The 231,532-nt window shown below is 37.3% G+C and overlaps 10 protein-coding genes and 1 pseudogene across 15 annotated transcripts; 6 read left to right on the forward strand and 5 right to left on the reverse strand.

Moving 5' to 3' along the window:
- Nucleotides 1-6,517: 6,517 nt before the first annotated feature.
- LOC120337415 (uncharacterized) lies at nt 6,518-7,849 on the reverse strand. Its single transcript, XM_039405180.2, has 4 exons — nt 7,258-7,849; nt 6,976-7,100; nt 6,712-6,834; nt 6,518-6,633 (listed from the first exon to the last, which is right to left on the reverse strand). Exons 1-4 carry the CDS (start codon nt 7,266-7,268, stop codon nt 6,560-6,562), a joined length of 333 nt encoding a protein of 110 aa, XP_039261114.2. The 5' UTR covers nt 7,269-7,849; the 3' UTR covers nt 6,518-6,559.
- A 5,602-nt stretch (nt 7,850-13,451) lies between these two features.
- LOC144428278 (uncharacterized) lies at nt 13,452-15,515 on the reverse strand. Of its 2 annotated transcripts, none has more exons than XM_078117280.1 (5): nt 15,247-15,515; nt 14,841-15,000; nt 14,248-14,321; nt 13,967-14,062; nt 13,452-13,504 (listed from the first exon to the last, which is right to left on the reverse strand). In XM_078117280.1, exons 1-5 carry the CDS (start codon nt 15,374-15,376, stop codon nt 13,467-13,469), a joined length of 498 nt encoding a protein of 165 aa, XP_077973406.1. In that variant the 5' UTR covers nt 15,377-15,515; the 3' UTR covers nt 13,452-13,466. The 2 variants fall into 2 exon arrangements, with proteins under 2 accessions (XP_077973406.1, XP_077973405.1); XM_078117279.1 differs by having other exon boundaries at nt 13,967-14,065.
- Nucleotides 15,516-31,467: 15,952 nt separating this feature from the next.
- On the forward strand, nt 31,468-36,037 carry LOC120345955 (uncharacterized). Its single transcript, XM_039415566.2, has 2 exons — nt 31,468-33,640; nt 33,831-36,037. Exons 1-2 carry the CDS (start codon nt 31,468-31,470, stop codon nt 36,002-36,004), a joined length of 4,347 nt encoding a protein of 1,448 aa, XP_039271500.2. The 3' UTR covers nt 36,005-36,037.
- A 34,556-nt stretch (nt 36,038-70,593) lies between these two features.
- On the forward strand, nt 70,594-74,204 carry LOC120328197 (fibrinogen silencer-binding protein-like). Of its 4 annotated transcripts, XM_039394626.2 has the most exons (6): nt 70,596-71,138; nt 71,324-71,407; nt 72,034-72,078; nt 72,401-72,436; nt 73,528-73,589; nt 73,797-74,204. In XM_039394626.2, the coding sequence occupies exons 1-6, from the start codon at nt 70,826-70,828 to the stop codon at nt 73,851-73,853; spliced, it is 597 nt and encodes a 198-aa protein (XP_039250560.1). In that variant the 5' UTR covers nt 70,596-70,825; the 3' UTR covers nt 73,854-74,204. The 4 variants fall into 4 exon arrangements, with proteins under 4 accessions (XP_039250558.2, XP_039250557.1, XP_077973180.1 ...); XM_039394624.2 differs by lacking the exons at nt 73,528-73,589; nt 73,797-74,204 and adding an exon at nt 72,797-72,981 and having other exon boundaries at nt 70,594-71,138; XM_039394623.2 differs by having other exon boundaries at nt 70,595-71,138; nt 73,528-74,204.
- A 23,249-nt stretch (nt 74,205-97,453) lies between these two features.
- On the forward strand, nt 97,454-134,416 carry LOC120337394 (uncharacterized). Its single transcript, XM_078116700.1, has 15 exons — nt 97,454-97,634; nt 116,230-116,354; nt 116,814-116,871; nt 117,448-117,599; nt 118,484-118,568; nt 119,579-119,679; nt 120,553-120,727; nt 122,362-122,638; nt 123,126-123,224; nt 124,191-124,331; nt 124,971-125,205; nt 131,302-131,633; nt 132,120-132,218; nt 133,156-133,296; nt 133,935-134,416. The coding sequence occupies exons 1-15, from the start codon at nt 97,598-97,600 to the stop codon at nt 134,170-134,172; spliced, it is 2,295 nt and encodes a 764-aa protein (XP_077972826.1). The 5' UTR covers nt 97,454-97,597; the 3' UTR covers nt 134,173-134,416.
- An 11,886-nt stretch (nt 134,417-146,302) lies between these two features.
- Nucleotides 146,303-164,941, forward strand: LOC144411738 (uncharacterized). The gene is made up of 17 exons (XM_078117114.1): nt 146,303-146,378; nt 146,703-146,786; nt 150,111-150,194; nt 151,994-152,104; nt 155,161-155,313; nt 156,102-156,212; nt 157,516-157,650; nt 158,133-158,330; nt 158,784-158,858; nt 160,718-160,906; nt 161,024-161,095; nt 161,304-161,432; nt 161,660-161,782; nt 162,310-162,375; nt 162,823-162,891; nt 163,536-163,637; nt 164,379-164,941. The coding sequence occupies exons 1-17, from the start codon at nt 146,375-146,377 to the stop codon at nt 164,807-164,809; spliced, it is 2,136 nt and encodes a 711-aa protein (XP_077973240.1). The 5' UTR covers nt 146,303-146,374; the 3' UTR covers nt 164,810-164,941.
- On the forward strand, nt 164,828-179,103 carry LOC120337203 (NLR family CARD domain-containing protein 3-like). The gene is made up of 4 exons (XM_078117115.1): nt 164,828-165,559; nt 165,816-165,999; nt 169,176-169,525; nt 178,115-179,103. Exons 1-4 carry the CDS (start codon nt 164,828-164,830, stop codon nt 178,193-178,195), a joined length of 1,347 nt encoding a protein of 448 aa, XP_077973241.1. The 3' UTR covers nt 178,196-179,103.
- Nucleotides 179,104-188,952: 9,849 nt separating this feature from the next.
- On the forward strand, nt 188,953-194,525 carry LOC120337402 (ELAV-like protein 1-B pseudogene; annotated as a pseudogene). Its single transcript, XR_013478119.1, has 2 exons — nt 188,953-189,061; nt 189,537-194,525. The product of XR_013478119.1 is annotated as an ELAV-like protein 1-B pseudogene (transcript).
- Nucleotides 194,526-196,687: 2,162 nt separating this feature from the next.
- Nucleotides 196,688-201,343, reverse strand: LOC120337409 (dehydrodolichyl diphosphate synthase complex subunit NUS1-like). Its single transcript, XM_039405173.2, has 5 exons — nt 200,980-201,343; nt 200,429-200,545; nt 199,614-199,766; nt 199,145-199,238; nt 196,688-198,504 (listed from the first exon to the last, which is right to left on the reverse strand). The coding sequence occupies exons 1-5, from the start codon at nt 201,293-201,295 to the stop codon at nt 198,414-198,416; spliced, it is 771 nt and encodes a 256-aa protein (XP_039261107.2). The 5' UTR covers nt 201,296-201,343; the 3' UTR covers nt 196,688-198,413.
- Nucleotides 201,344-206,174: 4,831 nt separating this feature from the next.
- On the reverse strand, nt 206,175-217,286 carry LOC120337382 (coiled-coil domain-containing protein 66-like). Its single transcript, XM_078117484.1, has 6 exons — nt 216,886-217,286; nt 215,658-216,677; nt 212,982-215,379; nt 211,934-212,067; nt 209,046-209,186; nt 206,175-208,386 (listed from the first exon to the last, which is right to left on the reverse strand). The coding sequence occupies exons 2-6, from the start codon at nt 215,911-215,913 to the stop codon at nt 208,244-208,246; spliced, it is 3,072 nt and encodes a 1,023-aa protein (XP_077973610.1). The 5' UTR covers nt 215,914-216,677; nt 216,886-217,286; the 3' UTR covers nt 206,175-208,243.
- Nucleotides 217,287-217,599: 313 nt separating this feature from the next.
- Nucleotides 217,600-223,870, reverse strand: LOC120337395 (ankyrin repeat and BTB/POZ domain-containing protein 1-like). Its single transcript, XM_039405157.2, has 2 exons — nt 222,469-223,870; nt 217,600-221,896 (listed from the first exon to the last, which is right to left on the reverse strand). The coding sequence occupies exons 1-2, from the start codon at nt 223,812-223,814 to the stop codon at nt 221,791-221,793; spliced, it is 1,452 nt and encodes a 483-aa protein (XP_039261091.2). The 5' UTR covers nt 223,815-223,870; the 3' UTR covers nt 217,600-221,790.
- Nucleotides 223,871-231,532: the final 7,662 nt, after the last annotated feature.

Consider the following 231,532-nt stretch of genomic DNA (forward strand, 5'->3'; position numbering starts at 1 on the left):
ATTTTCATCAGTACAATAAAAAAACACAATAAGCTCAGCAGTCAATATGACAATTTCGAAGACCAACTTCGAACAGAAAATTACCATGTGTTTGTATATTAATATAAATATACAACGAATTAGTTACTAAAAATTAATATCAATAATAATTCAAGCAATCCTATGCCATGCAATGTGGCGCGAAATGTCGTGTCGAAAATATCTGTCATTTGTTTTTTTACTGATCTATTCATGAAATGATAAAAGAAACTTTTTTGCATTACTGGAATTAATTAAACATTCGCAAAGATCCAGATTAACCCATGATCATGTGACCTCAAGTTAGAGTTGGTACTATGAAATCATTTCAGCCTTGCCTTAGTATGCTGGTGACACAAAAAAGATGCCAAACGTCAGGACAAATGTAATTAAAAAAACATTGAGTTTATACTGTAGTATTTTTGTTAATTTCAAGTCCATGTATTTAGATTAAGTCATTTTTAGTGTATGTATTATTCTTTCCTTATCCAAAGCTTATTCAAAAATGATTTTGATGGTTGTATAAAGAATTTTATGATTTTTTGTAATAAATACAGTAACTTGCAATAATAGTGGAATGCAAATATTAATATGTAATTGCATTTGAAATTAAAGAAAATAATAAAACTTAATCCAACTGTTTAGTTGCATCACAATATATGTCACAAACTAAAACTATCTGAAAAATATCTTTCAAGTATACATTATCAAAAAGTGTTTTTGGCCCTTTTTACAATTTCCAAAATGCAATGCGGCTCACAAAAACCCTTGAGTTTGACACCACTGATCTATTCTAGACGATTCAAGCATTGCTTTGGGAAATAATATCACTGCAATTAAATTGAAAAAATCTCGCTATATTGAATACAAAATCGTTGCTATCATAAAGGTAAACCAATGGAGGCAAAATTGAGAGTTCATGAGCTATGAACTTATGTTCTTTTCTTTGTCTTGAACTTTATATACTCCACAGCCCCTATTAATTTTTTTTAATTTTAATTACCATGTGATGGTCATACATATCTTTAACTTGTATTTTCTGTCATGATGTATTATCTCAATGTGTCAAACTTTTAATTAGTGTGCATATTTTGCTTCCAGATGACATAAATGTACAGTATTGTCTTGTTAATTACCTCAGCTTAGAGTATTGACAAGAAAAAGGTGCCCGTAAATTACGTAAAAAATTTTTTAACTCTTTGTTATAATCAGAATTCACAATTAATAGGAATCATAAACAGCCAACAATCAATGAGAATTATATGCCAAATCCCTCAGAATAAATTTGTCTTCTAAAATCGCAGGGAGGCAAAACATATAGGTAGTTTCCATTCATACAAGTCTTTCAAGAAGACTTGCTCGAGCCAAACTAAATGAGCATCGTCAGATGATCGGTAAGTCTGCAAGTTGAATCAGCCCTGCAACCTCCTACATAGAAGATAATATTAATTAGTGGGCTATGAACTAAATTCCTAAATTTAGACACAAACCTATCTACGAGGCATTATGTACCAGCAATGTTACCTACGGTTAACTAAATATGTAATATATATGTCTAATAAATTAACCTACTAAAGCATGTTCGATAGGTGCAAACTTTGTGTTATGGAATTGTATCACAGCACCGTTAAGAGAAGTAAAAACAGTTTTGCATGACACTCTCTTTAAATGAAATTTCAATGTTTTAAGCGCAAACATTAAAATTACTAACTTTGTCATTATCTGCAAAATGTTCCACACAAATCTTTACGCTATCGCGTTTGTAATCTTCTCTGATAAAAAAAAACGTCTATGATGTCCAGATTTACTCTTTACAGCTTGTCTGCCATTCCAGCTTCCCAAGTGAGCAAAACTTCTTAGATATAGAGATTATTTTCTTTCGTTACAGGCGCAAAAAGGCAGGCACTACACGTAAAGTAGACGCCGAGTAGCAAAAGCGAGCGGAAAACGGTCGCGAAAGGCGACGAGAAATATGTGCATTGGAGCGTATCATGAAATACAATCTTTCGCATGTAGTCTTATGGAGTGACGTCAGAGTTGCCTATCATGTTGTTTAATGTCATTGGTTCAACGATGTAACGTCATGGCGCGTCCTAGTACGTCCTACTTCTTCACCGGGTCTGAGTCCTATAATTCAAGGCGCTTATGCGTTATTTTCAGTTATAGCGACTTTCGATGTTTCTCGCAGATGACATTTTTGTGGCCTTTCTTCGTGGGGGATCCACCTGGGTTTAAATTTGTCACTTGTAAGTAATGGCATTGCAAGATGCGGTACCGTACCTCAACCTTCAAACTCACGATGGCAGATGAGGATTTAGTGTAAATAAACGGTACGGTAGCAGACTAAACATTCAACGATACCGGTACGGTACCGTATCTCTCAATAACTTTTTATGTAGATAGATAGATAGATAGTTTATTTCGAAAACTCCATAACAAACCTAAATTTAAAATGGAGAATTCTGGAGGGCAAGCAAAACCTGCAAAAAAGTTTAAAACATGAAGTATCTCATGTGCCTGCCCACCAGCACGCACACAAAAACACAAGCCCAATTAAATGAAGCTTGGGCCAAACTTAAAAAACAAAATACACGATAGTAATAAACTTTCGGGCTGTTGTACTCTCTTTCAACAATTACGTTGATAATGACCAATACCTACAACCTCATGCAAAGATAATGTGGGGAGTGGAATGTAATAAATTTGCGACGATAGTCATACTCATGAAGCCATGAAAGCTTTGGGAAAAACCAAGCCACGAAAAACTACACTGATTGCTAGATTGGGCATTGCGGAAAAGGTGATAAGTGGTTTCATATACAAACAAACGCAAAACCATGGCGGCAAATTCGGTGTGTGGACACTCATAAAAGCAATTATTAGGAAAAACACTAATCACACGTGAGCAGGTCTGTAGCCTAATTGATACATTGACGTGGCCAACATTGTTAAAACAGTACCGGTATACACACAGAGAGAACAAATCAAAAATATACCACTAAATGAATGTTTAAAAATGTTACACTGCAAACTATTTACACATATATAGTTGAATACTCAGTATTCAAGCGGAATTTCTAGAAATAGCAGTATATCATACTCTTTGTCACAAAATAAAATATCTGAATCAATCCCTGTTGTATTCATCTTTCGATTCTGTTATGATGTCCGTATGTTGTCTTTATGCTGCCATGTAATGCTTACTAATGCTTACTTCTCAAGCCCGTATTCTTTTTATTTTGTATCACATATGCTGTATGGACAACCTATTTGACCATTAACTTATTTAATTTTTGTGAATGCTGTGATTGCTTCAACAACTGTTGGGTTAGTAGTATATCTTGATATACGGACACCAACAGTATCTACCATTTTTCGTCCAAAACATTGGCAGCTTAAATACTAGACAAATACAAGTGAGTGAACAAAATTTATACATACTGACATAGCTTACTATAACCATTATTCATTTTTTTATTTGTTTGTATATTTTTCTTTTTACTGAGAACACGTACTACTCTTTTTTATCGATTCCTTTCCATCTTAAATTTGTACGCTCCAAAACTTACCTAGGTTTTATTTGCTCTCCCGATTCTATAGTCAATTGTTTTCTTTTTATCTATTATTTTATCGTCTACTGCTGATTTTGGAGTTGAAATAAAGTTATACTTATACCGTAGCTGTATAGCCTATCAAATGAAAATTTTTGCCACAGCTATCCTGTTTTGATTTGAGTTTTGCTTTCCGATTAGGTTTTGTTTTTATATTTGACTGTGCATAGTTTATATAGATTTTGTCTATTTTGTGTGTCTTTATTTGTAAAAAGTCACTGTTAATATGTTATTTTGCATATTTCTGTTTTATTGTCCTTCACGTCAAACTTGTAAATGTTTTTGTTAACTGACTGTTGTATGTGTTCAGTTTATCCCTACGTCAGTTTTGCTTTCTGATTGGATTTTGTTTTTATATTTGTCTGTGCATAGTTTATATAGATTTTGTGTGTCTTTGTAAAAAGCCACTGTTAATATGTTATTGTTTTGTTTTGCATATTTCTGTTTTATTGTCCTTCACGTCGAACTTGTAAATGTTTTTGTTAACTGACTGTATGTGTTCAGTTTATCCCTATGTCTGTCTAATTTATTTTTTTCATGTATATATGTATTTTGTTGTTGCGCATTCAATCATGTTATTGTGCTTCCTGTCTATCTCCATGTCTAGTTTATTTTTTCATGTTTTGTGTGTCGCAATAAGGAAAACTTGCTTCCTCAATAAACCAGTTGTGTACAGATTGGCAGGGCATAGTTAGATGGTATGATAGTTGTCATGTTGAGGAGTTGATTTCTATTGAAATTGATTTCTATTTAGAAATTGAATAGAAAATAGAAAATTCTATTTAGGAAATTGATTTCTATTTAGAATGTTCAATTGGTCACCAGAAGCGACATTCGACTTATCGATGCAGCTAAGCTGGTTGAGAAAAGCGACAGCACTGCGGTTAGAAATGTTGTTGTGATAAAGGAAGTGGCGAGAATGCTAGTGGAGAAGAGATATCGCGATATGGACGTGTAAGTTTTGCAACGAAATAGAAAAATGTTAGTCTGGTTTATAATGGGAGTAAATTTTCTACACTCGCTACAAAAATAAGTGAAGATTTTTTCATGTTGCTTGAATAGTGTTACTGTGAAGAACAAGTGGAAGCGGTTAAAGGCGAAATATAATCAAATTAAAACGAAAACATCACAATCTAGAAAAAGTTCCAGGTCTGCGTTGAATTGGCCATATTTTAGGGCCATGCATGAGCTTCTTGGCTCCAGACCAAGATTGCAGGTGGGTGTTTAAATATTTTTGAAGCTAGCAAGTTTTGTAGTTTTATGATTTTCATGTTTTACACTGTTTTATTATTTGCTTCTACTCAATTTTTTCTTATCGTCGTGATTGATATTTGAATAATCATTTATTTATATTTTCAGGCTTTGGCCTCCATGATTGGTGTTGATACCAGTGAGCCGTCAATCGCGCAAGGCCATAGTTTCGACGCAACCGTTACTCAGTTTGTGGCTGAAATAGAGGGTCAGTACAGGATATTATGCAATGAAATTGGTGGAAGGGTTGGTGAAATCATCAAACTCTTTTTTAACTTTAATACATTATTTTTAGTTGACAATCTAGATAGCAGTCGGAGGGTGAGTTGCAACAGGAACTGCCGCAGGGTTTGTCGAAGAGTCATTTTTAATTTTTTATGTTTATGATTAGCGTCTCCAACCCGAATTACGGTTTGAGGCAATGTATTTATAAATTATTGTAATATGCTTTATCTTCAGTTGATGAAAGTGTCAGCCATGCTCCACCAACTTCAAGCCAGCGAGGCAGGTGAAGACAGAGTAGCAGAGAAAATTATGGTTAGTGAAACCTAGATATATACCGTAAGAATTACTGGCTGATGGCGCATCATTGCTGTTACTGATGTTCTATTTTATAACTTTCAGATTCCAGGACTGAAGCTCTCTTGAGAGTATTTCGGGAAGAATGTGAAAAAGATATACTTGCATTTGCATCAGCTTTGGAGAATTTAACAAATAAAATATTAGAGAACTATTTATTCAACTATAACAAGGCAAAATTGAACAGAAATTGAAAAATAAGTAAAATAACAAATTAGTCACACACGTCTATACAGTTCAAAAAGGTAGTCCGCAATGACCCCCTGGCTGTTATTTTTAGCACCTTCATCTCGGATGCCAATAGTTGGAGGTTGTGGCGCTTCATTTAAGGGATTTCTTGCCTGGGCGTGAGAGAAGACCCAGTGTATGGGCGTAACAGCCATGGTAAAGAGGGGTACGCGCTATCACCAACGATGCATAAGGGCACTGGAGATTCATTAATGGTGATCTCACCCTGCGCCAGAATACAATATTTAGTAGGAATCAACATAATTTTAGAGTCTGGAAGGCTCAAGCTGTCCTACCGAAGGGAGCATTTCAGAGTTCCTGTATAGTCCAGAAGCTCTCAAGACTGTAACATCATGAACGCTGCCTGGCATCTTGATACTGATGTCTCTGAATCTGATATTTAACACTAACAAATAACACTACAGAATGATATCAAAATTCTAGCTTTTATTGCACAGACATGAACAAAAAACAGCACAACAAATATGACATTGATTGTACATACAACAGAAGACAGTAAATGGACAATGACATAAAACATGACAAGACATAAAATGTGATTGACTTGAACAAACAAAAGTCTTAGTGCTATCACAAAAACTGTAGTGTAGTCGCATTTTTATAATTTGCCCATATAACACATAACAGAAAAACCGAAATGTAATAAAATAAGTAAATTTTCAACTAGCAAAAACTTAAAAAATGTACTAACCTGTACTGATTGTCAGCTACAGCCTGTAGGACTATAGACGGGTACATTTTCCGATTCACATAATCTCTTCATCCAGATCTTGATGGTTTAATGTGAAAGTGGCTCCCATCTATAGCCCCGAAACATTGTGGAAACCCAGTTAGTTGCTGATTGGCTGCTGCTATGGTTTTTGCTTCAGCAGCGGTTGGTAGAAAAATGAATTGCTTTCGATGCTTGATGAGACATTCACAAAATCTACTCAGATATGGATAGATGAGAATACAAGCAATCATGAAAGTGAAACATGCTCAACTATTGGTGAAATATACATACCTGTGAACAGATGTTCGATGTACCCCAAACATGTTCCCTGTGGTCCTAAATTCAGCGGTTGATCCCAATTGGTATACTGCAATCGCAATTCGTTTATGTAGCGATAGTGGCGTACGAACACACCTTTCGTCGACATAAAAAGAATGCACAAATGAGTAAACATATTGAAGGAGCATTGAAACTTTATGCAACTGTAATTTATGTCTTCAATGTTAGGTAGTTCGCATTGCTACATAAGATAATATCATTAAATAAATCATTTACCCGGCTCTAACTCGCTACGTGATAATGTTGTTAACATAGAAAATGTTTCTTTTCGTGTTCTAAAATTCGATAACCATTGTTGTTCACTGTAATTTTTCATCGCATTCAGCCACCAATCATCTGGCCTGAAAAGCATATTGTCAAAATTTTAGCTCATATGGTACTGCTGTTACTGTACAAACACACTAAAGTTATGCTCGATATAGGCTAATATGTTACCAACGGTGCTATTATGATTTAATAGGTTACCGTAGTTTGGCATGTACAAAACAAAGGAATTACCGGTACTCCATCCATATTTTTCTTGTAATTCTTTCCGTTCCCCATTAAGTCAACGCCAGCAACGTCCTAATTATTCTTGTGTGTAACCATAAGACCAGCGCCTGTATCGCGAAAAAAAACGCTAATAAATTCTTCACTCTGTCCATATTCAAAATAATATCGAAGAGAGAAATCTAAAGACAAACACGAGTAACAGATTCATATGACTTTAAATTCTCGATTGAATGGAAACAGGTCGCGGTTTTGTGTCCTAGTCCGCCCTAGTACACGCGCCCGACTGCGCCCTAGTAATATTGCCCATGGAAACACGCTTAATTTCTAGTCTGCAAATCAGAAACGTCTGAACGTGCCACTCCCATCATGAACAATCAAACAGTGATGTCACAATGGGCACCTACATTTTCTATAGCATAAACATAGAGCGATGCCTATAGGCCTGTTTTACAGTAAGCCATGGTACAAACTGCTTAATTAAACATGGTTTATCAAATCTTAGATGTTTTGTACATCCATCTTTTACCAGCGACCCCACGGCCCGTTTGCGATCCCACCTATATATCACTTTGACCCAATTTGGGGTCGCGACTCCTGGTTTGGGAACCCCTGCTCTAAAGAGACGTCCAGTGCGTCTTGATTTATACTGCTTGGGAAAAAATAGCTCAACCCCTGTCCAAAACAATACGAATAATCGAAGCCATTTCTCGTGGCATCACTGAGCAGCATTTTCTCGCGATCATCTTCTCCCACTAATGGCCGACTGTATGCCTTTTCTTCCTAACCATCCAGGTATTTCAGAAACTCTTTCTTTCCCAAGCCATTCTTATATTTTATCGTGGGTGCTGTGAAACGGCTGGTGAGAGGTTTCAGCATTTTTATTCTGGAATCCTGAATTCATGCAGTCGAACCACTTGTCTGAATTAAAAATACCCTCAAAACCACGAACCATCTGAATCAAATTCATGCTGTTTCAACCTTACAGGAGTATATATCTTATCTACAGTATAAGACAAAGTTTGTGCTGCGATACGAACACTCATTTTATCCCACGGTATTGAATTAATATGTGATTCAGAGATTTTATAAAAGAGCCTCAACTCTCCCCGCTTTAAATCTTCCCAAAAAATAAGTTTTTGCATGATGAAAGTGTTAAGCAGAGGCTTTTACAACGACATAGATTCATACCCTTATCAGATGCATTACAGGATCCATATACATGTTTTCTCCGTTCCACATATTTTTTTCCTACTAAGCAAATTATTACGGCAGGTTCTCAAAAGGTGAGGTGGATCCGGCAGCATGTAGATGTACCTTTGAATTTCAAATTGTTGCATTACAACCATGCCTTTAAACATACGAGTGCCATCACATACAAATAAAAAGTATTGTATACCGAGTAACATCAGCTGGGTTTCTCATCCTGTAAGGAATCCTGTTCTCTTTGGCTGCCATGAATAGCTGACCTATTTGCTGCGAGACCATCAACTACAAAATGAAAACCAAAACTTTATAATTCTGATATATACTGATGCTGAACTAGGCCTAACTGCAATATAATATACAGGAATGCAATTAATTTTCTGTGTCTCCTTCACCGATACCTGTGAATGTTCATTGTTACAAATTTTTGTAAAGAGATAGTTCTACGCTCGACTACGTAATTTCCAATGGCTAAATGCACACAACGTATGTCTATGTCTGATCAAAATGATTCTGAAATGGGAGCATAAATACACCCGTTGCTTTAGTTTAAATGACTAAATTAAAATAGCAAAAGGAAAATTACCGGTAACGTTACCACACAAATTTGCCGGCTCTTTTAAAGGCATTCCAAATTTCTTTTTTTTTTACCATCCCTGACATAATATAAATGGTCACCAAAAGCAAAACCTCTCAGTGGCGGACAGAAACGCAAAAAAGGGCAGGAGGGGAAGCACGTATGGAAAAAAAATGAAAAACTGATCCAATGCGTATTCACACTTCTCACATTTAACAAGAAAAGGTAGGTAGTCTCGCGTAAACCAAACAAATAGACATCATAAGTGAGAGTCTTGATGCTAACCAACACAAACATATTTGTTTGACTCTCTATGCCAGTCGTGTGTAACATTTTTGTCGATGGGACAAATTTTCAACTTCCGGCATCTAGCCCTGTCACATGAACTATTTAATTTTTCTATGTTGGAAAGACAAGAGAATGTGGCTTAGCATTACCGTGATGAAGGCACCGGGCGAAAAAAAAAATCAACGCCTTTGCCTTTCCTGCATATTTTGTGTGGCTAGATTTCTGAAGTTTCAGTGACAAGAGCAAAAACATTATGTATGTATTTTTCAGCCACGTGATTGATTTTTTAACATAAACTGTCGGATTCGGATTTTATGCTTGGTAGAAAAAATCTGAGAGTTAACAAGGGCCACACTAAACGGTCTGATTGGTCGGCCTGCCCTGTGCTATTGTGCCGGTTGATCCGTAAGCATAACTACTGACAGAACTACAGCCATTGCACAGAACGACTCTTGAATCTCTTCTTTGTTTTTTATTTTGGCCTCGCTTAACCCAACTTTGAATACTTTTGTGTTAGTATTGCTCAAAAAATAAGTCATTATCGAGAGCACCATAGTTGCACAAAACCGAAGCATCCTGACTGGTTGTATTTCTCCCGAAACAGCCGTAAATGAAACACTAGCAGAACATAGATTTCTTGCGCATTTTGGAGATCAATGACTGACTGTACTTTATTCGCCCGGTCCAGGGAATGACATTCACTTTGAAGCAATTCCCCGTGTCCCTCGCAATTTTCCGTAGTTTCCGATTCTAAGTGAAAAATGCCGTTGTTCTCGCTTTTGAGTACAGAACGTTTTTGTCAATACCAATAATCATAGGAGTGGAATTTGGACGAACATGAATATGCACGCACATAGTTGAAGCAACTGATTTGCGTATGGGCCGACGTCGTCGAAAATATGGCACGACTCTGTATAATTTTAGTAAGGACGTGTCGATTGTTTATGATATTGTATATATTTTCGTTTACGTCTGAAATTATATAATAAAAGATTGTAAACGGCAAATTAGTGTCATTCTTGGGATGGTATCGAGGCACTGACGCGTGAATCCGGAGAGGTATACTGCGGTCGTTGGAATCCAGCATCAATAGGTCTGATTACATGTCCACCAAATGTGGTCTTGAGAACCGGTTCGAATCGGGGTGATCAACGTCGGTCTATCAGACCCCTTAGCGATGTCTATTACATGTCCAAATGCTAAGCGGGCTCGTTGCGGTCGAGCGAACCCAAGAAAACGTTCTTCGCTTCCCCGGCAAGTCTTGGCGCGAACAGTAATCACGTAATAGTACCGTACTGAAAAGAAGTCAAAGCAGATAATAAGTTGAAGAGGAGATAATAACTTGAATTAGATAGACAATATGGCAGCTGACTTACCTGTATCTCTTTTTATTATTTATTTGACTAATCTACTTGCAATATGTCAACGCTTCTTCCAACGGGAGCATCAACAAAGATGAACCGGAGGCGTCGACATATTGTTAATTTCTCCATGCTATTTAGACCAAAAAGAAGAAATAAAAAATACTGGATGCTAAAAAGGTAATATAAACTTGGCCTAGTACGGTACCCTACCACATCATGGCTCAATAATGGAAACAAATTGTGAGCGATGTTAACTTTATTTCGGTCAGCAAAAAATGTAGCTAGCATTCCATTATATATTGTTATACATTTCCAAAATAAATTTTCTGATTAACAGCTGTTGCTTTATCATGCAGGTGCCATTATATTTTTCGATATTTTCAGACCGGAAGACTGGTGGCTGATCATAGATCGCCACTATTCGGATGCACAGTGGCTAAAGCACTTTCGCATGAAACGATCGACCTTTCTAAAAATAGTGGAGATCGTAGAAGAAGACATGAAGCCAGGTGAGATGGAAACTTATTACTTTAAAAAATGGTTATATTTTCAGACTATTCAGTTATTCCTATTTTCAGATGAACACTGGGCTGTTCTTCGGTGTTTCTCAGCCATCGGTCACTGTGCATTTGAGAAAATAAGTGTATAAGACTTAAGGCCGGTATACACGGCAGTAGTATAACTCACCGCACAGCGACTCTCCGCACTGTGCAGTGTGCACGGAACCACAGTTCTGCGCAGTGTACTGTGACGTGAGGTCAGGCGGGAAACGGACTTGTCCTTCGTCTTTTGTATTATTTCTGTTTTGGATATTTTGGGGATCGTTGCAAGATTAATTTTATTAAAATGGGTATCGTATCGCGAAGAAGAATAAGTCGTTTTCGGTCACGGCGCTACAAGCAGTACTTGTACCGACATCAGCTGAAGTTATTGTTTGTGGTTCTCTGTATTAGATTAAAAGAGGATGAGCGCTGTGTCGGCAAGAGATTGTGGATGCACCCAATACTTTGCAGACGAAAGGAACATGGTAATTTTTTTTTACAATACACTAAATGCATACGTCTCAGTCTCACGAAGCCTATACTCACCTTCTTTGCCTCTAATTTCAGGAGAATACTACAGATTGGTTAGGGAGATGAGAATGGAAAGAGAAGCCTATTTTAAACAGTACTTCCACATGACACCATCTACATTTGACCGTCTTTTGAATATGATAGAGAGCAAGATTGTGAAACAAACTACAAATATGCGTGAACCAATTCCGCCTGAGGAACGACTTGCAGTCACTTTGAGGTATTTTGAAATAGGGTTTTAACCCACAGTATGAGTGAAATCGTGATTGATTGATTAAAATATAAATGAACAGTACCTAACGTTAGTCTACATATGGTAGTTTATCGCTAAATACAACATTATATATTTTTCAGATATTTAGTGACGGGGGATTCATATCAGACCATCGGGTTCTCTTACAGGATTCATAAAACCACCATATCGCGAATTATTCCAGAAACCTGCGCTGCAATATGGGATTCCCTGCAGCCTGTGTTCATGGCAGTCCCAAGTGAAAATCAGTGGAAGATTATTGCAAACGATTTTAAACAATTATGGCAATTTCCAAACTGTGTTGGAAGTATTGATGGGAAACATGTTGTCATACAAGCTCCTGCAAACAGTGGTTCATCATTTTTCAACTATAAAAAAACTTTCAGTCTGGTACTGCTTGCAGTTTCAGACGCAAAGTACAGATTTATTTACGTGGATGTTGGAGCGTATGGACGGCAGAGTGATGGGAATGTTTTTGCTTCATCATCTTTTGGAAAAAAACTCCTGGATGGTTCATTAGACCTGCCAAAAAGCACCATATTGGAAGGGATGATGGAGCCACTACCACACGTTTTTCTTGGTGATGAGGCTTTTCCCTTAAAAACCAATTTGATGCGTCCTTTTCCAGGTACCGGATTATCAAGAAGGTCCCGTATTTTCAACTATCGCCTCTCGAGAGCTCGCAGGGTTGTGGAGAATGCCTTTGGCATTATGGTATCTCGATTCAGAATTTTCCGCAGACCAATATGCGTATCACCAGCCAGAACAGACCATATCATTAAAGCATGCACAGTCCTTCACAACTTTCTTAGATATGATTCTAATTATTTTGAGGCGGATTTCGTAGATCACGAGGTCAGTGAAGGTGCAGTGCAGTGGAAGGCGGAAGAAAATTCAGCAATGTTAAATATCAGGAAGATTGGAAGGCCGAGTGCGAAGGAGGCAGTAAAAAATAGAGAACAATTCAGCGAATATTTTGTTAGTGAGAAAGGGGCACTGCCATGGCAGGATAAATATGTGTTCTCGAGTGGTCGAAATATGATCTAAATGCACTATCCCCCCTATCATTTTTTGGTTTTATTGCTTCGTTTCACCTTTTCTGAATAAAAAAAATTTTGCTTCCGACTTGGTTAGCGGAATCTTTCATCTTGTTTTTATATATGTTGCCGGAGATAATAGCAACTACGAGGGTAAATCACCAAATAGCAACTACGAGGGTAAATCACCAGACTGGTTGACATTTTAGGTACACTATTGGGTTAGCACTTACAGGGATGTACGAAAGCTACTGAGCAATGATATCTAGTTGGCAAGATTTAAAACAAAAAAAATATTCAGGAAAATTTATATTTAAGTAATATCAATAGAGTATTTAATTTCATTAATGAGATTCATGACTCCAACTTTGAACCTCCATCTTTTTTCCACACTCATCGTCTTAACCTCGTGAGCCATGCTCAACAAGAATCAGGATCAGGATCTTCCTGTATTTTCTCTAAAAACAAGAAACATTTATATATATATATAATTTTGGTTTGATACGTACCAGTAAGTAGATATTTTTTTGAGTGATCTGAAGCATAAATATTTCACCAAAAATTATTTACACAAATGAGAAAGTCAACAATTTAAACTAAAATAATGTAGGTGTCATGGTACTCGTGTAGTACGTGAATCAAGATGTCAGACATCGGAACATAGTATGTGTACCAGGTTAAGGTTCAACCCTAATTTCACTTGGCTAGAATTCAAATTCTTAACAGAACTAAAATAAGGGAAATTAGAATAAAATTATGTCCCAACCTGATACACACACTACGTTCAAAGCGTCCGCCATCTTGGTTAACATCGTACGGGAGCGCCAATTTTTTTGAAATAGCGACTCAAGATGGTTTCCAGGCATCCAAGTTATGAACCGCGATTCACTTTATAAGAATCACTGCTCGACTTGACTTACCTGATGACTGCTGCAATTTTTCTAACACAGCACTGAGGTCATACCGGCTGCTTTTACGCTTTTTTGCCACAGGTGGTTGAAATTGGTCTGTTTCATCTGCTAAAAAAAGAATGGCATATTCGATCATATAATAGTATAGAATTCAAAAGCATTTTTTCAGAAAAGCGAATACAACTTATTTGTTGCAACAGTGCATGATATTAGGGTATTTCATAATACAGCATTATACGTCTGACAATTAAAATTTATAAAATATTTTAAAATCATATTTTGGTGCTTACCTGATACCGCTTCCAATGTAACATCAACATCACTCGAAGATGGTGTATCCGGCATTGGCAGGTTTGATGTTGTACTGTAAATGTTTGTGCAGAAAGACGTTATCTTGTACTTACATTACAGTGCCTAATTTTGGTCACTTTATACAAAAGAATGTTCTGAGCTACCTAAGTACTGATGCCTAAATTACACAGACATACTGTATAATAAGTTTAGGATTCTGAACATAGCTATGAGAAAGAACACAGTTGTTAAATATGTATAAAATGTCCAAATCTATTCAACATCAATTTTGTTCGAAATATGTTCAACTATAATTTTTTACATTTCCTAATTCTTTGCCTCATATTTTTTAATATGAAATCTAATTTGGAAATTGATAAAGATACCATACTCAAAAATAAAATTTTTGTATAAACTTCGAATAGTACATTATTTAGTGTTGGTACCCTGAAAGTTACCTTTATGCATATCCTGGTCAACTACAAAACACGATTCTGGTCTAAACTAACAGCCTTTCTTTGGTAAAAGCTTTATTATCAAAAGATACACTGACAATATGTAGAAAATGCAGGCTCCTTGTTCAAACACCCACCTCCTCATGGCTGTAAACGGTTCAAGGAACTCTAGGGATCTCATAAGGCTCCACTCAACCCGATGACTTGCCGCCGCACCAGATTTCAATTCTGCCCTTTTCTTCTTTTCCCTCCTATATTTATCTCGAAGGTTTTTCCACTTATTCTCGCATTCTTGCCCTTTACAGAATATGAAGAGGAAACTAGTTCTTTGTAGCAAAACATAGCACTTTCTTTAAAGGCGATTCAACTAAATTAACCAATACCGATACCTCGTAATCTAGTCATCATTTAGCTTATTTACATCGATTAGGCTACTATCATTTTCAGCAGTATAAAACAATTCATTTGCTGCAAAATTGGACTAGTTCCTGACAAGCCATAGGCCAAGTCTAAAAAATTAACTACACTAATCAGACTACTTACATGGCATACCCATCTCTCGAGCTATCTCTGCCCAAGCATTGCCTTTGAAATCCTTTCGGCGGTACGAGTCCTGTGTGGTATTATACAGGCAAGGATATTCCTCAACTAGAGCAATGAGTTTTTCCTCCATATTACAGTATTGAATTAAAACTGACTACCGCACCTATTCAATTGCTGAAAAAAATCCAAATTGGTGAGAGCTCGATGATTTGAATACCGGTAGTCTAACGATATTGTCAGATTGTGGTAAACCAAAAGAACACACTACCCAGTACCCAGCACAAAATTAATTACCATGGGCGGATAGGTACCGGTACCATGTCCGAACCCGCAGGTACTACTACTATCTACAGATGATACAAATCGCTCTAGTAATTCTGAACTTCTACACTCTGAAGCCTATAGTTATAAAAGCCAACTCGAAAACCAGGAAAATAGTTCAAAACTTTCACTTATCACATGAAAAACAACCAGTTTCCCTTCGGAAACCACCAAGACGAGCGGAGCAAGACTGTCAGTACGGCGAACTGCGTTCAGAAAACGCTACTCGAGCGTTCGCCAACGTAGATAAACTCAGCGCAGACCACCGCAGACGAATAAAATAAAACAAACAAAGAAAATACGGTGCGGTGAGTTTGCACACTGTCGTGTATACCGGCCTTAAGAGAGTTTATATCAACAAAGAAAAATTATTTCACATAAAACAAGTCTTAGTAATTCTGAGTGAAATAGGCATACTAAGAGGAACAATATATATATTATATATAGACTAGACTTGCAGAGGTAAATTGAGAAGAAGCAGTTGGTATTGAAATATTTCTAAAATTGGCGAAAACCAAGCTTCTTATTTACTCTTATTTGCAGTTTTTGCCAAGCTCTAGTGAAGCATGTTAATGAATTCATAAAGATGCCAGGAGAGGCGGAAGCCAAAGAATTAGCTCGACATACCCAGTTTCCTCAAGCATATGCGGCCATCGATGGTACCCACATCCGCATTAATCCACCTAGGCATGGCCATTGGGATTTTATAAACAGGAAGGAAACTGCATCAATGGTGCTTCAGGCTGTTTCAGATTGCCTTTACAGGTTGGTGACTTGTTCAGGTCAATTCTTGTCAAACTATGCGAAGGAAAGGATACTATGAGATCTTTTAACTAATCAGGCACATTCAGTAATGTAGCACACAGTTTTTTCAGATTTCGAGATATCAATATTCGAATGCCTGGTTCATGCCACGATTCATTTGTACTGGAATATTCACACAATATACCAGTTTATCTCAGGTAGAAAAGAGACTTATTTAGGATAAGATTAACATATTTATCCTGAGGGAGAGAAAAGCCGATGAGACGACTTAACCATATGGCGAACCACGGCCTCTCGTCCGGTTACTATTCCGTGTCGGGTATGGGATTAGTTAGTTATTTGTTTTTGGAGGCATGGACTTGGTGGGGGAAGGCGTAACCGACCAGCGATTATGTGAACCAATCTATGGCGACGAGGAGTCCAGCAATCCTCTCGCACATGACTATCCCCGCATAGTAATCAGAGGTACGATGAGACGACTTAACCATATGGCGAACCACGGCCTCTCGTCCGGTTACTATTCCGTGTCGGGTATGGGATTAGTTAGTTATTTGTTTTTGGAGGCATGGACTTGGTGGGGGAAGGCGTAACCGACCAGCGATTATGTGAACCAATCTATGGCGACGAGGAGTCCAGCAATCCTCTCGCACATGACTATCCCCGCATAGTAATCAGAGGTGCGGTGGCAAGCGTATTTCTAACGCTTAGCACGATAATTCACACACCGCCGCTAACACTTAGTAAACTTGTTATTCTTACAGGCACCCATTGATATAAATGGCACATTACTCCCCCTAGTTATACTCGGGAATGCAGCGTATCCGAATCTGCAATGGTTGATGAAACCATACACAGGTGCACTGACTCCACAACAAACTTCGTTCAACAACTAACGTAGTCGAGTCATTATCGAAAATTCATTCGGAATATTGAAAGCACGTTGGCGCATTCTAAAAAATGCAGTCCCAGTCAGCCTGGAGTTTGTTCCCCATGTTGTAGCCACATGCTGCGTATTGCACAACATTTTGGAAAACGACCAGACACCCCTGGTAATTGATGATTGCGAATCAGCCATGCAGGAACCAAGTCAAAATGACAGGAGGGATGCCGATCAAACAAGGGGCATGGAACAAAGACAAAATGAAAGGAGGGTTGCCGCGGCTGATCAAATAAGGGATGCGCTATGTACCTACTTATGGGAGAATTTCCCACATCTACTACAGACTAGATTCTAATATTATCAAAGAAATGATATTTATTTCCAAAAGCATGGGACAGTAGAAATTATTAACAATGAAAATCTTAAGTTCTGACTGGACAAGTCTGAAAAGCTATGTCAACTGCAAGATTCCATAATGCTGTAAATCACTCGCAAGCCTTGCTGATCGCCTCTATAAATTTATCAGTGTTTTGATCAATGGCAGTTATCAGCGCTTCCAAATCTTCCTTGGCTGCAGCTCTGTCTTCCACTGCTTGTTTCTTATTGCTTTCCATCATCAGCTTCACTGCATTTTCTAGTTCCCCTGCACAAAATTAAACAAATTCCTGTTGGTCATTTATCTCTCATTCTGTTCATTTTTGCTGAACTGTATTTAAAGATTGTGAATTTCTGCACTCACCTACTACAATTTAACTAAAAATTCTGTGTTTTACAGCAACCATTTTACTAATAAACTTACATTTACTGATACTATTTTTCTTACTTGTTCCCTTGTCTGCAACTGCCCTTTTTCTCCTAAATGATCGTTGACTTGTTCCTGTTTGAGGAATGAAACAATCCATTCACAGTTACAGCTAATTTCACTTGTAAAATAAACAAAAAATTTAAAACGGTCTCGTCCGTATCAGTCAGTCATTTTGTTGGCCTAGAGTCTAGACAGTATTTATTTAAGTTGCTAACCTTGAAGTAGAACATTGGAAGACGATTCCCCCGAAGAATTGAAACCGCCATTTTCACCTGAAAACAGAGACATTAAACCCAGGGAAAGAAATACGGACAAAAGACTAATTTGCCAGTCCGAGTCGTGTCATTCAAGGTTTTAAGAATAAAATGTAGAATGGTTTCGTCCATATTAGGGCATGATTTTGCTGCCCTAGACAGTATTTATTTAAGTTGCTAAACTTGAAGTAGAACATTTGAAGACGATTTCCCCGAAGAATTGAAACCGCCATTTTCACCTGAAAACAGAGACATTAAACCCAGGGAAAGAAATACGGACAAAAGACTAATTTGCCAGTCCGAGTCGTGTCATTCAAGGTTTTAAAAATAAAATGTAAAATGGTTTCGTCCATATTAGTTCGTGATTTTGCTGCCCTAGACAGTATTTATTTAAGTTGCTAACCTTGAAGTAGAACATTTGAAGACGATTCCCCCGAAGAATTGAACCGCCATTTTCACCTGAAAACAGAGACATTAACCCTCCTAAAACGCTTAAAAACAGTGAAAAAACGCCAATAAAGACAGGGAAAGGTATGTGACCAAAGGACTAATAATTCGCCAGTCCAAGTCGTGTCATCAAAGGTTTTATGAATCTCTACTCTGGTGGTGGTTTACACTTTGTAACCTTACAAACAGGCACACTTGTTTTTGGCACACACCTTCCCAAAACAAATAATTTGCCTGAAAGAACAGCAGTCAAATAAATATGTATGGCAAGTGTGGTTGATAAGTTGGTGAGGAAATTTATCATATGTACCTTGTATCTGATTTTCTTCGACAGTTGAAGTTTCTGCTGTTTCTGAAAAATAGTTTTAAATCGGACGATAATGCTTTAGCATATGATCGAATTGAAACTAATGCTGACATAAAAAAAACGGTGCTCCCGAAGTATGTGCACCAAGATGGCGCACAACCTGAACCCTAACCTGGTACCGTACACATACTATTTTTAGGTTGTGCGCCATCTTGGTTCACATACTCCGGGAGCTCCAAAATAACTTTAACAAATTAATATGCTGCCAGATACATCTTTTAGAAATTATATGGAAAGTGATGATGCAAGAAGTAAAACAAATTGAAACTAATGCTGACATAAAAAAAACGGTGCTCCCGAAGTATGCGAACCAAGATGGCGGACATCGGAACGTAACATGGGTAACAGGTTAGGCGATAATTTTTTTCCAGTTTTCCTTATTTTAGTCCTATTATCAGTTCGAAGACTAGCCAAGAGCCTCCCGTAGTATTTATACCTAAAATTATGGCCTAACCCTAACCTAGTACACATATTACATTCCGATGTCCGCCATCTTGGTTCGCATACTTCGGGAGCCCCAAAAAAACTGTGCATGATAAAAATTAATCATCTGAATCTATCCCACTTTTTACTAAAATAAAGATTTTGCTATAGCCTATATGTATTAATATTAAATGTTAATGATTTAAAATTGACAAGTTCTGTGCTAAAATATTCCCAATTATTCCTTAAATGAAAACTTAACTATTCCTTAATCAACTTGTAATGAATGCAATCCCTACCTTCAACTTCTTGTGATTCAATCTCTGAAATATTCACATCCGCAGTCATTATTAGCCTACAAATACAATATTTTAATATGGAAGGGGTATTGCTAAAATGCATAGTGCAATTCAATAATTGATATGGTCAATTTAGCATTACTTTAAGAGAAAAAACCTTTATAAACAGCCAATTTTAAGTCTACAGAATGGGAAAATTTAAAGTGTGTCAGCAGTGGTGATTCACCACACTTTTGAATTATTTTAGTAAAACGTTCAACAACACGCAGTAAGAGTAACATCGGGCAAAATATGTCATAGCTGCAAATACCTGAAGAATCGATGCCACATGATGTACCAGGCTGCAGAACCTAAACAGCAAGAAAATTCATTCCACCAATATCTGTTATGAGCAGAAAATGAGACGCGCTGTTCTTACAATATTTCGTGGTCGATGTCCCAGTATTAAATTCATTTCGTCAAAGTATGGCCATGTAATTTCACCATATCCTGCTGCATCGGACTTATTTAAAGAAGCCAAAATCTTTTGATATTCCATTTTAAGTTTTTTCCACTTGCCGGCACATTGAGCACTGTAAACAGTTTTTGATTTATATTAGTAAAGTAACCGCGAAGATACTACTGAAATAAATAGTTTTAGTACTGGGATAGTCAAATTCACAAATGGATTTATCTGTGAAAATAGCATCAATTAGGTTCAGTGAATATATTGTTCATCTAAATACTTTACCACACGTGCACATTTGTATAGGACTCTTTCTTATATATTTGCTTAGTCTGACAATTGAGAGCTGTAACATTTTGTTAAAATGTTTAAAACTTCATTAATGTCATCTTTCAACCAACCAACCCACAATATTTGTTCCTCTTGAGATACGTATTCCAATTCCTGTCGCAAATGTGACATTCGTTATTGCCGTCCCAGTCAATCTTTTTTTTTTTTGGATAAGAAGAAGATGATGTGTGTGCATTTTCCGTAGCATTTTCCGGGGGTTTAATTGTGCGCTTTTTTTTCAAGTTTTTTTTTTCAATCATTTTTTGCTGGCACTCGAGATTTTCAGAAATTTGGTTAGCTGTCAGTACTTGCGCTTTTGTTTTTACGCGAAGGGGTCGTTTTCTGTTTTTTGGGATGAAATCCTTGGGTGGTGTGAAAACATCATTCAGCTCTGCTGGCACCAGACCAAGAGTGACGAATACGTGCTGTTGACAAGACGGCTCATTTTCTTCATCCAGCTGAGTTTGAGTAGCAATTTCGTTTCCTGTTATTTTTTGTGTAGATGAATTTGCAGATAAATCTACATCAAGATCAGCCCAAGGCGTTCCTTGGAATACTTTAGACTTGTTGATGGCATTAGGATTAAAAGGGAAAATGCCGCATGCTTCAAAACCCCTTACGATGTTGTGCATGGACATGCTCTTTTCAAAAGGAATTTTCAGAATTCTCGGCAGTTCCTTTTTTTGCTATCCACAGTGCACCACGAATGGCTTGTCCGGTATTTAGAAAAGTGGTTATATTAGATTTCAAACTTTTCTAAACGGCGACGTCCAAAGGTTGACACACATGCGTGGTATGAGGCACTAATGCCATTAAAATTACATTCTCCCTTTGAGCAGCCGCTATAAGTTCTTCCGAGTGATGGGACACATGACCATCTAATAAAAGTATAACTGGATTATCCGGGGTCCTATCTGATGGACTATTTTTAATAAATAATCGCTCAAACCATTTCAGCATCAAGAACCCGGAATCCGATTTTGCATATACAGCGCCACGAGGACCGTTTCTGGCGTAATTTCCTCCAGGAAAACTTTTTGAAAAAATACCAAAGGAGGGGAAGAGCATGTCCTGCGGCATTCACCGCACAATGTATCGTGACATGCTCGCGAGAAGCTGACTGGCGGTAATACGTGTGGCGAGAACGAGCAGGAACAATAAACTTTTTGAGCTTTTTTGTTAAGATCGAGCATAGATTCGTCGCAATTATAGATTCGAGAAGGTTTAGAGTGAAAATCAAATTTGTCCATGACCTCTTTCAGTTGTTTAAAATAATCCCGCAAGTCTTCTACTATTGTATCGCTCACTCTTGATCTATCGAGCATATCCGGTCGTCGAAGGCGGAAATCAAACCTTTTTTTTGCTCTACTTTTAAAGCCTTGCCACCACTTCCGATCGAGCATATCCGGTCGTCGAAGGCGGAAATCAAACCTTTTTTTTGCTCTACTTTTAAAGCCTTGCCACCACTTCCGACTGGGACCATTTTTGCCAAATAAATTTTTACCACTCTTTTTATCAACCGCCCAAGCATATTTTTTAATAATGTCTATAGTGTGTGGAAAGGCTCGCTTGGCCAGATATTCAATATACCACATTAGAGAGCCTTCGTATTTTTCACTAATTTTGGTCGGAGGCCCAACTCTGGCATTTAACTTTATCGTTCACCCGATCACTTAAAGTTTTTCTAGGCACTCCATATTTCTTTGCCGCACCTTTTATACTCATTTTGCTGACCTTCACCGCCTCAAATGCCTTCTTCGTTTCCTCGCTATCTTTCCAGTTGATTCTCTTCCCCGCGTATCTAGGGTTTCCCATCCTTCCAAGTTAATTTGGTTCAACACAATTTGACTTTCGGCCAACATTCAATTCCCTGAGCAACGTTCCTATTACCGCCACCCCCTTTATTTTTTAAAACAACACGATTTTCAGCTTATATTTTGGTTTAACGCAGTGGAAGCTCCTTCTTCAAGAACAACAACGAAAAACAAACGTCCCTGCCAGGCTCAAACCCTTTGGCAGACGACCGTTTCCCGCCAAACTTGGCCGAGCGTAAAAAGCACATCCCATTACCGCCCCAATTTTTGGGTCAGGGCCATTTCAATCTGGCAACGGCCTTCGGTGAGAAATAAAATTAAAAATAATCCACTAGATGTCACGAACATGCTTGTGTTGATTGAAACCGTGTGAGTCATCATGTTTTTCAGATACCGTGCGTTAAAAGTGGGCAGGCAGAGTTTGCGGGGGTGGCGGTAATAGGGTCACTGACGTTAGACTAGGAGAGGTTTAAATTGAACCTGACATTGTCTAGACAATTTTTTTATAATTCGAAAAGCAACTCACTTACCAGAAATGAAGGAAAACAACTTCCGTACCGGTACCGTACCTCTTCGATCAACGTGCGTAACGACGACTCTCGAGTAGCACGACGAAGCAACTGAGCAAGAGCGGTGCAGTCCACTTCCAGACCTTCTTAATAGGTGGTCTGGTGTTCTGGACCGATGGGATGGATTTGAATCGCGGCGAACCACTGAAGCGTGAAAAAAGTTGCCTTTTGTGGTCTGATAGACCGGTTCCAGCGGACATGTAATCAGGCCTAATGTATGTCGAACGAAGTGAACGGACCCCGGCCGTTGAAATGAGTTGATGCAATGGACTTACGGAAAGCAGTGAAAATTTGCCATTACGAGAAGATTAATATTTCTGAAAAATACGGAAGCATTACGTACGAGAGATTTGTATCATTGTATATCATATCGTTTGGATGGGTCATCGAAGGATATTTCTTCCACAAGAAAATGATAATTTTAGGAGTCGTCAAAGAGAAACATGTTAAGTACCGTTTTCATGTTTTTCCTCTTATTTTTTTTTAATTGAAATTTTTTACTTCGCTAATTCATCGTTCTGATACGCTCAGTACTTTGATGCCGCCTGCAAAATCACCCGCTGGCCCATCCTCTTCTTCAGGCAGTCTCTTCTGATGTGCGACAATCGACAGTTATTTTATTTAGCGTCGTGAAGAGAAATCAACGCCAATACAATATTCAAAATGCTGGAGAAATTGAGTTGAAACAGCAAAATTATAAAAAATTTGTGTGTCTGCCTTGTTAGTGCACATACTACGAGAGTGCCGTGGAATTGAATATAGAATTACCGTCTTAGGCGCAAGACGATTGAATATTTGCGAAATGTTTTTTCGTGACACAAAACATCAGTCAGCGATATGGTAATAAACGAGATATTATCATGTCCTGGAAACTACATTATTAAATATATATATAAAATTTCAGAGCCTGCAAGGATACACGCTTGTTTAGTTTATACGATTTATGCGCTGATGAAATTCGTCCGGGGCAAGTTGCGTGCGCTTATTTCTTTGTTATGCGTAAATTATTGGCAGAATCCTTAGATGCGTCGACAATTTTGATTCACTACTATTTATTACTCACCAAAACCAATGACTACATCTAATTAAATCTAAATATTCTTCCCCACATGTCAGTTTTGTATTTCAAGATTCAACATGACCTTTGGTTCTTGCGGATTGAGTAATATCGGACGAAATGAAGACTGCGCGTATGAAAAAGGCTGTCACTGACACGAAACGGGAGTATAAATGTCTAGGGCGAGATCAGGAAGACCAAACGAGTTTACCAGGCCCTAGTCGAATGAATACAACTCCACATTTCAATTCGTTCCATTTGCACGTGTTCTCTCGTTACGCTTGAGTGAGGCGCTGTGTCATTCCTTCAAAGCGATATTGTGGCGCGTGTGGTCTCAGCTATCTGGCTGTAGCCGATGCAGTTATATATTGTTTGGATGTCTTGTGCCTTTCACAGAAATCGATTGCTACCGTACTATTTATAAATAGAAATGCCTGCTACATATTGTTCTGTGCCTGGGTGCTGATGGAGTCGACAGAAAGCTGATAAAAGAATTTATTTTTGTGTGTCAAAAGGCCCGATTTGGCAAGGAATGGAGATGAAAAGGAGCATCGGAACATAAACTACATGCTTTCCATGCGAGATATAACACGAGACAAGATGGAAATGTTGCACAATGAAACATAAGGTATATATATTTACAGATTTATGTCAATCAATTTGGAAATGCATTGCGTCACGAATAAGTTTTGAAGCTTGAACAGCAGAGAGGCTAGTTTAGCCAGATTGCCTTTCTTTATGTGTGAGTCAGGCTAAAAAGTATTTAGATTTTTTTTTCTGATTCAGAAGTTTCTATTTCGCAGAGCCAAGGTTAATAGAATAGATATTTAGCATTGTAACTGAAATATCAATTAGAGAGAGGTACCGTTTTAGAAGGTTGACCTGCTAGAAAATTTTACATATTCTGATATTGGTATCATAATTATATTCAGAGCATCCATATGTGAAGCTCATTTCCATGAGGGAGACATAATAACAAAAAGCAAGACTGTAGTTGCCAAAGGCTGTCAAACAATATACCAGTAGAAAACCACTAACAGAGAAGGGTTATCATTGAGACAGTCATCACCGCAGCCTAGCAGATTTGAAAAAATCTGCTGATTAGCTTAGTCTGAGCATGGAAGGTGGGAATAATAAAGGTACTGAAAGATTTCTCTCTGGTAGACTAATCAGTTTTTGATTCTGGAGAGTTTTCACTTATAAAGACAATCTAATAAACTTTAAAAGCTAATGAAATTACATTATGTTTATATTACCAAGAGATGGAAAATACTTTCACAGCCAAGTTAAAGGAGGAAGGTTAATTGTTCCAAAATTAAGGTCTCATTCCTACCATATATTTCTCTACTCTTTTCATTGATGACTTGGTTTTGATTGATTTGTCGTATCGCAAAATTTAATTTTCTTTTCGCAATACTATTACAGTATAATGAATTTTTTAATATAAGCCAGTTTGACAAACGAGCTGAGTTGGTATGCCTTGCCGTATTTGATTGGCTAGTTCGCCTTGATGCACAAGGTGAAATGATTGGCGATCCTCTCCATTAAACGTTGCATGCCTGTTTAGTACGTTTCTGCATATATTAAATATATATAAGAAAACGGTTCACTTCCAAAATGAAATATATTTTCAGTTTATTTGGAAAGTATACAGATTTGCCCAGGTACGAGTAGAGTGATGTTAGGATTGAATGATCACCCAATTCTAAGATTGGATTGAGCGAATTGGTGGACAATAGTTTGCAATGACTACCTCACGATAAAAAAAAATCAAGAAAGAAAATTGAAGCGAGATTCTATCTATTCGTGCAAGGATAAATCCCGACACAAAGGTCGAAAGCTTGTCGTGGTGTGTGGGCTTGTTACCAACATTGACCGGCAGTTTAAATACAAACATGCTACCTCCATAACACCATCTAATCAATCTCTTATTAGGCATAACATAACTAACCCTTTTCGAAGGGCCAACATCTTATTTCGACCAGAGCATTATTTTATTAGCGAATTGAAAAAAAGCAAAACAGATCCCAGCAATAATAAAAAGCAAGCTACACAGGTTGTTTCTTGAGATCCCTACGCAACCCGGAATAAAATGATGATGATATACCATGCATGCGTGAAAAAAGTTTTTTTGCAAAACTGTAAGACGACATTCCAATCAACAGGTTAACACCATACGATATCATTCGTTCTATATCATTCGACAAGAGGGATTACTTTTTCTAATATCGTATTTTATAATGGAATTCGAAGGCTTTTTCATTGTATATTGAAGAAGCGATGGAGGTGTCAAAATCAGTAAAAGAGATCAATATATATAAAATCGGGCGAGTTAATTTTTTTCTATAGACATATGTAACATAACAATTGCGGGAAATGACCAACAGGAAGTTGTTTAATTTTAGGAACTAGACAATGCAGTCAAGCTGATGCTAGAAAGTAACAAGCAACAGGCAGAAGACCAAGCTGCAGCAAAGGAGGATTTGAACATGCTGATCGCATTTCAGTTCTTAGAAGCTTTCAACAAGACCCAGGAAAAACGAAATGAGCATTAAAGTATTATATTTCACAGTCAGGAAAAATCAAACGACATTTGTATTCAGAAATATCTGTTTACGATTCAGGAGATTTTTGTGGAACTAATAAAAATGGTGAAATATTTACATCAACTGGAACATATTTCTTATGGCGAAAGATTAATAAATAATAATATTAAATTCAGTGCAATTTTTTCTTAATATGACTCGTATGAATGACGACTGTTTACCCCAATCCCAACCTAAAAGATTTATTCAGAGAGTGCAAAATAAACTAGGCAGTCCAATGCACTGCACTCTTTTGTAGAAGTACTGGGAATAATAACGAAACTGTTTTTATTGAAAACTACAATCAAGTTACAATACGTTTATTTGTCAGCCGTTATGAGAGAATTTTTTTTTAGATAAAAAATTAGTCGATGTTATATGCAGATAATCATGACAGGTGAACATCGCATTTTCTACAATAATATTTCTGAGTATTTATTCTCGACTAACGCAACGCCGTGCCGAGTTTTTTTTTCGATAGTCCCCGGCTAAAAAGAACTTGCATTCGATGTTATTCTTCTTCATTTTACTTTGCTACATTTTGCAGACATCATTGTTAAAAGCAAGACAAGTACGTTGATGTCGCCCGCAAAATCACCAACAGACACATTCACTTCTTCGGACCGTTTCTTCGACTCTTCTCAGCCTTCTGTTCTGATGCGCGACAAGCAACTCAAACAACAATATAAAGGCTATAATTTTATTTGAATCATGTGACGTCGTGAAGAGAAATCAACGCCTAGACATTATTCAAAATGGTGAAAAATTTTAAATGAAATTGTAGTCATCATAATGCCGCAAAGATCAGGAACACACAAGCAGTTTATAATTGGAGAAACTGTTAAAATACTGCCCGGCTACCTCGGTTTTCAGCGTTTTGTTACATCAGTGCATCTTGGGCTTCGACTTTTGTCAAAGCTGCTGCAACAACCTTGGATTCAAAAAGTACGAAATGCCAGAAGAAACTTTCACAGAGGAACTCAAATTTATACGTCTTTTCCAATGGACAATTTCAAAAAAGATCGCATGCATAACCGTGTAATTACTGATGGCGTAAGGTGTAAAGCATTTCTTCCGAAAGAATTTTATGTTCCAACGTGCCACAGATATTGAAAAAAACCTGGGCCCTTGCAAGGACGTGACGAACACATTTAGACAGTCTCAAAAATCTCCTTCAAACAAAAAAGCCAAATGTTTTATGTCTACAGGAAGCCCACAGGGTGGATAAATTATTTTAGAGCAGTGGGCAACTATCTCGGGGTATAGCATTTTTTACAATACCTTGGACCAGTGATTCCCAACCGGTGGGAAATTATCCACTAGTAAATTTTTGAAAAGAAATCAACGAAAACTGTGACTATGAATGAGCAATTATTGATTTGGTGCTATTTATGTAAATATGGCATTTCTGATGCTACCAGATTAGTAACTGCAAATTTCCTAAGGAAGTAAATGTTCAATTTGTGTTCAAGCGTCCGCATTTGGCACCCTTGTCACTACAAATTTTATCAAAATTTGAAGTTAGGGTCAGACCTTAATTGTTCATAACTATAACAAGATACTATTATATTTGAGCTACCGCTTTTAAGGCCTTATGTACCTTGGAATTCGACAGTAAAATAAAAGTAATTCAAAACATTACGAAACATACAAGGCAGCATTGCAACATTGACGAGATTTGAAAATAATATATAGCGTTATTTAATGCATGTCATGTGCAACACTAATATCAAATTCAGAATAAATAAAAAATTCACCATGTCAAATGAGAAATTCCATACACCAAAACCACGAACCATAAAATATATTATATTGTCCTACTGTAATTGTTCAAATGTCTGCCAATTTATCATATCGTTCTTGTACTTTATTTAATATTGAACTGCTTATATATTGTGTTTTGATTGGTCACTTTAAAAACTTTGTATAGTGATTTTTACGTACATTTTGTGACAAACCTGAATTTTTCCCGGGGGAGTGCAAAGCATCAGATGTTTACGAGTTCATGTAGGGAATGAGATGAGATATTACGTATTTATCCTAAAGGAAAGCTATAAGACGGCCTAATCATATGACTGTCACAGCCACTTGTCTGGTCCATAAATTTTTAGTAATCTATATTTTTATATATAATTCGTTATAAACCTGATTATATCCTGGATGGCTTAATCATATGGCGTACCAACGACGCTCTTCTTGTTACCAGTCTATGTCGGGTATTAAATTAATTTCTCCTGTGAGAAGAAGAAAGTCTAAAAACCGGCCTAAATCATGTGGCATACCGCAGGCTCTTTTCTGGTTACCAGTCCATGCCGGGTATGGGATTAGTTGATAATCTACATAATATCCCGGGGTGAGGGAGAGGAATGCCGATAAGGTGACCTAATCATAATATGGCGACCTTCTCTTATCCGGCTAGCTGTATACATCGGGTATGGGATAAGTTAGACAGATAATTTAATCATGTTTCTATGTACAGTGCTATTGTTACTGGGGCCAATAGTTAGTTTTTGTATCGTGTGTACCCCCTTTCAAAGTTAGCTCCTGTGTATTACCGCTAGTGGGCAGTGGTTCACTGATGTGTATTCTTAGTTACCGTAAGGCCTCTTCGGCAAGAACCTGAAACCGGGAGCGCACATAGTAAATTTGCTCATCTACTTTATCTGTTTATAGTAGAACTATTGGTTGGATAGACACAATTGTCATTTACCGCAATCAATTCCTGTATAGTTGCTTTATTGGATTACATTTAATAACTGGATATTCTGTTTAACTGTGGATTTACTTGGATTAAAATATCATTTCAAACAGCAATATCAGAGCTGCATATTTCCAGTGTATCATAGACAGCAAGACAGGTTTTGGGAGCGCGTATAAATGCATTGCAGTCATAGACTATTTGCGGGGCTATTGAACTAAGTTGGACTTTGGCTACCGTAACAGTAAATGACAAAGTCTATCAGCCTTTGAAGTATTTGGTTGTATTAAGAAGAGTGGAAGTAATTGACAACATATCTTCCAGCCTTTAGTAGAAAGGCGTAACAGTAAATGACAAAGTCTATCAGCCTTTAGAAGAGTGGAAGTTCCAGCTTGGAGGCCTGAGTACTGTTGTGAAAGGAAAAAGTAGATTATCAGTGGTGACAGCACTGATAAAAGCTGAAGAGTTTCCCTAGTCATTTAACTTCCAGGAGTTTACAGTAACTGACTGGCAACAGTGTTGCTTTCCGTTTGGGTGACAGTGTAAACAGATTTATTTCATGATGAAATCTGCGCGAAAAAGGTTTGCAAAAGGTAAACATGTAACTTCTGAGCCAGCATCCATGGAACATGGTGATATTGTAAACATTACAAAGAGAAAGATCAGACCGTCATCGAAAGTTGTGGAAAATAGGAAACAAGAGTTTGATCAACAGAGGCAAAGCGTATCTAAACTTTGTCAGAAGCTTGTGAAACTATGCGAAACAGCAAAGCATGTTAGCCATATCCTAAGAGCATCATCTGCAATGCGTGCATCTTCACGGGAATTAATGGAGATGTGGTCAGCGCTTGAAGAGATGGTGTCAAGAAAGGAGAGGACATCTTTGTTTCGGGGTATTCAACAAGTGGACAGAGAAGTGAAAGATGCGACTAGGATTGCTGAAGAAACTGTTGATAATCTCATGGAAAAGAGAGATGAAAGTTCATCCAGAAGCTCCACATATCGGACATCTGCATCTAGTAATGTTAGTCGTAAATCAGAAAAGATTGCTCTTGACAGTAAGCAAGAATGGTATGATTTACAGAAGGATGTTGGGGAACTCGAAGTTAAAATAAAATCCGTGGAAGAAGAGAAGTTGCTCAATCTTCAGGCACTACAGCTGGAATATCAAAGAAAAATGAAGATTTTGGCTGATGAAAGTCAACTTCAAATGCATAAGTTAATGCAGCAAAGCCAGTTGGAATTGCACTTGCACAAGAAGGAACTCGAGTCGAAGAAGGCAAGAGCACAAGTTTGCAAGAAGGTCCAGCAAGTTGAAAATCCTTTCGGGTTGAATGAAGAAGATTTTATTGCGAATTCAAGTAGTCAACAATCACAGATCTTGAAATCAGATTGGGATCATAGTTTGAAAACAATTCATGGAGAAGATAACTCAAATGATATTGTATGTGAGAATATTAATTTAGGTATGAATTCACAACATGCAAATGCTTTTCAGCATTCTCCATCAGGTGCGTACACTACATTTGTTTCTCCTGAAGTTAACATGAATAGTGTTTCTCATTTAAATAATGATTTAAGTGCATGTTTGAGAGAGTTGGCAATATCAAATAGTATGCTAGCCAATGCATATGCTTTGCCACAAATTAAAGTTGATATTTTTGATGGTAATCCATTAAAATTTCCTGCCTGGGAATCTGATTTTGATGCTCTTATTGAAGCTAAAACTACCAATGTACGCCAAAAACTTAATTTACTCAGTCAACATTTATCAGGGGATCCTAAAACAATGATTCAAGATCTTGTGTTGTTACAGTCTGATACTGCGTATGCAGAAGCAAAGGAAAAATTGAAGTCAAGATATGGCAATGAAAGTGTCATATGTAAAGCATTTCTTGACAAATTGGCATCATGGCCAAGAATTAGATTTCGTGATGCTGCTGGAATTCAGAGATATGGTGATTTCCTTGACCAAGTCAAAGTTGCAAAACATAAGATCAAAGATCTGGAGGTACTTGATTTTTCTGTTGAAAGTGGCTTGGCGTGGTACTGTTAAAAATTGGAGATCAAAATATGGAAAAAATAGCTATCCACCTTTTGATGAAATTGTTAAATTTGTAAATGAAGCGTCAGAAAAGGAGAATATTCCTGAGCTTGAACATATGAACAAAAATCGTGAATATGTGAAGTCATATGATGACAGGGAAAAGAAAAGTAAGTCTTTTTCCAGTTATAGAAGTGCACAGAATGCGAGAGCATATGCTCATAAAGTAGAAAATATGAATGCGAACAAATGCCCATTCTGTAGTGTTTGTCATCATATAGATGATTGTGATGAATTTGGTAAATTGTCAATAAAGGACAAGAAGACCTTTTTTCTGAAAGAGAGGCTGTGTTATGGATGTGGTTCTAATAGAGGTCACAGGGTTAATTTTTGTAAGCAGAGGGTTACATGTAAGATTTGCAATAGGTTACAGTTGACTGCCCTCCATGTGGATAAAACTCTTGATAAAAGTGATTCTAAATGTACTCAAGTTTGCACCATAGAAGGTCAAAGTGGTGGCAAACATAATTCTATGATTGTTCCAGTATTTGTGAGAAATAGTAAAAATCCATCTAAGGAAATCCAGTGCTACTGCATATTAGATGATCAATCTAATTGTTGTTTTGTTTCTGAGGAATTGCAAAAGCAACTTGATGTAAAAGGTGTACAGACACAGTTAAATCTCTCTACGATGATGAAATCTGGAGCGTTGGTGTCTTCGCAGAGAATCAGAGGACTACAAGTGATGAGTATGGATCGTCAAGTAAAGATAGATATTCCACAAGCTTATACTCGTGAGAAAGTACCTGCGAGCCCTTCACAAATTCCAAAACCTGAAGTTGCCAAACAGTGGAAACATTTGGAGAAAATTGCAGACAAACTTATGCCTTATGATTCAAAATTGAAGGTCAGTATTCTCATTGGTAGTAACATTCCTAGTGCGGTAAGGCCTCGTGACATAATTCATGGACGGGAAAATGATCCATATGGTCAAAAGTCTATATTGGGTTGGGGAATAATTGGAAATGTTTGCAAAAATAGCAAACGTGATGATAAAAGTTCAATATCTCATCGTGTCGAAGTGACACAAGATTGTTCCACAGCGGAAAATCTGTTAGAGAGCAATGGTAAATCATCATTTGTATTTTCCACAAAAGTAAAAGAAATTGTAAGTCCTCAACAGCTCAATCAGATGATGGAAATAGATTTTGTTGATCACAAAAGTAAGCATGAAAATATGTCAATTGAGGATCAAAGGTTTGTGAAAATACTTTCTGAAAATGTTATTAAATGTGACAATGGAATGTATGAAATGCCTTTACCATTGAAATGTGACCAAGTTAAATTACCGAATAACAAGCCCATGGTATTGAAACGAGTAATGCAATTGAAAAAACGATTTGAAAAGGATTCAGAGTATAAAAGTAAATATGTGGAATTCATGGAAGATATGATAAAAAATTATGCTGAAAGGGTGCCAGAAAATAGACTTGTTGTTAGTGATGGAAAAGTTAATTATGTGCCACATACTGCTGTTTTTCATAGTAAGAAGAAAACCATCAGAGTTGTTTTCGATTTGAGTGCTTTGTATAAAGGAGAATGCATTAATGATCATTTGCTCACTGGACCAGATCTTATGAGTGGAATGACAGGAATTTTGTGCCGATTTCGGAAAGAGGAAATTGCTGTAATGGGAGACATAAAAGGTATGTTCCATCAGTTTGTTGTACGAGAACAAGACAGAGATTTGTTGAGATTCTTTTGGTGGAATAATGGTAACACCGAATCAGAATTAACTGAGTATAGAATGACTCGACATCCATTTGGTGCTCGTAGTAGCCCAGGTGTTGCAATGTATGGATTGAAATTAGCTGGAGATGATGGTGAAAAGGCATTTGGGATAGAAGCAGCTGATTTTGTGAGAGATAATTTTTATGTGGATGATGGTTTACAGTCTCTCGAAACTGTTAATGAAGCTAAGTTGCTCATTAAAAATAGTACTTCTCTGTGTGCCATAGCTGGTCTAAAGTTGCATAAATTTGTGTCGAATCGGAGAGAAGTCCTAGAATCTATTCCTGAATGTGATCGGGCTAGTAGTGTAAAAACAATTGATTTGAATAATGATCCACTTCCAATTGAGAGAGTTCTAGGTATGCTGTGGGATGTGAATGATGATGTTTTTCGCTATCATTTGGAATTGAAAAATCAACCACAAACCAGAAGAGGATTTCTATCAATTGTGAGTTCTATATTTGATCCAATGGGATTTCTGTCACCTGTGATATTGGAAGGTAAGAAAATTTTGCAGGAACTTTGTAAAAGCAAAATTGATTGGGATGATCCTATCCCAGAGAATGTACAACCAAGAGTCAATGCATGGATTGACGATTTACATGGCATTGATAATTTAACAATCAGCAGATGCATCAAACCACCAAATTTTGGAGTAGTGAAAGTTGTTGAAAATGCATCATTTCTCAGATGCATGTCAGTCTGGTTATGGTCAATGTTCATATGTCAGATTGGTGAATGAAAATGGAGATTCACACTGCACCTTGCTCATGGGGAAATCTCGTGTTGCTCCGTTGAAGCAAATTTCCATTCCAAGGATGGAATTGACAGCAGCTACAATTTCTGCACGAATGAGCAGATATTTACGGGAAGAACTAAGGTATGAAAATATTAAGGAATATTTTTGGGTTGATAGTATGGTGGTGCTGGGTTATGTGAACAATCCAGTGAAAAGATTTCATGTATTTGTTGCAAATAGGATACAACAAATTCTTGATGTGTCTGATGTTAGTACATGGTTACATGTTGAATCTAACCAAAACCCAAGTGATTTGGCAAGTCGTGGTATATCAGTAAAAAAGTTAATTGCTGATTCAAAATGGTGGAATGGTCCTGAGTTTTTGCAATGTAAAGGAGCTTATGAACCACCAGAAGTTTCCTATGTACCAAATAATAAAACAGATGCCTTGTTGAAACATGAAATGAAAAAGGCAACAGCGTTCATAACAGTTGAAAAAGAAAATACTGTTGGGTATAATTTTGATATTGATAGACTGGACATATTTTCTTCTTGGTTCAAAGCCAAGCGAGCTGTGGCCAACTGTATTCGATTTTGTCACAAGCTGAGAAAAGTTGATTGTGCGAATAATTTGGAAGTCGAAAATTTGTCGATTTCAGAGAAAGTAATTATCAGATGTTTACAGCAAATTCATTTTTCAGAGGAAATAGAGCAGCTGCAAAGTTGTGCAGTTTCTGGTGCAATTTTGGATCGAGCCAAAATTAAAATTCGAAACAAACTTAGACGAAGTTCAATTTACAAATTGGATCCATATATCGATGAAGATGGACTAATTCGTGTAGGTGGTAGAATAGGGAGAGCAAATATGCCCATGGATTGTAAGCATCCATTGCTTTTGCCAAGACATTCTCATGTTACTAATTTGATTATTCGTCATTTTCATATGAAAGTTCATCATATGGGACGCGGAATGACACTGAATGAGATACGTCAAAATGGGTATTGGATTGTTGGAGGCACCTCAGCTGTGTCACAATTTATAACTTCATGTGTTGCATGCAGACGTATCCGAAGACCTCTTGAGGTTCAAAGGATGAGCGATCTTCCAGTAGATCGTGTGAATGAAGCAGCCTTGTTTGATTATTCAGCTGTTGATGTTTTCGGCCCTTTTGAAATAAAGGAGCGTAGATCTATTTTAAAGAGATATGGTATAATATTCACTTGTTTATCTTCCAGAGCAGTTCATTTAGAGTCTGCAAATTCATTAGATACAGATTCATTTCTCAATGCCTTGAGGAGATTCCTAGCAAGACGAGGAACAATTAAGCAGTTGAGAGCAGATTGTGGAACAAATTTTATTGGAGGAAGAAACGAATTACTAAAAGCTATTGGTGAGATAGATCAATGCAAGGTCAGAGAATATTTATTGTCTAATGAGTGTGATTGGTTCGAATTCAAGTTTAATGTTCCAAAATGTAGTCATATGCATGGAAGTTGTGAACGTCAAATAAGGACAGTTCGAAATGCTCTGGAGCCAATTATGCAGAAGTTCGGTTCACAGCTTGATGATGAAAGTTTTCGTACTGTACTTGTGGAGGCTGAACATTTGGTTAATTCTAAACCACTTACAGTTTCTAATTTAGGTGATGTGGGTTCACCCGAGCCATTAACACCAAATCATCTTTTGACGATGAAGCCAAAGGTTCTTCTGCCTCCACCTGGACAATTTCAAAGACCTGATGTATATGCAAGACGTCGATGGAGACGAGTCCAGTACATTGTGAACCAATTTTGGTATCGATGGAGATTGGAGTATCTACAAACACTACAACCAAGAGGGAAATGGACTAAAACTGAACTGAATTTATGTGTTGGAGATATTGTCATAGTGAACGATGAGAATGCCCCAAGAAATGAATGGCAACTTGCCAGAGTTGGTGCCTTGTATCCGTCTGAGGATGGCCTCATTCGAAAAGTTAGAGTTCTTGTTGCCGATTGTAATCTTGATTCCAGAGGCAAACGAACAAAAGCGGTGACATACCTCGACAGACCGATACATAAACTTGTGTTGTTGGTTCGTGCAGCCAAAGATGGCGATTCCCCGGACGAGGAGCCAACATCTTAGTTTTATTACTTTTTGTACTGTACATATGTTTCGTTTAAAAAGTTTTCTTTGCCAACAAAGAACCCTTTTTGGGGAGCCATGTTACTGGGGCCAATAGTTAGTTTTTGTATTGTGTGTACCCCCTTTCAAAGTTAGCTCCTGTGTATTACCGCTAGTGGGCAGTGGTTCACTGATGTGTATTCTTAGTTACCGTAAGGCCTCTTCGGCAAGAACCTGAAACCGGGAGCGCACATAGTAAATTTGCTCATCTACTTTATCTGTTTATAGTAGAACTATTGGTTGGATAGACACAATTGTCATTTACCGCAATCAATTCCTGTATAGTTGCTTTATTGGATTACATTTAATAACTGGATATTCTGTTTAACTGTGGATTTACTTGGATTAAAATATCATTTCAAACAGCAATATCAGAGCTGCATATTTCCAGTGTATCATAGACAGCAAGACGGGTTTTGGGAGCGCGTATAAATGCATTGCAGTCATAGACTATTTGCGGGGCTATTGAACTAAGTTGGACTTTGGCTACCGTAACAGCTATGTAGGCCTACGTTGTTCTTATTTTCTTTTTTCAATAAAGAAACAGAAATTTTTTCAAATACCAGACCCCTGTCTATTTAATAAGTTCTTACAGGTATGTTCTATCAATATGATTTTTTTCTCGTTGGACGTTTGGCGGACTGTTCTGCACGTTAGGAATATGCTTTTCACCGCACCAGTGATAGATGGGGTAAATACAATCCTTTGATTAACAAATTTCGAATCCCACGAAGAAAAAGTATGAGCGTGATGATTGTTGAAATCATCAATACCATATTCAAAATGCAGAAATAATTGAAATGAAATTACAATCATCGTAGTGCACTAAATATCGGAATACACAGGCAGACAACTGTAATAGGAGAAAGTTATTACCCTAGTAAGGTTGCAAATTAGAAACTGAAACGATCGTTCCTCAATTTATCAAATGCTGCAGAAAAATTTTGGAACTAGTAAAACGTGAAAGACACTAGTTCAGGGAATATTCTGCCTACTTGTCCATATATTGGTGAACTGCTTTGGTTATTTTTGAGAACATTCGATATTAATTCAGTATTTCTGCTATTATATTAGAATAAAATTGTCAATATTTCAAATGGTATTTATTCCATTGTATTCCAAAAAATTGTAAAACATCAACTGACGACGTTTGTTTTCGGAAACTTCTGTTTTTGATTCAAAGGATTCTTCGTGGACGTTGTAATGAAAAAAAAAGTAAGAGAAATTCGGTGTATGCAAAATCATGTTCTTATGAATCACTTTCGACGAGACAAGCGACATGGCTGGAACGCAGCATCAACACCCGACTGATTCCTGGAAGATATTTGCGAACATCAGCTTTCGATTCAGATGATTCATCGTGGACATTTGAAATTAAATAAAGGATAAGGTATTGAATTAAAATCATTTCAAAAAAGTAAAGAACCCGCTACTCTTCTAGTCGCACGCAAAGCACTATCAAACTTATGAGTGCAAAACTATGGAATGTGCTTTTAGTGGAAATTCGTTCAAAAATTATATTCATTCACACAACTCTACCTTCGTGCTTATATTTGTCAGGTCCAATACTGTTAAATCAGCAAAGTACAATCGCGGCATCCGAAATTCGTCTCGCGTCGGACTCGCTTAGTGACGTTATTCACAACTAATCAATAGCACTCGAACCATGTTCTCATGATACGATACAAAGCAGCTCGTGGTTTGGAGGTGCTCTGAAGGGTCCTACGGGGTGTTTCCGAGTTTGAAAGACTTAGATAAATTGTGTCAGTGAACAAAATTTATGCTATTGTTATCACTCTTTTTAATTCAGTATTGACAAATTGATGACTATGGTACAAAAATGGGAAAAGGACTGTAGTCTGTAGGACCGTTCTACTTGCAGAGACAGTTCAACTACTGCACTATGAAGTTTGAAATATCTTCTAACCTATTTGTTTATTATATTTATAGAAAGCTACTACAGTTATTCTAAAGTTAACATTTAATATGGAATCGAAAATTATTGCACTAGCGGGGACTATCGCATTTTTCAGCGAAGATTTAAATTCTATTAAAAAGGAGAACTCAAATTTAAGTCAAATTTCGTTTGGAACTTGGGATGAACGATTTTGTTATAACTGCTAAAGTAATAGCTTCCATGAAAGATAAACCATACAAAGTCGCTATGAAAGTAGATGGTGCTGGTGGGATTGGAAGTGCAAACTGCGAGTGCCCACGAGAAAATTGGGTTTGTAGCCACATCGCTGCTGTCGCAATCCACGTCGACAAGAGGGATGTCAAAAACAGACCTTCCAAACTCGTGGATCGCACATTCTAAAAAGAGTAACAAAGAGAATCTCAAGCGCTTGTTAGAAATATTTCCACATAGCTAACCCTTCCTATAGCTCATATTCGGCATTATCGCGCAAACCAATTGAATCCGACAAAAGAATTTTTGCAAAGCTCTTTTCCACTCAAATTTTAATTGATAAGCGGTCTTTTAAGGAAGTGTAGTAATGTCAGCACTGGACAAATATGTCTGACCGCAGAAAAGACTAAGCTACAAAAAGCGTGCCAACTTTGGGGAGGTCTCCGTATGTTGAGGCTCACAGGCAGTAACTTTGGCTTGATTCTGGCAGCCCATAATCGACATCTGTCAAGTGGCAAACCATATCCATCTTCACTTTTCAAGACCTTTGCAGGCGAGTGTGACCTTTCTGGCAAAGATGCTATGTGGGGCCAAATGCATGGAGAAACTGCGATTCAAGCCTATAAGGAAATTACTGGAAACACTGTACATCCCATGGGGCTGGTTCTTTTTCCATGTGGTTATCTTGGTTGTTCACCGGATGGTATTATTACTAACTGTTCTTAATCTCAGCCAGGTGTTCTAGAAACCAAATGCCCATTGACAGGACATTTTGAGAAATGCTATGATATGAGAACTTGGCGACCGAGATGTTTTAAATTCATTTTTTCTTACAAAGGCGAACTTAATCAAAAACATAATTACTGGCATCGGATCCAGGCAGAGATGGTTTCTACACATACAGAATGGTGTCATTTTGTAATTTGGACTAAGAAGGAACTCAAAATTATTACAGTAATGAAGCGTTCGACATGGAGTGCTACCAATTTATCAAAGCTAAGAGAATCCTACATAGAACAGTTTTTTTCTAATATTTAAAATTCTGAATTGATATTCTCATTTTCTCGTCACTATTGTGTTAAATTGGTCATATATGTATCACATGATGCATGACAATTTTCATATAAATGAAAACGCTTTTTACTGCAACTGCTATTATGAATTTGTCTTACGTGTATCACATTATTCTTGATGCTTGAGTGCTTTTATAAATGAATGTCGAAGAAGCGAGACAATCGTAACGCGTTGCTTGGCATGATGCACAGGAACTGTTGGGGGACACCTGGGTTCTTACCGCGTGAGAAATAATTTTGTGGTAGACTTTACGCTAAATTGCTTAACATTAGCACCGTATAATGATCGAATGTTCTCTTACTTTTCCTAATATCGTATTTTAGAATGAAATTTGAAAATTTCTTTGATTGATATTTAAACGGCCATTCAGGGCCAACAATCGGGGTTTCCCAAGAACTACTTCAGAAATGGCGATGGAAGTGTCAATATCAGTAAAAGAGATCAATATCAAGAGATCAAAAAAATCGGGTGAGTAAATTTTTTTCTATAGACATATGTAACATAACAATAAATGACCAACAGGAATTTGTTTAATTTTATTAGTCAGGTAAACTAGAAAATGCAGTCAAGCTGATGATAGAAAGTAAGAAGAAACAGGCTGCAGCTATACGAAATAAAAAAATCAAGTTTGGCTCTTACAAGAACTCGTCTCAGTGATGCACACATTTATCTCAATCTACTAAGGTACGAAAGGTTGCCGAGGAAACTTACAATGCTAGTTGTTATGTGTGCTAAAGTTAGTATATCGTTATTCTGTTACATAACAATTATTCTGCATAAATGAAAGTTGGATTGGCACGCGACGTGCTCAGTTGGAAAGTGGGCTAATGTTTATCGGAGATTCCGGTGCTGAGGGCACATCAGAGTATATTCTGATGATGGACAGGCAAGTACTAAAAGTTAAATAATTTGAAAATGAAATTTTTACTAATACAGTAATGGTGATTGATATGTTATTGATTAGTTGTTTCTTTTTGGTTCAAAATTGCGAATTGCATTGCTCGATGTCCAATTAGGAGCATGAATGATGTTCGTCTTAAATGATTGGATGAATTGTCAGAGCTACTTGTGGGCTGGAGAGTAATATAAAATATTTCTGCATCACATTAGCACTTATAATACAACATACATTTATATCAGTATTTGTCCAACCCAAATTGAATAAATACTAGCGTGCACTTTATCGGATGCAGCCAATCTGAAAAAATACAAAATCATCAAGAAAGATCAATATATGTAACATAACAATTACGGTAAATGACCAACGGGAATTTGTTTAATTTTATTATTCAGGGAACTAGAAAATACAGTCAAGTTGGTTCGAGAAACTAACAGTCAGAAGAAGACCGAGCTGCAACTAAGGAGGATTTGAACATGCTGATAATTGCCATTAAAGAAAATACTAAAGGCTCATAGAAGCTATCAACAAGGCTCAAGAAAACATTGAGTAAACTCATGGGATACTTCTAGAGTAGCGCATCCCTTGGTTGATCAGAAACAGCAAGTTTCCCAAAATGTTGTGCGATATGCAGTATGTGGCTACAACATGAGGAACCAACTCCAGGCTGACTGGGACTGGCAATGTCAATTTTGTATTTATAGATACAACATAGCCAAATAGCGGATTGAGTGATATTGGACGAAATGAAGACTGCGCATTTAATATGGCTGTTGCTGATAGGAAACGAAAGTCTGAATCGGGGGCGTAGCCAGAAATTTTCAAAGGGGAGGTGGGGTTCTGAAATTTTTATTTGCCAAATTAGATCGAAACAGCTAGCGGGTCCAATCGAACGCTGAAATACGCGTGTTATTAGTTTTCGGGGTATAAAAAGTATTTTGGGCTACGGAAAATTGCTATCTATGATGCTGAAATAGATTTTATTTTTTTACATTTTAAAGGGGGGTGTTGCGTTGCGGATACCTAGATCATACGATTTTTTGAAGAAAACACAGCTATTCAAAAACCTCCAAATACCTGACAATTATCCTTTAAGACTATACAATAATCTGTTTAGTTTTTTAAAATGATAATGAGACTATATCGAACTCGGCCAATCTCGTACGCAAAAGAAGTTTCCGGAAAGCCGACTGCCTACCTGAGAACGGAGTCAGAAGAAGACTGCTGCTGTTGTAGGACAGTAATGCTAGGAATCTTGTGTATCCAAGGTATGTTGGTATAACTATTTATTTATATTATCACTAAGAAAATGAAAAGACGGGATGGCGAGGTCTAACCGCCTAAAGATGAAGGAAAATTTATATTGGACAACGATTGTTCTGGTCTTGAAGCAATTTTGAGTCAAATGCAGAAAAGGTTATTGCATTTGCCCGTGTTACCCTGAACGAGACGCAGATGAGATATTGTGCATTGCAATGGGGGGGTTAAACATTTTCGCCAGGACTGATCATGCCTCATTACGTTTGCTTTGAATTTCAGTAATTTAAATAATGATGACGAAATCGTGATTACCAAATTTGTTTAACTTCGCGCATTTCAATGTAGATCTTAATTAATTGCGCCAAGTTATTCCTCGCAGTCGTGGAAATCAACGGACAGTACTTGTATTCGGGTGTTCCGTTGTAGATTCAAAGATTTCATCGTGGACGTTGGAATGCGAGGAAAGGTACGAGCAATTTGATGTATGAAAAAGCATCACCCTCGACAGGACAATCAACATGTTTCGACATATTCGGAAACATCTTTTGATTCAGACGATTCTTCGTGGACATTGGAAATTAAATAAAGGGTAAGGAGGTATTGGAATGAAATCATTTAAAAACAAAGTCGCACGCGAACCATTCCAATTTAAAAGTGTAAAAAAATATGCTTCCTGAGGAAATTCGTTATAAAATTGTACAGTAATTTATTTAAACCAGCTTTAGGAAATCTCCATCGTTATGCTTATATCCGTCAGTTATATGGTTCACTAGATTTATAGTGGAGTTAATCAAGTTATTCCTCACAATTGCGGAAAATCAACGGACAATGCTTGAATTCGTTCCTTTTTTGATTCAGAGGGTTCTTCGTGGGCATTGGAGATGAAAGAAAGGGTAAGACATTGAATTGAAATCGCTGTTCTTCTAGTGCTAGTCGCACGCAAAAAACTTAAATGTAAATCTATGGAACATACTTCCTGTGGTAATTGATTCAAAAAATTATAATCTATTCAAACAAACGTGAAAAATCTCTACCTTGATGATTATATCCAGGTAATAGCCAGGTATATTACTGTTATATCAGTTATAACAAGTAGGAAGCTATAATAGTGCAATGGAATCGAGAATTTTATATTTCACTGCAGATTTTAAGTGAGGGGAATTACACGACGTTATTCGTTTCATCGTGGACGTTGTTGGAATGCAAGAAATTGTATGAGAAATTTGGTATGAAGAAGCGTGTTTTTGAGAATCACCCTCGACGGGACTCGGAAACATCATTTTTTGATTTTTCGTGGACGTTAGAAATTATTTTAAAAAAAAGGCGGCATGCGAAACATTTTAAATTTAAGTGTAAAACTATGGAATATGATTTCTGAGGAACTTCGTTTAAAAATTATAATTTATTTAAACAAGCGTTAAAAAAACGAATCGAAAATTATTGCACTAGCGGGGACTATCGCATTTTTCAGCGAAGATTTAAATTCTATTAAAAAGGAGAACTCAAATTTAAGTCAAATTTCGTTTGGAACTTGGGATGAACGATTTTGTTATAACTGCTAAAGTAATAGCTTCCATGAAAGATAAACCATACAAAGTCGCTATGAAAGTAGATGGTGCTGGTGGGATTGGAAGTGCAAACTGCGAGTGCCCACGAGAAAATTGGGTTTGTAGCCACATCGCTGCTGTCGCAATCCACGTCGACAAGAGGGATGTCAAAAACAGACCTTCCAAACTCGTGGATCGCACATTCTAAAAAGAGTAACAAAGAGAATCTCAAGCGCTTGTTAGAAATATTTCCACATAGCTAACCCTTCCTATAGCTCATATTCGGCATTATCGCGCAAACCAATTGAATCCGACAAAAGAATTTTTGCAAAGCTCTTTTCCACTCAAATTTTAATTGATAAGCGGTCTTTTAAGGAAGTGTAGTAATGTCAGCACTGGACAAATATGTCTGACCGCAGAAAAGACTAAGCTACAAAAAGCGTGCCAACTTTGGGGAGGTCTCCGTATGTTGAGGCTCACAGGCAGTAACTTTGGCTTGATTCTGGCAGCCCATAATCGACATCTGTCAAGTGGCAAACCATATCCATCTTCACTTTTCAAGACCTTTGCAGGCGAGTGTGACCTTTCTGGCAAAGATGCTATGTGGGGCCAAATGCATGGAGAAACTGCGATTCAAGCCTATAAGGAAATTACTGGAAACACTGTACATCCCATGGGGCTGGTTCTTTTTCCATGTGGTTATCTTGGTTGTTCACCGGATGGTATTATTACTAACTGTTCTTAATCTCAGCCAGGTGTTCTAGAAACCAAATGCCCATTGACAGGACATTTTGAGAAATGCTATGATATGAGAACTTGGCGACCGAGATGTTTTAAATTCATTTTTTCTTACAAAGGCGAACTTAATCAAAAACATAATTACTGGCATCGGATCCAGGCAGAGATGGTTTCTACACATACAGAATGGTGTCATTTTGTAATTTGGACTAAGAAGGAACTCAAAATTATTACAGTAATGAAGCGTTCATTTTTTCTTACAAAGGCGAACTTAATCAAAAACATAATTACTGGCATCGGATCCAGGCAGAGATGGTTTCTACACATACAGAATGGTGTCATTTTGTAATTTGGACTAAGAAGGAACTCAAAATTATTACAGTAATGAAGCGTTCGACATGGAGTGCTACCAATTTATCAAAGCTAAGAGAATCCTACATAGAACAGTTTTTTTCTAATATTTAAAATTCTGAATTGATATTCTCATTTTCTCGTCACTATTGTGTTAAATTGGTCATATATGTATCACATGATGCATGACAATTTTCATATAAATGAAAACGCTTTTTACTGCAACTGCTATTATGAATTTGTCTTACGTGTATCACATTATTCTTGATGCTTGAGTGCTTTTATAAATGAATGTCGAAGAAGCGAGACAATCGTAACGCGTTGCTTGGCATGATGCACAGGAACTGTTGGGGGACACCTGGGTTCTTACCGCGTGAGAAATAATTTTGTGGTAGACTTTACGCTAAATTGCTTAACATTAGCACCGTATAATGATCGAATGTTCTCTTACTTTTCCTAATATCGTATTTTAGAATGAAATTTGAAAATTTCTTTGATTGATATTTAAACGGCCATTCAGGGCCAACAATCGGGGTTTCCCAAGAACTACTTCAGAAATGGCGATGGAAGTGTCAATATCAGTAAAAGAGATCAATATCAAGAGATCAAAAAAATCGGGTGAGTAAATTTTTTTCTATAGACATATGTAACATAACAATAAATGACCAACAGGAATTTGTTTAATTTTATTAGTCAGGTAAACTAGAAAATGCAGTCAAGCTGATGATAGAAAGTAAGAAGAAACAGGCTGCAGCTATACGAAATAGAAAAATCAAGTTTGGCTCTTACAAGAACTCGTCTCAGTGATGCACACATTTATCTCAATCTACTAAGGTACGAAAGGTTGCCGAGGAAACTTACAATGCTAGTTGTTATGTGTGCTAAAGTTAGTATATCGTTATTCTGTTACCTAACAATTATTCTGCATAGATAAAAGTTGGATTGGCACGCGACGTGCTCAGTTGGAAAGTGGGCTAATGTTTATCGGAGATTCCGGTGCTGAGGGCACATCAGAGTATATTCTGATGATGGACAGGCAAGTACTAAAAGTTAAATAATTTGAAAATGAAATTTTTACTAATACAGTAATGGTGATTGATATGTTATTGATTAGTTGTTTCTTTTTGGTTCAAAATTGCGAATTGCATTGCTCGATGTCCAATTAGGAGCATGAATGATGTTCGTCTTAAATGATTGGATGAATTGTCAGAGCTACTTGTGGGCTGGAGAGTAATATAAAATATTTCTGCATCACATTAGCACTTATAATACAACATACATTTATATCAGTATTTGTCCAACCCAAATTGAATAAATACTAGCGTGCACTTTATCGGATGCAGCCAATCTGAAAAAATACAAAATCATCAAGAAAGATCAATATATGTAACATAACAATTACGGTAAATGACCAACGGGAATTTGTTTAATTTTATTATTCAGGGAACTAGAAAATACAGTCAAGTTGGTTCGAGAAACTAACAGTCAGAAGAAGACCGAGCTGCAACTAAGGAGGATTTGAACATGCTGATAATTGCCATTAAAGAAAATACTAAAGGCTCATAGAAGCTATCAACAAGGCTCAAGAAAACATTGAGTAAACTCATGGGATACTTCTAGAGTAGCGCATCCCTTGGTTGATCAGAAACAGCAAGTTTCCCAAAATGTTGTGCGATATGCAGTATGTGGCTACAACATGAGGAACCAACTCCAGGCTGACTGGGACTGGCAATGTCAATTTTGTATTTATAGATACAACATAGCCAAATAGCGGATTGAGTGATATTGGACGAAATGAAGACTGCGCATTTAATATGGCTGTTGCTGATAGGAAACGAAAGTCTGAATCGGGGGCGTAGCCAGAAATTTTCAAAGGGGAGGTGGGGTTCTGAAATTTTTATTTGCCAAATTAGATCGAAACAGCTAGCGGGTCCAATCGAACGCTGAAATACGCGTGTTATTAGTTTTCGGGGTATAAAAAGTATTTTGGGCTACGGAAAATTGCTATCTATGATGCTGAAATAGATTTTATTTTTTTACATTTTAAAGGGGGGTGTTGCGTTGCGGATACCTAGATCATACGATTTTTTGAAGAAAACACAGCTATTCAAAAACCTCCAAATACCTGACAATTATCCTTTAAGACTATACAATAATCTGTTTAGTTTTTTAAAATGATAATGAGACTATATCGAACTCGGCCAATCTCGTACGCAAAAGAAGTTTCCGGAAAGCCGACTGCCTACCTGAGAACGGAGTCAGAAGAAGACTGCTGCTGTTGTAGGACAGTAATGCTAGGAATCTTGTGTATCCAAGGTATGTTGGTATAACTATTTATTTATATTATCACTAAGAAAATGAAAAGACGGGATGGCGAGGTCTAACCGCCTAAAGATGAAGGAAAATTTATATTGGACAACGATTGTTCTGGTCTTGAAGCAATTTTGAGTCAAATGCAGAAAAGGTTATTGCATTTGCCCGTGTTACCCTGAACGAGACGCAGATGAGATATTGTGCATTGCAATGGGGGGGTTAAACATTTTCGCCAGGACTGATCATGCCTCATTACGTTTGCTTTGAATTTCAGTAATTTAAATAATGATGACGAAATCGTGATTACCAAATTTGTTTAACTTCGCGCATTTCAATGTAGATCTTAATTAATTGCGCCAAGTTATTCCTCGCAGTCGTGGAAATCAACGGACAGTACTTGTATTCGGGTGTTCCGTTGTAGATTCAAAGATTTCATCGTGGACGTTGGAATGCGAGGAAAGGTACGAGCAATTTGATGTATGAAAAAGCATCACCCTCGACAGGACAATCAACATGTTTCGACATATTCGGAAACATCTTTTGATTCAGACGATTCTTCGTGGACATTGGAAATTAAATAAAGGGTAAGGAGGTATTGGAATGAAATCATTTAAAAACAAAGTCGCACGCGAACCATTCCAATTTAAAAGTGTAAAAAAATATGCTTCCTGAGGAAATTCGTTATAAAATTGTACAGTAATTTATTTAAACCAGCTTTAGGAAATCTCCATCGTTATGCTTATATCCGTCAGTTATATGGTTCACTAGATTTATAGTGGAGTTAATCAAGTTATTCCTCACAATTGCGGAAAATCAACGGACAATGCTTGAATTCGTTCCTTTTTTGATTCAGAGGGTTCTTCGTGGGCATTGGAGATGAAAGAAAGGGTAAGACATTGAATTGAAATCGCTGTTCTTCTAGTGCTAGTCGCACGCAAAAAACTTAAATGTAAATCTATGGAACATACTTCCTGTGGTAATTGATTCAAAAAATTATAATCTATTCAAACAAACGTGAAAAATCTCTACCTTGATGATTATATCCAGGTAATAGCCAGGTATATTACTGTTATATCAGTTATAACAAGTAGGAAGCTATAATAGTGCAATGGAATCGAGAATTTTATATTTCACTGCAGATTTTAAGTGAGGGGAATTACACGACGTTATTCGTTTCATCGTGGACGTTGTTGGAATGCAAGAAATTGTATGAGAAATTTGGTATGAAGAAGCGTGTTTTTGAGAATCACCCTCGACGGGACTCGGAAACATCATTTTTTGATTTTTCGTGGACGTTAGAAATTATTTTAAAAAAAAGGCGGCATGCGAAACATTTTAAATTTAAGTGTAAAACTATGGAATATGATTTCTGAGGAACTTCGTTTAAAAATTATAATTTATTTAAACAAGCGTTAAAAAAACGAATCGAAAATTATTGCACTAGCGGGGACTATCGCATTTTTCAGCGAAGATTTAAATTCTATTAAAAAGGAGAACTCAAATTTAAGTCAAATTTCGTTTGGAACTTGGGATGAACGATTTTGTTATAACTGCTAAAGTAATAGCTTCCATGAAAGATAAACCATACAAAGTCGCTATGAAAGTAGATGGTGCTGGTGGGATTGGAAGTGCAAACTGCGAGTGCCCACGAGAAAATTGGGTTTGTAGCCACATCGCTGCTGTCGCAATCCACGTCGACAAGAGGGATGTCAAAAACAGACCTTCCAAACTCGTGGATCGCACATTCTAAAAAGAGTAACAAAGAGAATCTCAAGCGCTTGTTAGAAATATTTCCACATAGCTAACCCTTCCTATAGCTCATATTCGGCATTATCGCGCAAACCAATTGAATCCGACAAAAGAATTTTTGCAAAGCTCTTTTCCACTCAAATTTTAATTGATAAGCGGTCTTTTAAGGAAGTGTAGTAATGTCAGCACTGGACAAATATGTCTGACCGCAGAAAAGACTAAGCTACAAAAAGCGTGCCAACTTTGGGGAGGTCTCCGTATGTTGAGGCTCACAGGCAGTAACTTTGGCTTGATTCTGGCAGCCCATAATCGACATCTGTCAAGTGGCAAACCATATCCATCTTCACTTTTCAAGACCTTTGCAGGCGAGTGTGACCTTTCTGGCAAAGATGCTATGTGGGGCCAAATGCATGGAGAAACTGCGATTCAAGCCTATAAGGAAATTACTGGAAACACTGTACATCCCATGGGGCTGGTTCTTTTTCCATGTGGTTATCTTGGTTGTTCACCGGATGGTATTATTACTAACTGTTCTTAATCTCAGCCAGGTGTTCTAGAAACCAAATGCCCATTGACAGGACATTTTGAGAAATGCTATGATATGAGAACTTGGCGACCGAGATGTTTTAAATTCATTTTTTCTTACAAAGGCGAACTTAATCAAAAACATAATTACTGGCATCGGATCCAGGCAGAGATGGTTTCTACACATACAGAATGGTGTCATTTTGTAATTTGGACTAAGAAGGAACTCAAAATTATTACAGTAATGAAGCGTTCATTTTTTCTTACAAAGGCGAACTTAATCAAAAACATAATTACTGGCATCGGATCCAGGCAGAGATGGTTTCTACACATACAGAATGGTGTCATTTTGTAATTTGGACTAAGAAGGAACTCAAAATTATTACAGTAATGAAGCGTTCGACATGGAGTGCTACCAATTTATCAAAGCTAAGAGAATCCTACATAGAACAGTTTTTTTCTAATATTTAAAATTCTGAATTGATATTCTCATTTTCTCGTCACTATTGTGTTAAATTGGTCATATATATGTATCACATGATGCATGACAATTTTCATATAAATGAAAACGCTTTTTACTGCAACTGCTATTATGAATTTGTCTTACGTGTATCACATTATTCTTGATGCTTGAGTGCTTTTATAAATGAATGTCGAAGAAGCGAGACAATCGTAACGCGTTGCTTGGCATGATGCACAGGAACTGTTGGGGGACACCTGGGTTCTTACCGCGTGAGAAATAATTTTGTGGTAGACTTTACGCTAAATTGCTTAACATTAGCACCGTATAATGATCGAATGTTCTCTTACTTTTCCTAATATCGTATTTTAGAATGAAATTTGAAAATTTCTTTGATTGATATTTAAACGGCCATTCAGGGCCAACAATCGGGGTTTCCCAAGAACTACTTCAGAAATGGCGATGGAAGTGTCAATATCAGTAAAAGAGATCAATATCAAGAGATCAAAAAAATCGGGTGAGTAAATTTTTTTCTATAGACATATGTAACATAACAATAAATGACCAACAGGAATTTGTTTAATTTTATTAGTCAGGTAAACTAGAAAATGCAGTCAAGCTGATGATAGAAAGTAAGAAGAAACAGGCTGCAGCTATACGAAATAGAAAAATCAAGTTTGGCTCTTACAAGAACTCGTCTCAGTGATGCACACATTTATCTCAATCTACTAAGGTACGAAAGGTTGCCGAGGAAACTTACAATGCTAGTTGTTATGTGTGCTAAAGTTAGTATATCGTTATTCTGTTACCTAACAATTATTCTGCATAGATAAAAGTTGGATTGGCACGCGACGTGCTCAGTTGGAAAGTGGGCTAATGTTTATCGGAGATTCCGGTGCTGAGGGCACATCAGAGTATATTCTGATGATGGACAGGCAAGTACTAAAAGTTAAATAATTTGAAAATGAAATTTTTACTAATACAGTAATGGTGATTGATATGTTATTGATTAGTTGTTTCTTTTTGGTTCAAAATTGCGAATTGCATTGCTCGATGTCCAATTAGGAGCATGAATGATGTTCGTCTTAAATGATTGGATGAATTGTCAGAGCTACTTGTGGGCTGGAGAGTAATATAAAATATTTCTGCATCACATTAGCACTTATAATACAACATACATTTATATCAGTATTTGTCCAACCCAAATTGAATAAATACTAGCGTGCACTTTATCGGATGCAGCCAATCTGAAAAAATACAAAATCATCAAGAAAGATCAATATATGTAACATAACAATTACGGTAAATGACCAACGGGAATTTGTTTAATTTTATTATTCAGGGAACTAGAAAATACAGTCAAGTTGGTTCGAGAAACTAACAGTCAGAAGAAGACCGAGCTGCAACTAAGGAGGATTTGAACATGCTGATAATTGCCATTAAAGAAAATACTAAAGGCTCATAGAAGCTATCAACAAGGCTCAAGAAAACATTGAGTAAACTCATGGGATACTTCTAGAGTAGCGCATCCCTTGGTTGATCAGAAACAGCAAGTTTCCCAAAATGTTGTGCGATATGCAGTATGTGGCTACAACATGAGGAACCAACTCCAGGCTGACTGGGACTGGCAATGTCAATTTTGTATTTATAGATACAACATAGCCAAATAGCGGATTGAGTGATATTGGACGAAATGAAGACTGCGCATTTAATATGGCTGTTGCTGATAGGAAACGAAAGTCTGAATCGGGGGCGTAGCCAGAAATTTTCAAAGGGGAGGTGGGGTTCTGAAATTTTTATTTGCCAAATTAGATCGAAACAGCTAGCGGGTCCAATCGAACGCTGAAATACGCGTGTTATTAGTTTTCGGGGTATAAAAAGTATTTTGGGCTACGGAAAATTGCTATCTATGATGCTGAAATAGATTTTATTTTTTTACATTTTAAAGGGGGGTGTTGCGTTGCGGATACCTAGATCATACGATTTTTTGAAGAAAACACAGCTATTCAAAAACCTCCAAATACCTGACAATTATCCTTTAAGACTATACAATAATCTGTTTAGTTTTTTAAAATGATAATGAGACTATATCGAACTCGGCCAATCTCGTACGCAAAAGAAGTTTCCGGAAAGCCGACTGCCTACCTGAGAACGGAGTCAGAAGAAGACTGCTGCTGTTGTAGGACAGTAATGCTAGGAATCTTGTGTATCCAAGGTATGTTGGTATAACTATTTATTTATATTATCACTAAGAAAATGAAAAGACGGGATGGCGAGGTCTAACCGCCTAAAGATGAAGGAAAATTTATATTGGACAACGATTGTTCTGGTCTTGAAGCAATTTTGAGTCAAATGCAGAAAAGGTTATTGCATTTGCCCGTGTTACCCTGAACGAGACGCAGATGAGATATTGTGCATTGCAATGGGGGGGTTAAACATTTTCGCCAGGACTGATCATGCCTCATTACGTTGGCTTTGAATTTCAGTAATTTAAATAATGATGACGAAATCGTGATTACCAAATTTGTTTAACTTCGCGCATTTCAATGTAGATCTTAATTAATTGCGCCAAGTTATTCCTCGCAGTCGTGGAAATCAACGGACAGTACTTGTATTCGGGTGTTCCGTTGTAGATTCAAAGATTTCATCGTGGACGTTGGAATGCGAGGAAAGGTACGAGCAATTTGATGTATGAAAAAGCATCACCCTCGACAGGACAATCAACATGTTTCGACATATTCGGAAACATCTTTTGATTCAGACGATTCTTCGTGGACATTGGAAATTAAATAAAGGGTAAGGAGGTATTGGAATGAAATCATTTAAAAACAAAGTCGCACGCGAACCATTCCAATTTAAAAGTGTAAAAAAATATGCTTCCTGAGGAAATTCGTTATAAAATTGTACAGTAATTTATTTAAACCAGCTTTAGGAAATCTCCATCGTTATGCTTATATCCGTCAGTTATATGGTTCACTAGATTTATAGTGGAGTTAATCAAGTTATTCCTCACAATTGCGGAAAATCAACGGACAATGCTTGAATTCGTTCCTTTTTTGATTCAGAGGGTTCTTCGTGGGCATTGGAGATGAAAGAAAGGGTAAGACATTGAATTGAAATCGCTGTTCTTCTAGTGCTAGTCGCACGCAAAAAACTTAAATGTAAATCTATGGAACATACTTCCTGTGGTAATTGATTCAAAAAATTATAATCTATTCAAACAAACGTGAAAAATCTCTACCTTGATGATTATATCCAGGTAATAGCCAGGTATATTACTGTTATATCAGTTATAACAAGTAGGAAGCTATAATAGTGCAATGGAATCGAGAATTTTATATTTCACTGCAGATTTTAAGTGAGGGGAATTACACGACGTTATTCGTTTCATCGTGAACGTTGTTGGAATGCAAGAAATTGTATGAGAAATTTGGTATGAAGAAGCGTGTTTTTGAGAATCACCCTCGACGGGACTCGGAAACATCATTTTTTGATTTTTCGTGGACGTTAGAAATTATTTTAAAAAAAAGGCGGCATGCAAAACATTTTAAATTTAAGTGTAAAACTATGGAATATGATTTCTGAGGAACTTCGTTTAAAAATTATAATTTATTTAAACAAGCGTTAAAAAAACCTCGACCTTCATGCTTCTTCTCCGTCGGGTATATTATTTATAGCTATTTAGGAAAAATAAGACTGTTTCAACAGCGCCTAAAATTCTGTGTGCAACAGGAGTGCAAGAGTGAAATTATGTTATTCATATATATACATAAGTTGTCATTTTATCCATCATATAAAGCAGATCATTTGCTATGGTTTTTGAGCTAGAATTTCTTCAAAAAGCAATGCTATATAAAAATGGTTATATTGTTCAATTTATTTTAAAACTAAAGATAAAATTTGGTAATCATTTTGCTTTTAGATACGGATACAGTCGGGGTTATCCATTGCCATCCTACCGCACAATGTGTCGGCGCATTGTCACTTTAGACTTAGCTCCGGGGATACAGCATACTGTGTTAGAATGAATCTAATTAAAAGATGCGAATACATCTGCGACAGAAAAGTTATGTTCTTTGATGAAATGAAAATTGCCAAGACGGTGGATTTTGATACCAGACTACATCGTCTTATCGGATACATTAGTTCCGAGTTTTCAACAGCAAAAGAACCTGACCCCAACGTAGCATCCCATGTTATATGTTTCATGGTTAAAGGAATAACAACAAAGGGAAGCAACTAATAGGTCAGTAGAAACATTAGATCGTTATACAAAACCCCGCTCATAATGCACAAACGGCTTCGTACCAGATATGCGAAGCATCGGCATAAAAAGAGAATTTAATAATTATCGAGTAATTGAGTGTATGTAACAAAATAACGTCTTACTATTTTAGCTTATTTTTATACTGGCATGTCCGTAGCTCCACAACAGCTGTTGGGGATGATTAAGCATATTATAAGTCACTAAAAGGTTGTTAATGTGGCTAGTGACATGGCTTCATCCAACCAGGGTATGTAGAAAGAAACTGGAGTGATTACAAACAGGTAGAAGTTTAATAGCATGTTATTATAGGCTGAAATGTTACAATATGCATGGCCATTCATATTTTACAGTTTTCAAATTTCACCATGTGTTGTACATCGCTATTTTGATGAAGAAAATCCATCCAAACTAGCGGTAGGCATTTTGAACATCAAACCTATTTTTTATTCAATTGTATGACTATCGCAGATTTACAGGGATTATACAAAGCGATTGAAATTAGGACACAAAATGGCGGGTGTGACGTAACACGAGCGCTCATAACGTTACCAACGCATGTCCCCACTTGGGTTATAGTCACTTTGACAGCGCCCGAGTGATTCCCGGACGATAGCGGGGAAATCAGCTTTTGATTCAGAGAATCCATCGTGGACATTGGAAATTAAAGAAGGGTGAGATATTGAAATCATTTAAAAAAAACTGAAGAATCCGCTATTCTTCTAGTGGCACGCAAAAACACTATCAAATTTATAAGTGTAAAACTATGGAATGCTTGAGAAAATTCGTTCTAAAAATCATACATCGTTTGTATTCGAGAAGCTCCATTTTTGATTCAGAAGATTCTCCGTGGACGTTCCAAATAAAAGAGCCAGTACTGGGGATTTTTCAGCCCAGATGGCGTTGTGATTATTCGTTTTCTTACTCCTTCGGTGGGTGAACGCGTTCAATATGTTATAAACCTATTTTTGGGTTTTGTTCACATTCCAGATCCTTTTCTTTTTTGTGTAATATTTTATTTTTTGCCAATGAATCAAAACAAAACTATCTATCTGACAATATTGATTATTATTTTTATTAGTTCTCCTCTGCAACCATCTGCTGTGATAAGTGCGTACGCCCTGTTGTTACTGATAGTAGCATTTAGGAACTAGTTTAGTACATTAAAGGAACCTAATAAAGGAAATAGATTAAACATTTGATTAGGACTAATGCTGCACTGTCTCTTTGTGTCACCGGTGGCAAGTTGAAAAGTATTCAGGCTACATTAGCAACAAATCAGATGACAATTTTTTTATAAGTTTTGTCTAAATAACACTGTAACTGTAACATTTTAATAATAGGTTAATAATGATAAAATTTCATTTCAAGAGATCATTCAACATTCCAGTCTAGACGGTTTATTGAAAGGTGTATGCAACAAATCTGACTGTAACTGACTCGAATAATAAGTCAAATTTGAGTTAAAAATATGGTCTACAAAATAGCATGTTTTGGAGTATTATTTTCGACGACACGAAAGACGGTCGAGTGAAGAGTTCGGTAATTCGACTTCCAAACCAATCATTCCACCAGCCATGCCGTTCTAGATCTCAATTCATTTATTCATGATGAAATTGAATAACTCAAGTTTTTTTATCGCGATTTCTAGACCTTAAAATAAAAGGGCTTTCGACACTGTTGATCACATTGTCCTTAAAATATAAGACACTGTGGTCTTCGAAAAGCTGCAAGCAACCTACGTGATTGTCTGACAGGGTTATTATTGACTTGCTAAAGTCGAGGATAAATAAGAACAGGAGATACAAAATTGCTGATATCAAAGAAATATTAGAATGGATGATACCGTTAGAATGACAAGTAAAATTGTTATATTATTAAATTTAAAAAGGGACAAACACGGCGGGATTTGATCTGGTGCAGCATGCCGCATACCATCGAATTCCGCGCTGAATGCTCTTCGATAATGAAGTTTTCGGCATGTACCCATAAAACCCCTGGGTGCATCACTATCAGATGTGATGAAGGCAAGCAAGAATAGCTCATCGAAGATGAACAAGTTTGTAAGCTAACCGAAGGGGACACATCATCTTCCATACACGAGCTAGAAATTGCGCTTCTTACTACATGGAAAATTCAAAAATTTTCTGAAAAATGAGAAATGCAGCTACACAGATATTTTTATTGGATCGGCGACTCCTATTCGCATAGTTGCTTTTTATGGAAAATATTTGTTTGCTTACCAATAAAAAAAAACGATTTTATATTGCAACAGAACTGGCTGTAAATTCCTTTCTGCTTACTGTCGCACAAAATGGATCAAGTTTAGTTATGTGCAATTTCCACACCTCTTAACCCGAGAGCCAGTCGTGTCGTAAAGATAATGCTGACTGAGCCAGGCATAGAAATTGAAGACGAACTTGTGGAGTCAAATATTTTGATTGAACTATGAAGGGAAGAGAGTCAGCAATTAGAAGAAATGAAGATGACGCTAAATATCGAAGGTGAAAGATTGGCGAAATACATAATGGGTCGAGAAGAGCCCAGTAATTTGACTTCCAAACCAACCATTCTATTAGTCATGCTATTCTAGATATTTATAAAAAAAAATTGGAAAAAGATAAATTGTGCGTTGTGATTTCTAGACTTCAAAAAGTCCTTCGACACTGTTGATCGCAGAATCTTACTCAAGAGGTATGACAGTATGAATTTACAGAACATGCAAGCAGCCTGTGCCTACCAATATCAATTTATCAATTTTTTGAAGTGCCATCCTAGGTATAAAACTCATTTGTTTATAATAAAATTACTAAAACAGAGTTTGTGCGTTGTGATTTCTAGACTTAAAAAAGGCTTTTCGACACTGCTGACCACAAAATACTTACTCAGGAATTTATGAACTATGGTTTTAGAGAAGCGGCCTAAGGCATTACCTGCCGGGTCGATACCAATTTGTTGAAGCAGGTTCCCAAACAGAGAAAAGAAAGAGGGTCGAGAAAAGACAGCGGCAATTTGACTTTCGAAACAATCATTCGACTAACCATGCTATCTCAATTCGTTTATTTGGAATAAAAAAGCGAGTTTGTACGTTGTGATTTCTGGGCCTAAAAAAGAAACCATGATATTTTAAAACTGACTTATTTGATACACGAAATGGTTTGTGCGTTATGATTTCTAGACTTAAAAAAGGCTTTCAACACTGCTGACCACTCACTCTAGAGTTAGGGATCAAGGTTTTAGAAAAGCTGCAAGCAGCTTATGTGATTAAGACGCTATAGATTTACAAAAGGTGCAAGCAGCCTGCGTGATTACCTCAGGCATCATGCGTGATTACCAGCCGGGTCGATATCAACTTGTTGAAGTGGGTTCATAAAAGTTTTCCGATAGCGCATGCTTGTCTCTAGGATAAATAAGCACAAATGATACAAGATTATTGATGTCGGGAAATACTTAAATGGGTGATACCATTGAAATAATCAAATTTGGGAAGATACAAACTCTGTAAGAACTGCTCTGGTGGAGTGCGCAACATATCCACAAATTCTGCATTGGGTCGGTGCACTAAATGCTCTTCGATAAATAAATGTTCATCACTGTCAGATGCGATGATAAAAACATCACGTCTGTAAGAAACATCTGAGGGGAACTTCCATACAAGCTATAATTAGGGTTACCAAATTTTTTTGACTTCAAAGCGGGACGCCTCCAAAGACACGACCCCTTAGCTGTGTTTCTGTAACTTTACAGTTTCCGATTTTACTACATAGGCCTACATTCACAGCCATTCCGACTGTTTTTATTGACCGTGTTGCCATCGAGAGTTCATGTGCATATTCTCTGTCTAAATATCGGGTTCAGTTCGAAAAATAGAAAGGAATAGACGCTAACGATACAAATGATCCGAATTTAGATTTTTTATGTACAGCAAAAATATAAAGAATAATGAAATAGTCTGTTGTTTTCAAGCATTGAGAATATACTTATTCGCCCAAGCATGCTTTTCTGTAGATAACACCTTCAAAAAGACATTGTTCAATGTTACATTCACGCGAACGTCCGAGCAGGACCAATTAGAATTGACTTCACATGTGATATGTTCGCTAACAATGCTAGCGGGAAACAACGAAACAAACAAAATAACGCATTCACCTTCAGTAAGTAGGCTAGCGTTGCGCTACACAGCAACGAGAACATGTTCGTGTATTATGCTGAATGGCGGGACAAGACGCTAAAAAGCGGGAGCGGGACGTATGGTAAGCCTAGCTATAAATTAAACTTCTCACCACTGGCTAGGTTCAAATAACATAAAATATGATTTTATTGGATCATTGACATTCGGCTTATTTGTTTCATATTTAGTTTCTTACTCAAATAGGTGTTTTTCAGTGTAAACAGTTCCCTTGCCTACAAATAAATGAATAGTTTTTCATCACAACAAGAATTCTGCAAATTGCTTTCTGCCTCTATCTCAACGCAAGGAGCATGCACAAGGTGGGTCTAGTCTAGTTAGGAACCAAAAGTTATAGTTCATGTGGATTATGTGGGGAGAGAAAATCCAATAAGACGGCTTAACCATATGGCGAACTACGGTCTCTCGTCCGGTTACCATTCCATGTCGAGTATGGTAGGATAGTTAGTTATTGGTTTTCGGAAGCATGAAGTTGATGGTGGAGGAAGCCGTAATGTGGATCACTCCGTTTGTTTTGATGGCAATGCTCAGCACGTACGATTTTTGCAGTGCACGTATTTACAAGGGCTGCCCGCATGTTGATTAACGGTAGCATTCGTGTTTATGTTTCACCCCTTCGATTTTTTTTCAATCGGGTGGATGAGCGCGCGTTCATGTACATTTTGAACCTTATTTTAAGCTCATGCTAACTCGTCGTTTTCCCCGCACCTTGTTGAGCTGTTTGACATTTTTAATATTCTAAGTTACCGGTACAGTAATGGTTAGGTCAGCAAATTTTGTGAATGGTGAAAAACAGCTCAATGTTCAGATAATAAGTGAAGTGGTATCTAAAAAAACGGGCAAGGTGTCAGTTGAGCAAAAGAATTTGGCTTGTAATGAAATCTAGGCCAAATTTAATGAAACTGGGCACCGTGTGCCGCAAAACGCCTGATGTGCCTACCGATGAGCTAAGCGAGAAAGTTGAGGGAATGTTAATTGCAGGTCTGTTCCGAATGCCGTGTACGAAAATTATGTACTGTGTGACTATGAATACATATTATTGAATATACCTTACAGATTTTTTTAGGAGATGTGAATAATCATAAATATCTTCTTTATTTGGAATCGAACTGTTAAAACAAATTTTTTTTAGCTTTTATTCCGAGGCAAATAAACGACAAATAAACGGCAACTTTGACGATAACAATCAAAAGTCAAAGCTCATACTCTTCTATAGAAAAGAATGTATGTTATTAACAGTTTGTATTTACTGTGTGGCGTACCGGAATTGGTATCACCACTCAGGTTCTTTCTGCCAGCTTCTTGGACACTGGAGTTGCAATAGATGTCAATCACAAAATAATCTTCTTGCGGTTCCAATTACAGCAGAGTAACTAAGTTAACTAACTAGATTAATTATACACCTGTAAGAACTTAATACAACCAAATACTCCAATCAGAAATACAATAAACAAATAAAAACATGAAAAACACAGTACAAATACCGTAGGATACATACGTAACACAAGATACGGAATTGGTCTATGACGTCACAGTCATGAACTATATACTTATAATGGGATATGAGAAACCGGGTAAAACATACCTAGATATACATAAGAATAACTAGTATGACACTAAAGATACAACACAAATCCTATCTTACCGACAAACACGTAATATACATGGAAATACGCATAGAAATCACACAGGAAATAAACTGCGAAAATAGACTAGTTACGGAAGTGTTAAATACAAGCTAACTAGTGAACAGAGCTATGCCAAATTGGAGAAATAGTAAACCTGTACTACTAATATCATTTTACAACAATAATTACACAAATTAACGGCAATAAAACGCTATAACAATAACCTAATACACAGAGAAATATCTACACTGCCGGCAGTCTGACAAACCAGCTACAAGAGAAAGTTACACAGTTGTTCACTAGTGACTCAAGTGGTAAGAATAAATATGGGCGAACAGAATAAAACAGAGTTATAGACGTGGTCGTCTCATTACTCCCCCCTTTTTCAGATGGGAAATTACAAAGAAATTTTCCATCTTCAAAATTGAAAATCCATAAAAAATATGAAGAAAATGTAAAGAACTGTACACTCAAATGAAATGTCTATCTAAAATCAAAACAATGAATTGTTAAAAGCATGATAAAAGCACTATCACAGTCAAATCAAATGTAATCATCCAAATATCTAGGCCTTCGCCTAGTACGTTGCTTATTATCAGAGTTCGCATCAACTGTATCTTCTTCTGGTACAGTGTCTGGCCTTGAAGAAAAAGGTAATTCTTCAAATATATCATGAGCAATCTGCTCATCATTTTCCATAATAGGTTCCACATCAGGTAAAATGTCAAATCCAGTTAAGTCAATATCATTGTCTTCTTCATCTTCATGAAGGTAAGGTCTCAGTTTGTCAACATGCACAATTCGAGAACGTGTTCCCGAATTCTTCTGAATCCTATACAAGTGATTAGGTAAACAGTCCACAATTCGATAAGGTCCAATCCAAGGAATACTCAGCTTGCGATGCTTTGGTGGATAATAATACCACACCAATTCATCTCTCTGGAAAGTGAGTGGTTTTACACCCAGATCAAAATTTCGCTTTTGTCTGGTTGCAGCAGCATTTAGATGTTGCCTAGCATGAAGAAAAGCTTTTTCAGTTGCACAGGAAAACCATTCGACAAATTCAGTGTAACAAGGATGAGTTGATGACTCTGGTTTGCCAAACATAACATCAACAGGCATCTCGATTTCTCGTCCAAGCATTAACTTGTTCGGTGAATATCCTGTACTATCATGCACAGTGGAGCGATATGCCATACAAAGATATGGGAGATGGTCGTCCCAATCATTTCGATTCTCATTTACAAAAGCTTTCAACATCTGCTGTATGGTCCTGTTGAAACGTTCAACTTGTCCATCTGAACGAGGATGATATGGAGTTGTTCGAGTCTTTTGAATCCCGTACAATTGACACATTTCTGAAAATAATTTTGATTCAAAGTCTCTTCCTTGATCTGAGTGGAGAATTCTTGGTACCCCAAATCTCGAAAAGAATTGAGTAACCAATGCATCAGCAGTGGTGTCAGCTCGCTGATTTGGTAAAGCAAAACATTCCACCCATTTAGAGAAATAATCCGACAAAACCAAAATGTGTTCATTTCCATTTTCAGTTACAGGCAATGGTCCAAGAAAATCAATGGCGATCCTTTCCATAGGAGCTCCAGATATAAGTTGTTTCAAATCTCCCTGTCTTCTTCCGTAAAGCATCTTTGTTGAAGCACAAGACTTACAAAATTTGCACCATTTCAGAATGTCCCTTTTGAAACCGGGCCAATAAAATCTGCGCCTTATACTCTTGAAAGTCCGATTAGCACCAAGATGACCTGCAGTGCGCAAAGAATGGAGCTTATGAAACAAATCGTGCCTCAAATTTGATGGAACAATCAATTGGATATGCGATTCCTCCGATTTACAATCAGGTATCCAACGACGATAGAGAAGTCCATTATCTACAAAAATCAAGTCCCACTGCGACATTAAACGTTTGGTCACTGTTGATTCAGGCATGTATTCTTGAATATCAGGTTTCTGAGCAGTAAGTTGTTTCCATTTCGAAACAGCAGAAATATCTGGATCTTCACTTTGCCAAGATTTAATTTGCTCATCTGTGTAGGTATCTAGCCAATTACAATCAGAGCTGTCTGGTGATGATTGACTGGGTTGTTTTGATATTGCACTTACAATAACATTGCTCGCAGCCACATCACCATTGGTACCACAATCAGAACAATCTTCTCGTTTGCATTTGCGAACTTGGCGTGACAATCCATCAGCATTGCCATGTTTCACGCCAGGTCTGTGTTCAATCTTAAAGTCATAAGCACCAAGTGTTAATATCCATCTTGCTAACATTCCTTGCGGTTCACGAAAATTGATCAACCATTTCAGAGCAGCATGATCTGTGCGAATTCTGAACGGTCTCCCGAGAAGAAAATGACTGAAGTGACGAACAGCCCACACCACAGCTAATAGTTCCCGGTGTGTAGCACAGTATCTACGTTGAGACTTGGACATAGTCTTACTGGCATAAGAAAGTACACGTTCATTGTCGTCCTGAACTTGAGATAACACTGCACCAATCCCAAAACCACTGGCATCAGTATCCAATACAAATTCGCCGATTGTCCTCGGAAAGCTAAGAATTGGGGCAGATGTCAGACAATGCTTCAAAGTTTCAAAAGCCTTTTGACATTCAGTACTCCATACAAAGGAAATATTCTTCCTGGTCAATCGAATAAGAGGTCCAGCAATTGTTGAATAATCTTGAACAAACTTCCGGTAGTAGTTCGCTGTGCCTAGAAAACTACGAATATCGCTGACAGAATTTGGCGTTTTCCATTCTTTAATAGCCGCAACATTTCCAGGGTCGCAACAGACACCGTCAGATGAAATAAGATAACCAAGATAAGAGGTGCTTCGACGGAAAAGTTTACATTTCGAGGGCTTCAAGCGTAAACCGGCACGGCGAAGTCTTATAAAAACTTCCCGAAGATTTGAGAGTGCCATTGAGAAATCACTACCATGAGCCAAAACATCATCAAGAAAATTGAAACACCCGTTCCACAGAAGATCACCAAGAATATTGTCCATCATCCGTTCGAATGTTGCGGGAGCATTCGCCAAACCGAAAGGCATCACTACAAAGTGAAAATGACCACGGCCTGGGATGCTGAATGCTGTCTTTTCACGGTCTGCAGGGTCAACCTCCACTTGCCAATACCCGCTTGCGAGATCAAGAGTTGAGAACCATTGTGCTCCGTTTAAGGACTCAATGATATCCTCAATACGCGGCAAGGGATATGCGTCTTTGTATGTGACGTCATTAAGCAATCTAAAGTCCACACAGAATCTAGTAGAACCATCCTTTTTGGGAACTAGGACAATGGGAGAAGAATATGGGGAATCGCTGGGTTCTATGACACCCTGAGCCAGCATATTATCAACAGCTTCTTCGGCCATCTTCCTACGCGCCCACCCCATTCGACGAGGAGCCTGCCGAATCGGCTGTGGTGTGGTTGTGATGATCCTATGCTTTGCTGCTGAAGTACGGCCAAGTTCACCATCTGGTCCTACAAATACATCATGGAATTCACAAATCAAGTTGACCAACTGTTCACGTTGACTCGGGGTTAGATCCTCAACGGAATTGACCATGTCATGTAGATGTTCTGGTAATTCAGAAGCTATAACCCTTTCGGATTCGTCAACTTGAATCAGTGCTACAAGTTTAGGGTGTGCAATACCAAGCAAAGATCCAGCCCTGATCTTAAGTTGTCTGCCTTTCTGGTTGACTGCAAGAATTGGAACAGTGGACTTTCCAGGATTCACAACAGAAGAGATCAGCTGAACGCCATCAGCAAGGAAAGAAGAATTCAACGGTTCGACAAGAGCTGCAACATCAGACACAATGCTTTTCGGCCAAGGGCGACTAAGTTGTGCAGGGATAACAACCTTAGAATATGGCGGTATAGTAATATCTTCTCGAACAGTTACACGACAACACGGTACAGACTTTTCAGTGAAGAGTTTGATTTCATGACCCCCTATCATCATGTGTCCCGATGATAAGTAAAGAACACAGTCATGTTCTCGGAGATAATCCATGCCTAAAATACCATTAGTCATGCCTAAGTTGGCAACAATCACAGTGCGTCGTGATACAAACAAATCAATCGATAAATCAACCTCCAATGTACCCAGTGGTGATAAATCATGCCCTCCCACTGCAACAAGAGATTCTTCGAGCGGTGTCAATTGTGCTTCCTTCCCACCTATAGCCTCAAAGATGGAAATGTCAATAAGAGTAGTCATGGCACCACTATCAACAAGAAAATTGAACGGTTGATTGTTTACAAGTACTTTCGCATGCCAACTATTGTCATATTGCAAGGAACAAATATTCAGGTCTATATTCTGGTTCGTTGGTCCGTCATCAAGTAATAATTCAGCGGACACTGAGGACCTCAAGCCCGCTGAGTGTCGTTTAAATTTGCGGTCGAAGAGGAAGCAGCTGTTGCAGGATCAGCGGGATTCTGAAGATGTGGACAATCCCGTTTAAGATGACCAGTCTGCTTGCAATTAAAACATGCCTTGCAATCCCTGCCCCAATGACCATGTTTACCACATCGAGGACACGGGTTGCGTGGTGTACCATCAAAACCACGATTGTTATTAGTGCGCGGCTTAACATATCCTATGATCTCATCCAGTTTTGCTAGAATGCGCTCGCCAATACTGCCTTCGAAAGATATGTCGTTTTGCTGGTTAGCCACACTACCATTATTACAATGTTTCACTGCTGCAATGCGCGGTTTAGGCATGTCTTTCCTCTCAGAGTGGTTCGTATCAACAGAGTAATACAGTGTCGCAAGAGACAGAGCCTTTTCAAAAGTATCAGGCTGTTGCATGGTAACATGTTTGATCATGCTTTCATCGGTTAAACCGGCGAGAAACTGCGATTTCAAAATATCATCTTGACCAGCAATATCAAGATTTGGGTAAGCAAGAATAACAAGCTCTTTCAATTTGTTACCATAATCCCGTGGTGCTTCATTTGGCTTAATCCTACGACAATGAAATGTAGTACGGTATGAACTCTCATTTCCGGCAGGTTTAAAGAAATGGTTAAAATGAGCCACAATATCACGATAGCTAGTACGTTTCATATCTGGTAAATCTTTCAATACATTTAGAGCTTGACCTGTCATGCAAGTAGCCAATTCCAATCCCGCAGTGTCATCATCCCACTGATTATAACTGGTAACCAATTCAAAATGGCATAAATAACTAGGCCACGCCATGACAGTGGACCCATCGAAATACATCGGCTTTTTGGCATTTCTTGTCATCATCGTAGCATTAGCTGTGCTATCGAGAACACTACGATTAACATTGGCATTTAGGACACTGCTAGCGCTCACTGGAGGAGCTGATTGTGTAGCCACTGTAACCATTTTCGGCCTAGTACTAAGTTGTCTTCTGACAACATTTGGGTCCTCATTACCATTATTGATCAAAAAAGGAAGTGTAGGTGCAAGGTTACTCACATGACCATTCTCTGCAAATTTCACTTCTAATGTCTGCGAAAACGCGTTCCGCTTCCCTTCTGGCTGTTCATCTTCTGATCCAAAATCAGAAATTGCATCATCTTTGAGAGCAGGCGCTGTTTTTGGAACAACCGTTGCTGGTGTTGAAGTGATCAGGCTGACATTTGGGTCATGTGACATGGGCTGTGTTTCCTCAGGATCAGAAACTCCACCTGGTTTAATCATGCCAGTAATATCTTGAAGCATGCTGTAGATATTATCGAAAGACGAGCCCATTTTTGTATTTTGGAGTTCAACTGATTCTAGTTGACTTCCAATCTGTTGTACACAACCGTCTATCTGCTGTATACGACTGTCCATCAGCTGCAAACGGCTGTCAGTATCTTCTTGCTTTTCCAACATTTCCTCTTGTTTTTCTTCTGATTCCTTCAGTTTTGCCTTTAATATCTGTATTTGCAGATGCAAAAGTTCATTCTCCTCTTTGGCTTCCTTTGGTGCCGGTACAATCTTTCTTCTCTTAACCATTTTTCCAAGATATCAGGCAATCGCAATTAAAAAAAAAATTCGGCAACCTCAAATGTCCAAATATTATCCGTCACAGACTAGCCTACTTAATCGGCTTAGTCTTAATAGTCCCTGTGTCAAATAATATATCCTGGCGTGCTCGCCAAAAATTCGTATATGTGGCGTACCGGAATTGGTATCACCACTCAGGTTCTTTCTGCCAGCTTCTTGGACACTGGAGTTGCAATAGATGTCAATCACAAAATAATCTTCTTGCGGTTCCAATTACAGCAGAGTAACTAAGTTAACTAACTAGATTAATTATACACCTGTAAGAACTTAATACAACCAAATACTCCAATCAGAAATACAATAAACAAATAAAAACATGAAAAACACAGTACAAATACCGTAGGATACATACGTAACACAAGATACGGAATTGGTCTATGACGTCACAGTCATGAACTATATACTTATAATGGGATATGAGAAACCGGGTAAAACATACCTAGATATACATAAGAATAACTAGTATGACACTAAAGATACAACACAAATCCTATCTTACCGACAAACACGTAATATACATGGAAATACGCATAGAAATCACACAGGAAATAAACTGCGAAAATAGACTAGTTACGGAAGTGTTAAATACAAGCTAACTAGTGAACAGAGCTATGCCAAATTGGAGAAATAGTAAACCTGTACTACTAATATCATTTTACAACAATAATTACACAAATTAACGGCAATAAAACGCTATAACAATAACCTAATACACAGAGAAATATCTACACTGCCGGCAGTCTGACAAACCAGCTACAAGAGAAAGTTACACAGTTGTTCACTAGTGACTCAAGTGGTAAGAATAAATATGGGCGAACAGAATAAAACAGAGTTATAGACGTGGTCGTCTCAACTGCTAGTAATTGGTGACATGAAAGTAATGTGGTACCACAATATATACAACATATATACAATGTGCAGTATTTTTTCTGAATGAACTAAACTTAACCCGAATCTTACACAAATTTGAGCCACAATTGACACTTCCGATGAAAAATTAAATGAGGTATTATTAAAAACGCGCGAGAGACAAAATCGAAAGCTCTTGTGCGATCATTGGTCGAGGAAAATTACAGGAATAAATTTGCAACCCAAATTTATTTGAGTCAGCTCCAGATGCAGTATACTACCACATAGGCTATAGCTGTTAGTTCAGATCTTGTAGATTGTTTATTCACATGATTATGAGGTTAGCGGCTCTACAATGTATGCCTTAAAATCGCTCCATGATACAGTGGCGGAACAGTAGCATCTTAACAATATGTTCAGATAAACGAAACAGCGATAGTATTAGAAATTCAAGAAGTATTTAATTTCAGAGCTGTTGTTATTGCGAATATTAGCAGTAGCAACCTGAAGCCAGGTGGGCATTGACATTGAGAGCAATTTTAGTGTTTTTAACATGTAATGGCAGAAAATATTAGCAGCAGCAACAATAATAGACAGTGTAGCAGCACGATGGAATATTTGAGAAAATTCTTGACAGAGAAGTTGGAGGGAATGGCGGAGGAGAGGAAGATGAGAAGGAAGGAGCATGATATAAAAATGGAATATTACCTGAAAAAATAGCCAAGTTGAAATGAAGAAATTTTTTGTTTTATTTGTTCTTATTGCAGAATGGCGAAATATATATTTTAAATAATTTGCTTCTTTCTAGGTTTTATGAGTTTGATTGAATCCCACGATGAAATTTGTGTTTCGGCTTCTCGTTATTTAAAATAACTGCAAAACATAAATTATCAATAATGTAGAAGAGATTTCTTGCTATGAACTGAAAAAGTTTGCGTTATTGACAAGATCTTAATTTGAGGGGGGGGGGCTTATACAAAAATTCTTCTCAGAATTCCGGCTAGGCCTTATTTCCCGTGAAACACGGTACATATGGGGCCAATTCGTGAAATCGAATTGAATTATATTTTGAAATGTGGGGAAGAAATCGGTTTGTAGAATAATTTTAGTCATGAAAATTTGAAGAGAAAAACGCGATTAAAATAGAAAAGACTGACAGCCCCGGCCCATCGTTGCATTTTCATTTGACCAGAGTTGTCATGCAAGATCATACGTGAACAAATAGTGCTCCCAAGGGTTTTAAATTTTCAAATACCTATTTTACTACCAATATATATCGTTACTTCTCTGCAGACCCGTAGTAAGAGTGTTGTACCGTGTCTGTGCGCTTGGGTATAGTACCTGAGCTTGGTAACCAGTGTTATGATTTAATTAGGATATGGTAGCGTTATGACAGCCCTTAGTGCTATATATATTTGCTGCAAGCAGTGCTCTTTTTATACCGTTAGTCATAGGACAGTCCGACGGCCGGACGTTTGAAATAATCGAGTGAATGGAACCTTATGAATTATCTGGAAATAATATGTCCGATGAAACTATCCTGACGTGATTTATTATTATTGTTTACCGTAATGTATATAAATTATGTCTTTATGTAATATTACTTTATTTATTTAAAGAATAATCAACTTGTGGAACCATAAAAAAAAATTATTGATGAATCACGGTGCCCGAATATCTTCATCTTTGCGATTCTCAGGTATTGCAGGATGCAAAGAATAATCAACATTGTGGAACCATAAAAAAAAATTATTGATGAATTACGGTACCCGTATATCTTCATCTTTGCGATTCTCAGGTATTGCAGGATGCAGCGTGTATCGCGATCTACTTTCTTCAATTACTACGAGATCTGATAGAGCCTGTTATATTTGGCCTTTTAGTACCGGTACGATCTGACAGTAGTGACAAAAGCCGACAGACGAGTCTAACTACCTTGTTCACACATTACCTTTCTACTGAATTCAAGTCTGTGATATGTGAATTATTCCCATTATATATAGTTTTGCAGTCATTACGATTACTATACTTGGTATAATGGCTGAAAAGAGACCTTGGGGAAACTTCGTGAAAGCAATGAAGGATAAGAGAATGAAAAAGATAAAAGGAATGGACCAAGTACCAGAAGGGCTAACTGTTCAGAGTTTGTCTGAGTCGGTCAGCGGAAAGGCACAGAAGTATATAAAAATAGGGGCGAGCGAATTCGTTGCATTCATTGGAGACGTTTTCGATATCAAGGCAATGAATAAATCCCGTGAGCAACATTTTCCATTCCCACAAGGCAGCTGTGATGTTTTTGTTGGTGAACGGGGTCCATCATGCTCTTACCTATCTCAGCTCAATTCAGAAAAAAAATAATTCATATTCGATTTATATCTCCACTTAACAAAGGTAGTGGGTAGTGATTCCAAAGTAGATGACAACTCGGTACCGGTACATCTAAAAGTCTAGTAAAAGTAGTTAGCAGCGAGATCAAGCCCGAGTGTTGCCCAAATGCTCAAACTTGGCACAATTGTTAAAATAGCTCACACATGTGGAAATACATACTTTCGATATAAGTCAAGTGTCATGGTAACAACCAAAAGATATAAATTTAAGCATGGAAACTACTGTGTTTGGCGAAGGTGGTTTTCGGCAGGTATGTAAAGCACATATGGGCAGTCGAGTTATGGTACTGAGATCCCGCAAAGATCTTTGACGAACCCAAACATACCTATATCATTATATCTGCGGCGTAACGGATGTGAACGATTTTTCGATAGGGTAACTTACAATCCATTACAGCGCACGATAAGATTATGGATTGTATCTGTGTCATCGCTGAAAACAGATGAATTACATATTGTTACGTAAAATTTGAGCAGCATCGCAGGCACCCTCTATCTACCTTCGGAAATTAAATGCGCCTTACAACAGGATTACACTGCTTCCAGCTTGAAGGAAATAAGTCATGGCGACAAAGAAGAAGAAAGTAAATGACGGAAACGGAATTTTCAACATTACGTGGAACAATGAATTTGCTTTTGTGCAGAGATAAAAGATAAACCCATGTGTCCTATTTGTCAAAGAACAGTTGTCGTGTCGAAGCGAGCTAATTCACGACACCACGAACAGCTTCGCCTAGACTTCAAAATTGCATATCCCATTTGGTTGTGATCTTATGAAAAACAAAATCCGAACGTTGCTAACTAGATTTCATGCCCAGCAGTCCATGTTTTGCGGCACAGTAATGAGTGCCGACAATGTTACTGAGGCGTCTTTTAAAATTGCTAGGAATATCGCCAAATGCAGAGGTTGAGTTTCTCAAGAAAACTTTTGCAGACTGTGCGAAATCGCGGAATTTACCAACAATGACCAAATTATCAGGCAAATCTCAAAACTGCAGTTGTCTGATTCAACGGTGACCAGAAGAATAGAAGCAAAGTCAGGCGATACTTCATCACAGTTGCTGGAACACGTTGAAAAGTCTGAGTACTTTAACCTAGCACAGTTAATTATCTGGGTGCGTTTTCTCAAAGTGGATACGTTTGCTGAGGAAATACTGGCCTTGCTTCAACTGAATGGGCAAACACGGCGAGAGAACGTTTGTTCTGCAATGACGAACTTATCTAGGTGACCAGGTAAAAACATCAACTTGAAAAAACTGGTTTCTGTTACTACTGATGGGGCTCCGTCCACGGTGGGAAAGGGTTATTTGGTGAAAATGAAATGCCATACTTCTCATATCACTGCATTTTGCATCAAGAGCAATGCAGGAAACTGTGAGGTGGAGAACTCAAAGTGATAATAGACTCAAACATTTACTGACAGAGATTTGGAAAATTACCTGCGAGCAGCTACAACTGATCAACAGCCAGATTTTGAAGTTTTGTGAACAGAATGCAGACTCAGAATTCTCATTAGTGAAGAAATAATTGTTGTGGAATATAAATATATTTTTCCTGTGTTGTCAAATTCAGTCATAGCTCTCGCTAGGGGAAAAGTTGCAACTGCAAACTTACCAATACCATTAATTAACTATGTTTTAGGGTGGAGATCAAAAAGGTAGTTTAACCTCGAATCGGAGTTTAACTTTGAATCGGCGGTTTAAGTCCGGATCAAAAAGGTGGTTTAACTTTCTGTGACGTAAATCTCGACTTAAAATCGGCGCTTATTTAAACCTGGTCTGGAGGTGGTTTAACTCGGTTTGTCGAGTGCTTTTGGATTGCGGCGCTTGTCGTGTTGGATGGCTTACCTTACCGTACAATCTATATTGTATTCAGTGGCGACAGAATGTGTAGCAGGGAACTCTGTGCAAGCGTCACGACGAAAAAATAATTGTATATTGGTACTACGAGGCTGCGATATGCAGCATTTGCGGTGGTACCGGTACCGTAACTGCTGTAAACTGCGGCTGTACTGGTACCGGTACCGTACAGTCGGTACGTACTACTGTACTATAGCCGAACAAAATTTTTTACAACGTGGAATTGGGCTATACTACTATAACAAAACCAGTAAGGTAGGTAAATAGACGACGTTCGGTACGGTACCGTTCTTGGCGTATCAATATATTTTTGTATTTGTATAAGTAGCCTATTGTGTTTCTTTATTTTTGTAGCAGTTTTTTTGAAGATTCATTTTGGCTTAGGTTGTACAGTTGTACCAGTACCGGTATAGTTTATCAAAATACAGAAAATAATATTCTTATTCCTGTATTCATTACAGTGTCTAATAATCGATAATTTATCCATAAAGCAGTAAAGTAATGGCTAGGTCAGCGAATTTTGTCAATAGCGAAAAGCAGCTCCTTGTCCAGATAATTAGCGAACATCCCCAAGTGGAGTCAAAAAGAACGGACAAGGTGTCAGTTGTGCAAAAGAATTTGGCTTGGAAGCAAATCGAAGCCAAATTCAATGCAACTGGCACCTTGTGTCGCCGAACTGAAAAAAATCTGAAGGATGCGTGGAAAAACATCAAAAACAAAGCAAAGCAAGACAATGCCCAACGCAAACGCCATTTGAGGCAGACAGGAGGTGGGCCTGGTGTACCCACCGATGAACTCAGCGAGAAAGTTGAGGGTATGTTATTTGCTGTAGGTGTGTTCCAAATATGGCGTACGCAAAGTGATGCAACATATGAAGTGTGTTATTATGAATACATATTATGGAATTCACATATATACTGATTATTTAGGATATGTAAATAATCGTAGTAATTGTCTCTATTTGGTATTGAAATGTTAATTTTCACCTTTTTTTTTCAGCTCTCATTCCTAGACAAATAAATTGCCTTGCGAACAACTTCGATGATGACAATCAAATTGAAAGCTCGCTCGAAGAACAAACATGTATGTTATTAACAGCATTTACTGCTTGTAATTGGTGGCATTAAAGTGATGTGGCACCACAATATAGTGGTTTTTCATGCTTCTTCTAACCCAGAAATACCAGTTTTGCTTTCTTCTCCTGTATTCATGAAATGTATTTCGCGTACGTGTGAAAATTTAACGACTTATTACAGAGGATTCGGTATTTATAGCTTTCACATAAATTTAATAATACTGGTATTCATGGTACTGGTACTGGTTCATGGTATTCATAATTTTATCAACCAGCCTTTTACAATATTAATGAGCGGTGACCGTACATTTGCACCCGTAAATCCACAAGTTCAATCTATATGCGGGTGCTATAACCCATGGGTTAGGGTTAGTATGAGTTCAAATATCCGTAAAAGAAACTAATTTCCATAAGTGCAATAGTATGCAGCTGAATTGTCGTGGGTTCAAATTACGGGTGTAAATGTCTGTGGGTGCAAATGTAATGGAATCTTAATGAGCAGATATAAAATCATTTTGTAATAATACATGCAATACACATATATTCATCGCCTAAAACTAATTCTTCATTTGTTTCATCACTATCTGCAGTTTAACTGATGACATGGTGTGATCAGAATTCCCATTTTTTTCAGACACACTTGTTTCAGTAGCTGAGGAATCTTCATCTTTCTCAGATGGTAAGTTCAATTAAAAAAGATTACTCAGACACTCCATATCAGACAAAGCTGGATTTGACAAAGTGTAATGAACTATGATGGCAAACCTTTTTTATGAATGGGTTAAAATTTTTATTATGAAACGAAGACTTGTGGGTCATTCAATCAATATCTGCATGAATGAGAAAATTGCTCTTGCTACTTATAACTTAAAGCTTTACTCATGAAGCACTCATATCATGTCTCATTGCAGAAGCGATTTTTGGTACTGAATTTTGACGGTTGACTAACAGTTTGAGGTCTAGTACATTGAAATGTATTTAATTCGATTTCTGTTTTTCAGGTAACGAATCAGCAGTTTTGCAGACATTGAGTACAGGTAATCTAGTGATAATTGCTATCCAGATTCAAAACATATTCCCACAACAGGCTATCGCTGTTTGTTCAGATCTTGTCTATAGTTTATTCACATGTTTAGGAGGTTCACGGCTTTGCAATGTATGTTTCAAAATCACCCCATGATTAAGTAGCGCAGCAGTAGCAACTTTACAATGTACTCAGATAAACAGAACAGCGGTAGTATTTAAAATTTAAGCAGTATTTAATTTGAGCTTTTGTTATTGTGAATATTAGTACAGACCTAAAGGCAGGTAGGCATTAAAATTGAAAGCAGTTTTTTAGTTTTTATATCACGTAATGGCAGCAAATATTAGTTGTAGCAACATAACATTATATCTAGATAGACAGTGTAGCAGCACAATGGATGATTTGAGAAGAAGGGTGTTGACAGAGAAGTTGGAGGCAATGGCGGAGGAGAGGAAAATGAGAAGGGAAGAGCATGATATAAAAATGGAGTATTACCGTAAAAAATAGCTAAGTTAGAATGAAGGATTTTATTGTTTTATTTGTTTTTGTTGCAAAATGGTTAATTAAAACAAGATTGATACAAGATTGTTAATTATTTTGGTGGATGTACTGAGATATATGTTTTCCCATACTTCGCGTCCTAGTTTTTATGAATTTGGATCCCACAGTGTTTCGGCTTCTCGTCATAATCTAAAACTGTCATCAATATTAAAGTAGGACCGTTGCAGGACCCCAATAGATGTCGCGTTTCTTGCGACATAGGTATTACTGATTAGATACAACTGGCCTCCAAATATTGATGTGTTTAAAAGGTTTGCTTTTTGACATGCTATAGTGACATAATCTGATTTTGAAGTGCTTTGGCTGCGCAATTACATATGGGGCTAAATTGTGAAATCGACTTGAACTATACCTCGGAAATTACGAAAGAAATCATAAATGTAGAAAAAAAGCTGGTAACAGAACAAACTTGACAAAATATTTAATAAACATGAACTGAGAACGTGCAAACTGGTGGATAACTAAAAACAACACCATGTACACAATGAAAAATAGGGTATCTTAAAAATAAGTATAAACTTTCAATTTTGATTTGCTTTTCAGGTACTCCTCATAGAGCGTTGATTCCTTCACGAAACATAGTATGGATAAGTAGAAAAATACAGGTATTGTTTGCATTTTTATTAACCCACGGAATTACAACAAGGAGACTAACCCAAGAAATGAGGTTCAAAATTGCTGTTTTGCAAGAAGCATATAAATTAGTAATTCGTAGTCGGCGCCTCTTCAACAGATAATTTGGAATTATTGATCTCCTTCAACACAAATATTTTATGCGATTTGTTGTAAATTTATGAAAACTGGATTTGTAGTTGATGCACAAAGATCAGGAAGACCAAGGAGTGGACGCTCCGAGGAAAACATTCTGAGCCGAATTTATTTCTAAATTCTTCGCTGAAGAGGTGCTGAGTTTGCCTAACTGATTTATATGCCAAACAGCAGGTTTGCACCTCAATCCTTCGGTTAATCTACCGTATTTGTCATTCTGTGTGTTGATAAATATGCAAACAATACCTAAATTTACTACTTATCCATAACTATGTTTACTGATGAAATGAACGCTCTATGAGGAGTACCTAAAAAGAAAATCGAAATAAAAAATGTATACTTACTTTTGAAACACCTTTTATGTTACCTATTATAAGCTAAGCTAGCTACAGATCAAAAGTATTGGTCAATAATGTTTGCACGTGCAAGATGACCTGCTTGGGAAGACTGTATTTGTTGACCTGGTTCTGTGTCATCGCTTGTAGCTATGGCAAGATCGTGTTCTAATGGCTGATTTGTTTTCATGGCAAAATTATGCAAGCAAGCAACTGCCACTATAATGGTTAGGGTGTTGTCCAGCCTTGTCCTCATTTTACTCTGCAAGACTCTAAATCTTTGTTTCAGAATACCGAAACACTGCTCAATCCTAGCTCTGGTGTGGATGTGCGCCTTGTTGTAGCGATTTTCTTTGCCACTTGTAGGGTTTAGGAGAGGGGTAAACAAATATGGTTTACAAGGGTAGCCATTATCCCCCAACAAATATCCATCAACTTCATTTCTCTCTAATTTATCGTGGATGATGCTGTTGGCAAAAATCCTAGAGTCATGAGTGGATCCAGGCCATCTTGCCACAATATTAGTAATCACTCGGTTGGCATCGCAAATCGCCTGTACATTTATGGAAAAATACCCTTTTCTGTTACGAAACACCTCTGCATCTCCACCCCCTGGCGACTGAATTGACACGTGCGTGCAGTCAATCGCCCCAATGACAGATGGAAAGCCAGCCACATTGAAAAAATTTTGCTTAACTTTGGAAAGATCTTGACCCAAAAAATCAATAAATTTACGTTTCTGCTTGGCAAAACAAGTCGCAACTCTATGGATAGATCTCCGAGCAGTATGTCGACTCATTCCCATCAGGTCGCCATCTGTCATCTGAAAATGACCACAAGCGAAAAAACGCAGTGCGGTGAGAAGTTGAAGAATTGGTGGGAGGGAATGCTTGCGGACAACCATTCCAGTATCATTTTTTATAATATCGAGTAAAATAAGCACGCTGTCTTTCGAAAACCTGTACCGTTGTGTAAACTCATTCTCGTTAAGTAATTGGAATGGGTCTTGTACGTCTCTCAAATATGACCTTGAAATCACTTGTCTCTCCTCGCCTAATTGCTCACTGTCTATCATTTCCAAAATATCAATTACGTCCATTTTGTACAATTATAATTTTATTTTGCTCTTACGTCTACAACACAGAACATGAATAAAAATAAAAGAAACACCGACATGGACCACGAGAAAAAGGCTTGTGCCTGTTCACCCACACAAGTGAAATAACATTACTAAACTGAATTAGTAAAAATAATGCAATAGAGAAAGTAACATTCATGGGCGATTTTATATCGTTTATATTTAAACGCAGGTTTGCATGTCTTACAGGTTTTAGGATCGCGCCTGCCTGAAGTACAGACCTTCTTTATACCTATTTTAGCGCGATCTGTTCTGTAGCTGAAAAAAACACTCCTTAATCGGCTCTCTTCAGCTGTAGCAAAGCGACTATATAACCTCTTTGGGTCGCAGACGACAGTTCACGAAGCCATCACCATGGAAATACAGGGTCAAAGAGCAACATTCCACGACGTTTCGGTGAAATGCCTCGTGGCGTCGGACTTAAACTAGGATTAGTTAAGTAACCGCTAAACTAGGTTTTTGATCTCCGGTTAACTTTCGAAGTTAAACCGAGTTTAACTAATCCGAGATTAGTCTTAATCTAGGTTTAAGTTAAGTGAGGTTTTTGATCTCCACCCTTAGACTGCATACCAATGAACATAAGAAGCATCAGTATCGGTCTAATAAATGAATCAAATAGTGTGAATACATGGCAATATTATTTTGTGGCACGTCGCATCTTTAGTGGTTAAAATGCGGCCCTTTTGAGTACCTGTGGTGTAGAGCAGGGGTTCTCAAACTTTTGATGTTGCGGAGCCCTTGAAAAGGTTGACCATTATTCACGGAGCCCCAAAATAAATGTTAAAATTGTTACTTTCCAATTAATATTCCTGAGTAAGTTAAAAGTACTTTACTTAATTTGAATGCAACACCTTTTTAATAGGGTTAATACAAGTCATAAATGAATCTAAATTTCAAAGATAAATTATATATACTAAAGCTATAAATTTGACACTTGACAAACATATTAATAAATTAGGGGTCGAATCTTTTCCCTTTTGACATTTTTGGAAGACTTAAAAGGCGCTAAAAACGCGCGCGATTGCATTTTGTTACAATCGCCGGTTGTTTTCGTCAGTACGGCGTGTTTTAAACCTTAAACATCTTTACGCCGATGTTTATTCTTCCTAAATCAAAAATTTCCATTGACATATACGTGTATTGTTCCACAATGACAACGATAATTGCTTTTTTGTTCTATAAGTGTTGTTTCAGCAGACTTTTATAGACATTGTGAATCACAAAATTTATTTTTATGTTTACTTTGGTTATTCATCATAGTAACTGCGAAATCGAAACACAGTCAATTGTGCATGCGTTGTACCTTTTAGCCGCATGCAATAAAATAAATTACAATCGTTCATATTTTGCCCAGACCTTGGGTATTTTATGTTATTGGACACGTTTAGTGGCCATAACGATCGTTTCAATATTATGTTGTTGTTGTTGTTCTTTGACACGTTTTTAAAAAATCGCTTTTCTCTTCGAATACTGGAACAATTGCTTTGAAATTTTCAGTGGTTAAAGATTAATTTCTTCGCTAGAAGGCTATTACTTTTATTTATTTCAAAATTTTGCGTGAATTCTATGAAATTTGATATTTCGTCTAAAATTTTGCTGTATTATTTTTTATCCATGGGAACACGGATATTAGTCAGTGTCATGACTGGCTGTACGTTTTGATTCGGCAAAATTCTTGCTACTGGAAATTCAGAACTTTTTTGAGGGTACCGGTAGCGTCAAAGGTACCGGTAAAGACTGATTCGCTCTGGTCTAACGTGTCCATATATTTGTGCGTAGCTCTCTTGTTTTAGAATAGTATTCTTTCATTTTAGTAATCCTAATAGTAATCTCGAATCAAACGTGAGTGACGATGAGCACAATTAGAATTATTACAACAAGACACTTTAAATGCAATTTAAATGAAGAATGTTGCGTAGAAATTTCCAATTCCAATTTTGAACCCCTCCCTCTTAAGAATCCTGGCTGTGCTCCTACTTATAAATAATGTCATTTTTTAATTTCGCCTTTTTGCCATATTTCGAGGCTATATTGTTGTCCAATTTTATCAAAGCTGTTATTGCTTCTTTGAACAGTTACAAAATTAGCCAAGTCAGTATTTTGAAAAGTAACCGAATAGCTCGCGGAGCCCCTGGGTTTCTCTCGCGGAGCCGTGGGGCTCCGTACGGAGCACTTTGAGAACCTATGGTGTAGAGAATCCCATATTGCAGCGCAGGTTTCTGGAACAATTCTGGATATGGTTGTTTTGTGAATCCTGTAAGTCGTAGGAGAACCCGATGGTCTGATACGAGTTCCCGATCACCAAATATCTAATGTTGTATTTAGTGATAAACTAACATGCGTACTTTTATATTTCACTCATACTTTGGGTTAAAAACCATGTGTTAAGAAACTTTACAAAATACCTCGAAGTAACTGCAAGTCGTTCTTAAGGTGGAATCGGGTCACGCATGTTTGTGATTTGTTTAGCAATCCTGCTTTTTATCAAATTCAAAAGACGATCAAATGTAGATGGTGTCATGTGGAAATACTGTTTAAAATAGGCCTCGCTATGTCTCATCGAACACAGCTAGCTGTCTTGCATCATTTTGTACTGGATCTGCAGTTGCAGGAGGTGAGAGTCGATGCTGCTCTGTGCAAACAACAGCTGATAAAAATCAGTGACACCTTCGTAGTAGAACATAATTCGTTCAGCATTGGTGATCGAGTACCAAAACTCGAAAACAAGAAAATTTATTTTAATATTTTATAACGCATTCCAAAACGCTCAATATAGTGATAGAACGTGTACCTGAACAACAATATTTATAATAAAGATAAGCAGCAACTTTTTCAAACCCTCAATTATTTGAGGTCTTTCTTACTAATTGCTGTCACCCTCTGCACAACATTAGCTTTCTTAATCATTTCCTTATTTTGCAAAATTGTGGAAGTGGTAAACTTCGCTATTAGGACTAGAGATCAGACACTCGGAACTGATAATTCAAAAAATTCATGAAAACATGGAGAGTAATGCCGCCCTCGCACAACAGTCAGTTTTCTGCAATTGTAATCCCTTCCCTAATCACTTGTATTTCTTTCGAAATCAATTTATAACAGTAAGTTAGCAAGTATTTCTAACCAACATGATGCACAATCTCATAAATCAAGCAAAGACGAATAAAAAGGGTGGCACAGACGAGCTTTATTACGTAAGAATATAGCCAAATGAATGCTGCGCACTCTCGACGAGAGCACACCCAATTGTTACGTCATAATATATTCCTTTGTAGCCATATGTCATGAAAGGACAAAACGTTTAATTAAATAAATAACGGATTGTTAACGAACGATATTGAATAAACGAACACCTAGTTTCATCAGATAATTCAGGCTTGAAACTTTTTTTATCTGTAAGAGAATAATATCGTACCGAATAAATGGGCTCGCGTGCCAAATGTGGCACGCGTTCCAGGGGTTGCCCACCCCTGACATAGTATGTGTGTCCGCCATCTTGATTCACATACTGAGGGAGTACCGGCTCCTGGCTAACACACAACATTTACAATAATAGGACGGGCAGATAAATCTCAGACTACAGTGCCAAGCTGGATATTCTCACTCACGATTGTCGGCCATTTACATATGTGTATATTAATAGAATTCTCTTGTTGGACACATAGTGGACATAACGATCGTTTCAAAATTTTGTTGTTGGACACGTAGTGGACATAACGATCGTTTCAATATTATGTTGTTGTTCTTGTTCTTTGACACGTTTTTGAAAAGTCGCTTTTCTCTTTGATTACTGGACTAATTGCTTTGAAATTTTCAGTGGTTGAAGATGAAATTTTTCTTCAGAAGGCTATTACTTTTATTTATTTCAAATATTTCTGTTAGCTCTGTAAGATTTGTTTTTGTTTGCTATGACGTCACTAAACGTTCTGCGGTTATCGGACGCCATTTGTCTGTTTGGTTGCTGTATGGCTGCGTATGCGATGGTCTCGACGCAGCAGAAACGATGATCAAGGCTTGAAATCCGTGGTCGTTCGGTCGCAAATACGTCTTTCGAGTGCCGTACTTTGGGGATTTGTATAGCTTTAACCCTTTGTCGTAGAAAGTTAATACGAGGTTTAGCGTGTAGAATAAATGCCGCCAATGCACCCACGGTGAAAAAATTAACGGGTTAGATATATTGGTTTTTGTTTTATAGCGGTTTGAATAAAATTGTCCGCAGACTGGCTACACCACCCTAGGCCTGGTGAGTTGTCCGTGTAGCCGAATTGTCCATCAGCCCCTAAACGGATATGACAGTCACTGTACCAAAAATTGTACCCCGATTCGGCTGGTGTTTAGTTGACGCATGTTATTTAGTAACGTTTTTATGTGAAATGTTTGACTGTGGTTCGGTACCTGATCCGATAATACGGTACATAATTGACTCATATCACGAGATATTTCAACTGATGTTTCAATTGTCACAGGACCTAAAATATCTATGACAGTCCCTGTACCGTCACGGTACCCCGATACAGGTACTGGTAAGTCACCGCCGGTATGTTAGTCGTTGGTCACCGCATATGATTTTTGGGGAATTGTTCTGCGTGTCCATATATTTGAGCATTGCTCTCTTGTTATTGTTATTATTATTTGTCTCCGTCAACACGTTTTGAAGAAATCGCTTTTCTCTTCGAATACTGGACCAATTGCTTTGAAATTTTCAGTGGTAAAAGATAAAAATTTTCTCTAAAAGACTATTACTTTTTTTTCGCTATGACGTCATCAAAATTATGTGACTCTACGTGTCCATATATTGGAGCATAGCTTTCTTGTATTTTAGTTGATTGTTCGAATATTGTCAATAAAACGTGTAGAAGACTCATCTCTGAGCGAAATTGGGGGCGAGCAAGTAAATGCTGTCCCCGGTTACGGACCGCTGCTATAAATCTATATAATGTAGAATTGCACGTTAGTGAATACCGATTGATACAAGTCCAGGTTATGTAATACGATCGGGGAAACAGCTGCAAGGCAATGAATTTATCACAATCAAAGTTCCAAGAAATAACATTTCAAGCGAAAAGTAACGGGGTATTGTATAATGAACTTCAGGTCCTTTGTCATTTTAAAATTGTTTTGTAATATCGTTTGTGCTTACCTATATAAAAACGCCACCCACGCAACATAACTATGAGATTATTAAAACGATAACCCCTCATTCTTTAACATATTTAAAGTACATAATCTCACAGTATTTTGATCACTTGTGGGTAGGGATGTAAGTTTCGAATATTTTTTTTTGGAATCGAATTTCGAATCACAATGTTCCGATTCGAATATTTCCGAATCTGATTCTATTTAGTATATCATCATATTATCGTTAACTCTCTTCAAATTTGGAAGAAATATACTGTGATATAAATTTTTTTAAAAAAAACTAATATTGAGCTTAAAGAATTAAGAAAGTTACTAGAAAAACACACTGCATGGATGTATCAACTACCAAATATATTACGGCTGAGATTTATTTTTTGTTACATAAAGGTATACTCAGTTACATATTTACTTACATACAATTATGTTTGCAAATAATACCGGGTGTACAGCGATTGTTCCTTCTAAAATTGACCTTCAAAATTCATCCAAATGATAAACGCTAGTTAGTACCGTATGCGCCATGATTTTAAAAGAAGCCATGATAACGAGAGAAGCATCTCAGACAATTTTTCAATAAGGTATAAAGCAATGATGTTTTAATATTATAATATTATGTAGATAATTTAAAAACATATTTAAAATATTTGTGAAACTTTGTAACATTTGAAGTAGTCGAACAAAATTGAGCGAACCATTGGTCCCTCGAAAGCTGCTACCAATATGAAATATAATGACTCTGGGAGTGTCACGGCTTTGGAAAGCTGTAAACGTAAGGATAATAAACGCTTTTAATCGATATAAAGGCAGCGCTGCAGTGTCGTGCCTACCCTTGTGTTATCTATTAAATTTATTTTTTAAATAGAATCAAGCCCCTTTTTCTTAAATTGCTTCGAATCGATTCGAATTGATGTTGATTCGACTCGCTTCGATTCGAAATTCTGAAACTTACATCCCTACTTGTGGGTTTTCCCGACTGCGGGCCGCAAGGCCTCCTAAAAATATTTCGCGGCCCTTCAATCTCGCAACTTTGGACCAACCTGTAATAAGATATAACTACAAGTACTTTGTTGTTTTAAAACACAAATAATCTTTTATGCAAAATATACTTAGGGTATGCGATACCGATGCGCAACTATAAATTTTATATTTGAATCTGCTTTTCCGGGGTTTTCTTCGTGGCAAATTTCATATAAAACATAATGAAGTATGTATTATATCCACCGCATATTACAAACGAATTTTACTATTATATGGAAGCGCATCTCTATCGCTGTTTAATTCGACAGAAATAGAAATATAGGGACCGCAAACAATAATTTATTATTTCACGAAAAAAACAAGCATGGCACGGGCTTGTCGAGGACGCGTTATCATTAGGCCACACACGACATAACATGACCCCCATTGCGAGAATTAACATCGTAATGCAGTCGCCGTATCGCCTCCGGGTAATAAATAAAATATTTCGAGCCGTTGATCGTTCAACGCTTTGCGTCGTTTACTGTTACCTGAAGCGGTGAGGCGTACGCCGATGGGTTAAAATAGGTCAGAACAGCTTATTGCAGCGTTGTTGAAGAACAGCAGTGTGGTATTGATGGTAGTGAAGAAGTAAGTTTCGAGATATATAGGTGTGAATGAGTGGCCGCCACCAGAGTTTTTCATAGTAACCAAGCATATCTGGTAATAAGCGAGAATATACAGGGTGTCCATAAAGTCCCTTTACTATTTTAATTTTGTGATGTAGTCAGTTCTCAATATATCTTAACCAGGTTTGTTGTTTTTATTCAGTAATTGTTCTCAAGTACTTTTACTTCATTTACTGGTAATACATTTTCAAGGCCAAAACAATATATGGTATCGATAAGTTTCCTTTGCGATTTTACGTTTTTTAAGACTTTATGGACACCCCCTATAGTTAACCAAAGTCTTGCGGTCTTGACTGAGAGTTTAAATATTAAAGCAAAAAAGTGTAATGATTAGATCATTAAGTCTGCAATTTGCTACTGTCGATTAGGGTTACTCGGGCGAGATGTACCTAACGAGGGATACCCGCTTAATAATTAAGAATAAGGAACTGTGCTGCAACATTCTCTTTGTTTATAATATGATTTTCTTACCTATTTGCATATATTTAATAAATTGGCCAATGCGATCTGAAGTCGTCGCCTTATCGAATCACATAATAATTAAGCTGCGTGGGGTCATTTGACGTTAGGGCCTTGCTCCGGGTTGCACTCAGGTTGTCGAGGTTCGAAATGTTTGTATTCGAAATTTTGAATTGTCGGAAGTTCTGACTTACTGGTAATAATTGAAAGTACAGAATAAAAGTTTCATAATCGTCCTTAACATTCTAATAAGAAGTCTCGCATAAAAGGTATTACTGGGCACGAGGTGTGCACATGGATCGTCTTGTTAGAACGTTTTTTTCAATGTTCTTGTTGTCATGAAAAATCGCCTTCCGCATTTATTACTGGATTTGACGTTTCAGCGGTTAATTTTGCTACAACGCTTCTACTTTTCTTTATTTCAAATTATTCTGCGGGCTCTATGAAATTGGTCCTCACTTCGGAATTTTATATATTATTAATAAAAATTATTTGTAGCGCTTCTACAAGTCGGAAATTGTTTCACCGTGTAAGACAGTGTTTCACTGTGTAAGATAGACTTTTGCTTCGCCTTGGCGTTTGTGTCCATATATTAGTTGAAATCGACCTCCGACGCCGTGTTTAAAAAAGGATGATCAAATACAAAAATATAACAAGAAAGAGATCCTCTATTATTAGAGGATCTCTTTCTTGTTATATTTTTGTATTTGACCATACTTTTTTAAACACGGCGTCGGAGGTCGATTTTAAATTGCACTAGCATGCTTGTTGTCCTAATAGGGGTGTCACAGTGTTAACTCTAAGGAAATTATGAGTGCGAAAGTGCTTCGCAGTCGAAAAAAAAAGTGCGAAAGTGCTTTTTCTGATTTTAACTAGTTAGGTGCCCTAGCTTTCATTTAAACTCATTTCAAACAGCATAGATACTCGAAAAAGCGCTCCTTCCGTTAATATTGTGAATTGAAGTCTTTCGGTTAACGGAGTTTCGTTTAAACTCTTGTTAAAAACAAGCGAATTCGTCAAAGGACACCTGATAAGCACACTTGTCGGGAATAAAAGTTTCGTGCAATCAACCACCAGCGTCAGTAACGAAGTCAGTAACGAAGCGCACTCCCGCCTGAACAGACCAGCCTTGCAAACTTGTTTCTTCCATCTAACAGACACCGATTGATACATGCAGATATTAGTTACTACCGGCCATAGCTAGGGAGGGGGATCATTTGTACAAAACCCGGGCAAAATGACATCCCCATGACCAGGGGCGGACTAAGCCCCTTTGGTGCCCTAAGCACTGGAGGCTTTGGTGCCCCCATATGTGTCTTTTAAAATACATATAATTAAGTGTATTATCCATCAAAAATACTCACAACCAACAGTAAAAAAATAAAAATTCTACGAACATTCTTAGGTTTTCTTACAATTTTTTGACTGTGAAATTTTGCTCATATTCCCAAAACTAATCCTATTCTTACATAATACATCTTTTACATTAAATAATGAACAACACAAAATTTTGAAAAGATGAAATTGAAATAAAACAATACCAACAGTAAGGAAGCAAACGATGTTTTTCGGTACATTTACTTGAATTTGATTCTGATAAATTTTCTCATATTATAAAAACAAGTCTCTCTCCATACTAGATACTACGCCACTGACATTACAAAGGCACCACTAACATTTGAAAAGACAGAAGTCTTTCACTAACTTTTGAAAAGTTTTTTCCTAATTTTTTTAGCTGCAAAGTCTTTGATTAGATCCTCAAAACTAAGCTTATGTAACACATCTGCCTCTATCTATACTCAACAGAGATAAAGCATCTAGTATTCTAGTCTGTCTTGTTTCATAGTTGTTCTGTATGGGTTTTTAATATACTTCAGCTGAGAAAATGAACGTTCTGCTGAACAATTTGTGATCATTAATGTTAAAAATATTCGAAAACTATTGTCTACATTTGGAAAGGTGCACGCAATGTTATATTCTACAAGAATTTTGTAAAGTTCAGCATGACTGAATCTTGATTTTTTTTTCCTGTGTCATTGAATTTATGGAGCACATATAAATGAAACTGCTGAAGCTCAGCTGAGAAATTACTGTTGAAATCTTCTGGGTAAGCATCAATAAGCTTTTGACAACCCTGCGAATACCTGCCCTTCTCAGCAGATGAAGAGACATTTGGTTGCAGTGGTAGCGTGAGCGCTTCATAGCGTTCAAATTCATCTCGTGGAATGCGCAGCTGGCCTCGTAATGTTGCATACAGATGCGCGAATGTTTGTAAGTCTACATTCTCACTTTGCAGAACTTGACTTACTCTGTGAAAATTCTGTAAAATTTCATTCCAAAACAATAACATAAAACGAAATCCAGCTCTTGCATTTTATCTGCAATATAAGTAGTCTAGCTGCCTAGGTTTGCATCAACTGGCTTAGCAGAATATGATTTCCATATATTCTGGGAATTGTCACGATTAAGACTCATGCGTCAAGTCTCAACGTGAATCGAAATACCAGATGAACCGAGTACAAACTGCAGTTTAAAATTTTACCAGTACTTATTAGTCTAGTCTACCTTACCAAAAAACTCCCCAACTTCGCTGACCTCTAGATCGCTGAAATGCGATCGCGGAACCGCCACATAGTGCACCATTTTTAATTTTGATGTTGTCGCTACACCAAACTTTCGACAAGTAAGTTTCAGTGTTCATCACTAATGTACCTTCCCCGAGCATCAACCTCCTTGTTGACTTCGAGTAATTGGCCAATCAGCAAGATGCAAAAAGTGACGTAACAATGCACCCTTTTCGCATCCGCTCAGACACTTTTCTCACTCAGACAGATTTTCAGGCATGGTTGTAAACATTACCTCGTTTTCGCGTTTTTTATCTCTATTCGTTAGTTTTCAGTTGTGTTTCGGAAATTTGAGTATAAATCAGATAATTAAATGATCACCATGTCTTTTTATAAGTTTTAATTCAATTGCAGTAAATGAAAAATTGGTGTAAAAATAGCTGTGTTAGACCAGGCTAAAATTCCTTACCGGTACTTATAAAAAGGTGATTATTGTACGCCATGGAACATAATGATGGTCTCAACAAATACCCCATTTTACAGGGGCCAACTCGCGAAACCACTCTTAAAATAAGCCCCGAGAATTTTGCAATTGTAAAGTATAGGAAGAATTTTTCGGGGGTCAAAGGTCGAGGAAAGGTCCATTGATGTACACGATTTTTTAAAGATAGTTCGCAAACCTCCAAACATTGATCGAGAAGCTTAATATGATGCTTGAGGAAAAGAAAATACGAACAAGTCTGAGTTGTCTGTTCAACTCGTAATATTTTATTAAACACCGATGAACTATTGAAAATTCTGTTATAAAAATTTCTGTGGTGCCCCCCTTTGCTTGGTGCCCTAAGCACGTGCTTATATTGTTTACTGGTTAATCCGCCCCTGCCCATGACCCATCACCAATATCGCTTTAGTATAACACGCTTCCTCGTCCGAAAGAATATGCTTGAAAGTAGTCCGCCCTCTTCCCTTTTAAGAGATTGGTTAACGTCATGTTTCTCTGGCCAGTTTTTCTTTGGGAAATAACGCAAGATCACCATGAAAGTACTGCTGTTTTTATGGATACAGTGACCTACTTTCTATCGAAGATTTTTTTTCCGAAATATTATGCAAGATCACTTTGAAATCCCTTTCATGAGCTAGCTTGGCCTAATTTATATTACACTGTCTCACGGATTACGCTAAGACGTGTCATTTTCAAATATCGACTTGCATTGGTTTGCGTGCCAGTTAGTTCAAATCGGGTAGAAAACATCATATATTTGCAATTTTTTTTAGAAATGCCATGTACTTCCAGCATTTATAAATAACGCTCTCTCTAATGCTGCAGACCTAGTATGAAATATTCGCATCTCAACGCAACTTTTTAATTACACTAATAGTAATGATAACACCAAAGAGTTTTCCTTTGCGAAGGTACAGGAAATACAACAGGGTGATTCTTGAAAAAAACATGAATGTAAAAAATAAACGAATGACATGATAGTTTTCCCAAATAATTTTGAGTGTGACGCGAAATACCAATCCATTTGATAAATCTTTTTTAGTCGACCACGTGAACGCCGAAATCCTGGAAATTAAAGTTGAAAGAGAAGTACGCATTCTCACATAAATAATCGCGATATATAATCGTTCATGTGCACAAATCTCACATGTAGCATCGGTTAGTTGTGCATGAAATGTAAAACTCTTATGTGTGTGCGTTTCAATTTCAATAAAATCAAATTCGTTTTTCCATGCACCATTACTTGTAATTTTAATATTAATTGCGTTCCGAGTTTGTAAAGTTTAGGAACCTCTTGTATATACCATTACCACTATTTTGATTGGCTAAAGAAAGATAACACGTAACCGCTTTTCGGCAACATGGTATTCGTTTTATATCTGCTTTGAACAGAGAAAAAAACATGTGCCCTCAGTCATCTGATCACAATCGAAAATCCGTATTCATTTTTTTCGCGATTCCGGCAATCGTTATTTTTAAGGGTTTTCGTCGACTGAAAAATAAACATCGTTCTGTTAATTATATATTTCAGGCCATGTTCTTTATATCCTGCCATAATTAGCAAATCTTTATTAAGCAACCCATGATTATAAAATAGCTTTGCTTATCATTTGCTGCTGAATCTTGTGCTATCGCTTGTCAATTATAGCAGAGACGTAAGGAACATATTTAAAAAAATTTTAAATTTTAAAATTAAACATATTAAAAATGTTTATAAAGAAATTAGCCACGTTATCAGCGCCAACTAACAGAAAATAACTTATCATAAATCACAATTAAAATTCAGTCGGTAATAAATGGCGCTAAGGTGATGCCATACAGAACAAAAAGATTTGGTCGCGAGAGTTACTTTAGATGACCGTATAACGATGTTGTTTTATAAGCGGAAGGTAGAACAATCAAATTTAATAAAAAAAAACGGGGGTTACGACACCCGTAACACATCAAGTTCATTAGACATCTCTAAAGACTTCTAAGTTGGTTACTCGATTACACTATACTATCAATAGTACACTTATTACACCTGTTTGAGTATTCCGGACAATTTCGAATTTGAAATAAACGAAAACTCAACATATCATAATTAATACACAAAAGTAAAATAAACATTCATCGAAAAAGTTATTATTTAAGAACAACAACATAATCGTATAATTCCGCGCAAACCCCGATGTTCGCAAGTGAGATGATAAATAAATACTATCCGTGTATTCGATAAATCAACTTCTGCAAACAGTCTTGGTGCAAAATATTTCCATCCAGTGATATGCTTACAAATATTCTCTGCGTTAATATCATAACCTCGCCTATAGGACTGGGCAAAATATTCGTATCGTTTCAATTTCATACTTTGCGCCAAAAAAGGTACCAACAAAGCTTCCTAATTTTAGAAGAGTAAAAATAAATAGACTATTCGAAATAAATATCCCAGATTTCAAACTCCGTATATTGGCAGCATGAATTAGCCGTTTCATGTAGGAGCCGCACATACAATTGATTGTCGAAAATTAAAAGTTAAATTGACGTTCCGAGAGCCCACACATGGTATAACATGTACAGGCTATAACCAGAAAAAAATGACAAGTCATAATCCTTTTAATGTGCTTTCAATTAGCTCGTTAGTGATCCCTCCCATCCTTGGCCAAGTAATGTTTCGAAAATGTGAACCTTCCACTCAGCCATGCATGGCGGGTGGAGTGTTGAAATCGTGAACAAGAGTATAACGTAAAATCAATCGTGAATTTCGATGTAACAACGCACACTGTCGCCGTCATGAATTGCGCCTAGTAACATCGGAAATGATTAAATTCGTGATATTTTGAGTATTTTTGCACCAATAATTAGGGCGTGATTATCAAAATGGTGAATTTGCAAATTCCGTAAATAAAATTGTAACATTTTAGCTAGAATTATCACCGGGCAGGGGCGCAGCCAGGATTTTTTCAACGGGAGATTAGGGGGAAGTTAAAACATTACACCAAAACTGCAATTCGCGACGACGTAATGCGTTTATAACTAAAATGTAAGGTCGTTCACGGCGAAATTTCGCAGTTACGTGTAGCCCGCCTTTCTTTGCCCAACGGTCCGAAATCCTATTTTTAAACATCGACCATTTATCCGTAGTCAGCGGGCATCCGCATCTAGAAATGAAACATTAAAAATCGCGAAAATTAAATTTGGAGAGATCTATAACTCGCAGATGTCAGTAGTGTCATCATGGTTTATATGTACAAAAACACGCTCGCATGTAGCGACGATCAAAATCATGAAAATGTGAAACTATTACTTGAGAATTATTGTTAATGAAGTTAAATTTTTATTGCCATTCAATGATTATTTCATAATTTTGTCATAATCGAAGAGTGCAGTAAATTTTTTGTCGCCGCGATCGTGTTGTTAAACTATGTTAAAGCATGTTTTTATTCACTAGCAAATATTAATTCTCACGTAACGGCGGACATCGTAGTTTGGTTTTTATATTTCGGATAGAATTGTGAATTCACATCGGCGAAGATTTTAAAGACAACTATTAATGAGCGCATTCACAACGAAAATTGATTTTGTTCTGATTTTTATCTTCTGTGTAGGATTTGTATCAGTTCGTAAATTACCGTCCCGAGTTTAAGCGAACAATAATATTATTACTGACCCCGGGATGCGATATTTGTGAAGCAGATAGTTGACATTTCTATGCTTTTAATTTTAGATCGTGTCTGTGTTACTTTCGTATTAAATAATAATTGAAAAACTCCGCAAATTGGTTATCTCTTGAGTACTCAGTGTTAAGTATTTACGTAACTCAGCTTTGGGTTAAAACACTGATAGTAACTAAACACGTGAATAAATCGGCAATAATGGCATTTCGACATGGTCAAAATAATATTTCTCACCAATATCTCATGAAAGTTCCATAAAATACATTATTTACTTGTCTTACTTATCGACGTTTCTAAATTTATAAAAACGTTGTTGACACGCTTTATACAAAATCGTTTCAAATTTATTGTTTCTACATGTTAGCGATAGCCGTCTGGTTAATTCTTACCCGTAACTCATTGTAAAGTAATGTTAATAAATTGTGTTTTGCTTTCCAATGCGCGGTTGCGGTTAAATTCGTTCGTTTTCCGGAATTGCAATCAACAATTACACATTTTTTATTTATCATTATCAGTACCGAATATCGTGAAGATGAAAAAAGTCGTTGAAACTTGAGTTGAATTAGTTGCAATTAGCGCCTGATTAGGCACCAAAGCACTCGAGCCCAATGTTTTTAGCATTAGTCGCATATGTAAAATATCCTTAAAGAAGTGCTGTTTATTAAAGTCATCTCGTCTTATGGCCACGCAGAAATGCCTTTATTACCGAATTATTTAATCACAATTTTAAATCAACATTCAGGATTGGCACAATCTCAGATTTGCGAGATTTATCTGTAAATTAATACAGACACCATAAAAAAATTATAAAAGTTAATTATCGTATTAAATATTTGCATTCCGGCATCGATAATAATAATACCATTCGCTTAAAATTGGGACAGTAAATTTACAAACGTTGATAGGTAATATCGAGTCAACGCAAATGTTTATTTTGGTTTTGAAATTTGTCGTTGATGCCCTTAACAGCTGTTGCCGATGTGAACGCACGCGTAAGCCTGGATTGCCAAACCCAGGATATAGTCGCCAAAACGATTGCGGTGACAAAAACAATTAGCTATTATAACGAAATTAACCAGTAGAAAAGGCTTCCTTGCTAATTTTTCGACCGACGTTCTAGACTCCTGCTGTGCATAAAAAATATTCCTTATTCGTTAAAAATATTCAATTCGAAAAAATATTCGATTTTGCCCACCCCTACTGGCATATTAATGAGGAAATAGTTTAGATTGATTTTTGACCCTGGTCTGAGTTTGATTTATCGTGAATGACTAGACTAGCTAACACTAAATATCGCAAAATTCCGCGAAATGCCATTTGCTTTTAACATTCGTGGTTACAATAAAATGGCTGTTAAATGTTAATACGACTATGTATTTTGTCAATTTGGCGATTTTGCAAATCTGTGAGATGTTGCTAAAAGTTTCTTCTAATTTAACAAACAATGGCCCAAGTTTACATTCCATTACTAAACAATGTCGTGTCGAGTATCAGAAATTTCTGAATTGCTCCAGTAAATTCACTAAGAAGAGAACACAGACCTGTCAAACCAGTACTAGAAAATCGTGTACTTTGGTCACAATTCATCGATGTCATTGACAGTCACATGACCACTCTCGTTTAGAGAAACGCACTGCCTTGCATTCGGACATCTGGTTTCAAAGACGCCGCCGAGCGTTTTCGCGGTCGAAGCGGAATTGGTGTGCTTGTATAATAATCATATTATAAACAAGAATTTTGCCATTAATGCAAAAGCTTTATCTTCCATGTCTTCACCACATAGGTTAGAATTCCGGTAAATATCGTTATGATATGCAGAATTGAGTTACAAAAGTACTAGTATGTTACTTATTTGTCAACTTAATACGCACACAAAAACATTTGTCAACTTTGAATTTTTATTCCATTCAAAATCGAAAAAAAGTGCTATTTCTCTTCAAAATCGGAAAAAAGTGCTCTTTCGCAGTCTCTAAAAAAAGTTGCGAAAGTGCTTCGCAATTTTCGCAAAAAAGTGCGCTAATAGTGAACACTGGGTGTCACTATGTAGGGAAGTTGGTGTCGTGCTCGCAATAGAATGCTTGATCTCGCTTCGTTGTTATTACTGATTCCGAATCTGTCGGTTACGTCATTCCTTTTTGCGAGGTTTCAGTCAAAACGCGGTGAAGCAATTTCACGGGATATTTTTTTTTTTTTTTTGTGGCAGAATATAGAAATATTGCATAATACTAGGCGTTGCTTTGCCAATATTGCTTATTTGTTATCATCGAGATGAATTATAGCTTATTTAAACGGTAAAAAAATCAGATCTGTGCGTAGCACTAGTTAAGACTCCCTTAAAAATTGAACAAATAACGGGAAAAATAGTACTTATACATAGTGGGTGAGGGAGGATTGTTAGAGGCCCAAAATAGGTACAGATATCATGAACTATTTTAACTGTACCAAAGTCAGAGTGCGAGTATCATTAGCTATGGATCCATTAAAAATTGAAATAATGACGGAAAAATGTTTTTTTTATGCGCAGTGAGGGAGAAATGAAGACGTTTAAAATGAGAGATTGGGAACCACTGCTCCATTTCTCTGCATTGGGGGATCCACGTGGATATAATGCATAACTGGAGATATCTTAAAGCAGCGGTTCTCAACGGGGGGCCAGGGGCCACAGAGCAGTTGAAGGGGGCCAAAATGCGAGGCGCGAAACTGATTTTACTTTTCACTTTACAAGAAAACTCCCCGTTCTTTCTAGTTTCATTTCCTGATAGGGTTATTTCATAGTTTTTTTTTTGCGCATGATTTGTTCGAATATAATCCTCTCGTGCATGACATATTTGTTATTACCGATGCAAAATCGTTACGTCATTTTTCAGTCGAAAGTTGGTGAAGCAATTTCGTTTTATATTTCATAAATAATTCGCTTTCCTGTGGCAATATTTGCGTGTTACGAATGTCTAAAAGAATTTGGATTTCATGAGGTTCGAAATAAAAGTAATAGGAACTTGTATTAAGTTTAAAAAATCATATGATAGAAAGAAAAACTGTGAACCCGATTTTGAGCGCTTAACCTTGAACAATACTAAAATCGATATATTGTTTATTTTGCAAAGCACAGAAATAAAAAGTTTCATAATCTTCTAATATGGTAATTTTTCATAGGTTATTATTATATTTTTGGTTTATGAAAAAAAAATTTCCGCGGGAGCGTCGATTTTAGTATCGAAAATTTGACTTATAACGTGCTTTTGCAGGGAAATCGATTCATTTAAAAATTGTAGCAGTAGAACTAAAAAGCCCTTCCAAAAATATTATTAGCTCCTTATATATCAACAGATACTTGTAATAAGCCATATTCAGATCGGACGAACTGCGAGCGTCGCTCAAATATATGTATTTATTACATTTGAATTTGCTAATGCAGGAAAATGAAGATAAATTCTTATTATATACCAGAGGGGGGCAAATTGCAGGCCGGATCTGGCCCATCGAAGTGTTTCATCCGTCCAACTAGTGTCTGTTTAATTTACAACCACTGTCTTTATGGATATAAATTCACGTTGAAAATATCGATGAAAATAACGTCATAATGATCCCGATTGTTACATCGTGAATAAATCTTTTTTGTTTATAGTTTCGAGCATGCAGCCCAGTAATCAAGTCTATTATACGTAACTGGCCCACTTAGAAAGAAACGTGATTGGCCACCACTTTTATATACCGTATGTGCTAAATTTTATCGTTAAAAGTTATCTAAAAAAATAACTGAACTCAAGGATGAGAACGTATTATGACTTTCAATTAAAAAAACAAGATTATTAAATAGGTATAATGATATCTGTAATTTCGTTCATCAAGTCATTTCTCAACTGTCTCAAGTATTTAAAGCAGTTTTTGTTTGCTATTGGTTAATTTGTGTATCGACTTTCCTCTGCCTCTTGAAATTATTTACATATCTACTCCACTCAAATTTACTGAAAATTGTTTATAGTTCGCACCAGACATAAAAAGCCAATCAAGCGTATCACCACAATGTCGGCAGAATCCGAACAAATGCAATCATGCGGAAAAAGACAATTTATCATTCTGCCTATAAATATGAATTTCCTTTGTTATGAAAAATATTTGGGTTAATTTTCGCCTTTGTTACGGGAAGATTGCTAGTTTAAGAGACTCTTGCTAGAAAATAGGTTAATTTCAAGTTATAATCAGGAATGAATATATGGTCCTAATTTATAAAGGCTTCAATGAAGACTGGCTAGAGTATTTGGATTGGTAGATCAAGAACAGGAATAAAAATATGTCTATGATTATCATTTGAATGGCCTACTATGTAGAAGACTATTGGGCTGACATATAGACTGCAGGTTAGAAAAAAGGGTGGATATATGGGCCCAATCATCATTCGGCTGGCATCCATGGTAGAGTCTTTCCAGTTAGGCATTGCCTACGATATTTATTTCCATCTCGGTGAGATGATGCTCGCGAAATTCAAATCCGATATTTTTTACGTGATGATGCAATAACATCATAGTTGAGACATGTTTCCTAAAAATTTATTATCGCGTAGGAAATGGCCACGTAGAAATACTTTGAGAACCTGTGGTTTGGTTCTTAAACGCAACGTTTGTCCGATTCCACATGTCGTCTTAAATATTGTAATAAATTAAAATAAACGACTTAATCCACGGTTACAATGGGATCATTGTATATGTGCGGATGGGATTTGTCTTATTCCGCATAATCCTTTCTACTGTGCGGACGCATCAAGCTTAACCACGTTGTCGTCGCATGTTGATTGCCTGACTTAACCCATCTTAAACGAGGTATAATTATTGCGGTGTTCCCCAACCTTTATGTAGTAATAAATTATATCAAATTTGGCCCCTGTAACGCGTTGCCGGGCCCCCTTAGACACGCCCTGAGTTAAGGTCAATATCTGTCAGGCCAGAAGGAATGAATTTAGTCAAAAGGATCAAACGACTTTACTTAGATTAATGCTAATTTGTTTCCATACGGCGAACTCCGTTCACTTCGCGGATCTTATATAAGTGTGTACAAAGCGATGTCCCGAGCGACGATACAACATTGGTTCAGAATTTTTTTTTCTTTCGCTATTTTAAACTTGAAGATTTAGAATTTTCGCAATCCCTAGAAACGTGGTTTAGGAAACCTTGCATCAATCTAATCTGATATTTACATGTCTGTAAATAGCTTCAATAGGTTTGCTAAAAGCAATGTCCCAGGCCTTTGCCTAAGTGGGGATATTGTGACGATATAGAACTGTCGTGGTTCTGAGGAAGTTTATCCTATTCCACCTCTTTGGGATCATCAACCGAATTCCGCACCCCCATTCTAAAATCCCATGAAAATAGTATTATTCTCCTATGTAAATGAAAAAGCTAATTATTTTTATTTGGTTTGCCTGACAATTGAATTCGTACTGATAAAGTCGAATTAGTATAAAATTACAGCGTCTCAATTTAGGCGGAGGGCTTTTTGCTGTCGTTTTGAATGTGCTATGTCTTTAATGGCTGTATATTTTTCGATTTTAGCAATCCCCACAAACAAGGGTTAGTAAACCTCTAATACTGGTTAGATGGCGGCCGTAATTCTGCTCAAGGAGGGTACTGGCGTTTACCTGAGTGGAGATATAGTAATGATACAGAACTGTGGGTTCGTTAACAACAGTTAAAAAATAGCACGAGGGAAATTCAGGACAGGGCTAAAATTTCAAATGAGGTTTAAAAAATTAGATATAAAAGTATTGTGTGGGCTATCTCATCATGTGACGTATAAGATAATACTCTCTCATGAGTGTGAGTTCGATTCAAAAGATGACCTGTTCCTAAAGCTTGGAACTCCATCATATTTGAACTCAATCCTAATCCAAACCTTGGCGACCCTCATCTAATGATTTGGAATTCTAATACAGCTATACTTAACAGGATTACACCCGATCAGTCAATTAGAAAGCGTATGTGGATCATGTTACATAGAAAAACAACGGTATCAGTTTAGAAATAATGAGTCACGAGGGATTCAGATTTGGTTTCTAAAACTCCATTCTGCGTCTAAATGCCGCGATGGTAATTTAAAAACAAAATCGATGCCTAAATATATGGACACGAAGACCTATCGAATTACATGCTTTGTTGAACGATATTCACTTTGGATAAATGTGGAGAATTTATGTCAGTGTTTCCCAATGAATGCCAAAGTTGGGGTTTTGGTGGTTATTCGTGCTTTTTGCAAGGTTGTCTGCGGTTTTGGGTATTATCCCGCGGTTTTTTCAGTTTCCCAATGTGCGTCAAAGCGTCCCAAAGTTGGGTTGCCTGAAATGTTTTTGCGTAGCATGTTGCGTTAACATAAAACTATGTAAAACGATTGATTTGATTTTTCTTCCATGAAATCACAATTTCCTCTTTGGTATTCAAGCATATCTTTGGGTCGCGAGCTTGCATTATATTTATTTTTTAACGCATGCGTTGCCTGAAAAGCCTTTCAGTTCGCATGTTTTTCACCTATTTAATATTACTGCCATACATATTATGCATACATTTTAAAATATTCAGCTTAAGTCAAAATTTGATGCTCCGAGATGCAGTAGGTACATGCGAGTCGGTGTTTAGTAATTAGGTTTAAAGTTCGTCCCGAATGTTATTTAAAAGAGCGACAACTGACATAATTTAGATGTTTCATAATGCCGTAACGGACTACGGGAGGGCCAGATACAAGTAACTGGGTGAAACCGCGGAACGCACCTTTATTAAAACATAGGCCTTCTAGTAGTTACAGGCACAAAAATATTGATTATTGGTCTTATGACATGCGTTGTTCGCTTTGCACAAGCTAGCTGTTAACTTCATAGGCATCGATAAAACATAAAAGTACCGCATCATAAAGGTGTGTGAAATGATTGATTTGTATTACTAATTCAATAATTTTGCTCCAATAAAAGCTTTATTTACTTCTTTTGTATTTGAGCATATTCTTAGGTCGCTAGATTTCATTATATTTTTTGTTCAGATTTAGTCGCTTGAGTAAATTTTTGAATCCACTGTTTATATTATAAACTGTTATTTCAGAATGTATCAAGATACTGAATTAATATTTAATATCTTGTTCCGAACGCGCTTTCAGAGGCCGCGCACACGCATAGATTTACTGTGCACAGACGTATTGCGATGTAATGTAACAATGTGCTCGGTTGGCAGGTTGAGAAAGTTTGTTGTTGGCCCACCCATTACCCGGTTAGAACGCCAAAATTTCTTCATTGGTTTTTGCACAAATATTAGTCATTTCCAAAAAAAGTGCGCACACACCAAAATTTCTGCGCACACATACTACAAAAATTTAGAGGGAACATTGCGAATGATTACCGCGTTGTCAGACTATTTTAAAGAATTGCAACAGATGTCATATAACAGGGTTGAGTGTTCCCCCCTAAATTAAAAAACAGCAACATTTGGAGTGAATGTCGGGCATGGAGTTTTTCTAGCAACGATTCCCCGTTATATTGTAACAGATTGTCATATTGAGGCGTGCATCAGATATCACGAGACCCGAAAAAAAAGCCTTCTAGTGTTATTTTCCGTCTTTGGGTACTGAAATCTTAATATTTAAAACGACCCAAAGATACAGGTTGGCGTCCTGAAATTCTATTTAAAGCCGTATTACAGTGTTTTGAATTTAAGAACAGCAAATTTGTGGGTGTAATATCGTACTCGTAGGATTCGAAATCGAAAAGACTATTAAAAATATAGCAAAACAAAACCATATGTAAATTTCGTGCCCAAAAGTACTTAAGCGTGCATGTGAGACGTATGTGTCACGTAATGAGCGATGTGATCTCATACGATGACAATTTTAATCGACACGCTCTACTTCGTCATAAGTGCAGGTCTTATGAGACAACAATATGTGGATCGAAAAACAATGTATTGTTGTCATCTTAATGGTTCTTCTGTGGAAATTTGACCCATAGCTCGATATTGTGATATTTTTAATATCTTTTTCAAGTGAAATTCTGCCCACGGGAATTTCTACCTGGAAATTTGTAAAACAAGTATCAGAACTCGACAACAGATGAAGAATTGAAAAGTCTTTCTCATCGAGATAGAGTTTACATTTTGTCAAATAAATATACCTAGTCCCAACCTGGATTGGTGGGTGACTGAAATGCTGTGGTTCATCATATAATCTAGTTGTCTTATTGGCTTCCCTCTTCTCGGATAAATTTTAAATCCTATTCTAAATCATGTGTTTTTTAGATATTTTTTCATAAAATATAATTCTTATATGGCGTGGGTTTCTAGTTAGACTGTATATATATTATTACGTCTACGAAGTACATGTTACATCACAAAGGAAGTACATTGCAATCAACTTCGATACTGATAAGCCAGAAAGAAAATAATGGAGGGACAAAGGCGCGTTTGCATTTTGGAAAGAGGTTAGTGAGGTCATAATTGATTGTATATTTGAATAAGTATAGAACAATGGAAGTTTTTAATTCAATTCATGTGTAACAATGAGATCTCTATCTATGAATAGAAATGAACGATTTGCCTTGGGCGAGTAAACGAAGATATTTGATTTGTCAGATAAGGCGCCACCCCGTAGGTAGCATAGCCATAAATAATGTGCAACGGCAACCAAGAATATCGAATGTTTGCTACTAGGCTTATTCATTACATGAAAGCGATGCTCAAATATGTGGAAACGAAAAATAAAACGCAGTATTACGGGTATGCAATCTGTCACAGTAGACTACGGGCACTACAGTGTTCACGACTTCGTTTGACAGTGTTCACGACTTTGATTGACAACAACGCCAAATCAGAATCTCCACGAGTTGCGCAATTTTTAATTTTGATAACGTCATCGCAGACAAGAAAACGAATTCATACAACCCACAGAAAATTTCAGAATAACTAAGAGTAACGATATTTTAGAGAAAAATACCTACTTTAATCACTGAACACTTCAAAGCAATTGGTCCAGTAGCTAATAAAGAAAATGATTATTTTAGTAACAACATGAACATAAAAGATAATTCAAACAACAACATACCATTAAAACAAACTACAGGTCCACGTTGTGTCCAATAACGCCTGCACAGATAATAAAAAGACAAACAAAATAGTTGAGCATTACTGCAGTTAACTATGTCAGCATCAAATGTTCAAGAACTCGGGGTTAAACCTCATTTACACTATTCTCTCCCAGTATGTAATGAACGAAGTAGCCTATATCTAGGCTTACCATACACGTTCCGGTTTAGCCGGGACAGTCCCGGTTTTGACAAGCTGTCCCGGCGTTCCGCCCAGTAGACTCAAATGCCCCGGTCATTGCATATAGCATTTCACAATCACTAGTTCAGTGAGAGAGAGAACCAATATATATTGTTATGTCATAATTAATATATGTCCACTACGTCAATTTAACATCTAACGACTGCCGTTAAATTATAAAAAATGCCGAAAAGAAAATGCACGTTTTCTAATGATTTGAATACTACTAAGCCTAGTAAATGGAACCAGGGTTTGTCCAATTCGCACTGTCCCAGTTTTTTGTTCTATATACGTGTGTCCATAAAGTCCCTCTACAATTGTAGTTTTTAATCAGTAATTGTTCAAGTATTTCTACTTAATTTGATACATCCGTGAGGGCCAAAACAATATATGGTATCGATAGACCCTAGCATTTTTGAAAATTTTAAGACTTTATGAACACCCAATATATGGTGAGCCTACGCAAATGCCAAAACGCTGCCATCAATGTGATGTGCCTGATAGAATCCTCTCGCTACAGGCCTATATTTTGACGTACAATAACCCGCAATCGGTCTACAATTTTTTTCGATTGGGACTCAGAGTCGATTGTATGTATTCTCCGACTTCACGGGCCCGATATCAACGGGCACGACCATCGTGTGGTTCGGTGACGGTAACCATAGCGATAATTATTTGTGACAGCGAAGAGAATTTGGCAAAAGAATCTAGCAGGATTTTGAGGTTGCGGTTACCTAACGTATAGAGCTTTAGAACTTATCACAGTGGTACTGGGTGTCAAAAATAGAAGTGGAAGAACATTCGCGGGCCGTTTGAAGGGAGCGCATACAAGGTGCCGTTACTGGTACGTATGATTAAGATACTAGTATAATTGAATTGTTGCAAATATACACTTGCCTATACTGAGTCATATATAGGGCTGGGAATTTTCGAATACCCGATGATTTTAGAATCGAATCGAATATTTTTTCCGAGTCGAATCGAATCTCGAATACTTGGGAGATATATAATTGTATGTTACTTTCTTGTATTGGGTCCTCCAGACACATAAATTACTGGAAACGATTGCTGAGCGTTCACACACAATAAAAAACACGTTTTCATCAATAACTCACAACAAAAAAAATTCATATGTCAGAATTGGGTTGAAAAAATATGGTTTCAATAAAATGAGAAATTTACCTCTACAATTGGCGGAAAGAAAAACAAGATGGCGTCGATTCGAAATTTGGCTCTGAACCGATTCGAGCAATTTACTATTCGATTCGAAATGCTCAGCCGTATATATTAATCGTCGCCACTGTTATATCGGGAACACTGCTTCGTTTAAAAATACCCATCGTTTCGATGCATTTATAGCAGGGGTCGGCAACTTCTTGTCGCTCACCGGCCAAAATTAAGGTTGTAAGTCATTGGCAGACCGCACATATTTTTAGAAAGTTGAAAAACCGAACGGGTGGTACTTTTTATAATAAACATCAAGCAGTGATACATCTCTCTAATAGAACATAGATTTATTTCTTCATTGCATCTCATAAAATCTCATTTGAATATTTTCAGCGTCATTAAACCATTTGCACTTAGCATCAACTTTTCTGCGTTTTGTTGCCGTTTGCTTAATTATAATTAATTTATATGCTCATTAAACGAGTAATTGTGAATTGTATAATTGTTAGGTTATAATATAATTTAGTCTAAAGAATATATTCGTCAAAACGGATGTTTTGTTACATAATTTAGTGAAGCGTCGCGGGCCGAATTATAGTGCTACGCGGGCCGTAGGTTGCCGACCCCGGATTTATAGATTCAAAGAATAACAGTTTTAATATCATTGTCCTACTAGGAAGGATTATGTCGTGGGTTTACTTCCGCGTTTGCTTCCGTATATTAAACAACGGAGCTATTGTTGATATCACAATTAAGTATCTAGTTCAAACCGGTTCACGCCATAAACGTGTAGCTTTCGGCGTCTTAGCGGTTTTACAAATTAATATGTATTATAGCGTGTTTTGAAACATTCGCTTAAAACAAGGTCTTACCTAAGCCGCTATTGACATTTACGAGAGTTGCGCATTTTTGAATACTCAATGATTTCAGAATCGAATATATTTTCCGGGCCGAATTTCAAATACTTGTAAGATATGTAATTGTATGTTTTTTTTATTGTATCGGGTCTTTCAAGAACATAAATTACTGAAAACATGGAATCAATCGCTCAAACAGTTCGCTAAGTGTTCGCACACAATAAGAAACATGTTTCATCAATAACTTCCTATGAAAAAAGAATTCATATGTCAGAATTGCATTATAAAAATATGGCTTCAATAAAAAGGGAGATTCACCTCGACCTTTGGCGGACAAAAAAACAAGATGGCGGCAATTCGGAAAGTTTTGTCTGAACCGATTCAATTAATTTACGTTTCGATGCGAATATTCGATTCGGAATGCACAGCCCTACATATAACTGTGGCAATTTGTAATACATTTTAGAAAAAGATTAATTTTTGTGCTAGAAGAGTGCCCGCATAGAGTATTATTGGGAGTTTGCAACGTAAAAAACTTTGTATGGAAAGATAAACAAGAATCCAATGAGTGGATGTATTGGATACAACCCAGCCCAGGTGTAGTAATAAGTTGGATGGGCACTGTCGATTTGGTAGCCGCTCACAACAATACCAGCTCTGTAAATATTCATAGCTAGCATTGAATGCTTGTGATGAGCTCATTGAGAGTTTAAAACGTAGAAAACTTTGTATGTAAAATATAACAGAAATGCAATAAATTTGATATATTGGACACCCCTACCCCACCCCAGGTGTAGTAATAAATTGAAAAGGAAATGCCGAAACGCTACACACATACAATAAAGTAGCTCTCTTCATGTCAGTTGGAGTCTTATTGTGAGCTTTAAAAGTTAAAAACCTTGTATGAGATTAGTTAAAAATTATATTTGATGCGAGAAATCAGATTTCGTTCCTATAACACCCCAGATAAGTCGTTCGAAATCCCAATAATAAATTCATTTCAGTCAAAGAACTAAAAAATCGAAAGTAAATTTACTTTTAATTCAATGGTCATCGCGAATGAAGACTTATGAATCTCTTGAAAGGTGCTCGGGATCTAGTTCGAGAAACTTTACTTAATATTTAATAATAAATATATATGGTCTATGGAATTCTAAAATTTTTCAAAATTGAAAAGGGGATTTATCGATACCATCTATTGTTTTAAGCCTCATAGATGTATCAAATAAAGTAAAATTACTTGAACAATTAATGATTAAAAAACAACAAACCTAGTTACGATTTATTGAGAACTGACTTCATAACAGAATTGAAATTGTAAAGGGACTTTATGGAAACCATGTACAATAAATTTGATCTATAGTCAAATCCAACATTATAAAACGATCGTTTTGTTTCGTATCCGGAGGCGAGTTGTGGAATCCATGTCGTTACTTGTCTGAAACGCTGTAAACATTACAAGATTGATGGCGTCCTAAATGTTCGGGTTGTTAATTGTTATTTTACGAGATCACACCTGAGATGTAATGACAGTATTTGACACATATATCATCGTATTTCATTTAGGTATGAGAATTTTAAATCATTTTAACAAAGCCTAAGAATCCAACTTGCTGTCACGTGGCTGTCGGATAGTCATCTACGGCTAGTGACAATTGTCGCGATATATATCCATCCGAACATCCCTATTAGTATTCTGCTTTCAATGGATATATTATGTTGCAACAAGTTTTTTGCACGAAATATCATTGTGTCACATTCTGTTATGTCGTCATATTGCTTTATTATGACGTCATATTTTCATTTTGAGGTCAAGTTTTACTATTCGATGGTTTCAGCCCAAAAGTACTTGAAAAATGTATAAAAGATGATGGAGACATATATTTTTGACTTAATTAAATACTTTGGTGAATTTGACTTCAAACTTTGTTTAGAAAACCAGCTTTTTTCTTGTAATTTTTAAGAATTAACTCCAAACCAGGGGTGTGCAACAAGTGGCCACAACCGAACCTGCCAAGATAATTAGTGTGGCCCTTGTCAACACTCATACTTTCCTCATCAAGCATAGAATCCTAATCCGACAGTTCATATTTAAAAAAGCACCTGCATGCGTAAAGATACAATATTTTTTGCTCTTGTCGCTGTGTTCAATCTTTCGCCGTTTTGCCCGGTGCCTTCCATCAATGAAACGGTAAGCGAAGGTCGCATTGTCTTCTCTCACCATTCCCGCGGAGCTTAGGTTGTTGCTCATTTTTTAATTCATTGTGTACATTGAAAAAGTAATTTTTGTGTGGCTCAGCTACATGTGTGAAATTTGTTATATGGCCCACCGACGAACATTGTTGCAAACCCTGCTTTAAAATATCAGAGCCGTGCTCAAAGTGAGAAGCGCGTAAAAGTTGTCGGTTATGATTTCAATAGTTTGTCTTAATGAATGAATAATAGGTCTTCAACCCTAGTCGGTGTTAATACAGGACCTTGTTCAGACTTCAGAGTGAAAAACGTCGCCTGTGAAAACAATAGATGTTGACCCGACCTTCGACCCCAGGAAAATTCTCCCTACACTTTACTTTTTTGTATGATTATTTTCTGAGTGTTTTGGATAGTTGGCGTTTTTACATTGCTGACACTGATTTACATGCTCAAAACCATTATTTTTATTAAAATATATAACCACGTGCCGCTTACACGTACTAATAGCTAATTCTAGTCTAGTAAATCGCATCTTTTCTGGACCAATTATTGAAATTAAAATAAAGCACATCGGAAGACATATTTACAATTACATTACTTCATTTACCACAAATTTTTGAAAACACAATTGAAAACTGACAAATGACACGCAACCTTGCGGAAACAAGTGAATGTTTGCATTCATTACAAACAAAATTGGTCATCTGATATTTATAACTCTCCAGATACTGCATTTAAAAACTCGTTTGGTTTGAGGTGGAAATATATGCGGGTGATCTTATCTCCCCGCTCAAGATATATTAAGGCACAAACTCGATTATCTTCGTCAAACTTTAATTATTGTGGAGAATGAAACCGTGACGAATTGATCATTAAATATGTAGTTAGCGGTTTGTTTAACCCTGTAACAAACGATAGTCGCCTGGTGTAAACAGGGAGGGGAGGGGGTTAATTATATAAAATAAATATTATCATACTGCTGTGCGGGTGAATAACCCTGCCTAAGATAAATAGGAGTCTGATAAAAAGGTAATGGCGAGGATAGTACACCAATCTATCATATCTTGGGATGAACAGATCTAAACTTTATGGTGGGCCACAACAGAAAAGTGTCATACCTCCTGGAGTATACGCACCAAGATGGCGCACAACCTGAACTCAGATTGTGTACCAGGTTATGCGACATCTTGGTGCGCATACTTCAGGAGCAACAGAGTGTCACTATCATAACTTAAGATAAACATGATTAACGATAACAAATTAAAAAAAATAGTTGGCTGTCACAGTATCGTCATCATAACTTAGGATAAAAAGGATCAAAGATTCTAGACAAATTATTAGCAAAAACTTTGGCGAACGCAAGTCTTATTCAAAGAACGTTTAGTAAGCTTAATGTCGTAGAAGTTCCAGCAGAAAAGTTCGACTAATTTCATGGCCATTGAAAGTATTTTAACTCCAATTAATACATCTTTTATATATATATATATATCGTTCATGCAAACGCCACGTCACACTCAGCGAATAATCCCGTTATAGCTTTAAATGGAAACAGATCTTATCTCATTAAGACTCATCTTGATATGTTTACGATTCAAAAATACCTCATTATGGCGTTAATACAGCGCCGTGGCCAAGCGGTTGAAGCATTGGTCTTAACTGTTTTAACATCGCAGGTTACATGTCCCGGGTTCAAATCCCATGCCCCTCACCTCACCCCGGGTAGGCAATGTCAAACCGGGATAGGTCCCGGTTGCCCCAAATAAAGCAACTTCTCACGTATCGATGGATATCATTGGTTGCATGTACTGGGCGTTTTTTGGAAGGAAAAACGAGGATGAGAGTCGATTTTTCTAATATTTCGTTCCTGAACAATTTTAATAAAATTGATAAAAAGAAGGGATTCAGCTGCAATCGGAAAGGGAATAATATAAATTGGTCCTATGAATCTTTGTGCTGAATTATTGTTGCTGTTCAAAAATTGTTTTTCAGTACATTCAATGCTTTTGTGTGTCCGTGGGCGATTTTGACTTCCATTTACCACCATTGGGAGTCTGAAGGCGAGCTCTGCTTCAAACTGATTATCAAAACGATGCGTAGTCCTAGTTCGGCGGTTTTAACATTTTCGATGGAGCGAATCCCCAATGAATATTCCAGAAGATTCAGGAACCCTCGTGCCACAGTTTAACTGTCTGGGTTGTATAAACTGTGAATATTTATTTGATAAAGCAAACCCAACACTGGCAAAGTAATGGGTAGTATGTGAACCAAGGTGGCGTGTAATATGTGTACCAGATCAGGGTTGGGAAACAATTTCAGGTCTAAATACTACGGCAGTCACTTGGCAAGTCCCCGAACCCATAATAGAATTAAAATAAGAAAAATTGGAATAAAATTATGGCCTGACCATAACTTGGTACGCATACTACGTTCCGGTATCCGCCATCTTGGTTCACATACTTCGGGAGCGCCCAATAATGTGCATCTGCCTCGACATAATTAGCGGCACACGACGCCAGATAACGACAAGCGATCGGTCATTTGGGGTTGCGGGAAATTGCCGATTATGATGACAATGTTTTTGTAACCGCACCCTCGGGCTTGGTTCAAAACTCTTCCGCCAAGCAAGGCATGTTGACCGGCAAAGATGGGATATCTATCTCCCATGTATTGCGTTAAAAGTGCTTTCACAAGTCATGGCGGCGAGGCGCTTTCATCTAATATCGTTATTTTGATTGCAAGCGTAGGCACGGACAGCAATCTCGACCGCTATTTGATAATATGATGCTGATAGTATCGCTGTAATGGGCTGACCTATCACGTGTAGAGTAAAGCAGTTTGTTCTCAATCGTGATGGAATACAAAATTTTATAGCAGGTTCTCTTCTGTATCGAACTCACTGAGAACGGGCTCCCTCATGTCAAATCGTGCCGTGTTTCCAAAAAGCGATTGGATTCAAAACTTTGGAACGGGTTCTCTTTTGTATCGAACTCACTATCAACAGGTTCCCTCATTCAGAAAAGCATGTCAAATCGATAGCTCAAAAAAAAACGGGTCCGTGAGAACCCCTTGAATCCCTAATTTTTTTAGCAAAGATTAAGAACCAGCGTTGAATTTAACAATGCTGGTATCCTAGACTAGATCTGTTTCAAATCCGATCCCCCCCTACCCAGGGTGTAAAAAATTGGGTTGGAAAGTCAAAGGTAAGATTTGAATCAATCGGTCTTTTGTTTGTGGGCGAAAGCCTCTATTGCAGTGGTTCCCAAAGTTGATTGACCGGAAGCCAAAATTAAAGCGTGAGGATATTCGCGAGTCGGAAGATGGGATAGCCGCAAGGGCCATTACCGGTATCGGTACGTATAATTAAGATACCGGTATAATGGAATTGTTACGAATATACACGTTCTCAAACTGTGATAATTGCGCAACAATCGGCTTATCTAGAACAAAAAAACGTAAAGTGTTGACCTATTTCACTATTGAGTCGGCAGTGCTAGACTGGAAAGATTCGAAAACCTAAAATTAATTTATTTGTTAGGAAAGCATTTTTGACAACAACAAATTGGCAAAAATTGGCGCGTTTATGAATTGAAAAGACACAAGTACTTCAAACTGCATTATCTTGTTACCCATCAGTAGCTGCCAGAGCTTGTTCTGACAAAGATTTTAAATCGCTCTTTAAAAACATGTTTTTGCAAGGTTTTTCACTGTTTTTGCAAGGTTTTTGGTGATTTTTCTCGGATTTCACGTTTTTGTAAGGTTTTTGACAATTGTCACCGCTTTTTGCACGGTTTTCACCGTTTTTGTAAAGTTTTGACTGTTTTTGAACGTTTGTTACATAACTAAAATCATCGTATCGATAATTGCCGCATTTTTGGATCTTATCTTCTCGCAATGCATTCCGACTGTCTTACTCAACCGCGACACAAATAAATCCACCAAAATTATTCTGCTTTGATTATTTATCTTAAAATACCTGTTGTCAGATATGCAACGGGCCACGGCGCACCAATAGTTAGAATAGGTTTTGGATCAGATGACCCGCGGGCCAAATCCGGCCTGTTAGGTGGTTCAATCTGGACCCTCTGATGCTGCCACGACCAAACTAAAACCAAATTTTGATGTTTTAGTTAAAAAGAACTCAAGGAATTTGATCAGATTGATATTCAATCCAGTTTTGGCACGGGGTCTATTGTTTTTCACTTTTGCTTTTGTAACACTGTAAATATTGTTCATGAAATGTAACTTTTTACGTCACACCCACATGGCCTGCCAGTCTAAATTGGCAAACCTAAAAACCGTGCCCACCCTTGGCCAAGATTAGCGATTAAGGTTCATTACATTTCAGCGGTTCTGCAAGTTTGCATTCACATTTGACAGTCTATGTTATTTATTATATGTAAATCGTTTTAATATAGTCAAATTTGTCACTATTCCCAAACTTGCTACACTTGGATCATTTTGTTTTGTCATATTAGGTTTTCTTTTATATATATGTATATAGCTAATACAACTCTGACAATTAAACTATCGCACAGGGGGTTCCTGGGGCCACTGTATTATTCAAGTGGGGTTCAGCCCCTTAAAAGGGTTAAAAATACCTAGTAAGGAACAGGAATTCTCAAATTAGACCAATGGTTCTCAACCTTTTTACTTATCGATTTTAATCGGTAAGTATGTTGATAGGTATTTTTCTCTCTGTGTGTTTGATGCACGCGATATCTCACGATAGCAAGATTGAATCTGTTCCAGATTTTGCATGTGCATTCATCATATGTTGTACCAGAAGCCTATTGATTTTGGATGAATTATGTCGTATAATTAGCGAGGTATTGATTAATTAGTGATAGAACACAAGGTGTCACTATGGAGTAAGAGCGCTGTTTTGGAAGATCCCCTAACTTTCGATCGATAAGTCTTCGGTCTCTGACCAATATTCTTGTTTCTTTCTTGGTCCATTTCCTTTGCATGAATATTCTGTGGCCCGTTAACTTTTATATGCAAGTGAAAAAACTACAAAAAACAACAACCTTATGTTCACAAAAATAAACACTCTCACTTCAATAATTAGAATGAAAATAAGTATCATCATTCATTGTCACTACAATCATAATTTGAAATCTTCGTCGATTTATAATTGGTTTGTGCTCATCTGAAAATTGGTGAGCGAGACCCAGCCTCTATAAGTGGGCGCCAAGCAATGACTTCTACTAGACATAATTTGCAATGACTGTTTGAATTAAAGTAAATAAATGCGATTTTATTATTTATTCACCCGTAATGCATTTATTCTATTATCTCAACCTTAATTGAGGCCACTTGAATTTACGACTATCACACATTAAAACCATTTTATGGACGCAATGAAATATTTAAAAGCCTGCAATAATACTTTTATGCTATTTAATTGACCCATTTACAGACATTTCCAAAAGTTGTGCACTTGATTGATTTTTTGATCGGCGACAAACCCAAATGATTAAGGTCCTTACGGAAAGTAGAAGTTCCTTGCATACATCGATGTCTGCTTCTATAACAGTACAGTGGTTCTCAAACTTTTTAAAATTTGTCAAGCCTCGCGCTCCACCTCAAAAATAACTAGCTAACAATAAGCAAGAAATAACAGAAGGTAAGGCTGATGTATGTTTTATTCGAAAAAAATGTTGAAAATACGTGTATGGAACGTAAATATTCAAATGAGGTGGGCAAGATCAAATCTCACAAATGTTTTTATATTTAGTTGGCTCCATGCCCCTTAAAAATGTGTCTACACCCCCTTGTGTGGCCCGCCCTGTCGTTTCAGAACCATGTAATGAATGAAAAATATAGTACCTTGATATAAGGCTTTATTCAACTTAAATTTAAAGCACTCTTAGAATGAATCTAAAATAAAAAATAACACAAGTAAATGTTATTAAACAAGAAAACAAATACGTATCGAATTCGTGATGCTAACAGTAAGGGGCTCAATAGTTGAATGAATAAAGTTGAAAGAATTAACACATTACATCTACAGCACAGCAATGATTGGTGTCTGATTTAAAACGCCACAACAATTATCGCTGGGCTGCAGCTGTATAAACAAATAGATACATTGAGTTGCATTTCCAAGTTATCACAAACCACTAACCTTACGTACGTACAGTGGTGGTATCGCGTTTGACTGAGCAAGCCTGAGTTTGGCTAGACATAATGTTTCAGAGTAATAGGGCCATAGTATTTTAGTGTCTTTGACAATAAAAACAAGAAATCAATGCTTAAACATGTGGATGCAAAATTTTACGTGATATTAAGTTCCGTAAATAAAAATGTAAAAAACAAATAAATAAAACCAATTTCCGTTCAGTAAACTATTTTTGTTATTGAATTTTTTTTGTGTACGTGCAGAAATATTTAGGTTAAATTACCTTTTATAATTGATTCATTTGTGAGTATTGTATTATATGTTAGAATAGAATTTTTAATTCGAATTGATCAGTGGCGCAAAAACCACTGATGTTATAAGCGCTATAAAACATACAATAACGACAACAACAACAAACCTTTTCCATTCCTGAGTACTGTAATATTACCACATCCATAATACCACACACATAATAATTTTACTTCAACGTATCACCGCGATCACAATATATCATGCATAATTCAACGCTTAATTAAGAAGTTGTAAACAGGGACTAACGCAGTAAATTGCTGTGCCCGAGTGACTATTTATCAATCATCCACTGATATGTAGCCAACGTGGGCAATGTTTTTGGACCATTTCGCCCACTTAGACCGGCGGACCATGTGTGTGATGTAAAAAGTAACGCAAAAGTAGAAAACAATAAGCCTAGTGCAAAAAACTAAATTTAATCGCAATCTCCCGTGTCTGTCGTGCTATTTTACGATATATCACGCCAGCGCTATTTATGGACGCGGTCTCGCAAATTTGCATAGAAGATAATAAAACGCAAGCATATCAGCAATGTCGCGTGCGATTGCTTAGTGGTTAGAGCGCTGGACTTAGCTATATTGGCATCTCGGTTTAAAGATTACTGGTTTCAAGTCTCATGACCATCTCAACCCGGTAGTGGATAATTCGTTTGGGAAGCCCGGACTGTAAGGATCATTCCCGAAACATCTTCAGCACTCACAAAAGTTCAGCACTTCGTACAGAGTCTTTGTAAATGCAATGAATGGCATCAAGACCATGCTTTCGAAAAGAAATACCTGACTAACTAATCCCATAATCGACAGAGACTGGTAACCGGATGAGAGGCCGTGGTTTGCCATATGGGTATCCTCTTCCCCCGGGATAAATGGGTAAATTCTATCCTAATGCGTAACATGGCGTATAAAAAATTGGGTACCCCTGAAGTATGCGCACCAAGATGTCGCATAACCTGAACCCTAACCTGGTACACAACCTGAGATCAGGTTGTGCGCCATCTTGGTGCGCATACTTCAGGAGGTCAAATGATATATTGGAGATTTGGACATTGGAAAATTTAATTACGAACTTCCGAGATATTCAAACGCGATCTCGATTCGATTAAACCTTTGTGCATTTATATCATACTTTATTTTACAGCGCTCTTACACTTAGGCAGTCACTTGAATATTTCCGGTTCTGTGTAGAATACTCAATTTTAAGATGAGGGATCTGATGTGTTATCTGCAATGCAAACACAGAAAATTCTAGGGCATCACCCCCTAGTCAAATTGTGAGCCGGATTTGTCCACCAAAGTGTTTCATCCGACCCACTTGTGTCTGCTGAAATTACGACCATAGTTTTATGGATATAAATTTCCGTTGAAAATCGATGCATAATGAATAAATAAATTTCGATGAAAATAACGTCATAATGACCCCGATTGTTACATTGTGCTTCTTATTATTGGACACGTAGTGGACATAACGATCGTTTTAATATTATGTTGTTCTTGTTGTTATTTGAAACAGAATAACACACCTAGTGGAAATATTGAAAAACCGCTTTTCTCCTCGAATACTGGACCAATTGCTTTGAAATTTTCAGTGGCTGAAGATAAAATTTTTCCCCAGAAGGCTATTACTTTTATTCATTTTAAATATTTCTGTTAGCTCTGTGAGATTTGTTTTTGTTTGCTATGACGTCATTAAACGTTCTGCGGACATCGGACGCCATTTTGTGTCCTACTGTACTGCTTCGCTTGGTGTGAATATATTTGTAGACTGTGATCTGACGGTACGGTACACGGTACTGTACTGCGAACAGACGTGTCCATATATTTGGGCGTAGCTCTCTTGCCATATAAACAGTAGCCTGGTTGTTGGACCAGCTTTTGTAGATAAACTGTTATTCATTCAGTTTTTCATATTTTGAGTGTCCGGCCCAGTAACCAAGTATATTATTTGTAACTGGCCCACTCGAAAAATAATCGCCCACCCACGCTCCAGGACATCGCGCCAACAAGGCTAAAAACAACATGTTTCCTTTTTTGAGCCTCTTTTGGTTAGATTGTACTGATAAGTCACAGCGGTTCATTTTAGAGCGATTACGGAACCGCGGGTCTTATCTGTCGCATACCGGGACGTAAGTGCGGTTAGATGCACGCACGTGGAACGCAAATCTCACGCAAATAGGCGTGGCCTCTTAAATTTGCATATAAGACATCAAAAATAAACTCAATACCCAAGAAGGACTACCCGTCGTGAAGATTCAGTGTTTAAAACTCTGGTTTTTAACGGAGTTGCGCGGCACCCTAGGGATCCGTCAGTACAGTCAACGGTTTTGCAGGTTTCGATTGAAATTTGGGAGGCTCTTTACCATATGAATATTGTTTAGTATAATGAAATACTTATCAGGTTTGCCACTATTATTAAACTGTTACACTTGAACGATCATTTTGTTTTGCCAGTATTAGGTTTTCTTTTATATATTCATGGTTTATACCAGGGGTGTGCAACTTTTTTGTTGGTTGACTCATTACCAACTTCGGACATCTAGCTGGCCCTCACAAAAAAGTTAGCGGGAAAGCCAAAAGTAGAGAATGCGGCTATCGCATAGCAGTACAGTAATAAAGACGCCAGGTAAAACGTCGAAAGATATAACGTAGCGACAAGAGCAAAAAACGTTATGTATTTTTACCCAAGCGAGCTACTTTTTGAACATAAATTGTCGGATTAGGATTTTATGTACTTTGGATAGCTGTTCGAAAATTCGACTTCAGTTCACACCCAAGTGAAAACATGCTACAAAGTCTTTGACACAACAGCCTTGCACGGTCTTACAGAAACCCGGATGATATAAAAACAAATTTGACATTTTCAATAACTGCGCAATAACAACGTTTATTGCCATCAATATTTCATGGAATTATTCGACGAGAGCCATCACAACAATTCGATAATATTTCTCAAAAAGCATTTAATTCTAACATGGGCAAACTACGGCCTGTGGGACAAATCCGGTCGCTTGATTAATTCATTTTGACCCGCCTGATGCAGCCACAACTAAACTAAAAGCAAATTTTAATGTTGTAACTAAAAATAGCGCAAGGAGGTTGTTGAGATTGTGATTGAATTTAGTTTCAGCACGAGGCATAGGCTATTGTTTTCCATCTTTGCTTTTTAACACTGTAAATATTGTTTACAAAATGTAACATTCTACGCCACACTTACATGGCCTGCTAGACTAGGTGGACTTCATAACTCAAAGATCTTTGACATGGACCATAGGTCCCGATCAGCTGCAGCATTTATAAGGTTTTGAATATATCCCGTTCAGGACTAACCTTCGTAATTTTTATGCATTGCGTTGGCCTATCGGTTAAAGCAGGGGTGCGCAACCTGCGGCCCGTGGGCCAAATGCGGCCCACAAGGTAAAATTGTGCGTTCTGTAGAGGATTGCCAATTCTTAATAGTGTGCGGCTCGCCAAACGAGTTTTTAATTCCCTTTGTGTTGCAAAGCCTGTACCTAAGCTTCATAAGATCAATAACCAAATTTTTGTGCGTGCAACTACTGGAAAACCAGATATGTGTATCTGGCCCTCCTGTACCCAAAGGTTGCCCTGGGTTAAAGCATCGGACTAAACTGTGTTGGCATCGCTGGTTGCACATCTTCGGTTCAAAACCCGTCTCCGCCACCTCATCCAGGCAGTAATCACGTGGCCGATTTAATTTCAGAAAATATCGTATTTTGTTTGTGTCCAGTTTGCTATTCGACTGTTGCCAGTTATTCGTCACTAAGGAATTCGTAATCACAATCATTTGCGTAACGAGTGGTCAATTATCTGTCGGTGGATCAAAATCTCACCTATCTTAGTCAGAAAGGACGCACAGTAATTCGGTGGACATTTTTGACAAAATAGTTTAAATTTATAATGAGGAAATATTACTCATATAATCCTTCCCTCTAACTAAGAGTTGCAATCATGAAAATCTCATTCCGTTTAATATTCCACCCAGACAAAATCTAACTTTATCCTCGCGTACAGCAGTGGTTCTCGAAAAGCGGGCGCGTACAATTTTTTGAAAGGGGGCGTGAAACTATTTTAAAATGAAAATATTTGTTAGATTTATCTTGCCCGCCTTATTTTGGATATTTACATTTTTTTAATATTGGATATATACGTTTCATTCACTTATTATCATTTTTTTAATAAAACATACTATTGTCTTACTATCTGTTATTTGTATTGTTAGCTACCGTTAGTAATTTTCGAGGAAGGCGCGAGACTTAAAGGCGCGCCACACCTTAAAAATAACTACCTAACAATGAACTACAAATAATAGATAGCATGGCGAATGTGATATGACAGATAATAAAAATAACAACAAGCACAACAGCTCTCTGTAATCTCTGAACAATAAAGCAATATAAATATACAATGCTCACTTTGTGAGGCGCGCCCCACCGTTTGAGAACCACTGCGTTAGACGATCGAAACAAATGGGTGACGTGTACATCAGCTGAATACCTAACGTTATATTTTGCATTTTGAAAGTTAAAATTTGTCATTTTAATGTGGCTAACGTAGTGACCTACATGCATTTTCTAAAATGTGCGAACCCGTTGTTAGTGTATTCGATACAAGAGAGACCCGTTCTGCAATATTGAATTACATCACTCTCTGGGAACACGCCGTGGTTTTCTAGATGAGGGAACCCGTTGTTACTGAGTAAGATGCAAAAGAGAACCCGTTCTAAAAAAATTTTAAATCGCTTTCTGAGAACACGGCATCGTTTTCTGGAATGAGTCAATTTGTTGTGAGTGGGATACGAAAGAGAAAGTGCTCATGAGATTTTGAATCCAATCAGTAAGATTAAAACTTAATTGAAGAAATCTGATTATGTACTTATGATGTTAATTATGCACTTAGTCATCGTTTAATTTGCAATTCTATTTATTACTGTATAAATGTTGGAGTATGTGCAAGAAAATGCGCAAAACAAAATTTATTTTATATGACGTCATTATAGTTCTCTCGTTCTAGACAAGGCTTTTTACAATAACCGCTGAGTACCAGCCCAATTTATTTCCTCTTGGGTGAGGTGGTGGGTACTCTCCAGAAGTGTGTGTATCAATAAGGAGGTAACTAATTTTGTTCGCCTTTTCTACATCAAGTTGTGTAAAGAGACTAAAACCTATGTGCAGGGTATATTTACTTGGCTAACACAGAGAGTCCCTGAACTCGTAGGGTAATAGGGAAAATTGGAATAATATTATGGCCTAACCCTTACCTGGTACACATAGACTACTACGTTTCGGTGTCCGCCATCTTGGTTCACATACTTTGGGAGTACCGAATAATGTCAAATAAAATAAATCTTATTTTGCGCATTTTTAGCTCCGAAAACGAAAATTAATTCATTAATCGCTTTAAGGTTGAGTTCTTTTACTTATTTGACAGTTTATTTGTCCAAATAATGTCTTAATTTAGATTTTTCGCGTGGGAGAAATATCGCATTAGTGATGCTTTAAATTCCTTCAAATTTTACTCACGTACTTAAAAAAAATATCGTAAATTTAAGCCAGTAATTTCACATAATTCATAGTTTTTAAAAGTTATATTTTCAGTTTACCATCGGTCAAATATGGGCCGAATTAAAACCCTTCAAATTTAATGTGATAAAATATATTAAGTTACCCCAAATCTAGTTTAATTTTCTGAATTTTTCATCAAAAAGTGCGAATTTCTTCTCTCAGATTAAATTGACATCTGATATCATTACCGCATATTTCCGTGGTAGCGCATCAGATTTTATCAATTCGTATACTGTTCGAAAACTTGGGATTTCAGTTTAATTTTACTGTCATTGTTTTGCTTTTGTTATAAATTTTTCAGCTCGGCAATTGTTGTGTTTATTTATGATAACCAAAATTATGGCTTTAGGAAACTAAAAACACAGCTTAATCTAAACACAAAAACATGCAACATAATCATATTGAGTCGCTAAGTGTAGCCAATCTCAATGGATGTTTCCCCGGGTATATCAATTTCCTTGTTTATTTCCGTAACAACTACTAATCAGCAATAAATTAACAATGACGTAACAATTGGAATACATGTTGCCGCTCACTCCTTCTTTCGTTCAGGCAGATATTCAAGCGTGATTGTAAACATTGTTTTATTGGTAGTTTTGACGGTTACTTGCCAGTTTTTAGTTGTGTTTCCAACAAATAGTTGTAAATGAAATAAATTGATTGTCTTTATGTCTTCCGAGTGCCTTTAGTCAAGTTGAAATAATCAAAAATTGATACCGCAAACGCTGCGATAGACTGGCCTAATATTAGCTATCAGTACCTATAAGCGGCATGTGGTTTATTGTGTTGAATAAAAATGATAGTTTTCAACAGGTGAGTCAGTTTGTAAGCTCCAACTCCGCGAAACACTCTCAAGATCTCAAAATTTTTGCAATGATAAAGAATGGGGAGATTTATCAGGGGTCAAGCGTCTAATACTCGTAACACCTCGTAGCTAATGCAGTGACGCAAACACTGTCCATTGTTGCTTAACGATAATCAGTGATCACAACACAATGAACGATAATGTAATAGTGACGAAACACAAACTAAAAATTTCAAAGTGTAGCACATTGCAGCTCCGGTGAATTTAAACAAACGACTCCGGCTTCGGGGAGTTTAGAAATACGCCTGCAGCTCCTAAGAGTTTAAACGGACGACTCCGACTCCGGGGAGTTTAAACACACGACACCGGCTCCGGAAAGTATAAAAACACGACTCCGGCTCCGGAGAGTTCGAAATACGACTCCGACTCCGGGGAGTGTAAAAACGCGACTCCGACTCCGGGGAGTTTGGAATACGACTCCGACTCCCCAGAGTTTAAAAACGCGACTCCGGCTCCGGAGAGTTTGAAATACGACTCCGACCCCCCAGAGTTGAAAAACGCGACTCCGACTCCGGAGAGTTTAAAATACGACACCGACTCCGGAGAGTTTAAAAACACGACTTCGACTCCGGATAGTTTAAAATACGACTCATACTCCGTGTAGTTTATACGACCCCGGCTCCGCAGCTCGCGCAGTTTAACTGTAAATTCATTTTAATTTCAGGAGCAAACGGGTTCGGTTTTGTCCTCTGCTGTGAGAACGATACAACGGATACTTATGTTCTGCATGTTTTGGACGATTCGCCGGCTTCAAAGGCCCACCTGCGCCCAGGAGATAAAATAATCGAGGTATGTATGACGTGCAACCTTTTATTCTGTTCATAACTTGTACAGCTCCAGATAATTTGAAATCACAATCAGTGGACGTACCTTAATTTTTGGATGGCATAGTCATGTGGGATTTAGGAACAACATATGCAAAATAAATTTTTTGTAGTTCCTACAATTCAGGCAATTAATGCCTATTGCCCATGAATTCTGAAATGTTTCATTTGGGGTTTTGCTCCGCCAAAGAGGTTAAAAACCAATGATGTAACAGTAGCTATCTCATGAAGTGTTAAATTAAATAATGCAACACTATCGTACTGAACGAAAATAGTAATTACTGTGATATCACAATAATGCGTCCCGTTGCAAAAAGACTTTGCCCCCAAGCCAAGGTCTGGTCGTAAAGAAAAACAATATCATGCCATCATCAACAAAAACAATTTAGCAAGACAACGCATAAGTCCCCTATTTTTCTCACAGATAAATGAAATCAACGTCGAGAATGAGTGCCATACAAACGTCGTCAAATTACTGCAAGGTAAGAAAACGTGGGCATCATCGTTACGATGACTATATTAATTTAAAGCAAATTTCAATTCTTTGACTGCAATGCATTTGTTTTTAAACATTCCGTTTGTTGACTATAACTATTGAACATGGCATATAAAATGACCGATAGGAAATCATTAAAAACAAAACTATAAAAGAACAAGGGGGACATAGTGTTGAATCTATTTAAATGAGCTATGGTTCCTAAAAAAGCTTAAGAACCACGGTTCTAGCCGAATATAACCCTATCCATATTCCGATATCCGACACATCAAGCTAAGCGCACCTCTGATTACCCTGCGTGTGTTTGCTGGTTCGAGACTCCCGGTGGACAAATATGTGCGACAGGATTGCAGAACTCCTCACCACTGTGAGATAGTTCATGTAACTACTGGTCGGTTACGGCTTCTCCCACCATCAAGTCCATGCATCTAGACTGCCTAACTGATCACATACCCGGCATGGACTGGTGAACGAACGAGAAGCTATGATTTGCCATATGAATAAGTGGTCGTATAGGCTCTTCTCTCCTCCTGAAAAAATTTCTGAACCCTATCTATTGCAGGTCTAAAAAGCGTTCGCCTTGTGGTGAAATTTTGCCAAGAAGCGAGCGAGTATTTTCTTAAGCCAGATAATGGAATGACGGTAAAGCCACTCGAGTCAAGATCAAGTGATACACTCAGACCGAAACTCGTACGAATTAAGAGAGGAGCGACGGTAAGACTTTACTGACAGTGTTAACTTGAATTGGTCCAAGTAAGCGATTTCCTTACACCCCCCAATAGGGGGTGAACACGTTTTCAACCCCTCTCCACCATTTTAATGAGTGACACCTAACTTTAAGTTTCTAAATTGAATATAACTGTATTTGAATATATAGAAAGTGGCGCATTGCGGATGGTCAGTCAAACACATAACACATGTTTATAGATTACATATAATTTTTTATTGCTAATAGCAAAATTATTAACAACCCACTAATTTTGAAAATGCTCTTCCTAGATTGAAAAGTCGGGGAACATGCTAGTCTGGCAGTATCCTTTAAACCACTTTTCACCGATATCTACATTGTATGGTAAACTCATATAAGGCTCTCAGTGTGTAATTGGTCGTTCCTCTACTTTTGGTTGAGGGCTATGGAGCTCTGATCTATGATCATAAAAGGTTAAAGATTGACAAACAGGGGTTTGCGGCCAAACTAGTTTGGGAAACACTGGATTAGCCTGGGACCGACCCCTTGCTGTCTCGACTCACATTGCCACAGATTTATCTCGTAACGTTTCATTGACAAAAATCTTACTTCATCTGCTTAAGCCTGAGGAGTAGTTTATACCAATTCAATTCACACAGTGCAAATAAATATAAAAAAGGTTCTATATGTTTGTATAAATAGAGTGATTTTTGCCTCCTAATTACTGCCTTGATAAAGTTTGCTTGTATAAACATTCAAAACGTTGACAAGGCTATATCAATGGCTGCTTAGTGCTGTGAATAAGTCAGGTCGCAACTTGTTTTGTTTTCTGTAACGTTTCTTTCAAACAAAGTCATTTTTATAGAAACAATCTACAACTATTTAAATCAACCCTCCTTTTCTGTTACAGGGATACGACTTTGTGGTGAAAACAGTCGGAAAATCTCCTAGAGTTTGTGCAGGAAAATACAGACAGACCATGAAAGGTGCAACCGGTAGGTCGAATTCAGGATTCGTTTTTTTATACAACCGTATATTTCCCTTTTGGTACTGTGGGCAGGGATGTGCTAAACGTTCTTGCTGCCCGGGGCGAGTTTCTGACAATGATGCCTCTTATATTTAACTAAGAATTTTGGGGGTAAACAAATTTTGGATGTTGTTAGAATGGATAAATAAAAAGTTCAAGTAAGAGCGAAATGTTTGTATTATTATTTATCAGATTATCAAACTAAGCCACAAGGTCAACCATATAGCATGTTGCCTAGGGCGACTGCGCCTAAGAACCCTGTGGCACCTCCCTGACTCCCACTGGGGGCCCCTGGCTGTGGGTCGATGAATATTAACATCCGACTCTGAGTTGTAATCAATTTTTACTCCATCTAGTTCAGTGGTTCTCAACCGCCGGTCCGCGGCAACCTTGCTGCCGTCCCCCAAAAATATTCCAATATAAATATATTATAAGCAAATTGAAAGATACAGTATAAGTATTGACGGCATGTCCATTAATTTTATGATTTTTTAACTCTTATTGATTCGAAGTGCCGGTATTCGCATAACAACCAAACTTGGTGAGCGATCCTCTGCCCAATTTAAGCCCTGAACAGCTGGATGTATGTTAAGTCCTTATAACGGCGGCTAACGTCATAACGGAGGAGTTTGACAGCACATAGTACCAGGGTTGGGATTTCGGAGCCAGTTTTTGAAATCCCGGTATTGAGCCGTATAATCCCGGGATTTTTCAGGATTATGTATATGATTGAAAAACTTGCATGACAATAAAATAACGTATTTATTTCATGTAATATCGACACAGAAATACTAGAGCATCCAGGGCAGTGGTTTCCATTTTTTTTTATATCGCGACACACTATTTTGCACAAATTCAGAAATTCGACTATGACTAGAGTGAAAATCTGTCACTGCCGCAGCACTGGTTTGCTTGACCCCAATTTTATTTTCCCCGTGAGGCCGCAATGTTTCATACCACCTTTATTTTTGCTCTCAGGACACTTTGTCGACAGCGCAGATAAAGGAGGGAGAGCCTACGAAGCCGGACTCAGGGCTGGTGATAGAATCGTTGAAATTAACAAAGTCAATGTTGAAAAGGTAGGAAAGGGTTTCTCTAACGCTCCCCAAACTTTAAAGAAAATTCCCAGACCGGACCAAAAAAGAATCTTGCTTGCTGCACACTTCAAAAGTTTTGCTGCAATTTTTATGTTATGACTATTTGTCTGAATGAGACCAGAGATGGTAATTCAAAGTGCAAATCGTTAATTTAAAATCTTTATGAACATTAAGCTTCGCAATAATTTAAGCCGACCTAGTCCCCGAGTGATCCTGATTCCTGACACTTGTTAAAAACGACAGAAAAAATAAAATTCCAGAGCGTTTCTCACAAATGTCCCGAACCAGCCCTCTTCATTTTATGGCTTTATATTATTAAAAGTGTGGAAGTCTGTGGTAGGACTTGACTAGGATCACTCGTTACTTGACAAGCGTTTCTGGATTTAAAAAGTTATATTGCAACTAGTCATCAGCAATTTACTTTTTTCGAACACAAACTCGCATTTTGGGGTGAAGGGAGACGCGAAAACCAATACATGTTATCGAGCTGCGATAACCGTATAAGAAATAACAACTCTCAAACTTTTCAACCCGCGCCCTTTTTCCAGAATTTGTCTCTCAAGTTTTGCGCTTACCTCAGAAATATTTATCCAACAATAAGCTTCAAATAATATATAGCAAGGCTGAAGTATGTTTTATTCAAAAAACACTTTGAAAATATGTGTGCATAATAAAAAAATGTAAACAATAAAGAAATGTAAACATCCAAACTAAGGCAGGCAACATCATATTTGATAATTTTTTTTATTTTTTATTAGATTCACGTCCCCTCAAAGAATTCTCTATGCCCCATCTTGTGGTGCGCGTCCCACCGTTTGAGAACACTGATCCAAACTAATACCTATCTACATTCAGGAATCTCACACTTCTGTCATTAATCTGATCCGAACCTCACCAGACAGACTGATCGAACTTCTCGTCGTTGACAAAGAAACGGATGAATTTTTTCGGCATCATTGTGTTTCCCCCTCCTCACGACATTTGCATGGCGATTTGAATTTCACTGAAATCATTGACAAATCTAACTACGGTGAGTTACAACTCGTGAGATAATTTTTCTTCTATTCATAAAAAGTTACAAAGAGATTACCAATAGAAGAGTCGTAAGTTTGTTCATATCAAGGTCACGAGAACCAAATTATGGTGGAAAGAGTACTGATGGAAGAATCTCATGTTTGCTCAAGGCAAGGTCTCGAGCCTTTAGCTAATGGTAGAAAGGGTGGTATTAGAAAGGTTTCAAGCTTGCCCAGGGCGAGGTCCGGAGATAGTGCTGATACAAGAGCTGCAAGTTTGTTCAAAGCAAGATCCCATGCCCTCAACTAGAAAAGGTTAAAAATTCTGAAAGACGAATCTAGCTCCGCTGAGCAAAGCGATGTATTTTTTTCAGACATACGACATTAAACAATATTATGTAGGCAAAACTTAACCAGCATGGTTCCGGTCTTTCAGAAAATCGCGTCATACATGTCTCACCCTGCCCGGCACCCATACTCTCGGTGAACAAATGAGACATGTCTGTTGCATTTGGATTAATTGTGGCACAAATGGTGCAAGTGTGGTACAAGTGGGTTATGTGTGGTACAAGTGTGTTTGGTGCAAGTGTAACAAGTGTAGAACAAACGCAATAAAAGTGATACAAGTGTGTTATTACTGGGACAAGCGTGGCACAAATAGGATACAGGTGGGACAAGTGTGGTACAATTGGAAACAGGTGTGGTGTAAATAAGACAGGTGCGCAACTATAGAGACAAGTGTGGCACAAATGCAAAATGTGTGCCACAATGGGAAAGATGTGGCACAAATGCAAAAATTAAGGCACAAGCGGAAAAGTGTGGCACAATCGGGACAGGAGCGGTGCAAGTGGGTTAAGTGTGACACAATTGGGAAAGTGTGATACAAATGAGACAGGTGCGCAACAAGAGAGACATGTGGGAGAAAGTGGGGTGGAGGGTGTAGTACAAATGAGACAAGTGAGGTACAAATGAGACAAGTGTGGTACAAGATGGACAAGTGTAGAACAATTCGAAAAAATCTGTTGCAAATCAGACGATTGTAGTACAAGTGTGGTTGGTACGAGCGTGGCACAGATAGGATACGATTTGGACAAGTATGGTACAATTGGGACAGGTGTGGAATAAAAGCGGTATATGCGGGGCAAGTGTGGTTCAAGTGAAATAAGTGTGGAACAAGTGGCAAAAGTGTGGCATGAATGGGTCACTATGCTTTTAACCTTCCTTGAATATACAGGGTGGCCTAAAAACAGACCTATGAAAATGAAGACAAATTTTTAACACTTGAACTTCTGTTTGTATGATTGTGGCCAAAAGTTTCCGTAATTTAGGACGTTTTGTACAAAAGTTATGCCTTCTCTAAAACATGTTCGAAATGAACTGGATTCTGTATTTCACACTCTCCATTATATATACAGGGTGTCCAAGATATTTTGTCCGATTTTGTAGTGGTAACAATTGAATACTTGTTCGTCTTTGTTTATCAATAGTTCTTATTGCGTTGTAGTTATCATTCATCACACAATTAAAATTATGTAAACTTACAATTAATACTAATGTAAATTAGGCAAAATTTATAATTGTTTTTGCTGTGGGCTGGGATGAAATTTTTTTGACGCTCTTTATATATAAATAGATATACATATATTTTCAGATATCTCGGACAGTGACTTTACTCCGCCAGTCTCTCCATACAGTTCCAGTTTGGTATCGACAACATCAACGCCAACTTCTGAGCGATCACCGCGGATTAACCCTTTACTTGCAAATCTTGAAACAGTACGACCACATCGAATGAACCCTCTGCTCTCCCACCTGGACAGGCAGCCAAAGAGTTTGTCTACAATGGATCTATCAACACGGATCCCATCTACACTAGACAGGGTTCCTAGAATGCAGTCCAGCGTTTCGACGATGGATATTTCCCGAAGGTACAAATTAACATATTTAGAAATGGCTTAGTTGTTGTCAACACCTAACTGTGTTGAATTTGTGATTAAAAGACCTTGGCATCAAAACCCATGTCCCCCGCCTCTACAAGTGTGTAATGAGTGAAGTGAAAAGAGAGTTTTCTCAAAGCAAGGTCCCAAGTCCCCAACTAAAAGTGAAATAAGTACTGATAGACGAGTTGTAAGTTTGCCCAAAGCATGCACCCAAGTTCCCAACTAAAAGTGAAAAGAGTACTGATAGAAGACTTCTAAATTTGAGACGGAATATTAGTTATGGCTTTGGACCTAACTATGTTGAGAGTTATTGGAGCCAAGCCCCGAGCGAAGTTACATGCAATCAGTTCAAATGCCAAGAGCTTGTGAAACTACCAGAAATCATGGTGTGGGGGAACGTACGATAATAAATACCGTAAGCTGCAGGACTTGAAGCAAGTGAATTCTACATAACTCAAGTAACTTTCTCACACAGGCCTCAGCATAACATGAGAACTCTTGATGCGTTCACGAGAAAGACTGAAGAACTCATACAAGAGCTGAGAATTCACAATGAGGAAATTAATGAGCTAAGGTAGGCAGTTGTGCATGGAGTCACAAAAAAATTCAATTTGATTTTAGTCATTAGGAAGTCAACTCCGGTCACAAGGTTTTGACCCCGAGTTCGTAATATTTGATTCCTTATTGGAACTCCGCTATTCAATATTTTTTGCTTTAAACTTGTCTCCAACTCACATTTTTTTCAAAAAAGCAGCATATTTTATTTTTGCGAAATTTCGGCCATCTCAGGTTAGAAGTATCTTGTTAATGTCTCTTTAGCGCCACCTTGCGGATAGAACGTGAAAAAAAGCTTCAAGCAAAGTGTTGAGGCTTTATGGTTGAAAACTGGAAAGATTTTGAACATAACTAACATAACTATGTAACTACACTCGTGGAGCAGGCTCCTGAAGACTCACTCTAATGGTTTTCGACATTTATTCGCTTGTGACCTATTATCAGCGCCAAAATAAACTTAGGCCTTATAAAACCTTGATCAAATTTTTGAAAATCGTAGAAATGATTTTTATTGATATAAATAATACCGTACAAGTGTAAATGAGCAAACGAGTCTTTGTATATTTATCAGCTTGTCATAGGCGTAGCCGGGGTGGGCCTTAATACGCCTTCCCCTAACCATTTTGCTTTATTTTTGAACGATTTACTAGAAACCGAACGTTTCCTGGCTTGTTATCGATAATCCTTCCACCAAATAGATGAAAACGCACGCTTGGATAAATTCGACATCAACGTATGTTTGTAGAGCGATTCTTTAAAAAATCCTGGGCTGACTGCACTCTTGTCAAGCCAAACTTCCAAATCGGTTCCACCTCAACCGTAAAGCTCCACTCTTTTTAATTTGTAATTAATGACGTGTCTATGAAACTGCTGCAGACCCAACGACTTCTTTTCAAATATCTTCTAAGGTTCAATTGTCGTACCGAATCGTCACTTTGAGAAACACTGGTTGAATATGCTTTATTTTTTAACTACAATTATCCAGGTCGTCACTCAGTTATTCGAAAAGCTATGTTGAGCCATCTCTCCGGGACAAGTATCTCAATCTTGGTACAAACTCAAGAGACACAGGTTCGAATCCCGGCTCGCCACAGTTCATGAGAAATTACGGGAACAGAAGTACAACGTAAGTTAGCTTTTCACGTATTTCCACGGTTTTGCTCTGAATAAGGCCCTATGAAAGCCTCCACTGGTGTGTGAGAAGCTACTATTTTTTGAAAGACTGCAATCTTCTCAGTTCTTTACCGGGTACTACTGAAGTATGTGAACTAAGATCGCGGACACCGGAACGTAGTATGTGTACCAGGTTAGGGTAAGGCCGTAATTTCAGGTAGAAATACTACGAGAGTCATTTGGTTAGTCCACGAACTCATAATAGAATTAAAATAGAAAAAATTAGAATAAAATTATGGCGTAACCCTAACCTGGTACACATACTACACTCCCGTGTCCGCCATCTTGTTTCTCATACTACGGGAGTACCTTTCATTGTTTACCAGATTTATTTCACCCTGACTGAGATGGGAAACAAAGGATTTAAACCCGAGTTTTTCACCCATCATGTTTATCCCACATCTGGGATTCAAATGACTTTCCCCCAACTTACCCAGGCAACAAGATTCCTGTCTTTACAAATAATTGTGGCTTTTCACACATCGTCCTCATAGCAGTAGTCGCGTGTATAGAGCTTCGTTTGTTCTTTGTCGAAAAAGAGTCGTTGATAAAATTAAAAATCTGGAAACGCTAATTTGATTTTACTTTTCAGCTCATCAAGCGATGACGATCACTCATTCACCTACAACAACAACAATCTCCACCACGTTCCGTACTCAACATACAAGCGCCCTCCGGTGAGAGATCTCTCAGAAGTTGGGTACAATGTAGACCTCAGCACTCTGAAAGAACACGCTCGTCGGCAAGTCGGAAAAAATAAAAACGTTTACCGCGACAAAGTTGGGTTTGATAACTATTGGGCGGCGCACAGAGCCGTTAATAATATGTGAAGCGGGTGTGGGCGGAGTCAAAGAATGGAAGTCCGGATCCGGGTGCTTCTTTACTACGTTATAAAGTATTTTCTATATTTTTTCGGCCTCGATCGAGGCTGGGGGGTCAAAGTTTGCCATGTTTTTATTGATATCGCAGTCAGTATCACATTTCCAAGCATTGTCGGAACTGGAATCGAATTTTGAAATTCTCCGAAATTAGAAGTTGAAAGTTTAACATCCATGCAATACTCAAAGTCAAAATCCCCTGAAACTCAAGAAGCATCAAATTTTCAGAATTACTTGAGAAGGGCTCGCATGCGCCAAGGTTTCTGTTATCAAAATTCCATTTTCTCACAGTTAAAATCTGAAGTTGTAGTCGCAATCTCTGTAAATTCAATAAAGAGACTGGTGTGCACCTAAGTTTTTGTTACTATTTGGCCTGTATACGCTTCAGTCCAGTTTTTGTTATCAAAATTCCATTTTCTTACAGTTGAAATCTGGACATTTCTACATTGCCCCCTTTGCCTATTTTGGAACTCTCAGTTCCTCCCTCGGTATGTGGAAAACTGTTTTACAATTATTTTCCAGCGATAAGTGTATTTCACACTCTGGTTTTTGTACAGTTTGAACTTGCGGATAAATACGCATCGCAAGGATAATAGTAATAAAATTAGTACTGCAACACATAAAAAAAGTGAAATATTTTTTTATTCAGGGGGAATCCCCCTTCCCGTCGGTTGGGAAACCCTGCCCTAGTTATTCTCCCCAGCAGCCAACGATCCGATTGTGTATAAAACTAATATTCTTTCGTCAACATGTTCACATTGTATCAAAGTATTTTATTGGATATAAATTGTACATATGGACCTTTTTGCTGAAGTGTTATTGTTGGACAAATCGCTTTTCTATCCAACCAATGGATATTTGAATTCAAATTTTCATTATTTGTTTATGAAATGAGCTTTCTCAAATTTTTTATTTTTGCGAATTTTCTCCGAGTCCTACAGAACCCTGCATTTTACCCAAAATTTTTCTGTTTTATATAATTTCTTAGAAATATTGTTACGACTTTATTTAGTCTCATTGTCCGCAGATGTTTTCAGATAACCAGATGATTTCAGCCCAGGCTCCATCGGTACCGCTGCAAGATTTTGTGTTTATATATTGGAGTATTGTTCTTTTCCACCAAAATTTTTGCGGTTATATTTTACATAATGGGAACACTTTTTATGACTTATGAAAACACTTTATTTCCTCACGATATTCCAGTAATATTTTTAACAAACTCTGCGCATCAAGACAGGGTCCCCCAAACTGGTAATCACGACCCCGCAGGGGGGCGCGCAATAAAATTTGATCAGTCGCAAGGAGTACATCAATTTTATACAAAGTCTATTCTACTTTTTTAGACTTTTGATTTGAAACACAATTCATTATTAAAATTAATGTAAAACCTAAATCTCACGATTTCAAGAGATATATAGCTTATATATATTTTGGCTTGGTTGTTTGTTGGACACAAATTCTACCCAATGATTATTCTACTTTTGTAGACTTCTGTTTCGAAACGCAAATATTGAAACTAGTGCAAAACATAAATCTCTCTCTTTAGAGTGAGTACACTATATTAGGGAAGCTGACCTAACAGGGGTCACAGGAAATTGTAATATATTGAAAGGGTAGCGAACGTAAAAGTTTGGGAATCTCTGCTCTAAGACATTACCGTACCGGTACCGATGCGCAAAGCTTCGTGTTCATATATTTCAGCATTGATCTCTTGTTTTTTTCTGTATTTCCTTTTCGTAAAAGTACAAAAGGTGTCAAACGTGGTGATTTTATTCTGTACAAATTGTACAAAGTGTTTTAATTCTTTTAGAGATGAAACTACCAGATGATATATTGTTATTATCTTTAATGGAAGATATAGTAAGGAATTCCTAAGTGCATTTTGTTTCAATGGAACTTTTTATGACAATATATGAGGTGTCTCAAAGATGTGGTGTCACATTTGCCCACTTTGCTACATTTGTGCCACTGTTCTGAGATAGGCGAGATATATTGTGTTGGCGAATAGTTAGTGTAAGTCGTGGTGTAGTCTGGGTTTCTGTTGGCATTTTCGAATACCTGGTGATTTCAGAATCGAATTGAATAACTTTTTTAAATCGAATCTCGAATACTTGAAAGATATTAAGTTACATGTCACTTATTTATTGTAACGGTTACTCCAGAACAGTGGTTCTTAAAATTTTTGAGCCGCGCCCCCCTTTGAAAAATTTTACAAACTTCGCAAAACTTCGCAACAAAAAAATACTTCTGTGATGGTCTGGTTGCTATATATTTAGATGGCGCTATAAGAGTGTTGGTCTTATAGCATCATTGCTCAGATTGTTTAGGCATAAAACGCTTCGGAGTACAACTTCGCCATTCCTTGTCGTATGTATAAAGCAAAACAATGGTTGGCCATCATACATTCTCGTTTTTCCCCTCAGTTTGCAATACCTGGCAAAATCAAACTAATTTTCAAGTAAAACTAAACACGCAATAAACCTATGCTTTAATGTATTTTCTGCTTAAACGTTTACATAAGACACGTAAAATTTCAATCAATTGTTTACTTCATCACTATTGAGCGATGCCAAAATTATTTACTGTGTGTTAAAAATAAGCAACAATTACAGACTTCTTGGCTTGCCTAACGTATCAAACAAAATGGAGAAGTACAAATGAATTTATGTAAATTTGAAAGCAATTCATTTTTTAATAGTTCTTATGCATGTGGACGTTTCCCCGGCCCTTGACCGCTGAAAAATAAAGTCGCCAAGGCGTTTGAGATTGCATTTTGTTCAAATCTCGATTGTTTTCGTAAGCGTGGCGTGCTATTTAAGCCGTAAAAATCTTGATTTCGCTGTTTATTCTCCCTAAATCAGAAATTTCCCTCGACATATTCTTGTGTCGCAAAGACAATTATAATTACTTTTTTTGTTTTCGAATAGAACCATGACACCTCTGAGGAAAACGAGTTAGTTTTTATTATATAATCATCAGCGACGAGATGCTAAAGATAGATTGAGGTAGTGAATCTGCAACCAAATATTTCTTTATTGTGAAAGCGAGATTATAAAATACTAAAAATAAAACGTAAAACACCGTGAGTTTTGTTTTGGGGTGGACCGCGACAGATTGAAAACACTTTCTTAGGCATGGCAAATGTTGAAAATTCCTTGTGCCTGCGGCACACCAGCAGTGTTCTAAAACTACCGACTTGAAACAAATTTTAGTCTGTGGGATTTTATCGCAGACTGAGGAATTTCTGTAACGGTGTTGAAATTAATCGAGCATTGCGATAGAGCGGAATAAGAGTTGCAGGGACAGCTCATAATTGGCAAGAATACAAATCAAAACAAAATGTAATCGGGCACTTTGCCACACATTTTTATGGTTGCGGATTACCGTGGTATCTTGGAGTAGTGGTGCTTTTATTTTCTCGACGCAATCGCAGATTTAATTTATCACAATTAAATGAATAAAGCAGCCATTTAAATGAGTATATCGGCCATGGATTGAATATTTTATTCAACACGAAAACCATTACATATCCGTTGACAAAGTCGGCTCTTATAACGACTAGCGTAATCTCGAGGATTATCTCAGGATTCGTACCGCGGCGATTCCGAGTCGATGAATATGTATTTTAATTGTACTAAATTAAGTATACTTTCTGGAATATTATACCAGATCTTTCTAATGGAGACAACGAATTCGCATGAGTGCAATATATATATATATAAACTAAATAAAATCGGGCAGTTGATCACACTTTAATATGTCCGCGGATTGGCGTGGTATTTTAGATCGGTAATGAGTTTATTTTGACATGAGTCGCCGCAACCGCGAGTTACCCTGAACACAAATGAATTAAAATAGAGAGACATTTTGAATTCTTGTAGTTATTACGAGACCTCTCGCGCAACCCCTCCCCCCTGTGAGCATCTCGCGCCCCCCAGTTTAAGAACCACTGCTTCAGAACAATAAACTACTGAAAACATAGAATTCATCACTCAGACAATGCGTTCACACACAATAAGAAACATGTTCTGCCAATAAGTAAACAGAACATATGTCAGAATAATATTCTAAAATATAGCTTCAATGAAAAAAACCTCGACCTTTGACGAACAAAAAAAACAAGATGTCGACGATTTGAAATATTCGTTGGAGTCGATCCGAATTGATTTTGTTTTAATAACACGTATTTCATGTCGATTTCAGAGATTCCCAAGGTATTCGTACCGAGATGACGCACAGCCTGGACATAGTATGTGTTCCAGGTTAGGGTTCACAGGTTGTGCGTCATCTTGATACATATACTTCCGGAGCACCGACTAATTTAATATCCATCTATTAATATAGCCACTTGCAAATTAAATTCATATGTTGAATATAGAATAGGGTTTTTCCTATTAATCATATAGCGAACCACGGCCTCTCGTCCGGTTACCAGTTCATGTCGGGTATGGGATTAGTTTGCAAGCTATTATTATTTTTTCAGATGTATGGATTTGATTGCGGAGGCCGTAACTGACCATTGTGCCCTTTCCTGGTGAAATGGTTGGCAACTGGTGTTGGGGTCCCTTTCCGAATGTCCCTAAGGTGGTCTGCCGCACGAGACTTTAATTTTCTTCCGGTTTCTCCAATGTACTGTGCTTGGCATTTTTTACAGGTGATTAGATGTATTACATTTCTCGTGTTGCAGCTGATTTGTTTGGAGATTTGGAACTGTTTGCCGGTCGATGTGCTTCTGAATATTGAGATTTCAGATGAATGTTGGCAGTTCGTGCACCCTTTTAATACTATCTCGTTCAAGCATCCTTGTGCTGAGTGCCACATACGGATCCGAAGTAGAAAGTAAACAAGGAGAAAGGACCTGCAGTTCAATACACAATATCCAAGTTCCCCTAGTTTTGACTGAGAGTGTTGAGCATTTAATAAAGATTGGATAACGAAGTATTTTTTGTAATAATCCGGACCGCCAAGGACTTCATTTTTCCACATCTGGCCCGCCGACTAGAGAAGTTCAGGCGTCGAAATTTCCTGGGCGAATTTTCCGGACACGATACTTACAAAATACAATTATCCGAAACATTTATGAACAAACTTTGTGATTAAACGATTAATTAAATTACTGGTAAAGATGCCGCACCGGAAAGAATCTTCTAAATAAACAGCAGCTCTTTAATATCGTTATCAATTACTGCTTGTTCAAGGATTTGTTCGAAGCGACAGGCACGAGTAAAACAATTCATTATTACCGTATTTGAATTCACGAGCGGAACCTGGGCCATGAGCGTCCCATAAACTGACTTTTGTACATATCGTCGTTTTGCAGTACCTCTTTGTCTTGTGTATCGTAATAGAGTTTTATTTGTATATTACATGTCTGCTATCCTACTATAACGTCCTAAACTGCTGTTATACTTGTTGGGGTGCATGTCGCACATCTGTGTCCTAGGCCAGTAAGTACAACACCATATCCTGAATTCATATATACCAATGGTTTCCGTTTCCGTAATTTAGGACGTTTTGTACAAAAGTTATGCCCTCTCTAAAACATCTTCAAAATGAACTGGATTCTGTTTTTCACACTCTCTATTATATATACAGGGTGTCCAATATATTTTGTCCGATTTTGTAGTGGTAACAATTGAATACTTGTTCGTCTTTGTTTATCAATAGTTCTTATTGCGTTGTAGTTATCAGTCATCACACAATTAAAATTATGTAAACTTACAATTAATACTAATGTAAATTAGGCAAAATTTATAATTGTTTTTGCTGTGGGCTGGGATGAAATTTTTTTGACGCTTTGTATATATAAATAGGGGCTCCCGAAGTATGCGAACCAAGATGGCGGACATCGGAATGTAATATGTGTACTAGGTTAGGGTTAGGCCATAATTTTAGGTATAAATACTACGGGAGACTCTTGGCTAGTCTTCGAACTGATAATAGGACTAAAATAGGGAAAATTGGAAAAAAATTATCGTCTAACCCTAACCTGTTACCCATGTTACGTTCCGATGTCCACCATCTTGGTTCGCATACTTCGGGAGCACCTATAAATATATATACGAAGCGTCAAAAAAATTTCATATATATATATTTTCAGATATCTCGGACAGTGACTTTACTCCGCCAGTCTCTCCATACAGTTCCAGTTTGGTATCGACAACATCAACGCCAACTTCTGAGCGATCACCACGGATTAACCCTTTACTTGCAAATCTTGAAACAGTACGACCACATCGAATGAACCCTCTGCTCTCCCACCTGGACAGGCAGCCAAAGAGTTTGTCTACAATGGATCTATCAACACGGATCCCATCTACACTAGACAGGGTTCCTAGAATGCAGTCCAGCGTTTCGACGATGGATATTTCCCGAAGGTACAAATTAACATATTTAGAAATGGCTTAGTTGTTGTCAACACCTAACTGTGTGAATTTATAATTAAAAGACCTTGGGATCAAAACCCACGTCCCCTACCTCTACAAGTGTGTAATGAGTGAAGTGAAAAGAGAGTTTTCTCAAAGCAAGGTCCCAAGTTCCCAACTAAAAGTGAAATAAGTACTGATAGATGAGTTGTAAGTTTGCCCGAGGCATGTTCCCAAGTTCCCAACTAAGAGTGGAAAGAGTACTGATAGAAGAGTTCTAAATTTGAGACGGAATTATAGTTATGGCTTTGGACCTAACTATGTTGAGAGTTATTGGAGCCGAGCCCCGAGCGAAGTTACATGCAATCAGTTCAAATGCCAAGAGCTTGTGAAACTACCAGAAATCATGGTGTGGGGGAACGTACGATAATAAATACCGTAAGCTGCAAAACTTGAATCAAGTGAATTCTACATAACTCAAGTAACTTTCTCACACAGGCCTCAGCATAACATGAGAACTCTTGATGCGTTCACGAGAAAGACTGAAGAACTCATACAAGAGCTGAGAATTCACAATGAGGAAATTAATGAGCTAAGGTAAGCAGTTGTTTATAAGGTCACAAAAAAATTCAATTTGATTCTGGTCACAAGGTTTTGACCCCACGTTCGTAATATTTGACTTCTTATTGGAACTCCGCTATTCAATATTTTTTGCTTTAAACTTGACTCCAACTCACGATTTTTCCAAAAAAGCAGCATATTTTATTTTTGCGAATTTTCGCCATCTCAGGTTAGAAGAAGCTTGCGAATGTCTCTTTAGCGCCACTTTGCGGATAGAACGTGAGAAAAAGCTTCAAGCAAAGTGTTTAGGCTTGATGGTTGAAAACTGGAAAGATTTTGAACATAATTATATAACTACACTCATGGATCAGGCTCCTGAAGATTTACTCCGATGGTTTTTGTCATTTATTCGCTTGTGACCTATTATCAGCGCCAAAATAAACTTAGGCACATAAAACCTAGATCAAATTTTCGAAAATCGTAGAAATGATTTTTATTGATATAAATAATACAGTACAAGTGTAAATGAGCAAACGAGTCTTTGTGTATATTTATCAGCTTGTCATAGGCGTAGCCGGGATGGGCCTTCATACGCCTTTCCCCATACTATTTTGCTTTATTTTTGAACGATTTACTAGAAACCGAACGTTTCCTGGCTTGTTATCGATAATCCTTCCACCAAATAGATGAAAACGCACGCTTGGATAAATTCGACATCAACGTATGTTTGTAGAGCGATTCTTTAAAAAATCCTGGGCTGACTGCACTCTTGTCAAGCCGAACTTCCGAATCGGTTCCACCTCAACCGTAAAGCTCCACTCTTTTTAATTTGTAACTAATGACGTGTCTATGAAACTGCTGCAGACCCAACGACTTCTTTTCAAATATCTTCCAAGGTCCAATTGTCGTACCGAAGCGTCACTTTGAGAAACACTGGTTGAATATGCTTTATTTTTTAACTACAATTATCCAGGTCGTCACTCAGTTATTCGAAAAGCTATGTTGAGCCATCTCTCCGGGACAAGTATCTCAATCTTGGAACAAACTCAAGAGACACAGGTTCGAATCCCGGCTCGCCACAGTTCACGAGAAATTACGGGAACAGAAGTACAACGTAAGTTAGCTTTTCACGTATTTCCACGGTTTTGCTCTGAATAAGGCCCAATGAAAGCCTCCACTGGTGTGTGAGAAGCTACTATTTTTTGAAAGACTGCAATCTTCTCAGTTCTTTACCGGGTACTCCTGAAGTATGTGAACTAAGATCGCGGACACCGGAACGTAGTATGTGTACCAGGTTAGGGTTAGGCCATAATTTCAGGTAGAAATACTACGAGAGTCACTTGGTTAGTCCACGAACTCATAATAGAATTAAAATAGAAAAAATTAGAATAAAATTATGGCGTAACCCTAACCTGGTACACATACTACACTCCCATGTCCGCCATCTTGGTTCACATACTACGGGAGTACCTTTTATTGTTTACCAGATTTATTTCACCCTGACTGAGATGGGAAATATGGAATTTAAACCCGAGTTTTCACCCATCATGTTTATCACACATCTGGGATTCAAATGACATTCCCCCAACTTACCCAGACAACAAGATTCCTGTCTTTACATATAATTGTGGCTTTTCACACATCGTCCTCATAACAGTAGTCGCGTGTATAGAGCTTCGTTTGTTCTTTGTCGAAAAAGAGTCGTTGATAAAATTAAAAATCTGGAAACGCTAATTTGATTTTACTTTTCAGCTCATCAAGCGATGACGATCACTCATTCACCTACAACAACAACAATCTCCACCACGTTCCGTACTCAACATACAAGCGCCCTCCGGTGAGAGATCTCTCAGAAGTTGGGTACAATGTAGACCTCAGCACTCTGAAAGAACACGCTCGTCGGCAAGTCGGAAAGAATAAAAACGTTTACCGCGACAAAGTTGGGTTTGATAACTATTGGGCGGCGCACAGAGCCGTTAATAATATGTGAAGCGGGTGTGGGCGGAGTCAAAGAATGGAAGTCCGGATCCGGGTGCTTCTTTACTACGTTATAAAGTATTTTCTATATTTTTTCCGCCTCGATCGAGGCTGAGGGGTCAAAGTTTGCCATGTTTTTATTGATATCGCAGTCAGTATCACATTTCCAAGCATTGTCGGAACTGGAATCGAATTTTGAAATTCTCCGAAATTAGAAGTTGAAAGTTTAACATCCATGCAATACTCAAAGTCAAAATCCCCTGAAACTCAAGAAGCATCAAATTTTCAGAATTACTTGAGAAGGGCTCGCATGCGCAAAGGTTTCTGTTATCAAAATTCCATTTTTTCACAGTTAAAATCTGAAGTTGTAGTCGCAATCTCTGTAAATTCAATAAAGAGACTGGTGTGCACCTAAGTTTTTGTTACTATTTGGTCTGTATACGCTTCAGTCCAGTTTTTGTTATCAAAATTCCATTTTCTTACAGTTGAAATCTGGACATTTCTACATTGCCTCCTTTGCCTATTTTGGAACTCTTAGTTCCTCCCTCGGTATGTGGAAAACTGTTTTACAATTATTTGCCAGCGATAAGTGTATTTCACACTCTGGTTTTTGTACAGTTTGAACTTGCGGATAAATACGCATCGCAAGGATAATAGTAATAAAATTAGTATTGCAACACATAAAAAAAGTGAAATATTTTTTTATTCAGGGGGAATCCCCCTTCCCGACGGTTGGGAAACCCTGCCCTAGTTATTCTCCCCAGCAGCCAACGATCCGATTGTGTATAAAACTAATATTCTTTCGTCAACATGTTCACATTGTATCAAAGTATTTTATTGGATATAAATTGTACATATGGACCTTTTTGCTGAAGTGTTATTGTTGGACAAATCGCTTTTCTATCCAACCAATGGATATTTGATTTCAAATTTTCATTATTTGTTTATGAAATGAGCTTTCTCAAATTTTTTATTTTTGCGAATTTTCTCCGAGTCCTACAGAACCCTGCATTTTACCAAAAATTTTTCTGTTTTATATAATTTCTTAGAAATATTGTTACGACTTTATTTAGTCTCATTGTCCGCAGAAGTTTTCAGATAACCAGGTGATTCCAGCCCAGGCTCCATCGGTACCGCTGCAAGACTTTTTAGTTAATATATTGGAGTATTGTTCTTTTTCACCAAAATTTTTGCGGTTATATTTTATGTAATGGGAACACTTTTTATGACTTATGGAAACACTTTATTTCCTCACGATATTCCAGTAATATTTTCAACAAACTCTGCGCATCAAGACAGGGTCCCCCAAACTGGTAATCACGACCCGCTTGGGGGCGCAACAAAATTTGATCAGTCGCAAGGGGTACATCAATTTTATACAAAGTCTATTGTACTTTTTTAGACTTTTGATTTGAAAACAATTATTTATTTTAATGTAAAACCTAAATCTCACGATTTCAAGAGATATATAGCTTATATATATTTTGGCTTGGTTGTTTGTTGGACACCAATTTTACACAATATCTATTGTACTTTTGTAGACTTCTGATTCGAGACGCAAATATTAAAACTTGTGCAAAACATAAATCTCACTCTTTAGAGAGTGTACACTATATTAGAGAAGCTGACCTAACAGGGGTCACAGAAAATTGTAATATATTGAAAAGGTCGCGAACGTAAATGTTTGGGAATCTCTGCTCTAAGACATTACCGTGCCGGTACCGATGCGCAAAGCTTCGTGTTCATATATTTCAACATTGATCTCTTGTTTTTTTCTGTATTTCCTTTTTGTAAAAGTACAAAAGGTGTCAAACGTGGTGATTTTATTCTGTACAAATTGTACAAAGTGTTTTAATTCTTTTAGAGATGAAACTACCATATGATATATTGTTATTATCTTTAATGGAAGATATAGTAAGGAATTCCTAAGTGCATTTTGTTTCAATGGAACTTTTTATGACAATATATGAGGTGTCTCAAAGATGTGGTGTCACATTTGCCCACTTTGCTACATTTGTCCCACTGTTCTAAGATAGGCGAGATATATTGTGGGCGAATAGTTAGTGTAAACATATGAAGAGGGATTCGTGGTGTATTCTGAGTTTCTGTTGGCATTTTTGAATATCTGGTGATTTCAGAATCGAATTTAATAACTTTTTTAAATCGAATCTCGAATACTTGAAAGATATTAAGTTACATGTCACTTATTTATTGTAACGGTTACTCCAGAACAGTGGTTCTTAAAGTTTTTGAGCCGCGCCCCACTTTGAAAAAATTTACAAACTTCGCGCCCCCCCCCCCCAATTTTTGCTTTGAAAAAATACTTTTGTGATGGGCTGGTTGCTATATATTTAGATGGCGCTATAAGAGTGTTGGTCTTATAGCATCATTGCTCAGATTGTTTAGGCATAAAACGCTTCGGAGTACAACTTGCCATTCATTGTCGTATGTATAAAGCAAAATAATGGTTGGCCATCATACATTCTCGTTTTTCCCCTCATTTTGCAATACCTGGCAAAGTCAAACTAATTTTCAACTAAAACTAAACACGCAATTAACCTATGCTTTAATGTATTTTCTGCTTAAACGTTTACATAAGACACGTAAAATTTCAATCAATTGTTTACTTCATCACTATTGAGCGATGCCAAAATTATTTACTGTGTGTTAAAAATAAGCAACAATTACAGACTTCTTGGCTTGCCTAACGTATCAAACAAAATGGAGAAGTACAAATGAATTTATGTAAATTTGAAAGCAATTAATTTTTTAATAGTTCTTATGCATGTGGACGTTTCCCCGGCCCTTGACCGCTGAAAAATAAAGTCGCCAAGGCGTTTGCGATTGCATTTTGTTCAAATCTCGATTGTTTTCGTAAGCGTGGCGTGCTATTTAAGCCGTAAAAAACTTGATTTCGCTGTTTATTCTCCCTAAATCAGAAATTTCCCTCGACATATTCTTGTGTCGCAAAGACAATTATAATTACTTTTTTTGTTTTCGAATAGAACCATGACACCTCTGAGGAAAACGAGTTAGTTTTTATTATATAATCATCAGCGACGAGATGCTAAAGATAGATTGAGGTAGTGAATCTGCAACCAAATATTTCTTTATTGTGAAAGCGAGATTATAAAATACTAAAAATAAAACGTAAAACACCGTGAGTTTTGTTTTGGGGTGGACCGCGACAGATTGAAAACACTTTCTTAGACATTGCAAATGTTAAAAATTCCTTGTGCCTGCGGCACACCAGTAGTGTTCTAAAACTACCGACTTGAAACAAATTTTAGTCTGTGGGATTTTATAGCAGACTGAGGAATTTCTGTAACGGTGTTGAAATTAATCGAGCATTGCGATAGAGCGGAATAAGAGTTGCAGGGACAGCTCATAATTGGCAAGAATACAAATCAAAACAAAATGTAATCGGGCACTTTGCCACACATTTTTATGGTTGCGGATTACCGTGGTATCTTGGAGTAGTGGTGCTTTTATTTTCTCGACGCAATCGCAGATTTAATTTATCACAATTAAATGAATAAAGCAGCCATTTAAATGAGTATATCGGCCATGGATTGAATATTTTATTCAACACGAAAACCATTACATATCCGTTGACAAAGTCGGCTCTTATAACGACTAGCGTAATCTCGAGGATTGACTCAGGATTCGTACCGCGGCGATTCCGAGTCGATGAATATGTATTTTAATTGTACTAAATTAAGTATACTTTCTGGAATATTATACCAGATCTTTCTAATGGAGACAACGAATTCGCATGATTGCAATATATATCAAAACTAAATAAAATCGGGCAGTTGATCACACTTTAATATGTCCGCGGATTGGCGTGGTATTTTAGATCGGTAATGAGTTTATTTTGACATGAGTCGCCGCAACCGCGAGTTACCCTGAACACAAATGAATTAAAATAGAGAGACATTTTGAATTCTTGTAGTTATTACGAGACAGAAAAATTTATTATACAACGAAAAAGCCGGTATTTTTAACGAACGCGGAGACCGTTTCAGAAGCCGTTACATTTAAATCTACGATTCTATCTCATGACCTCTCGCGCCCCCTAGGGGGGCGCGCCCCCCAGTTTAAGAACCACTGCTTCAGAACAATAAACTACTGAAAACATAGAATTCATCACTCAGACAATGCGTTCACACACAATAAGAAACATGTTCTTCCAATAAGTAAACAGAACATATGTCAGAATAATATTCTAAAATATAGCTTCAATGAAAAAAACCTCGATCTTTGACGGTCAAAAAAAAAACAAGATGTCGACGATTTGAAATATTCGTTGGAGCCGATCCGAATTGATTTTGTTTTAATAACACGTATTTCATGTCGATTTCAGAGATTCCCAAAGTATTCGTACCAAGATTACGCACAGCCTGGACATAGTATGTGTTCCAGGTTAGGGTTCACAGGTTGTGCGTCATCTTGATGCGTATACTTCCGGAGCACCGACTAATTTAATATCCATCTATTAATATAGCCACTTGCAAATTAAATTCATATGTTGAATATAGAATAGGAATTTTCCTATTAATCATATAGCGAACCACGGCCTCTCGTCCGGTTACCAGTCCATGTCGAGTATGGGATTAGTTTGCAAGTTATTATTATTTTTTCAGATGTATGGATTTGATGGCGGAGGCCGTAACCGACCATTGGGCTCTTTCCTGTTGAAATGGTTGGCAACTGGTGTTGGGGTTCCCGTTCCGAATGTCCCTAAGGTGGTCTGCCGCACGAGACTTTAATTTTCTTCCGGTTTCTCCAATGTACTGTGCTTGGCATTTTTTACAGGTGATTAGATGTATTACATTTCTCGTGTTGCAGCTGATCTGTTTGAAGATTTGGAACTGTTTGCCGGTCGATGTGCTTCTGAATATTGAGATTTCAGATGAATGTTGGCAGGTCGTGCACCTTTTTAATACTATCTCGTTCAAGCATCCTTGTGGTGAGTGCCACATACGGATCCGAAGGAGAAAGTAATCAAGCAGAAAGGACCTGCAGTTCAATACACAATATCCAAGTTCCCCTAGTTTTGACTGAGAGTGTTGAGCATTTAATAAAGATTGGATAACGAAGTATTTTTTGTAATAATCCGGACCGCCGAGGACTTCATTTTTCCACATCTGGCCCGCCGACTAGAGAAGTTCAGGCGTCGAAATTTCCTGGGCGAATTTTCCGGACACGATACTTACAAAATACAATTATCCGAAACATTTATGAACAAACTTTGTGATTAAACGATTATTTACATTACTGGTAAAGATGCCGCACCGGAAAGAATCTTTTAAATGAACAGCAGCTCTTTAACCCTGCTAGAACGCTTAATATTGTTATCAATTACTGGTTGTTCAAGGATTTGTTCGAAGCGAGAGGCACGAGTAAAACAATTCATTATTACTCTATTTGAATTCACGAGCGGAACCTGGGCCATAAGCGTCCCATAAACTGACTTTTGTACATATCGTCGTTTTGCAGTACCTCTTTGTCTTGTGTATCTTAATAGAGTTTTATTTGTATATTTTATGTCTGTTGTCCTACTATAACGTCCTAAACTGCTGTTCTACTTGTTGGGGTGCATGTCGCACATCTGTGTCCTAGGCCAGTAAGTACAACACCATATCCTGAATTCATATATACCAATGGTTCCCAACCTTTTTACCGTGGCGAACAGGTATCATCGGATAAAACTTACATGGGTAAAATTCTGCCCGCGGGCCATATTTGGCCCGTTGGACAATTTAATCTTGCCCACCCCTGAGATAAAATGACTCCGCGGACCGGCAACAAAATTAATTAAAACGGACACGGGGCATGGAAATAAAACTGGATAAATATGAACCTGGTCTTATTTTATTGAAAGCCTTTTTGCTTGTTTGCCGTAATTGACTGCGTGAATAAAATAGTCCGGTGGAATTGCAATTTATCATATACAGTTTTCGGCATACGGATGGAATTGTGCGACCTAATATTTTTTTGTTGGGAATAAAAAATGATACACCCGTAGTATAAGTACCAGGTTAGGGTTAGGTCATAATTTTATTCCGAAATAACATCCTTAATAATGTACCTGATGATAAATGCATTTCGGATAGTAATTTAATATGAATGGTCCTCAAACAGTACCGGGGTATTAAGTTTTGTCACTAATAAATCATCCGTCCTGAAACGACTTTGTAAAATCATCAGACCATCAAATATTAAACTTATTGAAAAGCAAAAACATATGAGTTGCGTTGCGACGTACTCAAAATCAAAATTCAATCAGCGATTTCTGATTTCTCTATCACGTTTCTGATGTAGTTGAATGGAAATTTCTGATTCCGATTCTGGTTGGCTGCGCTCCTGGTATTTTGTAATTGTGTGAAAATGTTGGCGGATAAATTTGGCGGATTTCACACGATTTCAGTCCTTGCGAACAATAGTAAATCCTTTACATATCATTAGATATTAGTGAGCGAAAGGCGTAAACGGTGAAAAAATCCCACCTTCATCTGAAATTAAAGAAGTGTTTCTCTTCAGAAGATATTCAGACAAACCTCTTCCAAAGGCCGTGTCCTAAATTTGTTTAACGACGTTTCTAAAATCCCAATCATCAGCTGCATCGGTGGGCAGCATAAGTCTACCATAGGCTGGGGTTAGGCAGGCACAAAACCGTGTTGCCATATAAATGGGAGGAGAAGGCTCGGAACGCATGGATGCAGGCAGTTAATGTGCTTAATGACTTTCCCCTGATAATACCTCTTCTTTCGAGTAGAAGGGAAGCAAATATTCGGAACAACAGAAAATGATGAAGGATTTTTCAGATCGGGAGGACAACTGTTACTTTATATGATACTAATACTGTCCGCCATCTTGGTTCGCATACTACAGGAATAACTACCATTCCAAGCCGAGTATGAGATTGGTTGGCAGATAAATGGACTTGCTGGTTGGGGAAGCCGTAACCGAACATAGGTTTCTGAGCGACTAATCGATTTTAAATGTTTAGTACTTAAAGACGGAAGATGTCGCTAGACGGCTATTAGTTTTAATTTTAGCTGAGTCTTATTGGACCAGATATTTCCCCAAAATATCTGATGCTTTATTTTAGTTGGCTACACCACAACGCCGGGCAACATTTCATCAATTTCATGTCGGCACAGAAAAACCAAACTACCTTGCATATTGGTCTACTTTTTACTTCTTGTCCACGAAGCCTTTACGAAGTTGAGGGGGCTCTTATAGCGACAACTAGGTCTGGGTCAGGTCGGCCGCTGATTGGTCGCGAGACGCGTTGACGCGTTCAATTCTTGGGCGTCTTCGACTTGAGACTGTCGGACATTAGCGTCGCATTTTTTGTATAGCGCGGAACACTGGAAATTACTCCAAGTCCCAAGAGGTTATTAACAGCGCCGCAACAAATTTTACTTTGTTAGTAGCGGTATATTTTCTGGTATTTTTTGCCCGTCTAGGCATTCCATATTCCCACAGATTCGTCCTATCTCACGAGTATTAATTCTTGCGCAGTAGCGGACATGGTCATCTAATCATCGGCAACTGGATTATTAAAAAATAACTGAAATGAAAAATTTGAATTTTTTTGCAATAAGGACTTTTGTTATTGTCGCAGCTAAAGAGTCAACACCGAACTCCCTATCCCCCTCTTGACATTTTCGGAAGACCGTAAAACTCGCTAATAAAACGTGGTATTTTTGCCGGACTAATTTTGTTCTAGAGCCTATTCTTTTGGCCAGCTTGACGCGGTTATTTAGTCCGGTAAATTATATTTTATGAGATGTCACAAGTACCCGCGTACGTTTTGTGGCACAAAGACGTCGATAATTTTTTTTTTCTCGTCAACAACTCTGCGTCCAGTGTGAAAACTCGTTTTGCGATTGCCGTCAACGAAACGTTAAAAATGAGCGTGCCATAAACAGACTATTGTACATATCGTCGTTTTGCAGTACCTCTTTGTCTTGTGTATCGTAATATAGTTTTATTTGTTTATTACATGTCTGTTGTCCTACTATAACGTCCTAAACTGCTGTTATACTTGTTGGGGTGCAAGTCCACATCTGTGCCCTGGGCCAGTAAGTACAACACCAAATCCTGAATTCATATATACCAATGGTTCCCAACCTTTTTGGCTTGGCGAACAGGTAACATCAGATAAAACTTACATGGGTAAACTACTGCCCGCGGGCAAAATTTGGCCCGTTGGGTAATTTAATCTGGCCCGTCTGATGCTGTCACAACCAAACTAAAACTCAAAACCTTGCCCACCCCTGAGATACACGAGGGATACGAGGACACGAGGCATGGAAATAACACTGGGTAAATATGAACCTGGTCTTATTTTATTGGAAGCCTTTTTGCTTGTTTGCCGTATTTGACTGCGTGAATAAAATAGGCCGGTGGAATTGCAATTTATCATATACAGTTTTCGGCATACGGATGAAAATGTGCGATCTAATATTTTTTTTGTTGGGAATAAAAAATGATACACCCGTAGTATATGTACCAGGTTAGGATTAGGCCATAATTTTATTACGAAATAACATCCTTAAAAATGTAATTAATGATAAATGCATTTCGGATAGTGATTCAATATGAATGGTCCTCAAACAGTACCGGGGTATTAGGTTTTGTCACTAATAAATCATCCGTTCTGAAACATCTTTGTAAAATCATCAGACCATCAAATATCAAACTTATTGAAAAGCAAAAACATATGAGTTGCGTTGCGACGTACTCAAAATCAAAATTCAATCAGCGATTTAAAATTGCACGTTTTCACTAATATATCACGTTTTACCGAAGAAAGGGAATGAAGCATCATTTCTTCCTAGGCTTTATGAAAGCAATCGGCGCTTTTTTAATAATGTGATTATCTTATGTAAAAAATGTACAATTACACAGCATTTCCATGTACATTTACCACGTAAGACATTTAAACTTTTAAAGTTTAACAATATTTGTTTCTCTCAAATGTGAAACTCTGTCTGCATTCAATAGAAGTATAAATGTTGGAGCAAGTAATATTTTTATCTGTTCAGAAGTGCTTCGATACTGACGTACAGTGCTGAACGGCTCGACGGTGTGGCGCATCGTGCTAAGCGTCTGGAATACGCTCGCCGCCGCACTTCTGATTACTCTGCGTGGGGTTCGCAGGTTCGGATCATCTTTCCCCCCGGGATAAATTTGTAAATCCTATTTTATGCCAAGTAATATTTATATCTGTTCGATAGTACAATACTGAAAAATTGGGAACACAACATGCCTAATATTTTATTTTTAGGAATTGTCTATTTTTTTGTCCAAATACGATGATAGTCTCGTTACTTTGTTCACTAATACATGACTAAGTGGACTAAAACACGCGTTCAGAATTTTAGGTTTTTGACACAAGCGAGATTTAACAAAGCGCTTTCGCGACGAATCAAAATCTGAAAAGCGATGAGTGTGGTTACTGGGCGCCAAGATGTCCACGGGGAAATTAAAACCAAACACGCAACGCAAAACGGTGGAAAATAAATCGCAAAGCAATGCAACTTCGGTTTCGGTGAAGCAGACGCGCCGACAGGAAAACAACAAGGCAACGAAATTATTCGCGTACCGACAAAAAAGTTTCGCGGGCCAGCGGTCGGTAACCAATGATATATACAGGGTGGGACAAATGTGGGTCAACAGGTAATAAATGAATTGATGAGGAATAAATTTCACCCTAATTTTGACCCACCCTGTACAATTATCCGAACATTTTTGAACAAATTTTGAGCTGAGATCCATCCCATCCAATTTTGTGACTGATAAAAATATCGTCACTTTAACTTGAATCTCATCGTGAGTTTGACACCCTTGGCATACGTAATGTAGTTGCCGTGACTATGTAGTTACTATGCATAAGTATAAGTTAATTATTCAATATTTAATGGATCTTTAGCCAGTGTTATGCGAAAGTCTCATTTGGACAGTTCCAGTAGTTTATTCATAATGTACTCAAGTAGTATGTGAATCAAGATGGCGAACACATGAACGTAGTATGTGTACCAGTTTAGGGTGAGGTGATAATTTCAGGTACAAATACTATTGGAGTCACTTGGCTAGTCGTCGAACTCGTAATAGAACTAAAATAAGAAAAAATGGAATAAAATTATGTCCTAACCCTAACCTAATACACATATTACGTTCCGATGTCCGCCATCTTAGTTCCCCTACTATGGCAGCGCTGTTTATGATGTTTGCATAAATAAATATTATAGTAATAACAGCCGTCTAGGCGTTCCTACCTCGCTATACTGCATTCTGAAATACAAGGAAGTTAAAAAATATTAACCTGTAACACACAGCCTGCTCATCCGATCATTTTAAATGCATTGCTTTGAGGTGACTGACGTCATTCATTGTTAACCGTGAATAATTTCCTGTCATAATACGCGATGCAATAGAAAGCTGGCAAAGGCACATTAGACACATTATAACGCTTGAAAGTTAAGTACCAGACCAATGAATATTAGATTTTACCAATCTCAGTCAGACTCAGGCCTAAGATTAGAATTGCTGTGTCTAGGGACAGTCTTGCCAGGTCGGGTTAGGAGTTTGAAAAACATGAATCAAAACTCTAGGTAGTTTAGTTCAAGTATTTATTGCACGAGAGTAATCTACAGGCTTCCATGAAAACTTTGATTCTGGAAATTGTTGATTTTCTGTTGCATTGTTAAACAGCCTACCAATATTGTTGTATTTACCCAATGGATATATATCTTGTGTTGTTTGCAACTTTACTTCAAACAAGGCTTCGGACAAGCATTTCGCTATTTGAATTTACTCCGTTGTCAGATTGTAGAGGATTATTGGCAATCTTATAGCAGGTTAGGATTAGGGATTTATGTATCAATCTGAAAGGCCTATTCTGTAAAGGGTCGTTTCGGTAGGTTAGGAATAGGAATGGATATATAAAGTTCCAATTTTCATTTGAATGGCTCTTCTGTGGAGGGCTATAGGGCTGACATATAGACAGCAGGTTAGGAATAGGGATGGATATATGGTTCCAATTTTCATTTGAATGGCTCTTCTGTGGAGGGCTATAGGGGTGAATATAGACAGCAGGTTAGGAATAGGGATGGGTATCTAATTCCAATTTTTATTTGAATAGCTTTTCTGTGGAGGGCTATAGGGCTGCCATATAGACAGCAGGTTAAGAATAGGGGTGGATAAATGGTTCCCATTTTCATTTGAATGGCTTTTCTGTGGAGGGCTATAGGGGTGAATATAGACACAGCAGGTTAGGAATAAGAATGGATATATAATTCCATTTTTCATTCGAATGGCTTTTCTGTAGAGAGCTATATGGGTGCCATATAGACACAGCAGGTTAGGAATAAGAATGGATATATAATTTCAATTTTCATTTGAATGGCTCTTTTGTGGAGGGCTATAGGGCTGCCATATAGACAGCAGGTCAGGGATGGATAAATGGTTCCAATTGCCATTTGAATGGCCTATTCTGTAAAAAGCTATTTGGCTGCCATATAGACAGCAGGTTAGGAATGGGGATGGATATATAGTTCCAATTGCCATTTAAATGTCTCCTTTGTAGAAGGCTATTTGGGTAGTCATACAGACAGTAGGTAAAAATAGAGATGGATATATGGGCCCGATTGCCATTCGAATGAGCTCTTCTTTAAGGGCTTCTGCATTGCCATATAGACAGTATATTAGGTGTAGTCTTTAAAGATGGTTCCTGTTGTTATTTTTCATTACCTCCATTGCATAAAGCTGTTTAATTAGGAATGTTATCATTTATCAGCTTGAGCCCTTTCTAGAGTAGTATTGTACTGCCATAGCAAGGGAATGAGAGCTTGACCAGCTTTTTCTCAGTTAGGGATTCTTTCATCATTTTTTTTATTGTCACACCCCCCCCCCCCCCTCGTTGGGTACGGTGACGTAGTTGTTATAGGTTTAGAATCATTTATGTTGGCGATTTCTCTCAGAATGTCATATATGTATAGGCAACCAGAAAAACTATTTCGGTCTATTAAAAGATTACATATCATGGATATTTTGTAGAAAGCCCCGCCACTAATAAAAAAATGTGAGTTTTGATAAAACCATCTACCATTTTTCAATATTTGCAGTTTATCTTAAATACTTCACAAGCTTGCTGGTATATTTCCAAACATTCAAGAAATCTAACAAGTTTGCTGGAAATGGGTGAGTGTTATATTAAACAACATTTGTTCTTAGGCGTCAGTGTCAACTGCAACTACAATAATCCACTAAGGCAGTAAACTAGTGGTGCACTCAAAAAGACAATGAAACTTCTGCTTTGACTAAGGCACTTCAAATACTAATGTGATATAGTAATTCACTCATTGTTTGCTGTTGCAATACTAATTAATTCGTTTCTAGTTTTATATGAACGAAAAAATGCAAATATTTAAATAGTAGAACTATGAATTTTGGTGTCCATTACTCGAAAAATTGAAACTAGTGAAATTATTCAGCTTTGCTAAAATTGTATTCTTTCCATCACAGATCCCATCAAATCGCTCTCTGCATCGTTGACCTCTAGAGCAGCAGAAGAGAGTTTGACGTCGAAGGAACCTGGAGTTGATCAAGGTGCGTATATGACAAACAGTTCTGTCTCTAACAGAGATGTATCGGTGATTGCATCGGTATTGGATAAAATATACCAATATTTCCATTCATCTCTTTGATCTCGTCTATAATGTGTTGAATTATAAGTTAGATTTGGAATATTAACAACGTAAAATAATTTTTGCTGTTAAATCTTGTACACGCACACTTTCTTGTCCACTGAAGAGCTTTGAATTTTAAGCTGTGATTCGCCAACGATATAAAATTCAAACCTAGCATAAATCACAGTTTCAAATGGGATGCCCACTTCCTGAAACTAAAGTATTGAAATGTTGAGCGTCAAATATTGTATATTCTTCTAATGCAGTGGTTCCAAACCTTTTATGGCTCATGGCCTCCTCCAGGGGCTTTTAGCAGTAATGCCCCGTTGTTTATCAGATATTTAGAGGGTTATTCTGATTAGTAGATTCCGAATCCCAAATAAAATGAGATAGTTCATGCTCAACAAATTGAAAACACCCTGTTAAATAACCTTATCAAGCAATGAAACTAGAATTGACTAAGAGTTTACTTGTAAAGGGCAAATTAAAATCATTGTGGCCCCCTTGGTGTGCCACAGGCCTTTGTTGGGAACCGAATCAGGGAACTGAATCAGGGAACTGGAACTGAACCGGGAACCGGGAACTGAATCAGGACTACTCAACTGACCGCGGTCCGCATCCGAACCTTTCTAGTATTAAATTTGGACCGCAGCTGCTTTTTAACTTTGAATGCATCATTTTTTATTTCACAGTCGTGATGTAATGCTTCTTTCGCTAAAACATCGAAATTAAAATTGTCATATCAATATAAGTTTCTCAGAGCATCGACTCACTTGCTAACCCCCCCTAGCATTTACTAATCAGCAAGATATGGCGTAAAAACTGAAGCTTTACTGCTGCTTAGATTTTCTATAGATTTCTAGAAAAGCTGGTAAACAGGATATTGTTTTATAGCTATACATGTTATATGTCAGTTTTACTTGTATTTTAAAAATAAAAAATAGAATAAATAACCCGATTTTGGAAAATATTATATGCTGGCAAAAAAGAAGAAATGCAATTTTTCATACTAATGATTCACAAATAACTTGTTAACATAATAACACAAATAACAAAAAGTCAACCTATAAATATTTTGCTGAAATCCTTGTGAACGTTGTGGTTTTAGATAATATTATTTGAAAAAATTCATTCTTCGTCGCAACTGAAATATCCTAAATTTTCAGTCTTGAAAATGTATCATATCTCTTTTAAACGGTGCATTTGAAATTTAGTTCGAACATTTGAATTATATTTTTTGGGATTTTTTAAATTTCATGGTCGGACCTTTGATGAAAATAGTTGAGTAGCGTAAAATGAGTAGTTTTGCTTTGCCTTTTTTGGAACCTTGTTGTGAAAATACTGCCGACATAGTTCGTATAAAAGATTCTGTCACACAGGCAAACCCACACAAGCAAATGCTCATATGCGAGACTTACTTCAACAAAAGCAGTTTGTTGGTTGACTATTTTGACAGCTTCCTAATTAATCCAGACTGAGTAAGCGATAGAATTGACAGGAAATCCGGAATAACTCCATTGCTTCTTGACGAGGTTGTTAAGTTTCATAAGATATATTCCAAGCATGGACATACTATGAATCCCACTTCATATGCTTACTCGAACTATTTTCCCAAAGTTTTATATCTATCCTAACCCGGAATATACCAGGAGTCCCAATTCCTGTGCTTACTCTAACCATTTGCCTACAGTTTTATATCTATCTTAACCCGAAACATACCAGGAGTCCCAATTCATATGCTTACTCTAACCATTTGCCTGAAGTTTTATATCTATCCCAACCCAGAACATATCATGAATCCCATTTCATATGCTTACTCGAACTATTTACCTAAAGTGTTATATCTATCCTATCCCAGAACATATCATGAATTCCACTTCATATGCTTACTCGAACTATTTGCCCAAAGTTTTATATCTATCCTAACCCGGAACATACCAGGAGTCCCAATTCCTGTGCTTACTCTAACCATTTGCCTACAGTTTTATATCTATCTTAACCCGAAACATACCAGGAGTCCCAATTCATATGCTTACTCTAACCATTTGCCTGAAGTTTTATATCTATCCCAACCCAGAACATTTCATGAATCCCATTTCATATGCTTACTCGAACTATTTACCTAAAGTGTTATATCTATCCTAACCCAGAACATATCATGAATTCCACTTCATATGCTTACTCGAACTATTTGCCTAAAGTTTTAAATCTATCCTAACCCAGAACATACCATGAATTCCACTTCTTATGCGTACTCTAACTATTTGCCTAAAGTTTCATATTCATCCCAACCAAGAACATATCATGAACCCCACTTCATATGCTTCAATTTTATGGTCGGACCTTTGATGAAAATAGTTGAGTAGCGTAAAATGAGTAGTTTTGCTGTGCCTTGTTTGAAACCTTGTTGTGAAAATACTGCCGACATAGTTTGTATAAAAGATTCTGTCACACAAGCAAAGCCACATAAACAAATGATCATATGCGAGCTTTACTTCAACAAAATCAGTTTGTTTGTTGACTATTTTGATAGCTTCCTAATTAATCTAGACTGAGTAAGCGATAGAATTGACAGGAAAGTTGAGTAGCGTAAAATGAGTAGTTTTGCTGTGCCTTGTTTGGAATCTTGTTGTGAAAATACTGCCGACATAGTTCGTATAAAAGATTCTGTCACACAGGCAAACCCACACAAGCAAATGCTCATATGCGAGCCTTACTTCAACAAAAGCAGTTTGTTTGTTGACTATTTTGACAGCTTCCAGATTAATCTAGACTGAGTAAGCGATAGAATTGACAGAAAATCCGGAATAACTCCATTGCTTCTTGACGGGGTTGTTAGGTTTCATAAGATATATTCCAAGCATGGACATACTATGAATCCCACTTCATATGCTTACTCGAACTATTTACCTAAAGTGTTATATCTATCCTAACCCAGAACATACCATTAATCCCACTTCCAGGAGTCCCAATTCATATGGTTACTCCAACCATTTGCCTAAAGATTTATATTCATCTCAACCCAGAACATATCATGAACCCCACTTCATATGCTCACTCTAACAACCATTCCCAACCCAAAACATACTCTAAACATTTTCCTGATTTGTTCCTTTGGATATAAACATAAAACTGCAAACATTGAAATCGTTAAACTATTGATTTTGATGTCCCATACTCGAAAAAATGAAAAAAAATATTCATATTATTAAGCTTTGCTAACATTGTATTCTTTCCATCACAGATCCCAGCAAATCGTTGTCTGCATCGTTGACCTCTAGAACAGCAGCAGAGAGTTTGACGTCGATGGAACCTGGAGTTTATCAAGGTACGTATGTGACCAGCAGTCGTGTCTTAAGCAGAGAATTATCGGTATGGCTATCGGTAATATTATCGGTATTGAATGAAATATACCGATATTTTCATTCATCGTTTTGATCTCATCTATAATGGCTTGAATTACAGGTTAGAATTCTAATATTGATGGCTTTGATTCACCATCTGTATAAAATTCAAACCCAGCATAAATCACTGTTTCAAATGGGATGCCCATTTCCTGAAACTAAAGTATTGAAATGCTGAGCGTCAAATATTGTATATTCTTCTAATGCTCGGTTACAAACCTTTTATGGCTAATGGCCTCCTTCAGGGGCTTTTAGCAGTAATGCCCCCTGTTTATCAGGTATTTAGAGGGTTATTCTGATCGATAGTATCCAAATCTCAAATAATATGTAATAATTTATGCTCAACAAAGTGAAAAAAAACTGTGAAATAACCTTATCAAGCATTGAAATTAGAAAGAACTAGGAGTTTACTTGAAAGGGGAAAAGTAAACCTATTGTGGCCCCTTTGGTAGGCAACGGGCCCTGATTGGGAGCCGATACTCTGAAGCCGAGGTGTGAAATCGGCGGTCCGCAGGCTAACTGCAGCCCACAACGAAATAAATTGTGCAGGTCACGGAGAAGTGCCAATTTTGAATGGTATGCAAAACGAATTTTCTAGTTACCGTAGTTCAATTTGATATGTGCAAGTAATTGCAATCCCTTTGCATCGCATAGCCTATACCCGAGTACCATTTATAATCTATGCCATTGTCGTTACAATGTTTTTTTGTGCTTGCAGCTATACAGAGCCCATGTTAAATAAAGGTGTAGCACGCAGTCTCACCCAGATATTTGTATCTGGCACTCTCGAATTATAGGTGGCAAACCACTGCTCCAGAATAGCGAGTAAAATGATTAGTTTTGTTGTGCCTTGTTTGGAACGTAGTTGTGGAAACACCTCATACACTAGTGTGTATAGAAAATTCTAACACACGAGCAAACCCACAAAAGCATGGGCTCATATGTGAGCCCAGTTACTTCAACTGAATTTAATTAACTATTCAAACTTCAAAAGTTTTTGCAGCCATTTAATATCTTCATAATTTTACTTTGATATAAAATTTAAACCTAAGCTCCAAACCAGTGTCGAGCATGACGAGTTAAAATGTCTATTTTTCAACGACCCTCCACGGTAACCGCAGCATTTTTTAAAGAGGCAGTTTGTGGTTGAGTATTTTGGTAACATCCTAATTATTCTAGAATTGACAGGAAATCTTCAATAACTCCATTGCTTCCTGATTGACTTTGTTGAGTCTTGTGGGATATATTACAAGCCAGAACATAACATGAATCCCATTTCATATGCTTACTTTAACGATTTGCCTACGGTTTTATATCTATCCTATCCTAGAACATACCATGAATCCCACTTCATATGCTTACTCTAGCCATTTGCCTACAGTTTTATATTTATCCTAACCCAGAACATACCATGAATCCCAACTTCATATGCTTACTTTACGATAGGTTCACTTCTTGTATTCATTACTACTTTTTTACTGGCTGGAAAATAAACTAGACTGTAACTAGGAAAAGGGTTTAAAGATATGCCGGACTACATACTCTTAAATGAAGGCTGTAAGTGGAAACCACCATGCAATGACAATCTCATGTGTCATATCATATTGTTCTCATCAAGTGCTACTGTATGTAAAGAAATACTGCTACGTTTGTTTTGTTCATTTTCCTCAATTTCATGTTAGCAGTGACACGATAACGCAACATGTAATTATTATTGTTACAGATCCTTCTCAAATCTCTGAAAAAATTTCTCCCAAATCAAGTGCGGTGGAAAGCAGCAAGGGTGGCAGTCCATCACCAGCTCCAGAAAAACAGAAGGTGGCGAAAAGTAAAGGTAATGAAAAAAATGGTAAAAATAGGAATGAAAAGATTTGGAATACGTTCTTCTGTTAAACAATTTGACACCTGTTGTTGCATTACACTTCAATCTTTTGTACATCAGGTGTCGCGCTGGACGAAGCCAAGATTCGAACTTTTTCTATATGAGCATCACTAATTGTAGTTCTCTGCTTGGTCTTTGTAATGTTCATTTTCGAAAATAATTTTTTGCACGCATATGCACTTCCGGACATCGATGGTAATTTTTTCACATGGATAGAGATTTTCTTCAAGAAATTACTTTCTATAAAAATCGTGCAATGACACATCTCTCGAATAAAAAATGAATTTTATTTCCTCATTGCATTGCATCTCAAGAAATTCGCAGCCGCCGTTTTATCTCCTCATCTGGTCAGGTCATTGGATCATGTCCGGTTTAGGAATTGTTAACAAGTAATTGTTTCTGTTACGATACGTTCCTTCATCCCAGTTTTACATGATCACCCATGATTCGATATTATCCATCCTTACTTGCAACAGATCCTTCTCAAATCTTGGCAAAAAATTCCTCTGAACCAAGCGCAGTGAAAAAGCAAACGTGGTAGGCCATTAACCACGAGACAGAGATCGGCGGAGGCGAAAAGTAAAGGGAGCGAAAAATATGATCAAAATTAAGTCCCCCCCCCCCAAACGTCAAGCAAAAAATTGGTCACAAATTCAATTTTACAATGTTTTTGTTTTTGTAAAATGTTTTAGAATTCTTTCTCCTGTTAGGCTTTTTATTCTATATAATGAATATAATTTTCCAACATTCTGATATTTTGTCTCTTGAAAACGAAACAGCAACCGCTTATGAGCAGACCAAAACCTTGTTAGTTTTCAATTTTCGGTGAAGCCCACATTAGACCTATAGAAGAGTTAATTTTTATAAGGCTCTATGTAAAATTCATATGCACCATAAACAAATGATAACTGGCCAATATATGGTCTACTTTTTCACTACTTGACCAATTAAAAGGCTAGTCAAGCTAATTTAACCACTCTAACATTCGATTGCATAGATTCAGTTTTACCACATATATAAAACAAATATTTAATATAATATTCAAATTATTGGAATACCTATTTGAGTAATTCAACTGCTGTACAGCTAATGTTAATACCTAAATTGCCATAATGCAAAATACATTTAAGTCGACAGGGCAGGCTGCTGGGACATCTTGTCAGAATTGGGGCTGAACCGGTACGTATGATAAACCTATATGGATCCATTGTACACACCCAAAAGCCTCCCCACGCATGTACATGGTGCACCACAGCCCCTCATTAATCAGTATTTTCATTACTTGTAGCTTCAAACATATCAATAGATATCCGTGCCATTTGTACATGGCTTTGTAAGAAGCAAAAGGCTCAAATAAGCGTCGTATAATAACCCATGCCATAGTCTTTCGTCTCCCCCAAAACAAACATGTTCTATTCTCTCCTGGATGCTTCATAATATATTTAACCCAATACAAGCCTCAAGCTCTGCCCATTTTATGGGTATTTTTAAAACTTATTTTTTTATGTCAACCATTAAGCCCTAAAGCTTTACTCGTGGCTTTTTAAAAGCGTCTGCTAGAGTTCTATTCAGCAATATATCTTTAAAACACACTCCGCGAAAAAAAATTTTGCAAAAAAATTTCAAAAATTTCTAAAAAAAAAATTGGACTTTGAGATATTCTGTGTACAGTAGAGGGTTAATAATTAATTCCTAATTAATTAATTTTTTCTTCAACGTTTTCGTCAAGTTTTTCCTAACATAACAATACCAAAACGATTATTATAGCATAAATGGTTATTACTCTGAAATTCACAATTGTATTTACAGTATTGTCAAGTTCAAGGTCAAATTACCGATATTGATGACGTCACAGCTCTTATTATTACTGCACAGACCACCCCCAATGCAAACAATTAAATTTTTCCGACGGAAATGCGCGTAGAACGGCGTAAACAACCCCATACGCGCATTTACGCGTTAAAATTACCATTAATTTTAATTTGGAAGGTTTGCCCATATGGGTTTACTTTACTATAGTTTTTAAATTTCGGTACTTATAGGGTCAATATCGCTCTTAGCTGTTTATCGACGTAATGCCCTGATATGAGAGAAGCGATAAAACCTTCCAGCCGTGATGCAAAGTGCGAATCGTATAAATAGCCTGGATTTCAAAATCACCTGTCAGACGTCTGAAAATGTGACCCAGCTCAGACAGGAAATACTCCTTTATAACGACTTATTATTGTTTTAGCATGTATTTTCAGTCATACTAACTATCCCTGACCATCCCTGGCGCTGTGTTGTTTTGATAAATATGATTTCGACTGCTCCATAGTTGGCAGAGGTATGGAGATTTTTTGTATGTAAAAAAAACGTAAAATTAATGGTAATTTTAACGCGTAAATGCGCGTATGGGATTGTTTACGCCGTTCTACGCGCATTTCCGTCGAAAAAATTTAATTTTTTTGCATTGGGGGTGGTCTGTGCAGTAATAATAAGAGCTGTGACGTCATCAATATCGGTAATTTGACCTTGACAATACTGTAAATACAATTGTGAATTTCAGGGTAATAACCATTTATGCTATAATAATCGTTTCGGTATTGGTATGTTAGGAAAAACTTGACGAAAACGTTGAAGAAAAAATTAATTAATTAGTAATTAATTATTAACCCTCTACTGTACACAGAATATCTCAAAGTCCAATTTTTTTTAAAAATTTTTGAAATTTTTTCGCAAAATTTTTTTTCGAGGAGTGTGTTTTAAAGATATATTGCTGAATAGAACCCTAGCAGACGCTTTTAAAAAGCCACGAGTAAAGCTTTGGGGCTTAATGGTTGACATAAAAAATAAGTTTAAAAATACCCATAAAATGGGCAGGGCTTGAGGCTTGTATTGGGTTTGCATGCTCAAGAGAGGTGTTCAAGAATCTAAATTGGTAAACCTTCTGTAAGTATTCACATGAATAGGTAATAAAAAGAAGTACACATAAACAAATGGGCTTATACTTTACATATCTTTTACAGCCGAATCTGATTCCCTGCCTCCACCTTCAATTGTCCGAAATGCCGATGAGAAGAGAACATCCGAATCTCAGCCAATCTTACGTGCTGTCCAACCATCTCGATCAAACTCCCAACCCACTGATTCAATTCTCAAGGTGGAAGGAGCCGAATCGAGTAAGTTTCAATTTCATGAAGCTTATAGATTGAATTTGCCTTTTTTATATTTCACAGTTAGTGTTGTTAGCTATACACATGCTACTGCAACATTGATTAACAAGGTAATGCTGGTTGTTAAATTGTTCTGGAATGGCCTGATGGTTTGAATGTTAAATCAAACTATGTTAGCAATGCATGTTAAGGATATTATGTTTCAACGATTGCATTTTCCTTCATTTATGACAATAATCTTGAATATATAAATATCCCAAGAACATAGTAATATCTCATAAAACTATTCGTTTAACCCCTTGTTCAAAGAAGAGATTTGAAAAAATGTTGAAAAAATTCAGCCTGCTATCAAACTGTCTAATCTCTATCAATCTGGCCATATCAAAGTGTATTTCTTATCAAATAGTTAGTGCCACCTGTATATTTTCTCTAAGCATTGCTCTATTTAATACAAATTCTCTATTAGTTTACCACGCCTTATAATTTTAAACCGTGATGCAGCCTATGGTATAAAAAAAACGTGTTCTGTGCATCTTCCCTTCCTCAGTAAAATTGTGTTTAATTCTATTTTCTAACTACTTTTTACTGAATGGAAAAAATAAACTTGACTATACCTCAAAATAGGGTTTAAAGGAATGTAAGTCTCCTAAATGAAGACTGTTAGTGGGAACCACCATGCAATGGCAATCTCATGTGTTATATTGCTCTACTTTCCTTTGTTCATTTTCCTTTGTTTCTTCAATTTCATGTTAGCAGTAACACGATAACGCAACAAGTAAATATTTTTGTTACAGATCCTTCTCAATTCTCTGAAAAAATTTCTTCCGAACCAAGCGCAGTGGGAAGCAGCAAGGGTGGCAGTACATCACCAGCTAGAGAGAGACAGGAGATGACAAAAAGTGAAGGTAATGAGAAAAATGGTAAAAATAAGAATGAAGTGGGATAGATCATTTGTTCGGCACGCGAGCAATGCCTCGGAAACGATATCATTCTCCTACAGATAAAAAGTTTTAAGATTCTGAATTATCTGATGAAACTAGGTGTTTGTTTAATCATTAGTCATCAATTCGTTATTTACTTAAACTCTTTTTGTTCTTTCATGAGATATGTTAACAAAGAAATGTAATATGATGTAACAACTGAATGAGCTCTTTTCGAGAAGGGCGCAGCATTCATTTGGCTGTATTCTTACATAATATACTTTGTCTGTGTAACCCTTTTTCTTCGTTTTTGCTTGATTTATGAAGTTGCACAGCTCATGTTGGTTAGAGTTACTTGCTAACTTACTGTTATAAATTGATTTCAAAAGTTTGCAACTACATTACTCTCCATGTTTTCATCTACATATGATTGTGAACCTCTGTTCTCAGTTATGAGCTACACTAAGTCTCGTAACAGGAATATCCGGAAGATGAAACCAGTAGTTCGTGTATTTCTTTGAAAGTTACAAAATATAAAACCAATGTAAAATCTCTATCAGCGGTTATGTACATCATAAGTCATCATAAATGTACATCACTGATATATATGAAAAGTAATCCAAGCTATTTGTCAGACTCATATTTTCCTGAATAGGGAATCTGTCTGTAAATGTTTAAAAAGTTTATTATTGTGTAGTTTTGTTTTGAAATTAGCAAAGCATTGTTTTTAATTTTGGTCGGCACTCGGAAAATTTTTGTCGTTAAATTTAGTCGATTTTTGCACGCGAGCCCAAAAAAGTTGTCTACTCCTGATTTAGACTATCTTCTTGTGTTAGGCTTCATTCTTCTTGAAATAGATTTTTTATGTAAAAATACAAAAATCATTCAGTCTGTCCCTAAAATGAAATATTAGTCTATACCAGTGATTTTAAACCTTTTTGGTGGAGCACAATCATGAAACAATGCAAAGGCTCGAGGAAATCCTGTGAAATAAGTTGAAAGTGGTGTAAAAACCACTTGTCTATACTTATTCACATTCACATCTGATAATAATCCACCAATGTTATCTCTGTTGTCTTAGTGCCATCCAACCTAGCAATATATGATATGATAGGAATATGATTAGATTAGAATTCCTAAACCCACTTTTTTCCTTGATAGCACTGACTTAAACAATTACAAGTGTTATGTCGGTACGGTACCCTAGGTGTTGCAGTATACATATAATTGGGTGCTTGGGTAGGGCTTTGTTTAGCGTGTTATATTTATCAACCTATTTCCCATACAGATGCAACTTCACTTGCACAATCTGAGGAAGAGGAGAGAGTGTCCAATGTTCCACCACCTAAGCTCGGTGCATCTCCATTTGATCCTCAATCAGCTGAGCAACATCCAGAGCCACAAGGAGCAAGAGCAGGTGAAGGTGGGTTTGAATATTAGAGTAATTGATAATTATTCAGTCAGGAAAAGCCTAGATGATTCAAATATTTGAAAATATTGAAATGTTGTTAAATATATGTTTGAGAAGAAGTTGCTATAACATAGTAGATTTGTGAATTATTTTTTTCACGCAATTCAAAAATTTTTCAAATTAGAAATGCTTAGCAGTGTACTAATGTTGTGTCACCCTAACCCTTTCACCAGTAATTAAATGACTAGTAACCAATTGGATAAAATAATGACTCTCTAGTGCCATCTAGTAAGATTTAATGTAAAAAGATTTTATTACGTATTTTGGAAGTTGGAAAAGTTGATTTATCATAAGATGGGAAAAGTGAACTTGCATGGTTGTGGTGATAAAACAAGATGATATATATGTTAACAATTTTATGTTCATTGTGGTCGCTGCTTACGACTGTTCATACTTGTACTAGTTGTGTAAAGCAAGTCTAATCAATATTTCAGGAGAGAATGAGAGATTTGAAGACGCTTGCACTGATATCTTGAAGAGATTTCCAACTTTTAAACATTTCAAAATGTTTGCACAAGCTGGGACAGGTCTCGCACTCAGTATCAATGAAATCTCAACAATTATTGAAGATAATGCAAGTTCTGTTGAAGATCAAAAGTTTGAGATGCTTCAACTTTGGAAAGAAAAAAACGGTAAATATTTGTTTGTTTTCCATAAACGAGGTAGGTTTGTGGGAAAGTTTTGATCAGTTGCGTGTATAAGGTTGTGCTTGAAACGAAATGTGAGAAACACATCATTCCAGTTGTACATAGCGTTGAGTAACCTCATTAACTTGTGAAGTTGTAGGTCTACGTGTATTGCTGGCATTGAAATCGGAGACATAGTTACTACTCACCACAGCTTCAGAGTCGTGTTTCATGATTCTAAAAGTGGGGAGTGGGAAACTCAAGCTATTGATTGCAGTTTTCTGGAATTGAAAAGAATGTAAAACGTTATTTAATATCGCAGCCCAAGATTTCACAATCAGGACTTGAGAGCCATAGTCAAGTCGGAGTCATGATTCATTTGAGGAACCTGATGATGGATTTTCACAATAAAATTGAAATATTTACTCATAAATTGTTCATATTTTCTCTGTATTTCAGGATCAAATGCAACATCCAGATATATCAGAGAGGTTGTTGAGAAACATCTCAAGGCAGAGAATAGTGGTGTCACTGGTAAGTTTACTTCATGACCTGTTTCACACCTTTGTGCCATACAAAGTTCTCGACAAACACTTAATCTGGGATTGTAAAAACACTTCCCATTTGGGTCAGATCCCAAGAGTTATTAGAAATTGGTTCTGTATCCAACACCTCAAATAGCGGTGGGCATGAGGTTTAAATCTGAGATGTCGGGAGGTGGTGAGCATGGGGTTTATATCCCAGATCTCAAGAGGGGGTGGGCAAGGGGTTTGTATCCCAGATCTCTAGAAGTGGTGGGCATGGGGTTTATATCCTAGATCTCAAGTGGGGGTGGGCATGGGGTTTATATCCTAGATCTCCAGAAGTGGTGGGCATGGGGTTTATATCCTAGATCTCCAGAAGTGGTGGGCATGGGGTTTATATCCTAGATCTCCAGAAGTGGTGGGCATGGGGTTTATATCCCAGATCTCTAGAAGTGGTGGGCATGGGGTTTATATCCTAGATCTCAAGTGGGGGTGGGCATGGGGTTTATATCCCAGATCTCTAGAAGTGGTGGGCATGGGGTTTATATCCTAGATCTCAAGTGGGGGTGGGCATGGGGTTTATATCCTAGATCTCCAGAAGTGGTGGGCATGGGGTTTAAATCCTAGATCTCCAGAAGTGGTGGGCATGGGGTTTATATCCCAGATCTCTAGAAGTGGTGGGCATGGGGTTTATATCCTAGATCTCAAGTGGGGGTGGGCATGGGGTTTATATCCCAGATCTCTAGAAGTGGTGGGCATGGGGTTTATATCCTAGATCTCCATAAGTGGTGGGCATGGGGTTTATATCCTAGATCTCCAGAAGTGGTGGGCATGGGGTTTATATCCTAGATCTCCAGAAGTGGTGGGCATGGGGTTTATATCCCAGATCTCTAGAAGTGGTGGGCATGGGGTTTATATCCTAGATCTCAAGTTGGGGTGGGCATGGGGTTTATATCCCAGATCTCTAGAAGTGGTGGGCATGGGGTTTATATCCTAGATCTCAAGTGGGGGTGGGCATGGGGTTTATATCCTAGATCTCCAGAAGTGGTGGGCATGGGGTTTATATCCTAGATCTCCAGAAGTGGTGGGCATGGGGTTTATATCCTAGATCTCCAGAAGTGGTGGGCATGGGGTTTATATCCTAGATCTCCAGAAGTGGTGGGCATGGGGTTTATATCCCAGATCTCAAGAGGGGGTGGGCAAGGGGTTTGTATCCCAGATCTCTAGAAGTGGTGGGCATGGGGTTTATATCCTAGATCTCAAGTGGGGGTGGGCATGGGGTTTATATCCTAGATCTCCAGAAGTGGTGGGCATGGGGTTTATATCCTAGATCTCCAGAAGTGGTGGGCATGGGGTTTATATCCTAGATCTCAAGAGGGGGTGGGCATGGGGTTTATATCCTAGATCTCAAGAGGGGGTGGGCATGGGGTTTGTATCTGAGATTTCTAGAGGTGGTGGGCATGGGGTTTGTATCTGAGATCTCTATAGGTGGTGGGCATGGGGTTAGTATCAGAGATTTCTAGAGGTGGTGGGCATGGGGTTTGTATCTGAGATCTCTATAGGTGGTGGGCATGGGGTTAGTATCAGAGATTTCTAGAGGTGGTGGGCATGGGGTTTGTATCTGAGATCTCTATAGGTGGTGGGCATGGGGTTTGTATCTGAGATCTCTATAGGTGGTGGGCATGGGGTTTGTATCTGAGATCTCTAGAGGTGGTGGGCATGGGGTTAGTATCAGAGATTTCTAGAGGTGGTGGGCATGGGGTTTATATCCTAGATCTCCAGAAGTGGTGGGCATGAGGCTTATATTTAAATACATTCGAATGTAGCGAGAATAGGGGTTCGTATTTATTCTGGTTTTCCTTCCAACAGGTCCCAGAATCGAAGATGCTTTTCTGGAAGTTCCGAAAGTCTTTGCCAATGCTGCGCAGTTCAAAAGATTTGCATTGTCTAGGAAAGGTTTATCGCTCAGTATGCTGGAAGTCGAAAACATAAAGGACAATGCAAGATCTGTTGAAGAAAGGAATCTGCAAATGTTGACTCAGTGGAAATACAAGAATGGTGAGTATTGAAAGTTTAACCTAATGTCTAATATTTAGCCCAGGGGGGTTGATAAGTGTGCATTGTGCAACATTATTTGACGGCGGGCCAAACAAAATATTTTTTTATTTAACACAGGTGAATCAGCAACAACTGAAAAAATCTGGCAACTGGTAGATGGTTTTCTGAATGAAGATGGATCTGAACAAGGTAACTTCGGGGTCTATACAAATTATAAATTAATTATACATGACGATAAATATACTGAAAGTCAAGTAAGATTGCAATTTAATTAACAACAAACACAACTTGTATGAAGGTGCTTTCCGTAGGCAAACCCCTGATTAAGTGAAACTTTTTTTAAAACATGGGTAACCTTGAAATATTGCTATGTAGTTTAAATTTTATTCCTAAACAGATTCTCCTCATCCAACAACACTCGCGCAAACTGTGGAAGAGGAGAGAGTGTCTAATGTTCCACTCGGTTCATCTCTATCTCAATCAGCCGATCAATTTTCAAAGCCAGAAGGGTCACCTGGAGGTGAAGGTAGGATTGAGTATCGTATTTCAAGAACCATAGGGGGCACCGGGTTATAAAGCGCACACTGAATAAAGTGCTTAGATTGAGGCTTTGTTCATACATAAGGCGCACATATATTGTTCAAATATATTAGAGTAAAGACAATGCTGAATGATAATAAAAAATTAGATGGATGGTTTTTCAAAAAACAATAAAACAATTATTATAATGTTGCATCCTCAATTTTTGTTCAGTTGCACGATGTGAAGAACCGAAAAGAGTGTCCAGTGTTCCATCACCTCAACTTGGTGCATCTCCATTTGGTTCCCGATCATCTGAACCGCTTGTGGACCCACAAGGGGCAACTGGAGGAGAAGGTAGTTTTTTGCAGAGTAATAGGACTGAATCATTAGGGAACCTAAAGTAAAATAAGCCAAAAATGAAATATTTGTGAAAAATTGTTATATGTGAATTCATCTTACATACATAGTGTATATATATAGTGTAGTCTTACATACCAAGTTCTGGATACAGAGTTCAAATCTTAGTCTTGAATCAAGCCGAGTCATTTCTTTAGTATGACGAAATCCTGATCATTAAATCTGAAGTCAATTTCAGTCACTAGTGAGTCTGAGTCATGAACAACAAAGAAATGTGTATATATGGGTCCCATTGAAAACTTTAGAAAAAAGAACACTATTTATAAAATCGAAAAGTATAATTTAACTTAGTAAATCGTATTTCGTCGAAATTTTCTCTTAAGCAAGGACTCATTAAAGTCCTCTCTAAGTCAAGTCTCTAGGTCATTTAGACAGGTTCAAGTCATGTGAGATAACTGCTGAAATATTTATTCTAACCCAAAGGTTACTTGTTTTTAATTAATGAATTTTTTTTCCTTTTATAGCTGCAAGTGGCTCTGGAAGTATGACACCCTCTGGCGCACATGGACATCAGGGAACATCCTCTACTGGTAATATTATCGAGAGTTTTGCATTGGTTTCCAAACATACAGTCGAGTATTATACCTTTATCATTCGGTTCTTGCACTTTATTGCCCACTTCATATGCTTACTCTAACCATTTCCCTAAGGTTTTATATCTATACTAACCCAGAACATACCATGAATCCCACTTCATATGCTTACTCTAACCATTTCCCTAAGGTTTTATATCTATACTAACCCAGAACATACCATGAATCCCACTTCATATGCTTACTCTAACCATTTCCCTAAGGTTTTATATCTATCCTAACCCAGAACATACCACGAATCCCACTTCATATGCTTACTCTAATCATTTTCCCAAGGATATATATCTATACTAACCCTGAATATACCATGCACACCTCTTCATAAGCTAAATCTAACTAATTGCGTTAATTTTGGTATTTCAACTCATCTTTATATTTTTTCAGTTACAGTAGCAGGCAGCCAGATTGGTCAAGCTCACTTCGGGGAACAAAACATTTCAACACAACAGATCTGTGAGTAACTTGTTTTTGTAATCCCAAATATCCTAGGCCATCTGTACTAAACAGGCAGAACAAACCATCGTTTCAAGTCACCACGTCATTTTGAGGGTTTCTGTGTTTTCAATGATTATGGGTCAGCAATATCCTGGCAAAAATAAGAATTTTCAGATAAAATTTCGAAAGAACATACAGTTGGAGTTTGCCAAATCGCTTCGATTTATTCAGATTTTTGCATAGTTGGTTCTGATCAGATTTTCACTTTTTGAGTTTTCCAAATCGCTTTACCTATATATCACTGATTTCAAAACCAATATAACAAAGATGTCTTCCACCCAATAAAACATATCAGACCAAGTAATCTGTTTAGTCGTTTCTATGAAATATAAAAGCAAAAGGAATTTACTCCAATAATTGCAGATTTGGTGAGAATAAAAATTAACAAGTAAATAAATTTTCCGTTCCACTTATTATCAAAGAATTTAGAATATGATTATATCCTATTTATAGTTGGTGCATTGTTAACTCCTTGAAGCATCCTATATTTTGTCCCAAAACATTATCATTATACTTCAACTCAAAGGCTTTTTGAGATTAATATTTTACATGATAAAGTAAAGCCATGACTGTAAACTGAATCCATATTTCTATTGTTTCAGTTCCTACAACCCATATCCATCACCACAACACTCCTGATCGCCATAGACCTTCTGACACTCAACCAACCAATACATCAAGTGAGCAGGAAGCAGCTGTAGGAGGTCAGTTGATATATCCTTGATCTCGTTCAACATGTTTTGCCATTTTATTTATTAAAACAACAATTGGACAGTAGGCCGGGGGGGGGGGGGGGGGTAGTGGACCATCAGGTAAAATATTGTACCTGCATAACTCTGGAAAGCTCTCATTTTTTAGAAATCCATATGGTGCAGTAGCATCACTGAGCTGTATCGTTGTATAATAGACGATCAATTCTTAGAATATTGGTTAGTACTGCGATTAGTTACATAAATTTCTAAATCATACCTATTGAGGTTTATTTTAGTGATAAATGTTGTGGGCACGCTTTTGTGTTGCCAAGTCATTCTTTCCTTGAAGATTTGAAATTTCCAATTTGGATTTTGGATTTTTTAGTTTCCATAAAAATTGGCTTATTGTGCTCTTTTGAAAAGAATATATGTCTTTCCTTATGTTTGTTACTTTTCTAACAAAGCTATCCTGTTTCCATCAAGATCTTATTAACGCATTTCCTATAAATTATTTTTATAAAACTCCCTACAGAAAGCTGTGCCATTTGCAAATAGGCTGTGATGAATCGTATGAAATCTCTTTTTTAAAATCCAACTTTTAAATAAAAGTGTGTGATGGGCTATTGAGACTAAATTATTTCCATAAATACTTTGTAATTCCCTACTGAATAGGTTATGCTGATCTATCAATGAAACAAGACAAAAATATACACAACGTACTAATGCCAAATGATTTTTTGTTTCATGTCACAGAAAATGTCCAAGAATTCAAGGATGCCATCAACGATTTAACTAGGAGAAGTGCAAAGCCGATTGAAAAGAAGTATCTCAAAACCCCCGATTTCAAAACCAATCCCAAAACAGTAGAAGTTGACTATTACCAAACCACAGTAACAGAATCCGAGTACAAACCAGAAGTGGGTTTCAGTCAGCAAACTCAGAAACAACCTGGCGAGCCAATATCCATGGAGAACTTTTTCTCAGATGGAAAATCAAGGGTTGCTCTGATAGGAGGAGCTGGATATGGTAAAACTGAAATGACAAAAACATACCCCGTTAATGTGCTTGATGGTAAGATACCAGAGCTTAGAAAGGTTGAGGTTGTTCATCGCATGGACTTCCGAGATCTTGAGGTTCATAGAAGAATTAGCCCAAAAAATTTCTTATTTGGGAAAACGGATTAGAATGACGATGTCATTGACATGGGTGTTGGATGGATCAGGGAATATCCTGAAAGATTTCTTCTCGTTCTTGATGGAGCTGATCAATATTCATCTCCCGAAAGTCTTGGAATCCCACATGGCAAATGCAATCATAAAGAGGAAGCAGATCCCAAGCTTATTCTAAACCTCATCCTCGCTGGCAAGCTCTACTCAGGCATCCGCATTCTTTACTCCTCACGTGAGCATGTCATTCGAAATTTTAAAGGAGTGGCCCGTCCCGAGAGAATCATCGCGTTGGCAGGGTTCTCTGAAGAAGACGTCATGAAACTTGTCAAAGCTTTCAGTGGAGACAAGAGTGCCTATGTCATGAATCGTCTGCAGAATGAAGCCAAGGCTATCTTCTCTCTATGCTCCATACCAATGTTCCTCATTTTCACGGTATCAGTCTTGATAATCTATGAGCAATATAGTCCCGACACAATGACAGAAGTTTTGTTGTGTGTCCTGCGTGACACCTTAAGATCCGAACATATCACCATGAACCAAATGAAAACTGGAATGTCTATCTATGACGTCGTTCACAGCTTGAAGAAAATGTCATTCAAGGGCACAAAAAACAAGAAAGTTACTTTCACCAAATCAGATTTACCCCCAGGAATTACTGTGGATCATTTCAGAGATATCATGGTACCATTTCCTGGATCAATCGGGCTAAATCAAAGGCTTCTGGAAGGACATCTTGTTTATTTATTTACGCATCAGACAATTCAAGTAGGTGAATTAGATCCACTAGGTGGAGTGTTGGGTACAATATTATATATATCCAACTTAGTTTCGAATCTAAAAAAAAAATTTAAGCTGACCCCGTGGGTTCATTCACGTAAAGCATTTGTTTAAAAATGATATTTAATCAAATAAAGCCGTTCCATTTCACAATATTCAAATTTAGACTTACATTTGCTTGTAGATGGAACTTGTTTCTTAGTTTCAAATATTTCATTGCTCAAATTGTATATTTTTCTAACAGGAGGCCCTCACTGCCCTCTACATTGCTGAAATGTCAATATGGAAATTCAGAAAGTTTGTTTCAACCAAAATCCATGAAAAGCATTGGGTCGTATTTCGTAAAATCCTATGCGGCATTATACTCAACCCTAAAACATCAAACATTGCAATGGAAAAAGAAGTTGATGTCAGCATTTTGAAATCTGGTGAGCTCTCCAGCATATTCTAATGTTTCTAAACTACTCATACTGGAGGTTTCATTATTAGGTTTTCCTGATTAGACCACGGTTTTTATACTAAGTATGGTATATTGTAAAGTGGTATCGATATATCTTATAGTCTAAATACTTCGAACAATTTTAGTTTATTTACACATAATTTTAATGTCATGTTCAAAGCAATGCAGACTTGGGATTATATTTATGAAACGCTTGATAGAATATTGGCTGGTATTGAATACAATATCAATAAAATATTATTATGCAATTGATAAAAAATTATTATGCAATTATTTGATTCTCCGTGGTTAAAATATTGAGAATTTACAATTAAAACTATTCAGGTAACATAATTCCACAGTGGCTACTATATTTTGAGGGATGGAACTTTTTTCCGTTTTGGCATTGCTTACCAAATTTCTTATATCGTAGGTGAGGTGGTGAGCATGAGGTTCACTCCGCGATATTTATCTAGCGACGATACCATTGTTCAGTATTTTGAAATTGGAGTTCTATCGAATGGGGAGAAACAGTATTTTTGATAATTTGTATCAGAGTATGTTACGGTTTGCATACAAATTGTTCCTGTCTATTTTCGCAAATTTAGGTTTGTCAGAAATCTGAAATATTAGGATAGGATTCACAATTTTAATCCTTGACGAGAACAAAGCCGATGAGACACTACTCATACGACAAACCACGGCCTCTCATCCCGATACTGGTCCATGTATCCGGGTATGGGTTTAGTTAGCCAGTTATTTTGATAGTGGAGGAAATGATAACCGACCAGCTGTTTTGTAAACTATCTAACGGTAGTGAGGAGTCCAGCAATTCAAAAAATCTGTCAAAAAAATCTCAATCTCAAATTGGAATTTATTTTGGGATATTTTAGACTTAACCTGTCCAGGGGTACAGATCTGAAATTACGATTGACACTAGGGGTGGGCAAAATCGAATATTTTTTTCGAATCGAATAGTTCGAATATTTTTACGAATACCGAATGGTCGAATAAAGAATATTTTTTTAAATACAACGGGGGTCCGTCGGAGGTCGATACTCCTTTCGAAAATTAGAAGAAACTTTGAAAAATCGGCAACAAAGCGTTTTTTATTTACTGGTTAAATTCATCAAAATCGCTAATTGTTTTTGTCGCGGCGATCCTAAAGTTTTCGTAATCTGTATTCCCGCCCGATTCATTTTTTTTGAAAGTATTAATTCTTGCGGGTCGGCGGACATCGAAGTTTTATATATTAGGTATACCCGTGCATTGCCGCTGAAATTTTTTTAAAACTGTAGAAGTCGCCAATAACGCGTGCAATGGCTTTTTGCTATAATCGCCGATTGTTATTATCAGCGTGACGTTGTATTTAGGCCGTAAACAACTTTATGTTGGTTTTATCTTCTCTAAATCAAAAATTTTCCACAACGTTGTGCGACGTTAACGATGATAATTATTTAATTTTGTACACACACGGATTGCGAATCCGGCGATAGTTTAATTAATATACGTTCATCGGCAGCGAGTTTCTGAGGACAACGCTAATTTTTTGATTGAAAATCGCAATATAACATACTGAAAATAAAACTTTAAACAACATGAGTTTTATTGAGGCCTGCGACAGTTTAAAAACGCCTTTTTAGACATTGAAAATCGCAAAATTTCGTGTGCCTCTAGCACACATTATGTTTGGCCGGCGTTTAGAAAACATATCATCACTAAAATCGAAGCACTGTTAATTGTGGGCGGGATTGGCCATATTATCAATTACTTTAAATTGCCGTCGAAAATTTTCCTTTCACTTATACATTATAAGGTTTGAAACGGACAATTTTCCCCGGGTTGTGATGATATATATAAAATAATCAATCTAATGTATATTCAATCAATTTTTATTGTGCTAAAATAAAATTTAACATGAGATATTACAGCAGATTTATGGATTTTTTGATGTTAAAAGTCCTGAAAATAAGGAAATCAAAGCTTTATATATTCCAGCAGTTTACCACACACGCAGATAGCCGTGGTATTTTAAAATTGTGAAGATTTTATTTTGTCCACTCAACTGCTGGTTAAATTAAAGACAATAATAAAGCAAGACATTTTAAATATGCCCTTATCGGTCACAAATTGATTACTTTGCATAACAGAAAACTCATTATGTATTGCAAAAGTCGGCTCTTTTAACAAGTGGCCTAATCGCGGCGATGAATATGTATTTTTGATTAAACGAGTATTTTCATTGTACGAAATGAAATTGTACTCTACGGATTTTATATCAGTTATTGAGATTTTTCTAACGGTGATAACGAGTTCACAAGATTCCAAAAATACGTATCAAAATTTAATACACCCGGCAGTTTATCTCATACTTTTATGTCCACAGATCGCCGTGGCATTTCAGAGAAGTAATGTTTTTCAATTTTGACTTAATAAGAAGCAACCGCGAGTTACGTTTGACATAATTAAATTAATATATAAACCCATTTTGGAATCCCGTAGTTGTCATGGATTGATCATTTTACGCAACAGAAATATCAATATACGCTGAAAAAACGTCTCTTTAATGAGCGCGTAATCGAGGTGACTGTTGCAGTCGGCAATGAGAATTTTCGATTTTTTAAATACATCGTCATACGTTTATAATTTACAGAACGTTCATAAATTGAAGCAACTTAAAGCAACGGTGGGGACCTATTTTGCAAAATAAGGAAATGAAACGATACGTTAGGCGTGAAAAGAAAACAAATAACATCATAACGCAAAGAAAATTTGTCGCTTTTGTATGTTAGCGAGCGCCGTTTGTGAATTCTCGCGCAATTCACGATTCCGAATTCCGTTTTGAAGCAAAGCGGCGCAGGTCACGTGGTACCGGGTATTCGAATAGTAAAATGCCATTCGAATATTTTGATATTCGATTCGATATTCGTTATTCGAATATTTTGCCCAGCCCTAATTGACACCCTGCTGATTTTTTTTGAGTTGAAATATTGGAAATTTGATAAAATCTGCTCTCTTTGTTTAGGTAATAATTATTTAAAATTTTTTTCGGTCTCGGCTGGCCTTCCTCTCACTGTCATATGATAAAATTCTATCCTCTACAATCCTGATCTTCATTTTCAGTTCTCTTAAACGAACTTTAATTCACAACATTTTTTTTCCAAGATATTGATCTGGGGATAAAACGATCGATCTTGGTATCAAGCATGAAGAATCAAATCAGACCGGACTGGTTCCAACGTAAGATCAAAGGGAGAGAGGCAGTAAGGAGGGAAGATCTTCTAGAGCTGATGCACGCTTTAAATGAGTCAGGAGAGGGAGTCGATAATATCATCAAATCATCCATCCGTGAGATTGATTTCGGACACATGACTCTCACTCCAAATGATAAATACACTCTGGCATCTATTCTTGCTCGTTGTTCATGTCTCGATTTACTCGATCTGCTTAATGTTCCTCTCACATCATCTGATCTCGCACTCCTTGCCTCATCAATGCAAAGATCAAATATCAAGGTCAGTATTTAGTCAGGGGTTGCCCTCCAGAAGTATGTGTACCAATATGCAGGCAACTAATTTTGTTCGTCTATTTCACATCAAGTTGTGTAAATGGACAGAAGCCTATGGGCAAGAGTATATTTACCTTGCTAACATAGACAGTCCCCGGACTTGTAATGAAACTAAAATAAGGAAAATCAGAATGAAATCATGGCCTCCCTCTAACCTGGTGCCGGGGGCACAGCCAGCGGGGGGTTATTGGGGTCTTAACCCCCTTGTTTGAAAATGTACTTCATGAGAGTGTTCTACCATTGGCTTAAAACAAAATACAATGTCGTTTTTCGGTAAGCATATTACGGTTTCCCGTCAAAACTATATTAATTTGCTCGTTTCACCTTTACGCAACACCGCAAGAATTTCAATCATGTTTAGGGTAGGTTATCTCCGCACCTTACGCATCGCGATTGCTAAAACAGTCGCTTGAATTTAGTATAAATTTGCTTACAGCTCTCGCTATCAGATAAACGACAAAAGTGAAGAATCTTTGCATCTTGGGGACTTTTGTTTTATTTCTGCGATCATTCCTTTTTTTTAATCCCTGAGTTTTCACAATTTGCGTCAACACCATTTTGTAAATTTTGACGCAATGGCTTATTTACGGCGTTTTCATTCATTATTCAATACAAAAATAACTTAGTCTCTATATTAAAGTGGAAAAAGTTAACTGCTAGCTTCATAAATAACATTCCGAGGTCATTCATGATGATATAGTTCGCTTAGAATTAGGTTTGCAATTTACAAATCGTTATAAAGAAATCAAACCCGACGCAAAAGATAAAATACACAATAAGATTAAAATGTGTTGTGAATTCCTCAATAGCTGTCTTCAACATTTACACAGATGTGAACTCACAGTTTTGCCTCAAATATGAAAACCAAACTTCGGTGTTTGCCATTGCGTGAAAATAAATACTTAATAAATAAATTATTAAATAAAATGGAGCGAGCTTTAATACAGATTACACGTTGGCCTAAACGCAGCATTGTTATTGAGTTTTCAGTCCAATATACGTTATGCCACTATTCGGCGTTCAAAAAAAACATTCAAAATATATGGTTTAATGAAAAAAAATTGATTTTGCCCACCACTAATCCCGGCGTATTTGAATATGTTATTGACTGGCTATAAAAAAAATTGACTCATTAACATTAAATTACAACAGATAATAGTTTTTTCCATGCCCATTTAATCGGTGATTTACGTGAGCTTGTTTTTGTGCTCAGTATAACGCCACTGACGTCCACGAGTTGTACTTCTCTTCAAAATTAATTATCACAAATTTTTTTAGTTTTTTATCACTAAATACGGCCACTACTCCAAGAATATTTTTTTTAGTTAATGGATTGTTATTTCGCAACAAACTCGAAATCGACTTGAGAACCACTGGCATATATCATTCGTTTATTACCTATATTTATTTTGTTGAGACGTCAAAATTCCATTTTGTTCTGGTTGTATTTCATGTACATACAACCCGTTTGTGCGAGACATCGGAATGAAAATATGTAGGCTTGTAACATTCGCAAAAGTGCGGTTACATTTTTTTCTCTCCGCCAAATAGCAAGCTCATTTGTGAAACAATGAAGAGCGAACAAGACAACATAGGTATGACCATCTAGGGCAGTGTTTCCCAGCCTTTTTTGGTCGCGACTAATTTCTCACCGGCAAAAACCTTTGCGGACTCAAGGTGCTTTTATTGCAACCGTACTCTGTGTGAATAGCCAATAAAACCAAACGCAACTAAATTTGAACGAATTTCAAAATCGGAAATTCGACGCAATTACGCGTCCGTTAAAAGAGCCGACTTTTTTTATTTTATAATGGCCTTTTCTGTCGCACTATATTCAATCCATGACATCGACGAGAAGTTAAAATGTCTTTCTATTTTAATTGTGTTCATGGTCGCGGTTGCGTAGACTTATGACAAGATGATAGGATTACTTCTTTGAAATGCCACAGCAATCTGCTAACATATTACACGGTTATATTTGGTTGATCTGAAGAAATAAAAGCAATACTAATCAGAAAATATCATGACAATCCGTGGACACAAAAATGCGTTGTAAAAGACCCGATTATATTTTGTTTTAATTCGTATTTCTGTGAATTCAACAAATCTGAGCTGCTCGTATAACACTTACGTTGCTCCAGTACTGTACGTACCAATGTGGAGGCCTAAGGGAATATGCCCTGGTACATATACTACAGTATCACTCGAAATTTTGCGATTCGCAATGTCTAAAGAAGCGTTTTTTATCGGTCGCGTACAATCATAAAACAAAAGTTAAGGTGTTCTCCGTTATATTTTTAGTATTTTGTATTGCCGCTTTTCAATTTAGAAAATATGGGCTGCCACCATTGACACCTACCAGAAAAAAAGTTATTCCTTGTTGTTCGAACTCACGACAAACACGGGTGTGGTTGTGTTTTCGTCGGAAATTCGCTAGTGAGTTGTGAAATCCAATCGTTTTGACCCGTTGCGTCACCTGGTAACAAATTTTCGAATAGTGAATTGCTATTCTAATAGTTGAATATTCGAATATATGCCCAGCCATACTCGGTAACTAGTAATAATTGACTTGATCAATGTTATGTGAATAAACTTCCTTCTTATGTTTTATGTGAATGTTAACGAAAATCGTAACTTGGCTGATATTTAACTTTCGCAAAAACGTTTGCTGCCCGCAGTGGAATTTCTGGCTCAGTGCGGACTCATTCAAACGCTTCGCAGACTCATTTGAGACCGCGGACTCGGGTTGGGAACCACTGATCTAGGGTTTAATGATCGGCGATTACTAGATGTTTGAAATAGAATGAATGAAATAAACAAGGAATGACGTCAGGCTAAGGGAGGCGAACTGCACCCAAGTCTGTAATATATTCAACAGCGTTTCGCTATGAACAACACACACTTTTTAGTACTTTAGACCAGTGCTTTTCAACCGGGTATACGGTAAGTGTATACCGGACCATACGTAGGATATACAGCTAATAAGCGGTATACAAAGGGTGCACAGCCTAAGTCATGGATTCTAAACTCCAATATATTGAAATATAGAATGATCAATTGGAGACAACAATGCAAATGTGGCGCGCATGAAAAATAAAATGTTATTCACATAAAAACCTACGTGAGCACATTGCTACATCACAAATTATCTAGATAATGCAGGCACGTGTCTGGAGTTGATGATCTTGACTGCCATGCACGTCGCTTGATTCACATTAAACACCATTCCCGTTGAGGTGGGAGTACAGCAGGGGTCGTCAGTCAAATTTAGACCGATTGCAACAAGGGTGGGCAATTACTCTCACGAGTGTGTCGGATCCAGATTATAGATCTGCTTACTGTGCCAGAAGCTCAATATGAAACTATAAATAGAAACAGTTTATCGACAAAAAAACGCACAAATCCAAAAGCTTGTTTAAATCCGGCCTGAAGCTGCGTGTGTGTGCCGTTCCTTCCTTAAACCCTTCGTAACCCCTTGCTTATAATGTTGGTTGGTTGGCATGTTATGGATATTATAAATGAAGCCCAAGCAGAGACTTCAGGATCATCAGGGTTTGAACCCGGGATCTATAACTTATGACATCAACATACAGGGGCGTAGTCAGGGGGGTGGTGTTGGGGGTCGGAACCTCTTTTGAAATGTAAAAAAATAAAAGCATCTTTCTGTATCATGCATATGAATTTTTCGTAGCTTGAAACGCTTTTTAGATCCCAAGAATCATGAAAACACATTTTCCGGCATTCAGCCAGCTTGGCAAATAGAAATTTCTGAACCCACCCTTTTGAAAATTTTTCGCTACGCACCTGCGCAATATCTTTAGACCAAGATGAGAGAAACCTGTTCATTGTTATCAGTGTTCACTTTTAGCGCACTTTTTTGCGAATAGTGAGAAGCACTGTCGCAGTTTTTTTCAGGGACTGCAAATCAGTTTTTTCGATTTTGAAGGGAGTATTTCCATGCGACAGATAAGTTGCATACTAGTACTTTTGTAACCTAATTTTGCATTACATAACCGCTATTTGCTGGAATTCTAACCTATGTGATGAAGACATGGGAGATGGAGCTTTCACATTAATGGCAAAATTCTTGTTTTTAATATGAATATAATACAAGCACGCCGATTCCCCTTCTCCCGCAAAAAAGCTCGACGGCGTCGATTAGATGTTGGAATACAACGTAGTGCGTTTTTTTGCACCAGAGTGGTCATGTGACTATCAATGACATAGATGAATTGTGACCAAAGTGCACGATTTTCTAGTGCAAGTATGACGGGTCTTTGTTTTCTTCTTAGTGAATTTATTGGAGCCATTCAAAAAGTCATGATACTCGTAGGGGCGGGCAATATAGAATACTAAATCCGGAGGATTTGAATCCTTGCGACCTACTGGCGATATTCTGATTGCTCCATTGCAACAATCTTAAATTTTTGGAATACCTGAAACATTCTTTATTTTAAATCAAATGACTTTTCGCCGCCTTAGAGTTCTCCCGGAAAATGATGTGTACCAGACGTTACATGATAGATAAAACATTATTTGCGATTATTACTTTCCAACACGCTCAGTTCCCGAAAATACGAAGTTATATCGCAAAAATGCGTTTTGTTACATTTGAAATAAAACATTATTTGCGATTAATTTAGATCAAATTTTGCTTTTCACGACTCCCGTTTTCGAAAATACAAAGTTACCGTATATGCAAAAAGTGTGTTTTGTTACATTAAAAATAAAACATTATTTGCAATTAATTTAGATCAAATTTTACTTTTTACCACACCCGTTTCCGAAAAAATGCGTTTTGTTACATTTATTTTGCACTCCCAATAAAATAGACATTTTCCGGAGTTCAAGTGCCGATGAATCCGTTCCTATCGTTCAAGCTTAACACAGGTTTGGTCGAGTGTCGCACGGTATTTCAGTCAACGATAAATTCGAAGTTGAAAATGAAAGTTGCCACACATGGTTTGTATAACGATAATAACTGAAAATTAGGATTTTGCAATAAAAATTTGTCTCAAGATGTTAATTTACGAGTCTTGCCCGCAGTCTTGATATCTGAGAATGCGAATCGTACTTCTCTTCCAACATTAATTTCCAGGATTTCAGCGATCATAATGTCGAATAAAAATTATTTATCAAATGGATTGATATTTCGCGACCCACTCCAAATAATTTGGAAACCACTGTCATGTCATTTGTTTATTTTTAATATTCATGTTTTTATCAAGAATCATCCTCGTTGTATTTCGTGTACCTTCGCAAAAGAAAACTCTTTGGTGTCATCATTCCTATTAGTGTAATTGTAATATATGGAAACGTTGCAAGTGACATTGGAATGCGAATATTTCATACTAGGTCTGCAGCATCAAAGTGAGTGGTATTCATGAATGCTGAACGTTCATTGCATTCCTGAAAATTTTGCCAATATATGATTGACTCGCACGCAAACCAAGACAAGCCGATATTCAAAAATTACAGGTCTTTGCATAGGCTCTGAGATAGTATGATATAAATATAAATGATAAATTAAGTCAAGCTGTCTCATGAAACTTGGAGATTTTCAAAATGATCTTGCGTAATATTTCGGAGAAAAAATCTTCGAAGGAAGCATAGGTCAACTTATTTGTTGAAACGGCGGGTGGCGACTTTCAAAGTGATTTAAAATAAATTAATAATTATCCGAAGGGTTAGGGATAAATTGAAAAGTTGAATTTTCGGCGCTATCTGTCCTCTTAACCCTAATTTGATAATTACTATTTTTATTTTGCCCCGGCTTTGTACAAATGATCCAACCCCCTACTGTAGTAATGACTCCATTCGCAAATCTTTTATGCACAGACTGCGGAAACCCCATATAACAGTCATTAGCACCGGCGAAACATTAATTTATTCCTAAGGCGAAGTTTGGCATTTGGCACCGAGCTATGGCGGGTAGTGACTAATAGCGATTACAGCCTGCATGTGCAAATCGTTGTCGGTTAGATGGAAATAGTAACACAAATGTGAAAGCCTTTGCTTAGCAACCGACACGAGTGGTTGATTGCACGAAAGTTTCGTTCGCGACATGTGTGATTTCGTAACCAATGAATTTGCTCGTTTTAAACGAGGATTAAAAGGAATTCCGTTAACGGAAAGGCTCCCATTTAACTTGCAATATTAACGGAAGGAAGGCTTTTTGAGTATCTATGCTATGTTAAATGAGTTAAAACAAGAGGTAGAGCACCTAACTGGTTAAAATTGACCAAAGCATTTTTGCACTTATTTTTTCGACTGCAAAGCACTTTCGGACTCATAATCCGCATAGAGTTAACACTGATTGTTATGAAATGTCTTAGTTGTAGCTATAGCAACGAAACGTTTTATCTCATAAGTCAGGGATGTGCAACCTTTTTCGCAGGCAGGCCAAATATCAATAACCGGGTTAAACCGCGGGCCGCACCTACATTTCACACAGGCTTTCTATAGTTGCAGGCACAAAATGGTGTCTTTTTGTTATTGATCTCATGGGCCTTACAGAAATGATGAGGTAAAACGCATTAAGTTCTTAGAACTGTAATTTAAAGATATGTATTGTTTTACCCAATTTAAACGAATTCAAGGAGAAATTTGCTGCTGGATTCTTTTCCCGACTACTTGTATCCAAATTTGCTTAAATGGAAGTGCTAGCAATTCGATGCGACGCCCATTTTAGAACAAAAATATATTACCGAAAATTGCCATATTTGAAGCCATGACTTTTTCAAATGTGGGGAGTAACTTGATTGAGAAGTTTTCAGTAGTATAGTTTCATTTCCAAATAATTTGCTGTCAAATCTTATTCTAGGTTCGATTTAGACAACATCAACTGATAGGCTGGAACCAAAACTCATTTAGCTATTTTATCTTTTAATATTAAAATTTTTCAAACTGCTATTCAGTTTCCTCCGCGGGCCGCACAATTTTCCCTTGCGGGCCGCATTTAGCCCGCGGGCCGCACTTTGCACACCCCTGTCATGAGTGATCGTTTGCAATATCATCGCTCGCATGCATCCTCGCCTAGAATATACCACCAAATTCTGGTTAACCACGAGCACTTTACTTTTACAACGTAGAAAAGGAATTCTTAAGACCAACTTAACATTTCTATGGTGGCCCATCGTTGTCACGCGTAAAATTGAAAAATAAAATAAAAAATAAAAATAAAAGTAAAATAAAAAAATAATTGTGAAAAAACAATAAAAAAATAAAAAAAAATTTAACAACTTAAAATAAATGCAAAAAAAAAAATTAAAAATGAAGCGAAAATAAAATAAAAAAAAGCAAAGAAAAAAAAATTAGAAAAAAAAAAAAAACGTGAATAAAAAGAAAATAAAAAGGTTGACAACGACGGGCCGCGTCGTGGCCCATCGTTGTCACGTGCTTTTATTTTAAGAAAATTTGCTTCTGCTTGGGACCAACGTTGTCATGCATATTCCTACGCGCACAAACGGTGTTTCCTGGGTTTCAAACTCACTGATTTTCTTGAACAATATTTAAGAGAATATAGAATTGAGTACGAAAATTCGGGAAAATTGTTTTTACGTGTCGAAGGTAATTGAATTGGAGAATGCTGCTCAACTGCTCAGTTGTCTAGACACTCTTGCGATACCGGTACCGTCTGACCGCAATTGTACCCATGCAGGATCTCTTTTCAGCCATTATAATAAGTACCTGTATAGTAATCGTAATTTGTAATAACTGCAAAACTAAAATGTAAATAATTCACAAAGCACAGACTTGAATTATTAGAAAAATGACTGTGTGCATAAAGTAGCCTAGTTAGACTCGTCCGTCGGCTCTAGCCACTACTGTCTGATCGTACAACCACGAGGCTGGAAGGCGATTATGGTTGGATCTGATTTCAATGGAACGTGCATGTCGGCATGTGCATACGGTATGACATACCGTACAGCCGTAACGTACCGATCCAGACGAATAATAAATCGCGCGGGCTCAACCATTTATTTCAATCCGTCCCTCGATTCACCATATTATTCTACTATACTATTCGTATTTCCCACTCGTTTCATGAGTGACTGTATGCTGGGTACCGGGTACGATCAGACAGTATCGGTATCGCACGAGTGTCCGGACAACAGAGCATTTAAGCATCATTCTCCAATTCAATTACCTTCTACACGTAAAAACAATTTTTTCGAATTTTCGTATTCAATTCTATATTCTCTTATCAATATTTTGCCACGAGGCGGCCCATCGTTGTCAACCGTTTATATTTTTTTTCTATTCCCGTTTTTTTTTTCTAAATTTTTTTTTTTGCATTTCTATCCATTTTTATTTTATTTTTAATTATTTTTTTGCATTTTATTTTTATTTTTCCATTTTTTTCCTTTTTTTTTCTTCAATTTACGCGTGACAACGATGGGCCACCATACATTTCTCTTCTAAGTCTGCCTCGCATAACCAGTACAGTGCGATCTAAATCATTCCCTTAATTTGGTTTACTCCTTCAAGCTATGCATCTCTGTTGCCTTTGTTTGTAAAATTTATTTTTTTTTAGATCAAAAAGTTTCGATTTGGAGGAGGAATATTGGTGAGTTTATTAACTGAATCTTATTCAACATCAGTGTTTTTGACTTGATCAGTTTGTTCGAATTTTGCGAATAATATTTCAAAACCGAAACTAATTGTCATACCGGTGAAACACTGATCAGCTACTACCATAACTCATATTATGAGTAGTTGTCTCTTCAAGCCATTGAAATTTCAAGCAAAAGTCACTCTTAAAGCCAATGTTAATGTCCATACCTTTGATTTGATTTTAAAAAGTCAAAGTAAGATGATTTTGCTATGAACAAAGCTCCAAACAAGCATCTACTTCATATAGCTTGTAGGGCTGTGATTTATTCGGTTTGTCGTGGAAATTAGTGGGTGAGGCGGTGAAAGTTCAAACCCCAGATGGGTTGATCGGCCTTTCATCTCATATTTATATGTGTTAGGTAGCGTTACATTGAAATGCACAGAAACGTGTGCAAACATCAACTTCTTTGCATTTCGATCATCTCGGTGACAATTTCATTTTCTGACTTGTATCTAACCGACACCAATTCAACCATTCACACCTGAATATATTTCTTCTGTGAAATTCAGTTTCATTATAAACGTTCTGAAATGGTTCACTTTGCAACAAAATCCTGTCAGAAAAAATGTTATTCGATTTGGCAACGACCATAAACGACAATGGAATGGGCACAAATGTGGTTTCACTTCAAATACATGAATTATATAAATAGAGGTTCTTGGGTTCAAGCCCCATGTTCGCCACTTCATCTTAGTCGTATCAAATTTGACAGTAAACTCGAAATCAGTGACATTCTGATTATCCCAAAACCTATCGCCTTCCATCAGTAGCTGCTTGTCCAGAGCCTTTTTATAGCAAAACATGGAACACATTGACATATGGAACACATCTCCATTACATGAATCAGCATCCCCGATAACAATCATTCTACAACCTGCTCAGCTGACATCAATCATTGTTTATACAGGACCCACTTCTCTCCCACGATGGAGCTGTTGCAATCTGTGATATGTTACCTCACATCATCGAGGAGATGGATCTGTATTACAAAGTACAATCTGAAGATGTTAAGATGATTCAGAGGAAATTGGATTCAATCCCAGCAACGGTGAGTTGTTTGTACCAAGCATGATTTACTTGTGGGCCAAGTCTAATAAAACATTAATCCCAGCATATTAGACAACTTTGAACTTATGAGAAAAATATAAAAAACATTGAATTAACTGATTGCTCACAGTAATTCAATGTCGAAGGGTTTCTAGGAAGGGGTCGCGAAGGGATTCTAGGGGGGTCACGGAGGGTTTCTAGGGGGGGTCGCGAAGGGTTTCTAGGGGGGTCACGGAGGGTTTCTAGGGGGGTCACGAAGTGTTTCTCGGGGGGTCACGGAGGGTTTCTAGGGGGGGTCGCGAAGGGTTTCTTGGGGGGTCACGGAGGATTTCTAGGGGGGTCGCGAAGGGTTTCTAGGGGGGTGGCGAAGAGTTTCTAGGGGGGGTCACGGAGGGGTTTCTAGGGGGGGGGGAGGGAAGGGTTGCCAGGGGGGTCACGGAGGGTTTCTAGGGGGGTCACGGAGGGTTTCTAGGGGGGTCACGAAGGGTTTCTAGAGGGGGTCGCGCAGTTATCCACGGTTTCAATGCCAGCCGTCGCAAAAATGCAGGTTGATGAAAAATTAAATTATACAAGCTGCTGCAAAACCATGGCGGGATTTCCTAACCATGGCCGCTATGGCCAAACCATTGAGGTTCAGTCAAACCCATGGCGATTGACTTTTTAGCTGCCACAAACCAATGGCGAGATGCCGTTACCACAGCAGCAAATTGAAAACCAAAGGCGCGTAATATTTTGCTGCCGTAACCATGCCATGTCGGCTGTAGTGGCAAGGCTGCCCCTGATGATGATAAATATTGGGTAAGTTGGGACATTTTCCTTATGGATACAGTTTTATAGATTTGGGTTTAGGTTTCAGGTTTAAGTGGATATAATTCCGCATGATAAACTAAAATCTGGTACACGAATTTGTGAATATACCGGGAATAGAGCCATAACCACGGCAAGAGGTGTCATCGGTTCGTTCATGGCAGCTGCTGCCATGAAGTGGCAATGAATTACGCCTCCACTCTGCCACCTATTTTATTGATAAGTATAGAAAGTGAGGCAGGGGGTCGCGAGGTATGCGTAAACCACCAAAGGGGGTCGCGAGCCAAAAAAAGTTGGGAAGCACTGGGTTAGAGGTTGGATACAAACCTATCCAGGGCAATGTAGAAAAGTTACTTCTAACTCTGTGTCATACAGAAACCTACTATTTTGTTCACTCAAGTTTGATGATTTTGAATTTAACTTCACCTGCTCACCCACCCATCTTCGAAATCGACATGGTTGCAAGTCATTTAATTCCGATTACTACTCTCAACTTTAAAAAATCTTAAATTTTGCTTTGAGTTTGAAATTTTGAAAAAATACAAATACTTTATACCATGCTTACTTCAGTTATTTGATAAATTTACTGAACATTTTCTATAGTGAAGCGTGACATAGAAACGTCACATCCAGTTTACACTTAGAATCGATAGATTTTTCTGACTCGACTTCTTGTGGCACCAAACCATGCATTATTGTATACTTGGTCATGTATTGCTTGCTTCCGTAAGACACGACTCAGGTTATTTTGGGAAAAGATCAAACTCTTGCACCCAATGTAGATGAAATCTGTGGTTTATTTTGCCTTCTTGATGATTACGCAACAAAGTTTATGTGAATCAAATTAAGAATGCCAATCCAGAGTGAAGGGATGATACTATGGAAAGTGTTTATTCAGCAGCGACTCACGCGAAGAAGTTGAATAATAATTAAAGATCCAACCCAGCCATTTCTTCTAACTCGATTAAATTTATCTTATTTGTTGCAGGAACTGGAGGTGTGGATCAGATGGTCTATGCCTACGGAGAAAGATGTCATCTTGAGACAGAAGAAATAGATGAAACCAGTCAACCCATGCAGATATTTTACGTTTGAGCAAACATTATCCCTTCACAAAGTTTGAGTTCTGTGGGAGATCAATTATGTTAACAGTTGATGTACCACGATAAGCATTAGGCATAAGTTCTGCAACAGTTATATACTCAACTATATATCCCAATACCTAGGACTGATAACAGTATGAAAGGCCCTGATTTGCCACATGTTGTCAGAATAACTCAAGATTTATTTATTGATTTAGTAGTAAAAATGGGACCTTAATGTTTCAAATTTCTTCAGCACAATTATTGTTTAGACAGAAATATTTATTGAAAAATGTGCATTCAGCCATATCATGCTGTCCGTAGTGTTTCAAAGTGAACTAAAAACCATGATTTTCCGAATATTAATCTGATAACTGTCAATCTATTTTGCCTTACTAAAATCTTTTACTTACCAACAATATTTCGTCATTTATTCAGTAAAAATACTGTAATGCAGACTTTGTTTTGGCCTGTTTTCTTCATAGTATAGTATTTGAGTGTTTCAAGTCACACGTCAAATAATTTTTGCTCTTTCCAGCTGTAACATTAATATTACTTTATATCTCCTACTTTTCAAAAATATTTCATTGCTTTGTATAAAAACTGTTGTATATTTCCTTTACAGTGTAGTCTTGGAGTGTTTCAAGTCACTCATCCACTTACAGTTTAAATGATATCAATGAATTAACATTTTAATGCACAATCATAGGCGCTCCAAAAGTTTTCGTACCATGATGACGCACAACCTAAACAACCCTAACCCCGGTACACATACTATGTTCAGGTTGTGCGCCATCTTGGTACGAATACTTCGGGAGCACCTAATGAAATATCTATAATCACACTGATTATTGTTCTCAATATCTTCTATAGAAATGGACGAGATAGTTCGCTTTGTGATTTGTTTATTTTATTTATTTCTGCTATTATATGCTTCACTGGTCATAATTGTAAATACTGACAATTCAGCCGTATCATTCTGTCCATGGGACGTCAAGAGCTCTGTGTGTTTGTGAAATTAAATTTCAAATCTGATTTCTTAAACCAGAACGAATGGGCTCCCCAGATTTCAACTTTCTAAAATTACATTCTTATAATTTGTAATTTCCCCCATTTTATTATCTTATTTCTGCCCAATGCGTTGCCGTCCCATACACATGGCTCGAGTTAAAGAACCGATTATTCTTACAATGCCCCAATCTTTTTTGTGCATGTGTTCAAATTATGTTTTCATGAATGTTTGATAAGTTAAAAATTGCCGTTTTATTTTATGTGGTGATTCAAACATTTGCTCAAAACCAGGCACTTTACAAGCAGTTAATAATATGCATAGAGCTACGCTATAAAACCAAATCACATTAGATTCCCAAATGACGAAATTTTTAACCAAGTAAATGCTTGTCCACAGCCACAGTGTACAATTTGCCTGTAATATTTGGCTTTACATGGATGGCATAGTTGAATCCTATGAGAGTGGGATACAATCCTATACCCTTTCCTCTCCCTGATATATATATATCATATTCTAGTATTTTTGTAATTTGCCATTTGAGCAAGCCATTCTCTATGCTTTCCTCTCCATGGGATAGATCTACAGATCCCAGTCAAAGTTACAGCCAGTCATCCAATGCTTAGCCACAGCAGGTTCATATGATATAGTGCAGGGCTACTCAACTATTTTTACCGAAGGTCCGCATACAAAACATATTTGGATCCGGACTTCCCAGAAATTATATTTCGGCATCCTTAATTCCTCGGCCGACTAATGATAAGATTGTCAAGATTGTTTGGTATGGCGTTATTGTCCTTTTCATTTATATTTTTAAATCTATAAAAGTGATTTTATAAAAAAAAATTTCAAAAGTGGGGCTAATGATCCAAAATAAAGAATTATACGTGGTCCGAATCGAATATCCGAAAGGTCCGAATTCGGACCGCGGTCCGCCAGTTGAGTAGTCCTGATATAGTGGACGAATGTTTGAACCAAACTTTTCATGTATTTTATTCTTTCTGATTTCACTCAGTGAAATTCCTCCTTTAACCAGTGTCCGGTTTCACCACCTGGTTCCCTTAATGATTCAAATTCGAAAACCTATAGAAAGACAAATCGCGTCATTCTGTCTTAAATCAGATTTGCTTTTTTTTTTTTTTACTCGAAACCCAGCGGATGTCGAAGTAAATAGAGTGGAAGCGTTAGAAATCTGTTGTAATAAAGTCGAGTCAATACTTGAAATTTGTTTCTATCAGCCGAGTCATTTTCAACTCGAAGAAAACTTTGTTTCAAAATTTATTTTTATTATGTTTAGTCGGAGTAAAGTTTCATAAACACCTGCTGTGGTGAAAGGCCCAGTCATATTTTTATGAAGTTTGATCCAAGAACGAAGACTGATCAGCAGTGCGATAGCAAACTTAACACTTAGCTTAACGCGCATGGTCAACCAAGGAATTGTTACTGAGTGGAATCATTCGACTTGACTTTTTTGTGTGCTAGAAGAAATTATTAATCAGAATAAAAAGTAGTGAAAACAATCTATCGAAGTGGCTGGTTGTTCGTTAGAAGCTCTCATGCTTCAGGGAACGGGTCACGATACATAATTGTGCCGTACGCGAAACCATGACATAACTAATCACATTTTTATGCCAAAAATATTTTCTTCCCAGGAGAAAATCGACATTCTTCCCAGCAGGCTTAATTCCAAATTTAATGTGGATTCAATGTCTGTACCTCTACTCTGCATTTAAAAAAAAATGTTTACGTGCAATTGCTTAAAGCTGGGTCAAGCGCATCCACTCCGAAGTTAACGACAGAGGATGTTTCAACCCGCTCGTTTCAAATTTTTTGCATTTTGTTAAAATTGCCGATTATTTTTGTGGCGCTCTCGTAGTATGTGCAGCAAGATGTCGCACAACCTGAACCCCAACCTCGTACACATACTTTATTCAGGTTGTGCGCCATCTTGGTGCAACGTGTGTTCTAGGTCGTAAAATTACGTTGTCATTTATCTCCCTAAATCACCACTTTACATTAGCATATGCGTGTCTTGTTCCACAAGAACGACGATATAATTACTTTCTTGTTCCCACACAGAATTGTGAGTTTGTTGTAGAGCTGAGATCTGAAGCCCGACCCGACCCGACGCGAAAGTCGGGCCTGAAATGTCAATCATTACGTTCGGATCGGGTCGGGCTTCTCTATCGCTGACTTTTTTTTTTAAATGAGGCGTTTCGGCCGTGTTTTGGCCACGAGAGACCGTCGTGTACAAAAAAACAGAAGTTGCCTCATCAACACGACACATACTGTACTAAACTCTTGCAACCGCAATTCAAAGAACTTACTAAAATATGAAATTTCAGGTTTGCTTCGGGCTCGGGTCTGTAAATCCAGTTAATTAGTCGGACTCGGGTCGGGTCGGGTTTGATACCCTCGGGCCTGGGTCGGGCTGGGCTGAAATTTTTGAGCCCGATTTTACCTCTAGTTTGTTGTGATAAACAGTTATTTTATTAAATTTACTGGCGACGAGATGCTAAAGCTAATAAAGGGGTGAATCGGCAACCCAAAATTTTGCTTAAAAAACGGTATTGTAAATAATGAAAATAAAACGATTGGAAACACCATAAGTTTTATTTTCAGGGGGTCCGCGACATATCAAAAATGCTTTGGTGGACATTAAAAATCGAAAGTTCGGATTGTCTTTGAAATTTTCACCGTTTATCGGGAAATACAAATAAGATATAATCGGAGACATTGCGACACGTTTTCATTGCCGCAGTATTTTGGAATAGTAATGCTTATATATTTTCAATCAACGCAACACAACTGAACGCAATTAAGTTAATAAGGCAAGACATTTTAAATATGCCCTTATCGGTCGTCAATTGAAATATTTGCGCTGTTGTACTCTACGGGATTCTAACGGAGCAAGCAATGCTGAAAGAATATGTCAAATATCGCAAAAATCTGAATCTAATCTAATTAAATTAAAGCAGGTCATTGCGTATTTTATGTTCGCAGATTGCCGTAGTATTGTAGAGCAGAGCCTCCAATACAGGTGGGCAAGATACAAATGACTGAATGAAACCACGGGCCGCACCTTTAAATTGACACATAAAGCATTGTAACGTCATAAGCATAGATAAAAAAATTGGACTTAGGTATAGGTAGGGTTTGCAACGCACAAAGACTGGAATTACTCGCCAGATTAAACTAAATTAAAAATTTGTTTCGCAGACCATTCAAAAGTGGCGCTTACCCACAGGCAGCATCATTTTTTCTTGCGGGCCGCACACCCCTGTTGTAGAGTGTTCATGCTCCTATTTCACCGTGAGTAGGCGAGGCGTAATCGCAGCTTTTTTTTGGAAGCCGTCGCACGGGAATTTCCGATTCTTGAACCACTCGCTCCTTTAGAAATCCTGGCCCTGGTTAAAGATACTGATCTACCGTGTTTCCCCCGAAAATAAAACCTAGCCTGAATGATTTGAATGATGAAATGATTTTAATATAAGCCCACCTCTTAAAATAAGACCTAGTCCATAACGCGAATTTTTTTTTCTACCCAGTCGATAGCAAGAAATCTCTCATACACGTTTTAAATGATTAATTCTCCATGCTCTGCAGTTATTTTGAATGAAAACTGTTATGTATAAGTAAATGGATATCGGTTTCCATATTTTGTATATTTAGAAATCTCGTAAGTCTCTACTTTATAATTTGTTTTGATAAATGAAAATATAAGACATCCCCCGAAATAAGTCCTAGTGTTATTTTTCGGAAGAAAATTGAAATAAGACCCGGTCTTATTTTCGGGGAAACACGGTATGAGTCACTACTCCCTGGTGGTATTCTTAATTAAAAGTGGGTTATCAGGCAAACATATTTGTAGCAAACTTGATTCTATATAATATTTAAGATTTTTAGCGTTTACCGCTTGCATTAAGTGGATTTCGTTTGCGAAACTTATTTTGAACCGAATGCTAGTTATACTGGGCGATGCATTTGGCAAACGCTGCAGTTGATTAATACATACCAATATTTTCAAATAATATCGTTGCATTATTATGAATCAGGGTGGTCCAAACGCGTGCGGAATTTAATTGTTGTATCTACAAACGTCAAGACAGTGGCTATACGTGAATGACGTCCTGTGATCGATAAAAGAATATTGAATTTTCTTGTGCAGACAGCACCAAGTTGATGAAATGAGCTCGCGTTTCGTGCCTTTATTTTAGTCAAAACACTCCTCTATTTTCAAGCGTTGGCCATGTGACAGCAGTGACGAACCGCAAAGATGACTTAGCACCGCGCAATCCAGTTTTCTTTTATTGGGCCCGAGTTTCAAACTTAGACGGACTTGCTTGTTTTGACGGTAGCACTAGGCCTGCTCACGCTACAAGTAATAAATTCATCATACAAGAGTGTAGAAAAAAGGTAAGTAACTGAGAGTAAATGTATTTTCTTGCCCATAGTGTGTGTTTTAAAGTAATATCTGTCTCTAAAGCATATAATTTCAAGCGAAATTACGAAACCAAACCCGAGGAAAGATACCAAAAATACCACATATTTCTCGGCAAGCAATTTTAAAATAACTAAAGACTAAACTGATTAGAACGATAAACTCATTCATTTAAAGTAAGTAAACTCGCGATGTTTTAATCACTTTTGCGGTTTCTGCAGCTTGCGAGACCACCCAAGAGATTTTTGCGGCCCTTCAACCTCGCAACCTTGGACCACCCTGTTATAAATGACAGTAAACTTCGAGGTCAGGATATACTCGATCTCTGTGCCGGACCTATCGCTGTAACATATTTCTGTATTTTCCAGTAAAATAAGCTAATTCGACTTTAAGTAAACAGTAAGCGTCAAAAATTCATCAAAAACACACAAAAAAAATTTCCGTGGTAACCACCAACCTTTAAGTTTACGGAATGTGTCCGACAGTCCTAGTACAACTTTGTTAGTTTTCCAAACTTTTGCTTCCCTTTATTTTAGTTCTCACGAATAAAATCTGCAATCTAACTTCATAGGTCCTCTCATCCTATTACAAAAAGGTGCATAGTCCATCTACATGGTGAGAAAACTCGTGCAAAGCCACGCCCACTTAGGTTCTATTGTTTTTAGGCAATTCTGGACCATCCAGCAGGCAATTGCTATTCTACTTTAGAGTGGATCTCTCAGTATGCTATACGTAAATCTTAGCGGAATAAAAATAGGGTCGTAACAAAAAGTCCAAACATCTGAAACAAGTAAGAATCGGCAACTAATCAAATACCCGACATTTGCGGGTAAAAGGATTAGGAAGCCGCGATATGCCCTATGATGGACGTTTCCTTGACCATTGACTAGAGAAAAATTTATTCTATACTTTATCATTGAAAATTTTCGGATGATCTTTTTTGTTTCGCCGGTTGCCGCTAACAACCGGATTTTGTTTCAAACTGTCATTTTGATTCTGAATATTCGGCCACCTGACATTTGAAAATGCGTACGGGTAAATATTTGGCGATCCAGAAGTATGTGCACCAAGATGGCAAACCCCGGAACGTAGTATGTATACCAGGTTAGTATTAGGCCATAATTTCAATCCAATTTTTTCTATTTCAGTTCTATTACGAGTTCGGGGATTAGCCAAGTGACTCCCGTAGTATTTGTACCAGAAATTATAGCCTAACCCTAACTTGGTACACATACTACGTTCCGGTGTCCGCCATCTTGGTTCACATAATATGGAGTCTCATAATTTTGGCCTATAATATCGCCGCCCCGGGACTAATATTTGATTGCTGCAACTAAACTAAAAATATGCAGAAAATAAACTATCATCGAATTTTTAAAGTTTTACCTGAAACTGACAAACAGCTAACAAAACCACATAAACGATCTAAAGTCATTGCCATGCCTGTCTGAATGAAAAGAATGTCTCGGTGGCTTCTGAATTTCAATTGTTAAATCACCATGATCATCTTGTTAGGATTTACATATCTGAACCGGGGAAGAGGAAAGCCGATAAGACAGTATAATCATATATCGAACCACGGCTTCTCGTCCGGTTACCAGTCCAGGTCGGGGATGGGATTAGTTAGCCAGTTTTCGGCAGCATGACCTTGATGGTAGAGGAAGCCGTAACCGACCAGAAGTTACATGAATCACCCTACGGCGACACGGCGCCCAGCAATCCACTCGCACAACAGGTGTGGTGGTGAGCGCATTTCTAACGTCTAGCATGATGCGCCACACCGTCGAGCCTTTTTTGATAAGCCAATGCTACGAGTTACACATGTCGATGCTTAGGGAAACATTCATTAAGTCTTCTTATCGGCTTTTCTCTTCCTCGGGGAAAAAATATGAAAACCCGGTCGTGAAAGAATATCACAATACACATGCGCATTTTTAGGGTTGCCACAATTCTCAAACAAGTGTAATCTTTTATGACAAAATTACCGATTGCGCCAATGCTGCAGCCAATATATACATTTGACTCTGATAAATTTAAAAATTAGCTATTTGTGTAAATTTAATGCTAGTGAAAGTAAATGTACCACGCTGTCTGGCATATTCGAAAACCATACTGCACATAGAAATGATAATTTATTACGATCACTTATTTCTTAAAGTTTTAGACATGCTGTCGTCTGGCTGGGTCTGTTGTTGTGCTTTTTCAGACAGAATTTCTTTGTGACACTGTTTTTTATAAATTATCTTACAAAAGAATATCTTCCCTATCATATTTTTAATACCGGTATATCTGATTTGGCCCGACTAATTCCGGCCAATAAAACATGGCACCGGGCTTTGACTCAATTTCGATCGAGGTTGGGATTTGCTGCGGAGCTTTGGTCAGCGTACGTTCGACGATAGAGCATGGTAAGTATGAAGACAAATCTGTGAGTCCTCTGCCAGACGATTGGCTTCGAAAAAATTCGATAAACATATACGGTACGTTGAAGATGGTTATGACTCTATTTGAGGAGGGATTTCTGTGATCAAACCGTCTCTGTGTTCAGTATATAAGTTTATTTCGACCCCATACAGCAACAGCTGTACAGCCATAATCAGCAATAGACGATAAAATAATTGATAAAAACAAAATAAATAAAACTGATTATAGAATTGGGAAAGCAAACGAAACCTCAAGTAAAGCGTACAGGTTTTATGTGGGAAGGTAGACTATTTATAAAAGAAGTAGTAAATTAGTACAGCAGTAACGGTACCGGTACCGGTACCGTTCCAAAGGTTGCAGTACGGTACCGGTACTGAAATACAGAAACAGGCCAACTCTCAGACTCTTGGCAATGGTATCGATGTAATGGATCGGCCATTCTTTTCGATATAGACTAGTTACCGGTAGCTTTTCAGAGTGTTTTACAAAAAACAAATCTGCGAATGTTGAAATTATTTTTTGCATGAACAGGATGGAGGAATCATCCAACTGTCTGAGTGATACAGTGATATTTTTCTCATTAAACTGGAGCCATGCTCGTCCCCACCCTCTCGAGTAGAAACTGGAACTATTTAGCAGCCAAACTAGCTCCAATAATCCTGAATTTACCTGATTGTGCTACCATCAGAAGTGATGACAGCAAGTTTGTAAAATATTACAGTATTATTACTGGTACCTGTATTATAAATATGTTGGAGCTGTCACTGCACGACCAGGAGGCTTTCTCAGACTTTTCTGATCATGATATGGCTTAAAACTGTCTGAGTTATGACTTTATGTCTTTTATTGTTGCCTCGGGACAGTGGTAGTTGTTTGAAAATAATAATGTTCAAGTACTTGTATATTCATAGGACTATTGGTATTACAGTTGTGACCATTAACCTGCCAGTACAGGTACAGCCCTAACTTATGCCCCATTGGGAGTATTTATTGTTCATGTTTGAGGTATTTTTGGGGTGAAAGCACACACACAGTCACACATTATTTTTGCTAATAGCATAACAACACGGCACAACAGCTATTATATCGGTATTGCAAGTAATCTGAGTTTATGGGCACATATTCATCACAAAACAATTATATTGTAAAAACTAAGGATAATTTAATGAATTTGCTCAAATTGCTTCTCTTTCTAAATATAGAGTCAAGACGACTCACAGGTCGTCTAAATTTGGGTCAAATTTGCTGTCAATTAAGTATGTGTCTTTGTAATTTAGTTAACTAAAGTCGGTTTGTAACTTCAACCTGACCTCTTTTTGGTAACTATTGTTAAAAAAGATCGTGAGAGCATTTCACAAAATATCCAACTGGTTGTTGGCATTCTGAAAACTAAAATAACAGCATTTGATAAATATATCATTCACTTATTTTAACAAGCTGACTGAAATTTCTCTATACTTAGTGATGGTCAATGTAAAATAAATCACTATTCTAAAACACTTACCGGTAAATCGAATCCTCAATTCCAGATCCTATTCTATTTTTGAAGATATACAGGGTGTCTATAGAGTCCCTTTATAATTTCAATTTTGTTATGGGGTCAGTTCTTGATATATTTTAACCTCGTTTGTTGTTTTTTGATCAGCAATTGTTTGAGTATTTTTACCTCATTCAAGACATCATGAAGGGCCAAAACAATAAATGGTATCGATAAATTATTCCTTTGCAATTTGGAAAAAATTTAAGACTTTATGGAGATCCTGTATATTCAAATTACGCCCAATATACAATTATATCAAAAATGCTTCTAAGCGTATTATTTAGTGAAGTATATTCAAGCACAGCAAAGTTGGTGTCGGCAGAACGATGTAGTTTGTGTCGTTGCAATTCACATTGCCTATTATGCCCTGATAAATTTCCCTCCCTTTATACATATGTACATACGCTAGTAGTGTTTTTAGCAAACAATGCATTGATGATTTGAAACGTCAAAAATTAAATCGTTTGTGTGTTATATGTACACAAAATATTGGACGCTTCCGAAGTATGTGAACCGAGATGGCGGACACCGGAATGTAGTATGTGTACCAGGTTAGGTTTAGGCCATAATTTTATTCCAATTTTCTTTATTTTAGTTTTATTACGAGTTTAAGGACAAGGTAAGCGACTCTCGTAGTACCTGTACCTAAAATTATGGCCTAGTGTGGTACACATACGACGTTTCGGTGTCTGCTATCTTGGTTCACATACTTTGGGAGTACCACATATTGTAATACTGACATTTACAGCAACTGTCACAACCACATTTTTAAAATTTTCAGGGAAATGCCCCCCCCTCTCCAGATTTTGACAATAAATTAGTACTTTTGTTTATTTATTTGCAACTTTTTGCTATTTGCCTTAATTGTTTTTTTGCTTTTATATTGTTTAATTGCAATTTTTATTATTGTTTATTTGTAAATTTTTCATTTTTTTGCACATTTTTTATTTCAAGCTTTAGTTAACATACCCTAAATATTTGGGTATTTTTGAGAACATTTTCAAAGTATTTTTGAAGATTTTGACGTTTTTTCGGATTTTTTGAAGCCCCCCTTTTTGCTTCATTCTTGAGGATATTTTTTCGAATTTTTCGTTTTGATTTTTGAGTGAAAAAAAACCTCCCTAACAATGACTGAAGAGGCTGAAAGCATTAACAAAACCAACTTAATAATTAACTATCTTCCTCAATGTCTGTCAGACGAGGAATTCTACAGTCTATTCACCACGATAGGACCAGTGTATTCAGCTCGAATCATTCGAGAACGATCGACCGGTTATAGCTATGGGTACGGATTCGTGAAGTACCAGAACCCTGATCATGCTGCCACAGCTATAGAACAACTCAATGGATTCACTTTGTTGAATAAGCAAATTAAAGTTGCGTATTCGCTTCCGTCTGGGCACGACAACAAAAATATCAATGTCTATGTGAAAGGCCTCCCGGCTAATACAACGAATGATACAATGCGAGAGTTGTTTAAATCTTACGGCGAAATTATCGAATGTCGAGCAATTCCTGACAAAATCACTGGACTTTGCCAAGGAATTGGGTTCGTTTTATTCTCGAAAAAAGAACAGGCAGAGAATGCTATTTCAGCGTTGAATGGAACGAAGGTTGAAGGGGGCGCCGAACCTCTTCTCGTGAAATTCGCGAAAAATGATCAAAAGAACCAGAAGCTGGCACCACAGGGTCCAAGAAATGGTGGGAACAACTTTGCTGACGGGAATTACGCGAGTGGGTTTGGTGGTAACAACTACACAGGAGGGTATGGTTCATATGGGAATTACGCCAACTACGGGTCCAGTAATTATGGAGCAACCAATTACGTTGGCTGGGAGAATTCTATGTCTATGATGAGAGCAGGGGGCATGATGCAAGGGGGTGGGCCAATACGGGGAGGGATCGGGGCCAGAGGACGCAACATGAACCGATACTCCCCAATGACTGGCCCGAGATTCGGATTCAATGGACAACAACAACCACAGTTAGGACAGACAGCGGGGGCTGCATCGCCTGACGGATTTATTGTGTTTGTTTACGGAATCGGGCCACACATGAATGAAGATATGCTTTGGCAAATGTGCAGTCCATTTGGAGATGTCAAACGGGTCAATGTGATTCGCGACCACTCGAAAAACCAGGGAAAGGGATACGGCTTTGTAACGTTCGGGACATTGCAGGAAGCGTCCTACTGCATCAACCAACTGAATGGTTCACCTTATGAAGGAAAACAACTACAGGTGTCTCTGAAAACACAGAAACCCAATTAGTGCACCGACGAAAAACTCTTGCCGAAGCGACTTATAAATTAATTGTGCTCTGAGCTCTGATTTATCCACACTTTGGACCAAATTTATTGCCATACATGGTTCTGAAACTTTCCTAATCCTTCTGGAGGCTCGAAACATATTGAGACCACCGTTTCTAAATCGGTTTCTATGGTTACTTTGTGTGCTACTACATTTAATTTAATAATAAGAAAGTCAACAAATGAAGGCCAAAGAATTAAACAAATCTTATTAAAATTAGCGCCAGATTAGGAACCTGTATCTACTATTCCTTTTGTATCAAAAAATCCACATGCATATAAAGCAAAGGCTATTTTGAATGAAGTGAATCTGGAGTTTTGCTGGACACTAACATAAATGTGTTTCTGTAACTGCGGGCCAATCAGGCTATTAAACACTTAATGTTTTTAATTTTTTGCGTTCTAGAATCTGCCAATTGTTACGCTTGTATCACAGTGTAAGCATGTGTATATTCATAAGAGTTCAATTATACCGGTATATTAATTTTATGTACCGGTCCCTTTTGGACGCAACCTTCTCTTGGCCTGCAAATATTCTTTCGCTTCTAATTTTGGTCCCCTGTCAATCAACTTTGTGAAACACTGCTTTAACGTATATAATCGTGATAGTGTCCTTGAATCAAGAATGCTGTAGCGAGTGTGAAGATAGGTCTATTGATTCTAAGTAATTCAAGAGTCTTGCTGCACATATTTTTTGTCATAGTTCAAATATGCCTGTCTGAGAAAAACATTTTTGTATGTTGAAGTAAGAATGCTGTAGCGATTGATTACTATTCTATGGGATCCAAGAGTTTTTGAGACAAAATTGAAAGTGTCTGATTTTAAAATCGTTAATTTGAATTATATTATAAGAAATGGGGTTGCTCCAGAAGTATGTCTACCAATTTGGAGGTAACTAATTTTGTTCGCCTACTTTACATCAAGTTGTTTGAAGGGACTGAAACCTAAGGGCAGGAGTTTATTCACTTGGCTAACACAGACAGTCATCGAACTGAAATGAGGAAAATTGGAATAAAATTATGGCCTAACCTGGTACACATAGTACGGGAGTACCGAAATTGGTGTCTTTTATTAAGCTTCAAGCTAATCATATATTGAAGCAATACTCACCATGGCGTTTCAACAAAAAGTACGAGGAGTTTAAATTTCCTGATTTTCTCCCAAATTTTTTTTCATGAGTCTCCTTTTGGGTTAAATCCCTGGAGTTTTCAATCTATTTAGGATTCCAAATTTGTTGAAAAAATATTGAAATACCAATGGCTATTTATGCTTGATATTTAAATTGATGCGCCTCACCAGAGGTTTCTATGGCATATTCTAGTGGATTTGATGTAGGTAATTTTAGGATCTGGGCCACTTTTATAATACTTCTAATCAGAAAACTAAATTATTTTAGAATAGGTATCAACAGTTTATTGCAAATTATCGCTGAACAATTTTGGACAAACCTTGCTAAATTGTGTCTCTTTAGTTTCAGAAAACTGTAAAATGTGTGTTTTTTGTTGAAAATGACCCAATTGACAATGTACCTGAACATAGAATGTATTCAGAATGATTTTAGCCGTCTTTGCTGTAAGCGCTTCGTTATTTTGGACATTATTTGGTCCAAAATTTGTTGTTTTGGTGCATTTAATTATTCTACAGTGTATTAAAACTCTTCTTTATACTTGAAGCTGGTGTTGATTAAGTGTTTTTCATGGAAATCCAAGAGGTTTTCAAGGAGTTGTTTAAATGCCTGCTGTTAGGGGACTCAAAGTTATGGGCATCTACGAAAATTTCAAGACCTACTGAAACTGTACTAAGCCATGGTGATGCATTACATGCAGTCAGAAGTAAATTAAACCCATCAAGGGGGCTTGCAAAAAATGTTCATTCTTGGGCGCTATAGAAGTACCATGTGTACCAATATAGAGAAAACTAATTTTGTTTGCCTTCTTTACATCAAGTTGTGAATAGGACTGAAACCTATGGGCAGGGGGTATATTCACTTGGCCAATGCAGACAGTCCCCGAACTCTTAATAGAATTAGAATAAGGAAAATCGGAATAAAGTCATGGTCTAACCTGCTACACACACTACCGGAGCAACCATCTATTCAAATGAAGGGGGCGCATGTCAGTGTAAAATAGCTTATATTTTACGTAACAAGTCTGTTCTTTCGGTAGACACCTAGCTGGTTGTTACGACCTACATTTTGCATACTGTTGTACCTCAAAAACAAGACAAATTCCTATTTCAATTTTCTAAAGAAAAATAACACTAGGGCCTATTTTTTGGGAGGATGTCTTATTTTGATTTATCAAAAACAAAATTACGAAGTAGAGAATAAGATTTTTAAAAAGACAAAAACCAATATCCATCTACTTATAATAATAGGTTTTAATTAAAAAAAATGCTAAACGTATATTATTCAAAAAAGACTAGCTTTCAAAATAGGTAGTTGAACTTTTGCACTATCGACTAGGTCTAGGGGGAAGGCTTATATTGAAACTCGTTTCTAAAATTCAGGCAAGTGGTCTCGTCTTCAGGAAAACATGGCAGTTTATTCACATCTTTCGCTCCTAACAAGACCCAACAGAATCTTCCTAGCTCGGCATTGCCTAGCCAATTATATAGGATTTGAATCTAATGGATCGAGAATGTGATTATTGTTTCACAAAAATGAAAGCGCCAAACTGATGCACTTTGTGTCCAGTAAAATCAAGCTTACCATACATGTCGGTTTAGTTGGGATTAGGACAATCCTGATTTTGACAATTTGTCACAGACAGTAGGCCTAAATATCCCGGTATGTATGGCGGTCATCAAATATTTTTTTAATTCTTTCAAATTTTTTTAACAAAGACAGCCGATTTACCTCTGATTTGCAACTCACTTTATTAGTTAAGATATGTAAAGAGAGTTTTATATCATAGTTATGATATGAAGTATGAACTATACATTAATTTGCCTCCCAATTATGCTGTTGTTAATCGTTGCAAAAACCATTTAAAGGATATTTTAACCAGACTGATTCACCCAATCTACCTACATTGGTATAATAAATGTTGAACCAAGGTTGGCTTGTCCAATCTGCACTGTCACAGTTTTTTTCTTGAAATATATGTAAGCCTAGGTAAAACCCAAATAAAGATTGATTTGCTCAGTATCTGAAATAAAGTTCTAACTAACATAAGCATGATTCAATTAAGATAGTGAAATCTGATAAAACTTTTGGTTGATTCAGAGTCTGGCTATCAAATCAGGATGAAAACAAATTTTGAAACAAAACTTGGTGGTGTGGCAAGCTTTTTCGTTGGACCAGTGGTTCTCAAACTTTTTAACCCACCTTTTTACAATTTGTCAAATCTCGCGCCCCTCCTCAAAAATAACTAGCTAACAATAAGCTACAAACGAGAATATCGGTCAGAGACCGAAGACTTATCGATTGAAAGTTAGGGGATCCTCCAAAACAGCGCTTGTGTCCCATCACTAATTAATTATTAACTCGCTAATTATACGACATTATTCACCCAAAATCAATAGGCTTCTGATCCGAGATAAGATGAATGCACATGCAACATCTGGAGCAAATTCAATCTCGCTTTCGTGAGATATCACGTGCATCTAACAAACAAATACCTATCAACATACTTTAGGTAATAACAGATAGTAATGCAAATGTTTTGTTTTATTTAAAAACGCATTGTAAATATGCATACATAAGGAAGAAATGCAACGCGCCCCACTGTTTGAGAAACAACTAATGACTGTCGAAAACGTTGCAGGTATTGCCTTTCCAAAAATCACAGCCCTGCTCACAAGTCTTCTGCTCAAGAATCAAAAACGAGAGGCTTAAACAGCAGAAGCAAAGATTTATTTCAACAGCAAAAATAGAAACAGATAGTTTGCAGGGAATATATATGAAAAAAATAGAAAAGAAATCGATAAAAATATTACTGGAGTCTTCAACATTGGGCCCCAGGGATAACAAGGGTTGGGACACGCAAGACTTAACCATTTGTTTATGTCAGGAATTTTATTAATGAACAAAAATCACCGTTCACAGGTCTTAAGAAAAAAGAATCGATAAAAATATTACTGGAGTCTTCAACATTGGGCAATCCCAACAAGGGTTGGGACAAACTAACCATTTGTCTGTGTGAGGAATTTTTAATGAACAAAATTATGGCAGTAAACTTAGCAATATTATCAGTGTTGGGTTACTGAACCAAAGTAACGAGCCCCGGGTACAATTCATTCCATTTACAACATTCAAAACTGGCAGCGGGCCGCACAATTTTTCCTTGTCGGGCGCATTTGGCCCGCGGACCGCAGTTTGCACACCCCTGACCTATACAACCTATCGACAGATCGGGCTACTTTTAGATGGCCCATCCTGTATATAAGCGTTGCGTTATTTTTTCAAATTTATTCGTTTTGGCGGGCATCTTCCCAAAAAGAAGGAAAAACAACCGGCTGAGAGTCTCCGTTAAATGGCGACCCGGGTGTTATGTATCATCGGCCGTTATTTGACAACTTCACCTAGTCATTTATGGCGACAGAGTCCAAATCTGGTGGACTCTTGAGTACCTCCCTCTTTCAGTCGATGTTCGGATCTTAAATTAATAGAAAACATTACTGGGGTTTGTGAAGGTGTCGCACTCAAAAAATGTGTTTGCACAAACATATAACTAGCACAAGTGTTGGGAACACTTACATGTCAACTCAGCAATATTATCAGTGGGGTACGAGTCACTAAACCACAAGTAATGGGTCTCACTTGAGACAGTTAAGGGGTGAATCCGTCAATGACTGAGTGTCAAAGTTCATCACAAGTGCTAGTGCTATTCATTCATTGACCAATTCTAGTTGAGTAATTGGGATCGAAATCATATTGAAATGCAGCAGAAGAAATGAAGGCATACTATGCTATACAAATTTCAAGATGTTTTCAAAAGAGACAAAATATAACGCCATTTCAATATAATAAGATTAGGCCATATTACAGGCTTTTCTGTCCCTATGAAAATCCTATTTTATAATAACAGGATTTGGAACTTCATAAAATTTAGGAAAACATGAACTATTTGGTAAGCAAAGGAAAAAAGCGTAACATGATATAACATGTCAGTATTATTGCAGACTCTTTGAGTCTGGCATCCCATGACTGGGCTGGCTCAAACTGAATAATTTGGTACTCCCGAAGTATGCAAACCAAGATGGCGGACACCGGAATGTAATACGTGTACCAGGTTAGGGTTAAACAATGATTTTAGGAACGAATACTACGGAGGTCACTTGGCTAGTCCCTGAACTCGTAATAGGACTTAAATAAGAAAAAAATGCCTTAACCCTAACCTGGTACACATACTACGTTCCGGTGTCCATCATCTTGGTTCACATAATTCGAGAGTACCAATAATTTACTCTATTTAAATCAGGGGGGAGGGCGGGGCTGAAAAGCTTTACAACAGACTGAGCTATTTAAAAAAAGCATTCTTTATGTTCGTTTATGCTCCATCAGTGATTCGCCCAGAGTAGATTGCGAAACAGAAAGATGATTGCTTCAGTGATATTGCTACTTTCCGAACCGCTGTCTCATGTTCGCAAATTTATTTAAAGCACTAAAATATGTCGAATATGAGATTCCACTCAACGAAGGAAGAGTTCTGAATGAAAAAGAGATAATTGTTAGTAAGGCCGGGCATTTTCGAATACCTGATGATTTCAGAATTAAATCGAATATTTTTTTTCGAGTCCAATCTCGAATACTTGATTCTATGGAAAACATGCATTTCTGTGCACCTTTTTTTATTGTAAAAAGTCCTGTCAACAAATGAATTACTGAAAACATGGAATCCATCACTCGTACTGCCTACATCAGGGGTGGCTAATCTGCTTTCAACTGCGATCGACTAAAATCTTTAAAATACCTCTTGGTCGACAATAACGTCATACACAGAAACAAATGAAGACCCAACTAAGTTATTAAAATTGCACGTTGCATTTGTTCCACATGGTGATGACTTGATGGAGGAGGAACAGCTAGAGGGTCAAGCCAAACGCCAGGAAATGTGTGTTTTATGAGTCTTGTGATTCTGAAAAGTGTTTCAAGCAACGAAAAATTGCAATGTATGATACGGGAAGATGCTTTTATTTTTTTACATTTTGAAAACAAGGTTGGGGGGGGGGGGGGGGGGGTCAACCTCCAAAACCACCCCCTGACGTGTACCACCTTTGGACGATGAGTATGGAATGGGTGCTCATTTAGATTCTTTCTCATTCAATATGATAAAGCCTCCTACTCACATGATTTCTGTTAGCCTTGTTTTCCAAGGATCCAGCCCATGTAGGCAGGGATATGAACTGAAAGATATTGCAAACTCTGGTTCAGGAAGTATATCTGGAAATGAATAAAACAGGGTCAAAGGTCAGCATACATAACTAAGAAGGCAACAAGCTTAAGATGAACTTTTTAGTGATTAGCTACACACCCTCACTATGCACCATACTTAGTCCGACCAGCACAATGCAGAGGAATAAATAGTATACAGAATCCCAGACATGCCATGGATACTTAGTGTTCGTAGTAAAAGTGTTGAGCCTATCCATATTGATGTCATTAACGATCTAGACCAGTGGCACCAGGTTCGGCACAGAAACTGATACAGCATTGAATGCGGACCGTCAAAACTAAGATTCATAAATGGGGGTCCGCAGTTCAAAAAGTTTGGAAAACCCTGCCCTACACATCTATTGCTGCTCAAATAAAACTTGCCTCCATAACTTTCATTCATCTTATTCAAATCAATCTCATTTGGGCTCAGCATTCCTTGCTGGACCTGCTGACAAAGTGATCGTGTCACCTCCACTAATCTCTGTCGACCATATTGAATTGATGACATCATCACATTGAAACCATGGTGATCACCTAAAAACAAAATGGTTTCTTATAATGCCAATATTCTGATCATTCATGTTATCAAGACGCCGCTTTGTGCATTTCCGGCTAAAAATGGATGATGACTAATTTTGTTTGCCTATTTTACATCAAGTTATGTAAAGAGACTGAAAACTATTGGCAGGGGGTATATTCAATTGGTTAACACAGACAGTCCTGAACCTGTAATAGAACTAAATTTAGGAAAATCGGAATAAAATTATGCCTTAACACTAACTTTTACACACACTATGGGAGATTCTCAAATTGAAGTCTTTTTCAGACACAGTATTCGATGCTTATTACAAATTTAAGGGAGAAAAGTTCATGAAAAATAACGACTTCTAACAATTTCATCCAGGATTAAGGTTTTGCGGAAGATGAAAAATTAAAATATATCAGGTCTGACGGGTCATAGTTTTCAATGGAGTCTTGCGGTCGTATTTTGAAATTCTTCGAAGTCGGAGTAAAAATTTTGAATTACCTGATACGACTCAAGTTTACTAAGCGTTTCTAACAGTTTATTTAAAGAAGGCCAACATACAACATAGTTTTGATTATCAGGGTCAACTTTTTTTTAATCCAGAGTCCAAAGTTGGGGCGAGAAGTAAATTCTCCAACTTCACACACACACACATAATACAAGTTCTGACCTTCAATTAACCTCGAGTCCCGGTGATAATTTATCTTTATTTGATTTTCTTGGAATTCCAATTTCTTCCGCTCACATATTTTCGTCAACTTTTCGAAAGTCGATGGATGAGATAATTCTGTAAAATAAAAATGGCTGATTATTCAATTTTTATATAATGCTTTTCCATAATTTTCCTCTGTATGAGGCACTGTACATGAATATACTGATATCTTGTCTCTTGTTCTGTCACTGAAACGAGAGTGTCTAGTCAACTGCAGATGTGTTAGATCGCGCCATGCTTGTCTCGATAATAATTTACCTCAATCGGGTTGTGCATAGCCAGTCATATGACCAAAATGGGGGTTTTGCTAGAAGCTTTCGAATCCTACAGTAATTTTTTTTTCCTTAGCTTAATTGAAAACACTTACTACTCTAATTGAGGTCTTCAAATGTGGGGGCTATTTTTGGAATTTGAGAACTGTGCCCTACTGCAGAGTTTCCCAAACTTTTTGGGCTGCGGACCCCTATTTGTAAATCTTTGTTTTAATGGCAAATAAGCATATAACTCACCAGTTTGTCCATGAATGGTGATGTATGGAATTCCCAGCATAATCGACCATAATATAACATTCCCCAGGTCTTCCAACTCAGATTTCCCTTCAACAACGATCGCTATATGTTTGGGAACCTTTGACAAAAGTTTCGCATCTTCCAGAATTTTGCTTCGGCTAGAATTTCCCAATTTTAATTTCCTGGTTGCGATTCGTATGAAATCGAGCAAAATTATAAGAAAATATTGCGCATAGGATATCCAAGTCAAAGCGACATGCACACCAAGCCATATAACACCTTCATATTTCACAACCAAAGACGTCTCGTTCTCCATCTTTACTGGACTGCTAAACCATAAACCTGTTCTTGCACAAGACACATTTGACGTGTTAATTTTTCAACGCGGCATATGACGTCATATAAATGCAGAATTTTTGGGGGTATAAAATTGTTAAGTTATTCTCAAAAGTAATTTACTCATCTTTAAAAATATTTCTATAAATTTCTGTCTCGAATTATAATTTAGGAAAGAATAATATTGTAATATTTGCTGGAGAAAGTCAAAAAGACAGTTCAATGATAAGTATGTCCATGCACGTCATGTCCTCAGGTTACTAGTTTATGTTGGATATGTAAATAGCATATTTTTTATCTTCAGATGCATAGATTTTAAACCTTCAAGTAGACTTTGGAAATAAAATTTTGTTTTCTAAATTCATGATTAACAAATTTAACGGGTCATTGGGCAACGGGTCAAAGTTCAAAGAGCACAAATGATTGACATATTTTCTTGTTTACTCGTCTCGGTTAAGTAAACAAGGCTTCATTGGCAACGGCGTTGATTATTGTCGCAATGTAATTCTATGGTGTTCTGTCGGATTTTATTCCAAATTTTGGATATTATCAGACAGAATGAAATCTACACAAAATCTTTAATTGATACCGCTAGGTACCGTAATGCCAGAACAAGAACATTACATCAAGGTGAAAACAACTGTTTGTTTTGTCGTGGTTACAGTCTCTTACACAGAGACATCTTAAATGAGAAAGAATTTGCGTTCAGTGTTGCCAGGTCCAGGGTCATGTTATCAGGTTTAGACGAGATTCCTCAAATCGGGCCCTGGGTCCTCGCAGTGGCACGTAAGAAAATAGCTTTGTAGTGATAACTTATATACCTGTATATATTTTTTTTTTCGCTTTTGTTACTTATCGATTTTAATCGGTAAGTAGCCTATGTTGATAGGTATTTGTGTGTCTGTCTGTTAGATGCACGCGATATCTCACGAAAGCGAGATTAAATCTACTCCAGATTTTGCATGTGCATTCATCATATCTCGGACCAGAAGCCTATTGATTTTGGGCGAATTATGTCGTATAATTAGCGAGTTATTGATTAATTAGTGATGGGACACAATGTTTCACTATGGAGTAAGAGCGCTGTTTTTGGGGATCCCCTAACTTTCGATCGATAAGTCTTCGGTCTCTGACCGATATTCTCGTTTGTCAGTTTGTTGGCTTTTTACTTATTAAATGCTCAAATAAAATAATCATGGCTTAGTAGAGTAGTTTTTTTATCATGATATTTTATTTCTCTGTAGAATTCCGTCCAATAATTTAAACATGTAGAATAAAAATCCGAAAGAAGCCGATTGTACTGTCATAATTGAAGTATTGTGGATTGATATGGTGATACCATAATGAATGAATCCGGAGACAAGATATCTCAGCCCTTTCCAAACATAAGTGGGAAAGCGTTAGTTGCTCAGCTTCTGACAATAAGCGATGAGTTCTACGAGGGAAAACAGCAAAACGATTCGGATGTACTATGCGGATGGCTATCTAGTGTATCACACAGAAATGAGGAAATTGAAAATTCAAATGCTAACTTGAAAAATAAAAATTTGTTATCAAAGGAAGGTTTCCGTCAGTGGAAAGTTTCATCAGTAAGGCCGGATGACAATCCGTATAAAGATACAGAAATAACTTCAAAGACACGAAAGAAACGAGGAAAATATCATCCGAAACGCTTAGAAGAATTATCAGTTCCTCGGAAGATTAGAAATAAAGTCACTTTGCCAAATCGTGGAAAAATGATTTTGCCATTTAATGATCGAAACTCAATGATTGATGATTGTGATCCAAAAATGAAAACAATGTCAAAAGTCGCACTGCAATACGAAGACCCAGATCTCAATGCAAAAGAGAAACGCTACAAGAAGTCAAAATTTAGTCAATTCGCAACAGAAATGTCCCACTCTGCCGGATGGCGCAATAATTTTTCAGAACGATCTTTTCAAGAATTGTTGAGTTCGAAGTCGTATTCAGCAGGGTCGTTAAAGTCTCACCATCAAAAGGAGACGCGTTCAATTTTAGTAAAAACTCGAGCAAATGCCGGAATTGATTGGAGTGTGCTCCCAACTGCAACAGAATTAACGACTGATACTTTTTCTGAGGGTTCAATATCGAGTAAAAATCAGAATTTCGAGCTTCCACTCCCCAAAGTCAAACTCAACCTAAATAAGAATAAGCCTCTAAAGAACCCTGGAAGTGTAGATTTTTTAGGAAACTTCAATTTACCCCCGTTACCATTAGCAACAAAAAATAAACGTCCAATCGGTAGCGTGACTGCTATAACTCAAGGTAACATTAAAGCAGGATTCAAGTCGTCTTCTATAAGGAAGATTCATCGCCCCAATCTGCCGCAAACGACTGTTATTTTACCGAAACTCTCCGGTTCGAGAGTTGAGGTTCCCCTTTTACCCCAGAGTCCCGATTTTCTACATCGATTAATATAATTCGTAAGCTGCTAATTCAGGACGAAATTGAATTTCTAATTATTTCAAATATTAAGTTATTCAAGAGTCTTGCTGTACACCAGAAAACATATATTTCTATTAGTGTGCAGCAACATTCTTCAATTACATGAATTGTTATCTTCACTCTTACTGCAGCATCCTCGCATTATACGCATGCGGCTCACGAGCGCAAAAGAAGGATCCACGAGTTCGCGTTATTCTAAATAAATTCTGAAATATTATTTTTAGTGATATTTTCTCTAAATATCTCTTCCGAATTTTGACCTTTTGGGCTAACGCTGCAACTTGAAGAGTGAAAACTGTACTCAAAATGGTAAAAAAAGGAAAAAATTAGACACTCCAATACTATACTGTACAGGAAATGCTCAAAAGATAACTATACAAAACAATAGTTGAGGCAAGGGTTAAAAAAGCCCTTTGAATTATTATTGGTTTCTTCATTTGGGTCTGGCAACTGATGTGTTTAAGTTTTCAACAAGAGATTTCATTTTTTATCAATACCGATTTTTTGTTGCCAAAATTAGGCTGTTTCTCCCTAAGTTTTGCTGCTTGAAGTGCCTGTTTTTTACCTGTAAATGCTAAGCCAACTATGATTTTCAACAACAGTGAGAAAATCATGCAGTTCTCGCATAGTAATTCCCCAACAGAATTTGAACCTGTATATCTCGGGATTTAAGCCATCTTATCGACTTTCCTCTCCTCTGGATTAAAAGTCCTTAATCCAAAGTTATATTCACAAAATCACGTCTTCTTAAATGTATAAAACTCACTGCTTATATCTTATGCATATAGTTTTTACACTCAGTGTTATTGGTGCTCCCGAAGCCTTTGCACCAAGATGGTGCACAACCTGAATATAGTATGTGTATCAGGTTAGGGTTCAGGTTGTGCGTCATCTTGATACACATACTTTTTGGAGCACCGTGTTATTGGTGCTACTATACCATGAGGTCCACCACGTTACAGCAGTTTTGGTCACTACTGATTATCAACTCTTTCATGGCTCGTGGGCCCCCTTCCTGGAGTGGCTCCACCAGTGATATTTATAGTGTTATTATGATTGGTAGATTCCAAATCCCATTATGTTCAAACAATTCATTCTCAACAAAGTGAAAACACCCTGTGAAATAAAAATAACCTTATCAAGCAATGAACCTAGGAAGTACTGGGAGTTCCCTTGTTAAGTGAAATCAGTTCTTCGCTTAGCATTGTGGCACCCTCCGGGCCTTTGGTTGAGAACCGCTGGAATATCACATTCACTTATCTTTATTTGTTTAATTTGGAGTTTGACTCATAAAATAATTTGTAAATGTCTCTCACATCTGAGGCTGCACTTCAGTAGGCGACAAATCCTAACTGCACTGATAGACCACATGATATAGTAGCACTGTATTATTTTTTATATGACTGATTAAAGTTATGCATTTTTCTTGGCCTTGTGTAGTGTTGTACCATACTTTATTGCTTGAATGAGATTCTCATATTGCAGAATTCGGGCAATGTATTAATCTGCCTATTTTGACAGATTTAATGTTTTGTTGACTGGAAGAAGCTATAGAGTAGGGCAGGGCTACTCAACTGGCAGACCGCGGTTGCCTTTCATTTTGAAGCCAAACCAAAGTATGGTGTTGCACTACACAGGTTATACACCTCTAAGCCATAGTGTGTATTCACAATCTCTACTTTATCAGGTGTGGCCATTCATAAACCATTCCTTAGTGCATGGTTTATCCATGTCCCACATCTGAACACGCTCACTTTTTTGACTCAATAAAGAAATCTTTGCAAATTGTTTATATCACAGAGATCTGGGGTAAAAACACTTGATGCATGGATCTAACAAAATATTTAGCGAGGTACATATGTGAAGTTGCCAACAAGGAATTGTGTTCCAAGCATGCATGTTCTTTATATAGCTATTTCAATTTCAATAGGTGTGCAGGATGGCCAAGTTCAGCGCTTTCCAACCAAGGCGAGTGGTCCCCACAGAGCACTTGGATGGGACCACAATGCTAGGCGCAGCATTGATTTTACTTTTCACTTTACAAGGAAACTCTCATTTCTTCCTAGTTTCATTGCGTGATAAAGTTATTTCGCAGGGAGTTTTCACATTGGCGAGCATGAATTGTTTAAACATAATGGGATTTGGAATCTACTAATAAAAATAACACTGGAATGATAAACAGGAGGGTTATGACTGCTAAAATCCTTCGGAGCGGAGTAGCTGTCATGGTGGGGTTCACGTAACCCCTGAATATTCACCTTTCACTATCTAGATCCCGATACCTACTATGAACTGGTAACCGGACAAGATGCTGTGTCTCGCCATCATATTATCTTCTTCTCTCCCACAGGACAATAAGAACTTCACATTCTTCTCCATAAAGCACAAAAGAATATAAAAATCAATTTATTGAAATCACATCTAGTAATACTGATTAAAGAAGACACTAGAAAATTCAGAATTGTATCTTTTGGTCAAACAGAACCGTGGAGATAGATGTTTAAAAAACGACTCACGAGTTTGTGTTAACTAAATTTCAAACTTAGACGTAGCATTGATATGAAAAACTTTATACAAGCGTTCTTTGGCCATTTGTTGAGGATACCCAGTACATTGACAATCTCTCACCACAGAGTTCCAATTTGTAAGGTTTCGTTAGATCAGGCCATCCGGGCTCTTCAAACTCTTCATCTCCCCTATGGCTCATTAGGGTCACAGACTCACAGTAAAATCTTTTTTGACCCTGACTTATGTTAAAACCAAATATCAATCCAATTTGGCACCAGTATTGAGACCCACCATCACCGTATCGATCTTTCGTGCAAGAATATAGAACACATTAGTCTCATTATTGAAGCTATTGTCAAGCTAGTTTTCAGTCTTTTTTTCGCAAATTTTGCTTCATTTTTATTTTAGTTCCTGAGGGTCGTAAAAAAATTTGGCCGTGCGGAGCGGTGTCATGATGGAGAAGGCTGTGTCATATCATAGTCAAACCTCTTCAGAGAAAACAACATGAAACCTGATCAGTATTTGCTGTCCAATTAGGTTTTATCTTGTTTTGTCTGAAGAAATTGGACTTCAACAAATACTCCTGGTATTTCATGGGAAGAGATTGAAGATCAGAGCATAGTCAAACTTCTTCTGAAGTAGACTAAACTCTGAGAAAGTTAACACAGACTCACTCAGAGGTAAAGGAGGAAAGTTACGCTCACTCACACAGGAGTATAAGGAGACTTGTTACTGAAACTTTACAGAATGTACATTATGCGCCAGCCTATCAAAAAGAGACTTAAAGCAGCTCAGGTCAATATGAAATGTCAGAAAATCCTAAAAAGCACCAAAACAGAGCGTTAAAAATAATAAAAACTACAAAAATATAATGTGTGTAATAAAAGTAAACGCCTGCAGCGATATATACAAAATGTGAGACTAACTTGGCCCAGAAACACTGTGTTGGTTTGGCACAGGATTTGGTTGAAAAAACAATGATGGCCAAAACAGGATATTATTCTGAATTCACCTTGCGTGTGCATTGAAGCGAAACTGGTCAGAATAATATAAACTATTGTGTGATGAAGCAGAACTGACAGAATAATCTCACCTATTGTGTGTGCTGAAGCATACCTGGTCAAAATAAACTCATTCTGAAACAATGTTTATGAATATGGAATATCGAAAATATTTTGAATTTGGTCATGTTTAGCAAAGAGCAAATAAAAGACAAACAAATTTACGGCTTTCAGATATTAAACGGAGGGATTGTGTTATGTTTCAATTGTCCAAACTAATAAAAATGGTGCATATCCCAGGAAGTTTCAGAGCGATTGTACTGGAAATTAAGATAAACAGGAAGTTCGAAATAACATACACCTAATAATTGGGTGCTCCAGAAGTATGTGCACCAAGATGGCAAACACCGGAACGTAGTATGTGTACCAGGTTAAGGTTAGGCCATCATTTTATTTCAATTTTCCATATTTTAGTTATATTACGAGTTCGGTGACTAGCCAAGTGACTCCCGTATTATTTGCACCTAAATTATGGCCTAACCTGGTACAATACTACGTTCCGGTGCCTGGCATCTTAGTGCACGTACTTCTGGAGTACCAAAAATTGAATATAGTACAAAAAGCTGCTACAGTTTATCAGAATATTTAAATTTGCCAGGATTAAGGGGGAGGTGAGGCACACACAGGATATAAATGAGAGAGATCAGAACCAGAAAGTTTTAGAGTCTCGGAATATTATAATATAAAATATATAATATTGTAGAAAAAGTGAGATAACAGTTCTGTATCAGATTGGGATAAATTCTGAGTTATAAGGGGAGGGGAGGGGGGGATTGGGGACATAGGGGGGCCACATAGAGTAAAACAATAAGAAGAGAATGCCACAAAAAAGTCTGGAACCCCTGAATAATATGAACTAAAAATTTAATATTTAACAAAAAAACAGTTTTGAATTAACGGGTATCGTTTGTGCGCTCAGGTAAATTCCCTCCCGCAGCAAGAACAAGATTCGTTGGAGCAATCCCTGATGGTACGGACATAGAATGTGTGATTGCCGCAGGATAGCTTGCCACTTCTCTCTGCTTGATTAGAAGGCCTGAAAGAGATGTTGGAGATACGAATTACATATCTGTTATGAAGAGAGGAAAGCTGATAAGACGGCTTCATCATAGAATAGGATTTTCATATTTATTTTGGAGAAGAAAGACGTAGATAAGAAAGGTTCATCACATGGCCCAGTCCAGGCCGTTTAAGAAAATACTTGTTGCGGAAGCATGAACTTGATGGTGAAGAATTATCACACCATATTTCAGTGTTTCAGTAATAGGTTGGTCAAAATGATTGAAATTACCATTTTATTGTTTAGATTTTAATGCTGGGAGTATATTCTACCAGAAACAAGCGTGACCTGGTTCTAACGATATGAACTTATTCATACATATTAGTACTTAACTGACATGTACGAAAGCAATTTTCAGCCTGTCTTAGTGGAGGGCTATAAGGAAAAGCCCCATTTTTCAGTGATAAAAATAGGCCTCGCCTTATTTGACGCTTGGACTTATTTGCCGGGAAATACGGTATTTATATTTATCCCACATGGGATTTGAACCTGCTCGGGATATTTAAAGTTGCGATGGCAAGTGTATTCTTAATAATTAGAGTGGGCTTCTATTTGGTAGTTTCAGCTGTCTTTAATTGTCATGGAATTGGGTACAGCCTGTCCTGGATATGTATTTACTTGCAACAAACACTTACCTTGGCGAAGAATTGAGATTTCTTTTAAGATCTGGTCTTGCCTCTCATGCTGTCTGATAATATCTGGGTTCAGTAGGGGGTCACCACCTTCGACCCCTGACCCCACAGCAGGAAGTGGACGATCAGGTCTTTGGACAAATTCTGAAATAAAGATCCTCTATGTGATATATATAATATGTAGTATGCAATGTTCACAACAGTGTAGTGCACCCAAACGGGATTTAATTGATTTATATATTATTACATTAATCCTAAAAAATATTCTTTATCTGCCCCACCCCCGTATTTGGAATTTGTACCAAAACGAAGAAATTCGGAAATGAATTAAAGATAAAATAAATAATGACTTGTTCTCTATTTAGAACAGTTTTCATACTGAAGACAGTTTTCATATGTAAAAACTTTTTCCTTATTGTGAAACTTAGATTCACAAAATACCTATTTTCAGAAACTATTTACTCAAATTTTTTACTCAAGAAGTTACAATACATGTGGTACATGTGACCCCCCTGTAAAGCTTCCGACCTGAATGTGCATGCATCGCAGATTACACATCTCAGATCAAATCTCAATCCCCCGCCTCACCCAGGCTGGATTTTCAATGGCTAGAAAAGCGTTTTAGGAGCAAGCCTCAAAAAACTTATATTGTTTACGTTTTTCTTTTCAGTATTTCAAATTTTCAATCAAAAAATTTAGATTGCGGATTCACTTCTTCATTTGTCTTTAGAATCTCGCCGCTGAGGAACGTTAATAACTCTTACCGGATTCACAATTCCATGCGAGTACAAAAATAAAACAATTATGATTGTTACCATGGCACAAATTTGTGATTTAGAGATAATAAACATCAATGTAAAGGCGTTTACGGGCTAAATGCCACGCCACACTGATAAAAGAATGAGGATTTTAGCAAAAGACAATTGCACGCGTTATTGATGACCCAGATCCCCCCCAGGGGCTGCGCCACTGAGGCCAGGGGTTCTCAAACATTTTTAGCCGCACCCCCTTTTTAGAATCTGTCAAGTCAAAAATAACTAGCTAACAATGAGCTACAAATAACAGATAGTAAAGAAAAAGTATGTTTTATTCAAAAAACATGTTGATAATAGGTGGATGGAACGTAAATAATTAAATAAATGTAAATATCCAAAATAGGGCGGACAAGATCAAATCTAACAAATGTTTTTATTTAAACTAGCTTCATGCCCTCTGAAAAAATTGTCTACCTCCCCTTGTATGGTGTGCCCTATCGTTTGAGGTCCACTCGTTTATGCGAACCAAGATGGCGGAAACCAGAATGTAGTATGTGTACCAGGTTAGGGTTAGCTTCACGCACCCTCAAAACATTGTCTACACCTCTCCTTGTATGGCGGGCCCTATCCTTTGAGGAACACTCGTTGAGTCAGTGCCGGACAAGGAATAAGTTTTTTTATCTAAAATCTTTCAAAAATTGTAGCGCTGTACATACCACTGGCTGTTTATACAAAGACCTGTTCAAAGAGAAAGGCATGAAAAAGCCTTGTATAACAGGTATAATGTGATTCCATATCAAATAAAATATCCATGAGTCTAAGCCGGGTCATGCTTGGGTACCCCTGTAGTATGCGTACCAAGATAGTGGACACCGGAACGTAGTATGTGTACCACCTTAGGGTTAGGCCATAATTTTATTCCATTTTTCCTTATTTTAGTTAGAGTTCGATGACTAGCCAAGTGACTCCTGTAGTATTTGTACCTAAAATTATGGCCCAACTCTACCCTGGTACACATACTACGTTACGGTGTCCACCATCTTAGTTCGCATACTACAGGAGTACCCATTTTTGCATATATTAAACGTTTTTGACATTAAAGGTTACGAAGAGTCATAAGATGAGCCATGTTGAATCATCAGACAACTCATGCTATCATAACATTACCTGCCTACACCGCGATAATTTGTCACACAACGTCATTTTAAAAAACAACATAGAGTGACTAAGATTCATTAATCTATTTATTATCACAAGACAGCAATGGGACTAGAATGTCTAGTGACGAATACGGTTACTGCGTATATCTCGTTACCAAAGTCAGTCATCTAACCAAATTAGCAATAATCACGCTACAGACATTGAGTCATGTTACTTCCTTGTATAACTGTATTTTATTCTAGATATTAAAAGCCTGTCTAGAGTTGGAAAGACTCGTGTCCGAAAAATTTGCCGCATGAAAAATTGCCGCAAGACATTTTACTGTAAAACGAGTATTTGTAATAAAAACAGTTAGGTTTATAGGGTTAGGGTTAGGGTATGCTCTTGAATAATCTTTTTTAAATATAAAGGTATTTCAAAAACCTAACTGTTTTAATCACAAATACCCGTTTTACAGCAAAATGCTCTTGCGACGTTTTTTCCTGTGGCGAATTTTCCAAGAACCAGCTAGACTTCCTCATACAAGCCGTTTTTGTGAGCATTGAAGAATAAAATTTGTAAAAGATTGATGCAAGATATATGAAACACTTAAATAGCCTATTACCCTCCTGCACATTTGAGAATTTCTCTCTTGCATTTACATATGATACAGATCCAAACCCACTATTTTAGCTGTGTGGGATGGCATATCGTACAAATAACAAAAATAAAGGAATTGATCAAAGAGAAATAGGATAATAGATCTTGATATCATAAATCTGCATTTTTCGAATTTTTAAGTTACAAAATACCAAAAAAATAGTACGCCTGTAGTGTGTGTACCTGGTTAGGTTTAAGCTATGATTTTATTCCGATTTTCTTTATTTCAGTTCTATTAGAAGAGAAGTTTGAGGAATATCTGTGTAAGTCAAGTGAATTTACCCCTTTACAAAACTTGATGTAAAATAGTCGAACAAAATTAGTTACGTGTCTTACCTGTTCGAGATTTCATAGGTCCGGTCTCTGGTCGCGATTCCACTTTACTCGGGTCGAGAACGTCTGTAGTTCTTCGGTATTGTACAAAGTCACTCGTCTCTGGAACGGGGGAATCCCGAGAGTGTTTTTCTTGCCTGAAAAAATAGCTCTGTAAGTTTATTATATTTCTTCAAGTTGACTAAGGCTCTAAACAAGAAGTTACCATTTTTTTTGAAAGACCAGGCAATTTTTAAGTCTGATATAAATTTATTACACCCTTTTTTATTGGGGGGGGTGAGTTGGAAATTTTTTATTTGAAATATGTTGCTCTATATAATTTACATGCTCCCGAAGTATGTGTGGTCGTATAAAGAGACTGAAACCTATGAGCAGGGGGTATTGGCTACACAAACAGTCCCTCGTAATAAAACTAAAATAAGGAAAATCAAAATATAATCATGCCCTAACCCTAACCTGGTACACATACTATGAGAGTATGCAATTTACCACCGCTGCATTCTAGGTCTAACATCATATCTGACTTCTAATCACTATTGGGTAACAGTCAAAACTAGAGTCAAAGATTTGAAAAAATTTACGGTTTTGACTCATGACTTTAGGATAATAAATATTCTGATTCCCGCTATGATGGGATATGTTACCAGTCCATAATAGACTGATAATTTGAAAACTTAGATAAATGCTTTTCAGTTGCTGTAGTTTCTTTTATCAAGATTAAAAATCTTTAATTGTGACTCTGTAAAATTCAGAATTTTGACTGCGGAGAGATTTTTATAATACGACTCCAGCTTCAGTGAAAAACATGTCAATCTCTTCCTACTGCGTGGAGTTTGAAAATAAGTTCCAGAGAGAAAACACGACAAACTTACTTAATCACTGGTGAAAACAATTGTTACCCGACTGTACATTTACACCACGGAATTCGCATAAGGCCTGTTGAAGCTTCCACTGATAGCTAACAATATGTTTAAGATGTGGTTGGTATCGCCCTGGTTACACCATGGGTGTAACATCCAACCCGAGATGTGTAACCTGTTTCCGAGCTCACCTGTATTTCGCTTGCTCAGTGGTCGCATGAATTCCAGATGAAGGTCGATTGCGTACCAATCCTCGATTAGTTTGCCGAGCTTGAGACTTCTGTTGATGACGTGCAGCTGGTACTACCGGTGATCGTGGACGCTGGTGATCTGGAACATGGTTACGCATCGGTGATTGTGACATCATTTGTGACCTTTCCGGCTCATTGACTTCGGCGCGTTCTTCCCGCTCTCGTCTCATAACAGCTTCCTTTATCTGTTGACCGGTAGTATATCTTTGTGACGCAGGAACAAAATTTTTATTTTTGTCACCCACCCCCCATTTTGGTCGTTTTTCATTTTTCTTTGGTCGTGGTTGAATAGCATTACGTGAATGCTGGTCGTACTGTCGTTCCAAATCTCTCTCATAATTTTGCAGTTTCTGGGACTTCCCCCTCCTATCTCTTTCTTTCTTTTTGGTGTTATTCCTCTGAGGGAGTTGCATATACTCAGTCATATCATCGCTGTCGTATCCATCGTTTAAACGAAGACGTCGTGCATCACTGGTTCTCTCATTTTGATATCGAACATTTCTCTCATTTCCTCGCCGTGCATCACTGATCCTATCGTCTGTTTGCACTGCGGATTCCACCATTTCTCCCTGTTTAATTTGATTTAACGAAATTTCAAACTGTATGGGACCTTTGTCTGTTTGAGCCGTCATCGCCATTGGTGCATGACCATCACCAATAGCAACAGCTTGCCTTGGTGTTACGGTTTCCATTGAAATGACCTCTGTTGGTAAATGTAGATTGGTCAATGACGAGGAAGCCAAAGTAACTTGTGATGTTTGAGCTAAAGGTCGTTCAATAAATTTACGAGTCGTTTCAAGAGTGAGCTGATGAGTTTGCTCCAACCGTGACGTGTCGTGACCTTTGTTGCGCAATATTTGTTCTCGCCGCGATAATTTATCACGAAGCGCGCTCTCTTGTGCGTCTTTCATTTGCTGATAAAGTTCTTTGGTTTTTTGTTCTCGCATGTTTTCCTGCAACTGCTGACGCCGTTTTTCCAATTCTGTTTGTTGAGCAAGCATGTCGTGCTCCGCCGCTAACCGTCGATCTTCTTCTATTTCATGTTGACGTCGTAAATTTTCCTCTTCTTCTTTTTTGCGCTTGCGTTCTTCAACTTGAGCCTCTATCGCCCTCCGATGTTCCTCCTGCTTCTGACGTTTGAGTTCCAAAGCCTCTATTTGAGCAGGGTCAAGCAAAGAGGTCATAGTTCGAAGGTAACTGCTACGCTGCGGTGCAGAGTTTGTGCCCAAATTCGTCGGCATTGTGCTTCCAAATTCTCTGTTCTCAGACACTTCAATAGAATTGGAGACAGAACCCTCACTTGGTGCTGAAAGTGCGGCAATATTTCCGAAACTCGGGACCGGGGCCGTATTAACATTCTTTGGCAAATTGACTGTTTGGGTATTCAGTGAAATATCAGTTACACTATCGGCGACATTTAAACTACTTCGTACTTCATTTTGTCTAGGAGAAACTTTCGTTGGCAACATGGTATCGAAATGTTTAGACCATGATTCGTTTTCTTCCGCTCTAAACCGAGCGTTGCGTTCCGAAACTTTTTTCTCTTGTTGTTCGATCCTCTGTTTATCTAACTCCTCACGCCATCTTTGTTGTTCCTCACGTTTCTTGGCACTGAATGCGTGTTCTCTCGGACCGGCCTCACCGAAGAAAAACGATGATCGCATTGCAGCCGGTAAACACTCCTGCGATCTCAGACTTGAATTTGAGTCCGGTTTGTCAGTTTCATAACTTTCATTTGTTAAATTTGAATTTTCCCTGGATTTAGCGTCATTTTTCGGTTTGTTTAAATTTTCTCCTGTATTTTTCTTCCCCTTTTCAGTTGTTTTCTGTTCAGTACTTTTTTTCTTTTTCTCCAATTCACTCTTTCCCTTTTCAGAAGCGTCAGGCTTTTCCCCATTTTTCAGTAGATTCGTCACATTTTCGTCAGCCTTAGTTATATCATCTTTGGAATATTTGCCAGAAGTTGGACGGCTTGAGTTATTTTCATCCTTCCCAGCTGAATTCATGTCGTTTTCATCCTCATCCTTTAGATTTTCAGCATTTTCTTTTTTCTGTTCATCTTTATTCTCCAGTACGTTCGAGATGTCGATCTCATTCTTGCTTTTTACAAGACTCAAAATAGTATTAAGTTGACCTTGGGTCAAAGTCACAAATTTTGTATTGACTTCCTGATCTTTGTTGAACTCTTGACCCTTACTTCCTGGTTTTAGCTTCCTGTTTGTTGGTTGAACTTTGACCCTGTCAGTTGTTTTCTTTAATGGGAGTCTGTCTGTTGTTGTTGTGGGTTTTTCTTTCTGATTTTCACTTGTAGTTGCTGACGCCTTCTTTCCGCTTTGAACTAAAACAAAAGAGAAATGCTCAAATATACATCGTTTTGCCATGCTTATCTAATAACAGGAAGAATATAAATAAAAAGCTTTACTTAACATATGCAATCTACAATAAAATGGGAAACCAGTTGCGCCTTTTATTAAAACCCGTTGAATAAACAGTATTTCTATATGTAATGAAAATTTAATATTCCATGTTTTTAAATATTATTTTAGATTCAGAATTAAAGAATAGTCGGTTTCAACAATAACTGTCTACAAGAGAAATAATTTGAACTAAACCTACCTCTTTGGTTCTTCGGCTTTATTTCCTGACTGTTTGAATCAGTTTTTTTCTCTGTTGCAGTATTCGTAATCCTTTTACTCAAATTTTTGGTATTTTCTGTCGCAGTCGTGCGATTACGGATCGGATATCGGCCATATTTTGTCTTGGTTTTATCCCGGTAATTATTTCCAACGTTTCCAGAATTTAAAAATATTCCTGCAGATGGTTTTCCGTTCACAGTACGAGTCTGTATCACTAATCCACTGCCTATATCCATGTTATTTAAATACCGTAAAACGGGGTGACTTTGACCTCACGGGTTGACTTTGGCCCCATTTTGAGAATTTGTTTAAAACCCACCCAAATCTACTTTTATTTGATATTTCCCATTTTATTTTGTTTTGATACTGTAGTTAATAACAGCAGCAATAATTATACAACAAAAAATCTTGTCACTTTATGAAAAATATTTGGGAAAAAAAACTTTTTCATTTGGAGGGTCAGAAATAAAAAAATTGAAAAAAAAATCGCAACTCAGTACTTTTATTGAGAAGTCCAAAAAAGAAACATTCAATTGTCCTTATTCTTTACAGGTTGGAAGAGATATTCTCTGTGAAGGTTTTTATGGTGTTTGGAACAAGTTTAAACTAGTTGGGGGCGTATGAGGGAGGTTTTTTGCCCACAATGCAAAATTCCATGTAATATGGTACTGACTTTGGCCCACCTTATTACCCTATACAAACCTACTTTTTTGTTTTATTTTTCAGAAATAAAACGAATTTATTTTCTCATTCTAGTCATCCAGTTAATCTATAAATGTAAACAGTTTATTTCAAATCATGGTGAGAAAATTCAGTCGTGTTTTGGGCAGTAGAAGATACCATGATTATAGTGAGAAAAAACTTCAGCGAGCTCTGGAAGCAATTAAAAGGGGAGAATCGCAAAGAAACGTTGCAGCACAGTTCAATATACCTAGGAGTACTTTGAAGAATAAGTTGAAACTGAGGCACATGAAAAAATTTGGTGGGCAAACAGTTTTATCTGCAGAAACTGAGAAAATTCTAGTGGAGCACTGCATAGCACTGCATATTCAACGGTTGAAATTGTTTCCTCAGACGATGAATGCGATGAAGCCTCTACTCCTGAATCATCCAACTCTCACTCTGTAGTTTCAACTGCTCATCACTTGCCATTTGAAGAATGCAACATTGGTGATTATGTTATAATTTCGTATGAGGGTGAATTATACCCTGGAATTGTCAAAACCCGCACAACTGACGGGTGCGAGGTGAGTGTCATGGAGAAGTCTGGATGTAACTGGAGATGGCCATTTCGGAAAGATCAGATTTTTTACGACTGGAGCAGCATAAAACGTTGTATCAGTCCCCCAGATCTCATAAATGCGCGAGGCATCTATAAAGTGTCTGAATTGAACTGAACTGACCTTTTTGCCATGATATCAACTGCTATGAATGAATACAGACATGTTTAATTTTGATTTTTGCAGTGCCATTATAAAATGGCCGATTTCGTTGAGTGTTCTAATTTTTTTGGGGTTTCTGTTTTTTTAAAAAGTCTCTGTGGGCCAAAGCCCACTGTAATAAATGTTTTCTTTGTCTCAGTATGGGTACAGCTTAATTTATGGGGAGAAATAGGCCAAAGCCCACTGTAATAAATGTTTTCTTTGTCTCAGTATGGGTACAGCTTAATTTATGGGGAGAAATAGGCACTGGGCCAAAGTGGTACCGAAATTGCTGGTGACTTTGGCCCACCGTAAATTAAAAAAAATAATATAGAAAAAACAAATATTTTGGTTCAATGATTATGCACGACGTATACCCCCTCTAAAATGCATAGTTTGGACCCGGAATAGCAATTCATAGATTTTTAATATTCGAGATATTTTGACTGAAAGACCAAAAATGGGTCATAGTCACCCCGCTTTACGGTATATTATCTATAATCTGAATAAAAAATGCATATAATATATTTGAAATAGAAAAATAAAATTATGAAGAATTGCTATTTTATAGCTTTGCTTAGAATTTTGAACGTTGTTTAAAGCAGGGCTGAGAAGCAGAAGTTTGGCAAGTCTTTATGATATTAGGAAATGAGCCTGAAGCCAAAGCTCGGTGTGGATTTTTCGATTGTAGAATTTTATTGGCGTTGTATTTTAGACTACTCATGGTTGGGTCACCTTGGGTGTCAGGGTCGCAATTTTATTTCTTATTTATTGGAGTTTTAGACTTTTATCAGTGACGAATCAAATGGGGGGATTATCAACAGAAACTAAAAAGTTACTTTGAAAAACAGATAATTAGAGAAAGCAGACTCAAAATTACAAGTCGAAGATGTTATCAATAGTCCATCACAAACGGCTTGCAGGGTGTCAAAAGAGTACCGCAAAATTAACAGAGTTAAGATGAAATGCTACTTGAAATATTTAACGACTGACACCTTTTATTAGTATTGAATTACATTAAAATGCCATTCAAACATTTCACGATTGACACTTTTCAACAGTTAGTTACTTTTTTAACGTGGCCATGAGAAAATAAATTTATTTTGTATGACTTTTTTAACAACCTGTAGAATTTTTTTTCTCAAGATTATGAATTGGAATAGAGATTTACCTCTATCTGCAGTCGAAATTTATATCAAATATTGCTAAAACAGCTCAAGTTTGTGAGTCTGGGTCGAACGTAAAATAATTTCAAAATTAACATTTCTCCGTCATAAATTCATTTCGGGGATGTATAAAATATTCCAGTACATTATTAAAAAATTTTCATAAACTCAAAAATTTTAAATATACCAGATTATTCCTAAAATCAAAAATTCACCAAATATAATACAAATATTTCACATGTACTCAATAATTTCTTAATTAGGACATCCTAAACAGTTTATCAACTTTGACAGGACAAAAATTTATGAGGCAGTGAGACAAAACAACGGATAAAAGACAATTATGTTGCAGCAATTACAAAACAAAACCAACATTATGGTGTAACAATGACAACTGTACAGAAATATTGTGACATAATATAAACATATATTCATTTGCTCTAACAGATGTTTTTACAAAAAAATTTGCTTCGAGCAAAGTTACGCACACTAGCTCAAAAACAAAAAGACCTATCTATGAACAAGGCAAAAGGTGACACCTGAACTACAGAGAGCTAATGAGCCTATACAAGACTATATCCACATTTATTTCATATTTACATTATTTCCAGGCATCTGGTTGAGATTTTAAAATATAAATTGTTTTAAAACTGCAAAGCTTGTTTAATTCTTCAAAATTCAAAACAAAAGAAAGTTTTAAAAAAAAAAAAAAAAAAAAAAATAACATTATTTTCAAATTTTGTTCAAAGCAATATTTATACAGACTTTCTTAATATACACAATAAACATAATATATAAATAAAGGAACAGTCACCAGAAATCAAGTAAAATATAATAAGTGCAAGGTTTGGTGCCAAAGAATTTATAAAGGAACTCATTTGATACACTTTTTACATTATAAGCGTATAGCAGTGCTGGTATTTACAGACTACAATCCCATGCCCAGGGTGTGATAAAATGGGTGGTGATGGTTCCGGTTCCATTACATTTGCACCAACGTACATTTGAACCCACGACAATTGCACCTGCATACTATTGCACCAATGCAATTTTTTACGGATATTTGAACCCATACTAACCCTAACCCATGGATATTAGCACACGCATATAGATATACCGCGTATATACCAGTACAAATGTATGTGGGTTCAAATGTACAGTCACCAATGGTTCCATACCTAGCTGTGGCTTTTTGTACAAGCCTTGCTCTAACCTATAAATTGAGCAGGCAATTACAAACTGAAAAAATTTCTTTTAGAAGGCGTAGGATTTAGGATTTACATATTTATCCCAGGGGAGAGGAAAGCCGATAAGATGGCTTAGTCATATGGCGAACCACGGCCTCTCGTCCGGTCACCAGTCCATGTCGGGTATGGGATTAGTTAGCTAGTTATTTGTTTTCGCAAGCATGGACTTGATGGTGGAGGAAGCCGAAACCGACCAGCGATTACGTGAACCACCCTACGGCGGCGAGGAGTCCAGCAATCCTCTCGCACATAACCATCCCCGCATGGGATTCGAACCTGCGAACCCGCGCAGAGTAATCATGGATGCAGTGGATAGCGTATCCATAATGCTCAGCACTATGCGCCACAGGCATCTTTACATATCGTTAAATATTAGGGGCTGCTTGCATAGGGCCTTGGCCGGAGCGAAAGGCATAGGTATCAAATTAAAAAAAGGAACATTGTGAGGAACTTGTTGGCTCATAATAAGAATTTGAGATATTTATTAGACACAATCACACAGCATTGGTCTATGACTCGGACACGAAGTGGGCCAATGAATCATATTTCAATGTGTTGTTGTGGAAAAATCACCTAAATAAATCGTCTACTAATTGGTAACTAAGTAAGTAATATTTACTTAATTTATTCACTTTACTTTATTTATGGTAGTAATTTTAACTTTCAGGGTTATGGTGTTTTAACCACTTGAATAGAATTATAATTTTAGAAATTGATCTGAACATAAAGTGTTGAATGGCAGACCAATAGCTGATTTTAAAAATGAGAATGTATGTCACAAAAATAAACACTAAAACCTATTGTACCGGTAATTAAAGAATGACTTAACAAATTTTTATGCAAAATTATAAAGAATAGAGCTTACAATGATGCTGGGAAACAGTTCAACTCTTAGTTAGGCCCACCAGTTAGAAGGTTAGACTATGTTGGGGTAGCAGATTAAAGATTTAGGTCCAAATCCCATAATTGGGCAAGAGCTGGGAAAATTCAGGTCTGTCTAAAAATAGTAGTTACCGGTACTAGCATATGAATGGCATTTGCTGTAATAGATGTTTTTATAAGAAAACTGCTCACAAAGCAAAGTCACACGCATTGGCAAACAAAAAGCCTCATCTCCATGCAAAGTTAGGGTTACACCCAACTATGTCTGAAAGCAACCCATGAATTATAGAGAATTACTGAGATTACAAAGGCCATGTTATTTGTACATATGTGCAAAATACATTACGAAAAATCCCTAAGTTTAGAGGCAGTCGGGGGAACTTTAATAATGTAAAATTAAACATGAAAATAATCACATACGTTAAAAATTAATCAATCTACTTAATCAATAGGTAAGAAGGCATGTCAAATAAATGATCCTTTAATATGCATATGTTATAGCGGGCGATATATATAAACAGGCAAGTATAATATATTTTATACAGCGTCACCCAAAAAAACAGAACCATACGTTTCCTAATTGCTTTTACAAAAATAAAGAAAAAATATTTAACAGTTGAACTGTGTGTAAGATTGCGCCCAAATTAACCTAGACTGCACAAAAGTTCTATCTAGCACAGTGGTTGTCAAACTTTGGGCCTCGCCCCCTTTTCAGAATTTGTTATGTCTCGCGTCCAACCTCAATATAACTAACTAACAATGAGCTACAAATAACAGATGGTTAAGTCAAAAGTATGTTTTTTTCAAAAAACAAGTTGAAAACACATAGATGGAACGTGAATAAGGCGGGTAGGATCGAATCTAATATTTTTATTGTCTATTAGCTACCAACCCCTGTGAAAAATTGTTTACACCCTCTTGGGGGACAAGCCCCACAGTTTGAACACCACTGATCTAGATGGGTCTGTTCTTTTGGATCACCCTGCATTTCGAAAGCTACACTGCTATCCTAAACATTTTAGATGCTCCAGAAGTATGTGCACCAAGATGTCACACAGCCTGAATCCTAACCGGTACACACCTACCATGTTCAGGTTGTGCGCCATCTTGGTGCATCGGGGTTAATCAGGGCTTTCAAAAACAAGAGGCCACACAACAAATTTTAGGTGTCGCAAAGAGGACACCAATTTAACATGGAGTACTATATTCATTGTACTTCTTGGAACTGATTCGAAGCACAATTAATAAAACTAATGCGAAACATTAATCTCACAGGAAAAATATTGAGAGGGGTCACGAGCTTGAAAGTTTGAGAAGCCCTGTGTTAGCCCATATCATTTTCTTTTTACGAGTTGCGCATCTCTCTCTATTTCTTATTATATTTACATGAATGTCACTCAACACTCCAACCCTAGTCTTGCCAGCATGGCGTCCAACTTCATCAGCTTAGCACAACTCTGCTGCATCTGACCATACGTTGAAGTAGCATCTGTAATGTGGTGCCTGCAATATGAAAAGTAACTGTTCAATAACGACCAAGTTCGTGAATATTTGTTTATAAGGAGATTCGCTCAAAGCGAGGTCACTTGCTCTCAGTTGAAATTGAAGGACCAAAGTTACGGGTGATAATTGAGGTGTCAAATGCTACGGGATATATTACAATTTATTACCCCACTAGGCCAGGGTGTTTTGGGTCAGACTGGGTCCTCATATTTCTAAAGATCTACGGCTGGCCCTGATCATTATCAGCAACCAATCAGTGTGTGAGATTTCCTTTCATAAAGATTTAGAACAGTGATTCTCAAATAGTGGGACATGTCCCACAAGAGGGCCAGAGATTTGTTTTTGAGGGAGCGTGAAGCTTATTAAAAATAAAAAGATTTGATCTTGCTCGCCTCATTTGGGGTATTTTGGACATTTACGTTCCATCCACGTATTTTGGAATAAAACATACTTTGGCCTCACTATCTGTTATTTGTACCTTATTGTTATTTTTAAGGCGGGACACAAGACAAATTCTAGAAAAGGGGGCGTGGCTTAAAAGTTCGAGAACCAATGATATAGAATAATATAACCTTATTTCATCAATGAGAGGTATCGAGTCTGTCTCTTCTCTGCACTGAACCAAATTAGCTTCCTCCACTACCAATTCAATGAACTCTTCCGATTCCACTAATGATTCAAGTTCAATCGCCATGAACTCCACGCAATAATCTTCTAAATTTAGTAGATTGAACATCTGTGAGCATCGATACATGTCTACGATATTATTTTCCGTCATATGTTGAGATAGTACGTTCCCGCACTTGCGTTTCAAACCAGTTAAAAGCATCATGTCAGCTACTGGAAGCACATCCATGACATCATTTAAAGAGTGAAAATCACAGATCTCAGAGTAAATATAAATGATGATATTTTTGAAGATTTCCGGCGTTAGATGGCAAAGTTTGATTATCGGACACGATGCCGATGTACTCGATTTGTTCTCTTGAAAATGATCAGTCAAAAGAGCTTTGAAATAATCGCTACGTCCGCATAAGAAAACCTTATGGCAGTTGAATATTTCTCCTTCTACTTCAACACATACATCAGGATAAAACGAAGGCCTTTTATCATATTCTGGAAATGGGAGAACCTCAATCCAACTTCGTAATCGGCTTGGAAGTGTAGATTCTGCAAGATACCGCAAATCGGTTGCCAAGCGCGCAAAACTTGTTTCACTCTCTACTGTCACGATTTTCACTCTACAACTCATGTTCGGCTTCAGGCGAAACAATTCTGACATCCTGGTATCGGCAGAGAGAATCTCTTCGGACAAATGTTGTAAATTGCAATAATGCGCAAGCCGTTTCACGTCATCGACTATTTCTCGTTTTATATCGACCCGCCCGAGATATAAAAATTGTAGAATTGCGTGGAAAGCATCTGAGGTGACTTTTTCATGCTTCAGCGCAACTGTTGAACGATTTTTCCAATGTGTGGAAAGTGCTTCCGAGAAAAAATGGGACCGTGCTGCGATTACACAGCGATGAGCATTTATTTCAACACCATGAACATTGAATAAAATATCTTTGCACAATTTTTCTTCCTCGAGCATATGCCTCAGTAATTCATAATGCCGATCTCGTTTTTTTCCGGTGGAATGAATTTGCTTCCAATTCCGTAATAGATTCCGAATGTCATTTGTTAACGCCCCATACAGACATCTTTCCCCATCAAACGTACTGGCTTCACATTTTGAACCATTCTGTAGAAGGTATTCCACGATTTCTCTGTGACCACATAGGCAAGCATAATACAAGGGGGTGCTGTCCCAACCATCCCTCACGTTTAAGTCAATATCTTTAACTTCTACGATGTGTTTTACTTCACTCAAATTTCCTTCCTTACAATGTAGAAAGAGTGATCTTTGAGCCGACATCCTGAATATCCATGTAAATGTTCCCAATAATTAATTTTACTAAATCTTACATTAAGACTAAAAAACAATTGAAATATAGTATGGCACAGCTCTACGATTCCAAGATTGTCTCTAGATATGTTTCAGTTTATTGTGCAACTCAGAATTGTTGTCTTTGTCAATATTATTACTGATTCAAATTCTACAGTCTGACAGTACAACAATACAAATTTATTTTGATTACAGTAAAAGCAAAGGGGTCTGGTATAGTTTAGTAGCACATCCACTTCTAGTTGGCCTGGCTCAACAATTTTTGCATATGTCAATCCTAACCCCCCCCCCACCTGACTACGTCACCGAAAAATTACATCATTCCGACGTCACAGTGGCGTAATAAGGCCCACCAAAGTATGTGGAAGGTAGTCCAAAACGTGCAGATGATAACCCGAAATCGAGCAAGCTATTTCTCTCGTTTTCTCGTCGCAACGATCACGATAGGAGAGAGATCGCCGGCTTTAGCAAGTTCTTATCGGCGGCGCAGATGCCATTTCGGGCGATCGTAATTATACTTTGGCAATCCCTATGACGTGATGGTGACTTAATTTTTGGATGGCATAGTCAGGTGAGGGTTAGGAATAACATATGCAAAAATCATTATGCTACGCCCACTGGAAGTACTTGTGGTACTAAACTATACTAGACCCAAGCAAAGTACCTAACAGCATACATACATTTTAACACAGCTAAGATTCGTTATAAATTCTGACTGTTTGTCGACAGTGTGAGTGTCATTCAGCTTAGGGGTCCGCAAGATTGTCCCCCGATATTTTGTCTGTCAACTGTTGTCCTTGTCAATATGGGATTAATAAGGATATAGCTAAAAGATGATATTTCTTCAATTACATATTCAACTGGTAAAATATTTTCATAACCAAACTGGAGTGATAACCATGATTTGCCTATAAATCATGATTTCAAACAGTCTAACCTTTCCACCATAGCTGCAAAACACGTACTTCTGTACTTTATTACTGGTCGGACGGGAAAATGTTATACCAACAGTTAAGCCTGTGACCAAAATACTCCATAGCACTATATTTTATACTAACCAATTTCATTCAGGCCTTTTTCGTAAAGTCCAAAAACCCAAAGCCGCCATCACAACTGCCACTACCGTAGCTTTGTTTTGATCTCTGTTGCCGTTTTCAGAAACAAAACAATAGAGATGAGAAGCGCCATCGTGTGGAGACCTTGGTTAACATTTTTTTATACCGGGACAAATGTAGTCAGTACTTTTCACCATACTGACGAAAATACACAATGTACGAACAAGATTAATTGAAAGGACAAACGCATAGCATTTGCAGAGTACCAATACTGTGAACCTGCACCTCCGTCGATGAGACGACGGTCATCAGGCCTTTCCCGCGTTCTTCAGTCTCTCGCTGCTCTCTCTTTGCCATGCTTTTAGGATAGGATAGGATTTACATATTTATCCCGGGGGAGAGGAAAGCCGATAAGACGGCTTATCCATATGGGAAAGTTTTAAAATGGGTCCCGACAAGGTCGTCAATGCAAGGGCAATCTGAGAGGAGAAGGACGAATTTTCAGCTTTCCCAATGTTTCAATTTAATTTCTAAACTCTGGTATTTGAAAATAATGAAATATAAAATTTCATTCACGGAAAGAACTGTCTTGAGCTCATTGTTACATCACAATTCTGTATTGCCAGTCACGTGTATTATTTTTATGGTATCGGTAACCATGCACGGCGCTTGTCGTTGTGTTGACCGTGTGGAATGTCGTCTTAGTGGATTAAAATAACCAATTGGTAATTTAAATTGTAATAGACGACGCAATGAAAAAGCTCGCCTCTCGACATTAGATTATTCAATATCTAGAGAAAATGTGACTTCATCTCGAGACACAATTTACCGCGAACGAAGCAAGGTGTGCACATTTGATGAGTAAAAAGTTGTATATTGCGAGAGATACCGAAGGCCAGCTAGGATGTCGTGTTTGCGACGGACAGCGGCACTTTTCTGCTACAATTCGCGACAAGGCACTTGTGCGAGCGAGGATATTTGGCACTAACGGTTATCAAAACTAAGCTCGCAATCGCCTCGATACCCGTGACAACTTGCGTATTGCGTTAAGTAAAATAGAGCTGTGTATTGAAGATATATTGAAGAGGAAATTTCAGTTTCATCAATCTCACTGAGTCAATGGACTGTTTCTAATAAATAGTTGTCTGTATTTGAGTCAAACTGTACTAACATTAAAAACACATTTTGCGTTTTTTAGGATTGGGTCGCGAGTATTCATAAAACTCAGATTTGGGTCGCGCTCGAAAAAGTTTAAGAACCACTGATGTAGAGCCATCAGTTCATTCAGTGAGGCACACAAATAGAAAGTAAAGTTCTTACAGAACTGTAGAAAGTAAAATAAATATCAAGCGGACATCATCATTTTACCATTCAATGTCAGTATGTAATATACCTAAATGCTTCCACCTAAACTTGTGATATACCTTAAAAAATTCTCCCTATATCGTACTTCACTATTGAATATTTTTTTACTTTTCAGTTCATTCAGTGAGGCACACAAATAGAAAGTAAAGTTCTTACAGAACTGTAGAAAGTAAAATAAATATCAAGCGGACATCATCATTTTACCATTCAATGTCAGTATGTAATATACCTAAATGCTTCCACTTAAACTTGTGATATACCTTAAAAAATTCTCCCTATATCGTACTTCACTATTGAATATTTTTTTACTTTTATAATTTATAAACTATCAATTTTATTAAAAAATTATCTAACCCCTTGCCGCTCACAAGTGGACCACTGATAACTAATTCAGTAATTTTAGCGTAGTTAAACACATCGTTATTGCGATTGCAGAATTAAACTGAAGTTCACATAAACCATATCAGGCATAATGAAAATTAGGTTATACAACTATTTTTTGGAAACAGAATGTAAAGCTGACAAATAACACGCAAAAACTATAAAAACGAGGCAATGTTTACAACCCTGCTTGAACATCTGTCTGAGCAGCTGCAGAAACTGCAATTATTTCTTATTGGGTAGGATATGTAAGAGTTGATGTAACAAACAAGGAAATCGATGCTCCAGGAAATCCTAATGTTAAGTAGCTAAGTACGTTGTTACACACTAAATATTGTATTCCATATGATTTTAATAATAGGCACTAGAATAGGCTTGAAAAAAGCCAAAAAAAACGTCAAAAAGCCAAATGGAAATTCTGACGCCAAACGCGTTTGAAAAAAGCCAAAAATGGCAAATTTGGCGTTAAAAAAGCCAATATGGCAACCCCGTGCTGGATGACCGAACGCCAAAGCGGGACTGTTGGCTGACTTGTCGGGACAAAACGCTAAAAAGCGGGACTTTTGGCTGACATGTCGGGACAGCGAGACAAAACACCAAAAAGCGGGACTGTCCCGCTTAAAGCCTGGACGTATGGTGAGCCTATTTATGAGTGAACGGAAGCCGTTCACGTGAGAGTATATTGATGACTCGACAAAAATCATGAACATGGTCGCTAAATCATATGGCCAACCACGGCCTCTCGTCCGGTTACCAGTCCAGATCGGGGTATGGGATTAGTTAGCCAGTTATTTGTTTTGGAAACATGGACTTGATGGTGAACCACCGTCAACCACCCTACGGCGGCGAGTAGTCCAGCAATCCTCTCGCACATGACCATTCCCGCATGGGATTCGAACCTGCGATCCCACGAAGGGTAATCAGAGATGCGGTGGCGAGCGCATTCCTAACGCTTAGCATGATGCGCCACATCGCCGAGCATGAGTTTAACCACGGCTGATGATGCTCTGATACTTCAAGTCATAAAAACAAGAAATGCTCAAATCTATGTACACCAAAGTCAAAATGAAGTAGTACGGTACCGGTAGTCTTTTCGACTGAGATCGTAGAACACTTTTTATTTCTGATAACGTCATCGCACAAAACTTCAAAGTGAAAATAAATCCAGTAGTCAAGAAGCAAAGCGATTTTTTAATAACAACAAGAAGAAAATACAAAATGACAAAACGACTGACAGGCAGAAATAACCATAACCGAATACTTGACTAGTTCGAATACATTTAAAAATCCCTACGTGAATATTTATATAATTTTTTTTCATACCGCAAGCTATAGTATTATCATTGTGAAGCACTTATAAATACAAATGGCATGTGTGATAAGATTGAAATTAGTGTTGTTGTTTTTTTGCCTCTACGAAAAAAGACTTTAAAAACATTACAGTATCCATACCTATGAAATGTGGTGAAGCACAGAAAAAGGGGCAACTATATGAACCTAGTGAAAGGTTTCAAATTTTACAGTAAAAGCAAAGTCCTTAACAGTATACACATATTTTAAAACGGCTAATTTTTTTTCATAAATTCTGACTGTTTATCGTCAGCATGAGTGCCATTTAGTCCAGGTGTCCGCAAGTACGTTTTTGCGCGACGCTATAAAATTTATTCGAATTTCTCGCCACCCAAGCATATTGTGAGCAAATAAATTTGTGGAAAATACTTAATTAATTATAAATTTAAGACACCTATTGGCAGTGGCAATTTTCTTGCACAAAACTGTATGAAACATATAAAACAACAATAATTATTTGCAGTTATTCTGCCTAATGAGAATTATAGGCTCTGTGTTTAGAACACAACATATCAATTCGAGGTTTAATTTGAAAAACGGCAACCCGAAGAAATTTTTCTACTTCTAGCCTTGATCTGTTACTTATTGTAATTGATTTAATTTTATAACTATTTATTTGTAAATAATGTATAATATGTCAGTATGGGATGGCAAGTTTAAATTGTTTAGCGACCCAAGGTGTCAAGTTTCGCGACCCACGATTTCCAATTTCTTGTTGGTCACGAGTAACGACCTACTATTTGCGAACTCTTGATTTTTTCCATTCACATCGTTAATCTAAAGTCTGCCACAATTATCCCTCCACACAAATATTAGGCTTTGTGCTACCACGGACTTTCAATTTTGTTATTTTCACGAATCTCTACGTTAGTTCAGAAAAAACGCAAATGTCACTAAGCGATAATCGCCAAAATCAAATGAGTGAAGCCGATCCTCAAATTTCTATTATGACGGAGAATTAGGAGCGAAAATAGTGTTTTATTTATGGAGTTGCCGCTGATTTAAATATTTCAAGTCGGCTGTTATTCTGTCATTTTTGCTTATAAATTAATACCGCCAACCTAAAATGAAACTATATTATTATCAACGACACTGGGATAACGATAAATTCCGCGATAGATACTAAATATTATATTACAATTGTTTTATACACTGTAAATTGCTGGAAATGCAAAAATTTCCCGTTATACTCTGTTACTATCGAAATGAGGATGAAAACAATTGATTACGAAATGTTTTTTTTTGAATTTATTGCCGTGGCCGCCTCAGGATATGTATATAGGCTATGTTTGTTTGCCTCCAAAATGTAACAGTATCTGCGTAAGAATTAAACAATGTAAAAGAGACTGGATGCATGTTCAAGACCCTACTGGCTTAAGACACGGATGTGCGACATGCATCCCTAACCAGTATAACTGCAGTTTAGAACTGCTGCGGTATAGTATAACAATACACAAGAAAAAGAGGTACGGCACAGCGACGATATGTACAATAGTCAGTTTATTTTAAGTTCATGTCCCAGGCTCCGCTGTGAAAGAATGGGAATAGGGTATAATCGCATTTTTATCTGTTTCTACAATAAATCTTACGAAATACGTAAAAATTTGGGTACTGCCGAAGTATGTGACAAAAATGGCGGACACCGAAACGTAGTATGTGTACTAGGTTAGGTCATAATTTCAGATGCAAATACTACAGGAGTCACTTGGCTAGTCCCCGAACTCTAATAGAACTGAAATAAGGAAAATTGGAATAAAATTATGACCTAACCCTGACCTGGCACACATACTACGTTCCGATGTTTGTCATCTTGGTTCAAATTCTTCGAGAGTACAAAAATTTGGGACATGCCCTTGCCAAAAAGGTAAACAATTAGTAAATACCATATGTAGAAATTCTTTGTTTACACTTGAGGTTGTTATTTATCAATTATACGCGATACAAGAAATGGAACAATGGAGAGTCCAGCACAAAATGCGGATCAATTACTAGAGATAATGGATCAGCAGGTGGCTCGAAACTTGTTTCCTGATGACATAGTTAATCAATCGGAGTTATTTTTCACATGCCAGTCTCTCCTCAACTTCTTTGCACCTACTGTGTCTGGAAAATACTTTCTGAAGAGTGGAATGTTCTTAAGGCTCCAAAGCTAATATACTTCCAATAAATGACTCTTAAGTTTGGTTCTAAATTCGGACGTAGTTTTTGAGCATTTAATACTGTTAGACATACTTCCTCACATATGGAACAAAAGTTTTACCCTGACTTCTGCTATTTTGGGGTATCAATATTTACAAATAAGACTCAGGATTGGTTTATTATCGATACGGCAACTCTGCAATTAAAACAGCGATTTCATAATCAGTTTTTAATTATTTGTTTTTATCACTGTTAATGCTGATTATGGAGTCGAAATAAACTTATCTTATAAATACTAAAAACAGCAGACATAATCAAAAACGGCCGACCTTCAGCCCAGCGTCAGGAGAAAACAGCAATATATATAATTTCTCTCGCACGTGGTTGGAGTCATATAATCCAAATTCTGATATTGCCACAACACTCAGACCCGACAAAACAGCATTGAATTAGGGGTCAGCATATAAACATTCCGTTTGGCATTGGAATTTATTTGAAAAAACATATAAGCATAAAAAAGGACTACCGGTACACAACATAAATACGGACACTATGGTCGTCTCACCGACCCTTGACCCCAGAAAAATTTTCTCAATGCTTTACTAGTGCAATATTGTTAATACCTATTTTGAGAATGTTTTGGGTGGTGGACTGGTTTACATGCTCAAAACCATCATTTTTATTGAAATATTCAACTGCGTGCCTGTTACCGGTATTAATAGCTAATTTTAGATTAGTCTATCTTGGCTTTTTGGATTTCAGCATAACAGGCGATAAAATGATTGATAAAATAAAATAAAAACTGATTATGAAATCAGCAGAGCAAACAAAACACTAGATAAAGTTTAAAGTACGAAATATAAGATGAAAAGTTTTTGCCAAAAAGAGGTGGTACGTGTTCACTCACCTAAAACTGTTATCTGGCGCGGCGGTGTGACTCAACGGGCTAAGCGTTAGGAATACGCTCGCCACCGCACCTCTAATTACTCTTCGTGGGTTTGCAGGTTCGAATCCCATGCAGGGATGGTTATGTGCGAGAGGATTGCTGGACTCCTCGCCGTCGTTGGGTGGTTCACGTAACCGCTGGTCGGTTATGGCTTCCTCCACCACCAAGTCCATGCTTCCGAAAACAAACAATATAACTAATCCCATACCCGACTTGGAATGGTAACCGGACGAGAGGCCGTGGTTCGCCATATGGATAAGCTGTCTTATCGGCTTTCCTCGCCCCCGGGATAAATATGTAAATCCTATCCTAACCTATCCTAAATTATTCCAGTGCGGTCAGAGGGTTAATCATATTTACAACAATTACCGGTACGGTACAGGATCCACGATAGGCTATAGCCAAATTTTTTCTGCCACTCCAGGAACTGAAATTAAAATAGAGGAAAAGTC

Source organism: Styela clava, chromosome 10 (genome assembly GCF_964204865.1).
Source record: "Styela clava chromosome 10, kaStyClav1.hap1.2, whole genome shotgun sequence".
Lineage (NCBI taxonomy): Eukaryota > Metazoa > Chordata > Ascidiacea > Stolidobranchia > Styelidae > Styela > Styela clava.

What these genes read in the sequence shown, in the direction of transcription:
- LOC120337203 (XM_078117115.1), top strand. Translation starts at nt 164,828, where the DNA reads ATGGGTGTTGGATGGATCAGGGAATATCCTGAAAGATTTCTTCTCGTT. An exon ending in TTACGCATCAGACAATTCAA is followed by an intron (nt 165,560 to 165,815) that starts GTAGGTGAATTA and finishes TTTTTCTAACAG; the next exon opens with GAGGCCCTCACTGCCCTCTA. An exon ending in TGTCAGCATTTTGAAATCTG is followed by an intron (nt 166,000 to 169,175) that starts GTGAGCTCTCCA and finishes TTTTTTTCCAAG; the next exon opens with ATATTGATCTGGGGATAAAA.
- LOC144411738 (XM_078117114.1), top strand. An exon ending in GGAACCTGGAGTTTATCAAG is followed by an intron (nt 150,195 to 151,993) that starts GTACGTATGTGA and finishes TTATTGTTACAG; the next exon opens with ATCCTTCTCAAATCTCTGAA. An exon ending in AGGGTCACCTGGAGGTGAAG is followed by an intron (nt 161,433 to 161,659) that starts GTAGGATTGAGT and finishes ATTTTTGTTCAG; the next exon opens with TTGCACGATGTGAAGAACCG.
- LOC120337409 (XM_039405173.2), bottom strand. Translation starts at nt 201,295, where the DNA reads ATGGAGAACGAGACGTCTTTGGTTGTGAAATATGAAGGTGTTATATGG. An exon ending in CACCATTCATGGACAAACTG is followed by an intron (nt 200,546 to 200,979) that starts GTGAGTTATATG and finishes TTTATTTTACAG; the next exon opens with AATTATCTCATCCATCGACT. An exon ending in GATGAATGAAAGTTATGGAG is followed by an intron (nt 199,239 to 199,613) that starts GCAAGTTTTATT and finishes ATTCATTTCCAG; the next exon opens with ATATACTTCCTGAACCAGAG.
- LOC120337394 (XM_078116700.1), top strand. Translation starts at nt 97,598, where the DNA reads ATGGAGGGACAAAGGCGCGTTTGCATTTTGGAAAGAG. An exon ending in GAATTAAGAGAGGAGCGACG is followed by an intron (nt 117,600 to 118,483) that starts GTAAGACTTTAC and finishes TTTCTGTTACAG; the next exon opens with GGATACGACTTTGTGGTGAA. An exon ending in ACGATGGATATTTCCCGAAG is followed by an intron (nt 131,634 to 132,119) that starts GTACAAATTAAC and finishes TTTCTCACACAG; the next exon opens with GCCTCAGCATAACATGAGAA.
- LOC120328197 (XM_039394623.2), top strand. Translation starts at nt 70,826, where the DNA reads ATGGCTAGGTCAGCGAATTTTGTCAATAGCGAAAAGCAGCTCCTTGTC. An exon ending in CTCGCTCGAAGAACAAACAT is followed by an intron (nt 71,408 to 72,033) that starts GTATGTTATTAA and finishes CATTTTTTTCAG; the next exon opens with ACACACTTGTTTCAGTAGCT. An exon ending in TTTGCAGACATTGAGTACAG is followed by an intron (nt 72,437 to 73,527) that starts GTAATCTAGTGA and finishes TTTGCTTTTCAG; the next exon opens with GTACTCCTCATAGAGCGTTG.
- LOC120337382 (XM_078117484.1), bottom strand. Translation starts at nt 215,913, where the DNA reads ATGGATATAGGCAGTGGATTAGTGATACAGACTCGTACTGTGAACGGA. An exon ending in AAAGCCGAAGAACCAAAGAG is followed by an intron (nt 215,380 to 215,657) that starts GTAGGTTTAGTT and finishes CTTTTGTTTTAG; the next exon opens with TTCAAAGCGGAAAGAAGGCG. An exon ending in ACTGAGCAAGCGAAATACAG is followed by an intron (nt 212,068 to 212,981) that starts GTGAGCTCGGAA and finishes CTATTTTTTCAG; the next exon opens with GCAAGAAAAACACTCTCGGG.
- LOC144428278 (XM_078117279.1), bottom strand. Translation starts at nt 15,376, where the DNA reads ATGGAGGAAAAACTCATTGCTCTAGTTGAGGAATATCCTTGCCTGTAT. An exon ending in CCGTTTACAGCCATGAGGAG is followed by an intron (nt 14,322 to 14,840) that starts GTGGGTGTTTGA and finishes AAACATTTACAG; the next exon opens with TACAACATCAAACCTGCCAA. An exon ending in AAAATTGCAGCAGTCATCAG is followed by an intron (nt 13,505 to 13,966) that starts GTAAGTCAAGTC and finishes TCTTGTTTTTAG; the next exon opens with AGAAAATACAGGAAGATCCT.
- LOC120337415 (XM_039405180.2), bottom strand. An exon ending in ACGTAGCGAGTTAGAGCCGG is followed by an intron (nt 6,835 to 6,975) that starts GTAAATGATTTA and finishes TGTCGACGAAAG; the next exon opens with GTGTGTTCGTACGCCACTAT. An exon ending in CATCGAACATCTGTTCACAG is followed by an intron (nt 6,634 to 6,711) that starts GTATGTATATTT and finishes ATATCTGAGTAG; the next exon opens with ATTTTGTGAATGTCTCATCA.
- LOC120337395 (XM_039405157.2), bottom strand. Translation starts at nt 223,814, where the DNA reads ATGTCGGCTCAAAGATCACTCTTTCTACATTGTAAGGAAGGAAATTTG. An exon ending in CCTCTCATTGATGAAATAAG is followed by an intron (nt 221,897 to 222,468) that starts GTTATATTATTC and finishes TTCATATTGCAG; the next exon opens with GCACCACATTACAGATGCTA.
- LOC120345955 (XM_039415566.2), top strand. Translation starts at nt 31,468, where the DNA reads ATGAACAAAAATCGTGAATATGTGAAGTCATATGATGACAGGGAAAAG. An exon ending in GTCACCTGTGATATTGGAAG is followed by an intron (nt 33,641 to 33,830) that starts GTAAGAAAATTT and finishes ATCATTTCTCAG; the next exon opens with ATGCATGTCAGTCTGGTTAT.